This window comes from Schistocerca piceifrons, chromosome 11 (genome assembly GCF_021461385.2).
Source record: "Schistocerca piceifrons isolate TAMUIC-IGC-003096 chromosome 11, iqSchPice1.1, whole genome shotgun sequence".
Classification (NCBI taxonomy): Eukaryota; Metazoa; Arthropoda; class Insecta; order Orthoptera; family Acrididae; genus Schistocerca; species Schistocerca piceifrons.
Genome location: NC_060148.1, coordinates 146,235,733 through 146,524,090, shown reverse-complemented (window position 1 = coordinate 146,524,090; position 288,358 = coordinate 146,235,733). Strand labels below are relative to the sequence as shown.

General features: G+C 40.6%; 1 protein-coding gene and 1 non-coding gene across 2 annotated transcripts; both read left to right on the top strand.

Annotated features, from left to right (window-relative positions):
* The first annotated feature begins 123,796 nt into the window (after positions 1-123,796).
* On the top strand, positions 123,797-123,870 carry Trnat-ugu. Its single transcript has one exon. It is a non-coding gene; the product is annotated as a tRNA-Thr (tRNA).
* Positions 123,871-147,602: 23,732 nt separating this feature from the next.
* Positions 147,603-257,432, top strand: LOC124720478 (zinc finger protein 596-like). The gene is made up of 8 exons (XM_047245838.1): positions 147,603-147,651; positions 153,723-153,812; positions 159,248-159,310; positions 165,531-165,623; positions 188,510-188,572; positions 192,834-192,896; positions 227,908-227,945; positions 255,828-257,432. The coding sequence occupies exons 2-8, from the start codon at positions 153,741-153,743 to the stop codon at positions 257,005-257,007; spliced, it is 1,572 nt and encodes a 523-aa protein (XP_047101794.1). The 5' UTR covers positions 147,603-147,651; positions 153,723-153,740; the 3' UTR covers positions 257,008-257,432.
* Positions 257,433-288,358: the final 30,926 nt, after the last annotated feature.

Here is a 288,358-nt window from a genome sequence, read left to right as displayed (position 1 = left end):
AGGTCTCCAATCTTCGTAATCTATTTTTGTAATCAGCATGCCTCACGTTGTAAAGCACCTTATCAGCTTCATACATCTCTCTTAATTTTGTAGTTGTCGGCACACACTAATTGTATTTACCGGCAATGTTTATAAAAACACTACAGACGACAGAACGGTGCAACGATGCTAGTGCTCCACGTGGTAACATGTCACATTGCAGTGAACAGAAGACAAGCGACTTCTTTGATCAAATCTATGGCGAGGCCCTAGATTTGATCAAATATTGGACGACATTTGACACAGTTCCCTATTACAGCATCAAATATCTTTGACAAAGATATTGGACAAAGATATTTGACAAAGAAATTTGATAGTGTAATACCGGCCTTACTCCTGTTGACTGACGTCCTAGGCCGGCGGGTGGTGTGGTATATATACCTGTCGCCTGTCCCCTCCACTGACTCCGCGTATGGATCGAGGGGTGTGCAGGCTGCGGTGGTGGGGGTAGCTTGTGCAGACGAGATGACTGATGGGCATCAGTACGCATGCCGCCTTCGGCGGGTGTGGTGCCCCGTTTCTGCTGCTCCTGCAGAACTTCTATTGCTGGATTCCACGATTGGCTGAGTTGAAATCTGTTGTCCTTGTTAATAACGTTCTCGTGCAGCCGGATTTCAACTGCCTTCTTGTATACACATTCCCAAAAGTAGGATGTGTTGTGCAGGACTTCTGTGTTCTCGTATTTCATACGATGATTTGTCTCGAGGCAATGTTCTGCGATTGCAGATTTTGTAAGCTGTTGGAGATCGGTGTGCCATTTGTGTTCAGTACAGCTTTCCTCGATCGTGCGAATGGTTTGCCCGACATAAGCTTTCCCACACTCGCACGGTATGAAATAAACTCTAGATTTCCTGGTCCTAAATCGCCCTTCACTGTCCCCACAAGGGACTTGATCTTTGGCGGCGGGCGGTAGACGCATTTGATCTTATGACGTCCTAGAATCCTGCCTATTTTTCCAGATACTTTGCCCGCGTTTGGTATGTGGGCTGTCGCTTTCGGTGGATCATCATCAGGTGTCGGCTGTGGTGTGGTCTTCTGCTTGAAGGTGCGTCGAATTTGGCGGCCACTATAGCCGTTTTCTGGAACACATCCTTGAGGTGGTCTAGTTCCGGTTTTAAGCTTTCTTCGTCGGAGATCACACGAGCTCTGTGAACCAATGTATTTAGTACTCCTTCCCTTTGTGACGGGTGATGACATCTGGAGGCGTGAAGGTACAGATCCGTGTGGGTTGTCTTTCGGTAGATGCTGTATCCCAGTGTTCCATCAGGCTTTTTCCGTACCGGAACATCGAAGAATGTTAGCTGCCTGTTTTTCTCCACCTCCATGGTAAACTGAATTTGGGGGTGGATAGAGTTCAGATGTTGTAAGAACAGTTGGAGCTCCTCTTCCCTGTGAGGCCAAATGACGAATGTGTTGTCAACATATCTGTAGAAGACTTAGTTTTAGTGGTGCTGAATCTAACACTTTCTCCTCAAATTCTTCCATTTACTGACTGATGACCATAGATGTTAAGTCCCATAGTGCTCAGAGTCATTTGAACCATTTGAACCATGTTCCATGTACATGTTGGCCACCACAGGTGACAGAAGGCTACCCATAGGTACGCTGTCTGAGTGTTCGTAGTAATGTCCGTCAAAAAGAAAATATGTTGACGTGAGCACAAAGTTAAATACTTTCGTGAATGTGGCCCCAGATTTCTTCTCAATAAGATCCAGCGAATCCTTGAGTGGTACTCTCGTGAAAAGTGATACAACATCGAAACTGACCATAAGATCTGAGCTGGCCAACTCGAGTTTCCCCATATGTTCCACAAACTGAGCCGAGTTTTTGATGTGGTACTCACATTTGCCAACCAGTGGACTCAATACTGCGGTCAAGTGTTTGGCAAGCTGGCATGTTGGCGCTCCTATAGTGCTCACTATCGGCCTCAGAGGAGTGCCCATCTTGTGTACCTTTGGAAGCCCGTAGAGTTTCGGTGGTGCAGCAGCACGCGGCCGAAGTTTCTTCGCTGTCTCGTCTGCAAAGGTGCTTCGAAGAAGTTCAATCGTCTTGCGCTGTATCCGACTGGTTGGATCCGTCGCCATCTTCTTGTAAGCCGGGTCGTCCAAGATCTTGTACATTTTCTTTTTGTATTCTGCCGCCGTCAGTAGAACGGTTATGTTCCCCTTATCCGCTGGGAGGATGACAATGTCTGGATCGTCCCATCTGGAGATGTTGTGTTTCTGGGGCGCAGCCCTGATGAGTGTGGGCCGCGTTTCCCGTCGTAACTCCTCCGCCGCTTCGGATGGCAGCTTGGGGGCGACTTGTTCCACTCCGCTCATTATTTCAGCGACAGGTATTGCTGCTGGTGTTGCAGCAAAGTTTAAGCCTTTTTCTAGGACGGACAACGCAGCGTTGTCGATGGTTTTCCCTGTAAGATTCATAACCGTGCGTTTAGTCTCCTGTTTCGGCTGTTTTGATGCAAGCCGATCAAATTTTGATGACTGTTTCGTAGCTGCCTTTCGTTGAGCCCTCTCGGCCTGTGCCCAGGAGGAGCATTCAACCCATTCCCAGGGGACAGGAGAGAGCAGGGGCGCCAATTCTAGATGTAGGGCAAAAAGTTTGCGCCCTATGGAGTCGAGCTGGCGGCGTGTGTCTCTGATACGTTCACGCACTAGGGTCAGGCTAGCTCTTCTGGTAATTCGGTTCGCCGCAGGTGTCTGTATATGATGTACGATCTTGGCAAAGGTTGGCACAATGCGGACGTCACGGCACCTCTTCAGGAAGACGAGAGCACTCAGAAGCCGTTGTTTCTTGTTCCGAAGCTCATCAAGCTTCTTCACTTGCCGTACCATTTCCTCCCCGTAGAGGAATCTGATGTGTGTTCGTAGATTTTCCCGGCGAATGAGATGCTCGAAGGTCTCTCGGCCATGCAGCCGTAGAACGAATTTTCGACGGCGTAAATCTACGAACACACAGATGTTAAATAGCTTGGAAAATAGGACATGGCTGCGTGATACTAGCACAGTATACTGTACGTTACACGCACTAGCGCATTTTTTTCGACACTGCTTGTTTTGTTCATACTAAAGTGAGTCATGCTACGAGGGTGGTTTGAAAAGTTCTCGGAATCGCCAAGAGAGGTCAGCGCTAGCGCAACGAGCTGTTCACGTGATACTCATTGGACTGTTGCCTGTAAACACGTGCCACGTCAGAGCTCGTGGAAGACAGCTGTGGCGGACACATGGCTCCGTTATTGTTCCCGTGTAGTGATTTGCGAAGATGCAAAATATCGAGATTCGAGCAGTGATTAAGTACTTTGTAGAGAAAGATATGAAAGCAAAGGTCATCCATACTGATATCAAGAATATATTGCGGGACTCTGCTCCATCATATTCAACTGTTGCCAAGTGGACAAATAAATTTAAATTTGGTCGGGAGAGCTTAGATTATGAAACAGGCAGTATTCGGCCAAGATGTGTCACTACTCCAGAAATCATTGCAAAAGTGCACAAAATGATCACGGGCGATTGCCGATTGAAAGTGCGTCAAATTGCTCACGCTTGCCAGATGTCATCTGAAAGGGTATATCACATTCTAACTGAAGAATTAGAAGTGAAAAAATTATCTGCAAGATGGGTGCCGCGGCTCTTGGAGTTGGATTAAAAACGTATGAGAATAGACAGATCAGAACAACGTTTGGCCCGTTGTAGGAGAAACGAACAAGTTTTTTTGTGCCGTTTTGTGACCACAGATGAAAGTAGGGTGCACTACCATACCCCAGAGACAAAACAACAGTCAAAGCAGTGGAAACATGCTGATTCTCCACCACCAACGAAAGCAAAGACAATTCCTTCGGTAGGAAAGATCAGGGCGTTAGTGCTGTGGAATGCGAAGGAAATTCTGTTTGTAGATCATCTCCCTACTGGGCAAAAAATTACTGGAGAATGCTATGCTAACCTCCTGGACAAATTGCAACAAAAGATACGCGAAAAAAGTCCAGGTTTAGCAAGGAAAAAGTCATCTTACATCAAGACAATGCGCGCCCGTACAGATATCCCATCACCATGGCAAAATTACACGAATTGAGGTATGAACTGTTGCCTCACCCGCCTTATTCACCTGACATGGCTCCATCTGACTTCCATCTCTTCCCAAAAGTAAAAATGTTTCTTCGTGTGCGAAAATTCACTTCAAACGAAGAATTGATAACTGGAGTTGTGAACTATTTTGCAGGCCTGGAGAAAACTCATTTTCGAGATGGGATCAAGACATTTGAACGTCGTCGGACCAAGAGACTGCATTGAAAAATAAAAAAAAGTTTCAGTGATGTAACTACACTACTAGTCATTAAAATTGCTACACCAGGAATATGACGTGCTACAGACGCGGAATTTAACCGACAGGAAGAAGATGCTGTGATATGCAAATGATTAGCTTTTCAGAGCATGCACACAAGGTTGGCGCCGGTGGCGACACCTACAACATGCTGACACGAGGAAAGTTTCCAACCGATTTCTCATACACAAACAGCAGTTGACCGGCGTTGCCTGGTGAAACGTTGTTGTGATGCCTCGTGTAAGGAGGAGAAATGCGTGCCATCACGTTTCCGTCTTTGATAAAGGTCGGATTGTAGCCTATCGCGATTGCGGTTTATCCTATCGCAACATTGCTGCTCGCTTTGGTCGAGATCCAATGACTGTTAGTAGAATATGGAATTGGTGGGTTCAGGAGGGTAATACGGAACGCCGTGCTGGATCCCAACGGCCTCATATGACTAGCAGTCGAGATGACAGGAATCTTATCCGCATGGCTGTAACGGATCGTGCAGCCACGTCTCGACCCCTGAGTCAACTGATGGGGACGTTTGCAAGACAGCAACCATCTGCACGAACAGTTTGACGACGTTTGCAGCAGCACGGACTGTCAGCTCGGAGACCGTGGCTGCGGTTACCCTTGACGCTGCACCACGGACAGGAGCACCTGTGATGGTGTACTCAACGACGAACCTGGGTGCACGAATGACAACACGTCATTTTTTCGGATAAATCCAGGTTCTGTTTACAGCATCAAGATGGTCGCATTCGTCTTTGGCGACATCGCGGTGAACGCACATTGGAAGCGTGTATTCGTCATCGCCATACTGGCGTATCACCCATCGTGATGGTATGGAGTGCCATCGGTTACACTTGTCGGTCACCTGTCGTTCGCATTGACGGCACTTTGAACAGTGGACGTCACATTCCGGATGTGTTACGACTCGTGGCTCTACCCTGCATTCGATCCCTGCGAAACCCTACGTTTCAGCAGGATAATGCACGATCGCATGTTGCAGGTCCTGTAGGTGCCTTTCTGGATACAGAAAATGTTCGACTGCTGCCGTGGTCAGCACATTCTCCAGATCTCTCACCAATTGAAAAGTCTGGTCAATGGTGGCCGAACAACTGGCTCGTCACAATACGCCAGTCACTACTCTTGATGAACTGTGGTATCGTGTTGAAGCTGCATGGGCAGCTGTACCTGTACACGCCATCCAAGCTCTGTTTGACTCAATGCCCAGGCGTATCAAGGCCGTTATTACGGCCAGAGGTGGTTGTTCTGGGTACTGATTTCTCAGGATGTATGCACCCAAATTGTAATTACATGTCAGTTCTAATATAATATATTTGTCCAATGAGTACCCGTTCATCATCTGCATTTCTTCTTGGTGTAGCAATTTTAATGGCCAGTAGTGTATTATATGTAAGGACAAAATCAATACTAATGTTATAAATGCGACAGTAATTGTATCTATTACGTTTCCACGACTAAACCGATGAAACGATTTCGATGAAATTTGGTACAGCGATAGGCTGAACCCTGAGGAAGAACACAGGTTAATTTATAAAAAAATGAGTCGACCTGTAGCATGCTGAGCACTATGGGACTTAACAACTTAGAAGCACTTAAACCTAACTAACCTAAGGACTGCACACACATCCATGCCCGAGGCAGGATTCGAACCTGCTACCGTAGCGGTCGCGCGGGTCCAGACTGAAGCGCCTAGAACCACTCGGCCACAGCGGCCGGCATCACCTAACATAAACCACGTGCAGGGCGTACAGTAGCCTACTTCCCAACCACCACTCATCATAACAAAACTACTGAGACGCGAGCGCAGCGGTGGGTAGTAGTTAGTAAACTATAATCAAAACTTAGAGGCTGCTAATTTCACTGATGAGTGCTGCAGCAAGAAAAATTGAAATGGTTTCAGAACACCTGAAATAAAGCATGAAACTCCATCTGTTCAATTCCATTATTCCTAGAACGTTAAGAGAAGTTTAATAATCACTAATATTTCAGTAATCTTGTTATTGAACCGATACTGCTTCCCACCAGAATGTTCGGTATACTCTACACTGAATGTGTAACCTCACACCGTCGATATTCCCAATGTCCACGTACCAATTAACAACCTAGAAGTGATATTTTCATCTCACTTGTCAAACTGATTTTTTGTTATAGCCAGTAGGTGACTATATATCACGTTGCAATGACACCTATACGGTTGTACATCTCGAACAGCCACCTGAAGGTGTAACGGAAACAGATGCAATATTTCTATTGGTGACTGAGGACCGCGGACTGAGCAACATTAAATCAATGTTTACGTCATTTGTAGACTAATATTTATAGCGGTTGCAGGTCATATGTTTTCAGGTTGGGTGGTGCCTCCAAGCAAGTCGTTAATGCTTATTTTCACGTGGGTAACAAAAAAATGTGTATGAACTCTTATGGGACTTAACTGCTAAGGTCATCAGTCCCTAAGCTTACACACTACTTACCTAAATTATCCTAAGGACAAACACACACACCCATGCCCGAGGGAGGACTCGAACCTCCGCCGCGACCAGCCGCACAGTTCATGAATGCAGCCCCCTAGACCGCTCGGCTAATCCCGCGCGGCCGTGGGTAACAGGTCAGGTGTTGAAGTGTGGACAGGAGGAGGCAAAACGGATAGTCTATACTGCAAGACATCGTTCACCTCACGGACCAGGTACGTCCAGGCAGAAAACATCAGGTCGTCAAGTTTGTGACGTGTTTGTGGGAAGGTTGTTCAACACCGAAAAACAACCAACACCATGATATGGGTACATATTATAGTAATACATATTAAAATATCTGTGTAATTATAACCTTTTTACTGTTCCCTAACCAGTAAGCCCAGCATCATATCCAGAGAAGGCTCGTGTTAATATTTTGATAAGTGTTCATCTTTGTTTTAGCAATGACAGGAAAGTTAATGAATCATCACTTCACAATAACAAATACTGTTCCATATTGAAGATCAGTTAAGTTCGGTTCTGCAACGATAAAAATGAGTAGTGGCTTATACTCAACAATGTTACACTAAAGTTCTTTGGACAATTCAGAAAAAGTATCTACCTCAGGTAAGATGCACTAGATAATTCACTCCCCCCCCCCCCTCCCATCAACCATGGACCTTGCCATTGGTGGGGAGGCTTGCGCGCCTCAGCGATACAGATAGCCGTACCGTAGGTGCAACCACAACGGAGGGGTATCTGTTGAGAGGCCAGACAAACGTGTGGTTCCTGAAGAGGGGCAGCAGCCTTTTCAGTAGTTGCAGGGGCAATAGTCTGGATGATTGACTGATCTGGCCTTGTAACACTAACCAAAATGGCCTTGCTGTTCTGGTACTGTGAATGGCTGAAAGCAAGGGGAAACTACAGCCGTAATTTTTCCCGAGGGAATGAAGCTTTACTGTATGATTAAATGATGATGGCGTCCTCTTGGGTAAAATATTCCGGAGGTAAAATAGTCCCCCATTCAGATCTCCGGGCGGGGACTACTCGAGAGGACGTTGTTATCAGGAGAAAGAAAACTGGCGTGGACTGTCAGATCCCTTAATCGGGCAGGTAGGTTAGAAAATTTAAAAAGGGAAATGGATAGGTTAAAGTTAGATATAGTGGGAATTAGTGAAGTTCGGTGGCAGGAGGAACAAGACTTTTGGTCAGGTGATTACAGGGTTATAAATACAAAATCAAAGAGGGGTAATGCAGGAGTAGGTTTAATAATGAATAAAAAAATAGGAGTGCGGCTAAGCTACTACAAACAGCATAGTGAGCGCGTTATTGTGGCCAAGATAGACACGAAGCCCACGCCTACTACAGTAGTACAAGTTTATATGCCAACTAGATCTGCAGATGACGACGAAATTGATGAAATGTATGATGAGATAAAAGAAATTATTCAGTTAGTGAAGGGAGACGAAAATTTAATAGTCATGGGTGACTGGAATTCAAGAGTAGGAAAAGGGAGAGAAGGAAACATTGTAGGAGAATATGGATTGGGGCTAAGAAATGAAAGAGGAAGCCGCCTGGTAGAATTTTGCGCAGAGTATAACTTAATCATAGCTAACACTTGGTTTATAAACCATGAAAGAAGGTTGTATACATGGAAGAACCCTGGAGATACTAAAAGGTATCAGATAGATTATATAATGGTAAGACAGAGATTTAGGAATCAGGTTTTAAATTGTAAGACATTTCCAGGGGCAGATGTGGACTCTGACCACAATCTATTGGTTATGAACTGTAGATTAAAACTGAAGAAACTGCAAAAAGGTGGGAATTTAAGAAGATGGGACCTGGATAAACTGAGAGAACCAGAGGTTGTACAGAGTTTCAGGGAGAGCATAAGGGAACAATTGACAGGAATGGGGGAAAGAAATACAGTAGAAGAAGAATGGGTAGCTCTGACGGATGAAGTAGTGAAGGCAGCAGAGGGTCAAGTAGGTAAAAAGACGAGGGCTAGTAGAAATCCTTGGGTAACAGAAGAAATATTGAATTTAATTGATGAAAGGAGAAAATATAAAAATGCAGTAAATGAAGCAGGCAAAAAGGAATACAAATGTCTCAAAAATGATATCAACAGGAAGTGCAAAATGGCTAAGCAGGGATGGCTAGAGGACAAATGTAAGGATGTAGAGGCTTATCTCACTAGGGGTAAGATAGATACTGCCTACAGGAAAATTAAAGAGATCTTTGGAGAAAGGAGAACCACTTACACGAATATCAAGAGCTTTGATGGAAATCCAGTTCTAATCAAAGAAGGGAAAACAGAAAGGTGGAAGGAGTATATAGAGGGTCTATACAAGGGCGATGTACTTGAGGACATTATGGAAATCGAAGAGGATGTAGATGAAGATGAAGTTGCGTGATATTGCGTGAAGAGTTTTTTGGCAGAGCACAAGGCCCCTGGAGTAGACAACATTCCATTAGAACTACTGACAACCTTGGGAGAGCCAGTCCTGACAAAACTCTACCATCTGGTGAGCAAGATGTATGAGTCAGGCGAAATACCCTCAGCCTTCACGAAGAATATAATAATCCCCATCCTAAAGAAAGAAGGTGTTGACAGATGTGAAAATTACCGAACTATCAGTTTAATAAGTCACAGCTGCAAAATACTAAGCGAATGCTTTACAGACGAATGGAAAAACTGATAGAAGCTGACCTCAGGGAAGATCAATTTGGATTCCGTAGAAATGTTGGAACACGTGAGGCAATACTGACCCTACGACTTATCTTAGAAGAAGGATTAAGGAAAGGCAAACCTACGTTTCTAGCATTTGTAGACTTAGAGAAAGCTTTTGACAATGTTGATTGGAATACGCTCTTTCAGATTTTGAAGGTGACAGGGGTAAAATAAAGAGAGCGAAAGGCTACTTTGAATCTATACAGAAAGCAGATGGCGGTTATAAGAGTCGATGGGTATGAAAGGGAAGCAATGGTTGGGAAGGGAGTGAGACAGGGTTGTAGCATCTCCCCGATGTTATTCAATCTGTATACAGAGCAAGCAATAAAGGAAACAAAAGAAATGTTCGGAGTAGGTATTAAAATCCATGGAGAAGAAATAAAAACTCTGAGGTTCGCCGATGACATTGTAATTCTGTCAGAGACAGCAAAGGACTTGGAAGAGCAGTTGAACGGAATCGACAGTGTCTTGAAAGGAGGATATAAGATGAACATCAATAAAAGCAAAACGAGGATAATGGAATGTAGTCGAATTAAGTCGGATGATGCTGATGGAATTAGATTAGGGAATGAGACTTAAAGTAGTAAAGGAGTTTTGCTATTTGGGGAGCAAAATAACTGATGATGGTCGAAGTAGAGAGGATATAAAATGTAGGCTGGCAATGTCAAGGAAAGCGTTTCTGAAGAAGAAAAGTTTGTTAACATCGAGTATAGATTTAAATATCAGGAAGTCATTTCTGAAAGTGTTTGTATGGAGTGTAGCCATATATGGAAGTGAAAAGTGGACGATAAATAGTCTAGACAAGAAGAGAATAGAAGCTTTCGAAATGTGGTGCTACAGAAGAATGCTGAAGATTAGATCGGTAGGTCACGTAACTAATGAGGAGGTACTGAATAGAATTGTGGAGAAGAGGAGCTTGTGGCACAACTTGACTGGAAGAAGGGATCGGTTGGCCATGAAGCTTATGTCGCCTTTTCTATCTTCCAAGACATGGAATAACTCATTATCCAATGCCTTATCCACAGTTTTTACAACATATGACGCCCTGCCCTACCAAAAGCCGCTCACGCTTTGAAAATTCCTGTTAGGTTCTTTGAATACTGGCACACACTCTTCCACCGTGTGCTACGTCTTTGCTTTCACAATCTTCTGCCTCCTACGTTTTTTCTACGTCAATCCTAGCATTTCTGATAATCGATTGCTTCAGATGGGCTACCAACACCTCGATTTACAATATAAAATTACACGATACATGTGTATTTTGAAAAAGAGAACGGTCAGACATATGTGAAATGGTTTGTCTAAAAGTAAGAAATAAAACATATTAGGGTAACATTTGACGCATATTCAAATGATACTCGATATGGTACAGCAAATGACGCGCCTACTGAGAATATAAAGTGCAATGTTTAACTAAAAATTTGAACCAGTGCCAGAGGATCCAAAATGAAATTTTCACTTTGCAGCGGAATGTGCACTGACATGAAACTTCCTGGCAGATTAAAACTGTTTGCTGGACCGAGACTCGAACTCGAGACCTTTGCCTTTCGCGGGTAAGCGCTCTACCAACTGAGCTACCCAAGCACAACTCAAGCTCCGTCCTCACAGCTTTAGTTCCACCAGTGCCTCATCTGCTGTCTTCAAGACTTCACAGTAGCTCTCCAGCGAAGGAGAAGTCCAGGTTATGGCGGAAGTAAAGCTGTGAGGATGGATCGTGAGTCGTGCTCTGGTAGCTCAGTTGGTAGAGCACTTGCCTGCAAAAGGCAGAGGTCCCGAATTCGAGTGTCAGTCTGGCACACAGTTTTAATCTGCCATGAAGATTCATATCAGCGCATACGGCGCTGCAGAAAATTTCACTATAGAAACATCGCTGAGGCTGTGGCTAAGCCATGTCTCCGCAGTATCCTTTCTTCCAGGAGTGGTAGTCCTGCAACTTTCACAGAACTCACAGATGGCTTTTCTCAGATTTGCATTAAGCTTTGAAGCTTATGTTCCCTTTTCTATCTTCCAAGACATGGAACAATTCATTATCCAGTGCCTTGTCCTGGAAGGCAGGTGACGAGGTACCGGAGGAAGTAAAGCTGTATGGGTGGGTCACAGTTCGTGCTTTGGTAGTTCATTTCGTGCCGATATGGTAACTCAGCGTGTTCAGCCAGAGCATACTGTAAAAAAAATAAAAAATAAAAATTAAATGAAATTAAAAAAAGGCTGAGTAAAATAAAGTTCAATGATAAACTTCAAGGGATGGTCTATGACGTCCGCCCAGACCAAACGCCAAGCATAACAACGATAACAGCGATCAATATAGGGGGAGAGGGGAGGGGGTAAGGTCGGTAGAGCACTTGCTAGTGAAGGGAAAAGTCCTGAGCTCGACTCTCGGTCTGGCACACTGATTCAATCTGCCGGGAATTTTCAGTATCTGAAGGGTCTTTGCCTGGTCGAGTATGTGGATTGTGTAGTCTGCTGCTGTGCAGCCTTGAGATGTGCATCATTTCGAGATTCATTCAGAGTCAAGTGAAATATTTTCTCTGACATACTTTGTTTCTTACTTTCAGACAAATTATTTCGAAAAACATTTGACTTTTTTTTTCAAACAATTTTTATTTTGAAGTTTTGTTCAGAAAAAAAATTTCGCAATTAAATAGAGGGTTAGCCAGTGAAATGTGGAGATTTAAATAAGTAACTAATTCTTCAAGAAAAGTTATTTTTTTGATTTAATGGTTATAAATATAAAGTACAAAGGTAGCCATTTGCTGTACAATAAGTGAAAAATTTTTTTTTTGAATATAACATCTGCCAAATGTCCTGCGTTGGAATCTATGCACTTCTGCAGCCGGGCCTGGAAGTTTCCCATGACATTTTGCAGCATATTGTCTTGATATTCCTTCAATTTCGTCCCGAATTCGTTGTTTTAGGGCTGGGATAGTTCTGGGTAGATCATTCTGAAAAACCCTTATTTTTACGTAACCCCATAGAAAAAAGTCGCAGGTTGTCAACTCTGGAGAGCGAGGGGGCCAAGGGATATCCCCGTTTTGGGAAATGACGCCGCCTGGAAACAAAGCACTCGCAGCATTCGTGGCAACTCTTGCAGTGTGGCTTGTTGCCCCACCTTGTTGGAACATTGTGTGTTCATTCACTGGAAAACGGGTGAGTTCTGGCGTAAAAAAATTCTGGATCATTGCAACGTAACGCACAGAGTTAACAGTCACAGCACCTCCTTTGATATCCTCGAAGAAAAATGGGCCTATGATTCCTCTTGCCGACATTGTGCACAAAACCGTCACTTTTTGAGCATGAAGAGGCGTTTCGTGACGTGCGCCAGGGTTTTCCTCCGACCAGTATCTGAAGTTTTGTTTATTAACAAACCCAGAGAGGTGGAAATGCGCCTCATCGCTCATCCGCAAGTGGTTTACTTACAATTAGAGTACTAAACGTACTGGAAGTTAAATGAATGTAAATTATAATTGGAAAAAGATGATTTCATTGCACGGCGGTGCAACAGCAATGTCGATCTCCGAATGTTAAAATCGCAAGCGACAGCTCGTAAAGACATTCCCATTTGCTTTGCAGCAACTGCTCGGCGAATATCGTTTTGATTGCGTTTTGTCGTTTTTCTTTTGTAATTTAGTACCATTTTCCTAAAAATAAGCAAAAATTCACTTTCTTTCCATAAATAAATAATTCCATGCACATAAAAGATAAAAGATGCGGTCGGATTTACCCCACCATGCTATTTTTCATTTAACTCACATAGAAACAATTTACACCAAATTTCCAACAAAAACGATACAAAATGCGCTACAAAACAATTAATGTTTGTTTTGCGATCGTCTTATTTAATAAGGTAAATCGAGTGATACAATTTGCACAAAAATAAAATTGAATCAATCGAAAACACACTTGTTGTCTTTTGAGTGTTTAAGTGTCTAAATGTCAAATGCGGCAAAGCTGTCAATGTGACATTTTCGTTATTTCGAATGCTCTGTGTGGTAACACTAATGCGAAATCGCCTCGCTTTGCCGTTTTTCACAGAGGGCGGTCGGGTTTACCCACCCGGTCGGATTTACCCCAGCCCCTCTCTTTAGTGTCATAATGACCCGATTGGTATTTAAGGGTCAAAGTTCATAAATTATTAAACAATACTATAATTTTAAATTTGAGAATTCATGTACTCATCCGTGGTTAATTTATACAAAAATTATATACCCAGACTGAAATTTGCACTGATGTGAAACATCCTCGCAGATTAAAACTATGTGGCCGGGACTCAAACCCAGGACATTTGGGCTTTGCGGGCAAGTGATTTCTGTTAAAGCACTTGGTTCTGGAATACAAATGTCATGGATTCGAGTCCCGCTCCGGCACACAGTTTTAATCTACCAGGATCTTTCGCGAATTATATGGTTCCCACCCACTTTTCCCACGGAGGCCTTACAGGTGCTATCTTGTCGTTCGCTCTTCAATCAGAGTTGTCGTCAAGACGGACCCAAGTGAAATGCAACGGAACCGTTCCTGTGCCATTAGAGCAGGGAAAATGCTGGTAGAAATATCATAGGTCTTGGTGCACTTCTGCATGTCGTTTCTCGGTTCATTTTGCACAGTTTAATATCAAGAAAAGAATCCTGATGTAAGCCGAATCTGCAGCTCTGATGATCGCATTAGACTTTCACATCAATTTTTGCAGACTAAATTTTGATTGATAAGAGATTTATTGGAAGTAACTAACACGGATTACGTAATTTTGAAGGTCAGTAAATAGTGCTCGTAACATCTAAACAATAACATTTAGTATGAAGTACGTATTTTGTGGCTAACGTATCACTAGTAATGTCTAACAAAAAACATTTCGTTGACCTGCTATTCTTCCAAGGTTATTCAGTGTTGCAATGGACATTTTGTACCTTTCTAGCACGTGAACGTGTAGAAAAGCGACATTTTCTCTATGAAACCATTGTGATGCGATGATTTTCGTAGTGGCCTAGAAACATTGAAAGCCGGCCGTTGTGGCCGAGGGGTTCTAGGCGCTTCAGTCCGGAACCGCGCTGCTGCTACGGTCGCAGGTTCGAATCCTGTCTCGGGCGTGGATGTATGTGATGTCCTTAGGTTAGTTAGGTTTAACTAGTTCTAAGATCTAGGGAACTGATGACCTCAGATGTTAAGTCCCATAGTGCTTCGAGCCATTTGAAATATTGAAATTTTTCATTTAATGCATAAAACGCTGTTTCTCGTAAGTAGTTACTGTTGTAGCTCAGTGTGAGTGTTCGTTGCTATTGGTATAGTGACTAACTACAATGACATGCGCTTAAAATCGCGCTCAGCTCAACTTTTTTTCTCAATTATTGCTGCCGTCACCTCTGTTTGTGATTTGTTAATGTGAAAAAATTGATTTGCGTCTTGTAGTTTGTAGTAAATTTGTACACCATTTCAGACGTTTCCAGTTCACTGAAGATTTATTGTTGCAACAGTGTACATGGAGTACATGAAATGATGACATTTTCAGATCAGTAACACAAGCGGTCGTGAGGTACCAGGTATCATCTCATGCTGAAACACGCACATTAGCACGTGGTGTAGCCGCCACAGGCAGTGACGCAGGCGCTGACTTTGGCATCCAGTGGATCGTACTGTAGTGGTTAATAAAAAAGAAAAACTGAAGAGATGAAAAGAAAAGGTTGAAAATGTGGGAAGAAATGGTGAATAAAAAGTGGGTTTTAAAGTCGTAAATGACCGTGAAAAAGGGAAAGAATGAAATGCAAATCGGACTTCGTATTACAGAAAAAGCTATCGGACTTCGTGATTCAGAAAGCTATTGTTGGGGTGGTCCTTGTGGCGTTTTTGAGCAAAAGTTAAACCAATTTCCACTTCAAAAATTATTGAAAAAGAACAGAGAATAACAAAATGTAACTGACAGGGGGAAATGGCGTAGATAAGAGTTCATCCTTTACCATATTAACATGTCTTCTTTCGTGCGGCGTCCAGGTCTTCAAAAATCTCCTACTTCATTTCTGCGTGAAAAGTCTGCTCCAAAATCTTGCAATTGTCCAGGAATCACTAATTTATACCAATTAAAATCATCTTGATACTGAATGCAATTTAATTTACTTCGCTACTTCCATCCTCCGAATTTCATAACAACTTCCACAATATGTCTACACATTAAAATCAGATCAAGACTAGCTAATAAGTTTTTTACGTCTGCATTAAGCTTCCGCTCTCGAGAGACAATAAAGAAACGGATAGAAAAAAAATAGTTACAATTTTAGTATTTTCTCTGCCGTCGAGCGCTCATACCGCTGCGACGGTATAATTTATGTCTGAGGGAACGAGCGTAGCGCGGCGAAATTCAAAGTCCCGCTACAATACAGATGACCAATATTGTACTGAGATACATTATTCTATGCTTGCTCGACCTGTTGACATAGTTCTGTAAGATTTGTTGATTGACAGGTCGCAAGAGTCTCGCCTCATTCGGTCATATCCCGCATGTGCTCGATTGGAGACAAGTCCAGAGATCGTGCTGGCCAGGGACGTTGGCGCACGTCCTGCAGAGCTCATTGAGTTTCACGGGCAGTGTGTGGCCGAGCATTATCCTGCTGGAACAACACAACACCTTCCTGATGCGAGAACACCAGAAGAATGGGTCTGACAACATTCTGCACTTACCGTGCGCTGGTCAGCGTCCCCTCCAGAAACATCATAAGTGAACAGGACTTGTAGCTTATCACACCCCAGACCGTAAGGCCTGGTGTGAGGCCACTGTGTCGTGGACGAATGCACTCTATCAGACAGGACTCACCAGGTCTACGTCATACGCGAAAACATCACTCGGGTCCGGCCAGAGTCTGCTTTTGTCGCTGAACACCACGGCGCGCCATTTCATCTTCCAAGTGATCCTCTGACGGCACCAGCCGAGCGGTGTATATCGATGCTGTGACGTGACGAAAGTCGATGCTGTGGTGTGGATGAAGGAGGGGTTCAAAAAGGGTTCAAATGGCTCTGAGCACTATGGGACTTAACTTCTGAGATCATCAGTCCCCTAGAACTTAGAACTACTTAAACCTAACTAACCTAAGGACATCACACACATCCATACCCGAGGCAGGATTCGAACCTGCGACTGTAACGGTCGCACGGTTCCAGACTGTAGCACCTAGAACCGCTCGGCCGGATGAAAGAGGGGCTGGAGGCATGTGTGCCCTTAGTCGCACTGGTAATAACCGATTTGCAGCAGTTTATGTTGACACATCTGGGCTCTTCTTTGTGCTGTAGTAACTGTGCGACCGGCCACTGGTGCCCCAGTAATACGGCAACCCAGTGGGCGACTGTGCTGCTTGGACGTCCAGAATATCGTCTGCAGGTGTACGAGGGTGGTTTGAAAAGTTCTTGGTATCACCACAAGCGGTCAGCGCTAGCGCAACGAGTTGTTCACGTGATATTCGTTGGACTGTTGCCTGTGAACACGTGCCACGTCAGTGCTCTTGCAAGACAGCTGTGGCGGTGACGTGGCTCTGTTGTTGTTCTCGTTTAGTCATTTGCGAAGATGAAAAAAATCGAGATTCGAGCAGTGATTAAGTACTTCGTACAGAAAGATATGAAAGCAAAGGACATTCGTGCCGATTTCCATAATACACTGGGAGACTCAGCTCCTTCGTATTCAACTGTTGCCAAGTGGACAGATCAATTTAAATTTGGTCGGGAGAGATGATGGGCCAATATGTGTCAGCACTCGAGAAATCATTGCAAAAGTGCACAAAATGGTCGCGGAGGATCGCCGATTGAAAATGTCTGAAATCACTCCCGCTTGCCATATGTCATCTGAAAGGCTATATCGCATTCTAACTGAAGAATTAGAAATGAAAAAATTACCTCCAAGATGGGTGCCGCGCCTCTTGACGCTGGATCAAAAACGCATGAGAATGGACATATCGGAACAACGTTTGGCCCGTTTTAGGAGAAATGAACAAGATTTTTTGCACTGGTTTCTGACTACAGAGCCGGCCGCTGTGGCCGAACGGTCCTAGCCGCTTCAGTCTGGAACCGCGCGACTGCTACGGTCGCAGGTTCGAATCCTGCCTCGGGCATGGATGTGTGTGATGTCCTTAGGTTAGTTAGGCTTAAGTAGTTCTAAGTCTAGGGGACTGATGACCGCAGATGTTAAGTCCCCTAGTGCTCAGAGCAATTATGAACCATTTGAACCATTTTGTGACCATAGATGAAACTTGGGTTCAATACTATACCCCAGGGACAAAACAACCGTCAAAGCAGTGGAAACATGCTGATTCTCCGCCACCAAGGAAAGCAAAGAGAATTCCTTCGCCGAGAAAGGTCATGGCATCAATGTTGTGGGATGCGAAGGCGATTCTGTTTGTAGATCATCCCCCCACTGGGCGAAAAATTACTGGAGAATACTATGCTAACCTCCTGGACAAATTGCAACAAAAGATACGCGAAAAAAGGCCAGGTTTAGCAAGGAAGAAGGTCATCTTCCATCAAGACAATGCGCGCCCGCACAGATATGCCGTCGCCATGGCAGAATTGCACGAACTAAGATATGAACTGTTGCTTCACCCTACTTGTTCACCTTATATGGCTCCATCCTCACAAAACTGAAAATTTATCTTGGTGTACGAAAATTCACTTCAAACCAAGAATTGATAGCTGGAGTTGACAACTATTTGGCAGGCCTGGATGAAACTCATTTTCGAGATGGGATCATGGCAGTGGAACATCGTTGGACCAAGTTCATTAATATACAAGGAGACTACATTGAAAAATAAAATAAGTTTCAGTGATGTAAGTACTTTTTCCTATTCTGTTCCGAGAACTTTTCAGACCACCCTCGTATTTTACTTTTTTTTCATTTGTTTGAACGGAGTGAAAACAAGACGCTCCAGAGATTTCTCCAAGTCTTTACATCCAAATGAAGAGAGGGACATCGACAAACTGACCAGAATGGCGTCGCGTTTCGCAAAAAAGATTCAGTAGCTCCGAAGTAGTCACAGTAGTTAAGAGAAACTTAGTGATTTGAGGGAAATGTACACGATAAATGTTTGTTAGAATTTTTATAGCAAAATTAAGAAAGGAAATTGGACAAATCAGGCATTGAAATGATCACCCTGCCTTTTTTGTGAAAAGAGGTTTAGTTGGTTGAAAGTAAAAAGGGGAATTAAGAAAAAACTTAATTAGTGATGTGAGGGAAAACAGAGCGTAGGAACTAACTTCCTTGTAATACAGGGTTAGCCAGCGAAAAGGGCAGATTACAGATGGCCTTGACAGCTCGAATGTGAATGGTGGGGGTAATGGTGGCCAACTATGTTCTAACTGTATGTCCCGCGATTTAGTTGCGATGGATCGCAGCTATACGGTTAAAGCGTATCATACGAATGGTGAGAGTTTGGTGAAAACGCGACCTGCTTTTCGACGCCATTTCAACATACCGCGCAACACGCCTGTTCCCTCGAATAACGCTATTCGTTCGTGGATAAACAACCTTGAACAAACTGGAGCAACGTCTAAAAAACGAGATGAGAGTGCAAAAACCGTTTGAACCCCTCAAAACGTCGCTGTTGTTCAACAGGCAATGCTCAGAAGTCCACGCCGATCTGCCAAACAACATGCTCTACGTCTTGGAATAAGTAACACTTCGGTGAGAAGGATTCTTCGACAAGATTTACATTTTCACCCATACAAAATACAGATTGTGCAGTCTCTCAAATCAAGTGACTATCAGAAGTGATTAAAATTTTGTGAGGAAATGGCCAGAAGACTTGAAGAAAATGACGACTAACAAGGGAACCTCCCCATCGCACCCCCCTCAGATTTAGTTATAAGTTGGCACAGTGGATAGGCCTCGATAAACTGAACACAGAGCAATCGAGAAAACAGGAAGAAGTTTTGTGGAACTATGAAAAAAAATAAGCAAAATATACAAACTGAGTAGTCAATGTGCAAGGTATGCAACATCAAGTAGTGTATAAGCTAAGGAGCGCTGTGGTCCCGTGGTTAGCGTGAGCAGCTGCGCAGCGAGCGGTCCTTGGTTCAAGTTTTCCCTCGAGTGAAAAGTTTAATTTTTTATTTTCAGTTTATATGACAAACTCTTATGTTTTCACCACTTTTTTGGGAGTGATTATCACATTCACAAGAAAACCTAAATCGGGCAGGTTATAAGAATCTTTTTACCCATTCGCCAAGTGTACAAGTTAGGTGGGTCGACAACATATTCCTGTCATGTGACGCACATGCCGTCACCAGTGTCGTATAGGATATATCAGATGTATTTTCCTGTGGACGAATCCGTTGACCTATGACCTTGCGATCAAATGTTTTCGGTTCCCATTGGAGAGGCACGTCCTTTCGTTTACTAATCGCACGGTTTTGCGGTGCGGTCGCAAAACACAAACACTAAACTTATTATACTGAACAGAGACGTCAATGAACGAACGGATAGATCATAACTTTGCGAAAATAAAGAAATAAAACTTTTCACCGAAAGGACGACTTGAACCAAGGACCTCTGGTTTTGCAGCTGCTCACGCTAACCACGGGACCACGGCGCTCCTGAGCTCACACTATCCTCGATGTTGCCTATCACGGACTACTCAGTTTGTATATTTTGCTTATTTTTTCATAGTTCCACACAACTTCTTCCTGTTTTCTCAATTGATCTGTATTCAGCTTTTCAAGGCCTATCCACTGTGCCAACTTATAACTAAATCTGAGGGGGGTGCACTGGGGCGGTTCCCTTGTAAGCATTGTTATTTTTCTGAATACATTTTGTTCATTTATGTAAAAAACATAATTGCTTATAATTATTTCCCAAAAAAACCGTTCATTTAGAACTATTCCTGTAAAAATCAGCCAAACAAATAGGGGTCGGATTTACCCCAGCATTTTTGCAAATGGCAAAAGTGGGCGTTTCTTAAAATACGGATATCTCAAAAGCTATTGATGGTAAAACAAAAATATTTCGCAAACAGTTGCTCCTTTATATTACCTATAATTTAACTTATGTAACGTCAAGATCCGACCTCGGATAAGCGTTTTACAGCCACAAGAAATTACTAGGTCGCATTTACCCCACCTTACCCCGTATATACGTTTTTTAAATAAATGACCGGGGATAAATTTAGCGTTGGCAGCTTTTTCTCAAATTCAGTGACGCAAATATCCATATCTCTCACCTTTACAGCAGTGAGGGAAGCACATTGTGGTGGCACTTATGTATCTTCCTTAGTAAAAGAGCATTTCAAAATGGAGTCCGACATTTCTGCTTTAAGTTTGCTTGTAACTGTTCTGAAGAAGCGATATTATCAGGCAGGCAATCAGTGCTGTCGTGTGCACTGCAATCTCGCTTAGCGGTTATCAGAAGTGGGCTAGATATGGTCTGCGTGTGACCTACAGCTATACCGTCACATGATAAATGGTCACACGCTCGGGTGATAAATCGCCACCGATAAGGACATCACTCAAGGATTTCAGGTTTCCCTGATGAATGGCGATCCACACACAGAAGCATTTCAAACCTCCAGACACGTAATAGCTGTTTACCACGTCATCATACAAAACCGGAAACTCACCTTCCAGGGGAATTTGTGTTATCATAAAGATGAGAAAACTTCTGCCTTTTGCAACTGGAAGTTGTAATGAATCATCCTCCTCTAACTTTAACTTTTTTTTATAGAGATAACCGATTCGATGTATAATCTCGAGTCTCGCATAGGTTAAAATTATCTCAGCCGTTTCATTACAAGAATTCATCATTTTGTATTCGATGTATTATATTTCAGGCTAAAGAGTATAAAAAGAAATTAATGTCTTACAGTCGATATGTATTAGCAGTCAAAATTACTCTTCTTTTAAAAATATTTGAAATTACAAAATTCGTGACATACTTAAAAGTCGCATTATTAATTGCACAATCTAACGCTAATTATTAAATTCATTTCTGCATTAATTTATGAAATAATGATATGTTTTAGCGATGATTCATCTTTTGTTTTGTTAACTCTTTTGCTTTGTAAAGCCTTTGGAATATTGTGAGCACAGCAGAATTTGTAGGGGTGGTGAGCATGCCTCTGACGGAAACGCATGTATTTTGCTAAACTTGTCAAGAACAGTGTAATTATTGCTTTTTTGAACGTGGAAATTGTAAAGCTAGTGTGATGTAGAAGAATGGGATAAAATAGAAAGATATTCATAGCAATAGGCAACTCTTCAACAGTTATTTTGTCATCACGAACCTAAGAAATCGAAATTTTCAGCTTCAAGAAAGTACTCCTAGACAAGAGTTTGAGCCATCGACAGCAACAACGAGATAGTCAAGATGAGTAAAATGTTCGTCTCTTTTAATCTTACTTCTCTTGTAATGAGAACTTTAATGGTGATGTGTGGGAGGTTAAGACTACAAAGTTATTCTTTAGTCCCAGACATGTTTCGCTTATACATGTAAGGCATCATCAGTGGTCTATGACATACAGGGTGTCAGTACAGGTGTTTAGTTCGATGACTGAGGACGGTGTATTGAACAACATTACATCAGTATTTACATCATTTTCTTGAGACTAGAAATCTACTCAGTAGGAATCAGCATGGGTTTCGAAAAAGACGGTCGTGTGAAACCCAGCTCGCGCTATTCGTCCACGAGACTCAGAGGGCCATAGTCACGGGTTCCCAGGTAGATACCGTGTTTCTTGACTTCCGCAAGGCGTTCAATACAGTTCCCCACAGTCGTTTAATGAAAAAAGTAAGAGCACATGGACTATCAGACCAATTGTGTGATTGGATTGAAGAGTTCCTAGATAACAGAACGCAGCATGTCATTCTCAATGGAGAGAAGTCTTCCGAAGTAAGAGTGATTTCAGGTGTGCCGCAGGGGAGTGTCGTAGGACCGTTGCTGTTCACAATATACATAAATGACCTTGTGGATGACATCGGAAGTTCACTGAGGCTTTTTACAGATGATGCTGTGATGTATCGAGAGGTTGTAACAACGGAAAATTGTACTGAAATCCTGGAGGATCTGCAGCGAATTGACGCATGGTGCAGGGAATCGCAATTGAATCTCAATGTAGACAAGTGTAATGTGCTGCGAATACATAGAAAGAAAGATCCTTTATCATTTAGCTACAATATAGCAGGTCAGCAACTGGAAGCAGTTAATTCCATAAATTATCTGGGAGTACGCATTAGGAATGATTTAAAATGGAATGATCATATAAAGTTCATCGTCGGTAAAGCAGATGCCAGACTGAGATTCATTGGAAGAATCCTAAGGAAATGCAATCCGAAAACAAAGGAAGTATGTTACAGTACGCTTGTTCGCCCGCTGCTTGAATACTGCTCAGCAGTGTGGGATCCGTACCAGATAGGGTTGATAGAAGAGATAGAGAAGATCCAACGGAGAGCAGCGCGCTTCGTTACAGGATCATTTAGTAATCGCGGAAGCGTTACGGAGTTGACAGATAAACTGCAGTGGAAGTCTCTGCAGGAGAGACGCTCAGTAGCTCGGTACGGGCTTTTGTTGAAGTTTCGAGAACATACCTTCACAGAGGAGTCGAGCAGTATATTGCTCCCTCCTACGTATATCTCGCGAAGAGACCGTGAGGATAAAATCAGAGAGATTAGAGCCCACACAGAAGCATACCGACAATTCTTCTTTCCACGAACAATACGAGACTGGAATAGAAGGGAGAACCGATAGAGGTAGTCAAGGTACCTTCCGCCACACACCGTCAGGTGGCTTGCGGAGTTGGATGTACATGTAGTTTTAGATTTGCAGACTAATAATAATCTCTGTTAGAAGGAATATGCTTTTAGGTTTCTTGGTAGCTCTGAGTACCTATGACACAAGCAAGCCATTAATGTTTTCTTTCCTCCAGGCGGCAAGTCCGCTATTTAAGTATGGATGTGTGGACGCAAAATGGAAGGTCTACACTGACAGACGTAGTTGCGGCACAGTTGCTGCCATGCAGAAAACGTCACGTAGTAAAATATGTGATGCCTCTGTGAGGGGACTGATAGACTCAGGAAAAGAACAACTAACCACTGAAGTGGGTACATATTCAACTACCAATTGTCACAATACATGTACCTATTCCTCTAGGGAACTTTTTCTTATGTATGAGCTATCCAGGCATGATTCGAATTCCCTCCCCACAGCTACAATGTGGGCTGTACAACTCCTCCATTTCGCAGACTTCTTGCAAGTTGTAAAGCACAGCTTGCAGTTATATTGTTCTGTGCATGATGTAGTGCATCCGTATCGCCATTATTTACACTGATGAGGAAATCATTATGAACACCCGTTTAATACCATTTTGGACTTCCTTTGGAGCACAACAGCCATACTGTGCAGGAAAAATTCGACAATTACTCTGTACTTTACCGGAAAAATAGAAATGAGCGTATGGGATCGTTGGCTGGGAGGCCCCATTTGGGGAAGTTCGGCTGCCCAGTGCAAGTCTTATTTCATTCGACGCCACATTGGGCGACTTGGGATGAAATGATGATGAGGACAAAACAACACACACTCCACGAGCGGGGAAAATCTCCAGCCTGGTCGGCAATCAAACCTAGGCCAGTTTGCACAGGGGGCAAGCATGTTACCACCCAGCTAAGCACTGACTAGGGGAAAGCCTCAGAGACGGCCAACCGATTCGGCTCAGATTTGGTAGGTCGCTTGTGTACAACCTAAAACGAAGGAATCTACGATATTTTGGGTCAACACCCCCGCGTTTTTGAGAAAATCACCCCCAAAGGTTATGACGAGCGATCGACTCAAAATTGGCGGGATGGATAGATAATTGTAAATAGAGCATTTTTCATCACCAGGTATGGGGTCCGAAATCGAGGTAAGAAACTTTTACAACTGCCGCGTCTGTACCCACATGGTCAACGCTTTTCGCCCACAGCACCGATAGCGCAACGGCCAAGGTAACTGGCTGCGAATCTCGAAGAAACGTAGTGGATTGTATTTTTCCATATCTCAATTGATAGGGATAGGAGGGTTAATAAGGTAAGTAAATCGACAAGGAATGATAATAAGGTAGGCAAATAAATTTCTCAAACCTCTTGGGATAGTAAACAACTAAAATGCTACTCCTGGTCGCTTTACAATGGCTCTTTCAGTCACTGTTACGTGTCTTCACTTTTCTTCGAGCAACTAGATGGATGGTACTTGTCATATAAACATTCGAAACAAATATACTCACGGCACCAGGAGCATCTAATGAATGAAATCTTTCGACGGCTACACTGTTCCTTCCCTATGATATGAGGAAGAGACAACCGGGACAACTTAACTCTCCCCGCGTGCATTCTATCCCGTGCCTCACTGTAAACAAGCGTCGCACGGTTGGCTACCTGTGATCCCTCGTTAGGAATTCGCAGCACTCAGAGTTGTTTTCATGTGACAAGGCTTAAAAGTTTAATACTTTACTAACTTACGGCGTTTGGGAAATTAGTTTGCCTACCTTATTATTAACATTCCTTGTTGATTTACTTACCTTGTTAACCCTCCTATCCCTATCAATTGAGATATGGAGAAATACAAACGAGAACAATAACATCCGCTAGGTTTCTTCGAGATTCGAACCGGGTTTTCCGATACCCAGCCAGTTACCTTGGCCGTTGCGCTATCGGCGCTGTCGGCGACAGGGGTTTGGGTACAAACGCGGCAGTTGTAAAAGTTTCTCGCCTCGACTTCTGGAAAAGTATGCGTTTCCGGACCCCATACCTGATGATGAAAAATGCTCTATTTACAATTATCTATCGATCCCGCCAATTTTGAGTCGATCGCTCGTCATAACCTTTAGGGGTGATTTTCTCAAAAACGCGGGGGTGTTGACCCAAAATATCTTAGATTCCTTCGTTTTAGGTTGTACACAAGCGACCTGCCAAATGTGAGCGGAATCGGTTGGCCGTCTCTGAGGCCTTCCCCTTGTCAGACACTTTACCAGAGATATCTGGCATCAGACGTATACGCACAGGTATGCAATTCCCATAAATTATGGGTCGGTAGTTTGCAGGCACCGAGCCCCGCCAGCTTAGCCGAGAGCGCTAGCGCGCTGCTTCCTGGACTCGGGTAGGCGCGCCAGCCCCGGCTCGAAACCGCCCGCCGGATTAACGACGAGGGCCGGTGTGCCGGCCAGCCAGGATGTAGGTTTTTAGGTGGTTTTCCACATCCCTCTAGGTGAATACCGGGCTGGTCCGCACTTCCCGCCTCAGTTACACGACTCACAGACATCTGAACCACATTCACACTTTTCCATGATTTACACTAGACAGACAGATGGGGTACTCTGATTCCGTCCCGGGGGGGTACGGGGTGGCGGCAGGAAGGGCATCCGGCCACCGCTTCAAATTAACATGCCAAATCCGGCCTAACCACGCCAACTCCGCGCAAAATGCGGGACAACAGCGCAAGCGATAGTAGTAGTAGTTTGCAGGCACTGAGCTGGCATCTTATGCTGCCCCACATATGATCCATCGGATTCAGAAGAGATGAATTTGAGGCCATCACATCAATGGGAGTTTCCTAACATGTTCCTCAAACAACTGCGGCACGATTCTAGACTTGTGATACGCATTTGGTGGCCAAGGAATCAACGTGCATTTCCTAGCATGCTCCTTAAACCACTGTAGCACGATTTTGGATTTCTTAACATGAAGCGTTATCTAGCTGGAGCAGTGCTTCCCAACCTGGGCATAAAAAAAGACAAGGATTCGGTTTTGTTTTGACGATGGGCCTAATTTTTTTAAAAAAATAATTACTAATATCAGTATAGCAAACGTCTGCAATAATGATTATATAAGTTACAAATAATTACATTTTTTCCCAAATACTAGTATTAACAGGTGAGAAAATGTGGTAGAGGTTACAGCTTGTGAAACGGATGTGTGAGCAACAGTCCGTAGTCCACTCTCTACACACATACGCTATGTCATCAGAGGTACCCTAATACCCACAACAACATACGTTTTTCACGTTAGGTGCATTGTGCTGCCAACTACCGTCAGATACTCCATATCAGCCACCTCAGTGGTCATTAGACATCTTGAGAGAGCATAATGGGGCGCTCCGCAGAACTCATGGACTTCGAACGTTCGATGTCACTCGTGTCATACGTCTGTACACGAGATTTCCACACTCGTAAACATTCGTAGGTCCACTGCTTCCGATGTCATAGTGTAGTGGAAACGTGGAGGGACACGTACATCACAAAAGCGTCTGTTGACTGACAGAGACCGCCGACAGTTGAAGAGGGTCGTAATGTGTAATAGGCAGATATCTATCTAGACAATCGTACAGGAGTTCCAGACTGCACCAGGATCCACTGCAAGTACTATGGCAATTAGGTGGAAGGTGAGAAAACTTGGATTTCATGGTCGAGCAGCTGCTCATAAGTCAGACATCACGCCGGTGAATGCCAAACGACGGCTCACATGGTGTAAGCAGCATAAACATTGGACGATTGAACAGTGAAAAAACGTTGTGTGGAGTGACGAATCACGGTACAGAATGTGGCGATCCGATGGCAGGGTGTGGGTATGGCAAATTCCCGGTGAACGTCATAGGCCGACGTGTGTAGTGCCAACAGTAAAATTCGGAGCTGGTGTTCTTGTGGTGTGGTCGTGTTTATCACCCCTTGTTGTTTTGTGTGGCGCTAATACAACACAGGCCTGCATTGATGTCTTAAACACCTTCTTGCTTCACACTGTTGAAGACCAATTCGGGGATGGCGATTGCATCTTTCAACACGATCGTACACCTGTTCATAATGCACGGCCTGTGGTTGAGTGGTTATACGACAGTTCAAATGGTTCAAATGGCTTCTGAGGTCATCAGTCCCCTAGAACTTAGAACTACTTAAACCTAACTAACCTAAGGACATCACACACACCCATGCCCGAGGCAGGATTCGAACCTGCGACCGTAGCGGTCGCGTGGTTTCAGACTGAAGCACCTAGAACCGCTCGGCCACATCTGCCGGCCCCACTTCTGTGACCCATTCTGGAATAATACTGAAATGTGTGGGACCAATGCCAAACAGGACTAACAGGGGATATTGAACGTGTACAGGGAAGGGCAGCACGAATTGTCATAGGTTTGTCTGACCAGTGGAAGAGCGTAGACACTGAACAGAAAAACTCTCGAAGGTACTGGGTGATTCACGAGGATATGTTATTCTACAAGTAAAACTAAAGAGAAAAGTTCACATAAACGTAGGTCTGAAAATGTCTGGTTACGGAGTTACGGCTAATAAAAGATTTTGCCTGAAATTTAGCAACTTCCCTAATATGAAGCCATTGCAAATCTGTACGAGGTTAACGTAAGGCACGATTTGCATTTGTTTTGTTGGTATTGGTCTGGTGAATCTAATAAAACATGTCCAAAACGTGTACCTGCAGTAGTTTTCCAGAACATCCAAAGAAGCAAAGATTATTACACATAAATTTGTTTACTTTCCATTAAGAATGCAGAAACGTTTATGTCATTGTTGGCAACCGTTAGTGAGTTGTTTCAGTCGTTTCCTATCCTTGAAGCGAGTTAGTTTTCTGTATGTAGACTGTACAACTTCCTCAACACTGACCATTGTTTTTTCATGCTAAACATGAATTGACGTATGTTATGGTATTAATAAAAGCAGATTATCTGACACATACATGCAGTTTCATTAAACGTTATTCTCATCATTTATCCAAAATTAAATTCTCTACAAACCTCTGTTGAAAACTTTGTGCAGTTGTATGGAAAAAAAATTGGGCCAAGTAGTTAATAAATTAAAAATATTACGAAATTACTTGTTTGCTTCTCTGGACGTTCTGGAAAACTACTGCAGATACACGTCCGGGACATGTTTTATTATATTCACCAGACCAATAAGAACAAAATAAATGGAAATCGACCTTTACTTTAACCTCGTATAGTTTTGCGATGGTTTCATATTAGAGAAGTTGCTATATCAGGCAAAATATTTTTCTAGGCGTAACTCCGTAACTACACATTTGCGGACCTGCGTTTATACGAATTTCATTCTTTAGTTTTACTTGTAGAATGACATATTAAAATATTTGCATATCTTCGTGAATCACCCAGCAGACGCAAACTATCCCAAGGAAGCCACAGGAAGTATCCAGAACCGGCTTTACGTGATGACTCTAGGAAACGTATAGCACACATAGGGATAGTGAGGGTAGAATTACACTACTGGCCATTAAAATTGCTACACCACGAAGATGACGTACTACAGACGCGAAATTTAACCCACAAGAAGAAGATGATGTGATATGCAAATGATTAGCTTTTCGGAGCATTCACGCAAGGTTGGCGCCGGTGGCGACACCTACAACGTGCTGACATGAGGAAAGTTTCTAACCAATTTCTCATACACAAAGGTGAAACGTTGTGATGCCTCGTGTAAGGAAGAGAAATGCGTACCATCACGTTTCCGACTTTGTTAAAGGTCGAATTGTAGCGTATTGCGATTGAGGTTTATCGTATCCCGACTTTGCTGCTCGCGTTGGTCGAGATCCAATGACTATTAGCAGAATATGTAATCGGTGGGTTCAGGAGGGTAATAAGGAACGCCGTGCTGGATCCCAACGGCCTCATGTGACTAGCAGTCGAGATGACAGGAATCTTATCCGCATGGCTGTAACGGATCGTGCAGCCACGTCTCGACCCCTGAGTCAACTGATGGAGACGTTTGCAAGACAGCAATCATCTGCACGAACAGTTTGACGACGTTTGCAGCAGCATGGACTGTCAGCTCGGAGACCGTGGCTGCGGTTACCCTTGACGCTCCATCACAGACAGGAGCGCCTGCGATAGTATACTCTACGACGAACCTGGGTGCACGAATGGTAAAACGTCTTTTTTCGGATGAATCCAGGTTGTGTTTACAGCATCATGACGGTCGCATCCGCGTTTGGCGACATCGCGGCGAACGCACATTGGAAGCGTGTATTCGTCATCGCCATACTGGCGTATCACCCGGCGTGATGGTATGGGGTACCAATGAGTACATGTTTCGGTCAATTCTTGTTCGCATTGATGGCACTTTGAACAGTGGACGTTACATTTCAGATGTGTTACGACCCGTGGCACTACCTCCCATTCGATCCGTGCGAAACCCTACATTTCAGCAGGAACGTGCCCACCTTCTTGCAGCGGTGTACCGTAGGTCTCTAGAAGAGCGTAGCGTTCCAAGAGGATTGGAAAAGGGCACAGGTCATCCCCGTTTTCAAGAAGGGACGTCGAACAGATGTGCAAAGCTATATCTCTAACGTCGATCATTTGTAGAATTTTGGAACACGTATTACGCTCGAGTATAATGACTTTTCTGGAGACTAGAAATCTACTCTGTAGGAATGAGTACGGGTTTCGAGAAAGACGATCGTGTGAAACCCAGCTCGCGCTATTCGTCCACGAGACTCAGGGGGCCATAGACACGGGTTCCCAGGTAGATGCCGTGTTTCTTGACTTCCGCAAGGCGTTCGATGCAGTTCCCCACAGTCGTTTAATGAAAAAAGTAAGAGCATATGGACTATCAGACCAATTGTGTGATTGGATTGAAGAGTTCCTAGATAACAGAACGCAGCATGTCATTCTCAATGGAGAGAAGTCTTCCGAAGTAAGAGTGATTTCAGGTGTGCCGCAGGGGAGTGTCGTAGGACCGTTGCTATTCACGATATACATAAATGACCTTGTGGGTGACATCGGAAGTTCACTGAGGCTTTTTGTGGATGATGCTGTGGTATATCGAGAGGTGGTAACAATGCAAAATTGTACTGAAATGCAAGAGGATCTGCAGCGAATTGACGCATGGTGCAGGGAATGGCAATTGAATCTCAATGTAGACAAGTGTAATGTGCTGCGAATACACAGAAAGAGTGATCCTTTATCATTTAGCTACAATATAGCACGTCAGCAACTGGAAGCAGTTAATTCCATAAATTATCTGGGAGTACGCATTAGGAGTGATTTAAAATGGAATGCTCGTATAAAGTTGATCGTCGGTAAAGCAGATGCCAGACTGAAATTCGTTCAAAGAATCCTAAGGAAATGCAATGCGAAAACAAAGGAAGTATGTTGCAGTACGCTTGTTCACCCAGTGCCTGAATACTGCTCAGCAGTGTGGGATCCGTACCAGATAGGGTTGATAGAAGAGATAGAGAAGATCCAACGGAGAGCAGCGCGCTTCGTTACAGGATCATTTAGTAATTACGAAAGCGTTACAGAGATGATAGATAAACTCGAGTGGAAGACTCTGCAGGAGAGACGCTCAGTAACTCGGTACGGGTTTTTGTTGAAGTTTCGAGAACATACCTGCACCGAGGAGTCAAGCAGTATATTGGTCCCTCCCACGTATGTCTCGCGAAGAGACCACGAGGATAAAATCAGAGAGATTAGAGCCCACACAGAGGCATACCGACAATCTTTATTTCCATGAACAATATGAGACTGGAATAGAAGGGAGAAGCGATAGAGGTAGTCAAGGTACCCTCCGCCACACACCGTCAGGTGGCTTGGGGAGTATGGATGTAGATGTAGATAATGCGCGACCGCATGTTGCAGGTCCTGTACGGGCCTTTCTGGATACAGAAAATGTTCGACTGCTGCCCCGGCCAGCACATTCTCCAGATCTCTCACCAATTGAAAACGTCTGGTCAATGGTCGACGAGCAACTGGCTCGTCGCAATATGCCAGTCACTACTCTTGATGAACTGTGGTATCGTGTTGAAGCTGCACGGGCAGCTGTACCTGTACACGCCATCCGAGCTCTGTTTGACGCAATGCACAGGCGTATCGAGGCCGTTATTACGGCCAGAGGTGGTAGTTCTGGGTACTGATTTCTGAGAATGTATGCCACCCAAATTGCGTGAAAATGTAATCACATCTCAGTTCTAGTATAATATATTTGTCCAATGAATACCCGTTTACCATCTGCATTTCTTCTTGGTGTAGCAATTTTAATGGCCAGTTGTGTATATTGGAGCGTCCTCACACTATTGACAGCAATGACAAAAATCTGTCAGCTAATAAACGCGATTTTACAAGTTTAAGATATCGAAAACCCAAAAGGAAGCGTTTGCTGCAATTAGCTATAGCTGTTGCAAGCAACAGAAAACAACGTGAAAGAGGACATGGCTCCGAGATTGGGTGAAGAAAGAAGCCACTGGTCGCATGTAAATTTACTGACTGAAATCAGAATCACAGACCCGAAAGACTTTGTATATTATTTTCCGAGGAGTTTTGCATTGTACGACACGTTATTAGTATCGATACTAGATAAAACAGAGAAGCAAAATATGTTAATGAGAGAGCAGTCGCATTAGGCAAGAGATTACGATTAACTTAGAGATGTCACAGGTCATTCTGCGACAGGCAGATCATTCTAAAGTTCGAAGTTTAGTTCTTTAATACCAGCAAGCAGAGCTCATGAAATTCTATAGAAACCTATAAAGCAACTATACCTCAACAAATATTTTTTACGCTTTGTGATAATCTGATGAAACTGACACGCTTTTGGTAGATCTCTTGCTAGTCACTGCAGATGTATGACGAATTTTTCGAAATGGGAGTGTTTTTCAAAATTTATATGCAACACAACAATCTGTAGTATTATTGGTTAAAAACAGTCTTGGTTGTCATTTTAGCTTTTTATTTTTCAACAACGCGTTTCGCCTTATTTCGGCATCTTCAGGTTGATCTTAATTTGGTGTTTCTTAGAACGACCCTTTTGACAGTGCAGCCAAAGGGCATCGTCGAATACATCGTGCCAACATGCCCTTTGGCGACACTTTCAAAAGGATCATTCTAAGAAATACCAAATTAAGGTCAACCTGAAGATGCCTAAATAAGGCGAAACGCGTAGTTGAAAAATAAAAGGCTAAAATAGTAACCAAGACTGTTTTTAACCAATACTGTTAAGCACTGGTTTGCTGTATGCCACATATGGATTGGAAGAATTTCTAATCTATAGTATATTTTCAAACTGATGAAGTAAACAATGTCATAGAGAATCCTCCGTTAATCATCCTAGAGTTGCACATACAATGATTACCCTTCCGTAGCCCTATTAAAATTCTTTTGTGTTAAAAGGTTCCTTAAAAACTGAATCTAAGGTGTGGTATACACAATTCGAATTGGAAAAAAAAAATAAACAGTTCACGCTAACTCTGTGTGGTTGTTTCCTGAAGCTCTGTCAACATCTGAATGGAGAATATTGTCGAACAGTTAATAATTGGCCTCAGACGTTCAGTATGTATTGACAATACTGAGAATATTTTGAGGTCCACCAATGCTGCACATCAATATTTCTAGGATTGACAATACGTCGATATGCGCCCTGAGACGAACAGTTGATTGTCAACTAAGGCGTACGCTTACCTGAACGTTTCGGTCGGGAAGAGCTTCGTCGTCGTGAGGTGCGACATCAGCGACGCTGCCGGCGTGTTGTCTGGCCGCGCTCGGCGCCTGTTGTGTGCGCTCTGGCTGACTTGGCCGCTGCCTGCCACACTTTATCAGGCGTCGGCCCTCACCTGAGAACGGCGTATCTTCAGATAAGCGCCTGCCTGCTGGGCTATGCGATTCAACTTCTTGCTATCTGACACACAGGTATGAATCGAGCCACTTCCACGCTGCACCACTAACTAACACGTGGGGACCCGGTCCTGACGTGCTCGCTCTGCTGGTGCATAAGAGGCATTACGAGGCACACGTGGATGCACAGGTTAAGGTGAATACAGAGTGCTCTGACGTGACGTGGGAACACGTGGGCTCACGTCATAATGCGGGTGATATAAAAATGCAATGTAGGGTTATGTGTGCATATGTTTATGTTGGGAACCGCGGGACTGCTACGGTCGCAGGTTCGAATCCTGCCTCAGGCATGGATGTGTGTGATGTCTTTAGGTTAGTTAGGTTTAAGTAGTTCCAAGTTCTAGGGGACAGGCGACCACATATGTTAAGTCCCATAGTGCTCAGAGCCATTTGAACCTTTTTTTTTTTGTTTATGTTGGGCTGACGTGACATGGGAATGCATTGGATGATGCAACCTGACGCAACACGCCTTATGACGCATGGGAAGAATTTCAAAAGATGTAGATTTTTCGTCAGTAGTGGGAAGGCGTCAGAAGACTCGAGTGGTTTCTCCTGTACCGTTCCCAGTTATTATTCGAAGATGGAGGAGATGTCGATTGAGTACATTCGACCAAGTCCGGTTCTGTATCATCCTACAATATCGTAACCAGCATTCAAAGAAAGACGCTTGGGACGAAACAGGAGAAAAAGTCGGCATTCCATGTTAGTTAAAACAGTTATTTTTTCCATATATTTTATTAGTTTTCTCTTTGTTTTACAGTTTATAATAGTTCAATTGGCGTCGTTTTGATATTGATAGGAAAAAATATCAAATAAAATCAGATACGAATATAGCAGATATTTATTATACAAATTAAGTTACTTGAATTTATAACTAAAAATAACACGCAAAACTGAAATTGAAACTATGTTATATTGAATTTAAAACGGTCGGTTATAACAAATGCGCCTATTAAATAAAGAACACTAGACGTGTCACTGAGCAACTCTACCCTTCCGAATAGAGTGCCATTGCCAAGGACAACTTGCTGAACGGTAATCAGAAACGGAGTACTTTCTGAACTTATCTCTGGTGAAGGCCGCTTCTCTCACGAAATTTCTACGAATGGGTTCGAGGTTCAAAAAATGGCTCTGAGCACTATGGGACTTCACTTCTGAGGTCATCAGTCCCCTAGGATTTAGAACTATTTAAACCTAACTAACCTAAGGACATCACACACATCCATGCCCGAGGCAGGATTCGAACCTGCGACCGTAGCGGTCGCGCGGTTCCAGACTGTAGCGCCTAGAATCGCTCGGCCACTCCGGCCGGCGGTTCGAGGTTGGCAACACCATGAATGTGTTCACTTTCTATTCGGATTTATTCCTCGAAAGGGGAAATATTGGTTGATGTATTCCGAAGCTTGTTGTCTAGACAGGTGGAAGCTAAAACAACTATATCGGCAATTTCTGGTTAAGTCTCAACAGGCTTTAGAAATATTCTCCGGCGCCCAGCTAGAACTCCGAACACATTTTGTGCAGTCTGTCGAGCTCTTGAATGGCGGTAGTTGTATACCTTCTTATCGTCACTTTTAATGGCTGCTGGCTCCATGGACGCATCAAATAGGTTTTAAGAGGGAAGGCTTCATCTGCAACAAGTACATGAGGCAGTAGCTCCTTGTGGAATGGCGTAGTTGTTGCTTTCAATTATTTCCCCATCTCAGACCGCTCAAAAGTTCCTCCATCGCTACTTTTGCCGTAAGCTCCAACGTCAACAAGCGTGAATTTGTAATTTGCATCTGCCAAAGCCTATAAAACAATGGAATATGTGCCTTTGTAGTTATAGTACAGTGAACTAGCACCAGCTGGACATCGGATTTGAAATTGCTTGCCGTCCAAAGTTCCTATGCACTGTTGATAATTGCACTTCCATTCATAATGCTTGGCGATCTGTTTCCGTTCGTCTTTGTCTGGTTCTGGCATGTAAATGGGCTGTAGAGTTCTCCAAATTACCTCTCCACACTCTTTAACTACTTCTCCAATAGTTGAAAATCCAATCAGAAAAGAAAAACCCAACGTTATGTAAGAATTTCCAGTTGTCAAGTACCAGTGAACAGTAAAAAAAGCTCAATTATTGAAGTATTACTCTTTACGTTGTCCTTTGGCAATTAGGCGACCTTTTATTGTCTTTGGGCGCAAAAGAAGAATAAATGAATAACTCGTAGATAACAAAAGAATAGCCTAGAATTCTAAACTAATTTCTCTGTTCTAGGTAACGAATGTAATTGGAATAAACTACGGAATGCGTACATCCAGGCTAAACACCATAGATCCTCAAAATCGGGTCAGGTAGCAAAGAGGCAGAAAAATCGAGGAAATGGAACACGGGAAGAGATTGGACTTTGTCCGTCTGATGAAACAGACTCACAAGTGGTCTCGTCAGAAGGTTCCCAGTCCAAACCGCCAAGAAATGACCTACTGCAAAGTGCAGTCCCTACAACCTTCAGCGAAGCGCGTAAGGCCTTATGTTGGGAAGAAACGTTTCTTGTGATCCCTACAAGAAATGATTACAATTACGAAAGACAACCAACGGCTGCGCTCCCAAGTACTTCTTCAAAGTGCACTCCCTGGATCAAGTAATAATGTGGACGATGAATGCGAAGTTATTTTCCTCAGCATGACGAAAAATTTGAAAAAAATTGCGTCCTGATGAGAAAATCAGAGTGAAGATGGAAGTGAGCAACATCGTTTTGGGAGCAGCGTTGCAAGCTGCACGTGAGATCTCATTTCAGGTGAATCACAATACTCTTAATACAAATCCGTCGTCATTCCATCAGCCCTCCTCAACACCATCTCCTCAGCTATCTCAACATAGCTTGGACTGCTCAACGCATTCAACGTTCTCCTACAATTGGCATGAGAAACAGCAAGAAGACTTTACTAATTTGTAATTACTTTTTTGATGCATAACAAAACGCACTTTGTGAAGAGAAAATCAATAATAATTGCAAAATGTCACTGTGATAATTTTCTTCCCTCCCTGATATACACTACTGGCCATTAAAATTGCTACACCACAAAAATGACGTGCTACACACGCGAAATTTAACCGACGGGAAGAAGATGCTGTGATATGCAAATGATTAGCTTTTCAGAGCATTCACACAAGGTTGGCGCCGGTGGCGACGCCTACAACGTGCTGACATGAGGAAAGTTTCCAACCGATTTCTCATACACAGTTGACCGGCGTTGCTTGGTGAAACGTTGTTGTGATGCCTCGTGTAAGGAGGAGAAATGCGTACCATCACGTTTCCGACTTTGATAAAGGTCGGATTGTAGCCTATAGCGATTGCGGTTTATCGTATCGCGACATTGCTGCTCGCGTCGGTAGAGATCTGATGACTGTTAGCAGAATATGGAATCGGTGGGTTCAGGAGGGTATACGGAACGCCGTGCTGGATCCCGACAGCCTCGTATCACTAGCAGTCGAGATGACAGGCATCTTATCCGCACGGCTGTAACGGATCGTGCAGCCACGTCTCGATCCCTGAGTCAACAGATGGGGACGTCTTCAAGACAACAACCATTTGCACGAACTGTTGGACGACGTTTGCAGCAGCATGGACTACCAGCTCGGAGACCGTGGCTGCGGTTACCCTTGACGCTGCATCACAGACAGGAGCACCTGCGATGGTGTACTGGACGACGAACCTGGGTGCACGAATGGCAAAACGTCATTTTTTCGGATGAATCCAGGTTCTGTTTACAGCATCATGATGGTCGCATCCATGTTTGGCAACATCGCGTTGAACGTACATTGGAAGCATGTATTCGTCATCGCCATACTGGCGTATCACCCGGCGTGATGGTATGAGGTGCCATCGGTTACACTTGTCGGTCACCTCTTGTTCGCACTGACTTCACTTTGAACAGTGGAAGTTACATTTCAGATGTGTTACGACCCGTGGCTCTATCCTTCATTCGATCCCTGCGAAACCCTACATTGCAGCAGGATAATGCACGACCGTATGTTGCAGGTCCCGTACGGGCCTTTCTGGATACAGAAAATGTTCGACTGTTGTCCTGGCCAGCACATTCTCCAGATCCCTGACCAATTGAAAACGTCTGGTCAATGGTCGACGAGCAACTGGCTCGTCGCAATATGCCAGTCACTACTCTTGATGAACTGTGTTATCGTGTTGAAGCTGCATGGGCAGCTGTACCTGTACACGCCATCCAAGCTCTGTTTGACTCAATGCCCAGGCGTATCAAGGCCGTTATTACGGCCAGAGGTGGTTGTTCTGGGTACTGATTTCTCAGGATCTATGCACCCAAGTTGTGTGAAAATGTAATCACATCTCAGTTCTAGTATAATATATTTGTCCAATGAATACCCGTTTATCATCTACATTTCTTCTTGGTGTAGCAATTTTAATAGCCAGTAGTGTATAATAAAATAATGTGTTAGCACTTACCTCACGGAAACTGTAAGTCGTTTCTCAGCCGGAATGCTTTCCATGAGTTGACTGGAGCGTTTCTCTATTATCGGACCAACCAAGCTCAGGAGATGGTATTTGTCATTCTTTAATACCACTTAAACCGTTCTTCATCTTGGTTGTGGTATTAAATTTTGGAACCCCCCCCCCCCCCGAATTCGTCTCGCTCCACATTGATAGGATGCACCCATTCTCTAGACGAGCAAAAGGATGCCATACACAGAGCAGCCATTTCTTCTTCGTTTTCTTCCAGCATGTCAAAAACACGGAGTACTTTCATGGTTGCAGGTGCAAAACAAACTATCGGGAAATGCAATGCACACAAACTAGTCGTTTCATGTTGCTATACGTCAGGCCAATGTGAACACCGCTTCATGTCTGACGTGGTCCTACGGTGCCTGACGTGATGTGGGAGCACATCGCGTCAGAGTAGTCTGTATTTACGCTTAGCGTAAAGCCGTCGGCACACGGACCGTGCGTCCGAACGTTAAGCACTGAGCGTGCCGCGTTTCTGACGTCACAGCGTGGAATACCACGTTGGGAAGTGTTTCCGAAATCGCAGAGCAATATCTAGCGTCTCAGATATTCTGAACGTGCTCTTGAACGTTGGCCACGAGGTGGGAGCTCACGACCTATGTCACTTGCAGGCCCTCTGCCTTAGGTGCGGAGTTGTAAGGCACCTTATTGGTTTCCAGTCGAAGCCCGTATGTAACATACGCCATTTATGAACACCAGAAAACTGGGGAGCTCTCGAAAACCCTCAGTTAATTGTATGATTCGTTGTAATGAAATGACAAGAAACGTCGTATTCGTGGTAAAAGAATTATTGTAACTTGCCATTTGAAGTCAACAGCATGTTGAGGATCCACTATAAACGCGTTGTTCTTGTACAATTTATTATAATTAAATATCAGTTAGTAATATAAGCACTCCGTCACCAGGCCACAAGTGGCCCATCGAGACCATCCGACCGCCGTGTCATCCTCAGTGGAGGATGCGGATAGGAGGGGCGTGTGGTCAGCACACCGCTCTCCCGGTCGCTATGATGGTTTTCTACGACCGGAGCAGCTACTATTCGGCCGAGTAGCTTCTCAATTGTCAACATGAGGCCTAGCGCACCCCTAAGAATGGCAATAGAGCATGGCGGCTCGGATGGTCACCCATCCAAGTGCCGGCCACGCCCGACAGCGCTCAACTTCGGTGATCTGACGGGAACCGCTGCATCCACTGTGGCAAGGCCGTTGCCAGTTAGTAATATAGGTACAAATTAAAGCTTTTAGGGAAGGGTAAGAGTTAAATATAGTATCAAGGCCTTTAGCGTCGAGGTAGGGTAATGAAGAGCGTCACAAAGAGTTAGTGGTTCGCAACCAATTACATTCCGAAATTTTTCTCCGAACCTTCGCTTTTTTAATAGGTTCTAACACAGTTTCATACAAGTATATGCTATAATATTAGACGTTAAGTAAATAAAAGGTCAGTGTTTTTGAGGGATGGGTTTGTTCGATTGGCTTAATCTACAGGGCACCTTGCTCTACTTGCAGTACGTTATTTTGTCCTTTTAAATTTTGTAATTCACATGTAGAGATTCTGCTACTTAGTAGGAACACTGATCAAGTAGGAATGACCTTAGGGCTTCACTAAAAAGTGGGAATTGTAAAATAATTTTTATCTTATGTGGAGATTATTATCGCACTACCTGTAATGGAAATTTGCCACTCACCATATAGGAGAGATGCTGAGTTGCAGATAGATACAACAGGAGACTCTCACAACTTTCGGCCATTAAGGCCTTCGTGAACAACAGACACACACACACACACACACACACACACACACACACACACACACAAACGCAACTCACACACACGACTGCAGTCTCAGGCTACTGAAACCAGATTGTGAGAGTCTTTCGTTGCATCTATGTGCTACTCAGCTATATGGTGAGTAGCAACTTCTCATAATACGAGTATATTACATTCCATCCTGGATTTTCCATTGTTTTATATTTGTAATGGAAGTTTTATGAGCTGGTGTCCATACTGACTGTACATGCTACTTCCCTTTTTGCCTTATAATATTTTCACTGATATTGAAGTTTTTATTTATGTGTACTACAGCCAGAACAAGTTGACTAGCATACAGACAAGGGAGAAAAGTACCTTTTAATAGATCTAATATGGGAATTTTACAACCGTCCATTTCGAAAACGGTGTGATTTACGAGCGCCAGATACTGCCGACTTCTGCCGCTGGAGAGCGCTGCGGTCGAGCATACCACGTTGGAGACCATATACCATACGCACTAGTTGCATCGTTTCTGAGCGTTCAGCAACACGTTGATATCGGCACGCTCAAAGTTGATGTTCAACAGCGCAGTCCATGTGCCGGCGGCTTTTGACGTTTAAACCACAAGAGATAAGTTTCATTCGTTTAAATAAAAAAAAATCGAGAGGGAAAATCTGACACATAAAAATGGAATGTGTCAGTACATGAAATTACAACATGAAAGTAATAACAGATAAAAATAAAATGTTTATGAACCCGAAAAAAGTCAAGCCATAAGTTTCAGTAAACGTAGTCAACAATATAACATAAGAATGAGCTTAATTTTCCGAGGAATTCCTCAACAGAATAGAAATTTTAATTAGGTGGCAGACTATGCCTACTCCCTTGGAGGCATACAATGAGGTGACAAAACACATGGGATACGTCCTAATATGGTGGCGGACCTCCTCTTGCCTGGCATAGTGCAGCAACTGGACATGGCATGGACTCCACAAGCTGTTGGAAGTCCCCTGCAGAAACGTTGAGTCATGCTGCCTCTATAGCCATCCATAATTGCGGAAGTACTGCTGGTGCACAATTTTGTGCACGAACTGAAAAAATGTGTGAGAAATCTTATGGGATTTAACTGCTAAGGTCGTCAGTCCCTAAGCTTACACACTACTTAACCTAAATTATCCTAAGGACAAACACACACACCCATGCCCGAGGGAGGACTCGAACCTCCACCGGGACCAGCTGCACAGTCCCATGTCTGCAGCACGAACTGCCCTCTCGAACATCTTCCATGAAAGATCGGTTACCTTCATGTCGGGCGGTCTGCATTGCCAAATCATTTGTTCGAATTGTTGAGAATGTTGTTCAAACTAGTCATGTTGAATTGCGGTCTGCTGACACAACACTTCTGTTAGGGAACATGAAGTTCTCGAATGGCTGCAAATGATCTCCAAGTAACCAAGCATAACTATTTCCAGTCAATGATCGTTTCAGTTGGAACATATGACCAAGTCCATTCCACGCAAACACAGCCCATACCATTACAGAACCACCAACTTGCACAGTGCCTTGGTGAATACTTGGGTCCATGGCTTCGTGGGGTCTACGCCACACTCGAGCCCTGCCATCAGCTCTCTCTAAGTGAAATTGGGACTTGGCTGAACAGACCACGGTTTTCCAGTCACATAGGATCCTACCAACATGATCACTAGCCCAGGAGACATGCTGTGGGGCCCTCTACATCTACATCCATACTCCGCAAGCCACCTGACGGTGTGTGGCGGAGGGTACCTTGAGTACCTCTATCGGTTCTCCCTTCTATTCCAGTCTCGTATTGTTCGTGGAAAGAAGGATTGTTGGTACGCTTCTGTGTGGGCTCTAATCTCTCTGATTTTATCTTCATGGTTTCTTCGCGAGACATACGTAGGAGGGACCAATATACTGCTTGACTCTTCGGTGAAGGTATGTTCTCGAAACTTCAACAAAAGCCCGTACCGAGCTACTGAGCGTCTCTCCTGCAGAGTCTTCCACTGGAGTTTATCTATCATCTCCGTAACGCTTTCGCGATTACTAAATGATCCTGTAACGAAGCGCGCTGCTCCCCGTTGGATCTTCTCTATCTCTTCTATCAACCCTATCTGGTATGGATCCCACACTGATGAACGGTATTCAAGCAGTGGGCGAACAAGCGTACTGTTTTCGGATTGCATTTCCTTAGGATTCTTTGAACGAATCTCAGTCTGGCATCTGCTTTACCGACGATCAACTTTATATGATCATTCCATTTTAAATCATTCCTAATGTGTACTCCCAGATAATTTATGGAATTAACTGCTTCCAGTTGCTGACCTGCTATACTGTAGCTAAGTGATAAGGGATCTTTCTTTCTATGTATTCGCAGCACATTACACTTGTCTACATTGAGATTCAATTGCCATTCCCTGCACCATGCATCAATTCGTTGCACATGCTCCTGCATTTCAGTACAATTTTCCATTGTTACAACCTCTCGATATACTACAGCATCATCCGCAAATAGCCTCAGAGAACTTCCGATGTTATCCACAAGGTCATTTATGCATATTGTGAATAGCAACGGTCCTACGACACTCCCCTGCGGCACACCTGAAATCACTCTTACTTCGGAAGACTTCTCTCCATTGAGAATGACATGCTGCTTTCTGTTATCTAGGAACTCTTCAATCCAATCACACAATTGGTCTGATGGTCCATATGCTGTTAGTAAAGGCACTCGCATCGGTAGTTTTTATTTTTATTTACAGGTCAAGTTCCGTAGGACCAAATTGAAGAGCAAATCTCCAAGGACATGGAACGTGTCAGAACATGAAATTACAACATGAAAGTAATAACAAATAAAAATAAAATGTTTATGAACCCGGAAAAAGTCAGGCCATAAGTTTCAGTAAACGTAGTCAACAATGCAACATAAGAATCAGCTTAATTTTCCAAGGAATTCCTCAACAGAATAGAAGGAGTGACCCATGAGAAAACTCCAGTTTCGATTTGAAAGCGCGAGGATTACTTCTAAGATTTTTGAACTCTTCTGGTAGCTTAATGAAAATGGATGCAGCAGTATACTGCACTCCTTTCTGCACAAGAGTTAAGGAACTTCGATGCAAATGCAGGTTGAATTTCTACCGATTATTAACTCAGTGAAAGCTGTTTATTCTTGGGAATGAGCTGATATTGTTAACAAGAAACGACAGTAAAGAATGTATTCCAGGGTCGTCCACAAAGTAAGTTCCGTTTGGTTATATAAAACAAACGTTTACAGATACAGAAAAAACATTTATTGTACAAAATTCTTCATCCGTTAAACTACTTTTCTACATAGCTTCCGAAATTTTGTAGCTACTTGTCATAGCGTGGGACAAGTCTTTGCACGCCTTCTTCATAGAAGGTTGCCGCCTGTGTATTCAACCACGTGGTAACATGTTGTTTCAGCTCGTCGTCATCGCTGAAGTGTTGACCACCAGTGAGTGACAGATCTTAGGTTTACGGTAAGAGTTGTTTGGTCACATTCGCCATGTAAGGTCGGGCATTATCGTAGGGAAAAAAAACCGTTTGACAGTTATCCTCAGCGCTTGTTCTGCATTGCGCAGCGCAATTTCTTAACGGTCTCGCAGTAACCATGTGCATTGATTGTTTGACCTTGTGGTAAGAAATCAATCAGCAAAACGCCTTTTCTGTCCTAAAAAACGGTGCACATGACTTTTCGATGAGTTAAGTTTGCTTAGGCTTAACCTTCGTTCGGGATGAAGTGTGTCTCCATTCCATTGATTGCCGTTTTGTTTCAGGGGTGTCGTACGAGACCCAAGTTTCATCCCCCGAGAAAGAAAACCATCGCTTCTCCATTGTAGCGTGTCAAAAACTGAAGTGCACTGCCCATCCGTTGTTTTTCGTGTTGTTCAGTAAGAATTTTCTCTGCCTAACGCGAGCAAAGTTTTCGAAATTTCAGTTTTTCAGTAGTAACAACTTCAGGAATTAGTGATAGTGAGATTTGCAGAACTTCCGTAGCAAGGGCACTAAGTGTAAACTTACGGTTGAGCTTAATCTTCTGTTCAATTGTGAGAACCAGTTCATTAGTAACCACAGACGGGCGTCCACTTCGTTCTCCATCTTGCACTTGATCACGCCATTCATTGAACAGTCCGACCCATCTTCTAACCATTGAATTAATCATAGCATTTTGTCCATAAACCTCGCAGATTTGCCGATGAATTTCCTTTGGTTTAATTTTCTTTGCGTTTAGAAAACGAATCACAGCTCTGATTTCACACGCGGCGGCATTTTCAATTACGGCAGCAGCGATCTGAAAATGGCGTACACGTCTTCTCCTTGAGTCAGAGTAACTGCCGCGCATGCTCGGAACTGCGATCGTAGCGCTGCCGCGGATAGAATGGAAACGGAACTTACTTTGTGGGCGACTCTCGTATATTGAGAGACCAATGTCAAAATACCCAGAGAACTGAACAGGAGTCGACAAGAGGTCCGCGAACTTACACCACTTATTGCCTGAAGAGCCCATTTCTAAGCCAGAAATACCCTTTTAGAAGGGAAAGAGTTACCGGAAAATATTATACCATACGACATAAGCGAATAAGCAAAGTAGACTAATTTTCGTGTCGAACGATCACTTACTCCAAATACTGTTCGAATAGTATTTTTGTCAATAATTAAATCACTGAAGACTAAGGGCTCTCAAGGTTATGATGGAGTGTCTAGCAGAATATTAAAGTACTGTGCTGCACATGTGAGCCTTGTATTTAGCCATATTTCTAATTTTTCCTTTAGGAATGGTCAGTTTTCTGAGCGATTAAATTACTCAGTAGTAAAGCCGCTTTATAAAATGTGAGAAAGGGATAATGTAGATAATTTTGGACCTATTTCTATGTCATCAGTATTTACTAAAGTTATTGAAAAGTCTATGTATGTGAGGATAATTGATCATTTTATACCACGCGATTTGTTATCAAATCCACAGTTCGGCATTAGAAGTCGTTTCACAACTGAAAATGCTATATTCTCTTTTCTCTGTGAGGTACTGGATAGATTAAACAAAAGGTTTCGAACGCTTGGCATATTTTTTGATTTAACTAAGGCATTTGCAGGTGTTGATCACAAAATATTGCTCCAGAAGTTAGACCATTGGGGAATACGGGGAGTAACTCACAATTGGTTTACCTCATACTTTAGCAACAGGCAGCAAAAGGTCATTATTCACAATGTTGATAATGGCTGTGATGTGGGGTCTGAGTGGGGTACCATCAAGTGGGGGGTGCCCCAGGGATCAGTGTTGGGGCCACTCCTGTTCCTTATTTATATAAATGATATGCCCTCTAGTATTAAGGGTAACTAAAATATTTCTGTTTGCTTATGACACTAGCTTGGTAGTGAAGGATGTTGTGTGCAACATTGGCTTTGTTTCAAATAGTGCAGTACATGACCTCAGTTCATGGCTTGTAGAAAATAAACTAATGCTAAATCACAGTAAGACTCAGTTTTTACAGTTTCTGACACACAATCCAAGAAAAGACGTTTTAATTTCACAGAACGGTCATATGATTAGTGAAACTGAACAGTTCAAATTTCTAGGTGTTCACATAGACAGTAAGCTGTCCTGGAAAGCCCACTTTCAGGATCTTGTTCAAAAGCTTAATACTGCCATTTTTACTGTTCGAACGGTATCTGAAGTGAGTGATCGTTCGACATGAAAATGAATCTACTTTGCTTATTTTCATTCGCTATTGTCGCATGGTATTTTGGGGTAACTCTTCTCATTCTAAAACGATATTTTTGGTTCAGAAACGGGCGGTTCGGGCAATAAGTGGTGTTAGTTCAAGAACCTGTTGTAGACCTCTGTTCACGAGTCTGGGTATTTTGACATTGGCCTCTCAATATGTATATTTCCTTATTGTCGGTTCTTGTTACCAATATTGGTTTATTCCCAAGAATAAGCAGCTTTCACTCGGATAATACTCGGCAGAAATCAAACCTGCATTTGTAACGGACTTCCTTAACTCTTGCGCAGAAAGGTGTGCAGTATACTGCTGCATCCATTTTCTATAAGTTGCTCAAAAAGTGGCTCTGAGCACTATGGGACTTAACTTCTGAGGTCATCAGTCCCCTAGAACTTAGAACTATTTCAACCTAACTAACCTAAGGACATCACACACATCCATGCCCGAGACAGGATTCGAACCCGCGACCGTAGCGGTCGCGCGGTTCCAGACTGTAGCGCCTAGAACCTCTCTTAGCAGTAATCGACGAGCTTTCAAATCGAAACCCTCTATTCTATCTAGGAATTCCTTGAAAAATTAAGCCCTTGAAAAATTAAGCTAATTTTTATTGTAATGCTGATAGCGTTTGCTTAAACTTATGGACTGAGTTTTTTAAGGTTCATGAACATTTATTTTTATCTGTTATTACGTTTATGTTGTAATTTCATGTACTGACACGTTCCATGACCTTGGAGATTTGCTCCTCTATTTGGTCCTACGGAACTTGACGTGTAAATAAATTAAAAAATAGTAAAAATGGCAGCCTTAAGTCTTTGAACAAGACCCTGAACGTGGGCTTTCCATGACAGTTTGCTGTCTATCTGAACACCTAGAAATTGAACTGCTCAGTTTCACTAATGATATGCCCATTCCGTGAAATTAAAACGTCGGGTTCAGTTGAATTGTGTGTTACAAACTGTAAAAACTGAGTCTTACTGTGATTTAGCGTTAGTTTATTTTCTAGAAGCCACGAGCTTATCTCATGAACTGCACTATTTGAAACTGAGCCAATGTTGGCCACAACATCCTTTACTACCAAGCTAGTGTCATCAGCATCGTCTTTTGGCCTAACCCATTAATAGCAAATTTCTCCACAGTGCCCTCACAGATATGTTATGTTATGTTAACTGGGGACCTAGAAACTAGACTTGGCCACTGTTTCTATGTTTCGATACAGTGTATCGATACGTGGAACTGTTTCAGTGTTTCGGAACGGCTGTGGTTCACTGTTTCGAAACAGTTTCATTCCGCCCCTGTCTCGGATAACCGGACCAGATTCGATCTCGAGCCAGACACAGAAACTGTATCGTTGTTTCAAAATAAGGCTGTTTCAGTCCACCTGTGCTTGGAACGGACTAATTGTATCGAAACAGTGATGTTTCATTCGGCTCTGTGTCTGACGAGATTCGGGCTCGGCACAGGTACTGAAACACAACATACCACTTCGTGAAACACTTTCAAGAGTGTCGAAATCTTTTTGACAACCAATACCATGAAGCTTAAGATATCCGAAAATAAAGCTTCGTTTCTAGCTGACTGTCCTATTCCGAAAGGGCGTAACATCTGCTTTATAAACACCAACCAAACAATAAAACAACACATACTATTCACATTCAAAATAATAAATATGTGAAAATCATTCAGTTAAATTACACTTTTTTTGTAACATACGCTTCTGTGTTCATGTACAGTAATCATATTAAGAAACGCAAGTAAGCCTACAACATTTTGAACAAAAAAAAAAAAAAGCCGTAGAGTGACAGTTATTAGACATATATACAAATTTGATGTAGGTATAATTGCAAGCAATCTGTTTGACATATCACTGATAGGGTAATGGTGAACAGGAAGGGATGGGAAGCATGGTTAATTTATAGTAACGGTTCGAAAAATCTTGAAAGACAAAATTTTTTTCTGTTATATTTTGTTATTTATTCGAATTATTTGGCATTATTTGCGAGTCTATAGTCACTGTGTCTATTATCCACAATGATTCCATTTGTGTGCATGGAAATTAGCAGGATGGGTACATTATCCATACTAATGGAATGTGGGAATCCCAGTAGCATGTCTGTTGCTTCTGTAGTTTGCTCCCACCTCCAGTTCCGTTCGTGGTGGTTCTTCTGTCTTCAGCTATGGATGTCCTCAGCCAATTGAAAAGTATGAAAGTCACACGACACGAAAGCAGCGCATTTGCTGCAGGAAATACGAAACTGCCAAGACGCCTAAGTGATAGTTTCATACTTTCTGCGATATGATTAGCGCTCTCGCGCCTCATTTGTGTTTATATGGACATACTTATACAGTAGACATTCAAGACGATAAAATGTGTAGGTTTATTAAATTATAAAACACAAACTGTTTCACTGTTTCGAAACAGCGTATCGAAACATTACATTGTACTGTTTCATTTGTTTCGAAACAGTTACGTGTTTCAGTTTGCCCATCTCTACTAGAAACGACAGAGAGGTTCCGTCCCCATCGCAGTCGCTGTGGTCCGCAACCCCACGACGACTACCGCAGTCCACTTCATTCCTCCGCCACTCCACACCGAACCCAGGGTTACTGTGCAGTTCGGCCCCCAGTGGACCTCCCAAGGAACATCTCACACCAGACAAGTGTAGCCCCTATGTTTTCATGGTAGAGTAACGGTGGTGTATGCATAAGTGGAGAACTCGTTTGCGCAGCAATCGCCGACATAGTGCAGCTGAGGCGGAATAAGTGGAACCGGCCCGCATTTGCCGAGGCAGATGGAAAACCGCCTAAAAGCCATCCACAGAATGGCTGGCTCACAGGATCTCGACACAAATCCGCCGGGCGGATTCGTGCCTGGGACCGGCGCTCCTTGCGAGGTGGCGCAATGGTTAGCACACTGGACTCGCATTTGGGAGGACGACGGTTCAATCCCGTCTCCAGCCATCCTGATTTAGGTTTTCCGTGATTTCCCTAAATCGTTTCAGGCAAATGCCGGGATGGTTCCTTTGAAAGGGCACGGCCGATTTCCTTCCCCATCCTTCCCTAACCCGAGCTTGTGCTCCGTCTCTAATGACCTCGTTGTCGACGGGACGTTAAAAAACACTAACCTAACCTAACCGGCGCTCCTTCCCGCCCGGAAAGCCATGCGTTAAGTTGGGTTTACACTAGCAAGTCGCTCGCAGAAGTTATTGCTGCAAGTTATTGCTAGCCGCTTGCAGCTGTGTTTACACAGCAGTGCAAGAATTAAGCAATATTTTTCCGCAAGTCCTTTGGCAAGAAACTTGCGTCAACAACTTGCTGATACTGTTTACATATGCTTTCAGTACCACTACGAGTGTCAGCCGAAATGTAAAATGACAAGTAGGTAGGTGAGATATGCTGCAGCTCTTGTAATTGTAATGTAAAACGGGAAAAACAAAGAGTGGATAATGAGAAGATCGCAAAACGCTGCCTTTTGCAAGAACTTAGTATCGAGAGCATGGATACTTTTGAAAACTTTTGCAGAATGTCCTCAAATGATCTGGAGTATTTGTTGACGTTAATAGCGCCCGTCATATCAATACGAGACACAAACTTCCGTACTGCTATTTCAGCAAAGGAACGTTTGCTAGTCACTCTACGATTTATAGCTACCGGTGAGCTACAAATAAAATAGGCATTTCATTTATTTATGTGAAACATACAACCAAAAAAAGTTTGAATTTTGAAATATTTTCTTTGTAGGAGACTCATACAAGTCCCTAATGTACTTGTTTCATATTCCCGTCAGCACGATTTCTCTGATCGTACCCGATGTATGTGGAGCCATTTTTAACATCTTGAAAAGGGAAAAATTATTTGAAGGTATGTGAAAACACTACAATGAAATTAAATTTTTACGAAATAAACTGCATTTTACAGAATGATATGCTTATAAAAATGTTTTTTTTTCTAATGCTCTTAAAATGGAAAGTGTCAAGTTAATTAAATAGAACATGTAATAATTACACATCATGTTTTTCTAGACTCTTGAAACAACAAGCGAGTGGATGCAGGTGGTGAAGGGGTTGTGTCTTCAAGTTATGCTACTGTCTCTGTACTTCTTTCACAGATGTGTCGAATATCGACGAGATCTCATTTAATGCGCTCATCTTCTTCACTCTATCCTTAAAGCCTCGGTTATGCACGTTCCATATTTTGTGGTAGCTCTCCACGGCTTCAATAAAATGTTCTGTATCCTGCTTCATCCATTCCCGTTTCTCCTCCATTTCTGAAATTTGTTTGCATATAATACGTAAGATGCCTGCATAAAATTAAGCCACCACATTAAGTAAAATGTTAAATATGAGTGTTATGCAGACGACATACTATAACTTGCGCTTCCTACTTGCAGGAAATAGAAATAAATCCTAAAAGCTGCAAGTTACTTGCAGGTACTTCTTGCGTGGTCTTCACACTGGAAGCGGAAAACGTGCAGCAGGTCACTTCCGCAATAAAATGCTACGCTCGCAAGTCGACTTGGCGGTATGTTTACACTCGCAAATCGCGCTGCAAGTTCCTCCACGCAAGTAAATTGCTGCGATAACTTGCTAGTGTAAAGCGAGCACTAGACCGCACGGCCAACCGGGCGGGCTACAGATATGGTACTCGTACCTCTGACATTGATTTCCGCGCTTACTTCAGGCAGAGTTGTTTGCCTGCATGCACTGACAGCTCTATAAAAACGCCGCTGCCCTCGGACGTTAAGTGAAGGCCGTCGGCCACTGCATTGTCCGTGGCGAGAGCTGAACTCTGGTATTTTCGGCACACTCTTGACATTGCCGATCCTGGAGTGTTGAATTCCCTAACAATTTCCGAAATGGACTGTCCCATGTGTCTAGCTCCCACTACCGTTCCGCTTTCAGTGTCTGTTAATTGCCTGCCGGAGTGGCCGAGCGGTTCTAGGCGCTACAGTCTGGAACCGCGCAACCGCTGCTGTCTCAGGTTCGATTCCTGCCTCGCGCATGGAAGTGTCTGATGTCCTTAGGTTAGTTAGGTTTAAGTAGTTCTAAGTTCTAGGGGATCCAGGGCCGCTATACGGCTAACTATTGCATGGAAAGAGAGGTCTGGCTATCGTCCCCCAGCGGGCGAATTGGTAAGAAAATCACGAAAGGGTGTCCACAGGGCTCTGTCCTGGGGCCGCTCTTTTGGGATATAAATATGGACCCTCTCCTAGAGAGCTTGGAGAACAGTGTGGATGTGCTAGAGGCGATAGCTTACGCAGACGACCTCCTTCTGCTGGTTGGCGGCCGGAGTCGCGAAGACCTTGAACCCAAAATCAATAGGATACTAACAATTCTCACACAATGGTGCCAGAACACGAGAATGACCATTGCGCCTAACAAGTCGACATATCTACTACTGAAAGGCCAATTGGCCAGGAATCCAACAGTAACAATCGAGGGCACACTGGTGATTCGGCGTCGCGAGGCCCGGTATCTAGGAGTGATAATTGATGAACGGTGGAACTTCGCCAAACACATTCAAACTGCAACACAAAGATCATTGAAATGAAATGTCGTGTGACGAGGGCCTCCCGTCGGGTAGGCTGCTCGCCTGGTGCGAGTCTTTCGATCTGACGCCACTTCGCCGACTTGCGCGTCGATGGGGATGAAATGATGATGATTAGGACAGCACAACACCCAGTCCCTGAGCGGAGAAAATCTCCGACCCAGCCGGGAATCGAACCCGGGCCCTTTGGATTGACAGTCTGACGTGCTGACCACTCGGCTACCGGGGGCGGACACAAAGATCATTAGAAGCCCTGAACAGTCTTATCATGATAGGACACAGCAGATTTCATCTTCCAGCAGAACTCATAAAGCTGTACCACAACACCACTCTTGTTTCCATTGTTGTTGGGTTACGGATCTGGAGTCTGGGCACGCAGGCTCACGAGGGTCGTGCCCGCTATGGCTGTGAGGAGGGTGCAACGCAACATGCTTCTACCATCCGTTTGAGCATACAGAACGTCTCCGGGAGGGGCACTACTAACACTCGTGGGGGTGTGTCCCTTGGACATTAAAATGCGGGAACAGGCTGCCTGGTATTGGGTGAATAGGAGAGACGCAGAAAAAACTGAGAGCATCTTCGGAGTGCGGGTGGGGGACAAGTTTGCAATTAAAAGGAGAGGAGAAGAGCTGTGGCAAGAACTGTGGGACAGAGAGGCAACAGGCCGAAGGAGTTACCAACTGCTGCCAAACATCAAAGAACGCCTCCAGCTTTCGCATTTCCAACCGAGCAAGGGACTGCTGCACTTCCTCACAGGTCATGGACCGTATCCGGCACACCTTTGCCGGTTCGGGAAAAGGGCTACCCCCTCGTGTGACTGCCGAGCCGAACAGGGTGTTCCGGATCACGTGATCTACGAGTGCCCTATCTTCGATGACGTAGCCAGCGATTTAAGAAACCAGCTACCAAACAACGACACCTATCAGCTAATCAGAGACCCTACCACATTCGACACTATAAACCGCCTTGCCAGCGAGGTGTCAGCAAAATTCCTGCGAGAATATCGAAGGGAAAATACGTGAACCACCAAATATGACATGACTGTAGGCGACCCACCCCATTCCGCCGGGGCGTGGACTGGCCAGTCGTCGCGACGGTAGGAATCCGCCACGCTCTGGAATAGGGGGAGGGAGCGCCAACACCCGAATTTGACAACTGCGCACAGATAGTGACCTAGTAGTTATTTAACCTTTCTCAGTAGATAGTAGAAAGAACACCCCAAACAGAACCTGCAGCGATCTTCCAAAAGGCCAGCCCGGTGCCAGGGGCACGACCACTGGGATTAGCTCAGTTGTCGCGGCCACATAGTAGGTTTATATACAACAACTGGCACGCCTGTAACGCTGCAGGAAGTAGCCCTTAGAATAGTTAGTTAAGACTAGACAGTAGATCTTACCCATTAACAAAGTAACTCCTCATTTCCTGTAGCAAGTAAGTTCACTAACAACTAGAAATAAAAAGTAAAAATGCTGCTAACATTATTATAAAATGTAATGTAGATTTAAGACGCACTAATGTATAAGGTGGTGGGTTATTATGTATGAAACTATTGGACAGAATAAAATGGTTCAAATGGCTCTGAGCACTATGGGACTTAACATCTGTGGTCACCAGTCCCCTAGAACTTAGACCTACTTAAACCTAACTAACCTAAGGACGTCACACACATCCATGCCCGAGGCAGGATTCGAACCTGCGACCGTAGCAGTCGCGCGGTTCCGGACAGAACAAAGAAATTTTTTTTTTTTTTAAGTTCTACGGGACTGATGACCTCAGATGTCCCATAGTGCTCAGAGCCATTTGAACCATTTTTTGTCTGTTAATTTTCCTCGAGCGGCCACAATGACTTGGGAAACCTTTTCACATGACTCACCTGAGCACAAATGACAGTTCGGCCAATGCACTGCCCTCTTATTCCTTGTGTACGCCGTACTACCGCCATCTGTATGTGCACATATCGCTATCCGATGACCTTTGTGACCTCAGTGCATCCTACAGCGTGATTCCGTGATGATGTTACAAACTACCAGGGGATGATGGGGAGAGGTACACGTACGACGGCATGTTCAAAAGCAATTCCTCCGAAATTTTCAAATGAAAATTCTTAAAACCTTTCAAATAAAGCAAACTTTATTAGCATTCTGTACCTTTAACCTTCATGTTGACGTGTTTATTTCTCAACATGGTCAACCTGGTGAGGCACACACTTCTCCAAACGAGAAACCAGTTTGTCGAATTCCACGACCTCATCTCTGCTTCTATCGCTTCACTACTATCAAAATGAAGCCTTCGGAGGTGTTCTGCACGTTTGGGGAACGGAGGAAAATCGGATGTGGCCAAGTCGGGACTATATGGAGGTTAAACGATGACAGTGAACGCAAATCGTGGGATAGTTGTAGTTGTCTCAGGACTCATACGTCATCAGGCATTTACATGGCCGGCCGGGCTGGCCGAGCGGTTGTAGGCGCTTTTGTCTGGAGCCGCGTAACCGCTACGGTAGCAGGTTCGAATCCTGCCTGGGGCATGGATGTGTGTTAGGTATAAGTAGTTCTAAGTTCTAGGGGTCTGATGACCTCAGATGTTAAGTCTCATAGTGCTCAGAGCCATTTGAACCATTTTTGAACCATTTTCATGATAAAGGAAATGTGCCGATTCCTATTCGAAACTCGATTACAGCACGCTCTTTCTCACGCACCTTCGCAGTTTCGTTACACACTGCCATGTTAGACGCTATAATTTTAAGTCCTCTAGCGGCAGAGTGTCGCAACGTAAGTCACTGAAGAGGAAAAGTCTGCCTAGTAATATGCATGAAATGTAATACCTCAACCGATATGAGAACAGAATAAAAAACTCAGACACAGAGCCCTGCTCCGGAAATGACCGGGTCTTAAGTTACAAGCGAAAATCGTTCTGATACCTCCGGCAATGGAATAGGGGAGAAGAGGAGTTTGTGGCACAACTTGACAAGAAGATGGGACCGGTTGGCAGAACATGTTCTGAGGCATCAAGGGATCACCAGTTTGGTACTCGAGGGCAGCGTGGAGGGTAAAAATCGTAGAGGGAGACCGAGAGATGAATACACAAAGCAGATTCAGAAGGATGTAGGTTGCAGTAGTTATTCAGAGTTGAAGAAGCTTGCACAGGATAGAGTAGCATGGAGAGCTGCATCAAACCAATCTCAGGACTGAAGACCACAACAACAACAACCTCCGACAACGGATCCCTTCTAATGCCACCCCTTTTTTGCATATTTTGAGACGTGGTAGAAAAAATGCTCCTAAATATGAGCCATAGAAAGGACACTTTATCAGGTATGAGCACTGTTTATCATTGCCACTGTGAAACACATCTCTTCCACTGAAAAAGTGCTCATATACTATGTGACACCTCATACCTCTTAAAGTGTCCTTTTTATGGCTCATATTTACGAGCATTTTTTCTACCACATCTCAAAATACTCAAAAAAGAGGTGGCATTAGAAGGAATCCGTTGTCGGAGGTATCAGAACGATTTTCGCTTGTTGTTTCCGGACCAGAGCTACGTGTCTGAATTGTTTATTCTGTTCTCATATCGGTTGAGGTATTACATTCCATGCATATCACTAGGTAGACTTTTCCTCTTCACTGACTTACGTTGCAACACTCTCTAGCTGGACATTCTCTATCTGGACACCTGGCTGAAAATGACTTACAAGTTTGTGGCGCTCTCCATCGGTAATACTGGATTTCAGTATGGTGTTGGCCCTCCCTTAGCCTTGATGACTGCTTCCTCTCTCGCAGGCATATATTCAATCAGGTGCTGGGAGGTTTATAGGGGGAACGGCAGCCCATTCTTCACGGAGTGCTGCACTAAAGAGAGGTATCGATGTCAGTCAGTGAGGCTTGGCACGAAGTAGTAGTTCCACAACATAACAAAGGTTTCCTGTGCGATTCAGGTCAGGGCAATGTGCAGGCCAGTCCATTACAGGAATGTTATTATGTAACCACTCCGCCACAGGCCGTGCGTTATGAACAGGTGCTCGATCGAGTTGAAAGGTGCGATCGCCATCGCCGAATTGCTCTTCAAAAGTGGGAAGCAAGAATGTGCTTAAAACATCAATGTAGGCATGTGCTGTGATAGTGTCACGCCAAACAACAAGGGGTGCAAGACCCATTCATCAAAAACACGAGCACACCATAACACCACCGCCTCCAAATTTTACTGTTGCCACTACACACACAGGCACATGATGTTGTCTGGGAATTCGCCATACTCACACCCTGCCATCGGATCGCCACATTGTGTACCGTGATTTGTCACTCCACACAACGTTTTTCCACCGTTCAATCGTCCAATATTTACGCTCCGTGCACCAAGCGAGGCGTCGTTTGGCATTTACGGGCGTCATGTGTGGCTGCTCGACCATGTTTTCTCAACTCCCACCTAATGTCGTAGTACTTGCAGTGGATCCTGATGCAGTTCGGAATTCCTGTGTGATGGTCTGGATAGATGTCTACCTATCACACATTACGACCCTCTTCAACTGTCGGCGGTCTGTCAGTCAACGATCGAGGTCGGCCTGTACGCTTTTGTGCTCTACGTGTCCCTTCACGTTTCCACTTCACTTTTTTTTTTTTGGTCATCAGTCAACTGACTGGTTTGATGCGGCCCGCCACGAATTCCTTTCCTGTGCTAACCTCTTCATCTCAGAGTAGCACTTGCAACCTACGTCCTCAGTTATTTGCTTGACGTATTCCAATCTCTGTCTTCCTCTACAGTTTTTGCCCTCTACAGCTCCCTCTAGTACCATGGAAGTCATTCCCTCATCTCTTAGCAGATGTCCTATCATCCTGTCCCTTCTCCTTATCAGTGTTTTCCATATATTCCTTTCTTCTCCGATTCTGCGTAGAACCTCCTCATTCCTTACCTTATCAGTCCACCTAATTTTCAACATTCGTCTATAGCACCACATCTCAAATGCTTCGATTCTCTTCTGTTCCGGTTTTCCCACAGTCCATGTTTCACTACCATACAATGCTGTACTCCAGACGTACATCCTCAGAAATTTCTTCCTCAAATTAAGGCCGGTATTTGATATTAGTAGACTTCTCTTGGCCAGAAATGCCTTTTTTGCCATAGCGAGTCTGCTTTTGATGTCCTCCTTGCTCCGTCCGTCATTGGTTATTTTACTGCCTAGGTAGCAGAATTCCTTAACTTCATTGACTTCGTGACCATCAATCCTGATGTTAAGTTTCTCGCTGTTCTCATTTCTACCACTTCACTATCACATCGAAAACAGTGGACCTAGACATGTTTAGGAGTGTGGAAATCTCGAGTACAGACGTACGACACAAGTGACACCCAATCACCTGACCCCGTTCGGAGGCCGTGATCTTCGCAGAGCACCCCATTCTGCTCTGTCACGATGTCTAATGACTACTGAGGTCGCTGATATTTAAAATTTAATTTCGTGGTTCCCATCTCGAAAAACATGCTCATCTGCGGCCGAGAAAGTCACGGATCGTATGGGGAATGTTCTGGCCAAGTATGTGATCGAAACAATCTTCAGACCCACCAAGAAGGTTAAGGAATATTTAAGAACTGCAAAAGACGTCCGACACCCCCTAGCAACACCTGGGGTATACAAAATTCCATACAGTTGTGGACAAGTATATATTGGAACAACGAAAAGAAGTGTAAACACCCGCTTAGCCGAACATACTATTGCTTAGGACACACTGAAAGTTGGACACAGTTGCACAAAATATGGATGTCGACATTGCGCCATCAGAGTGACAATCGATTACTCTTAATCGAGAATGATGACGCCTTCTAAATGGTTCGAATGGCTGTGAGCACTATGACACTTAACGTCTAAGGTCATCAGTCCCCTAGAACTTAAAACTACTTAAACCTAACTAATCTAAGGACATCACACACATCCATGTCCGAGGCAGGATTCGAACCTGCGACCGTAGCGGTCGCGTGGTTCCGGACTGTAGCGTCTAGAACCGCTCTGCCACCCTGGCCAGCTGACGCCTTCCAAAGATAGGCATACCGTCGGCATCACGTGACGAATGGTGGTGCCCTCTATTTGCTCTATAAAGTACCTGGATCCTCAGTGGCAGTAGCCGGACGACATCAGAAGATGTCTCCTGCAGGTGGAGACGAATCGTTAGGTGGAAATTTTATGCATCGACCATGGCCTCTCAGCTCGTAGGTTTCAACTGAAGTCTACACCGGTCGTAAAGGCCTACATTGTACGATATGAACACATTTGACAGAATTGTGTACATGTACAGCGGAGGACAAGTTTTGGCGTGATAACTGTATCTAAAACTTATCCATTGTGGATGGGGATCACTGCGACTGTGATGAATAAAGGTTTCTTGAAATTACTGCAACCAGTCGACTTTACTTTAGTGCTTAAATTTTTATCATCCCATGAGTGGTTTCGAACTACCTAGCGATTCGTCATCAGATAGTAGATATTTATTAATTGTTTCTACGAGTGTCGGAGTTGTGTAGATCTGGCAAGGTGTATAAACGAAACATGTACGCTCTGAGTGTGGCGAGAATTATTCACATTATGAAATCGATATTGTTGCATTACTTATACGTAACAGTATCCGTTAGTTGGTTGTTGGTGCGCACAGTATTCTGGAAAAAATAACGAATGTTTTCCAGTGACGTTAATTTTACTGCACTTCACAGACTTAGGTACAGGTGACACGTTCCACATGAACTAGAAAACGTAAATAAACCAAGGTGTATAGCTAAAGTTATGTGAAAGAGTTTGTGTTAGGCAGGGAGTATCTTTGTTTCGCACTGTAATACACACTGGCGGCAGTACGTACTTGGCTATCGCAAAAAAATTGATGCGTGCTATACATAAACACACACACACACACACACACACACACACACACACATTATTATTGGTGTATTGCCATTAAAGAGCCCAAGTTAGACTAAACTACATGGCCAATTCCTTTTGCTGCCTTCCTTGCTGCCCAAACTTCCCTCATTCGCTCGCTGTGTTTCTGTTTCCCGTCCTCTGTCCATGCTTCTTGTCGGCTTTGTGTCTTCGGCTTCATCTTGATTGCCTTTTTGGTTGCCCATATTTCTTTCATCTTCCGGCTGTGATCTCCCTTGCGTTCTTCGGTTCATTTTACGCCTGTTCGTTTGTCACAGTATATCTCATGTAGTTTACTTTTCTTAATGATGTTTCTGAATTTTGTTCTGTCGTTTATTGCGTCTGGTGTGATGTTGAGTTGGTTGAGATCGTTTTTTTACCTCTGCCACCGATTTGTTGTTTCTAGTGGCTACCCAGTCAAAGATCTGCTGGTGTGATGGCATTCTGTATATGTGTCCATAGAATTGTAGTCTGCGTTTTCTAATCTTTTCTGTGATTGTCTCCGTGTGTTTGTATAGTTTCTCTGTAGGTTTCTTGAGCCATATTCCATTGCTGTTAGTTGCGCCAAATATTTTCCTAGGTATTTTCCGTTCTACTTTTTCTAGTCTGATAGATGTATGCCCTAGGATTAGTGTAGTCTCTGCTGCATACATTGCTCGGGAAGCCCCATCGTGTCGTAGTGGCGTAATTTGGCTTTTTGTCAGATAGACTTCTGTTGTAATGATTCCACACTACTTTGTATGCCTTGTCCAGTTTAGTTTCTCTTTCTTCGTTTGAGTCTCTGTTATGTCCGCTCATTTGTATTGTTTCACCGAGGTATTTGTAGTTTGCCGTTTTGTAAATCTTGCCGTATTTTGTGTTTAGAGATGAGAGTTTCTTTGTGCTCATAAACTGTGTCTTTTCGTAAGAGGTCTGTAGTCCGGTTTTGGAAGCGATTTCGTGTAGTTTATCAATAGAGTTTTTTGTTTCGTTTATACCTTTCGTGACAATCGCCAAATCGTCTGCAAGAGCCAGGAATTTAATCTGTAGGTTTCCTAAGTTTATCTCCTATTGTAATATTTGATATTCTTTTATTACCTTATCCAATATTAGATTGAAAAGGAGACGCAAGAGGCCATCGCCTTATCGGACACCTGTGCGAATTTCAAAGGGCTCTGATAGTTCCCCACAGAACTGTACTTTGGAGGTCGTGTTGGTCAAGGTTTGCTCTATGATAGTCCGTGTTTTGATGTCTACTTTGTATTCAGCTAGAATTTTGAAGAGAGTTTTCCGGTCGATAGAGTCGTACGCCTTTTTGAAGTCGACAAAGGTAATGATCAGGTTGTAAAATCATTTTTGGGTTCCAAATTCGTTCCGCACAAGACCACCCTTTACGGAAGCGTGCTTGGTATTCTCCAATCAAGTGGTGGGTCTGGCATTCTAGTCAGTACCTCATCTCATACCTTCGAAACTTCACAGAAGCATTCCTGCAGACCTTGCAGAACTGGCACTCGTGGGAGAAAGGATATTGCGGAGACATGGCTTCGCCACAGCCTGGGTGATGTTTCCAGAATGAAACTTTCACTGTGCAAGGTCTTTTGTGATATTTTGAAGGTAGGAGACGAGGTGATAGCAGAGTTAAAGCTGTGAGGAGGGGTCGCGATTCGTGTTTGAGTAGCTCAGATGGTAGAGCACTTGCCCGTAAAAGACAAAGGTCCTGAGTTCCAGTCTCGGTCCGGCACACGGTTGTCTTAATTCGAGAAATATTTTATGCGATCTAGCTTGTTCAATGATTTTTGGCAGTAAAACAGCTCGCGACTTGAGTACTCTCAAAATGAGGGAAATAGATCTGTGTGATCATCTCGGGCTTCAGTATGTCCCAGGGCTGGTATCCAGCGTGTAAAGGACGACTTGCAACAGTTGTAGGCAAGCGTGCCTCAGCGGAGGAGAACACGGATTCACGACACCTTGCCAAACCTAATCAGTGCACGCGTTCAGCCGAGACGGGGTTGCAATGTCGTATTCCTGATTGGGCTCATAATGCAAGTTATTTACAAATTTGACTCGGTTTTGTAATCTCTGAAGTAGCATCACATACCTCCTGAAGCAGTGAAGTTTCATTTCGTTTCCGTGTCCCATCTGGTTGCTCTATTCTTTTGCCATGCAGCGCATTATGCCTGTACTGAATGCTGCAACCATTATTTTGAACACATTCTGTAATGTGCAACACTACAGAGTGAACAACACATCAGCTGTGCCGAAATAATGGCTCGAGTGCATAGACTGCACTTCTTCTTTTTGACACTGCAGAGCTTTCACTAGCTCAGCATTACTTCCAAGACGATAAGTTTGTAGGGAGCACATTGTGTTCATGTGGGACCGATCTAGATGGTTGTACAACAATAAACCGGTAGTGAAGATCACGGGAATTCTTTTTATTCCGTGATTACCGGTTTAGACGAGACTAAAGCCGCCATCATCGGAGGTTAGGACACATACAGGTTACAACATCGAGGTGTCTCCATCACACCCAAGCGCAAGCGAGGTACCAGTTGTAGTACGGGAATTGCGTGCTACTTCTCACTGAATAGGTTACTTTCAGCACGGACATTGTCTAGGAATTTAAACGGCCCGCATCTCGTGGTCGTGCGGTAGCGTTCTCGCTTCCCACGCCCGGGTTCCCGGGTTCTATTCCCGGCGGGGTCAGGGATTTTCTCTGCCTCGTGATGGCTGGGTGTTGTGTGCTGTCATTAGGGTAGTTAGGTTTAAGTAGTTCTAAGTTCTAGGGGACTTATGACCACAGCAGTTGAGTCCCATAGTGCTCAGAGCCATTTGATTTTAGGAATTTGATGATTAGAATACACAAAACTATTATTCTACCAGTTATGCGGTATGGGTGTGAGACTTGGTCTCTCACTGTGCAAAATGAAAAGCCGTCTCGAGTATTTGAAAACAAAACTTTGAGGAAAATTTTCGGTGCAAAAAGGGATGACATTAGCGGAAAGTGGCGAAAACTGCATAACGAAGAGGTTCACGAACTCTATTCAAGCCATGTGTGATGGAGACACTTAACATTTATAATGTCATCTCTTTTGGACGCCTATGTGCTACGTATGTCAATTTCCTAAGGCCTGCGTGTTATAGGCAACTATTAATATCACCATTGTCTGCCTTGATCTTGTAACCTGTATGTGTCCTAAGATCCGATGTTGGGGACTTTAATTTCGCTGAAACCGGTAATCATGGAATAGAAAGAATTCCTGCGGTCTTGGCTACCAGTTTATTGTTGTACAACTATAAGTCTGTGTTCCAAAATTATCGTATTTTCACTCCACTATCAGCTCAACCTTTTGAATCATCTTGTGTAATCAGACTTACACACTGCTACACTGCTACGTCTATTTTGCTTTGACAGGAAAGTGAATCGTAGACGTTGTACGTTATTTCTGGCTCTCTGTAGTCTTCTATTGTGATTACGGCAAGGCACTCGGCCGTTAATATTACAAACTGAAGTTATATTGAGTCCACGTGACTTAGAGATAGCCCTTATCGTGATAATCTTTGCAGTCGGTATCTTTTGTCGCCGCACGCTCTGACGTCACCGATAAGGCCACTATCAGCAGCTGCAAGATTTTATCAGGCGACAGACCCAAGAGAGAATCAGTTCTCACGTGAGAATGACGTAGCGTTAGGTAAATGGTCACCTTTGTCCGTGTGAGCTCACTCACTCACTCACTGGTCATACCGGACTCGAGAGTCCATTACCGCAGCAACGTATTTTCGCCACCTGTCCCTGCCTTGGGCTACTTCCTTCCACTCACCTTCAATACCTAGGCTCCTCAAATCAGCCTTCACATTGTCCTCCCATCCACGCCTCGGTCTCCCCACAGGACGTTTTCCCTCTAGGTGCCCTACCAGTGCTCTGCGCGCTGCCCTGCCCTCATCCATCCGAGCTACGTGACCCGCCCATCGCAGCCTACGTGATTTAATAATACTGATTATGTCGGGGCTCGAATAGAGTTCGTGAACCTCTTCGTTATGCAGTTTTCGCCACTCTCCGCTAATGTCATCCCTTTTTGCTCCGAAAATTTTACTCAAAGTTCTGTTTTCAAATACTCGAAACGGCTTTTCATTTTGCACAGTGAGAGACCAACTCTCACACCCATACAGCATAACTGGTAGAATAATAGTTTTGTGTATTCGAATCTTTAAATTCCTAGACAATATCCGTGATGAAAGTAATCTGTTCAGTGAGAGGTAGCACGCATTTTCCGCCCGTAATCTCTTCTTCAGTTCGGATTCAATCTCATTTTTCGAAGTGATGTCCACGCCTAGGCACTTAAATGTGTTCACTTTTTCAAACTGCATGTCTCCAACTCTTAACATTTCCTGATCTACTGCTGTTGGCATTCTAGTAGTACCCAGGTATTTAGTTTTGTCTTCACTTATCCTTAGACCTACATCTTCATTAACCTTGATAAACGCATTCGCATTTGCTGTTACAGATTCTTTCCTATCGCTAATGATGTTTAGATCATCTGCATACCCTAATATCTTAATATTTCCATTTAACTCCACACCCTCTGAAATATCTGCTCCCATTCGTACAATATATTCTAGGACTAAATTAAAAAGTAGCGGAGACAGGGCATCTCCCTGCTTAAGTCCGTTCTTTATTACAAATTCTTCTGACTCCAATTTCCCCACGTGTACTCTACCTTTTGTGTTTTTCAAACTCGCTTCTATAAGTCTAACATACTTCTTTGTTATTCCAAGTTCCAAAAGAATTCTGTACTATTTTGATTGCAATACTGAATCATATGCTTTTGTAAAATCTATGAAAAGATTATGAACTGGTTTATTGTATTCCCATTTCTTTTCCAAAACTTGACGCAGGGTGAATATTTGGTCTATAGTTGATCTGTTCCTCCGAAAGCCAGCTTGGTAATCCCCCACAATCTGTGAGCTACGTTACGGAAATAGGTCATTATGGCTTTGTATTTGATTACCCACAGTCCAGTCACGTTAATGAGATCACCGCATATGTTTGACGTAACCTTGAAATAACCACTCAGAGATGGCAAGTGCACCACTAGGGTTGTTGTTGTGTCTTCAGTCCAGAGACTGGTTTGATGCAGCTCTCCATGCTACTCTGTCCCGTGCCAGCTTCTTCATCTCCCAGTACCTACTGCAACCTACATCCTTCTGAACCTGCTTAGTGTATTCATCTCTTGGTCTCCCTCTACGATTTTTACCCTCCACGCTGCCCTCCAATGCTAAACAGGTGATTCATTGATGCCTCAGAATATGTCCTAACAATCGATCCCTTCTTCTAGTCGTGCCACAAATTCCTCATCTCCCTAATTTTATTCAGAACCTCCTCATTAGTTACGTGATCTACCCATCTAATCTTCAGCATTCTTCTGTAGCACCGCTCAGTGGAGGGTACGTTAAGCGTATCGAGGGGGACGTGGAAAACAGCGCAATCATTGCCGTAATGCGGAAACGGAGCGATATATCAGGGAGCCAAAAGGGCATGATTCTTGACTTTCGAGCCAAGGGTGGAAGTATTTCCGAAACGGCTAAATTTGTGAATAGTTCGAGACCCATTGTGGCAAACTTTGCCGTGAATGACAATATGGCGCTATCCAAAACCAGCACCTGGGCGACTGTGGTGCACCCCAGGCCATACATAACAAGGCTGGAGAGAGGCTGTGGAGGTGTGTGGGCGAACAGACGTGCAGCTGTGGAGCAACTGACAGCCCGGATGAACCAGCGGGCTATCAACACTGTCTCTTCAACGACCGTTCAGCGAACGTTGCTGCGTGTGGGCCTCTGCAGCAAGGTTTGGGTTTGGGTTGTTTGGGGGAGGAGACCAAACAGCGAGGTCATCGGTCTCATAGGATTAGGGAAGGATGGGGAAGGAAGTCGGACGTCCCCTTTCAAAGGAACCATCCCGGCATTTGCCGGGAGCGATTTAGGGAAATCACGGGAAACCTAAATCAGGATGGCGGGACGCGGGCTCTGCAGTAAGCTCCCGGTTCACCCACCAGTGCTGACTGCTGTTCGATGGCGTCGGAGGCTGGGATCTGCACGCCAGTACTGCAACTGCGCGTCCATTGAATGTTGGCAGGTGGCCTTTCCAGATGAATCATTATCTGTGCTCCAACAGAAACATGGCCATTGCGGTGTACAGCGTCAAATGACTTGAAAATAAACAAGGAGGGAGCATTATGCTCTGTGGAATCTTTCTGTGGCATTCCCAGTGTTTCTCGTCTTTCTGGAGGGCACAACTCGCTTTATTTGTTCATGAGACCCAGAAAATTTCAGATACAGGCTTCCAGGTAGATGCTATTTTCCTTGACTTGCGGAAGGCGTTCGATACAGTTCCGCACTGTCGCCTGATAAACAAAGTAAGAGCCTACGGAATATCAGACCAGCTGTGTAGGTGGATTGAAGAGTTTTTAGCAAACAGAACACAGCAGGTTGTTCTCAATGGAGAGACGTCTATAGACGTTAAAGTAACCTCTGGCGTGCCACAGGGGAGTGTTATGGGACCATTGCTTTTCACAACATATATAAATGACCTAGTAGATTGTGTCGGAAGTTCCATGCGGCTTTTCGCGGACGGTGCTGTAGTATACAGAGAAGTTGCAGCATTAGAAAATTGTAGCGAAATGCAGGAAGATCTGCAACGGATATGCAGTTGGTGCAGGGAGTGGCAACTTACCCTTAACGTAGACAAATGTAATGTATTGCGAATACATAAAAAGAAGGATCCTTTATTGTATGATTACAGGGTGTTACAGAAAGGTACGGCCAAACTTTCAGGAAACATTGCTCACACACAAATAAAGAAAAGATGTTTTGTGGACATGTGCCCGGAAACGCTTAATTTCCATGTTAGAGCTCATTTTAGTTTCGTCAGTATGTACTGTACTTCCTCCATTCACCGTCAGTTGGCCCAATTGAAGGAGGTAATGTTGACTTCGGTGCTTGAGCTGACATGCGACTCATTTTTGTGAACGTTTGGGCAGGCATTGTTGGTAATGTCTTGATTGGGCCCCATGTTCTTCCACCTACGCTCAATGGAGCACGTTATTATGATTTCATACATAATTCTCTACCTGTGCTGCTAGAACATGTGCCTTTACAAGTACGACACAACATGTGGTTCGTGCACGATGGAGCTCCTGCACATTTCAGTCGAAGTGTTCGTACGCTTCTCAACAACAGATTCAGTGACCGATGGATTGGTAGAGGCGGACCAATTCCATGGCCTCCACGTTCTCCTGACCTCAACCCTCTTGAATATCATTTATGGGGACATTTGAAAGCTCTTGTCTACGCAACCCCGGTACCAAATGTAGAGACTCTTCCTGCTCGTATTGTGGACGGCTGTGTTACAATACGCCTTTCTCCAGGGCTGCATCACCGCATCAGGGATTCCGTGCGACGGAGGGTGGATGTACGTATCCTCGCTAACGGAGGACATTTTGAACACTTCCTGTAACAAAGTGTTTGAAGTCACGCTGGTACTTTCTGTTTCTGTGTGTTTCCATTCCATGATTAATGTGATTTGAAGAGAAGTAATAAAATGAGCTCTAACATGGAAAGTAAGCGTTTCCGGACACATGTCCATGTAACATATTTTCTTTCTTTGTGTGTGAGGAATGTTTCCTGAAAGTTTGGCCGTACCTTTTTGTAACACCCTGTATACGATAGCGGAACAAACTCTCTGGTAGCAATTTTTAGCGCCCGAAAACCTCAAACCACACACACTCTGGTAGCAATTACTTCTGTAAAATATCTGGGAATATGCGTGCGGAACGATTTGAAGTGGAATGATCGTATAAAATTAATTGTTGGTAAGGCGGGTGGCAGGTTGAGATTCATTGGGAGAGTCCTTAGAAAATGTAGTCCATCAAGAAAGGAGGTGGCTTACAAAATACTCGTCCGACCTATACTCGAGTATTTGAACTATGGTTACTGAGTGTCCTAGTTTGTGGAAAAATGAAAGCCTAATAGTTAATTAAATAATGTTGTTTGATCGTTGGTAAGAAGGGAGTATTCAGATTTACTGTGGATTTAGTGAAATTGTGGGAGGTAGTAAATGTAGTCTTGTGAAAGCCTCCCAGTGATGGAAACAGTCCAATTTAAAGTTATTTTGGAGTTTCAAAGTCACCTATTTAATCATTTACTTGAAGGTATAAGACTGTGGTAATAAAGACAATTCGTTGTTTCTTTTAAAAATTGAAAGTTCTTAAAACTGAGACTTATGTTTTGCTTAGTTAATGATCGTAGTGCTGCCTGTAGTAAATTTAAAAAGGTGAATCAGTTTCTTGCAAATCTGTCAACATTGTGTCTCACTGCAGTCGTGAATTGCAGCTGTGGAAAGTTATGTACTCATGATTGCTAAGCACTTGTTTCTTTTGGGTATTGAAAGTGCATATTAATAGTGTAATAAGATCCACAGGTTATCTTTTACCACTATTTATGAAAACAATAATTTCTTCATTCAAAAGGCAGTGAGAAGTAACCTGTTAATGAATTCCATTTAACTTTCATTCTAAATCGAAAAGTACTTAGTCGAGAGGTATTTAACCTGTGACCAGTTCATAATTTTGCAGTGAACTACATTTATAATTTATGTCTGCTAGAAAAATGTTTGAACAATAATACTGAACCTATGGCCAATTAATGATTCTGCATTGAATATTAATAGTAATATTATAAAGACCATTCAGTTTGAATAAGCCCTGAAAGTAATAGTGTGTTCCGTTATCTGTTATATTTATGCAAATAGTTTGTTCTGCTCTGTCAGCTCAAATCTTACCGAGAACATTTGCAGGTGTCAGAGTTCATTGCACTCGCGTGTAGCAAAGTATAAGTTGTGTTTGTCCGTTAAAGTTACTCATACCTAATTTCTTAAACAAGAATGTTCAAAAAAATGGCTCTTAGCACTATGCGACTTAACTTCTGAGGTCATCAGTCGCCTAGAACTTAGAACTCATTAAACCTAACTAACCTAATGACATGACACACATCCATGCCCGAGGCAGGATTCGAACCTGCGACCGTAGCGGTCGCTCGGTTCCAGGCTGAAGCGCCCAGAACCGCACGGCCACTTCGGTCGGCAAAAACAAGAATGTTAATCATTCTCTTGCCTAATTAGGCTGGCGACCGTTTTCTTTATTCTTTAAACAGTGTAGCTAGGTAAAATATTATTTGTTACTGTTTGAATATTTGCGTAGTTCTGACTTTCACTTCCGATAAGCCACCTCCGTTAGGTACAACACGGTCAACGTAACAAAATTCCTCTCAGAGGGTAACACTGCTCTGCTGGTTTATACCACAATTGCTTTAACAAGATAGTTTTATTTCACGACCTGCACCCAACTTTTAGCAGTCGCAAACGCGAGTGTTATGCCCTCTTCCAGCGGTCTACACTGCAAAGTGATTCCTGGCGTTCCCCAAGGTAGTGTTACAGGCCCTCTCCTGTTCCTTTTCTATATAACCGACTTGGGAGACAATTTGAGCAGCCGTCTTCGGTTGTTTGCAGATGACGCTGTCGTTTATCGACTAATAAAGTCATCAGACGATCAAAACAAACTGCAAAACGATTTAGAACAGATATCTGAATGGTGCGAAAATTGGCAGTTGACCCTAAATAACAAAAAATGTGAGGTCATCCACATGAGTGTCTAACAACCCTACCACAACAAAGGTCAAAAATTAATAATGATTGTAGTGTTGCTCACGCTGCTAAATATTGCATTTTCGGGCAACAACAAAGTTATATTATGTGGCAGGTGTCGTTAGAGCACAGTTAATAAAGTCATCTAATGAAATAATGGATAAACTAGGCACCCATCTTTTCGTGTTTCCCACGCTGGTCTCGTGGTGAACTCATGGCTCAATCGTCGAAAATCTAGGTAGTGATGATTCCAAGCTCGGATGCAAAGAGGCCTAGGTGTTATTCTGCGATATTCAAAAGTTTTATAGATGTGTTTCATAAACCATTCTTGAAGATTAAACTTTTGCAAGTTAGCACAATGTTGATGTAAAAAAGTAATCAGCACTTCGAATTTAAGTTACACTTCTTTTTTATTACTTTTGTTGCAATATCACCTCACAATATAAAACATACTTGAAAATATCTTCCTCACTGTTGAAGTTCACATTTCATAAACTGACTACAATTTGCGTCTTTTCAACATGACGACCAAGACTTGACTCTCTAATAACCGCTTACGGGCCCAAAAATCAGAGTTACAAGTACGTCAAAGATCATAGTGACGAAAGAAAGAATACACATAAGAATAATATCGTTGCAATATAAACATATCGATGCATCAAAATACTTCTACATTAATGAAATCAAATCTGAAGGTTGTCACAGAAATATGTTAACCATTTTACAGAAACACAGTAGAATATTGCTGGTATCGAGAAGTTGAGGTGAGGTGCGGTAATGGTTGCGTAATTCAAGTACCATTACAAGTGCTAAAAGGAATTCGTTAAACTTCGGTTACACGATAAATCAGTCTAATCTAAAAGCGGTAAATACAACTAAATCCCTAGGTATTACAATTACAGACAACTTAAATTGGAAAGAACACACAGAAAATGTTGTGGGGAAGGCCAACCAAAAGCTGCGTTTTATTGGCAGGACACTTAGATGTAACAGACCTACTAAGGAGACTGCTTACACTACGCTTGTCCGTCGTCTTTTAGAATACTGCTGCGCGGTGTGGGATCCTTACCAGGTAGGACTGACAGAGCACATCGAAAAAGTTCAAAGAAAGGCAGCACGTTTTGTATTATCGCGAAATATGGGAGATAGTGTCACTGAAATGATAGAGGAGTTGGGCTGGAAATCTTCTCACGAAATTCCAATCACCAATTTTCTCCTCTGAATGCGAAAATACCGGATGATCAAAAAGTCAGTATAAATAAGAAAACTGAATAAGTCACGGAATAATGTAGATAGGTACAAATTGATACACATGTTTGGAATGACGTCGGGTTTTATTAGAACCAAAAAAAAAACAGAAGTTCAAAAAATGTCCCACAGATGGCGCTTCATCTGATCAGAATAGCAATAATTAGCATAACAAAGTAAGACAAAGCAAAGATGATGTTCTTTACAGGAAATGCTCAATATGTCCACCATCATTCCTCAACAATAGCTGTAGTCGAGGAATAATGTTGTGAACAGCACTGTAACGCATGTCCGGAGTTATGGTGAGGCATTGGCGTCGGATGTTGTCTTTCAGCATCCCTAGAGATGTCAGTCGATCACGATACACTTGCGACTTCAGGTAACCCCAAAGCCAATAATCGCACGGACTGAGGTCTGGGGACCTGGGAGGCCAAGCATGACGAAAGTGACGGCTGAGCACACGATCATCACCAAACGACGCGCACAAGAGATCTGTCGGACATTTTGTGAACTTTGTTGTTTTTTTTTTTTTTTTTGGTTCTAATAAAACCCCATGTCATTCCAAGCATGTGTCAATTTTTACCTCTCTATCTACATTATTCCGTGGTTTATTACGTTTTCAAATTTATACTGACTTTTTGATCACCCGATATTTTGCTGACACCGACCTACATAGGGAGGGACGATCACCACGATAAAAGAAGGGAAATCAGAGCTCGTACGGAAAGATATAAGTGTTCATTCTTTCCGCGCGCTATACGAGATTAGAATAATAGAGAATTGTGAAGGTGGTTCGATGAACCCTCTGCCAGGCACTTGAATGTGATTTGCAGAGTATCCATGTAGATGTAGATGTAGATTAGGCTTCCGACAGGTGGTCACACTAACATAACTGGACAGTGTACTATCAATACCTACACTCCGTATGCAACGTCGCTATGCGTGTGTGTGTGTGTGTGTGTGTGTGTGTGTGTGTGTGTGTGTGCGTGTGTGTGTGCGTGTGTCAGTGAATGTGTGGTGAAGGGTACTTCTGATACCTCTCTCAGCTCCCCTGCCTTATTCCTTCTGCCATGGGTGTGTGCAAAGAAGGACTGACACAAAGCCTTCATATGACTAGGAGCTCTAATTTCTCTGACCTTATGAGAACATATATGGGCTGCTCACTCTTCCCTAGTGTAACCTTGTCTTCGCCCTCAGTTCGGTAGCGGTGCCTAGGGTGCTGCCGTATAGGGCTCTTCGTACATGTGGAAGTACACTACTGGCCATTGAAATTGCTACACCAAGAAGAAATGCAGATGATAAATGGGTATTCATTGGACAAATACATTATACTAAAACTGACATGTGATTACATTTCCACGCAATTTGGGTGCATAGATCCTGAGAAATCAGTACCCAGAACAACCACCTCTGGCCGTAATAACGGCCTTGATACGCCTGGGCATTCAGTCAAACAGAGCTTGGATGGCATGTACAGGTACAACATCGAGAGTAGTGACTGGCGTATTGTGACGAGCCAGTTGCTCGGCCACCATTGACCAGAAGTTTTCAGTTGGTGAGAGTTCTGGAGAATGTGCTGGCCAGGGCAGCAGTCGAACATTTTCTGTATCCAGAAAGGCCCGTACTGGACCTGCAACGTGCGGTCGTGCATTATCCTGCTGAAATGTAGGATTTCGCAGGCATCGAATGAAGGGTAGAGCCACGCATCGTCACACATCTGAAATGTAACGTCCACTGTTCAAAGTGCCGTCAATGCGAACAAGAGATCACCGAGATGTGTAACCGATGGCACCCCATACCATCACGCCGGGTGCTACGCCAGTATGGCGATGACGAATACACGCTTCCAATGTGCGTTCACCGCGATGTCGTCAAACACGGATGCGACCATCATGATGCTATAAACAGAACCTGGATTCATCCGAAAAAATGACGTTTTGCCATTCGTGCACCCATGTTCGTCGACGAGTACACCATCGCAGGCGCTCCTGTCTGTGATACAGTGTCAAGGGTAACCGCAGCCACGGTTTCCGAGCTGATAGTCCGTGCTGCTGCAAACGTCGTCGAACTGTTCGTGCAGATGGTTGTAGTCTTGCAAACGTCCTCATCTGTTGACTCAGGGATCGAGACGTTGCTGCACGATCCGTTACAGCCAGGGGCATAAGATGCCTGTCATCTCGACTGCTAGTGATATGAGGCCGTTGGGATGGCGTTCCGTATTAGCCTCCTGAACCCAGCGATTCCATATTCTGCTAACAGTCATTGGACCTCGACCAACGGGAGCAGCAATGTCGCTATACGATAAACCGCAATCGCGATACCCTACAATCCGACCTTTATCAAAGTCGGAAACGTGATGGTACGCATTTCTCCTCCTTACACGAGGCATCACAACAACGTTTCACCAGGCAGCACCGGTCAACTGCTGTTTCTGTACGAGAAATCGGTTGGAATCTTTCCTCATGTCAGCACGTTGTAGGTGTCGCCACCGGCGCCAACCTTGTGTGATTGCTCTGAAAAGCTAATCATTTGCATATCACAGGGTCTTCTTCCTGTCGGTTAAATTTCACGTCTGTAGCACATCTTCGTTGTGTAGCAATTTTAATGCGCAGTAGTGTGTTATTCTGTACTGAACAGCCAAAGAACCTAGTACGCCTGTCTAATATCGTGTAGGGCCCCCGCGACGACGCAGTGGTACAGCAACACGACGTGGCATGGACTCGACTAATGTCTGAAGTAGTGCTGGAGGGAACTTACACAATGAATCTTGTTGGGCTGTCCATAAATGCGTAAGAGTATGAAGGGGTAGGGCTCTTTTGAACGGCACGTTGCAAGGCATCCCAGATATGTTCAATAATGTTCATGTCTTGGGAGTTTTGTGGCCAGCGGAAGTGTTTAAACTCAGAAGAATGTTCCTGGAGCCACTCTGTAACAATTCTAGATGTTTGGGGTGTTGCATTGTCCTACTGGATTTGCCCATGTCCGCCAGAATGCACAACGGACATGAATGCATGCAGCGAAAACAGAGGGGATACACCTGTCAGAATCGCATCTAGACGTGTAAGGGGTCTCATATCACTCCAACTGCACACGCCCCACACCATTACAGAGCCTCCACCAGCTTGAACAGTCCCCTGCTGACATGCAGGGTCCACGGATTCATGAAGTTGCCTCCATACCCGTACACATCCATCAGCTCGATACAATTTGAAACGAGACTGTTCCGACCAGACGACACGTTTCCAGTCATCAATAATCCATTGTCGGTGTTGACGGGGCCAAACGAGGCTTAAAGCTTTGTGTCTTGCAGTCGTCAAGGGTCCAAGAGTGGTACTTCGGCTCTGTAGCCGATATTGATGATGTTTCGTGGAATGGTTAGCACACTGACACTTGCTGATGGCCCAGCATTGAAATCTGCAGCAATTTGCGGAAGGGCGACCGCTGTGAGTCTGTGTGTCACAGGAGACAAGGGGCTGCACCAAGGCGTACATTAAAGCTGCATGTGAGATTTGTTTGACCAAGTTTCAGTATCAAAGTGGTCACAGATATTTCTATTGATCGCCAGACTCACCCTCATAAAATGAATACAATTACGCCTCTTTTGTATGCTGGCCAACAGCAATCACTCAACAGTTTCAAAGCCTGGTACAAAATTTTATGTACTGGAAACATTTCAGACAATCTTGCCAAAAAACTTAAAGTCTCGCAACTACATTCATTTCATTATACCAGCAACATATCAAATTATTTAATAGCAAAGACAAAATACAAACCTTGGCACAGAGTGGTGTATATAAAATCACTTGCAAGCAGTGTAAAAATCACATTTGGTGAAAAAAAGCAGAAAGCTGATCATATTGAAAATAATGCAAATCAGCGTTGACGTGACAGAATGTCAGCCGAGTATTAAATGATCAATGATGATGTCAAGTTAAATTTTCTGTACAAAGTCTAGATTCATTTTATTTGTCATCACTTGTTATACACACATCAAAAAAAGTTTTGTATCAACCTGTCTGGTTCCCAGAGCTCGTGAACATAGACGTTGACTGTGGATACTATATCACAGACACAGTCCCTCTGACTGCTCAGATATGTCACTAAACCTGCCCAAAGATATAAACAACCATGAATGTGCAGCGCGTATTAGAAGGAGGGGGTCCGACAGCCGATCAGTTCCAGTCATTCCACCAGGAAGGAGGTACACGGCAGTTCAACCATGCCTAGACAGTCAATACTGCAGTTCGATTGCATCTGTGTTGTTACTTTGTGCCACGAAGCGCTCTCAACATGGGAGGTGTCCAGGCGTCTCGGAGTGCAACAAAGCATTGTTGTTCGGACATCGAGGAGATACAGAGAGACAGGAAGTGTCGATGACATGGTTCAAATGGCTCTAAGCACTACGGACCTTAACATCTGAGGTCATCAGTCCCCTAGAACTTAGAACTACTTAAACCTAACTAACCTAAGGACATCACACACATCCATGCCCGAGGCAGGATTAGAGCCTGCGACCGTAGCAGCAGCGCGGTTCCGGACTGAAGCGCCTAGAACCGCTCGGCCTCAGCGGCCGGCGCGATGACATGCCTCGCTCAGGCCGCCCAAGGGCTGCTACTGCAGTGTATGACCGCTACCTACAGATTATGGCTCAGAGGAACCCTGACAGCAACGCCACCATGTTGAATAATGCTTTTCGTGCAGCCACAGGACGTCGTGTTACGACTCAAACTGTGCGCAATAGGCTACATGATGCGCAACTTCACTCCTGACGTCCAAGGCGACGTCCATCTTTGCAACCACGACACCGCGCAGCGCAGTACAGATGGGCCCAACAACATGGCGAATGGACTGCTCACGTTCTCTTCACCAATGAGTGTCGCATATCAGTTGAACCAGACAATCGTCGGAGAAGTGTTTGGAGGCAACCTGGTCAGGCTGAACGCCTTAGAGAAACTGTGCAGCGAGTGCAGCAAGGTGGAGGTTCCCAGATGTTTTGGGTGGCATTATGTGGGGCCGATGTACGCCGCTGGTGGTCATAGAAGCCGCCGTAACGGCTCTACGATACGTGAATGCCATCCTCCGACCGATAGTTCAACCATGTCGGCAGCAGATTGGCGAGCATTTGTCTTCATGGACGACAATTCGCGCCCCCATCGTGCACATCTTGTGAATGACTTCCTTCAGGATAACGAAATCGGTCGAGCAAAGTAACCATCATGTTCTCCAGACATGAACACTATCGAACATGGCTAGGATAGATTGAAAAGGGCAGTTTATAGACGACGTGACCCACCAACCACTCTGAGGGATCTGGCCGAATCGCCGTTGAGGAGTGGGACAATCTGGACCTACAGTGCCTTGATGAACTTGTGGATAGTATGCCACGACGAATACAGGCATGCATCAATGGAAGAGGACGTGCTACTGGGTATTAGAGGTACCGGTATGTACAGAAATCTGGACCACCACCTCTGAAAGTCTCGCTGTATGCTGGTACAACATGCAATGTGTGGTTTTCATGAGCAGTAAAAAGCGCAGAAATGATGCTTTTGTTGATATCTATTCCAATTTTCTGTACAGGTTCCGGAACTCTCGCTACCTAGGTAATGGAATTTTTTTAATGTGTGTGTAGTTGTCCTGAACAGAAAGTCATAGTGTTGGTAGAAACGTCGGTTTATAATATTTTCTTGTCATGGCTCGCCCTGTAAGGTCTCCTTTAAAGAACGTTGAAGTGTGTATTTGACTTTGATTACTGCTTAAACTTTGTACAACTTGACTATTAATTATAGTTATCAGTCATTATTCTCTGTCGATCACTCAGATTTCTTTTTTTATTTTGTTTTGATGACTTATTTGAAATAGCATTCAAAAAATGTTCTGTTTCGTAATAGTAAAACACGATTAACGTAAAAAGAATGATTGTGTTGCTCCAAGGTAGATTACGCTGAATCACTACACTCAGTAGTCAACTCCCGACATACTGCATTTCTAATCAGTACTATTTGTCTATAAATAACAGAACTACCCGTGTCACGTAATTGTTTTAAGAACTATTAAGAACTATAATAGCAACAAACATTCAAAACTTCGACACATTCATAATTTATAGGGCATAAAATCGAAGTGTGTGCTTATATCTAAGATAGCACTAGTATACAGACTAAAATTATATAAGCGTATAGATGGGGAAATGCTTTATCGTCTTGACGTTTCCATCGACATTCAGTAAAATCAGCCTTTTAATTATTTTTTTCTTGGTAGACGATCTTTCCCCTTTCCTAAACCTTTTCTTGTTTTTCGGCCGTACATGCCCTCACACAAACTGTGTGGGATTCGTTGTTGGCAGCCTGTAAATGCAAAATGATTGTGTTACGTGGCTGGAAAAAAATTTCAGAAAAGTTTAGTAACGTTGTGCAATACAGTCAACAGGCAAAAAATGGGCGCCTCCGCAGTTGTTGTGTTGTGAACCAAGGAGAGGTGAGTGGCCCTGAAAACAAGCAAGAAATTTGTCATTGTTGGAGGGGTAGCGAGGGAATTTCATAGTACGTTTTCAGAGTGACTAAGGAGCACTTATGATGTTAAATTTTAGACTGACAGTGAGGGGAATAATAGAAGTCAATCTAAGACTGTAAATTCGAACTGTAAATTATTTTCTGGACAAAGACGGGATTGGTCAGAAACAGCCTGAAAAGCTTGTAAGGGTGTTACAGTAGGTTCTGGAGAGCAATAGTTTTAAGAAAAAAATTGAATACGTTACGCCGTTTTCGAATTAATTAGCACTGATGTTAGCCAATCAGGTGTCGCGCGCAAATTCGAGCGGCCCGCCAGATAGAGCTAGTGTTAGCTGTTCACAGACCGCAGATGATGGCGCACGACGCTGCTCAGCCTTCGGCTTCGATGCGGTCCTGACCACTATCCCACGTCCCACCTTTCTGTCGCTGTTTTGTTCGGGTTTTGGAAACCAAACGGAAAACACGTTTGGTGACACAATCGGTGGCGGGCCACTTGAATCTGTGCGCAGTACTGCCTAATTGGCGAAGTTCAATGCTAATTATCTCGGTGCAACATATCGATTTTTTTTTTCTTAGCAGTTATTCCTCAGGACAACCTCCCGTGCAACACCCTTGAATTGTACTGTACTGTGTGCAACTGGGAACCTAGAAACGACGGAGAAGCTCCGTCCCCGCCGTAGCCTGCAGTGGTCCACAACAGGCTACAGCAGTCCACGTCACCCCACCGCCGCCCTACACCGAACCCAGGGTTGTTGTGAGGTTCGGCCCCCGGTGCACGCCCCCCCCCCCCCCTCCCACCTTGCACCAGGGAACGTCTCACGCGAGACGAATGTAACCTCCATGTTTGCGTGGTAGACTAGTGGTGGTGTACGCGCACGTGGAGACAGTGTCTGCGGTCTGCACAGCAATCGCCGACGTAGTGTAACTGAGGCGGAATAAGGGGAATCAGCCCGCATTCGCCGAGGCAGATAGAAAACCGCCTTAAGGAAGCATGCCGTGGTTCAGGTCGAAAAAAATCGATTTTCGGTTTTCACCATATTTCGACGGATTAAGGTTTTATTTAAATACTCAGAAAAGGATTTTGCTGAAGAAAATTTTTTTCAACCATGTAAAGAGCATTTTCCTACCACGTGTGCTTATGTGCCACGCACACTTCTCTGTCACCCACTTTTCTGCATATATTTTAGATCTTTATATCCCCTACATGGCGCGTTAGGGATTTTTTTTTTTACTCTCGAGTGTGTTGCCTATCCTTGGAATGCAACGGTCGGTATTCTTTTGTTTCGGCTGTTTGTAAACAACACGCTTTCAAACACGCGGTTAGTTTTGTTCAAGTGTGATTACGAGTAGTTGTTATAGAAAACTTACAGGCATACTATGGGCAGGCAATTAGGAGAAATAAAGAAAATCTGGAGGCAATGAAGAGAGACGTTTGGGCCATGTTCTTCCATAAGTCCTCTACTGATGATAAGGCATGTCATGGATTGTGTCCATCAGGAGAAAATTCATGGTGCAAATACAATAGCGCTCAGGCAACTGGAGAATCTTATTCTCACCAGCATTCTCTTCCTGCTGCTGTTGTTACAGCAATTAAACCTATTTTTTGAGACGTGGCTCATCCTGAACTTCTAAGGAAATGTCTGCGTGGGCAAACACAGAACCCAAATGAATGTTTCAACAGCATAATTTGGAACCGCCTTCCTAAAACTGTATTTGTAGGCATACCTACAATGAAACTAGGAAGTTCATGATGCTGTTATTACATTTAATTGTGGTAATATTGGAAAGTGTTGGGTACTCAAAATTCTGGGAATTAATCCTGGTGAAAATATAATCACTGAGCTGCAACATTGCGATAAATGAGGATACCCAATGCAGACAGGTATGCATCTAATATGGCCAAGAAAGCAAGACAAACATCCAGGAAGGTGAAAAAGAAGCTGGAAGACCTGCTAGAGGCCAAAGAAGGGCCATCATATGCAGCAGGACAGATTTAATTAACTGTAAGTAACAAATTTCAAAAGCTTTCTCCTTAAAGTCCATTTCCCGCAAACTAAAATTTTCAATACATATGCCCAATTATATGAGAAACTATCATAGGTAAATGAATGCAATTTTCAGGGACTCTGCATAACATAAAAAGGCACCTCTGGTACTACATTCATTAATATTCCACCATTAGGAAGTTCACAAAAATATTTTCTACAGAAAAAACTTAATATTTTTTGTTAATAAATGTAAAAAACTATTTCTTAAAAACTATAAAATGGATAAAGTAAATTTTAGTGCAGTCGGCTCTATTAGTATCATGGAACATACAGTAAAAATACACTACTGGCCATTAAAATTGCTACACCAAAAAGAAATGCAGATGATAAATGGGTATTCATTGGACAAATATATCATACTAGAAGTGACATGTGATCACATTTTCACGCAATTTGGGTGCATAGATCCTGAGAAATCAGAACCCAGAACAACCACCACTGGCCGTAATAACGGCCTCGAAACGCATGGGCATTGACTCAAACAGAGCTCGGATGGCGTGTACAGGTACAGCTGCCCACGCAGCTTCAACACGATACCACAGTTAATCTAGAGTAGTGACTAGCGTATTGTGACAAGCCAGTTGCTCGCCACCATTGACCAGACGTTTTCAGCTGGTGTAAGAGCTCTGGAGAATGTGCTGGCCAGGACAGCACTCGAACATTTTCTGTATCCAGAAAGGCCCATACAGAACCTGCTACACGCGGTCGTGTATTATCCTGCTGAAATGTAGGGTTTCATAGGCATCGAATGAAGGGTCGTAACGCATCTGAAACGTAAGTCCACTGTTCAAAGTGCCGTCAATGCGAACAAGAGGTGACCGAGACGTGCAACCAATGGCACCCCATACCATCACGCCAGGTGATACGTCAGTATGGCGATGACGAATACACACTTCCAATGTTCGTTCACCGCGATGTCACTAAACACGGATGCTGTAAGCAGAACATGGATTTATCCGAAAAAATGACGTTTTGCCTTTCGTGCACCCAGGTTCGTCGTCGAGTACAACATCGCAGTTGCTCATGTCTGTGATGCAGCGTCAAGGGTAACGGCAGCCACGGTCTCCGAGCTGATAGTCCGTGCTGCTGCAAACTTCGTCGAACTGTTCGTGCAGACGGTTGTTGTCTTGCAAACGTCCCCATATGTTGACTCAGGGATCGAGACGTGGCTGCACGATCCGTTACAGCCATGCGGATAAGACGCTTGTCGCCTCGACTGCTAATGATACGAGGCCGTTGGGATCCAGCACGGCGTTCCGTCTTACCCTCGTGAACCCACCGACTCCATATTCTGCTTACAGTCATTGGATCTCGACCGACCCGAACAGCAATGTCGCGATAGGATAAACCGCAATCGCGATAGGCTACAATCCGACCTTTATCAAAGTCGGAAACGTGATGGTACGCATTTCTCCTCCTTACACGAGGCATCATAACAACGTTTCACCATGCAACGCCGGTCAACTGCTGTTTGGGTATGAGAAATCGGTCGGAAACTTTCCTCGTGTGAATACGCTGTAGGTGTCGCCACCGGCGCCCAATTTTGTGTGAATGCTGTGAAAAGCCAATCATTTGCATATCACAGCATCTTCTTCCCGTCGGTTAAATTTCGCATCTGTAGCACGTCATCTTCGTGGTGTAGCAATTTTAATGGCCAGTAGTATATTAAGGTCGTGCATCAAATAGCTTTTTTTTCAGAAATGGGTCAAATACTTGCCTAAATTAGCATGGGTTAGATAGGCAGGTAGTGGTCCCATTAAAAACCGTCCACAGGACCTCGACACTAATCTGCCGGGTGGATTCGTGTGGGGAACCGGCATGCCTTCCCGGCCGGAAAGCAGTGCGTTAGACCGCACGGCGAACCGGAAAAAGCTTGTGTTCATGACCACCTCATATGTTAAAACCAAAGGACGCAAAAAACAATGGGAATGTCCCTTGGTGGAGAAAGGCTTACAAGGGAACCTCCCCATCGCACCCCCCTCAGATTTAGTTATAAGTTGGCACAGTGGATAGGCCTTGAAAAACTGAACACAGATCAATTGAGAAAACAGGAAGAAGTTGTGTGGAACTGTGAAAAAATAAGCAAAATATACAAACTGAGTAGTTCATGGGAAGATAGGTAACATCAATGACACTGGAGACCCAGTAGCGACGTGGTCTCGTGGTAACGTGAGCAGGTGCGGAAGGAAAGGTCCTTGGTTCAAATCTTCCATCAAGTGAAAATTTTAATTTTTTATTTTCAGCATATGTGACAAACTCTTATGTTTTCATCACTTTTTTGGGAGTGATTATCACATTCACAAGAAAACCTAAATCGGGCAAGGTAGAAGAATCTTTTTACCCATTCGCCAAGTGTACAAGTTAGGTGGGTCGACAACATATTCCTGTCATGTGACGCACATGCCGCCACCAGTGTCGTATAGAATATATCAGATGTGTTTTCCTGTGGAGGAATCGGTTGACCTACGACCTTGCGATCAAATCTTGTCGGTTCCCATTGGAGAGGCACGTCCTTTCGTCTACTAATCGCACGGTTTTGCGATGCGGTCGCAAAACACAGACACTAAACTTATTACAGTGAACAAAGACGTCAATGAACGAACGGACAGATAATAACTATGCAAAAATAAAGAAAGTAAAATTTTCACTCGAGGGAAGACTTGAAGCAAGGACCTCTCCTTCTGCAGCTGCTCACGCTACCACGGGACCACGGCGTTCCTGAGTTGACGGTGTCCATGATGTTGCCTATGTCGCCCGTGAACTACTCAGTTTGTATATTTTGCTTATTTTTTCACAGTTCCACACAACTTCTTACTGTTTTCTCAATTCATCTGTGTTCAGTTTATCAAGGCCTATCCACTGTGCCAACTTATAGCTAAATCTGAGGGCGGTGCGATGGGGAGGTTCCCTTGTGAGAACAGAGCTGGCAAAACTTTGCTCGCAACATATTCCCCTGCAGTGAGCGCATCACGGCTAGCCGCATTTGTTTATCACCAGTCAAGTGGGCCGAGTTGTCTTCGACTTGGAAGAACCTTCCCTGTTCAGTTAGTCAGCTCGCTTTAGGCGATTTTTTCAGATTTGCTCTCCTTAATATCGTGCTATCTTCCACGTTGTCACTGTGTTTACTGCTGTGGCTATTATTCTAGTTTTGATTCCGGTTATTTCTGTGGCTATTTTTCTGTGTCGAAAAGAAACAACACCGAGGTGTGTTTTTCGTGAGGAGTGGGAGATGAAGTACTTTATTGTACAGAATCAGGCGAAAAATCTCAACGTTTAATATGTCAAAAATGCTTAAGTCAAAACAAAGGTAATAAACTTGCTCGGTCTTTCGCTTCGCTTTTCGAAACAATACACAGGCGTTACTCTCATGACGCACGATGATCTTTTCTCCATAACAAAAGAAGAGGTACAAGAGTTGCCTGAACCATCGAATTTAAAGAGAAGCGTTTCGCAACGTCGTATGTCGTACGCTTAAAATTAGCTAAAGCTCAGAAATGCGCCAGCGATGGCTTACTCTTAAAATAACCTGCAGTAGAAATAGCGAAAGTATTTGATTTCGATGAAGCCGCCACACATTTTAAAACAGCTGCTTTGCCACGTAACACTGTGAATTCATCATATTTTAAATAACACAGGAAAGAAACAAAAATTTTGTTGTAAACTGTTGGTACTACATCTTCGTGTGTGGACGAGAGTACTGATCGAACAGATTTTAGTCAGTTACTAACTTTTTCTGTAATAAAGGATGGCTTTTCAGCATATGAAGAGTTACTAGCTTTATTTTCGATGTTCAGAGCAACAGGTTTGGATATTTTAATGCCGTTTAAATGTATACTGACAAATTTCGTGGTTCCAAGAAATCTTCTAATAATTTTACCTAGAGTGCTCAATCTATGGCCAGCAGCGAAAATGGTTTATCAGGTCGGTTAAGAGAAGACAAAGTAGTTTAATTTTTCATCGCATTATTTATCAGAAACCACGCTGTGTGAAAAGTCAGACTGCTGTTACTTTTGAAACGTCCCCTTTGGTAAACTCCATACTTTATTTGATTTTCAAACAGCTGAGCAAAACTAAACGTACTCAGACATTTCGCTCTTTACTTATTCTGATCAACACTAAACTGACACACAATATTTTTAGCGCATCGCAATCTCACTTTCAATAATCCGTACAAAAGAATGGCCCTGACTAACAATAACCTATACCTTTCACAAATCACTTACCTCACAAAAATCTTCGTTACTCGAACTACTGCAATACAGCGAGCGCCACTACCGCCAGCTAAATAAAAGATTCAAACTACGGAAGGCACTAACTACTGATAGGCATAGTCACCAAATGAAAGATTTTGATAGAGAACAAATAATGTATTAATAATATTCAAAAATCGTCATATAAATATGTCAGTTCATGATATCCCGTATTACAAATTTACTCTTTCTGATGGACACACGTCCAGATCGTCCTCTCTCAAAATTCTGCCATCTCTCTCCCCACATCCACCACTGCGAGCGGCTCACCTCCAACTGCGCAAAGCTATGCGTTGTTCACGTCCAACTGCCCAACACTACAACAGCGAATATTCCATCAATGCCACAGACTGCACACAGCACAGTCAGTGATGTTCATACAGATCGCTACGTGACGTTAGCAACATAAAAGCCTAAACAGCCTACTTACATAGCCCCCATGCTCCCCACAAAAAATTTTACAAATTGTTTTGGGCAGTGGCCAATACAGATTTGAAAAAAATTTTCATAGTTACAATAACAAAGAAATCAAATGCCCACACTTATTGATACACTGTTGAGCAAAAATTGTTATCATAAAGACAGTCCTGATCATTCATCATAGTAGTAATTGCATTACACAAAGTCTGATCAGAAAAAGAAAATGCACATGGAAGTAGTGGATTTCCATGCAGTCTTGAAGAAGTAGTGTTGTCCTTCCAACGGAAAGACAGTGCTGACTCTTGACATGCAGACAGGTAATGGGCCACAACATTGCAAACCCACAGCAGAGTCAGTCGAAGTTTTGTAGGATATTGGTAGGTAGATCATCACAGAGCAGACCCACTGTAGTCCTGGTAGAGATTATGGTATTGGTGGGCCACCAGAGGTGCAGACCCACTGCAGTTCTTGTAGAAATAAAGGTATTGGTGGGCCATCAAAGGTCCAGGCCCACAGTAATCCTTGTAGAAATGGCCAGCAGCCATCTGTTGCGACTGTATGGGTGCACAATCACCATCGAAGAATCTTGCAGACAATATAGCAAATCCATAAACCACCACTTGTGCACTCACAAAGTTTTTGGAATTGTCCTTAGAACCAGCAATGTTGTTAACCAGTCCCTTGCTGAATTATTAACACATGTGCAAACACTAACAGTACCAACTTCTCACATATTGTGCATATACTATGACCAACAGAAATGTGTGCACGTAAATGAATGCTTACAAGTTACTTAATTTGAAGAACTGGTGTCAATTACAATTTTATAAAATGATAATACAATTACAAAGGTACAGATAACATCATTAAAAACATAATAATACAGATAACATTTGTAGTAATACGGGGTTTACAAAAGAATAGAAATAAACATATACATCTACATCTACATCCATACTCCGCAAGCCACCTAACGGTGTCTGGCGGAGGGTACCTTGAGTACCTCTATTGGTTCTCCCTTCTATTCCAGTCTCGTATTGTTCGTGGAAAGAAGGATTGTCGGTATGCCTCTGTGTGGGCTCTAATCTCTCTGATTTTATCCTCATGGTCTCTTCGCGAGATATACGTAGGAGGGAGCAATATACTGCTTGACTCCTCGGTGAAGGTAGGTTCTCGAAACTTTAACAAAAGCCCGTACCGAGCTACTGGGCGTCTCTCCTGCAGAGTCTTCCACTGGAGTTTATGTATCATCTTCGTAACGCTTTCGCGATTACTAAATGATTCTGTAACGGAGCGCACTGCTCTCCATTGGATCTTCTCTATCTCTTCTATCGACCCTATCTGGTACGGATCCCACACTGCTGAGCAGTATTCGAGCAGTGGGCGAACAAGCGTGCTGTAACCTACTTCCTTTGTTTTCGGATTGCATTTCCTTAGGATTCTTCCAATGAATCTCAGTCTGGCATCTGCTTTACCGACGAACAACTTTATATGATCATTCCATTTTAAATCACTCCTGATGCATACTCCCAAATAATTTATGGAATTAACTGCTTCCAGTTACTGACCTGCTATATTGTAGCTAAATGATAAGGGATCTTTCTTTCTATGTATTTGTTGTGGCGTAACAAGCTAGTTACGCCACATTGCGAGGTGAGCCGAAAGAAAGGCACGCGTACACACACGCTGACTGGCGTCAAGTCTGGAACAGGATAACTATTGAATGGTAGCAAGAAAAGTACGTAGCTGCTTTATACTTAACTTTATTCGTTGATGAATACAGCGTTCTTCTGGAGACATTTATACTATAACTCTCAAACTATGTAAGGCTAATGGCGCCTTGCTAGGTCGTAGCCATGGACTTAGCAGAAGGCTATTCTAACAGTCTCTCGGCAAATGAGAGGAAGGCTTCGTCCGTATTGTCGCTAGCAATGTCGTCGTACAACTGGGGCGAGTGCTCGTCCGTATCTCGAGACCTGCCTTGTGGTGGCGCTCGGTCTGCGATCACAGTGGCGACACGCGGGTCCGACATGTACTAAATGGACCGCGGCCGATTTAATCTACCACCTAGCAAGTGTGGTGTCTGACGGTGACACCACATTCCTCCCCCGCAAATCGGCGAACGGTCGTGTTATAAGGCTTCCGCCCGCCGTGGGGAGGACCCCATGTTGACGTATGCGATGAGGTGGGGAGCCTAACAACAGGCGAGGCTGTGCCACCCGCACCCGGCCATTCGGTCCGAGGGGAGCTAGGAAACGCCTGAAAACCTAGTCCAGGGTGCACGTCAACATGCGGTGTATGCGCCCGTAAAGAGACAGGAGGGGCCGAAGGGTCGACCTCCATTGCGTCGGAGTAGCCGACGCGCGATGACGTCATGTGGTCCGGAGCGGGCGGGAGTTCCATGGCGGAGGACAGCTGGTCACGGGAAGCGATCGGCGGCGCGTGACCCTGGGAGGCGCTTGGGCGGCTGCAGCGAAGCGTCGAATGTGGGCGGCGCCGGCTGGAGTACCGGCGGCTGCGGCGGCGGCGGCGGCTGCGGCGGCGCGTCGCCATGGGGCAAAATGGAAGGCATCGCCGGTAACACCTGGGGATGAGGCGAGCCAGTAGATGGGTCCCCAGGGCGCTGACCGGACGGCACCGTCGCTGAAAGCAGACGGGGAGCGGCAGAACCCGTGCGACGACAGAGGCGCAGCTGATTGAGATGCCGACGCACCTCACCAGAGGCCCCCAAAACCAAATACATTGCGCGGCCGAGGCAGCGAAGAATGCGCCCTGCGAGCCAACGCCGTGTACCTCGATAGTTGCGATAAAATACAACGTCGCCTGGAGCAAAAGCAGGAGTCTGCTGCTGCACAGGAACCTGATGCGGCGGATCCAGCAAAGACAGCAAGGTTCGATGAGGACGACCATGGAGCAACTCAGCCGGCGAGCAACCATCTCGGGGCTGAGAGCGATACGATGACAAAAAGAGCAACAACGCGTCCTCCCGAGAATGCAACTCTTTCAACTTCAACATCTGTGACTTGAAAGTCCGGACCAATCGTTCAGCGGCACCGTTTGACTGAGGCGAAAACGGCGCGGATGTCAGATGTTGAGTACCATTGGCCTGGCAGAATGACTGAAATTCTGCGGACATGAATTGTGGGCCATTGTCGGAAACAATAGTCTGCGGAAGACCTTCAATGCAAAAGATAGCAGACAACGCTTGGATGGTGGCGGAGGACGTCGTGGAAGACATCCGGACAACAAAAGGAAAATTACTGAAGGCGTCGACCAGAACCAACCATCGAGCATTCCAGAATGGACCAGCAAAATCAATGTGCAAGCGTTGCCAAGGGGAAGTTGCTTTTGACCATGCAAAGACTTTCCGCGGCGGTGTGGATTGTTGTTCGGCACACGCCATGCAAGAAGAACACATATTCGTAATCGCAGCATCGATTCCGAACCAAGTACAGTGCTGACGAGCAAGTTGTTTCGTTCGCACTATACCCCAATGTCCTTGGTGGAGAAGCCGTAAGACAGAGGACTGTAACGAACGTGGGACCACGACTCTGGACTGATCATTATCAGAACGCAACAACAAAACACCACGTCGAACAAAAAGTCTCTCCTTGTGAGCAAAAAATCGGCGAACCAACGGATCCTCGATCCGAGACTTTGACAAAGGCCATTGCGTAGCAACAAAACGCAAAACAGTAGCAAGGACAGGGTCAGCAGCTGTGGCGGTAGCTACACGACGAAAATCAAGCGGAAACGATTCGACCACTTCATCCGTTTCCGAATCAATGAACATGCAAGCAAGTTCGGAAGAATCGAATGCTTTATCCTCAGCAACAGGCAAACGGGACAACGCATCGGCGTTTCCGTGCTTAGCAGTGGACCGATACAAGATATCGTAGCGGTACTGCGAGAGAAAAATAGACCAGCGAATGAATTTCTGCGCTGTACGCGGAGGTACAGGCTTGTTCGGATGAAAAAGCGATGTCAAAGGTTTGTGGTCTGTGATGATGGTAAAGTGACGACCATACAAGAAATCATGGAACTTAGTAACACCAAACACGAGAGCCAAAGCTTCTTTCTCTATCTGTGAGTAATGTCTTTGCGCAGATGAGAGCAATTTTGACGCAAAGGCAATAGGGCGATCATGCGAGCCAACTTGTGCGCAAGCACAGCACCGATCCCGAAATCCGATGCATCTACCATCAACGAAAGGGGTTTCTGGGGATCGAATGGCGTAAGGCAAGTACTAGAAAGCAATGCCGATTTCAACTGGCGAAAGGCGCTCTCGCATTCCGTCGTCCAGACGAACGGAACACCCTTACGGCGTAAGCGATGAAGCGGAGCTGAAATGGAAGAGGCATTGCGCAGAAAGCGATGATAGTAGGTAATTTTACCCAACACACTCTGCAGCTGCTTCACATTTTGAGGGGAAGGCAAATCTTGTATGGCACGGAGGTGCTCTGGACTCGGATGTATGCCTTGGGCATTGATGACATGGCCCAGATATGGTAAGTCACGAGCAAAAAACACACATTTGTCCTTCCTCAAGCGAAGACCATTTTGTCGCAAGACCTGAAATAACGTTCGTAGGTTCGCAAGATGATCTTCTTGTGTCTGTCCGGAGATCACTATATCGTCCAGATAGTTTGCTGCAGTAGGGACCGACGCACAAATAGTTTGTAAATATTGCTGAAACAATGCAGGGGCGGATGCACACCCGAACGGCAGTCTTTTGAACCTGTACAATCCAAGATGCGTGTTAACCACCAACACGCACTGGGATTCGTCGTCCACCGGTATTTGCAAGTACGCATCGGCTAGATCCAACTTCGAAAAATATTTTCCCGGGCACAGTTTAGCAAAAAGATCTTCCGGGCGGGGCAAAGGAAAAGTAGCAGTCACTAGTTGTGGATTCACTGTGGCCTTGAAGTCCACGCAAAGTCTCAATTTTCCGGAAGGTTTTGGCAAAATTACTAAGGGTGAGGCCCAGAGAGAAGCTTGCACAATTACACCCTGTGATTCTAGATCGTTTAATGTTCTTGCGACCTCATCACGCAATGCGTGGGGAACATTGCGCGCTCTGAAAAATTTCGGTTGCGCGTTTACTTTCAGTTCCAAATGTGCTTCATAGTTTTTAGCGCAACCTAAGCCCGGTGCAAAAATGTCTGCAAATTCGTCACACAGACGAGAAACACTGTCTGAAGGCACAGTTTGATTCACTGATAGGACCTGATTGACAATAGACATGTTAAACAACTGAAATAAATCTAAACCAAACAACTTCACTGCAGTAGAAGAACGAAGAACGTAAAATGACACAAGTTTTGTTTGTCCCTTATATGTTGCAAGAAGAGTGCACTGTCCTAACACAGGAATTGTCTGTCCGGAATATGTAGTTAGCTTAACATTTGCGGAACGCAACGGAGGTGTGCCCAGTTGTTTGTACGTGTCGTGATTGAGCAATGAAACTGCAGCTCCGGTATCGAGCTGGAATGGTATGACCTTGCCATTAAAGTCCAAATCTACAAAAAGTTTATTGTCCTGCTGACGACAAGAGCGACTGTTTTGTGCAATTTGAACAGACACTTGTACAGAAGCACTTGCTAATTGAAGTGATTTCCGGCGACGTCGACGCACAGTTTGTGTGGGACGAACACAGTCACTGTTAGAGAAAGTGGCACTGGACGAATCGGAATTAACTACATGAATGTCCATGGGCGAAGGTCCACGATCCTGAGTGTCCTTGGTTCGAGACCGGCGCGAAGCAAAGGGCCTGGAATGATTGTGATTGTCTGATCGGAGCTTTTTCTGGCAAACACTTTGAACATGTCCTTTCCTATTACAGAAAAAGCAAATAGCTTGGCGTGACGGGCAATGTTCACGCAAATGTCTAGTAGCACACCGTGGGCATGATTTCACTGCATTTGTGTGCTGGCGCGGCACACCTGGCTTACAGCACGGCGGCAGCTGCGTTTGTTTGCGCGAGGGCAGTTGACCGGGCCGCGCAGCTCGCCCGGCGGGCCGGTTAATGTTACACACTGCTGGCGAAGTTTCAAAAGAGTCCTGAGCACAGTCAAGTGTGTCTTGTCTATCCAATATGTCTATCACTTGTTGAAGGGAGGGATTAACTAGTTTCAAAATGTGCTCCCGTATGCGAACATCAGAAATGTTCTGTGCAATTGCATCACGTACCATTGTATCTGAATAAGAAAGGCCACAGTCACAGTCAAAGGCACAGTCCCTAGTAAGTCCTTGCAATGTTGCTACCCACTCCCTATTAGTTTGACCGGCCGTACGTTTTGTACGAAAAAACGTATACCGTTTTGCAACCACATTAACTGTTTCTTTGAAATAGGCACCTAAAGCAGACAAAATTTCCTCGTAGGACAGAGTTGCTACGTCGCGTCGGGGAAACAATTTCACTATCACACGATATGTGGACACACCGACACAAGAAAGCAAAAACGGCTGCCGCTCATTACCTTGAATTCTGTAGGCGGCTAGATGGAAGGCAAACTGTCGGGACCATTCTGTCCACGATTCGTGCGCCGCATCAAAACTGCGAAACGGTGGTGCAACTGCATGTTGTGGCTGCGGTAGCGGTGAAGCGGCGGCTGCCGCATTGGTTTGAATGGCACGTTGAACCTGGACGAGCTGTCCGAGGGCATCCAATAACGCCTGCGTCTGCTGATTCTGCAAGCGATAAAATTCGGACAGTACATCTGGAGATTGTGGCGAAGCCATGACACAAATAAATCAGAGCAAAGCAAGTAGAAAGAACACGATCCTGTAATCCTCTTGGAATCCTCGTCGTCAATCTGTTGTGGCGTAACAAGCTAGTTACGCCACATTGCGAGGTGAGCCAAAAGAAAGGCACGCGTACACACACGCTGACTGGCGTCAAGTCTGGAACAGGATAACTATTGAATGGTAGCAAGAAAAGTACGTAGCTGCTTTATACTTAACTTTATTCGTTGATGAATACAGCGTTCTTCTGGAGACATTTATACTATAACTCTCAAACTATGTAAGGCTAATGGCAGCTTGCTGGGTCGTAGCCATGGACTTAGCAGAAGGCTATTCTAACTGTCTCTCGGCAAATGAGAGGAAGGCTACGTCTGTATTGTCGCTAGCAATGTCGTCGTACAACTGGGGCGACTGCTCGTCCATATCTCGAGACCTGCATTGTGGTGGCGCTAGGTCTGCGATCACACAGTGGCGACACGCGGGTCCAACATGTACTAAATGGACCGCGGCCGATTTAAGCTACCACCTAGCAAGTGTGGTGTCTGACGGTGACACCACAGTATTCGCAGCACATTACACTTGTCTACATTGAGATTCAATTACCATTCCCTGCACCGTGCGTCAATTCGCTGCAGATCCTCCTGCATTTCAGTACAATTTTCCAGTGTTACAACCTCTCGATATACCACAGCATCATCCGCAAAAAGCGTCAGTGAACTTCCTATGTCATCCACAAGGTCATTTATGTATAATGTGAATAGCAACGGTCCTACGACACTCCCCTGCGGCACACCTGAAATCACTCTTACTTCGGAAGACTTCTCTCCATTGAGAATGACATGCTGCGTTCTGTTATCTAGGAACTCTTCAATCCAATCACACAATTGGTCTGATAGTCCATATGCTCTTACTTTGTTCATTAAACGACTGTGGGGAACTGCATCGAACGCCTTGCGGAAGTCAAGAAACATGGCATCTACCTGGGAACCCGTGTCTATGGCCCTCTGAGTCTCATGGACGAATAGCGCAAGGTGGGTTTCACAAGATTGTCTTTTTCGAAACCCATGCTGATTCTTACAGAGTAGATTTCTAGTCTCCAGAAAAGTCATTATACTCGAACATAATACGTGTTCCTAACACGTGGGCCATCACATATCAGTGTTACAGGAATTATGACATAAGTAAATAAATAAAGTAATGTGAGTAGTTTTCGAAAGATTAATTTCACACATGAGCAATAAAACAGAACAGAATTAATCATGTCTAAACATCTTTACGAAGTAAATAACATAGTATTAGAAAAATTCTACAACATAACTCTTATCAGATAAACACATAAGGACAGGAAGAACAAAAATACACAAGGGTAGACAAACATATAGCGGAATAACACAAAAGGAAAGGACAGGATTTGTTTTCAGTGTAACATTTGGTACTGCAGTCCAACCCAAAACTTCATTCCATAGATCTTTCCTCTTATTTCAACATTTGTTCCCATAAAAAAATCCTATCCAAGCATGCTTTCTGTATTTATATGTTCACATATTTCTTAACTCATTATTTATTTTTCATTATCTTACTTCATCATTTATTTCCAAGAAAATCCTACCTAAACCTGTTGTCTCTAAACCCTACTTTTTTGTTCATATCCTCTTTCAAAATAATTATTCTCCACTGTACACTACTTTTTTTGGCCAAACCATTTTCTTATAGAGTCTCAATGCATTTCTTCCAATTCATCACAACTCATTCTCTTATACAGCCTACCCCCTCTTAAACTAACTTAAATCTACTGAGCTCAGATATATATACTAAGGGATGAGGCAATGCAGCAGTACAAAACAATTAACACAAACAGCAATGACAAAAAAATGCAAATTGGCGAAGCTAGCATTAATAAATATAAATTAGCAAAGCAAATGCAACATTACAAGTAATATGAGCCAATGTGCAGCAACAAGAAAAATAAATCAGTAGTAAAATTGCCTTAACAGAGTAATACAAAGTGAAATTCAGTAGCACTATGCCTGGCAAACAGCAGCAGCAAATGTTATAACTTATACCTAAACATGACAAGGTCAAGCAGAAAAAATATTACAGTAAAGATGGCCATGTTTAATACCTATGCCACATCTTAACACTAGAGTGATGCATCACGATAACTTACTCTAGCACACAAGTTACCAAATCGTTAAAAAGTTATTTATGCAATTCCTGTGAAGGGAAATGTTTATTTGTGTTCCTTTTTTTAAGAAAGTAGATCATAAAATTATTGTTTAATGGATCTGTAGACAGAAAATATTTACATTAGTACATCTATTAAATTTTATTTTAACAAATGATGCAGTGCAGCTAGAAATTAGATATTAAACAAAATAGGCAAATATATATATATAGAAAGCAAAGCATGAAACATCATTCACTAAGCAATGGCATTTCATAAGGCAGTAAAAAAATCTCCCAACTAGGAAGACAGTAGTCATAATCAGGTGTACAGACATAAAATATTTTGCATCATTTAATTGGGCATTTCAGTAAATATCAGAAAGTATGAGCTCAAAACTGAAATCATATGTTGCAAGTATGATCATGTCTTATTTGAAATGCTTTCTACAGAGAAATTTTAATAGCAAGGTTAATGGCCTCTTTTTTTCACCTAATGGCTTTTTCTCCAGGTGACTGGCACAGCTGGGCGTCCATAACGCATTACATCAAGGTCACTTAGCTTTCTTACCGAAATATTTACGACAGCAGTAACAGTCTCACATAAAAAAAATTCACAGGTTGAGAATTTGCATTACAAATGTGTAGAAACAAAATCCAATAAATATAACAGCGTCCAAAAAATTTTCGCCAGAATTGTGATACACTCACGCATATACACACATTTCATAACTCTTAAAGTACGATTCTTGGTTTCCAACATCCTTTTTCACAAACCAGAGTCGCTAACTTCTATTCATTATTCATATACATACTCGAACATAATACGTGTTCCAAACATGTGGGCCATCACACATCAGTGTTACAGGAATCAGCTTATTGATCACAACATACCTCAACAGCGTAATACACATTGTCATCATAATAATAACATCATAAAACCTCAGCCAAATCTCAAAAACGTCGTAGCTTTGTGCAGTAATTTCAAAACCTTTAAAACTTCTCTGCTCATTTCAGTAGTGTCATCTACCTCAAACGTAGTTTAAAAATCATGATCCCATACCAAATACTTCATTCAAAGCTCTCATAGTAACACAATGGTTCCGAAAAAATATGGAGAGTTCACAAAGTACAGACAAAATACAATTTCATAAGTGTGAAGTTATCCAGCTGTGTAATTGCGTGCCGCCGGCCGGGGTGACCGAGCGGTTCTAGGCGCTACAGTCTGGAACCGCACGATCGCTGCAGTTGCAGGTTCGAATCCTACCTCAGGCATGGATGTGTGTGATGTCCTTAGGTTAGTTAGGTTTAAGTAGTTCAAAGTTCTAGGGGACTGATGACCTCAGAAGTTAAGTTCGATAGTGCTCAGAGCCATTTTTTTCAAAATTGCGTCAACATGTGTCACTGATGTACTAAAAAAAATGTTTGTCTCTATCAGTTAAACGATCAGGTAGCTGTGTAATTCTGTGTTAGAGAAATATGTGTAAAGTTGTATAAGCAAAAACCATATTAGCTAGGGCTCCTAGCACTTGTCACACACTTAGTACACAAGGTAGGCGCATATCCCCTGAGGATTAATGTAATTATACCCTCAGGTGTTACAGATTACATCAATCGAATGAAATGTATCACCGAAAACTTTCTTTGTATCTTTGTGATTCAAAAATCTTTAAAAATAAATGTTTTAAGTAGGAAAATTAATCACTCAAATGCGTGTGCTGTAGCGCTAAATGTGCGTCTTACTGTAAGATAATTCTGTGGAAGTGTCGTAGTCATCGTCCTCCGTAAGCAAAGTTCTGCAGAAGTCAGTGTACTTACCTCGTAATAAACAAAAGTGAAATGCTATGTGTATAGATATCTTAGTTATTACGTACAGTACCGTGATCAAGAAAGTAGTAAACTATAAGGCATTGTTGAGCTATGAAAGAGGCTGTCTCGTTGTAGCTATACCACAAAAGTTACTATTAAAACATGTTTTACTTTCCAGAAGAATTCAGAAAAACTGTGCAGATATGAAACAGAAACATCGCTAAAGCAATAATATAAATTGTGCACTCATTAGTAGTGTTGTGATATAATCATGTCGCAGTCAAATAAACTAACCACTGTGTCGTCTGGTGTCTCGCAGAAAGTACTTTAAATCCAGAATATATTTTCAAGTAAACCAACATGTTGCATTAAAATCTCATTAACAGTAGCGGTAAATGTACAAGGGTTGTTTTTTAAGTAAGGGCCGTTTTTATTTTAAAAAAAAAGATACAAATACTTTTGTGAAAAAACTTTTATTTTCTGATTCTACACACTTTTACCTATTTTTCTACATAGTTGCCTTGTTTACTTAAGCACTTGTCATACCGTACAACTAAGTTTTTAATTCCCTCTTCAAAGAATTCGGCCGCCTGCTCCGACAGCCGAGAGTTCACGGCAGCTTTCACTTCATCGTCGTCACTGAAGCGCTGCCCGCCAAGATGGTGTTTCAGGTACCGGAAAAGGTGAAAATCGCTAGGAGCAAGGTCGGGGCTGTGTGGTGCACGGTCAAAAAACTTCCCAGCCAAAAGAATCAATCAAATCCCGAGTCTTTTGAGAGGTGTGAGGCCTAGCGTTATCGTGCATGAGAAAAACTCCTTTTATCAGCATGCCGCGCCTTTTGTTTTGAATTGCTCTGCGGAGCTTCATTAGAGTTGCACAGTAGGCATCTGAGTTGATTGTCGCTCCTCGTGGCATAAAGTCCACTAGCAAAACACCGCGCCGGTCCCAGAACACAGTTGCCATAATCTTGTGCTTTGACAGCGTCTGTTTGGCTTTGACCTTGACGGGTGAGCTTGTGTGTCGCCATTCCATCGATTGTCGCTTGCTTTCGGGAGTGATATGGGATACCCATGTTTCGTCTCCAGTGACAATTTGACTCAACATGTCATCCTCTTCTTCCTCGTAACGAATCAAAAAGTGCAATGAAGTGGCAAATCTCTTCCGTTTCTGGTCCTCTGTGAGGAGTCTGGGTACCCACGGAGAACACAACCAAATCATCAGTGATCACAGAGGGCCAGCCTGAGCGTTCTTCGTCACGGACGTTTTGACGGCCATTTTTAAACTCTCTAACCCACTGACGCACTTTACCTTCACTCATTGCATTCAAGCCATAAACTTCTGTTAACTGACGATGAATTTCTGCAGCTGATATGCTTCTCGCGGTCAAAAAACGTATCACTGACCGTATCTCACAGGTGGCAGGCGATTCAATAATCGTAAACATTATAAAGTAGCACAGCGATGCGTACACGTCAGCTACAGAGCTGCATCTTGCATCAGTGTGAATGGGAAGGATGCCGGCAAGTGGCGCGGCGGCGTCCGCGCGAACTACGGGACTATACGCGCGAACGGCCCTTACTTAAAAAACAACCCTCGTAAGTATGTGAGCCTTATAGTCGTTACGTAATCGTGCAACTAACAAGCAAGAATGTACACACACAATAACACTGTGTCTTCTGTTCACTATAACAATGCATTCGTAATTACTGTTTAAATATGTTCCCTAGGTTCTAGACTGGATAGTTAACTTCAAAACATTGTTGCATGTTAACAGTTTCTAAGTGTGACAAAGCGTACTAGTAACGTGAAGTGAAAAATTTTATGGCAAAGACTAAGTAAAAAAGCAGATGACCTCTCAATAAACGGTTTTACATGTGAAATGTGGTGCAATCATTTACTCTTCCTAGTACGCAGAGTTTCAACTTCAACGCAATTATCATGTGGTATACGTCGGATTCTGTAAGGTCCATTGTAAACCTGAAAGAATTTGTGACTCAAGTGTTTCTTCTTATGTGACAATGAATGAGCTTTAATGAGAACTTTCTGACCAATATATAATTTCTTTGCATTTGCTTTACTGTGTAGTTTTCTCTTTTTGTCTGCTGAAGAAGTTATATTTTTAATAGCCAAATCAATTACGTCTTTGTGGCGAAGTTTACGTGTATTCGGAAAAGGTACAAGCTCTCTGATTCTGTTCGCTGGTTCTTCATTCTTCAGTACAAGAGTAGATGGTAAAGCAGTGGAGTCATGAGGCATTTCATTCAGCACGTTTTGAAATAATTGTGAATATCTGTCCCAATGCTGATGCTTTCTGTGACAATAAAGTCTGCAAAGCTTATTGATTTCTTTCATAGTCCGTTCAGACGGGTTAGAATGTGGTGAGTACAATGAAATAAAAACCAGTTTGATGTTATGATTCCGAAGCATGCGTGACCAAACAGCAGATCTGAATTGCGTTCTGTTATCTGAAATGACTTTAGCAACGTGGCCAACTTCACGTAAGAAATTTTTAACAAAGGCGTTGGATACAGACCGCCCAGTGGCTTTACGTAACGGAGTGAAAGAAACAAATTTTGAAGTAAGTTCAACAGCTACTAGAACGTACGAAAATCCATTCGATGTTCTGATAAGGGGTCCCAAGAGATCAACAGCAGCAAATTATTTTACTCTAGAAGAAATGATAGGAAACAACGGAGCACGATGTGAGATGGTAGATAGTTTAGCCTTTTGACAAAGTTTACAAACAGACAAGACTCTTTAAATTCTCTTTTCCATATTGTTAAAGTAACAAGTCGTCCGAAGAATATGATAACATTTTCGTGGACCAAAATGTGCGTAGCTGAAATGAATGTACCAAATGAGCTTATTAACAAAATCGTCTGGAATGCAAAGTACCCATAGCTTGTCATCAACAGTGCAGCGTTTGAAGAGTATGTTGTTTCTAACCAGATAATAATGCCTAATTTGTGTGTGTGTCTTTTCACGCCATTTACTTTTGATGTCTTCCCAAATCGGATCTTTATCTTGTTCATGAGCAATGTCCTTTAAAGATGTGGTGATGAAGTTTTCAAAGACGACTTTCTCAATGTAAAAAATACTGAAATTTTTCTCGAGGTTGCCTTCTGTGTTACTTTTCTCAAGCCCAGCTGGTACGCGTGACAGTGCGTCTGCAACAATGTTCTCCTTGCCGGGAATGTAGACTATCGTCAAGTGGAATTCTTACAGAAACAATACCCAACGTTTTAACCTGTCATGATTTAATTTTAAAGAGATAAGAAATTGTAATGCACGGTGATCACTGTATACTTTTACGTGCTTACCAGAAAGAAAGAAACGGAATTTGTTGAATGCCCAACCGATAGGTAAAGCTTCTAATGCTGTAACGGAATAATTTTTTTCAGATTTTTTTCATCACTCGGCTAGCAAAAGCAATGGTTTTCTGAACAGTAGTGTCATTTTCTATGGCTCCTTGAAATAAATGGGCACCAAGACCGGCTTTAGAAGAATCCGTGCTAAGGCAGAAATTTTGTGAAAGATCTGGATGAGCTAGTATTGGCGCGTTAAGTAGCGCTTCTTTCAAAGAATTGAATTCCAACTGTGCTTGTTCGTCTCAGTTCCAAATAGTATTTTTTCCAGTGATAGAACAAAGTTTTGGTGTATCTAAAATTTGCATATTCAGAAAGCGACGGTAAAAATTTACGAGACCTAGAAAACTGTGGACTTGTTTTTTTTTGTGAATGGAACCAAAGGGAAGTTTCCGAAATTGATAACAAACCCCTAAACAAAGAAAAGCTGTGTATTTTCTATATTCTGGATGAAGTTCGATCTGATAAAAGCTGGGTCTGAGATCAATAGAAGACAACACTTTTACACCATTAAAATTTTGAAGAGGCTCTTCCAACGTTTGCGGCCTGTCCATATCAGGAATGATGATAGTATTGATTTGTCTCGAATCTAAGACAAGCCTGATCGATCCATTTTTCTTCTCAACAAGATGTAATGGATTGTTGTACGAGCTTACTGCAGGCTCAATAATACCCTCATCAAGCATAGATTGTATTTCTGTTCTAACACGGTCCCTATAATGTGCCAGAATTACATATGGTGTAACACAAAATTTAGTATGCTCACGAACACGAAGTTGGTATTGAAATCCCTTAACTGTTCCTGTTTTGTGAGTAAAAACTGTGGAATGTGCTTGTAAAATCTCAAAAGGGTCCTGCCTATCGGTGTCATTACAGTACTCAATAGTTTGAATTTTATTCTGAATTAACTCATTAGTTTCAAATATGCCATCGATATCATCCCTGTCAGTACTTGCAGAGTGATTGTTAGTGCCTAGTTCCGTCGAAAATTCCGAACTGTTGTCTAACAGAAGGTAGAGCCGATTAATTTCCTCGTCATGGTTTGAGAGCCAATCTTCAAATTGCAAAGCTATTGACTTACCTTCTTTCTCTCAACTTATTTCAGCATTGTGAAAGTTTAAGATTGCTTTGTATTCATTCAAAAAGTCTACTCCCAATATAATTTCCGTCGACAATAATGGAACAATAAGAAAGTTCATAGAGAAGCTGTGGCTTTGACAAAAGAATTTTAAGTTGGATTTGTTGGTGTACATCTACATTTTTTCCAACGATTGCACCTTGTAATTTAATTATACGTAACGGAAGTGTGAGGCAATCATTCGATTTGTTGCATTTGCTAAAGGCTGTCTCACTAATTACTGAAATGGGACTGCCAGAGACAAGTACTGCCGTAAATTTTACGTCATTTACTGTAATGTGAATCACAGGATATGCAATGTTGTTATGTTTTACGTCGTGTTCCTGGAGTAAGATGCCCCTAATGTCTTCCATTTTTACGTAATTACTAGCCACGGCAGCTGCGTCGTCAGCTTCATAAGTACGTTTTGTGGCTGCCAGCAGTGTGAGTCATTGCCTATTGTCTCTTTGTTGGCGCGCGACGTTATTGGGATTTGCAGACCTAACTTCTACAAATTCACCTTATCGACAGGGCCCTGCCCTGTTTAAATCCCGTCAGTTCTGATGGAATTCAGGTCTGTCGTTTTGTCGGTAGTTTACATAGTTTCTTTATTGTCGATCATGAGGTGGAGAATTTCTCCCGGAATCGTAACTGCGCGGAGGACCGTTGCGTCTGACGTTATTCTGTCTCCCTTGATAATAATTATTTTGGTTCCCAAATTGTCTGTTTCTGTGATTGTCTCTGTGATAGTCATTACTGCGGAGAGGTGATCTTTCCCTGTAATTATTACTACTTTGCCAGTGGTTGTCATATGGGTGGTGTCTGTTTTGGTCACGATTTACGTTTTAAGAATAGCCTTGTTGTGTCCAGCTATTATTTCTTTCATCGCGGAATTGCGACGGATGTGACCAGTAATTGTTGTGTTCCTGTTTTCGCGTCCCGCGATTGTCAGTGTCAATTTCCATTTCTTGTAACAGTCCCTAAAAAGCTTCAATGTCGTCTTTGCAACGTCCTGCCAAAATAATATGTCGTAAATGTTCAGGCGATTTGATTAAGCAAATGCGAATGAGTTCTGAGGGGCTGTATGGGTTTGACAGGTATTGATTTTTGTGCAACATGTCTTCAAAAATATTTCACAAGACTGGAAAATTCAGATTGTTCGAAATGTTTCATCATTATGATGCTATGTTTTACTCGGTCTTGTGTAGCTTGAGACCAATATGCTGAGAGGAAGGCATGATAAAATTCTCCTTCACTGTGACAATCGTGAATGACCGATCGCATTCTTACAGCTGGTTCATTCTCTAAATAGCCACACATAAATTCTAATCTGTGCTCTAAAGACCAGTTGGGAGGAAAACAATGAGAGAATTGATGAAGCCACGCTTGTGGATGAATGTCGTTGCCGGAATTCTTGAATGTTTTGAACTTACGTGTAGTACTAAACAGCATATAGTCAAAATCATCGTGTCGGCGAGTCGCGTGTCGGTCATTGTTACGTCGTTTCGGTGATTCCATCTCAAAAATCGGTGTACCTTGCCAATTTCTTTCATAATTTCCGAAGTGTCCTGTGTTATTATTTTGTGGCTGTTCCGTATTTCTATGTCCCTCTTCCCGTATTGGAGTGCGAGTATCCTCTGAAATATGTAATTCTTGTATAACCTGTATCAACTGATCTTGTACTTCCCGGATTTCTCTTTGGTGTTGCATATTAATTTGATTCTGATTTTGTTTGAATTTCCTAATTTGTTCATACTCTTCTGTATTATTAAAGACTACCGTCTTGTGTCATTCAGATTATCATCTACCTTCGTAGATAAATTATTTAGCTGATCCGAAAGTTCGACTACTTTCTCTGATAATGAACTAATTTCCCCCATGTGTCTTTCTGAGCCAATTTTCAAAGTATCTACTGTGTCCTTTAAGTTTTCCTGAGTTTTTGCAAGTAGCATAACCGAGTCGGTAGATGCAACTCAGTCAATTTTAGCCCGCAAGGTCTCGTGATTTTCATGAAAAATAGTTTGCATTTCTTTGATGGCTGTTTCGTGATTCTGTAATGCATTTTCATGTCGCGAAAAAATAGGTTGAATATGCTCACAAATTTGTGTTTTTACGTCATTACAGATTTTTTGACATTTCGATTCGATGTTATGTAACGCAGTAGTTAAATCTTCACCTGTTTGTTCAAGTCTGGTGTCTAACTTTTGAAGCTGTTGCTGTGTTTGTCTCTGATTTTGTTCCATCATGTCTAACTTTTGAAGATTTTGTTCCATTGTGTCTAACTTTTGAATATTTTGTTCCATTGTGTCTAACTTTTGAAGCTTTTGTCCCATTTGTGGTATTGATTGTAATAACAATGCACTGGTGTCTGAAACATGTTCCTCAGTGCTTTTCGGCAGTGAACTTGCACTGGTAACATTCACATTTTGACAAGCTGAAAATGTGTCTTGACTTATTTGAGAAAACGGTGAGGACCAAAAACCTGAATCTACAGTATTTGCGAGATTGTGTCCTGTCATTTCGGACTCCTGAGGCGAGCTATTGCCGACCGGTCGATCGATAATGCTTCCCTGTTCACCAATTGTTTAACTGTCTACACCATTATTTGCAGCCCGCTCCATTTCCCTATGCACAATTACCAAATTACTAGTTTGAACATTAGTTAATTCATTACATGGTGGCGGTAACAGACTGCTTTCGTCTTCACTGTCATTTCTCAGTTTACTTTGGAGCCTAGTATTACGTTTTTCACACGCCATTATTGTCACAATATTTCACACGACAACACAGAAAAGCACAATTTGAAGATCAAAATAAGAAAACGCATTAACATAGCATTGAAAATAATATCTCGTTAGTTGCAAGCGCAGCTGCGAAATACTTGGTGCAAATCTACATGCATGCCACAACTGTTTTACTGTACAACAATGAAAAACTACAACTACAAAGGAAATTCTCTCTATAATTACGCGCTAGCAATAAACAGTAGCTACACTAATTACAGAAACTACAAGAAAAAAGTAGAAGATTCCAGTGAGGTATCCTCGGCTAAGGGTCGACATATGAAACGTCCCCTTAGAAAAATTATAAATGACTGTGCTTGAACTGACACACAATATTTTTTAGCGCAACGCAATCTGACTTTCAATAATCCCTACAAAAGAATGGCCCTGACTAACATTAAACTATACCTTTCACAAATCACTTACCTCACAAACTACTGCAATTCAGCGAGCGCCACTACTGCCAGCTAAATAAAAGATTCAAACTACGGAAGGCACTAACTACTGATAGGCATAGTTAGCAAATGAAAGATTTTGATAGAGAACAAACAATGTATTTACCTTAATAGTGTTTAAAAGTCATAATATATATCAGTTCATGACATCCAGTCTTACAAATTTACTGTCTCTGATGGACCCACGTCCAGATCATCCGCTCTCAAAACTCCGCCATCTCTCTCCACACATCCGCCACTGTTGGCGGCTCACCTCCAACTGCGCAACGCTACGCGCTTTTAACAGCCAACTGCCCAACACTACAATGGCGAATATTCCAACAACAATGCCACCCAGCCTCAGACTGCACACAGCACAGCCAGTGATTTTCATACAGAGCGCCACGTGGCGTTACCAGCATGAAAATTTAAACAGCCTACTTACAGGGTTATAAGCCTATTTTCAAGTACATTAATCATTCCCAAATATGGTAATGCACGGATAAATGTGATGACAAGGCCAAGATAATCATTTCAACTTGTTAAGGTATCGATCCATAACTTAATGTACTATTACGTCATTTTACTGTAATTACTGAATGGTGTAATAATGTATGTAATTTGTTAAAAACTTGTCGCTCACATAATTGTACATTAAACTATGGATCGATACCTCAATAAGTTGAGATGATTATCTTTGCCTAGTGATCATGTTTATCTGTGCATTATAATCACTGGGAATCAGTATGTACTTGATAATGGGCTTATAACCCGAAGCTTAGGTTCTGCAGTAGCATTAATAACAAAATTGTGAAACAAGGCAAAAAAACAGTGTTTGTTTAGTTAATTTACAATGTTTCACGAAGAACCCACAGTTGATGCAAGTAAAATAATAACTGTTTCCTTAGTGAAGTAGAAAATAACTAAAAACGAACATTATCCTTACGACGCGTGTGACTACCTGCTTTCTCACCACTTGGGGCGTTAGTGTCGCTCCAAGTGTCAAACAGTAACACCTTTCGCACCGGAAAGTGTCGTTACTGTATGTAATACACTCCTGGAAATGGAAAAAAGAACACATTGACACCGGTGTGTCAGACCCACCATACTTGCTCCGGACACTGCGAGAGGGCTGTACAAGCAATGATCACACGCACGGCACAGCGGACACACCAGGAACCGCGGTGTTGGCCGTCGAATGGCGCTAGCTGCGCAGCATTTGTGCACCGCCGCCGTCAGTGTCAGCCAGTTTGCCGTGGCATACGGAGCTCCATCGCAGTCTTTAACACTGGTAGCATGCCGCGACAGCGTGGACGTGAACCGTATGTGCAGTTGACGGACTTTGAGCGAGGGCGTATAGTGGGCATGCGGGAGGCCGGGTGGACGTACCGCCGAATTGCTCATCACGTGGGGCGTGAGGTCTCCACAGTTCATCGATGTTGTCGCCAGTGGTCGGCGGAAGGTGCACGTGCCCGTCGACCTGGGACCAGACCGCAGCGACGCACGGATGCACGCCAAGACCGTAGGATCCTACGCAGTGCCGTAGGGGACCGCACCGCCACTTCCCAGCAAATTAGGGACACTGTTGCTCCTGGGGTATCGGCGAGGACCATTCGCAACCGTCTCCATGAAGCTGGGCTACGGTCCCGCACACCGTTAGGCCGTCTTCCGCTCACGCCCCAACATCGTGCAGCCCGCCTCCAGTGGTGTCGCGACAGGCGTGAATGGAGGGACGAATGGAGACGTGTCGTCTTCAGCGATGAGAGTCGCTTCTGCCTTGGTGCCAATGATGGTCGTATGCGTGTTTGGCGCCGTGCAGGTGAGCGCCACAATCAGGACTGCATACGACCGAGGCACACAGGGCCAACACCCTGCATCATGGTGTGGGGAGCGATCTCCTACACTGGCCGTACACCACTGGTGATCGTCGAGGGGACACTGAATAGTGCACGGTACATCCAAACTGTCATCGAACCCATCGTTCTACCATTTCTAGACCGGCAAGGGAACTTGCTGTTCCAACAGGACGATGCACGTCCGCATGTATCCCGTGCCACCCAACGTGCTCTAGAAGGTGTAAGTCAACTACCCTGGCCAGCAAGATCTCCGGATCTGTCCCCCATTGAGCATGTTTGGGACTGGATGAAGCGTCGTCTCACGCGGTCTGCACGTCCAGCACGAAAGCTGGTCCAACTGAGGCGCCAGGTGGAAATGGCTTGGCAAGCCGTTCCACAGGACTACATCCAGCGTCTCTACGATCGTCTCCATGGGAGAATAGCAGCCTGCATTGCTGCGAAAGGTGGATATACACTGTACTAGTGCCGACATTGTGCATGCTCTGTTGCTTGTGTCTATGTGCCTGTGGTTCTGTCAGTGTGATCATGTGATGTATCTGACCCCAGGAATGTGTCAATAAAGTTTCCCCTTCCTGGGACAATGAATTCACGGTGTTCTTATTTCAATTTCCAGGAGTGAAGATTGTGATTGTAATAATTTACATAGTCGCTGTTGGAGTGTTTGTATACAAAGCTACACTGACTTTCGAGTGTTCGACACCTCGTTCACAACAAAGCAAATGCTGGTGATAACACGTAAGCGCTACGTTTGACGTGTTGTGCTTCACGGTTAAGGTTTTCATTAGCCGCTTCACGAACTGACTTCAACCAACACGAGTTCCAACCTTCTTGCTATTGACGTACGGCTGATCCCAGTTTCCTGTGAGCGGCGGCGAGCACAGCGCTCTGAACGATGCCAAAACAACCGCAGCCTGGCTCTTCTGTATCCGTCCAGCTGTCGGTCTACATAGTGTTCCATTGATAGTGACCGGGCCAGATATCTCACGAAATAAGCATCAAACGAAAAAACTACAAAGAACGAAACTCGTCTAGCTTTAAAGGGGAAAACAGAGATGGCGCTATGTTTCAAATAGCTCTGAGCGCTATGGGACTTAACTACATTTGTCATCAGTCCCCTAGAACTTAGAACTACTTAAACCTACTAATCTAAGGACATCACACACATCCATGCCCGAGGCAGGATTCGAACCTGCGACCGTAGCGGTCGCGTGGTTCCAGACTGTAGCGGCTAGAACCGCTCGGCCACATCGGCCGGCGATCGCGCTATGGTTGGCCCCCTAGATGGCGCTGCCATAGGTCAAACGAATATCAACTGCGTTTTTTTAAATAGAAAAGAAATATGAATGTTTTAGTTCGACCACATTTTCGCTTTGTGATAGACGGCGCTGTAAAAGTCACAAACGTAACATTCCGCCAACGCGGACGGTATTTACTTCGTGATACATTACCCGTGTTAAAATGGACCGTTTACCAATTGCGGAAAAGGTCGATATCGTGTTGATGTATGGTTATTGTGATCAAAATGATCAACGGGCGTGTGCTATGTGTGCTGCTCGGTATCCTGGACGACATCATCCAAGTGTCCGGACCGTTCGCCGGATAGTTACGTTATTTATGGAAATAGGAAGTGTTCAGCCACTCCGCGCGGGATTAGACGAGCGGTCTGAGGCGCTGAAGTCATGGACTGTGCAGCTGGACCCGGCGGAGGCTCGAGTCCTTCCTCGGGCATGGGTGTGTGTGTGTTTGTCCTTAGGATACCTTAGTTTAAGTAGTGTGTAAGCTTAGGGACTGATGACCTCAGTAGTTAAGTCCCACAAGATTTCACACACATTTGAACATTTTGTTCAGCCACATGTGAAACGTCAACCACGACCTGCAACAAATGATGCCCAAGTAGGTGTCTTAGCAGCTGTCGCGGCTAATCCGCACATCAGTGGCAAACAAACTGAGCGAGAATCGGGAATCTCAAAAACGTCGGTGTCGAGAATGCTACATCAACATCGATTGCACCCGTACGACATTTCTATGCACCAGGAATTGCATGGCGACGTCTTTGAACGTCGTGTACAGTTCTGCCACTAGGCTCAAGAGAAATTACGGGACGATGGCAGATTTTTTGAAAGCGTTCTATTTAGCGACGAAGCGTCACTCACCAACAGCGGTAACGTAAACCGGCACAATATGCACTATTGGGCAACGGAAAATCCACGATGGTTGCGACAAGTGGAACATCAAAGACCTTGGCGGGTTAATGTATAGTGCGGCATTATAGGAGGAAGGATAATTGGTCCCCATTTTATCGATGGCAATCTAAATGGTGCAATGTATGCTGATTTCCTTTGTAGTGTTCTACCGATGTTACTACAAGACGTTTCACTGCATGAGAGAATGGCGATAAACTTCTAACATGATGGATGTCCGGGACATAGATCGCGTGCTTTTGAAGCGGTATTGAATAGCGTATTTCCTGACAGGTGGATTGGTCGTCGAAGCACCATATCGTGGCCCGAACGTTCACCGGATCTGACGTCCACGGATTTCTTTCTGGGGGGAAAGTTGAAGGATATTTGCTATCGTGATCCACCGACAACGCCAGACAACGTGCGTCAGCGTATTGCCAATGCATGTGCGAACATCACGGAAGGCGAACTACTCGCTGTTGAGAGGAATGCCGTTACACGTATTGCTAAATGCATTGAGGTTGACGGACATCATTTTGAGCATTTATTTCATTAATGTGGTATTTACGGGTAATCACGCTGTAAGAGAATGCGTACTCAGAAATGATAAGTTCACAAAGGTACATGTATGACACTGGAACAACCGAAATAAAATGTTCGAATGTGCCTACGTTCTGTATTTTAATTTAAAAAACCTACTTGTTACCAACTGTTCGTCTGAAATTGTGAGCCATATGTTTGTGACTATTACAGCGCTGTCTATCACAAAACGAAAAAAGTGGTACAACTAAAACATTCATATTTCTTGACGCACTACAGGAATATGTAATAAAAAAATGGGGGTTCCTATTTTTTAAAAAAACGCAGTTGATATCAGTTTGACCTATAGAAGCGCCATCTAGCGGGCCAATCATAGCGCCATCTGTTTTTTCCCCTTCAAGCTAGACGAGTTTCGTTCTTCGTAGTTTTTTCGTTTGACGCTTATTTCGTGAGATATTTTGCGCAGTCAGGATCAGTGGACCACCGTGAGTATGCCACACAGCCAGTTTCACAGAACTGCACGAGTTGTTCACCCCCCGCACTGTGGCTGGTGGACGGTCAGTCTGGGTCGCTTCACTTGAGAACCTCTGCGATAATGTGGGTGCTCCTCTCTCTTTTGACATCAGGACGATCTCCAAGCATTCACGACCGGTGCACCGCTTGGTGCAACCAGTGGTTGCTCAAGGTCAATCCCTCCAAAACCCAGGCGATCACTGTAGGCAAAACCACCCCTTCCTTCCGCCTCCTCGATTTCTGTCTAACCGTCTAAGGCCATCCTGTCCGCCCTCACTCCCACCCTTAAGTACCTTGGCGTCACCCTCGACTGTCGCCTCTCCTGGACTCCCCATCTCCGGAGAATCCAAGCCGAGGCGCGCTCTCGTCTCTGTCTCCTCGAGCTCCTTTCCGGCCGTACGTGGGGTCTGGACCCCTCTGCCATCCTCCACAGCTATAAGTCCCTCATCCGCCCTATCCTCTGTTATGCCCATCCGGCCTGGATCTCCGCCCCCCCCCCTACCTTATAAATCCCTTCAGATCCTTGAACGCCATGCTCTCCGCCTCGCATATCGCTTCAATCTCCCCTCCCCCATGCGGATCCTAATTCCGTTCCCCCACCTCTTCCTTTTCCTCGAACAGATACGGATCCTGTACACCTCCCGTAAACTCGATCCTCCTCACCCGCTAGCCTCGCCCGTCCTCTCCCGCCCCCGCCCACTGCCGCGCCTGTATTCCCACATCCCACCTGGTCTCCATCTCTCCACCCTCCTTACCCTCTCCCAAGGTGACTTCCGCCTGGTCCCCCTCCCTGATTATGCCCTCCTCCCCTCCATCTACCCCTCCTACCAACTTTGATCCTCCCTCCCGCTTCCTGTGTTTGCTCCTTTGGACACCCTCCCTCCCTTCTCTCCTCCTTCCCTCCCTCCTCCATTTCTGCCCACTCCTCCCCCGGACTTCCCCTACCCCTGTCCCTCTACTCCTCCTCCCATCTCCTCTGCCATTGGCATCTTTGCACTCCCATCTCCCTCCCCCTCTTGGCAGGTCCCCGGACTCGCACACATTATGTGAATATTAGCACACCAGAGATCATCGTCATCCGTTCTCGTGTGTGCCGTCATTTTTTGTGTTTAGTGTTCACTGTCACATTCCATTGTTCACATGTGCCATCGACATCTTCAGTGTTTGTGCATCGTGTCAACAGTTTGCCGTGTGGATTATCGTCGAGTGTGAACGGCTCAGTGGTTTTATATTTATGTGCCTACTGTTGTATTACTCGCCATTATGTAAATCATGTGTATTCCTTATGTTTTTTTCTCATTGTCTATTCTCCGGCTGAAGAGCAGCGTAGAATGCTGCTGCCAGCCTGCCTGCTGTACAGGTTTTAAAATCACAATAAAGAAAAAAAAATAACACGCATTCACCCTGTCTTGACGCCATCAGCTTCCACGTCACCTATAAGGAAGAAACATCTCTATATACGAGTATAAAAGTCAATATCCGGACTGATGGACTGACACACTCACTGATTCATGATCGCCCAGCCCTGACCACTAAGGGTAGAATCTTGCGGAGAAATTTGCAGAGAGTATTGATCTTATACCATAGGTGTCGATTAAGAAAGGATTTTTTGAAATTGCATTCGTAACAGAGTCATATAGGGGATGAAATATGTTTTAAAAATACGTTCCATGAAGGCAGTTTTGAGGCTAAACCTACTATAATTGGTATTTGGGTTCTTGGTCAGAAATACTTGTTTCAGCATTTCTGGAAATTTAACTCCACTGGAGATCAAATAGTGAGCCAAAGTGGTTTTTCAAAACAAATCTTTATCAAAGAACTACTGAAGTATTTCTAAACGTACACATCTTCAAAAATGTTTTGCATCACCACGGTTCCCACAGCTCCTGAAGGTGTTGACTGTGGGTATTGTATCACACAGTCCCTTTGACTGTTCATAAATGTCACTATACCCACCCAAAGATGTAAAGAACCATGCATGAGCAACACATACTAGACAGAGGCGTCCGACAATCAGTTCCAGTCATTTCACCAGGGAGGAGGTACACAGCTTGTGTTGTGTGTAGTTCAACCATGCCTAGACGGTCAATGCCGCGGTTCGATCGCGCCAGCATTGTTACTTTGTGCCACGAAGGGCTCGCAACAAGTGTCCAGGGGTCTCAGAGTGCCCAAAGCAATGATGTTCGGTCATGGAGGATATACAGAGAGAGACAGGAACTGGCAATGACATGTCTCGCTCAGGCCGCGCAAGGGCTACTACTGCAGTGGATGACCGCTACCTACGGATTATGGCTCATAGGAAACCCTGGCAGCAACGCCACCATGTTGAATAATGCTTTTCGTACAGCCACAGTACTTCGTGTCACGATTCAAACTGTGTGCAATAGGCTGCATGATACACAACTTCACTCCCGACGTCCAAGGCGAGGTCCATCTTTGCAACCACGACGCCATGCAGAGCGGTACAGATGCGCCCTGGACCACTCAGGATTGGCATCACGTTTTGTTCACCGATGAGTGTTGCATATGCGTCCAATAAGACAATCATGGGAGATATGTTTGGACGCAACCCGGTCAGGCTGAACGCCTTAGACACACTGTCCAGCGAGTACTGCTGTTTTGGGTGGCATTATGTGGGGCCGATGTGCGCCGCTGGTGGTCATGGAATGCGTCGTAACAGCTGTACGATACGTGAATACCATCCCCCGACCGATAGTGCAACCATATCGGCAGCATACTGGCTAGGCGTTCGTCTTCATGGACGACAATTCGGGCCCCCATCATGCATATCTTGTGAATGACTTCCTTCAGGATAACGACATCTCTCGAGGCCAGCATGTTCTCCAGACATAAACCCTACCGAACATGCCTGCGATAGATTGAAAAGGACTGTTTATGGACGACGTGACGCACCAGTCAGTTTGAGGGGTCTACGCCGAATCGCCGTTGAGGAGTGGCACAATGAGGACCTACAGTGCCTTGCTGAACTTGTGGAAAGTATGCCACGTCGAATACAGGCATGCATCAATGCAAGAGGGGGTGTTACTGGGTATTAGAGGTACTGGTGTGTACAGCAGTCTGGGCCACCAATTCTAAAGGTCCCGCTGCATGGTGGTACAACATGCAATTTTTTTTTATATGTGTGCATCAATGAAAATTGGTATTTGACTCTCAGGTTCCAAATAAACAAAATCCGTATTTCAGTGTTTTTGGAAATTAAACCGCTAAGGGGGTGAAATAGAGCATGCCACGTTTTATGAGAATATTTCGTTATGAAGGCGTTTTTAAAGTTAAGTCTATTAATGTTTGAATTTGGCTTCTTTTTTTACGAATAAAAAGAGATGTACTTTCAATCACTAAGGGGGTGAAACAGAGAATGAGAGTTTTTATGGAAATGTTTAATTATACAATTCTTGAAGCTAAATGATTGAAAATTTCTGTTTGGATTTTCTGTTCGAAATAAAAAGACACATTTCACTGTTTTATGGAAATTCAGTCCCCAAAGGAGTGAAATAGGAGGTCAAACGTTTTATGTAAATACTTTCTTGTGAAAACACTTTTAACGGAAAATCGTTGAAAATTTGTTTAGCTTCTCGATTAGAAATGAAAAAGATACGTATTTAATTGTCTTTGGAAATTCAAGCCCCAAAGGGGGTGAAATACAGGCCATCATCGCCCAGTCCAAACTACCAGGGTCATAAAATTGAAATTTCGAGACAGTGTTGATCTTATACTGCGAATGCATTTTGAAAGCTAAATCGATGAAAATTTATATTTAGCTTCTCTGCGACAAATAAAAAAAAACGTGTTTCACTGTGTTTGGAAATACAGTCTCTAAGGGGGTGAAATAGGAGATCAAAAGTTTTGAGAAAATATTTCGTTGTATTGGAATGAAGTTACTTCTACGAAAATTGGTATCTCCTTTCTCGGTTAGATATAAAGAAGTATGTGTTAGGAAATGAAAGTTTCCATGGGAAGGCGTGATTAAGCGAAACTTTGGACTCCAGCTACGAATCGCATTTTGGGCAGCAGTGCATTCGGAACAACCATGTTTCTACGGCCTTAATTAGGATGAAAAATTTATAAGACGTTACAGTTTGCGAACAACACAAAAATTCGGTTAAAGAAATGCAAAACATATCTGTGCAGACCGTACAGTCTACGCAAGCGAAACAGCTGGGGCTAAGGTAATCAGTAACTAATGGAGAATGAATAAAGCTACGCATGCTCAAACGAAAGGTAGAATTGTTCTTCTCGTGCAATTCTCTACCTGTTTGATATGTCAAACGATCCCCTTTCCTCACGAAAGTTGCGAGATACTTCTAAGACGGCCACCATGTTGGTAATGTAGCCTCACAGGTTTTCTCTTCGCACACCTTACATTACTTATTCTGTTTATCCCCTATTTTGGTTTCAGAAGGGTGGTTGTACACTTATTAACCGCTCTATATTGCAATAGATTGTGTACGATATTTTCTGCCGAGTCCATCATTTGCTTAAACGAACGTGAAAAACTGCTGATGTACCGGACGAACAGTCATTAATTTGTTGTGCCGATTCGGTCTAGGCCTGTTCACCTCGCTGTCTAGAAAGACTGTGCATTGAGCATTTGGCTATACAGCTGGTCAATGCACAGTCATTGAAAGTAGTTTATGAAAAATTCAGTGCAACAGACAACAACATTTTTTGTTCCTTGAGATCCAGAGAGAGCCCGATATGGTTCTGTACTATCTGCTAATGAACAAAATATGTATGTATGAAATATGAGACTATCTGTGTGACTGGATTGAAGAGTTCCAGCGAACAGACCACAGCATGTCATTCTGAATGGAGAGAAATCCTCAAGCATAAAATTAATTTTGGGCATACCCCAAGGGAGTGATACAGGGCCATCACTTTCACAGTATACATGGTGTCCCTGAAATGTTGCGACAAACTTCATGAGGTTGTAGAGGCTGTCTTGAGGAATAAATCGAGGATAGGAAGCTGTGTCCACAAATGTCATCCGACGACGCTAGAGAGCGTCGAAGTTATAGGAGCCAGCGCCTGCAACTACGCCACCCATTCAACAGCAAACGTCGCGATTTAGTCTGACGGACCATTGTTGGAACGTCTCGCAATATTGTTAGTTATTCAGTGATCGCGACTGAAAGCAACGGTGGCCAATGGAGAACGCGGAGCTACCTGATATGCAGGAAGACCTTGTCTCCTATCATTCAGGAGGTATCACGTCATAAAGCATCAAAAACTGCCTAATTGTGCACGAATTTAAACTTGTTGCCTCTTTGCTACTAACGCCGTTCGCAACAAATTTTGCATACAATATCACATATGCCACTAAATGCATCTACAAATTTACACTACTGGCCATTAAAATTGCTATACCAAGAAGAAATGCAGAAGATAAACGGGTATTCATTGGACAAATATATTATACTAGAACTGACTTGTGATTACATTTTCACGCAATTTGGATGCATAGATCCTGAGAAATTAGTACCCAGAACAACCACCTCAGACCGTTATAACGGCCTTGATACGTCATACGCCTGGGCATTGTGTCAAACAGAGCTTGGATGGCGTATACAGCTACAGCTGCCCATGCAGCTTCAACACGATAACACAGTTTATCGAGAGTAGTGACTGGCGTATTGTGACGAGCCAGTTGCTCGGCCACCATTGACCAGACGTTTTCAATTGGTGAGAGATCTGGAGAATGTTTTGGTCAGAGCAGCAGTCGAACACTTTCTGTATCCAGAAAGACCCATACAGGACCTGCAACATGCGGTCTCGCATTACCCTGCTGAAATGTAGGGTTTCTCAGGGATCGAATGAATGGTAGAGCCACACGTTGTAACATATCTGAAATGTAACATCCAATGTTCAAAGTGCCGTCAATGCGAACAAGAGATGATCGAGACGTGTAACCAATGGCACCCCATACCATCACGCCGGGTGATACGCCAGTATGGCGATGACAAATACACGCTTCCAATGTGCATTCATCGCAATGTCACCAAATACGGATGCGACAATCGTGATGCTGTAAACAGAACCTGGATTCATTCGAAAAAACTGACGTTTAGCCATTCGTGCACCCAGGTTTGTCGTCAAGTACACCATCGCAGGCGCTCCTGTCTGTGATGCCACAAGGGTAACTCCAGTCTTGGTCTGAGCTGATAGAACATGCTGCTGCAAACGTCATCAAACTGTTCGTGCAGATGGTTGTTGTCTTGCAAATGTCCCCATGTGTTGACTCAGAGATCGAGACGTAGCTGCACGATTCGTTACAGCTATGCTCATAAGATGCCTGTAATCTCGACTGCTAGTGATACGAGGCCGTCAGGATCCAGGACGGCGTTCCGTATTACCCTCCTGATCCCGCCGATTCCATATTCTGCTAACAGTCATTGGATCTCGACCAATGCGAGCAGCAATGTCGCGATACGATAAATCGCAATCGCCACAGGCTACAATCCGACCTTTATCAAAGTCGGAAACGTGATGGAACGCATTTCTCCTCCTTACATGAGGCATCACAACAACGTTTCACCAGGCAACGCCGGTCAACCGCTGTTTGTGTATGGGAAATCGGTTGGAAGCTTTCCTCATGCCAGCATGTTGTATGTGTCGCCACTGGCGCCAAACTTGTGTGAATGCTCTGAAATGCTAATCATTTGCATATCACAGCATCTTCATCCTGTCGGTTAAATTTCGCGTGTGTAGCACGTCATCTTCGTGGTGTAGCAATTTTAATGGCCAGTAGTGTATATTATGGTGCCAAACATAGTTCATGAGATATGACGTCATTAACAAAGAGTCACGAGAAAAACTGACGCTTACTGTATGACGTTTAAATTTAATTACTTCTTCGATATCAATTCTATTTGCAACGTATTTCACAGACACTATCTACATCTGCCACTGTACACCATTGTATGACACAGTGCGAGAGATGCGACCCCATAAACACTGAGATGCGTGTTACAACAATGCACTATCCTTGAAGTTTTAGCACATTTATTCAATACAACTATAGTGCGTGTCATTTACGATGGCGGCCGAGTTTAGGTTCGTTCTGCGCATCTGACGTCACAAAACACAGTCAGCCAGTGAACAGAGAATGACGTTGCCAGAGCTCGATTGCAGTGCAGAGCACAGGCGAGTGTCTTCAGTTTTAGAAACGTTCAGTCATAAATATAGTAATTGAACAAAAGCAATGTCTTTATAGCAGACTTTCTTTTACAGAAAGTTTGGAAAAAACATTTTTTATACCAGTTGCTTCATTTTCTATTAATTAATTAAACCAAACAAGCAATAAGCCTCCTAATTCAGGCGATAGCAAGGAATGGTGTTTGTATCATTCTCACTAACTGCTTTTTCGCAATAAAGAACAGCGGTAATTGTTTATTTCCTATTGTATTTCGACGAAACGTCAGTAATTCATAGTCCTACCAACAGTGTTTGTCGGTATTTTGCTTCACGTACTACAGTCCTCCACGAGGTCAGTTATGTAAGGAGCTGTGTTAGCGTAATGGTTAAGATGTTTGGCTGCAAAGTGCAAGGTACAGAGTTCAAGCCTTATTCAGTGTATAATATTTTCTTTATTTTAAAACAATATCGATGTTTCTTACGTCATGAATTTTATTCGTTTGAATGTAATTTTTTGAAATCTCTAGTGCTTTGTCTCTTCATTATAATCATAATAAGTTTTCGGTTTTTCTAATTTTCTCCTCCAATATTTCTTTTCACAGCAATTAAAAACAATGAAAAGGCACACAAACAATATTCATGTTATCTGTTTTGTTTGTTTGTATATCTTCTCTTCCGCAGTCGCTGTTTTACTATTCATATTGAGATATATTCTTTTGCAACAGTATTAAAAGTATTATTTAGAGCAGAATTTCGGCTCGTACGTTGCCGAATTACTTCATTGTCTGACGCAATTCTTTGCTTCCCTGCTTCGGTAACATCATATTCAATGTTTTCGTCGACCTATGTTTTGGCAAGTATTTGCTGTCCATTGTGACAAACAAAAATTGTTTGCGCACTGTGCCTCACTGACAATATATTTTAGTTTCTACGTTTTATTACGTCCACAATTCAGCTTTGTGTACTTCGCCAACTTTGTTTTAATCAGAACGTTTTAGAAAAAAGCGTAGTGACTCTGGTATAATAAAAGTTTTATTGCAGTCGCAAAAGAATATTTCTCAATATTACATACGACACATATCTGGAACTTAAATTAAATGAGATATTGTTACATAGTAAATTTTATATGAAACTTAGGTATCTTCTCCAAATTATTACAAGTTTGTCAGTTTGTTGTATCTGCTCGTAACGGGCAACACATCGTCCATAATTGCTGAGCAGTCTGTACTCGGGGCCGGTTTTCCGTGCACCACCCTATATTATTTCCCTGCGATCAGCCACACAAGGCTACAGTTGGCTAAGCGAGAGGTTCTGCAGAATCACAGAAATTACTTCTAAAAGTGTGTAAGACTTCTGTAATGAATGAAAACTCTATACTCCAGGGGGGAGGCAAGTGTCCCCCCCCCCCTCTTTGTGCCCACCATCCTTCAGTCACCTACACTACCAGTTTTCAGTTTTTCATAAGAACCACACACTAAGCACAAACGAATGGTGAACGAGTAAAAATGAACGGTTCCCAAAAAAGAACGATCAGCAGTGAACTAGTTCCCAAGGATGAACGAGTTTGCCCATCTCTACTCAGTAGCCGACAGTCGAATTGAGCGGAAACGCATAGTGTGGCTACACTGCCACTGCTGGCAGCTGGGTCCCCCCCCCCCCCCCCCCAACACTAGCTGCTGGCTGCGCAGAACTCCCCCACCACCCACCAAGATACGTGACGCCCGCACATTCATGTTAAATTTTGAGTTCTTCAGGAGTTCTTACGGCTTTCCTTGTATCCTTTCTAACAATGTTCCACATAGTCTTAATTTTGTTTTGAGAGTTATCAATTTCTTGATCATAATACGATGCTTTTGATTTTTGTGTTACGTTTTTTAGTATCTTACAGTACATTTTGTAATGGCTAGTTTTCATAGTGTCCTTAGACATTCTAGTTGTAATGTAAAGTTCCCCCTTTGTTTTACATGATCGTTTGATTCCCTTTGTGATCCAGGGTTTGTTCTGTGATGCACCAGTTTTGCTTCTAACAAACTTTTTTGGGAATATCTCTTCAAATAAGGCTGAGAACTCATTTATGAATGCATTAAATTTGGCATTAACATCATCCACCCCGTATACTAGGCTCCAGTCCATCTGTTGCAGTTTGTGTTTAAAGACTTCAAGTGAATCACTAGTCATTATCCTAATAGATTTCCAGGTGGGGATTAATTTCTTGAGGGGTGTACTGTCATGCAGAGTGAGGAGCTGTCCATCATGGTCAGACGGACTATTCAAGACAGTGAAGCAATAGTGCCTACTTAAATCTATAAAAATATTGTCTATCAAAGACTGACTCTCAGGTGTGATTCTGATGGGAAAGTCAACTAGTGGAATAAGATTACATGAGTTCATCAGGTGCTGGAGCTCTATTTCTTGTTGTTTTCAGTTAAAAAGTCTACATTAAAATCTCCAAAAATGATTATTTCCTTATTTTTAGAAAATAGAGTAGACAACAATAATTCTATTTGCACCAGAGAGGCTCTAAAGTTAGTTCCAGTTAAACTGTAAATTTCCACTATTATTACTGTGGAGCTATCTAGTTCTACGGCACAGGCTTCAAATAGTTGTTCTAAACAGTATTTACCTACATCTATACATCTAAATATGACATTATTTTTAACAAAAATAGCTACACCACCTCTTTCCTTGATGTCTTTAGAGTAGTAGCTTGCAATGTTGTAGTTAGAATCTAAATGTAATAAGGTAATACCATTTGTGATATGATGTTCGGTAAAGCATAATATTTGAACATTGTTTATACAATTTCTGTCATTTAATGACAGCCGATCTACTTTGCTGCTAAGTCCCCTAATGTTTTGATGAAAGATGGACAGGTTAGACTTGTTTGTAGAGGTGTCACTTATCTTGGGTGCTTCTTGTTCTTTGTATCTGTAGGTTAAAAAATCTTTCAGATGTAGTGGGCGTACTACTTCCCGTCTGCTTGCTGTTTCATGTGCAGTCTGCTTGGCTGTTGTGTTTTCTTCTGTTGCTGGTGGACCTTCTTTTGCTTCTTCTTCTTCTGCAGGTGACGTTATGCATAAATTTTTTTTGTGTATTTGTTGAGTATAGCTTCTGCTTCTTGGTGACGATCAAGTGGTGAAGTTATTTTTGGAGCTTGCAAACTTTGTGCTTCATTCACCACCATCCTCTTTGGCATGAACCATTTCGTGGTTTGAGGCTGTTTTACGATTTGATTTTTCCTTCCTGGCCTACTGGGTTTAAGCCACTTCGTAATTTGCAACTGATTGAGGGCTTTACTGTTTGCTGCTCGCCAAAAACGGTTTGTAATTTGCATTAGATTGCTACTTGTCCTAGTTTCTTCATTGTCAGGAGAGATACTAGTAAATATTTTATCAGCAAGAACCTCTTTCCCTAATGTGTTTAAATGAAGGCCGTGAGCTGTATAGAACCTTCGCTCTAAAATGTTTGTGTCTGTAACATCAACATTATGGAACTGAGTACATATTTCCGCGAAACTCTTGTTAGCGACATTAATTTCGCGGTTCATGCATGACCAACTCGGTAAAATATCATGACGCTGTGGGACAGTCACGAAGAGAACATTTGTATGAGTTAAATTATTTACACAATTTCTCAGTTCTGTGATAGCCTTGTATGATTCATTTCTATAAACTGCATTAGCTCCTCCGAGCAAAACAACAAAACCATCCTAAGTCAAGCTAGTTACGTCATTAGATTTTGCTAGGTTTGTTAGTTCTCGTAATGGGGCCTCAGGCTTCACGAATCCAGATGTCCTGAAGTTGTATTTTTCCGTTAACACTGCGGAAATTCCCCGGGAGTGACTATCACCTAATACACAGACCTCCCATTTTCCAGTTTTCGCACTCGGGGGATCAATTAGCAACGGTCTGTTTACTTTTTACGATTCATTTCCAAACTTTTCTGCTCCGACTGGCGTGCTCTTCAGCAGTGTGCACAATAAAGTTTTTATGCACTTGTGATTGTTTCTAAGCACTAAAGTTTCACTGTTTCTACACAAGGAAGTTTCAGTGGTATTTTGAGATTTCACTTCCTGGGAACTGTTTTCTTCCGTTTCCCACTTGTTTCCTGATGACGGATCTTCTTTTTTTCATCAGCGCCTCACATATTGCGGATTGAAGTTTCTTCATGTCCGTTTTTAAAGCAGCGATTGTTGTTGTTGTTGTTGTTGTGGTCTTCAGTCCTGAGACTGGTTTGATGCAGCTCTCTATGCTACTCTATCCTGTACAAGCCTCTTCATCTCCCAGTACCTACCGCAACCTACATCCTTCTGAATCGAATTATAAATCGTAAACTGGAAATACGTTCATTAAGCCTCGAAATTTCGTCCTTACAATTTACACACGTTTTCTTTTTACCACAGAAATTTACTTTTTTCCGCGGAGAAGCACGGCTTACTTTTAGACTCGCCACCATCTTGGAATGTCGGAATACGAATTGCAGTTACATGAGTCAGAGAATATGGAAGCAACTCAAAATGTAAAGCACCTTGTCCTATTATGGAAATGTTACATATATTATACTACCATAATGTGCTGTGTGCTGTCATGATAGTCTTTGCTGTGAAGCAAGTCTTTATGCTAACGCTATGTCATCACTGGAATTTTACGACATATACACTGAAGAGGCAAAGAAACTGGTACAACTGCCTAATATCGTGTTTGGTCCCCGCGAGCACATATAAGTACCACAACACGACGTGGAATGGACTCGACTAATGTCTGAAGTAGTGCTGGAGGAAATTGACAGCATCAGTCCTGCATAAATCCGCAAGAGTACGAGGGGACAGAGATCTGTTCTGAACAGTGTGTTGCAAGGCATATCAGATGTGCTCAATAATGTTCATGTCTGAGGAGTCTGGTGACCAGCGGAAGTATTTAACCCCAGAATGGAGTCAATCTGTATCAATTCTGAATGTGTGGGGTGTCACATTACCCAGCTGGAAGTGTCCAAGGCCATCATGGGCATGAATGAATGATGATCAGACAGGATGCTTCCGTATGTGTTACCTGTCACAGTCGTATCTAGACATATCAAGAGTCCCTTATCACTCCAACTCCACACCCCCACACCATTACCAAGCCTCCACCAGCTTCAACCATCCCCTGTTGACATACAGGATCCATGGATTCATAATGTTGCCTCCGTACCCATACACGTCCGCCTGCTAGATATAATTTGAGACGAGACTCGTCAGACCAGGTCATCAGCAATCTTATGTCAGTGTTGACAGGGCCCAGGCGAGGCGTAAAGCTTTATGTTGTGCAGTCGTCAAGGGTACACGAGTGATCCTTTAGCTCCGAAAGCCCATATTGGTGATGCTTCGCTGAGTGGTTTGCATGCTGACACTTGTTGATGGCCCAGCATCAATGTGCAGCAGTTTGCGGAAGAGTTGCACTTCTGCCACGTTGAATGATTCAGTTCAGTCGTCGTTAGTCCCGTTCTTGCAGGATCTTTTTCCAGTCATAGCGATGTCGCAGATTTGATGTTTTACCAGAGTCCTGATATTCACAGTACACTCGTAAAATGGTTGTACAAGAAAATTTCCACTTCATCGCTACACGGAGATGCTGTGGCCCATCGCTCGTGCGCCGACTATAACACCACGCTTAAACTCACTTACATCTTAATAATTTGCTTATGACCTTGTCTGTTGTGTAGTCAATTAGTAATGAAGTCTTGTTTTTGATTTACTTATTAGTGACATAGTTAGAATCTGCACTTCGTTTGTTTGAAACTTTTGTCTGATAGACCATGGTTATTTCTATTTTTGAACAAAGAGATTCATAATAAATTACTCCCTACACCAGACAGGCAGAATATTGTATTAGATGTTCCGTTTACAAGATAAGTTATTGTTCCCTTTGAGTACCTGAGAAGGTACAGTTTGAGTAGCGAGCGAGAGGTAAAGCTAATCAAGGAAAACTAAAGAAAAGTGTGAAAGTTCAGGGGGGAGAAATAAATGCCAAGCTTTGTTGATGCCACTCTAATTCCGTTAGGGATGGGAAAAGACTTGAATGAACAACTGAACAGAATTGATACCATGTTGAAAAGAGGTTATATGATGAATATCTACAATAGCGAAACAAGGGGAATGTAGCTGAATTAAATCAGTGATGCTGATAGAATTATGTCAGGAAATGATACGGTATTTTGTCATCAGAATACCTGACAGAGGCCAAAGAAGAGAGGATATCCAACACATATTGGTAAAAGGTAGACAATCATTTCTGAAAGAGAGACATTAACACTGACTATAAGTTGAGCTGTTATGAAGATTATTTTTTTGAAAGGATTGTTCTGGGGTGTGGCCTTCTATGGGAGTGAAACATGAATGATAAACTGTTCACACAATAAGAGAATGGAAGGTTTACGTAGGTAATGTTACAGAAGTATGATAAAGATTACATGGATAGACTAGATAACTAATGACGGCATACCAAATCAAATCAGGGAGAAAAGTAATTAATAGCACAACTTTACTGTAAGAATGTATCGACTGACAGAACGCATCCTAGGTCATTAATGAACTCTCAGTTTAGTAATGGAGGAGAGTCTGGTGAGGAAGGAAAATTCAACAACGGCTTGGCTACAGTAAGCAGTTCAAACGGATATTGGTGCCAGTAGTTATGTAAAACTGTATTTCTAGATGGAGCATCTTTTACAAACCATGGACAAATGAATCTTCGCAACGTGCCCTGCTGGCCCGCTGAAAATGCTCACTAGCTAAGGTAAGTGGATAGATAATGACCTGGTCCGTCAACGTTTATGTAAAGAGCCCAAAAATAGAAATGTTCATTGACATCAGAAGTAAAATTTTGTCAACCAATCTGAGTTTTCATCCTATGTAGAATCAGTAAGCGGTTGGAAGTCGTGTATTCATTCGGTCAATGACCTTACTGGCATCTACACAGACGATAAAGAGATAAGACCGAAATATTGAATTCGGTCTTCCAAAATTGATTCACTGCAGAAGACCATTATTACACGGTCCCCCTTTTAGTCGTTGTACAAAGGTCCAAATGGCAGGTACTGAAATAGTCGATAGTGGAATATAAAAGCAACTACAATGGCTTACTAGTGGAAAGGCATCAGCACCAGATGAGATACGTAGAAGAATCTTCAAAGGATGCCTGGAGCAACGAAGGATATCTAACGACTGGAGAAAAGTGCAGGCTATTCCCATTTTAAAGAAGGGCCGTAGGATAGATGCACACAATGATAGACCTACATCGTTGACAAGAACCTGTTGTAGAATTATGGATCGTGTTTTATGCTCAAGAACTATGATGTTTTGGAGACCGAAAACCTCCTCCGTGTTCCTTGACTTCAGGAAGTCACTTGAAACTGTCCCACACTGTCGTTTATTAGAACAAATACGAGTTTATCGAGTATTTTACTAGATTTGAGACTAGATTCAATACTTCCTTGCAGTTACAACTCAGCACGTTGCTCTTAACGAAATAAGATCGACAGATGTAAAGGTAACTTCCGGAATACCCCAGGGAAGTGTGATAGGACCGTTACTGTTTGCAATGATCTTATAGAAAGGGTCGTAAGCTCTTTAAGACTGTTTTCAAATCGTGGCGTTGTCTATGAGAACGTAGCAACGGCTGAACACGGAAGCGATTTGCAAAATTTCCCACACAGGATTGATGAATGGTGCAGACTCTGGCAGTTGAACCTGAACGTAAATGAATATATCATCTTGCGTGTACATAGGAAAAGAAGTCCACTACTGTATAAGTACACTATTGGCGACAAATTTCTGGAAACAGTATCTACCGTAAAATACCTAGGAATAACTGTTCACAACGACCTTCAGTGGAATGACCAGACAAAACAAATAGTAGGAAAAGCAGGTGCCAGACTGAGATTCATAGCAAGACTCTTAAGTAAATGGAGCTCATCCTCGAAGGAAGTGGCTCATATGGCGCTTTCTCGACCGATTCTTCAGTATTTCATTAATATGGAATCTTTACCAGGTGGGACTGATAAAAGAGACAGGGAAGACCCAACGAAGAGCGGCGCGTTTCGTCACTGGATCGTTTAGCGGGTGCGACAGCATTACAGAGACGCTCTACAAACTCCACTGGAATACGTTACGAGGCATCAAAGAAAGGTTCACTATTAAAATTTCGAGAGAGTATTTTCTGGGAGAATAGGACAATATGCTACTTCCTCCTACATACACCTCGCGTAATGACGGCGACGAGAAATTTCGAGAAATTAGAGTCAATGCAAAGGCTCACAAACATTTATTTTTACCATGCGCCATTCGCGAGTTGAACAAGTTACAAGGAATGAGTCAGCGGTACCAGAAGTACCCTCTGCCACACACCATTAAGTGGCTTGCGGAGTATGATCTACATCTAGATGCTGTAGGTTTTTCAAGAATTGCATCAGTGAATCCTGCTTCATCGATGGGATTCTAAATAGCCATAATTATTTATTCAGCTCGTAAGAGATATTTTGCCACAGTTTTTGGACGACATCCTACTGGACACAAAGTAATTGACACTAAATCCCCATGACGGGTGTTGTTTTCATCGGAACAGATAATTGCAAACCTCTTTATCGAAACGATGGGAGGTTGCTGGCTAGATGGTTTAAATACCAAATGATTAAATATCAAATGGCCTGTACATTCCTCAGGTTCACCTATGCAGTAAATTAAAACAAGAGGCTCACAAAGAAGCACCACCAAATCCTAAGGACATGAAGTGTCATACAACACAGGCCAGAACTGTGATAAATCAAGATGATGCTGAAGGTGCAGTTTTGTCTGTCCAGGATCGCGTTGTAGCATTCATCAGTGAGCAAAGTCAAGACTTTGTGCACTTGATAACACAGTCTTCATAATAAACACACAGACCGTACTTGAGTGATACGTTTTCTTACATTTGCTACAGTACGGAGGATGTTTGTGGGACGTATTCTCCTGAAGGCGGGACTCTGCTTTGCGACGCTGTTATCGTGTCACTACTTGATTAAATGCCGCATGTTATGTCACGGAAATCCTCTATGAATGTTGTTTTCGACGCTACAGGAAAAAATATAGAGTTACATTAAAAACATTGTAGGAGTCGTAATTCAACTGGTATAAGCTCTGAAAATTACACACATCAAAAAAAGTTTTGCATCACCTCAGTTCATAGAGTTCCGGAATATGTACAGAAAATTGGAATAGAGATCAACATCAACATCATTTCCGCCCTTTTCATTGCTCATGAACACCACACATTGCATGTTGTACCACCATACAGCGAGACCTTCAGAGGTGGTGGTCCAGATTGCTGTACACACCGGTACCTCTAATACCCAGTAGCACGTCCTCTTGGGTTGATGCATGGCTTTATTCATCGTGGCATACTGTACACAAGTTCATTAAAGCGCTGTTGGTCCAGATTGTCCCACTCCTCAACGGCGATTCGTCGTAGATCCCTCAGAGTGGTTGGTGGGTCACGTCGTCCATAAACAGCCCTTTTCAATCTATCCCAGGCATGTTCGATAGGGCTTATGTCTGGAGAACATGCTGGCCGCTCTAGGCGAGCGATGTCGTTATCCTGAAGGAAGTCATTCACAAGATGTGCACGATGGGGGCGCGGATTGTCGTCCATGAAGACGAATGCCTCGCCAATATGCTGCCGATATGGTTGCACTATCAGTCGGAGGATGGCATTCACGTATCAAGAAGCCGTTATGGCGCCTTCCATGACCACCAGCGTCGTATGTCGACCCCACGTATTGCCACCCCAATACAGCAGGGAACCTCCACCTACCTGCTCTCACTGGACAGTGTGTCTAAGCCATTCAGCCTGACCAGGTTGCCTCCAAACAAATCTCCGACGATTGTCTGGTTGAAGGCATGTGCGACACTCAACGGTGAAGAGAACGTGATGCCAATCCTAGTAGTCCATTCGGCACGTTATTAGGCCGATTAGTACTGCACTGCAGGGTGTCGTGGTTGCAAAGATGGACCTCGCCATGGACGTCGGGAGTGCAGTTTCGCATCACGCAGCCTATTGCATTCAGTTTGAGTGGTAACACATGTTACTGTGGCTGCATGAAAAGCATTATTCAACATGGTGGTGTTGGTGGGCGGCCTGAGCGAGGTATGTCATCAACAGTTCCTGTCTCTCTGTATCTCCTACATGTCTGAACAACATCGCTTGGGTTCACTCTGAGATGCCTGGACACTTCCCTTATTGAGAGCCCTTCCTGCCACAAAGTAACAATGCGGACACGATCGAACTGCGGTATTGACCGTCTAGGCATAGTTGAACTACAGACAGCACGAGCCGTGCAGCTCCTTCCTGGTGGAATGACTGGAAGTGATCGGCTGTCGGACCCCCTCCGTCTAATAGGCGCTGCTCATGCATGGTTCTTTACTTCTTTGGGCGGATTTAGTGACATCTCTGAACAGTCAAAGGGACTATGTCTGTGATACAATATCCACAGTCAACGTCAATCTTCAGGAGTTCTGGGAACTGGGGTGATCCAAAGCTTTTTTTGATGTGTGTACTTGCGTACGACAGAAAATAGGCCACATCGTCTGCTGCAATTCAGGAAAAATTGCTTCTTGATAGATTCACTCAATCTATATATATTTGGAACGGCCTGTCTTAGAAGCTCCGCGCTGTATACTGGCGAAGCAAAAACCCGTTTACTGTGATAATTAAGAGTAAAGCATAATTTACATCACCGAGTCCAAATACACTGACAGAAAAAAAATCACAAGACCGGGATTGAAGCTGAGCAACATAAAAGAAAGTTGGTAGGTGTGTTTCTACTTCTGAAACATGATATTTGTTCAGATTTCGTACCAGTCGCGTAAGAGTGGCGCCACTATGAGGATGCAAATCAAGTTGGCCTTAGATACGTGGTGGAACGGTCGCGAGTGTTAGTTACCTTTGAGACTGGACGTAGTGAGATGTTAGTCAAGAATGGCTTTAAGGCGATAGAAACGCCATTATCAACACATCACTGAGTCTGAACGGGGTTGTGTAACATGGCTATAAGAAGCTGGACGTCGCTTGCGCGATAACACAGAAAGGCGTGGCAGGAATAAAGTTAACTATCCATGATTGTTGGTAACGGTGGTCACGAGAATATACAATGAAATGAACACCCTTAGCTGCTTACAGGCGTTGACATACGTCGACGGGGACAGATGAAAATGTGTGCCCCGACCGGGACTCGAACTCGGGATCTCCTGCTTACATGGCAGACGCTCTATCCATCTGATAGCGCGACTGCGACGTTGAGAATGTGGGTTTCGTGGGAGGCGTGCCAGAGATAAATCCCTGCAGTCGCGCTATCCTCTTGTGTCCTCGGTGGCTCAGATGGATAGAGCGTCTGCCATGTAAGCAGGAGATCCCGGGTTCGAGTCCCGGTCGGGGCACACATTTTCATCTGTCCCCGTTGACGTATGTCAACGCCTGTAAGCAGCTAACGATGTTCATTTCATTGTAATTTCATTCTAACGAGCTGCATGGTCACCGATGGTATCTGTTCTTTCGGACATGTCCGGAAGAACAGATACCATCTCAGTATGTACGAGAATATACGGTCACAAGAAGACCGGACGCGGGATTTCCACATGACACTACCGAGAGGGAAGACCGTGGTGTTCGGCAAATGGCTGTGGCGCATCGTACTGCATCTGCATAAGCAGCTTGAGTAGCAGTTTGAACCACAACGACAGAACAGATTGCTACTAATCGCTTACTTCAAGGACAGCTCCGAGCCAGAAGTCCTGTAGCGTGCATTCCACTGACCCCAAACCACTGTCATTTGTGACTTCACTGGTGAAGTGAGAGTTCATTGGAGGGGAGGGTGAAGTTTTGTTGTGTTTTCTGATGAAAGATGGTTCTGCCTCGGTGCCATTGATGGCCACGTGTTGGTTAGAAGGTGGCCAGTTTAGGGCTTGCAACGAACCTACACCTGGAGTTGTGGTCTGGGATGCGATTTCGTATGACAGCAGAAGAACTATCGTAGTTACCCCATGCACCATGTAACGCTTCCGCCCTGCTCGGACGTACGTTAGCTCTATAAAGCCTGTACTGCAATAAGTTCACGGGCTTCACCTTATAAACAAGGATTTTAGTACAAAAGTTGACCGCGTGTACCTAATAGAAGCAAGATCGGACTTATATTCAGTCAATAACTACAGTGATGCATCAAGCAAGTGTAAAGTATAATTACTCTTTCGCATGGACAAGAAGTACACACAGTAGTTGCTACCTATAATTAACAATTCGGTCGCCAGCCTACTTAGGCAATGAGTGAGTTTTTCCTTGTACAAGTGGGTGCATGTACAAGCACAGTAGCACGTAGTAATGATGCGTTATATGGCAAAGTTTGGAACCAGAAAAATCCACTGAACTAAAGTTTTCTCTTTTTGTACTAATTTGGACGAACTACATTTACACAACACCACACAGCAATGATTACTACGAACTACATTTTGTATATTGATCAGACTGAAATCGGGCATAGATTGCCCTAGCATTAGCAATCTCGAAAGTACACACACTATGTCACTATTAAGGATGGAAAAACACTAATACACTTAGGATTAATATATAATTTAGCTTTACTGGTCAAATCTGATCAACACATTTCAAGGTTTGAAAGAATGGACAAGAGAAGGAGGGGGGGCCCTGAAACTGTGATGGTCGTTATACTGAAACTATTAAGTACTGAAGGCAAATTAACACTCAAAATTATCAATCTCTGGATAACTACTCTTTTGTCTCACTTCTGAATTATTTAACTGTCATTATTTCTGTCTCAGATTAATTAAATAACATCGCTAACTCAATCCAACAAAAACTCTCTTCCAATTTAGTCACACTTTTGTTCTTTCTCAACATTTGCAATAACACATAGAAATTTTAGGCTCCTTTATGGCATAGATTAATCTGCTGATAATTTTCATTAACACTAACATTAAACTTTCAGTTTAGGATACTCGGGTTGCACAATACGAGGTAAGGATCCTGTCTAGGTCAGTGATCAGGATAAGTCATGGCTAAAGCAATTCTGGTAAAAGTCACGTTATTATTGAACAGTTAGAAACAGTTTCGACACTGGTCCACACAGATACACTTCTAAAGATAAAATAAATGTTTGACCTGTGCAAGTCGGTGCAGCGGTTGGCGGGCAGCGAGATAGCGGGCAGCACGGCACACATACAAGCACGGCTAAGGCTCACACAACATCGGCACTTTCCGTCTTCTTAGCGTCGTAATCTTTCCAATTTTGTGCCTCAGAATATAGCCATGCCAAGTAGTCGTCGGAATCGGTTCATCCGAGGCTCAATGGAATCCACTTTTCCTGGGTAGCCTCCTCGGTACAGTACGTGTACTTCCGACTGTTGCTCGCCTCCCACTGTTCTACTGTGCCCGTTGTGCAGAACCGCGCTAGTGTGCGTTTTCCCGCCTCGCCTGCCTCCACCTTTTCCCGCTCCCCTACAGGTAGGGTATTCACCACAGGTTTTCTACTACACATATCCTAATGCATTACCTACGTATGGACCAAGTGTATAAATTACAATTTTCACATCTTACAATAGTTTTAACATTAAATACACTTTCCTTTGATTACCACATTATTTGAAATCTAACATAAATAATAATATTCATTTCAAAAGTTGCTCACAGTCTCTTTAACATAACGATACAAACCGAAAAAAAAGTTCAAAACATTGCTTACATTAATTTATCTAAATTCATAAAGAAAAAAATTATTATATGTACAGTTGTCGTTACAACCATTTCTCCAAATATTTACGTCAGTCTGCTGGTCCGATCTGTTTTGCTACGATTCCTGGAGGTGTTTTCCAACAAGGTAACGCTCGCCCACATACCACTATTGTAACCCAACATGATCTACAGAGTGTCAACATGTTGCCTCGGCCTGCTCGATCACCAGATCTGTCTCCAGTCGAGCACATTTGGGGCATAATTGGACGACAAATCAATCGTCATCCACAAACAGCCTTTACCCTCCCTCCTGTATTAACCGACCATGTGCAGCATACATAGAACTCCAACCCACAAATCGGCATATACGTTTTCATGCCTGCATTTAATATTCTGGCGGTTACACAGGTTATTGATACACCAGAATTTCACATTTGCAAGCGCTTATCTCATGTTTACATTAGCATATGATCCTGAAGTGTTTATAACATCAATATGTTACCTACAAAAATATATTCCTGATATTTCATTAGCCTCTACCATCTGGTGAGCAAGATGTATGAGACAGGCGAAATACCCACAGACTTCAAGAAGAATATAATAATTCAAATCCCAAAAAAAGCAGGCGTTGACAGATGTGAAAATTACCGAACAACCAGTTTAATAAGCCACAGCTGCAAAATACTAACGCGAATTCTTTACAGACGAATGGAAAAACTAGTAGAAGCCGACCTTGGGGAAGATCAGTTTGGATTCCGTAGAAATATCGGAACACGTGAGGCAATACTGACCTTAAACATCTTAGAAGCTAGATTAAGGAAAGGCAAACCTACATTCCTAGCATTTGTAGACTTAGAGAAGGGTTTTGACAATGTTGAATGGAATACTCTCTTTCAAATTCTAAAGGTGGCAGGTGTAAAATACAGGGAGCGAAAAGCTATTTACAATTTGTACAGAAACCAGATGGCAGTTATAAGAGTCGAGAGACATGAAAGGGAAGCAGTGGTTGGGAAGGGAGTGAGACATGGTTGTGGCGTCTCCCCGATGTTATTCAATCTCTATATTGAGCAAGCAGTGAAGGAAACAAAAGAAAAATTCGGAGTATGTATTAAAATCCATGGAGAAGAAATAAAAACTTTGAGGTTCGCCGATGGCGTTGTAATTCTGCCAGAGACAGCAAAGGACTTGGAAGAGCAGTGAACGGGATGGATAGTATGTTGAAAGGAGAATATAAGATGAACATCAATAAAAGCAAAACGAGGATAATGGAATGTAGTGGAATTAAGTCAGGTGATGCTGAGGGAATTAGATTAGGAAATGAGACACTTAAAGTAGTAAAGGAGTTTTGCTATTTGGGGAGCAAAATAACTGATGATGGTCGAAGTAGAGAGGATATAAAATATAGACTGGCAATGGCAAGGAAAGCATTTCTGAGGAAGAGAAATTTGTTAACATCGACTATAGATTTAAGTGTCAGGAAGTTGTTTCTGAAAGTATTTGTATGGAGTGTAGCCACGTATGGAAGTGAAACATGAACGATAAATATTTTGGACAAGAAGAGAATAGAATCTTGCGAAATGTGGTGCTACAGAAGAATGCTGAAGATTAGATGGGTAGATCACATAACTAATGAGGTAGTACTGAATAGGTTTGGGGAGAAGAGAAGTTTGTGGCACAACTTCACTAGAAGAAGGGATCGGTTGGTAGGACATATTCTGTGGCATCATGGGATCACCAGTTTAGTATTGGACGGCAGCATGGAGGGTAAAAATCGTAGAGGGAGACCAAGAGAGGAATACACTAAGCATATTCAGAAGGATGTAGGTTGCAGTAGGTACTGGGAGATGAAGAAGCTTGCACAGGATAGAGTAGCATGGAGAGCTGCATCAAACCAGTCTCAGGACTGAAGACCACAACAACAACAACAACAACGCTTACCCACATACCACTATTGTAACCCAACATGATCTACAGAGTGTCAACATGTTGCCTCGGCCTGCTCGATCACCAGATCTGGCTCCGGTCGAGCACATTTGGGCATCATTGGACGACAAATCCATCGTCATCCACAAACAGCCTTTACCCTCCCTCCTGTATTAACTGACCATGTGCATCATACATAGAACTCCAACCCGCAAATCGGCATACACGTTTGCATGCCTGCATTTAATATTCTGGCGGTTACACAGGTTATTGATACACCAGCATTTCACATTTGCAATCGCTTATCTCATGTTTACATTAGCCTGTGATCCTGAAGTGTTAATAACATCAATATGTTACCTACACAAATATATTCCTGATATTTCATTAGCCTACATTAATTATTTTTTGGCGCTCCAATTTTTTCTGTCTGTGTAGTTTTATAAATTATGGGATTGGTGAAGAAGGTTTTACGAGTATCTGAGGACTCCTGGCTGATGTCTACCAACAATCTGTTACATACTCCTCCACCAGAATACCAAATTCCATTCTTAACTGTAGAATGGGTGCATAACTTACATATAAATAATTTTTGCTTGTAGTACTGCGGTTGTGAATTTCGCAGTTCAGCCTGCATTCATCTTGTTATTACCTAAAAACACCAACAGTGAGGTTTATCAGCCCATAAGAATCCCTTGGTCCCTGAAAAACTTCTGAAAGATGTTCAGTTACCAACTTTACATTGAACTCTTGTTGCACACTTATGTAAAATTAGTAATTTTTGACCTCATTGCGTTGTCTCAGTGTGCAAAAGTTCTAGCAATTCTGTCTGCATATCAATTCAGCGATGAGCATTTTGATTAAGTAATTGACCTCTTTTTGCCGCTACAGTTTATTATCCACTTGGATGGCTAGGAACATCGCTCATGTAGCCTCATATAGCGTGTTCTCTTTGATCCCCACTTCTGGTGCAATATCTGTAAGTGATTTTCACTTGAATGGAATTGTACAATAGGAGTCTGTGAAAGATTAAGGCTTAACCTGAGTCTCTTATTCTCTAAGCACTGTACAGGATTGATGAGTCTGCATCCTTTACCAGTGCACATGTATCAACAGCGAACATCACAGATCTTGGAGAGTCCTAAGACAAGGACAGGAGTGGTCCAAGCACCAAACCTAGTGGAATGTAATATTTAATGTTTTCTCACTCAGAATTTAGTCTCATTCCTATGGAACAGAGGAATGCCACACTAGTTTAGTTTACCTAGGATAATTTTACGATCCAAAAAATCAAAGGCGTTAGTAAGAACACAGAAAATAGTCACAGAAAATGACAATAGGAGAATTTGTCTTCCTTAATTCTGCCAGAACTGAGCTTAGAGCGTCGTATATTGCTTTGTCTGGTGAGAAGCCTGTACCAAAGACCAACCAACAGCTGTAATGAAAAGGTTATTAGCATGAATATTGTTCAGTGTTCTGCTATAGGTTACATCTAAAAAAAAAACATGGCAATGAGGAATGTGGATCTACACCCACTTTTAGAAATGAGTGTTGCTACTGCATATTTCCGCCTTTTGAGAAATCTAACTTTTCTAACTGACTGACTACAAAGATAACACAAAGGGAGGACGGGTTGCTACCAAGTCAGCACAACATGCATTTACTCCGGTTGATATATTGCCATAACCGTAAGCCACTGCTTTTCGGTGACTTTTTTGTGATCTATTCTGCAGTTGATACGGTAAAATTCATGTCTGCTTAAGGAGTGTGCAATATGTGTGTGACTAGGCCAAGTGAATGTGTATTCAACGATTCATTTTGTACCTTGTGGTTTCAGCCGCTGTTAGGCACAAGTACCTAAATTTATTGGCCAAAAATTTGAATCTAACTTCATTTGTCTCACTGCTACGGTCATCATAGAGTTGTCTATCTTTTACCTTACAGAGTTCCTTCATTTCATTTCTAAGAATGTCCTAAACTGTCGTTGCTTTGGTCTCGTGACTTTGAGTTTTTTGGTATATTGCATTTCTCTGCCTTTTCCATGATACAGTAAAGGATTTTGTAATTCTATTTGTGGTGCACCTTTGTCTTGATAAATGTTTGTTCTCTATATTATACAAAGCTCTAGAGCTCTATGTTCCTGCCACAAGAAACTTTGATTTCAAATGTTAGCCAACATTTTCTCTCCACTTCTAATGTGAGAAGCATGTGTGTCACCTACACCAGCATATGTATGATGCCAAGATTCTACAGGTACTTGAGTATTTCGATGTCTTGAACATGAGAGCTTAGAGATGAGATCAGTAAGAGCCTATTAACCCATGGCATCATATTGGTGTACATGTAAAGTGTGTGTAGTCACCATATTTTCCGCATATACAGTTGCAATAACAGTCAATGATGAGATGGTTAAGGGGAGGTTTGGATAATAGAAATAAGCGCTGCAAACCTGGAGGTTTGGATAATACAGATGTGCACTGCAAACTTGGCAATTTCCTGAAATAGGTTATTCACCAACCAGAGGTTATAAACTGTTAGCACAGATGAAATAGAATGCCTTAAATGTATTTTATACAAACAGAGAAATGGAACTCTTCTGTAAACTCTTGCACTTATATTCAAAATCCATTTAAGTTTCCCTGGAATACGGACCTTCTTTTTGTATCATAATTTTTTCCTTCCCTATTAGTTCATAAATCTGGGAACTTTACGGCGGCTTCTGTTATGGCAGAGCAACTGGATTGTATTTTGGGTTCACTGCTTGAATCACAAAATCTATAAAAAGAGAAATATTTGTCTTCCTCTATTGGACAACCCTGGACACATTTACTGTATGTTTTTGTGTTTATGTTTTCAACTGGCAATTTTTGTTTTGTAGTGGTTGACATTTAACAGCTGGTGACACGTAATGCTTTTCTGTTTGGCTGCTAGGCCAGTGACAGATTCTGGAGTTGCGCTGGAAGATGATAAACTATGTGATCAAAAGTATCCGGACACCTGGCTGAAAATAACTTAAAATTTCGTGGCGCCCTCCATCGACAATGCTGGAATTCAACATGGTGTTGGCCCACGCATAGCCTTGATAACAGCTTCCGCTCTCGCAGACATATGTTCAATCAGGTGCTGGAAGGTTTCTTGGCGAATGACAGCCCATTCTTCACGGAATGGTGCACTGAGGAGAGGTATCGATGTCGGTCGGTGAGGCCTGGCACGAAGTCGGCGTTCCAAAACATCCCAAAGGTGTTTCATAGGTTTCAGGTCAGGACTCTGTGCAGGCCAATCCGTTGCGTGGATGTTATTGTCGCGTAACCTCTCTGCCTCAGGATGTGCATTATGAAGAGGTGCTCGATTGTGTTGAGGGATGCAATCGCAACCCACAAATTGCTTTCAACAGTGGGAAGCAAGAAGATGCTTAAAACATCAATGTAGGCCTGTGTTGTGATAGTTCCATGCAAAACAACTAGGGGTGCAAGCCCCCTCCATGAAAAACACGACCACACTGTAACACCACCGAATTTTACTGTTGGCACTACACACGCTGGCAGATGACGTTCACTAGGCATTCGGCATCCCCACACCCTGCCATCGGATCAGCACATTGTGTACCATGGTTTGTCACTCGACTCAACGTTTTCCCACTGTTCAATCGTCCTCCTTACACCAAGCGAGGCGTCGTTTGGCATTTACTGGCGTGATGTGTGGCTTATGAGCAGCCTCTCGACCACGAAATACGTTTTCTGACCTCCTGCGTAATTGTCGTAGTACCTGCTGTGGACCCTGATGCAGTCTGGAATTCCTGTGTTATGGTCTGGATAGATGTCTGCCTATTACACATTACGACCCTCTTCAACTGTTGGCGGTCTCTGTCAGTCAATAGACGAGTTCGGCCTGTACTCTTTTGTGCTGTACGCGTCCCTTCACGTTTCCGCTTCACTAACACATCGGAGACAGTGGAGCTAGGGATGTTTAGAAGTTTGGAAATCTCGCGTACAGACGTATGACACAAGTGACACCCAATCATCTGACTACGTTCAAAGTCCTTGAGTTCAATGGAGCAGCCCATTCTGCTCTCTCACAGTACAATGCAGCTAATATGAAAAACGTTTGTTTTTGGAGGTGTTCGGATACTTTTGATAACACAGTATTCACATGTTTAACTTCTGGGGCCTGAACTAATATCTTACTCCATTATTTCGTAGTTAGTATTACTACATCTAAATTATGTGGTGCACAAAACTTATACCATAAAAAAATAAAATAAATCTGAGTTTGAATTGCATAAAACTGAGAAAGCATTAGATCGAGAAATAAATGTATTAAAGTGAAAAATGGAAAGGTGTGACAAAAATATTATGCAGAAGATTTACAGCTGCTCATCATAGACAGTGTACCTTTATACATGAAGTTCTAAGATACAAGGCTCTCCGACATGCAGATTAGATGAAAGTTGGTGACTCCTTGAGTTGATCAAGCATTTCCTAGAAATCATACAGAAATACTAAGTTTATTTATGTGAACGGTTAAAGGAGATGCATTTGTACAGAATACTATGCAGAAAGTTGTACCTTATATTAAGAAAAAGTTTGCTGTTATCCCTGCAACTACAGTATACTGGTCGTCCACATTCAGGAGAAGCAGCTGAAATACTGCTTTGGTAACGATAACCATAACAAAATATTATATAATTATAATCACATGGTTATTCGGCAATATACAGATAAAACCAGTCCAGCTTTTGGAAATATATACAGGGCGAAGAAAAATTCCCGCACTCTGACTTTGCAGCGCGATTCCTCACATACTGGCAATAAACGGACATTGAAGATTGGCAGTCTGATAACACTGAAATCACATGTCAGTAAGTACCTATGTTAGAGGAGAGACCAGTGCTGTGCAGTTCGTGCAGTGGATAGTATTTTTGATTAGCATGCAGGAGGTCGGAAGTTCGATTCTGGGTCGAGGCTCATTTGTTTTTATTTTCTAAAAGTAGTCTGCTTGGTACGGTATCTGGCGACTTAATCACAAAACAACTTGTAAAGTTCGGCTTCTACAATACATTTGCAGTTACATACTATGAACACAGAAATGGAAGTACAATCATTTTCATTAGTCAGCTTTCAAAGAAGTCTTTTGCACGTCGTGGACGCGAATTGTTTTTCACCACTGCAACTACTACATTCTAAACCTGTTTTCCCTCTAACCTCTTCCAATGGTCCAATCTAAATTATTTGCAAAGCATGTTGCTTGCCTTACTGGTGCTCTAGAGCCGCAGCAGCACTCCATCTTCAGGCCACAAGTGTCCCATCGGGACCATCAGACCGCCGTGTCATCCTCAGCGGAGGATGTGGATAGGAGGGGCATGTTGTCAGCACACCACTCACCCGGTCGTTATGATGGTTTTCTGTGATGCTACTATTCGGTCGAGTAGCTCCTCAATTGGCATCCCAAGGCTGAGTGCACCCCAAAACATGGCAACAGCGCATGGCGGCCCAGGTGGTCACCCATCTAAGTGAAGGCCACGCCCAACAGTGCTTAACTTCAGTCATCTGATGGGAACTAATGTATCCACTGCTGCAAGGCCATTGACTGGTGATCTAAGGTCCTTACTAACTGTAATAGACCTGAATGCGGCAAGAATAATAGTTGGTTTTAATTGGTGGAATAACTGGGGGAGGATACACATAAAAAAATTAGGAATCTGGTAGGTGCAATGGTGCAAAACAATTGGCGTCCACGACATGCAAAAGGTTTCCTTAAAAGTTGACTGATGAAATCGATAGTGCTTCCATAACTGCGTATGCAGTACATAACTGCAAATGTTTTGTAGAATACCCACTGTACTTTCTGTATGATGGTTAAGGCATCAGATACCATACCACTCAGACTGCTTTTAGCAAATAAAAACAAATAAGCATCGATCCAGAATCGAACCCTCGACCTCCTGTAGGCTAACCCAAAATACTATACACTGCACCATGTGCACAGCACTACTAGCACCTCCTGACAGAGATAGTTATTTTATCAGATTTCCCATCTTTGACATCCATGTACCCACTGAAATATGCGCAGAACGGAATTTTGTGACAGACATTTTCGTATTGACAGCATGCAAGTGTAGGGAAGCAGCATACTCACGCCTTATAAAATCCACATCAGGAATCCTGCCATACGTCGTGCAGAAGGAGCTATGTTAAGTGAAAAGCTGTTAAAACTTTTACTAACCTGCACTAAACGACTGTCGGCGATGGAACCGCAAAAAGAAACAGAAGTTAAGCCTAAATCAGGACCTATGTCTGTTGAAGGAACTGTAAATCCAGACAACAGTTCAAGTGTGAATATGCATGATAATAGTAATGTTAAAGTGAAATCCGAACTAGTGTCTCCTGACAGTAGTGTGAAAAAGGGCAACGATTCAATAGTAGAGACCCCTGTAGAAAAACATCAAAATTTCGAAAATGGTTAAAGTTATTGAACTGATATCCAACACATATTGATTTTGTATTACCCCTGACATACTAGAAACGTTTCAGGTTATTTACTTCATTTTAAAGTATTGCGCAATATTTATGACGTCAGAGCTAGTTACAGCGGACTGGCTGGCGCACAAAATGGAAAGACTGATGTGAATTTTATAAGGCGTGAGAATGCTGCTTCCCTACACAAGGAATCGCAATGCGAAGTCTGAGTTCGCAAATTTTTCTTCACCCTGTGTAACTAATGCAGTCATTATCTACCGTATCTTCCTTCGCCGTCGGCGTTGTCGTGGTTACCGTGAGACACCGTTATACCAAGAGGAAAGGCGCGTCGATCTTAGAGCATGAGATATGATGACCGTAAGCCATAGACAACACACAACGGTCACGGTAGATCCTGATTCCAGAATAGCTGCAGTAGTTAAGATCTACGAACTATCCCCTGTTGACCAGGTCCCCGAAACTTAACTCGTAACGAGATCCCTTCAAAGCAAATTGTCATAACGATCGTCTATAAAGGCTTCGTACAACGAGAGTACATGTTACGGTTTATGGAATAATAACAGATATGACCAAACTGTCTTGTCTCTTCTGCTTTATTTAACATAACTTCGTCCACAGTTTCATTTCGCATTCACCACTCATTCACCGAAACCCTTTGATGAACAGTTTTGGTTGCATAACACCAACAGTCAATGATAATGATACAGCTTTTCTCCTTTTTATAAATTGAAGCCCGCTCTCCGTGATATAATAAAAAAAAACCGGTCTCAATACCGCGTGCCTCGTGAGACGCGAATAGACTTATCCTGGAATTGACCGCCCTGTAGGTGTACTCAATTTAATGACCACACCTCACTGTCGGCTATTTCGCGTAACTGAATGTCCATTTGTTAATCTGATTATACACTGTAGCTATTTAAAATTCGCCCCTATATTTTTCACAACGCATAATTAGCACTTCGTTACTGGTTTTCTTTTTTTTTTTTCTAAGAGTAAACGGAAAAAAAAGACGCCGTATCATCGGCTTAGTCGATATAAAGCAAAACACCTTAATATGCCCAATTTTACCTCTTCTTATAGGATCGGCTACCTTACTCATTAATTTATTACATATTATTTCCAATAATGCTAAACAGGTATCGCTGTTATATTTTAATTGTATTCAAAAGCATGTTACTACTATTATGACCGACCAAATCATAACAAATCGCGCGGCGTGCGTTTTTAACGATAACTTTACGCTATTCAAGTTCCATTATAGCTGTCTTCACTCGTAATGTTACACGGCCCCCCAGACTGTGATGTCTTGAAGAGGGTTCCAGACAGAACAGGCTTATTTTTTTTTTGTGTACTGTGACTGGAGAGGGTATTTGTTTCGGCGAATACACTCACTCTCAGATTCACTCAACAAGTCAGTACATACATTCTACAATATTGAAGTTGAGTTAATGGGCCTAGACAAAATGCCCTTAACTAAATTCCACATTTGTTTATAGGTTGTCTTAGAAGCACTTCGCACTAATCACTTCATATTCACACCACATTTTTTTTTCCTTGGATGAAGCCCTCAGTTCTTCAACCGACTGTGCAAGGCAGGGATCACAGCCGGGTTCGACGATTGGCATCCTAGGCCAAAACCCTTATCAGGCCACTTGTTTAACCAGAGAGGATTTGGTCCTTTTCTTTTCCTCTTAATTCCACTTTCAAATCATCCATCCTCGCCGTTCAGTGAGAGGATAAATCGTATTTCAGCGTCGTCATTGTTGCTGATACCAAGAAGGTATCTCATGGAAATCATTGGTACATTCTTTAATTTTCTTTGTAACTTAGTATAAGTACGTATTTATCCATTGGTGCTTTTATTTAGTCCACTGAGTGTAGTCTTGGTATCATTCAGTGTTTCTTGAATCTATATTTTGCTCATTATTGATAATACTTCTTCAGGTCTATGTGAGGGAACAAGCCTTTAATTACATCAGTATCACAATCTGCCAGGAGGTAGCTCCCTTCATGAGGTATTTTCATTATTTTATATGGACCTGTATATAAATATTGCCATTTATTATTCAGTCTTTTCCTGGTTGATGCTTTTGGGTGATTTCTCAATAAAATTTCTTCCCCTACATCATATGTGACTACTTTCTTCACATTTTTATCAAAACGGGTTTTTCTCAATTGTGCTTGATGCTTCAGGTTTTCGTAGACCTTCTTCACCATATCTTCTTTCTTGATAATCTTTTGTTCTATTGCAGGTAATTTCTTCATCCATTCTGGCACAATACTTTCACCAAATACTATTTGGTTAGGTGAATAACCTGTCGATAAGTGTGGTAAGTCATTATACACTTTCTCAAATTCATAAATCCAATCGATCCATTTATAATGTTGTTTGGGTATGTACGTCCGTAAAAATCGGTTCAACTCTCGGAAGATTCTTTCAACCGGATTTCCACAAGGGTAAAATCTTGAGATGTAAATGTGCTGGATTCCTTGTTCTTTCATAGTGTCTCTCCATACTTTGCTTGTATAATAAGCAGCGTTGTCTGTCAAGATCATTATAGGTTTGCCAAGCTCAATTATATAGTTGTTGATAAAATTGCGTAACATGGGTCGAACATGGAGATTTTTCAAAGGATATAATTTCACATATTTTGAAAAGAGATCATAGAAAGCCAATACATATTTGAACCGTCCACGTGTCATGGGACATGGCCCACAGACGTCACATGACACCAACATTAAAGGTTGTTGTGGGATGATAGGATGTAATTCTATCTTCCGACAATAGTTTATGGGTTTCGCCTTCTGACATATTTTGCACTTCTTAATAATATTTGTAGCTATACGTCCCAAATTTGGATGATAGCAGTATTGTGCTATTTTGGCTGTACATTTAGTGGCACCAAAATGACCCCAATTCAAGTGAGTGTACCATACTAGTGATTCTAAATATTTATTTGGAACACAAACTTTCCAAACATCTTCTTCATCCTTCCTCCGATACAATATTCCGGATTTTAATTGATACTGTTCTTGAGAGTGACTTAGCGTTTTGCTTTCAACAGCATGCCTAATGGCTTTCCACAACTTATCATCTTCTTGCAGTTGTGGAAGACTTCGAGATAGCTGTGAAATCTGCCTCTCACAATATTGCCTTGATAAATTCATGACTTTAAAGTCAATAGTCCGTTCTTCACACTCGTCGTCATTCTTTCTTTTCGGTAGTCTTGAAAGAGCATCGGCAATGATGTTGTCTTTCTCTCTGATGTATTTGAGCGTAATATCATATTCTTGCAGTAGCAAGGCCCACCGGGTTAAATGTGAATGGAACATCCTTCCTGTTAAAATAAAAGATAAAGCTTTGTGGTCGCAGAATACAATGATCTTTTTTCCATATACAAAATAGCAAAACTTTCTAAGGGACCAGACCACGGCCAGTACTTCCAATTCAGTAGTACAATATGCACGTTCACAGCTAGAGAGTGTTCTGCTGACAAACCCAATTATTTTGATGGTACTGATATCTTCTGGATTGTCCATCTGGAAAAGAGTGGCACCCAATCCTGTTTCAGAAGCATCCGCAGCAATATAAAAATCTTGATCAAGTCTCGGATGATGTAACAGTGGAGCATTAGTCAAAGCATTGCGGATGTTATCAAAAGCTTTCGTGCATTCGGAATTCCACTCCCACATGATATTTTTTCTTAACAGCCGTAACAAACAGTCTTGGCTTCCTAACTGATTGGGTAAAAATCGTCGAAAAAATGAAACTAAGCCGATAAATGACTTTAATTCCGTTCTATTCTTTGGATAAGCACATCTGTTAATCGCATCCATCTTTTTAGGATTTGGTTTTATCCCTTCAGGAGTGATTATATGTCCAAGAAATTTCAATTGGTTGTGAGCAAACTTGGATTTGCTCAAATTTACAGTAACTCCGTATTCCAAAAATTTCGCAAAAACTCTTCTTAATAAGTCCAAATGTTCCTCCCAAGTTTCAGAAGCAATTAGCAAATCATCCACATATAAAGTAACTTCATTCAAAAGGTCTCTGCCCAGTACGGTATCTAATGCCGATATGAAAACACCACCGCTTATTTTCAACCCAAATGGCATGACAGTAAACTGGTAACTTCGGCCCAGAAAAATGAATGCAGTATATTTTCTAGATTCTTTCGATATTCTAGTTTGCCCATATGAACTACGCATATCCAAAGAAGTTAAGAAGCGGGCACCATAAAACTTTTGTACTAACTCTTCTAGGTTCTCCGGTCGCGTTTGTACAGGTATAATGATCTTATTGATCTCTCTGGCATCCAACACCAATCTGATGTCACCATTGGGTTTAATTACCGCCACAAGAGGGTTACAATATTCAGAATCTGAGGACTCAATAATACCCCATTCTAACATTTTATTGATTTCCTTTCTGACTACTTCTTTCTTTGTCCATGGGATAGAATAGGAAGTACGACAAAAGGGTTTATGTGCATACGTCTTTATATGGTATTCAAAGTCTTTTATTATACCTGGACGTTTACTAAAAATTGACTGATATGCTTCCAACAAGTAGTACAGTTCATCCCTTTGGATAACAGATAAATATTCTGATTCTAACACCTTTTCCTGCAATGACATTTTATCCATCATTTCTTCAGAACATTCAATAAGGCATATATCATACACATTTTCATCATCAATACTGACATATTTTACCATTAGATTCATACACAATTGATTTGGAATTACTCGGCCCTTTCTCAGGGTGGTTGTCAAAACATTACCATTGGAATTAAATATACATTCACCATTCTCTAAATTAATGATTGCACCGGTCTCACATAAAAAATCCAAACCCCAAATACATGGTACTGTCATTTTAGGAACAACCAGGAATGTACTTTCTATTTGAGCCCCCTGTATTGTAACGTCAACACGTACCTGTTTCACAACTTTTTGCATTTTTGCGCTGAACGCGCCAGACACGGTACATCCTGTGATAGGAAAAGTGGGCATTTTTACCCCTCGGCTTATCTGTTTTAAACAGTCCAACGTCATGACACTAATAGTTGCTCCAGTATCAATTAATATTTCAACATCAACATTATTTATACTTGTTGGAATTATTGCCTGTAAAATTTGTCCACATTTATTAGAAACTTCAGGTTATTCTTCAATTAATTCATGCCTTATATCCTGATCATTATTGTACCTTAATACTCTCAGTTCAAATTGATGCCTGCCTTCCTTCTCCTTTCCAGTCATCCTAGGAAGGCATTTGGTGACTGGTATTAGTTTAATCTATCTCGTTGAGTCATCGGTGGGGGTTCATGAACTTCCACAATCCGTACAGTATGATCCGAGTTATGGTATTCACCCCGTCGCACATTGGAGGCTCCTTCGCCCATTGGTATAACTCCTTGTACTGGATGAGGACTCGAGGCATTTGTTCCATCCTGCCGATGAACACTATGCTTCGAATTATCTTCCCAAGGTCGAATGCAATTGGGTTCATCACTTGGGTACCTGTTACTCTTATTAATATCACTACTATGCACATTCGCGTCACCATATCGAGGTTTACCTCTAGCACAGTAAGTATCTCTTCTATATTTATTATAATCATTATTTTTATTGCAAGCATAGGATGAAGATTGTCCACGCTCCTGTGATGCGGGTTTGACCTGGTTTTCGGTATTATTATTATCATACGTTAAATTATTATTATAATTATTTGTATTACTATGAGTGTGAGTCGACATTTGATTACTACGCATTTGTCTTGCGTCTTCCATAATCATATCTATTGAGTCAATCACCGACAAGAATTGTTCTACATCGTGGTCAGGAACATTTATTAACTTTTCACGTATATTTATGGGCAACCTTCCCTTCAAAATTCTGATTTCTTCCTTGTGAGAAATTGGATCACTCCAATAACGTGTCTTATTTATGTACTTTTCAAAATACTGCCTTAAAGTACTCCTTTTACTGTTAAGATACTCAGGTTGGTAAACCTCTTTTCTTAATTTCTCTTGTTTACTCGACGACCAGTATTTAGCCAAAAAAAGTTGTTCAAACTCAGTGCAAGTATGGCAACTTTCACTTACTTCGGCGGCCCATAATGCGGCTTCTCCGGTAATTTTGGACACTATAAATTGAAGTCGGTCGTGTTCTGACCAGCTACGCGGAAATATTCTTTTGAAATTATTGATAAAGATTTTCAGATGCAGGTTGTTCCTTTCAGTAGAGAATGTTGGGATTGTCTACTTTTAAAAATGCTGTTCTCCACCTTTAAAGAAGACAAATATCCTCGCTGACCAAAAGAATCATCATCTTTACCAACCGAATCATCAACTTCCCAATGCAAATTTTCACCACAATTGTACTTCGTATTATGACATGTTCGGTTGTTTTTCGACCTATTCTCCGAACGTTCGTCCTCTGTCAACAAATTTTGTGATGACTTTCGTTCTAACTCCGCCAATTTATGATTGGTTTCCTTTTGCCATTTAGGTAACTCATCAACTATTTTGTCTTTTATTTTCTGAAATTCGCTAGTGAAGAGCTTAATTAATTCATCATTTCTACTTAGGTGCTCATTGATATTTTCATTTGGCTGGGATCCAATAGTAGTCTTAACCTTGTCTACAATTTCATTTCCTTTTATTTCTATCCATTCAGATAGATCTTCGTCAAGTCTTTTAGTTTGATCTACTAAATACTTGTCAATCCCCTTACGAGCATCAGACTCAAACTCGACTATTTGTTTCGAAAGCTCTTCTATCTGTGCGCTAGCATTGAAACAGCTGCTTTCACACTTAACCATCCTATTGGACAGGCCATCATAACTCTTCGAAACTACCTCATATTTCTTTTCTACGTCATGAAGTTTTCCCATTAAATTATTATATTGCCTTTCTAAGGTGTTAGAAAACTCTACATCTAGTTCTCCAAATTTCGCATTTAATTGAGTCTCCCAGTCTGCCTTTAATTCTTTCTTAGTATTTTCCAGTTTATAATCAAAGGTGTTCAGTTTGCTTTCCAAAGAATCCATTTTAACTTCTAATGAACCAAATTTGGCCTCAAATTTTTCATTTAACTTTTGATTGTCCTCTTTTAATTGCTTATTATCTTTTTCTAGTGAACCAAGTCTTCCATTCATTACACCCATTTGAGTATTTATTGATACCAGCATATCAAACATTTCTTGATTAATATTTCCATTTTGAGGATCAACTTGCTGATCTACATCCGAAACCTCAAGATCTTTATGTTCTCCCACGCTGCTTACCTTACTTATCATTGTATTTGAATCTCCTAACGGCTCTAAATCAATAACTGTATTATTATCTGTACATGTCTCCTGTCCCACATTGAGCTCATGGGATGCATAATCCCTTTCCTCTTCACTTTCCTCTCTCTCTCTACTCATTACTCTACTCAACTGCACATTATCATGTATTCTTTTCGTTCGTTTTGACATGATTATTCACTACCAAGACATACACTTATTTTCACTATGTATTTATATATATTTATCTATCGAAATCACAAGTCTCAAATTCCCTTTTTTTTATAATTTTGCAGTTATTTTAATCATACCTGGTAGTATCGCTCACTTTTAGCGATTACTGAAGAATACCTCTTTCATTGGACAGACTCACTGGCTGCTACAATATTTTCCAACTCTAGGGTTCGTGAACCCGGATGACACTCGACTCGATGCAGCAATCCTCCTCGATCGAGCCGCACGTTGTGGCGCCACTTCTACCGTATCTTCCTTCGCCGTCGGCGTTGTCGTTGTTACCGTGAGACACCGTTATACCAAGAGGAAAGGCGCGTCGATCTTAGAGCATGAGATATAATGACCTTAAGCCATTGACAACGGTCACGGTAGCACCTGATTCCAGAATAGCTGCAGTAGTTAAGATCTACGAACTATCCCCTGTTGACCATGTCCCCAAAACTTAACTCGTAACGAGATCCCTTCAAAGCAAATTGTCGTAACGATCGTCTATAAAGGCTTCGTACAACGGGAATAAATGTTACGGTTTATGGAATAATAACAGATACGACCAAACTGTCTTGTCTCTTCTGCTTTATTTAACATAACTTCGTTCACAGTTTCATTTCGCATTCACCACTCATTCACCGAAACCCTTTGATGAACAGTTTTGGTTGCATAACACCAACAGTCAATGATAATGATACAGCTTTTCTCCTTTTTATAAATTGAAGCCCGCTCTCCGTGATATAATAAAAAAAACCGGTTCAATACTGCGTGCCTCGTGAGACGCGAATGGACTTATCCTGGAACTGACCGCCCTGTAGGTGTACTCAATTTAATGACCACACTTCACTGTCGGCTATTTCGCATAACTGAATGTCCATTTGTTAATCTGATTATACACTGTAGCTATTTAAAATTCGCCCCTATATTTTTCACAACGCACAATTAGCACTTCATTACTGGTTTTCTTTTTTTTTAATCTAAGAGTAAACGGAAAAAAAAGACGCCGTATCATCGGCTTAGTCGATATAAAGCAAAACACCTTAATATGCCCAATTTTACCTCTTCTTATAGGATCGGCTACCTTACTCATTAATTTATTACATATTATTTCCAATAACGCTAAACAGGTATTGCCGTTATATTTTAATTGTATTCAAAAGCATGTTACTACTATTATGACCGACCAAATCATAACAAATCGCGCGGCGTGCGTTTTTAACGATAACTTTACGCTATTCAAGTTCCGTTACAGCTGTCTTGACTCGTAATGTTACAATTACATTACACTATTAACAGAGAATTGTGAGCTGAGCCGAAGCAATGTCTATGTAGCTGAGCTGGCCAGTGAGGGAGCATATACCTTTGTTGATCATGTATAGGTTTCTGCCATAACTGATGCTAGCTTCACATAAGCATATAACACAGACACAGAGTAACAGAGTCTATCAGTATGGTACTGTTTTGCTCAGTTTACACTTTTGCTAAATGCATAGGAAAGTGTCTGAAGATCCCACATAGTATCTGGTAGTATTACATAAAACTATGTCTACATGTATTATAAAAAAATTTTGTCTAAGCTCTCTACTGCACATTGTTTCTCAGGAAAAAGGAGATAATTAAAATGGTTGACTAACAGCAGAACTATCAAACTTGGTTTAAAAGACCAGTAAATTCGCGACAAATTTGCAGTGTAATCTGTATTGGTATACCAAAAGCAATTGGTTAGCGAGTAACAGTGACCTAAATGTGGTGTTTTGCTGGTATTGTCTGTTGTTTGGAAAGGACAGAAATACTAGTTGGACCAAAATTGGATACATACATTTGGGAAATTTATTGAAGCCGGTAACCAACAGCAGAGTGACTGTGAACCACCTATAATTGTCTGTAGCTATAGCATCTTTTGGGGAAAACAGAGTAGAGACTGTGCATCTCAGAAGCCACAGCGACATCCAGGTCACCAAGGTATTCCAGTGGCACCCAAGATGTCGCAGGTCTCGTCACCGGTGCCCCGACATCACTGCAACTTTGAGTATTTGCTACAAGCTTGTTATTGGTAGTCAACACAGCTTTCAGCTGTTTACCGACAGCAGCCAACTCTCCTTGTGTCCGCCCACAATAATCGCAGTCCTTAGCCATATCGTAGTGTATATAAAATACATTTTTTGGTATCAAATGGCGCTACTGAGTTTGAAATGTATACAAAATATACCAAAGGAGAATAAAGTAACACTAAAAGTTGCTGTGCAGATTTCTCACTGTACTCTGAGACTGCAGGCTATTAAATAGAAATAAATATCTCTGCTGACGTTGATATATTTACAGACACCTTTTATTAGAAATCCTGTTCACCAAAAAATTTACTGCGAGAGATAAATATTCAAACTAGAATACTCTGATATAAATTGTATGCTGTCTACTAGCACAAAATTAAAACTTAGTGGCGTGACAGAGCTTCTCGCAATGGAGAAAATTTACACTACGATGCCGCCCTACACAAGGATATTCACAACTCTTACGCAAAAACAAAAACTACGATTAATTTACTAACCACTTGTGTACACAGTAAAATACACACATATAGTTCTCTTCTCTGCATAAGCAAGTGAAAAAAGCAAAGACCAAATTAATTTACTGTTTATCAGACAAGTGCTGCTGCTGCTGTCCATCTTCTCGGCTTGGTGGCTGCCGCTACACTTTTGGATGCAAATGGAAAGTCCTTTGATACTATTTAATTTAAAAAATGAGCTGATGTAGGGTACAATACTGAATAGTTTTGAATTAAAACCATGGGTGAGTACCGCTGTAATTTGATGCTAAATAAGTTTTCTTCAGTTTCTACATCTACACCTACATCTCTACCCTGCAAACCACTGTGGTGGGCGTAGTAGAGGGGACATCCCAATATACCAGTTATTAGGGCTTCTTCCTATTCCATTTGCGTATGAAGTGTGAGAAGAAAAGAATGATTGTTGCAGTGCCTCTGTGTATGCAGTAATTATTCTAATCTTATCCTCATGATCCCTATATGAGCGATACATAGGGGGTTGTAGTATATCCGTAGAGTATTCATTTAAAGCTGGTTCTTGAAACTTGGTTACAGACTTTCTTGGGATAGTTTATGTTTGTCTTCAAGAGTCTCCCAGCTCAGTTCCCTCAGTATCTCTGTGACACTCTCCCATGGATTAAACAAACCTGTGACCATATGTACTGTCCTTCTCTGTATATGTGCAATACAACTGTTATTCGTATCTCATAAGGGGCCCCACACATTTGAGCAGCATTTTAGAACCAGTTGCATGATTGATTTGTAAGCAATCTCTTTTGTAGACTGATGGCACTTCTTAGTATTCTACCAATAAACCGAAGTCTACCACCTGCTTTACCCATGACTGAAACTATCATTTTATATCCTTACAAAGTGTTACACCCAGGTACTTGTATAAGTTGGCTGATTCCAACAGTGACTCATTGATATTGTAGTCATAAGATACTTCATTTTTTCGATTTGTGAAGTGCTAAATTTTATATTTCTGAACATATAGTGCAACTTACCAATCTCTGTACCACGTTGAAATCTTATCAAGATCTGACTGAATATTTATGCCACTTTTGTCAGATAGTACTACATTATACGAGATGTTCAAAAAGTCTCTCCACAGTGCTATATGATTGTTAGCCGCGCATGCCATATGCCACAGTGAATATACCGAAATGAAACTCAGTGAAATACAAGTTATTAATTTATTGAATATTCATTTTTACTGATGCTGGCTGAGATAAACGAAGCAGTGGAATGTTGGGAGAGTCCACTTGAAGGGAAGTAACCCAGGCAAGCGAACAATCATACGGCACATCCAGCTAACGATCATATGGCACTGCGGAGAGACTTTTTGAACACCCCATCATCTGTAAAAAGCCTGATTTTGCTATAAATATTGTTCACAAGGTTCTTAACATACAACATGAACAGCAAAGGTCTCAAATCACTTCCCTGAAACACACCCGAAGTTATTTCTGCATCTAATGATGACTCTCCATCCAAGATAACATGCTGTGTCCTCCCTACCAAAAAGTCCTCAATTCAGTCACAAATTTCACTTGATACCCCAAATGATGGTACTTTTGACAATGAGCGTAGGTGCAGTACTGAGTCAATTGCTTTTCGAAAATCAAGAAGTACAGCATCTACCTGGATGCCTTGATCCAAAGTTTTCAGTGTGTCATGTAAGAAAAGTGCTAGTTGGGTTTCACATGATCGATGTTTTCGAAATCCATGCTGGCTGGCATTGAGGAGGTTTTAGGTCAGAATATAGTAGAAGATTATACAACAAATCAGTTGTAATGTGTTAATTTGTTAGTGTCGTTAATGTGAGTACTTCTTCAGTAGAAACGTTGTTTTCAATGCCAAAGAGAAACAAAAGCTGCTCTTGAAATTCTGCTGCAGGAGAAGACCTGTCTCATCTTGGAATTATTTCAGTTGAAGCTCACCTACTATTGGAACAAAGAACGAAGAAAATTTCTCTCAGGAAGTGGTTACCCAATTTGCTTCTGAGGAGAGAAGAATGGAATTTCAATTCAGTTGATCATGCAGAGGCGGTCTACTGAAATGTCAAAGGTAACTCTAAAGCCAGAAGCTTGTTACATTACATAAAAGTTTGCTTATAGAAATATAAATTGATATTAGTTCTAATTATTTCAGTATCTATTCCTTCAATGTAAACTGTTACCGGTACCAGATGTGATTTCACGTCTCCAGCTGGGAGTGTTATTGAGACTTGGATGTCCCTTGATGTACTATTCTTTTCTTAAAATTAAAATATTAATATTATTAATTCATTAATTTGCAATATAATTATAACTGATATAAAACAATGTAATATAATTATATACCAGTAATCATAATACTCAATGCTTCGGCAGGCTCAATTATCTCTGCATGCCACTGGTCAACAGTAAATGGTATCGTAGTATCATAAAAGTTTTGGCAGTCTGCTACGTGGGTCCCAACCAAATCCAAAAATAATATAAATGCTGCATTAATTTTGTTCAGAAACAGATTTTCGTTTTCTTTTCATTGTTGTCTGTAATATTTTGGTGCTTATGTATTACGTTACCTGGGAGATGTAATTTATTAGTTAGTGCGGTATATGTGTAACATGACGACCATTTGACTTCAACTGTGGACTTTACTGTGCATAAATAATATTTGTGGTCTATTTATGGTCTACATATGTAGTCAATGAAAACAGAGCATAGCATTCTACGAAAATGAGAAGCTGTGCAAGAGGAAAACGACGGCACTTTTGTACCAGAGCAGTGTACACTCTTCACGTGTTGTTGTTGTTTTTTTTATTTATTTAAGCAAACAATCAGATTTCACATAGTGTAGTGGTCCCATATTCACTCTGTTGCAAGGTCTGCATTTCTGACAAGAATATTCTGCAGCCCTCAACACTTAATTCCTTCTTCCACATCTACTCTCTTTATGACATTGAGCTTGTAATCTTTGATCTGTCAGCAGAAGTCAAGCAGTTGCAGTGTTGTGGGTTTGCAGTCTGCAGGTGTTTATAAACTACATCCTACAGGTAATAAACAAGTGACAAAAGATTACCAAAATTGAAAGATGAAATGTTCAAAACTTTTCTTCGAACATAGTTATCACTTTTTAATCTCATAATTGACTGTGCATCATTAAGTATTTTTCCAACAACTCGTACTGTAGTGACAGTTCGTAGCAATGTCGTGTTAATGTTGCGGCTTGTTTGGAATTTATTTATTTATTTTTGTGTATTGAAACGGGTTAGTCGGAATCAACGTTGGCAAATTTGCTTATTGTTTGGGACAATGTGTGGATTTAGTACATCGGTAACTGCTTTAGGTTAGGTTTCTCAAAACAAAACACCGGTGTTATTGCCCACGAGCTTGTAATTTTTCTAAATGCGACTAATAAGTTAATTTTTCCACCAGTATTTTGGTGCGTATCAAATACGCAATGTATACTGCGCATCAGATATGAAAAATACATGTAACATCTTGCACAGCGTCTTGTGAATTACATACTATTTTCGCCATCCTATACAATCTCTACATACATCTTCCGTGAATTCGTAAAAGAAACGGTTTGTACTTCTGAAATTTTTGCAACAGTTTATGTGTGCTAGGATCTCCAGTGAGAGTGAATGTCATTGTTAATTTCGTTGTGGTGGATGATGGAAGACAACCAACTTTTTACCTGATCTGTCTGGCTATGCAAATTTGTATACCAGTTGCAATGTAATAATGTTTACGAAGGGTTCACAAAGGACAAGAAGAGCTTTTGCTGATATCTAATGTATTGCTCCTTTTTCTACCGTGAGGTGTTTTATCGTCTTCTTCAATATTTCTCATTTAAGAGCAGATAGCGCATCATTTCGGGGAGTGTGTACGTGGAGATAAAAGAAAATGTTACCGCATGTATTTATTGGTTTTATTAATTTAGCATCGTTGTCATCGTATAAACTATATTGGACTTGTCATGCACAGAAATAAAAAAAGTCTGGAATGTACAAAATGAAATTGTCTACAATACATACTAGAAAATTTTAATTTTTATTTGCATAAGAATGGTGTATAATAATTTCTTTCCCAGTAATGACTACACATAGAATAAATAGTAATGTAGATTAAGTAGTACGGTATAGACTGAAACCTACAAAGATAGGATTTATCACACAGCTGCACTACATGTATTGGGGCTTGGTTTACGAAATCATTTTCTCGGTCTTTTGGATATTCATATACTTAGATATATCAACTTTTATGAATATGAAATTTAAGTTCTAATTTAAAATTGATGTTGTCTAAGTCTTTTTATCTTTGAGGCAATGCATTAGAGTGTAATACCCATGCATCTTACATGCTTCTGATTTCGAGCTCTATTTATTTCTTCTATGTGTAGGTCATTCCTGTTCCCTATTCTATAATTGTGGCAGTTAGCATTTGTGTGGAGATTACTTATATTTGCTTTGGTTATCAGTACACATTTAAAAATGTATGGTGGTGGCAAAGCATTCCTAATTTCCAGAGAAGAGGTCTGCAGTGAGTTTGTGTAGCTCTGTTGGCCATTATATGGACAGTGTGTTTCGTAAGATAATTTTTTTTTTAATTAGCTTTTGAACTGGGCCAAAGTGATATTCCTTATGAGTCAACAGAATGGAAATGTCAAAAGTATGCGATTCTTATACCTTTGAAAGTGCAAATATTTGTGATAACTCTCAGTGCAAAGAAGGCTGAATTAGCTCTGTGTGTAAGGAACCTTAAATGGTGCTTCCAATTAATACCTTCATGTATATGCATTCCTAACATTTTTGCAAACTGCACACACTACTAGTCGCTCATCCATTTTCAGATAGTCTTCATCCCGGATCATTTTACCAAACTGAATGTAGTTTTTTTATTTGGTAATATTTTTTAAATTTTATCAATAGTCACTCATGTCATCAGCATATAATAAAATTTTGATTATCATATTGCAACTGTAAATGATTCACGTATGTGAGAAAGACTGATGGTCCTAAGATGTTGCCCAAGGGGCACCTGTTAAGTAACTTCTTTTGCTATTTAGACTGCCCTTATTTTCTGATTTGGATTAACAGTGGTGAGCTCACAGTCTGAGTTCTGTTTTTGAGATACAACTGAAACCACTTTTCCCATGACACTAACTGCTTCCAGCTTATCAAGGAGGATTTCATGGCATATGGTATTGGAAGGCTTTAGACAGATCTGTATTCATTACTACCACACATTTTTTATTATTTCTTGGGTGTAGTCTAAGACTGCAACTGTTGTGCTGTGGTTTGCATGAAAGCTATGTTCAGGGTTCATCGCTGACTATCAGTTTCATGTTTCTCTAATATTTTGGAGAAAGCAGAAAGAACTGATATGGGATGGTACTTTTTCTATTTTATGCCTGTCTCACTTTTAGCCACTGTGGAAACAAACCTTTACTAAAGGATACATTTGTAACATGTGTTAAAGGTTTTGCAGTCATTATTGTGATTGGATTGAAATTGGTACACCATCTCCACCCACGGTCATTTTTGGTTTTAAGCTCCTAGTCAACCCTAATTACTCCTGTTCATCTCTTGAAGGAATGTTCGTGCTACAGGCAACATTTGGAGCCTTTATTATTTTCCTTTTTGAGAATTTTAAGTTTAGTGAATGTGGTACATTAAAAAAATAGTTATTAATGTAGTTTGCCGTTTCCTTCTTTTCTGTATTATAATTGTCAGTGTGTGTTTTATTTCTTCCTCTTCTCAAATGATACTAGTTTCATTTATTACACTTTCTCAAACAGTATGGCGAAACCATAAGCACAAGAACATTATAATTAGATAAACCAAGGTCTAAAAAGTATGCGTTGTCTATGAGAGTCTGTACTGAGTGTTATTAGAGTAGGACCTATAATATGGGATAACATATTAAAACACTGTAAAATGTTCAGAAATGATATTTAACTGTGTCATTTCACATAATTGTCTTAAAAGCCCCACAAAGAAGCACAGTCACTTTTTCAAGGTACCCAATGTTTAAGCATCATGTCTAGTTTTGAAATAAATTTCTCAAAATCTCCACAAGGTGACCTATACACAGTCATTACCAGTTTCCCTTTTCTCACCATACAACTCAATAGCACCTGTTTCAAAATGCTTTTCTACAATTAACTTTCAAATATCATTTCTTTTGAATTTTACCCGTTTTTCATATAAATGCAGATACCACCATTTTTGGCATTTTCCCTACAGTAAAAGCTAGCTAGTCTAAAAGAATGTATATTGAAACAATGGAAACTCCAGATAGGAATATCAACAGTTTGAGAAGAATATTGATTGCTACTTACTATAAAGATGACACACAAAGTTGCAGACAAGCACAATTAGGGCACTTACAAATTTTCTTTTGGCCACAGCCTTTGTCAGAAAAAGAAAAACACACACGCCTTCATTCACACAAACAGGAATACCTCACGCACATGTGACCACCATCTCTGGCGGCTCAGACCAGAATGCTGTTTAACTGATATTCCCTACACCAATTCTCTGAAAGACACAAACAATGTCTGAAACTCATCTAAGACAACCTCTAGTTAAAGGTAGTCATTCCTTAGAGACTGAATATGTAGATTCATAACTTGGAAAGAATTTGGGGGAAGTCTAAATTTAGTTGCGCCTACAATTTGTTTTATCAAGTTGGTTGTAGAGGTATTGATTGTTTCTACATTTGTTGAAAGTACTATACTGCAACTTTGCCTGTCATGAGGTAGAAAAAATCCTGGTTTGTTCTTGAAAGTCATTTTGGTAAGCTCATTTTTTGTCTTTGGAGTGTTTGTCACTGTAGTTTGCACTGATCTTGGTTTTTCTTTATTCTTGTAACTACATTTGTGCTTGTTGCTGCAGAGATGGGCTGTACTGAATGTGTTATTCCAATGGTCCGTAAAGCTGTTGGAGTCCACAGTTTGTCTTGGACTAGTCCTTTAGGGCACAGCTTGCAAAATTGGACAATGTGTTGTTTATGTTAGAGAAAGAAAGTTGCCACTCACCATACAACGGAGATGCTGAGTCGCGATAGGCACAACAAAAAGATTTATGCAATTATAGCTTTCGGCCATTAAGGCCTTTTTCAGCAAAAAAACACACACACACACACACACACACACACACACACACACACACACACACACACACACACCACATTCCATCCTGGATTTTGTTACCTTCATTTCTGTACACACTTTAGTGCTTTGTTGACCCTTCTGCTTCCGTTTGTAAATAATAGGATCATCATCTTTTGTCTCAGTAAATTTCCATATGTGTTTTTTTTTTTATTTCTGTACAAACATATTATTTTCCCACATTATTCAAATACAACTCATTGTCTGATATAATGCATTCTTTCTAAGCCATCAAGTTTTAAAACAATGTGTTTGGGAAGGTTTTGGTAATTTCTTTCCATTTTTCTGTTCTTGACTTCTGTTTCCTTGTTTACTCATAGATGTGGAATTGATCTTTCCTGAATGGTATGCTTGGTAACACTATGTTTACATTTCTTAAAATATTTAGGGCGTTTCTAGCATACCTGATAGCTTTTTGGTTGTTGTTTTAGTAGACATCACTTGCTCCAGCAAACATTAAAACAATGTCTTGGTTGGTTTGTGGCCCTGCTACTTTTTTTTTTTTTTTTTTTTGGTCCTGTAGACTTCATTCATTGGAGCATCTTGCTTAACTAAACGTTTTATATTAGGTTGTACTTCTTTCAACATTTCTGCCATATTTCATCCAAGACTGTCAGAAAGAATCAGTATTTTTCTTTGAAATCCAAAGTTTCCATTTGTATCATACTTGTGTTCTGGTCTGTCGCTTATTTTTTAATGATGATGGCCTGTATTTATATTGTTACTACTATCAAGACACTTTGTAACATGCACACTTGCTGCCACTGGTACTTTGGTTTTCTGTTGCATTTGTTGCAAATATTTAGAGTTTTTCCCTTTTTATGCCTATTATTTTTTCTGCTTCATAAACTTGCAAATTGAGGGTTAACAACAATTTGCCAGAATGTGTATATTCCAGTGTAGTTTTGTACAAAGAAAGTGCAACAGCTTTGCAGATTTATGTAAAAAGAAAGTAATTCGTTTAGGAAGGACTATTTTCACTGACAAGAGTCATACATCATCAGAATGTAACAAAACATTCATCATGGATACAAACTTAGGAGGAGCAATTTAAACAAATTAGTTTTGTAAGAGGACTTTATCCCATATTAAAGGTGATAGATAATAAAGAATAAGTTGTAGTGCATTGCAGTATGTGTGTTTTTCTTTAGTGAGCTGGTATAAAATTCAACATGGGAGTATTATCTCTAGCATGAGTAGCTGTACAACTATACCATGTATAGGGAAAGCCATATAAAAGCAACTGTGTCAAAAATGCATATTCACCGTCTAACAAAGAGTGCTTCATAGGCTGCTGAGCACTGCGTATGGGTAGATATGAATATTAGAGTGAACAAACTGCAGACTGACTCCTGTGTTTTGAGATTAAGTACTCCAAATGTTGCAGACATGATTAAGCAGTATAAATTCCACTCTGTTGTTATGTACAGAGGCCGTACTGCAAGAAGAAGAAGAAGAAGAAGAAGAAGATGATGATGACGATTATAACAGTTTTGGTTTATCATACACAATAGTGTTGATGGTAACAAATGGTTTTATGTAGCAAATTAACACTACAATTTTGGTATTAATGTAGAACAAGCAGTATATCTCTCCAGTAGTGCTCACAGTAGTTTACTATCCCTAACTCCAATGACACGAACAATAGCAATCAATATCATCATTTCTTTCCATGTGATAGCTTCTGCAAAACTTTAATTTTCTGTCATTTTGAGATAATAAGTTATGGCTGTTCATAACCTGACAGTTGCATCTCAGTTATTATCATGGACCCTTGTTCTTCAGCTAATGTTGCACTTATGTCTGGTTAGTGGTTCATCTGCTGCAAATAGTACTGGATTGAAAATACTGCCTTTGATTTGTATCTCACAGCAACAGTGGAAATCAAATGTGACTGTTCTTATCTGGTTGCTTGTGTTTCAGGGACTAATAACTGCAGCAATGGACCATCGAATAACTATTTGGATAAAAGAAGAGAGAAAAAATGACATACCAAGTACACCAGGCTCCATGGTAGGTGATTTCTTACCATTGTTTCATTAATTTCTGTGTACAGTATGCTGTGCAAATAAAGAGAATTCATGTCACATTTCTGGTAGCATGATTAATTCATTGTAATAAAAAATTGTGGCTTTCTGAGGTTATGTGCAGCATTTCACAACATTGTCCAGAGATTGCAATGTGTCTTAATATTCTCAAATTGTGGAGGGGGGAGTTTAACTTTAGTTTTTGTAATTTGTAGAAATTCTTAATGTGCTGTTCATGGGCACTGATGATATGTTTGCATAAAATTAAGGTATGCTGTTGAAATAGTTGACGCATGATCTGCAAGAAGTCGGTTCAAATGGGCACAGTATGTCAGCTGATGACCTTGATGCCATCATCAGGTGAGCTGATGAACTGTTTGTTGGCACATGTATAATAGCACGGGCACTTACTGGAATGTTGTGCTCATTGGACACTGATATATGGCCATTTATCCATGATCTATTTTTTTCATGATTTATGCTGACAGAAGTTGAAGATTAGTTATTATGCTTTTGTATGCTTATTTTAAATGAAAACTTCAATATGCAGTTTAAGTATGAATATGATGATATACTAAATATTAGGGATTTAATTGAATTTAAAAATAAAATAGGAGCAGGAAGTTGATTATTACATTGTATATATCAGATTAACTGCATTGTTCACTACCACTATGGCAACTCAGAGCCAGTCACCTTCCAACCTAACCTAGACATTGGCTGCGCTACAGACCAATTTTATGAATTTAAAAGTAATATTAATGCACATTCATTGGCAGTATGTTTGCAAAAAAATAGATTTATTCTGATCTAATACACTTGCTTTAAGTGTTAACTTTAATGTGTAAACTATGAATGAAGATAACTTTATGATGCCATTAGCAATGTAATTTAAAAATAAAGCAGGGAGTGTTCATGTTGATGACACTATGTCATTATCCTAAGCTATTGATACAAATTTAGGCCCTACTACAGGCAGAGGTACCTTTCTCTATATTAAAACAGCAAATCTCCCATATTACAATCTTTAAATTCATCAACTGAGTAAAATGCTTTACCTTTGAGCCATTGACCCAATGTTGTCTTAAATTTACTTTTAGATACTGTTTGTACAATTTTAGGGAGCATATTAAACAGTTAGAGGCCTACATATTTATAACTATTATGTATCTTAGACAATAGAGTATGGCAGATCAATTGTGTGGTTTCGTCTTGTATTGTGGGTGTGGACAGATGACCTAAGGGGATATTGAGCTATGTTTTCTTTTACGTGTAGTAAGCAATAATAGATATACAAACAAGGAACTGTCATGATGTTAAGTTTTTTGAAATGTTCCCTGCATGTATCCCTAGGAGATAAACCCACTATACATCGAAGAGCTTTTTTTTTTGCCATCTGAAAATTGATATTGAATTGGAAGAATTTCCCCAGAGCAGAATACCATATGACAGATGGGGGTGGATATAAGCAAAATATAAATGCAGCAGTAAGTTTTGGCTGACATTACTCCTAAGCTTATAAAGTAGGAACATAGCTCGTGCAAGTTTAGAACAGACGTATGTGATATGTTTATCCCAGCTAAGTTTCTGGTCAATCATCATTCCTAGCAGTTTAACGGACTTATTTTCCTTGTTTGATACCTTTAAATTAAAGAATAATTCCTCAGTTTTTGTTTCATTTATGAATAGGGAGTTTGCACTAAACCAATGAACCGATTTTTCAAATATTATATATTTTTTTTTCTCATACAGATTCAAGAGTCTGTCCTGAATTGATAAAAGTTGTATCATCTGCATAGAGGACTGTTTTACAGGGTAAATACTGTGGCATATCGTTAACATACACTACAAACAGGAAGGGCCCAAATATGGAGCCCTGTGGCACACCTCCTTTTATTGTTTGTGGGTTTGACAGCTGCCCATTTACACTAACAAATTGTACTCTGTTGCTTAAGTAGGATTCTAATAATTTCAGGGTGTCCTCTCCCATGTCGTAGTGTCTTAATTTCTTGATCAAAGTACTATGAGATAGTGTCAAATGCTTTACTCAGGTCTAGGAGAGTAGCACAGGAGATTGAATTATTTTCAAAGCCATCATATATATCACTAACAATATTTTCAACTGCTTTAACTGTGGATAGTTTAGACCTGAATCCATACTGTGAGTTACTTAACAAATTATTCCTCTCAAAATAGAGATTCATTTGTTGGTGAACACAGTCTTCGATTATTTTAGATATTATTGGGGTTAATGAGATAGGGCGATAGTTACTTGGATTTGATTTATCTCCTTTCTTAAATATGGGAATAGTTACTGCTATTTTCAAACAGCCGGGGAAAATCCCTTGCTGTAGTATACGGTTAATGAGAGCGGTTAGAGGGGGCAGAAGATCACTTGATATCTTCTTTATGACAAAGTTTGACAGACCATAGAAGTCCTCTGCTCTGGAACTACTTAGTTTGCCTATTGCTTTGCTAACATCATTTTCAGTTACTGTTGCCCAGCAGAATTTATGGACTACATACTTATTTGAACCTAAAAGAGTTTTAACATCAAGCATGGCATTGATTGAGGGGAGACAAATCTTGTTGTAAACTGAAGTTAACAAAGTGTGAGTTTAAGATATCTGGGGCTATGGATATAGCTAGTTGAGTTGTTGGTCTATTTATTTCATTTTTAATTACTTCCCAGGCAGCTTTACAGCTGTTTCTGGATTGAAGAATATAGTTATCATTCGCCCTACGTTTTGCCACTCTTATTTCAGATCTATAAATTTTTCTTATTCTAATGTACATCTCTTTGTACTCGTTGCTGTTATGAGATCTGTCCTTGAACATAAGAAGCATAATCCTGATGCTGTTGAGGTATGGTGTAAACCAATTATTTAGTCTCTGTGGTTTATGAGCTTGGTTATTATTCTGTCCTTTTACTAATCTGGGACAACACTCATCAAATATTCTTGCAATTTCCTCTATAAATAATTTGCTTGTGTTATTCACACACATATCTTTGTATAAGATGTCATTCCAGTTAACTGACCTTAATCTAGTTCTAAACTCTCTTATGTTGCATTCATTCATAGGTCTAACAGTTTTGTGTTGTTCATCTGGAATGCTGACTGGAACTGTAATCCATAGGCAATCATGGTCAGCTAGGCCTAACTTGACTACTCCAATTTCAACATTATTTTCATGGATATTACTTATTATATTGTCTAAGCATGCATTATAACTTGTAGGCTTATCATTTAGACAATAGCAATCAAAAGCTCTTAGGCTATCCAATAATTCCAATATGATATGACTCTGTACCCTGATATCCATATTAATATCACCAAAAATTAGGATTCTTTGGTATTTATATTTAGGCGTAGTTAGTAAGACTAACAGTTTTTTAAATTTACCATAAATTCATATTCACTAGAAGATGGTGTGTGATATACAGATGCAACAATATTATTATGTTTAGGTATATGTACAACTGCAGCCTCAAAGATGGTGTCTATACACAGGTCTGTGACATCAATAGTAAAGTATTGTAGATTTAGTCCATTCTTAATATATATTATATATTATGGTTCTAGTGAACAATGCGAGCTATCAGTTCATTTTTTAAAGTGTATCATACATAGGTGGCATCTTGGATATTGTTTTTGTGTGTTCCAGTTGTAGATTGCAGTTGTTTTAGTTTGCGATTTAGTTGTAAGTGGCATATTAGGTTATATTTTTGCTACACTTGCAATTCATTTTAAGGTAAAGATGTTTTGGATAGAGTTGTATTCTACACCTATATTGTTTCTTTAATGATGTGGAGACAGGGTTGTAGCATAGCCAGTGGTTCAATTGGAAGGTCATAGGTTGATTGTGAGTTGAGAAAGCAAAATAATTGTCATAATAGTCTTTTTTCCATTGTTACAAATATATCATTAAATGAAACCCAACTTTTCTGCTGTAGTCTGGTATTCTCAAGATTTTTATTTATTTAGTTAGTTTTGTCTGAAGGTAGTAATAACAAGATAAGTGTCATTAAAACCATTTCCCCATATATTCCCACTAGTTTCAGTTTCTATTTTTCTGTTGTTGACATCATCCATGGGTCATTTCTTAAGGCTTATATCTCTACCATGTTGTCATGTCATCAGTCTGCCAGTGCAGAGTCATGTATATTTATCTCATAGTTCCTTTGAAAGATGTTTGAAGAGACATTTATTGCAGCTACTGGTTTGAGAAGGAAGTTTCATATGATAATAATTTCTGTATTAGTACTTTGATCTGAATTGTAAAGTAGGCTTCAGTAAGAACAAAGCAGGAAATTTTGATTTCGGACAAATGGCATTTAGTAGACATACAATACTGTGTACATGCAATCTGATAAACTGCTGTGTGTATATTTGTGACAGTAACAGAGTTGTGGCAAAACTAAGAGGTTACAGACTGAAATACTGATTCTTGTAACTACATCTTACATAGGCATCTTTTCATCACAATAAATGTTTGTAAAGTTGCAAGGCTTTTACAGAAGAATTAAGCAATTTTTGGTGTAAATAATGTAACTTGAAATGTGATTGAAACTTTGCCACACTGTACAATACCTGTTACTTCCTATGCCTCACTAATCTTGAAAGTTTCTCTGGAAGCAGTGACAATGCAAATGTAAGAACTTGCCTGAGAAAACTGCAGTGTAAAAATAGCTTCAGCAGAGTACTTATATGCAATGACAATATTGCAGAATTCGTATGGATCGAGTCAAGCTAGACTCCACATTCAGTGTAAGCCTAGACTAAGAACAACAGGACAGAGATGAGCATAGTGCAGATTTCAGTCTTTGCATTTTGAATATATCACATATTATCATTTACTTGATTTGAGGATTATCTTGCTCATATTCAGGACATTCATTTTTTGAATGGTATCTACCATTGGTCTGACAATGAGAACAGCTGGAATAGTTTGTGATATATAACACCTATCTTTTCTATATTAATCTTCTCATACTACTCTTCTTTGAAATAACCACAGAAATGAAAATTACATACATTTATCTTTTGCACTACTTCTGTTGTACAAAAGTACATGGTTTATTAGTAGCTCAAAATTGTGTAAAAGTTACATGGGTGTTCCATCACTACATGAGAAATTATATGCAGAATGGTTCTGTATTGGCACATATGTATAAAATAATGTTATCAGTCACATAATTTTATTTTCAGTGTAATTGAAATAAATCTTATTGACTTTGTGTGACCCCCAATTATTCTCTCACAAAAGAAAACTGAAAACAGGCAATAAAATGATAATTGTTAAATTATGTGGTGTCATTTATTCTTGACAAAGTGCTTTATAGCTGGAAACTTGTGAAACTTGGAAACAGTATGTGAAGATTAAATATATCCACTATACTTTGTGTTACTTTTACCGCAGGTCGGGGTATACCCCTCCAGTGTGAAAATAAAGGAAGAATTGCAAGATTATGTGAATGAAGAGGTAATTTTAAAATTTAGATGACTGAGTAGAATTAAGCACTGCTGTATTACTTCACAGCTGTGGTGAATACAGTAGAAGTAGGTGATACAGCTGTTTATTAGCATCTAAGTTTTTTCTGTAGTACTTCCAATAATGACACCCATAGTACAATAATATGCCCTCTAGAGCCAAGTATTGAAAGAATCAAAATATAGCATTTTTTCAGCATTGCAGTGTATGGTTTGAAGTATTATCTTCCAGAAGGCACAGTAGTTTGAACATAGTTTATTTGCATATTTGTGAAGACAAATAAGAACTCTGCCATGCCGTGGATTTGAACCACAATTCCACACTTTTTTGGCCAATTGCCTTCATGAGTAGACTATCTACAGATTCCACTTTGACTGAATCAAATTGTCATTCTTACAATAGGTGCACTTAGGGGAGAGAACAAGACAGAGAACTCATTATACTTTTTGGAAATGACATAGAACAGATGCAAGACACAACAGTAACTTCATAAACACTGATTTACATGAGCCATTTTGGATTTGAGATCTTTAGACTCACTTCTTTGAGGTGGGGGCAGCAGAAGACTTGCTTCTACTGTACAGAAGAGGAACGTGAAACTTAGCAAGTTGGAATAATTCCATTTGCTAAACTCTACTCCTCAGATAACTTTTTTAATTCCTTTTTTATATTATGCTGATAGTAGATGCAGAACATTTACATAAAGACCAAAATTATTATTTAGGCGATATTCCAGTAAAATTATTTATTCTTCAGTTTATTTGAGTTCTGCTAATGCCAATGGTGTAGTTAATGATTCACTGTATATGTTCTTTTAAGATAAATCTGTAATTTACTTTATTCAGAAGCCATATGGTCGGAAACATATCGTGAGATAACAATTGTTTATTTCCAGAGTGACATAAATTATTTTAAGGCCCTCATTTCACTCTTTCAGCAAACATTTTATTATTTGTGAAAAGTCATAAACTAAAAAGTTATTCGTAATTAAAGTTTCCACCACCCAGAAAATAATATTATTACCTGGACGTTTCAGTATGTTTATAATATCATGACTGTAGTTATAATTTTCTTGCTCTAATTTTTCTGAACTGGAAAATAGCTTTGGTTATCGAAGTAATTTGACAATTTAGAAAGGAAGAAAACTACTAGCCTGTGAAATTTACAAGAGGCTCAGTAAATCCCCATGGCAGTGTGCGTGGTATGAATAAAATAATACACCCAAGTTTGTTTATTTCCCAATCGTCTATCACAGAGATAAATCTAATTATTACCTGCTTCCTCATAATGTCATTGCCACTAATTTTGTTCGCTTTATATAGCAATAGGAATTTAGCTCCTAGTAATTGTTACAGTAACTTCACCATGGCAGAGTCATGATTAGCTATTTTCATCTTAATGTTTCAATGTAAAACTTCATAGAGTGCATTCATTCATTCCACATTTCAATGTCAAAGTCACTAATATGAGCAGATTTGTTACAGTAACTCAGTGTGATTATTTCATGAACTTGTTTGAAAAATCTGTGTCATGATATTGTGGAAGTGACATGTACAGAGGTGACACCCTCTGTGTCCATGAAGTGTGTTTGCTCTCTGTCCAGCAGTGCATGCAGTGTCATCACTCGCACCAAGTGGTAAACTACCAGAGGCCTATCACTGTGCTCTTCATCAACGCTCCCACTGATTGCTAAGAGCATATCCTGTGTCTATTGAAGTAGTTTTCACATAGTCTAATTTCAACTGCTTCCTTGATCAAATAGTGCCAATAGTTTCATGCATGATCAAGGATTCTCATTCGTTCAAACAAAATCTTGTGTTCTTTTAATAGATTTTGTGAGATTCTGTGTTTAGAGTGAGGCTCACACTCAACACAGCAATCAGCAACAGTACACTTAGACTGGCCCAAATAACTTTTAAAACACTCACAAGGAATATTATAAATTCCTATGACTCTCAGGCAAAATTATCTTTAATGACTCTCAAAATTTCTTTAATTTTACTTTGTGACTGGGGTACTGGTTTATTCCTTGCCTCTTTAGGACACTATGTATTATACTAGTTGTTTCACAACAGAATGAAAGCTGAACCATGTGGTGGTCTGGCTTAGTTGAATGGTGTCATGTCTTGGTTTCCCCAACAGTATTGATTAATATTAGGGACAGAATACCTTTTCCTTTTTTACACTATCATTAGATGTGTAATCTTGGAAGTAAGGTGGTTCTTGTTCAGAATAGTCCTGGTCCTGTGTATTCAGGTGTTCAGAATAGCTCTCTTCGAGCAGTATGGTGAAAGCTATGCCTGTTTGGATAAAAGTCGATGTACATCAATTTGCTGTGCACGGAATGACAGTCATCCCTCTGATTTACATTCGAACAACACATCTATAAAGGGCAACTTCCTATCCTCCTCCACAGAGTCCTGGGTTCGATTCCCAGCTGGGTCAGTGATTTTTCTCTGTCTGGGGACTGGTTTGTGTTGGCTTCATCATTTCTTCTTCTTCTTTTGAGAAAGTGACAGGACTGGAAATGGAAAAGATTGGGAATTTGTATGGGTGCAGATAACCACACAGCTGAGTCCACTACAAACCAGATATCATCATCCACATGCATTGTAAATTCGTGTGGTTGATGAAGTGCTGCAGTGCCTCACTGCCATTCGGCCAGATTGAAAAGTATTGTCAACATATTACCCGAAGAAGCAGGATGGACATTAGGGAGCAGTGATCAATACTCATTCTTCAGAACACACCATGAAGAAGATAACTATGGTTGGTGACACTGGCGAACTCATGGTTGCTCCATCAGCCATTTCATAATAATTTCCACTGTAGAAAATATAAGTGGTCATCAAGGTATACCAAAATAACTTTAAAATTTAGAAGAGAAATGAGTGGCCAGTAGTTTTATTGTATCTTACATTGGTACTTTGTAGGAAGGGAGACCGTGTCGAGGCTGATTGTGACTTGACTTAGAGCTGTGTTCATCCGCTGTATGGTTCAGCAAACATCTATGAGGAGTTCTTAATGTGATGTTCACAGTTGCCAACTACAGGTCTCAACAATTTAGTGAATTATTTTGTCGGTTTATATGAGGTCTGTCTAAAAAGTATCTGACCTTTTACTTTCCCACACAAAATAGACGATAGCATGGAATCTCTGTACACAGTAAAGGAAGAGACCTTTATGCACATGCGTGAATTTTGTCCCCTCCTTCCCGCACACCAGTCGCTGCCTGTTGGTTGCTAAGTGAGGTGCTACACAATGTGTTTGTCAGATTACTAATTCTCTCAAGATGACTGAACGTGTTGAGCAAAGATACTGCATCAAATTTTGTCAAAAGCTTAGTGTGGTCAATAATCAACTGACTCCTTCCATTCAACATAATCATCTGACTTAATGAGCACCTGTTTATCTGGTGACTCAGATACAGTGGTTACTGCAGTAGTTGGTGGACCACCGCCCTTATCGTAAGTCTATGTGCAAAAGCAGAAGTCCTTTGTTCACCAATGGCATGTCCCAGAGCAAATAAATATGGATGCAACAGTTGCTCCCCGTCACTATTAGTGGGTCCCAGGAAATTCATGCAATCAAATCTTATGCAGGTTGCAGCCCACAGCATCAATGGTGTCACTGCCCTGTTCATGGCATCACCTGTTTTGCCTGCTGCAAACTGGGGTATCTAGCAAGTGTCTGCCTCAGCTAGCAGATGGCAACAGCCATCAGTGAATTGCTCATTATTTCACTTGGGGCCACTAGTGTCAGCACATGGGATGCAGAAGCTCATGTTGCAGCTAGAAATTAATAGAGTAAATGCAGGTTTCCAGTTGGATACAAACACTGCCATTTCTATAACATGGATATGTACTGATTCATCAGCTCCCCACAGCTGTACTCTCCTCTGGCAAAAAGGTCAGTTGATACCATTATGAGGTCAGATCACAGTCAAACACAGGCTATATGGTCTACCAAAAATACACAAAGATGGCGACCATGGACACTTTGTTAGAGCTATTGGCTCTCCAATGTACGAGACCTGTCTAAAAAGTATCTGACCTTTGGCCAGAAAAAAATATTTCGAATACCTGATGAGGTTGGGACCCTAATCCTCTTCAAAGTAGGCCCCTTGTGCTTGCACACACTTAGCCCACCGATACTTCCACTGCTGGAAACACCCTCTGGAAGTTGTCTTTTGGAATGGTGTTAAGCTTCATCATCGTGTTCCGCATTATCTCATCTCTACTTTCAAAACAGGATCCTTTCAGTGGCATCTTCAATTTTGGAAACAACCAGAAGTGACATGGAGCCGTGTCTAGAGAGTAGGGAGGCTGGTGAATGGCTGTGATTCCATGCTTGGCCAAGAAATTTTGGATCAAGTGGGATGAATGTGTGGGGGCATTATCGTGATGCAGTTGCCAGTTTTTCACTGTCCACATGTCTGGTCTTTTGTGTGGAGCTACTACATCATGGAGTTGCTGGAAACCATCTTGATAGTACTCCTTCGGCACTGTTTGTCCTTCCACTGTGTATTTGTGATACATAATTTCACGGACAGCAAAGAAGACAGTTAGCATCACCTTGATTTTGCTTCACACCTGCCGCACTTTCTTCAGCCTTGGAGACTCGGGATGCTTCCATTGTGACAACTGACTTTTGGTTTCTGGGTCGGACCTGTACACCTATGACTCACCTCCAGTTATCATGGTGTTCAGAAACCCAGGATCAGTGTTGGTGGTATCCAGAAGGTCCTGTGCAACGTCAAAATGAAGGTATTTTTGTTCTGGTGACAACAACTTGGGCACGAATTTCGCAGCCACTCGGTGCATGTTCAAATCATCACGCAAAATTGCATGTGCTGAATCTTTACTCACTCCAACCTGTTGGACAATCTCCCACATGGTCAAACAATGGCCTGCCATCACCAAATGTTGTACTCTCTCAACAACAGCTGCACTCCAAGTAGTTTAGGGCCTGCCAGAATGCTGGTCACTCTCCACTGATGTGCGGCCATTTTTGAATTGGTTGAACCACTCCTTAATTTGTGTTACACCCATCGCATCGCATTCTGGTTACAACTAAGTGGGTACGATGATGAAAGTAACAGCCAGCAAACCACAAACATCTGAAAGGCTCTATTACTGGAGACTGAAATTGGATGGTTTTTTGCAACACTTTTTGCAGTTTATTAGTAGAAGACAGTAAGCATCCACTCTGGTTTTCTTGGACCTTAGACATAACTTACAATGAATGAAAGACAGACATAAAACTCCTAACTCTTGTTTCCCTCATTGAAGCAGACAAATGATGGAGTGGAAGGTTATGAAGCTGCAACTGTACACACTTAGTTTTGCAGCTCTTGTAACAGGAATTTCTGCTGTTGCAATTGGAATTCCTCTAGCTGTTCTTACTGACCAATTGCTGCTTGTGAAATTCTTAGTGCTTTTCTTGCCATTGCTGTTGTAGCCACTACTACCACTCCACAACTGTAGAAACTCAAGATCTATACTTCACTGAATAGATGCACAGTGAAATAGTTCTCATTGCCACTTTTCTGTCCTACTATGCATAGGTTGAACACTATTTATGGTCACTTGGAATGGCAGTGACACAGAGATCGGTGGAGCAATAAGAGGTTCTGGTAATTTAAGAAGATGGAATTCATGAAGTGAACAGATAGCCCGAAGCAAAGTCCAAAGCATAGCAAAATGATCAAAAGCATACTCAGAACAGTCTGGAGAGCAATCTGAATAAAAAATTACAAATGAACTTAACAAACTAAAAAATTTCTAAAAATGGTGCATTTGTAAGGCATCAAGTAGTTTAAGTAGAGTGCGAGCCCTTGAAAGCGAAATATTCTAAGTACTTGTCTGGCTCACAATTTTAAGCTCTCAGTAAATTTGAAATCAGTGCACACACTGCTGCAGAGTGAAAATTCATTCTATTTTTAAGATCCTTTTTTGAGCCCTGTTATTCTTTATGTGAGGTGTGTTTGAAATCATAAACATTCACCCTCTTGTCATCCCCACATGTCGTAGTGATGTAGTAGTTACAGGTGTGTGTGTGTGTGTGTGTGTGTGTGTGTGTGTGTGTGTGTGTGTGTGTGTGTGTGTGAGAGAGAGAGAGAGAGAGAGAGAGAGAGAGAGAGAGAGAGAGAGAGAGAGAGAGAGAGAGAGAGAGAGAGAGCTTTAAATGAGTAATATTTTTCTTTTTTCAGTTACTTCAAGATCCATTGAAAATCGTAGAGACTTGTTTCGATGGAAAGGAAGATGGAGGAATGGAACTGAATGCGAGTCCACCCGAGCGTAATGTAAGTTTTCATGTCAGTATTCTATGCTTCAGGTATGATAAGACAGTCGTGAAATGTAATGGGCGCTTACACTTAAATTATCATAGATGGTGTGGCATTTTAAACTATGATAGCATATTATTTCTGCACAAGTTCAGTGACTGTGGTTATCTTTCTGTACTTTGTGTAAGCTGTTATAGATGCTATTTGAGTAACACTCCTGACAAGTCTGTCAATGTTTTCCATGACCATTCTTATAATAATCTGCTTCGTTTGGAATGTATGAAATGAAATGAATGTCTTAAATTCATACTTATTACAGTGTGTAGCTTTATTATGTTGTGGCAGTTCCTTCTGCTTTTATTTCTTCATTTGTTGATTGTCCTTGGTGTCGATGTAATGCGTCACTACACTGGCTAAAAAATGGGCTGTGGATTCTGACACTAACTACTGTAAATTATGTAGCCGAGACTTGCACAGTTGTGTTTTGCAGTACTTTGATTTCACTGTTCTTAACCCCCCCTCCCCCCCCCCAATAATACACAGTTATATATGTATGACCAGTGCACTGTCATTTAAACTTTCTATAAGCTTCATTAACAGTTTGCTGGTGAAACTTAACATACTGCTACAATAGTTCCTTGTTGAACATCTACAAGCAGTAAAACCGAACCACAAAGTTCAGTTCTCGAAGAATAAATGGGTACCTATGGAAACAATCACTGTCATTGTCTTTACACATGGCCTAATTGTTTAACACTTATTTCACAGTTAATTTGAAGCATTGTTGTTCTAACCAACACAGGTTACTCGTCTGAAACTCGGCCGTGGACTGACTGTCTCATGAGCAAAAATCAGGACCTTGTATATCATCGCAATAATAGATTCTGAAATGACACATTGTTTAAAGCTAAATTTTGAGAAAATACAATTAAAACTTAACTCATTCGATTAACTGAATGCATTGAAAAATTGGTTCTTTTTAACAGTTTCTTCTACTAAAAGAGTTAGGCCAAATTATTTGTGTAAATCATGAAATTAACAAATATAGTTATGCAAACAATGCTTTTGACAAAACTGTTAATTACTTTGGAATTAATTAAGGGCTGGCTTTGCTAACATGTTTCCGACCAGAGCCAAATAGATACTTTAAGAATACTAGCATTCCGTCTTCTAAATATTTACAATTATTACAGGATTTATATTTGTTTATATGCCAACAATAGAATTTGAGTTATGAAACAATTACTGATTGTGCCTTATAATAAAAGATGCTAACTAGTAATAGTCAAAATAAATTAGAAAATCAATTACATACATAAAACTAAGCACGAAATTAGATCTGGTTTATATTCTTTAAGGGAACCATACCCTGCCTATCTAACCCATGTTAATTTAGGCAAGTATTTGACCCATTTCTGAAAAAAACTATTTGATGCAGGACCTTAATACTTTCACTGTATGTTGCATGATGCTAATAGTCAACTGTACTAAAATCTACTTTATCCATTTTATAGTTTTTAAGAAATACTTTTTTAAATTTATTAACAAAAAAATTAAGTTTTTTCTGCAGAAAATATTTTTTGTGAACTTCCTAATGGGGGAATATTAATGAATGTAGAATAAGAGGTGGCTTTTTAAGTTATGCAGAGTCTCTGAAAATTTCATTCATTTATCTATGATAGTTTCCGATATAATGGGGCATATGTACTGAAAATTTCAGTTTGCAGGAAATTGACTTTAAAGAAAATTTGTTCGATATTTGTTACTTACAGTTAATTAAAACTGTCCTGCTCTGCCTCTAGCAGGTCTTCCAGCTTCTTTTTTCACCTTCCTGGATGTTTGTCTTGCAGTCTTGGCCATATTAGATGCAGACCTGTCTGCATCGGCTATCCTCATTTTATCGCAATGTTGCAGCTCAGTTATATTTTCACCATGATTAATTCCCAGCTTTTTCAGTACCCAACACTTTCCAATATTACCACAATTGAATGTAATAACAGCATCATGAACTTCCTAGTTTCATTGTAGGTGTGCCTACAAATACAGTTTTAGGAAGGCAGTTCCAAATTATGCTGTTGGAACATCCATTTGGGTTCTGTGTTTGTCCATGCAGACATTTCCTTAGAAGGTCAGGATGAGCCAAGTCTCAAAAAATAGGTTTAATTGCTGTAACAACAGCAGCAGGAAGAGAATGCTGGTGAGAATAAGTTTCTCCAGTTGCCTGAACCCTATTGTATTTGCACCATGAATTTTCTCCTGATGGACACAATCCATTACATAGCTTATTATCAGTAGAGAACTTATGGAAGAATATGGCCCAAACATCTCTCTTCATTGCTTCCAGATTTTCTTTATTTCTCGTAATTGCGTGCCTGTAGTATACCGGCAAGTTTTCTATTTCAGTTTTAGTTAACCGACCCCGTCCGGTCAACAATTTTCCATCTTCTAATTTTTTTCCTCTCATATCAACAGTTAGTTTTCTCAGCCTTGTTCCCAAGCATTTTGAACATGGCCTACACATTCTGTTTTGCTAATAATGGCATCTCCATATGGATTAGAGTTCACCACATTTTTGTATGCCTTACTGTCACCATCTCCCAATTATTTGGTGTACCATATGCCTCTTGTTTCTATGGAGCGATGAAATATTTGTTGTACTCCATGAACTTCCATACCACCACTTGTTCCTCTAACATTAGCCACAGAGCTGTGTTCTTTATGTTCATTGACTACTATACATTATTTGCAATATTTATCTAACAATTTACTGGTGTCTACACTCGTGGCAATCACTACTCCATTCAGAGAAGTATGTCCTCTTTTCTGCAAACTTCCATTAAATGCAACTGCAATATCTAAACATCCATAATTTTCTTCCGCTGCTTCCCTAGCAACCAGTTTCATGCTTTCCTCACTGACCTCACATACAGCTTTCTCTAATATTGCAGTCATTTTTTCAAATTTATTTGGTGGTTGATGTAAGTTCATCACTGAACAAAATGTTCTCCCTGCAACCATTCCCTTGCCAATGGGTCGTAAGGCATAAACTAATCTAGTTTTGATTGCATAAGGGCCACTTGCATCTGGTTTTGAAGAACTCATAAATGAAATCACAGCTGAGCATTTTGTGCAAATTAAATCCAAAGCAATTGCTACGTCTTTTCTCCCACTGGCACTCTCACAAAGTTTCACACGTAATTCACCACACTGTCTATATTGTACAAATTTAGAAATTACATCTGATGATAATCTCAAATTTATAATGATGTTTCTTCACCCCTTGTCACTTAACAGTAAATTCGTTGAAATGGTGAGAGCTTCTTTGATGATGCACTCGTTGAATAATTACAATTAGAAACATCGTTACCAGGCAACATAACCTCTTGTACAGAAAACTTTCTAAACTTGGTTCCTCTAAATTGTTGTTTCTTGAAAATGCCTTTACATTTCGTCATGTTCAAGAAACACAACAAAACACATGTAAACAAGCACTGCAAATGTAAGTATAACAACTACTCACAATCACACTTGAACAAAACTGACCACGTGTTTGAAAGCGTGTTGTTTACAAACAGCAGAAACAAAAGAGTACCAACCGTTGCATTCCAAGGATAGCCAACACACTCGGGAGGAAAAAAAAATAAAAAAAAAAAAAAACAACATGCAGTGTAAGGGATATATATACATGCAGGAAAGTGGGCGTGACACATAAATACAGGTGGTAGGAAAATGTTCTTTAAATGCTCAAAAAAAATTTTTTTTCAGCTAATTCTTTTTCAGAGTACTTAAATAAAGCCTTAATCTATCGAAATATGATGAAAACCGAAAATCAATTTTTTTCGACCTGAACCATGCTGTGGTCCCCTTAAAACTAAGGGAGCAATCTTTCTCTTTTATGAAAATGCAGAAAATATTAATGTATGTTAATGGTAATTAGATAAAACCAAAAAAAAAAAAAAAAAAAAAAAAATGAATTTAAGATGGCAAAGCAAGAGTGGAATTAAAATTATCCCAACTTGCTTCGCCATGTCACCCCCTCATTGGATTGACCAGATAGATATTGCTAATAGCTAAATGGGCAGTTCACTAACAACAAGTGATGCCAGAACTTGGATTTAAAATCTACACACACAAAAATATTTCGTAAGAAATTCTATCAAAGAGTACAGTCCATATGTTTTTTTCAAATTTATATGTATGTGAACTAGCCATACGAAAATCCCCATACAAAGTAATTACATAAAGATCACAAAATATCTACAAGTTATACTTTTAACAAAATTTATGCATCTTCATCATAAGAGATGTCCTTTTTGGGTAAGCAAAGACTTACATTTTAAAACACATACCACTTGGTACAAGCACTGCCTTGCTAAACAAATTAAATCCTCATGGGTTGAAAAAAAAAAATAGATTACACTGCACATTGCAGTTCACTTGCTCAGTGCTCAGTTTTTCTTCACAGGCAGTTTCACTTTTTCAATGAACTTTGAAACACTTTCTCTCCAAGCTGTCCACGCCTTCAACAGGTCCAAGTGGCAGTTAGCCAGGAAATGCACTGCTGTCAGTTCCCTTGGAGGTGGTTCTCCTCTACCACAGTGCATGAAAAAATAAGACAAAATACCCTACTTTAGTACACTTACTTTTACTTCTAACTTAAGTCTAAAAAAGTTGTTTAACACTAATGGCAAATGATAGTCCTTATATCATAAATTAAATACATAGTTCTCATAACATTACAATAATTAGTGACAAATCTGACTATAGTACGAAAGGTATGGACGAGAAAAATTTTAAAATCAAGTGCACATTACAATACAAAACATTACTCTTAAGTCATAACTGTCTGAAACTGGTTAAACTTGAAAGATTTGCTCTCTTTTCCATTTGCAAAAATAGCAAAAATTCAAGATGCGCACTAGCACAAAGTTACTAATCATCACACAATGAAAAAAAAATAGTGTCACCATTACATAACTTAATTACTATTCAAATCAAAATTAAGGGGCTGGAAGTTGTACCAAATCCTTGCCTTACTTCTCTACTCAACTCTGAGTACTACTCATTCAAACAGAAAATTAAATCCTCATGAAATGTTCCAAAAAGGGAACTGACAGCAAGAATATTCACATTAGTCAAATTTACTTTTCTTCACCCCATATGACCATTTTAAGCTCATAATTCCTCAGAACACAAATAGAAGCTTTCAGATAACATATCGATCCAGTGATGCAGCATTATATTATTTGTAAATATTGCTCTTTCTGTTAATCTCTCATTCCCAGGGAGGAGGAGCAGGAGGAGTATCAACCTCATAAAAAGAACCAGGGTTCTTCTGGTACCCTGTATAGGGCCTCTTCCCAGGGTAATGGTGAAGACCTCAATGGCATCTGTGACGGATGGCTTCAGAATGGTGTCGATGGCGAAAGAGGCAAACCTATAGTGTCTGTACTCCAGAGGAATGGATACAAAAGGCGTCTGACTCAATGTTAGGGGTGGTCTCATTTAAACCATGGAAGGCAATGGGAAACCACCACTGCTATTTTCCCAAGACAACCTCATGGATTTACTCAATCTTAAATTAGATTCCGGAGTAAGTCCTCCAGTCAAATCTCTGAGGGGGGGGGGGGGGGGGGCAGGGTTGAGAGGAGCCTTGGAATGCAAAGATAAATCTGAACCATCCTTGCAAAGTGTTAAAACGATAGCGACCTGGAATGTGCGAGGTCTCTTACAGACAGGAATGCTTGCTATCGTGGAGAGAGAAATGGATCTTAATGTGCTAGATGTACTTGGACTCAGCGAGACACTGGAGAGGGTGTGACCACTTCATGACTCAAGCAAAGATTACAGTATATTTTTCCGGAGGTGCGGATATGAATAAAAATGGCATTGCTCTAGTGATTCCTAAGAACCTCTGTAATGCTTTCATGCTGTGAGCCCATTTGCAACAGAATTATCTCCATTAAAATGAAAACTGTTCCATGCAATATCAAAATCATTCAGGTTTATGCTCCCACGGTAGCTTCATCAGACATAGTATTTTCTAGCAACTCATAGAATTCATCTATTACTATCAGAAAGATACACAAAAAGGAAATATTAGTCATCCAAGGTGACTTTAATGCAAAGATAGGTGAGACTGTAGATGATGGACACGTGAGCTCTGTGGTTGGACTTCATGGCCTGGAAGTGAAAAATGAACATGGGTAGTGGCTACTGGAATTTTGCGTGAATAACAACTTATCTGTTTGGCATATCCTCTTTCAACATCACCCACAGCATCAATGCACATGGATTTCTCCAGGGAATAGGGTTAGAAATCAGATTTATTTCATTTTGGTGAGACAATGCTGGCGTACTTCGGTCCTAGATTGCAGGACCTATCCTGGAGCAGGCTGTGGCAGTGACCAATTCATGTTGTATATGATAATGAAGATAAAACTGAAAGTGACCAAAAATAAAAGAGTAAGGCAGATTCATCTGACTGTCAAAAATAGTCTCAAAGAATTTCAAGAAAGAACTGCGGTATTGTGTTGAAGCTGCATGGGCAGCTGTACCTGTACACGCCATCCAAGCTCTGTTTGACTCAATGCCCAGCCGTATCAGGACCGTTATTATGGTCAGAGGTGGTTGTTCTGGGTACTGATTTCTCAGTATCTATGCACCCAAATTGCGTGAAAATGTAATCACATGTCAGTTCTAGTATAATATATTTGTCCAATGAATACCCGTTTATCATCTGCATTTCTTCTTGGTGTAGCAATTTTAATGTCCAGTAGTGTAATTAGGAAAAACCCCTATTAATGTAGGTAAATAACTCATGATCTTGTAACACCAAAATCCAAAATTTTCGCCGTTTAATATCTGTTGATAACTTGCACTGTACTTTTGATTTTGGAGCTGTAAGCTGTATTCCAGAAACTATATTTAATATGTAATTGATGTACTAACGTATTTATTTTTGACTGTATATAATTGATTGTAATTATAAAGAAATTGCTGGGTAATAGCCAAGTGAACATTATTGAAATGTGTCGATAGCAATTATGAAATGGTAGTAGTTGTGCCGTTGTTTCTTTGCATATGAAGAATGTCACGTTGTGAGCAGTGAGGCAGCAGAGCAGCTTGAGTTGTGAAAGAGTCATGAAAGAATGCAGAAGTGTTTGTTGGGCGATCCCACTGCTGCGGTATGCAGCTATGTTCATGCCAATGTAGACACGCCTGATTTGTAAACCCTTTTGAGAGGACAGTAGGGGAGTCGACATGCGAAGAAGCTGCAATTCAAACTGTTGCCTGTCCTATAATTATTCGTGGCTCTGGAGATGACTTGGGGTTCTCATCGAGCAGCAGCAGCAGCAGCAGCAACAACAACAACAACAACAACAACAACAACAACGGCAGCTTAGCATTATTGTTGGCTACTTTCTTAGGCGTCCGCACAGCTACAACATTGTAAGACTGTTAAGTGAAAAATTATAAACTTACATTGACATTGCCCAGCAACATTTCTTTCACAAAGTGTGAATAACTTGAATAATAACATGCAATAGCTCAAGCCTGTAGGGCACCTGTGTTGTCATTGTCCTGAGACATTATTACCAAGCAGGGTTGGTTTCCTTTCCATGCAATCACAATGTGTCATAAGAATATGAAAATTGATTAAATATTTACTATCAGTTTTTTGTTTTTTCTAATGACCAATTTTGGTCTAAATTTTCTGCCTCAGTAACTGTTCATTTTTGTCTTACATGACTGAGGCTACTTAAACTAAAATTTCACTGGAAAAACTAATAACTAAAGATGCAGCACAAATTAAGATTTCACAATTTCTTTTATTCTGTATTTAGCTTAGCGAGCGACTTCATCTGTCTTGGCATGTATTTTATTGTTTTTATTTTAAAAGTAAAACCAATTGCTCATTTGCATAAAGTAAAGTTGGTTCAATCTTTCACTATTCAAAAGTAAATTGTTTGCTTTTTCTAAATTTTGCATTATGTTATACTGAGGTTTCTGAAAGTATTTTTTTTTATGTGAAAAGTTTAAATTAAGCCAGTCATCTATTTAACCAGTAATTTCATTTAACTTTACTTTCAAAATTTAGTATTCCAGAATAAGTAACTGCAAATTCAGTGCTTTCTGATTCATGTATTTTCTCATGAATTGTGCAGTGGAAAAGCATGACAATCTTGTTGCCACACCAGTGATTATTGCTTAAATCTCTTTGCCATTACTTTTCTCAAGATGCTGGAGATGCATTACCGTAGTGAGCTGGTGACCATTTAATTATCCCCTTTTTAGTAAATCGGTGTTTACTTTGTGTTATCAGTGATTTTTGTAGTAAATATTATGTTGTACCCTTTTCCTCCGTGCTGTTTGTGAGCGATTGCAGTGTACTCCACCTATGCTCTAGTTATCATCAGTTTCTTTCCTTAAGTGCAGAATAGATTCTTCCTTCAGAAATGTCTGTTGTACACTTTCCTCCAACTAACCGGCTTTATTTTCTGCTGATAATGATAGCCTTACTCACTGTAAAATTTCATTAGGCATGTGTGGTCATGATCAATTACGTCACAATCCAGTAGGCCGATTAGGGAGGGGGAGGTTACAGGCAAGAATTTTGCAGAAAACTATGTGTGTGAAAGCATTTTCTTGAAAGCTGGAGCCTGCAGTTGATATGGATGAAGCCGTGTATTGTAATAGCTTCAGTTCTACTTGGGATTTCCCTTCTCTGTGTAATGAGAAGAGATTACTTATGTAATTGTCAAATGCTGTTCTTCACCCGTCAGTAAAAGGATATGCTACAGGGTTAACATAATGACATACACTATGGCCGATAGACATTTTAATGAAAATGTTAGTATTCTGATTTCACCGACAAAGAGCCAATCATATAATTGACCACTTTGCTCACTGTATGATTCAGTAATGTAGAGAAATGGCTCGATTTTTACATACGGTCGCAAAACTTTTTCCAAATACTGATGATATGTTTCTTTAGTGAGCTGTCCTGATTTTATGGCTGTTGCGTACACATTATGTTGTCTACCACTAATTGGTTTAAGCCTTGGTGGATTTGAGGACCGTATTTGCCTCTGACAATAAGAGGAGCAAATACTGTTGGTAACAGTTTTTTGGAAAGCGTTAATCCATGTCAGTTGTGATGATAAATCTCTCTTTAATACTACATCTGATGATAAACAATACAACAAGTATTTGAAATGCTTTCTTCTTTTGTCTATAATTACATCATGATGGTAGAAAAGATATTGAACTCACATATTTCCATGAAAACAAAAGAGAGAGCGGAAAAAATACAGGAGACTGGATTTGAACACATGGTGCTAAAATTCATAACTGTATTCAGGGCAGTTTGTTTCCAACTCACCTAGATATACATTACACAAGAGAACTGATACTGTTACAATGAAACTTTCATTGCATTTTTTCAGAAACTATAGAGTGTTGGCACCTAAGGCTAAATAGGCATCCCCTCATTTTCACCCTGCTAAGCTTTCACTGCATCAGACAGCTGACTGCGCTATTTTCCCCTGTAAGTTAATTAGGCTGACTGTTGCCCATGTATCTGCCTAAATCTCAATCAGTTGCCCATCCACCACCAGTGTCAACGGAATACACTCAGTCAATGCTTGTAGGGCATTGTAAACAGCCTCAAAGTCCTGTGGAAACTCTGGGACTCTTGAAAACCATCCTGCAGCATGACGACTGTCATAAACGGATGCCGAATGGCCTCCTTTTCAGCATACCTTACATGTGGAGCCTGTGAATAAGCAAGCCTGTCTAATATGCACCAAATGACACTCATGTTAGGACTGCCAACTTTCTCTTTGAGCAGAAACGGATGCGGAGGAAGAACAGCGCTGGATGTCCGACCAACATCATGAATGGGGATCACAACTTTTTGACATACTTGTACCCACTGAGATTCCTGCAGGGAAAGGCAGGTAGTGTTGTGATATCACCACATGTTGTCATTGGTGTCATTGCACAGTTACTTGACAGAAGGCAAGGTTGGCTGGTCAGCTGCACAGGGCACCAGGGGTCGGCTTACTGTGCAAATCTAATTTCTCCCCCTGTCAGTTGTTGGAAAGCACATCCATTGCTGCTACCATAGTACATGTGATTCAGCAATCAAGTCAACTTCATGTAAAGGAGGATCTGACAAGGCCAATGCCCTAGTTTGCACCTCAAGATCACATGTTAGATTATCACATTTGTATATAGTGAGTCCGTATATGAGATAGCACATTTGGGACACTTGAGTGAGAGACATTGAGGTGTTTTGCCAAGGTAAGTTTCTTGAGCTTGGTAGAGGGTTTCAAATTTTGCACGATTTTGTAGAACCTCACACTGCTGGACAATAGCAAGGCAGCCATATCAGCTAGGTTAATGATACACCTTACTTAACAGTGCAGCATGGACTGAAGCAGGTGCTTGCCCCACATTTCTGTACAGTCTTTGAAACTGGCTCTCAATTGAGGGCAGCAGAGGAGAAGGGAGTTGGAACACCAGCATAGAGACTGGCACAAAGGAAAGTACAAACATGACCAGCCCATATGATGGAAAACAACTAGCACGCAGATCCCTGAGGATGGTGCAATGTGCAAGTCAGGTGTGTGTTAATGACGTCAGCTAAAGAACTGGCTGATCCGACCTATAGCTGCCAACAAGTAGACACCCAGGTGAGCAGTTGTGCCTATATAAATGGAGTGCGCACTGCCCCAATAGCTTCTTGCACTGCTGTGCTGCATGACCCACACTACCCCATCTGCTCCATCTGTATGTCAAATTGAAGGACACGAAATAAAAATTTTAGATCAGTGTTTAGAATACTTAGTTGTTGTAGTTAATTGGTTTAAAATATAAATTTTTGTATATTATATGTTCAGTTGTGCATAAAAACAAATAACTTTTTGAGATGTTATGCTGTTACATTGGGTTACAAAAGTAATACCTATTGATAGCTGCTTTGAATGTGACAGAAGTACAGGCACAGGAGCTATTACACAAATGTTTTAAGTAGGAATCTATAATGATAAAACTGGATTCCATGTCATGGATTAATGACAAAAAAGTTTGATCACTATCTCTCTGTAATGAGTGAGTGATGAAGAGATCAATACCATATGAAACAAAATCCCATACCCTTGGAACCCCTACAAGGAGCACTATAGATGACAAATGCAAAATACAAATAAAGAAATGTGTGGTCTTACAGTAAAAGTGTCTGAAAGTATTGCTCTTTCTTTCTCCAAGACTCAATTGGGAATGGGCTTCAATAATTATAATAAGCTTTGACATAAAATAGGGCTTCAAGAATGAATAGTTAATAACAAATGAGATGATAATATACTATATTAGTTAGAGAGACATGTATGTTGATGTCAGTTTTAGAGAACTTTGTAACACAGATAGTTATAAAACAGCTATTGGTTCACATATAAAAAAAGAATTTTTCACATAAAGTATGACACACAGATCAACATCTTATTATGTCACTATATTCCTAAAGGATGCCATTTGGATTAGCTTTGTGAGTTTGTGATTTTTACAAATTTGAAAAAATTCATAGAACAGTTTTTAAATGAAAATGCTCTTTCCATAATAAAGCATTTTTCCAAATATTTTCTTGTCTATTTTGATGCCTTCTCCCTGTTATTGCTTTTAGTTTCTTGGGGGTTCCTGTTACTGCTGGTTCACACTTGGCGAGTAGTAGTTTGATCTAATTGTTATTTTGTTCTGGCAGATAACTGTACACTGCAGATGGCAACTACAGAGAGGCATTATGTATCCTACTTTTCCATGTTACTTACATATCAATAGTTAAATAATTTTTTACTCATTCTCTTTTTTAGAGAGCTTTACCTCATTCTGTTTTATACTGCAAATATTTTTAATCATATATTTGTGCCTGAGTTGCCAGTTGATGCCACTATGCAGTTAACTTTAGCTTTCAGTTCAAGTAATTGGCCTTCCGATATGTTTACATTGTTAGTGTCTATTGGGGCCTGTTCAGTTGATGACTTATCATGTATTGTGCTGAAGTATGTACAGTTGTGTATGAAAGTTAGTTAAGTAATGGAACACTTTTTTCTGAAAGCAAGTTGATTTTATTGAGGATGTCAATACACCATATTATTCCCCACTTTTTCCCTACAAAATCTTACTTTTAAACATTATTTCCATTCAGTGCAATGACCTTACACCACCATACTGGGAGGACCTGTATGCCCACATGGTAGCACTCTACTGGTTGTCATTAGAGACAACATGCTGCTACATCAATGATCTTTCTGTCATTTGTGTGCAGCTTCCAATGGAGTACATCCTTCATTTGGACAAACAGATGGATGTTGTAATGTGCAAGATCCAGGTTGTAGTGCGGGTGAGGAAGAACAGTCCAATGAAGTTTTGTGAGCTTCTCTCAGGTGCACAGATTTTTGTGAGGCCTTGCCTTGTCGTGAAGAAAGTGAAGTTCATTTGCATTTTTCTGGCAACGAACACGGTGAAGTTTTTTCTTCGATTTTATGAGGGTTGTGCACCCTTTTTATAATGATGACAGATGCCTTGCCCAGCAGCTCACTGTGCTTTTCTTCATTCTTGTGTCTCTGAAGACATCCCTCAGGCACCTATGAATATCTGCCATGCTCTGGTTTTCCACCAAAGGAAACTCGGGTGACAGCTCTCTGCTTGGAACCCACCTCTGTAATAACAAATGCCTTTTTGAAGGCTACATATAGCACTGCCACATATCAGAACATCATTAAACTATATTGGCTGATGTTTATGATGTCCCATAGCAAATCCCTCATTTTTTCAATCATAATTTCCCATGAAAAAATTGTGCTGCATTACGTATTGAACATCCGTTGTATATAGTTAAAGGAAGACAATAATTTTTGTACATCGTAGATAACAGGGAAAGAACAGTTTTGTGTACACAGTAGCACAAAAAGTAATGAGAAATTGACAGTTTTTAGCCACATAACACAAGTGGCACTTTTTATGAAATTAATGAAATTTAGTCTTGTCCCAGTTTCATGAAACACTGTCATAAATGTGAAGACAGTAGTGGTTGAATGTTGACATTAGGTTTTTAATTTTTTGTGAGCTGAGATTCGTGTGCAATGTTTCAGTGACAGTTCATGTCATGTGTAAAGAACTACAGCTCTAGATGTATTGTAAAATGAAAACGTGATGCTTCCAATGATCTCCAGTTTGATAGCAGTTTTAATCACAGATGTTACATGTAGATATACTGGGACAACAAATGGAATAAAAAGTAATGCATGTATGAGAGATCTTTAATGTGATGCATCAAGTAAACTCCATATTTTCTTTGTACACAATTATAAATATGAAAACTATCAAATACAGCATTTCAGCTTTGCAGACATGTGTATCAATATGACATTGGTAGTTTTGCGTCTATCAACCACTTGCAAGACAGAGTATATGATGGTGTGCAAATATCATTATCAGCACATAAGACAAATTGATGGTTTTTAAGTCGTACTACTGAGTAGGATGATAGCTTTTATGGAATCACATTTATTGGCTTTGCCAACTCACAACCAAACTACCACCTTTCAACACAACCTAGACATTGGGCTATGCAACAGATTGGGCTACTCATCACAAACATCATTCACCAAGTAGTGTAATGTCAGTCATGTTTGTATGATTTATGCCCTGTGTTGTGACTGGTTACAGAAGCATCATGTTGATTTATGGGTTTGTGAAAATCAAGTACTATATTTGGTTATATTCATATTTTCACCAGCATACTACTCAGATGTGCAGGGCAGTTGAATTGCATTTGTGATCTCTCCATAGCAAGTCAGTTTTGTACAACTTGTGTGTAAATATTAGGAAATGTGTTTTCCTGTATTCCAAGTGAAATGAGATTCTTTATAAATATGGGTAAACAAATTTTTGATAATTTGACATTTTGAAAATAAGCTTCTGAAAAATTAGAAGTGACAAATAATTCAGGCAGAAGTGAAGCAAATACTGAATCACAAAGTTTCGCCTTCAAACTTGGCGAGCAACTCTTAGCCACAGATCCAAGCTAATGAATCGCATCCCTTCATAATTTAATAGTAAAAAATTTCTGTGTCAACAAGAGATGCAGATATTGTGAAACATATGATGATGGACTGAAGGCAGTTTGTCTGTTGAGTTCAAATAAAGATTCTGTACAGCTGCTTTCATGCTGCTGCAAAATGTTGGGTTGATGGTATAATATTAAAGGAGAGAATTTTAAAGTTGTGTCAATGTATTCATTTAAAAAACTTGAAAGTGTATGGTTGGAGAGAGATTTTATTTCTAATATATTAAATTTAAGATTTAAAAAAATGTTTTCTTTCTCCAGTAATGTAAATAAATCTGATGTCAACAGACATATTGTAATTCATAGTTATCATCTGCAACAAAGATAATAAAACAATGAAAGAAAACAGAAATAAACAACACGAAGCACTTAAAAATAACCCATCACAAACTAAAATCAAACTTTAACAAAAAGACACAAAACTTGGCATACAATAATACAAACATTGTCAAAAATAGAGGCAAAATTGGCTGAAAATAAAACAGCTTTTTCCTGTCCTCATATTGCATCTATACATAGGGTGATGCAATAATCCCAACCTATACACAGTATGGCTAATTCTGCATACATATTGTATTAGTTATAGAATTGGCTGTTAGTAAGTAATGTTTCCCAGAGTAAATCATTTACAACCTTTCATATGAAGTCTCGATAGAGCAAAACAAGAAAAACTATGTACTTGGATCATCCTTTTGGGTTGCTAAGGTTTTGCGTGTGTGGAGAACAAAATTATTCTTGATAAACTAAAATTCTTTCGTATCAATATTCTCTCTTGTGTGAAACAAAAGCCAATGGTCCATTGATAGACTTTTGCATGGAAATTAAAAAACTCACAAGGGAATGATCCACTCTGACAGTTCAGAACCCATGTGGAAATTATTCAGGAGAAATGAACCATGAAAATTTTAGCTGCTAGGACAAATTTTAAATATTTTTGAAAAATGGTGGAAGTTAATATTTTTTGTCACATGTTGATCTACTATTGATGGCACTTTTTGACTAGTGTGTGGAACAGTGAATGAGCAGAAGTAATTGTGACAAGAGAGAATAGTGTTACAACCCAGGGCTACACACAGACATGGAAATTACAAGCACTTAAGTTTTACCAAATATGACATACACCTAAACTGTTTTATATGTATTATTGCAAAGATGACTAACAGAGAATGAAATTTGTGGCACATTTTGACTTTACATTACATTTCTTCCATCACTTCAATTAGGAATTCTTTGTTTTAAACTGGAATAGTACATACACATACATAATTTAAAATAATCCATATAGAACAGTTATAGTAATGAATTCTGAAATTTGCACATTTTACTCACAATGAAATAATTCCTTTGTTATTCCTTATAGTTGTCACAAAAATAAGAAATGTTCACAGAGTGACAGAAAGAAACATTTTCCTTGCACTAGGCACACTTAACAAAAATGGAAGTTACTGCAGTAAGCACTTCTCAGTAATTGCTAGTTTTATTTAGATAAAATTGAGATGATCTCTGTTCTGCATATTGTTTTGTTTACTAGACATATTTGATCAAATTTGAAAACTTACAACACAAATAACTAAAGTTGAAAGATAATTTTCTGCTGATAAATGTGAAATGATGGAGATCTAGCTGTCTCAGATTGTCCAACAATTTTCTGAAAACTACTTACTACTGTTGAGAAATTTTTTGTCAAGGATTGAATCACATTAATTATTCCTAAGGAATTCATATAATATCAAGTCATTTTGTCATCTTCCAGAAAGACATAGCTGATATGTACAGCCCAGTAGTCCAACAAAAGCAGTGAATTATTTTATCCAGACAGCAAGAAGTTTTGAACAAAATGTTGTAACCTGGTGTTTCATATTTCTCCATACTTTGATAAATTAATTACAAGATTAGTCCCTTAACACTCCAGACAGCATCAGCCTCTCTCCCCACTCCTACACTACTACCCCTTCCCCTTTCCCCACCCCCTCCAGACTGCTGCTTGCATACGATGTGATAGTTGCATTCTGGCCTTAGATGCTGGAGTTAGCTGTCATGTGTGGATGAAGTGTGCTTGCTTGTGTGTGTGAATGGTTTGTGTCTTTTACTGGTGAAGACTGTGACTGACAGATTTATGTGAGTTCTTTTAATTGTGCCTGTCTGCAACATAACTTGTCTTCTTGACGGTAAGTAGCATGTCTTTTTCTACACTGTGAATTACAAGATCCTTGCATGTTATCTTTCTTTTTGGTCTTAATTTCCCTGAGGCTCCTGAAGACTGACACAAGACTTGTATCATTTGTGTACAAATGTGTCATAGCATTGGAGATTAGAAAACGCCATGTTTTACTATGAAGTAGTGGGTTATGGCGTGCACACAGTTCTCACTTGAACCTTTGATTAATCAGTGGTACATGCTGCAGTTGCTTAGATAACAATAAGCTTTGTCTTCTCATTAGCTTTGAATTTCCCTATCGTATATCCTAATAAAGACACCACCTTGAAACATCCACAAAATGTAAACTATGTAATTTTATGACTGCTTGATTCTGCTTAACCACCTTGAATAAGCAGAAATTACCATTGTTCATCTCGTTTGCAATTAAGGAGCCCAAATGCGTAGATCTTCATAGGTAATGGTATGTTCTCTCTCATGAGTAGTTATATAAGTTGTAAGGGGGCTTCACCAACTTTCATTTTGGTGCATATTTCTTTCTTCCTTTTAAACAATTCTTTCAGATTTTATGAAATGGGCCCAGCTTTTCACACTCCATCACTTCAGATGAAGTACTGCTGCGTGCAAAACAATGAAATATGTTGTTAGCTGATTCCCCAGAAGTGAAACTCTGAAAATTGTACTACAAGCAATAATGGAATCTGCTGCAGATCCAACAGCCGTAGTCATGTGTTCATGTGTTACTAGCTGTAAAATTTCCACCATTATAAAATGAAAAAGTGCAGTCAGAAACAGAAACAAAAAACACACAAGAAATGTGCCATCAAAGTGTTGAAAGCAATCATTTCTTTTTTTACTGCTGATTTTGTGGTCTATGCAGTGAACCTGAAATTACCTTCCAGTTACTTATTCAAGACTGCACCTATTACAAAGTCCCAAATGAGAAACAATGTCTATGTAATAAAATATCCCCTACAGACCCATGGAACAAAATGGCTTCTGTGTGCAAATGAGGAAAGTGAGACTCCTGGTACCTGGAAGAGTTACACCTCCCTGTGTCATGACATTCATTTCAGAATTCTATTCTATCTGTGTTTACAGTTTATAGCCTATAAATAAAGAATAACCTATTTGAGGAAAATCCAAGGTTGGAATGGTGGTGATCGTCAGTACCACCCCTGGTGTACGTGCAACGTATGTTTCCCACCCATTAGAGAGGATGGTTAACAACAGAGATCAAAGTGTCTTTTCAGGAAGAGTGAGCTTTAGAGCTGTACATAATTCAGAGGACTAACTCTTATCAAAGCAATGTGCACTTCAAGTAGAATTACAGAATTGTGAGAAAGACAAAACTATGCACTATGCCTAAAAAATTCAAAATTACAAGAACAAGACAAAAGAAGTTTGGGCATTATTCGAAAGAAATTTTCTTAACTCTGTAAAACAAATGATGATGAACTTCCTGAGGAGTGTAGCAGTGAAACAGATGAAATTAAATTCAAGTCATTGGAACAATTCATTGAATTTATAAGCCAAACATTAGCTGTAAACAAAGGGGGTAAGAAATGAATTGTTGAAAGGAGATGCAATACACTTATACAGGTATTACCCATTCCTCCATTAGACTTTAGTTTTGCCTTATAAACTATAGAAGGGATTACAAAATCTTCAGATCAAAAAGAAGTAAAATTTGTGATTTATGATGTTATTTCAGCCAAAATACTGAAATATAGTGTCAACTTTATAGTACCCCACCTCGTTTGGTTATCTTTGCAGTTGGCCAGTGAGTTGAGGTGTATTTGCTGAAAGAGTGCAATATGCTGTGGTAAAACACATTTATAAAAGTGGATGTATGCAAGTGAGCTGTGACCATAGATCCGTATCTCCCTTCCCATGTTCTCATTTTTTTCCCCTTTTCTTCAGAAGGTTATTGGTAACATAATATTGAATAACAGCTGTAAGTCTTCCATAAAGACTTCTCTACAGTGGACAGAATATGTTATATCAGTATGTAATGTCTACTAGAACTAAAAGTTAAGACTTATCCTCTTAATATTGTGATTTTGCCAGGGCCTTGGATACTATGTCTATTTGTTGTTAGTAGTAATGATGAAAGTAGTCTGAAATGTGAGTCAAAATCACAGTACTGGAATTAAAAGTAATTTCCATATGGACTAAGCATATCTGTTTACAGTTAATTAGTTTGGGAGTCTGGTTCAAAGTCTATTACAGTTTAGCAGTTGACATCAGGCAGGATTTTAAAAATGTACCTTTTTAGCCACTCATTCTGTAATTTACCCAAATATTTGGCTCCAGTTATGTTAATTATGCTTAACTCTTGATGCTCATTTCGCCTGTATGCAGGATGAGACAGTCCACAATAGAGATATTCACAATGAGTAAATATGGAAAGGTGCAGTTTTCCCTAAGCTATAGCCAACAATGTGACGAATTTTCTAACTTTTTTAGGTAATTTTTAACGCTTCTAGTTGCTGAAGACTTTAAAAAAACACAGTATTGTTTACTTTTTTCTCTGATATCCTAAAGAGAGTCCGACAAAGTGTATAATGGTGGAACATGATCAGATAGTAATACATGATGAGATTGCTGCAAACCACTTCTAAGCAATATAATGTGTAGTGGGTTGTGTGTTTGGAGGTGGAGAAGGGTAGATACTTTTTGAATACGATCCCATCCCAATTGCCTACATTGACCAGCTCATGTTCTCTTCTTCCTCCACAGCACTGCACTACAGCGAAGATGAAATGTTTGATAAACAGACAGTTTGCTATGGAGGGAATTTGTGGGTGTTGAGCGATGTAACACAGATCTGATAAGACTTCAATGTATTGATAGAAAACACTTCAGTGACATTTGCTAATAATACATGTTCTGAAAAAGGGTCAAGACTCATAATACTACACATTTCTGGAGGATAACAGAAGCAGCATGAAATTGGTTCACAGGTAACAGGTTAACCCTTAATCTAGCACAGACAGACAAGTCAGGTAGTCATGAAAGACTTTCTAGTGAATCGAACAATGTTTATCTTAGCAGCAATTGCCATTCTTTTGCCATCAAATAAAAGCTACTATTGGTCTTAGCGATAGTTTATGTTGCTCCGCCTCTGTCCCACTGTCAGGTGAAGAGGTCCCACTAATCTCTGTTCTAGTGTACAAAATGTGTTGCATGGTGCTTCATGACCACAGGATTCATTGATTTTGCATTGTAAGTTGCCCGTTTTAATATTCTAAACCAGTAAAAGACCAAAGGTGTTATGGCTGGTGAGTGGGCAGGCCATTTCGTATTTTACAAGCAATCAGTCGAATGGTCTCAAAGTGTTGTGACATGAAGATCTGTAGTCATCTGTGCTGCGTGGATAGAAGATTTGTCACGTGGATTGTTTTGTATCTAGTGGACTCTAAAACGGACGCGACATATGTTACAAACTGTAGAAACTCCATCAATAAAACAAGGACAAATGATGCAGTCCCTCCAAAGCATGTACCACATGTTGACAGAACACAGTTGTTTATCCTTTTCTCTCTGTCAGTGTGGATTTTCAACTAACCAGTTTGCATGATGCAGAAATGGATTTGCCCTTGATTTATAAGCAGTGCTTCATTCAGAAACAAAATATTAGGATAACTACCGCTAGCGTTCACCCCTGGTAGCTCAGTGGTCAACATGACAGAATGTCAATCCTAAGGGCCCGGGTTCGATTCCCGGCTGGGTTGGAGATTTTCTCTGCTCACGGACTGGAAGCTGTGTTGTCCTAATCATTAGTCATATCTACATATCTACATCTATACTCCGCGAGCCACCTTACAGTGTGTGGCGGAGGGTACTTATTGTACCACTATCTGATCCCCCCTTCCCTGTTCCATTCACGAATTGTGCGTGGGAAGAACGACTGCTTGTAAGTCTCCGTATTTGCTCTAATTTCTCGGATCTTTTCGTTGTGATCATTACGCGAGATATATGTGGGTGGTAGTAATATGTTGCCCATCTCTTCCCGGAATGTGCTCTCTCGTAATTTCGATAATAAACCTCTCCGTATTGCGTAACGCCTTTCTTGAAGTGTCCGCCACTGGAGCTTGTTCAGCATCTCCGTAACGCTCTCGCGCTGACTAAATGTCCCCATGATGAATCGCGCTGCTTTTCGCTGGATCATGTCTATCTCTTCTATTAATCCAACCTGGTAAGGGTCCCATACTGATGAGCAATACTCAAGAATCGGACGAACAAGCGTTTTGTAAGCTACTTCTTTCGTCGATGAGTCACATTTTCTTAGAATTCTTCCTATGAATCTCAACCTGGCGCCTGCTTTTCCTACTATTTGTTTTATGTAATCATTCCACTTCAGATCGCTCCGGATAGTAACTCCTAAGTATTTTACGGTCGTTACCGCTTCCAATGATTTACCACCTATGGCATAATCGTACTGGAATGGATTTCTGCCCCTATGTATGCGCATTATATTACATTTATCTACGTTTAGGGAAAGCTGCCAGCTGTCGCACCATGCATTAATTCTCTGCAGGTCCTCCTGGAGTACGTACGAGTCTTCTGATGTTGCTACTTTCTTGTAGACAACCGTGTCATCTGCAAATAGCCTCACGGAGCTACCGATGTTCTCAACTAAGTCATTTATGTATATTGTAAACAATAAAGGTCCTATCACGCTTCCCTGCGGTACTCCCGAAATTACCTCTACATCTGCAGATTTTGAACCGTTAAGAATGACATGTTGTGTTCTTTCTTCTAGGAAATCCTGAATCCAATCACAAACCTGGTCCGATATTCCGTAAGCTCGTATTTTTTTCACTAAACGTAAGTGCGGAACCGTATCAAATGCCTTCCTGAAGTCCAGGAATACGGCATCAATCTGCTCGCCAGTGTCTACGGCACTGTGAATTTCTTGGGCAAATAGGGCGAGCTGAGTTTCACACAAGTCACCGAAGTGGCTCAAATCAAAAGACTTGCACCCGGCGAACGGTCCACCTGATGGGAGACCCTAGTCACATGACACTTACTTACTTACTACTGCTAGCTATGTCCATTTGAATCTGATTACTGTAGTAAGCCTCCTTTCTCAACAGTTTCTAAACCAACCCCCACACTTCTCACCATTACCCAGTTGACAGTTTCTTAATTCCTTGTGATGTATCCTACAAAATGATAGCTTCTTGTAGTCAGTTGGTACCCAGATTGATTTAGCACCTTCCATCAGCCTTCTTGTGTAGCATCATGTATCATGTTTCAAATGCCTCTATTCTTTTCTGAAGTGCTTATCATTCACATTTGACATCTGTATGAGACTACACTTCAGACAAACACCTTCAAAAAAGTTTTCCTAACTTAAATATGTGTTTGATGTTAACTTCTTTGTGGAGATATGTTTTTTCTATTGCTTGTCTTCATGTAGCATCCTCTCTACTTTGGCCATCATCAGGTATTTTTTCTTCAAATAGCGAAAATCATCTGCTACTCCTAATCTGGTTCTCTCAGCATCACGTTATTTAATTTCACTTCATTCCATCATCCCTGTTGTCCTTTTGTGGATATTTATTTACATCTTATAAGCCCTTTTGAAGACTCCATCATTTCTGTGCAATTATTCTTTCCAGCCTTTTTCTGTCTGACAGAATTACAGTTTTATCAGTAAACACTGGTTTTTATTTCGTCTTCTTGAACATTAATTCTGTTCTAACTTTTTCCTTGGTTTCTTTTACTACCTGTCCGGTGTTCAGACTGAAAAAAATGGGAAGATAGGGTACAACTCAGTCACATTCCCTTCTCAACTACTGCGTTGGGTTCATGTCCTTCAACTCTTATAACAGCAGTCAACTTTCTAGACTCAATGTCGATAAGTCCACCTTCAAAGTTTCCCAGTCTATTTAATCTAAATTTACAAATACTGTAAAAAGACGCTTGTCTTTCTTCAGTTATCTACTGAGATCAATTGTAAGGTCATCATTTCTTCACATGCTCCTACATTTTTTCAGATCTCAAAATGAACTCTTAGTTGACTTCTACAAGTTACTCCACTCTTGTGTAAATAATTCATGTTAGTATTTTGCAGTCACAACTTATTAAACTTACAGTTCAGTAATATTCCCATCTGTCAGCACCTGCCTTCTTGGGAGTTGGAGTTATTACATTCTTCCTGAATTGTTAGAGTATTTCACGTGTCTCACATTTCTTACATGCTAGGTGGAATATTTTTACGTACATAATATGCATATACAAATCAGGTAATGTAAAAGTAATATCTATTGTTATCAGTGTGTGTGGACTAGCACAAGTGATATTAGGTTGTTAGTGTACTTTACAGATATCACCTGTCCTGGCCTGTTCATGCTGTTAGTGTGTGTCTTGCCATTTTTCTCACCTCTCAAAACTTACCTTCGTGTAAGGCTTTACAAAATGTTGTATGTGAATGAGTAAATGAATGAATAAATGAAAAAACAAATTTCTTTACATTGACAAAAATCTTTAATCTTGAGTCATATTTTATACTCTATCTAAAAGTTTCCTCGCTTCATGAATTTAGTGTGTGCATATGCCACATGAGCAATGATACTCAGCTTGTATGTTCTTTGTTTGTTACAGATTGAAGTATATGAAGAGTTCATCAGTACTGAATATGATCCTATCAGAGTTAAGAAAGAGGAGGTAAGTTGCTTGTATACATTAAGGTCTAGTAAATATTTATTTTCTCAGAAATATAACTATCTGTGGTCTAGTTTTAGGCTGATTGCACATAGTGGATCTTGGAATTTGTGAAAGGGAAGTAGTAGTATTTATAGAGAAACACACATTCAACTGCATGTGGCATATTCTTATATTATGTACATGACAGATCACAGATAAATGGGCAGGCTTATTACACTTAAGATCTTTAGGTGAAATTTAAATTTTTGCTTTCTGGAACAACTGAACCCAAGTTCTGACCATATGTGTGCCCTCACTGTACCCTTAGCTTTGAAGTTCTTTTGTGAAATAGTCCAAACTTTTTTGAGACAAAAGAAACTCTCAACTCACCTACAGAGCCAATTACAGTCAGACTCAATGAACAGTGGGGTGCAGGGCAGCGCCTACTCATCATCATCAAGTTTGTCAAAATTTGTGGGAGATATAGAGCTTGGCATAAAATTAAAAACAAAAAGAAATAAATTTCCACATAGGATCTTGACCCCATGACTTTCAGATTACCATTCCGTACTCTTTTCAAAGTGCCAACCAATGCCTGGAAACCAAACTAACATAAATGGCTAATGCCTTGCTCAGCCTATGCGAAAAATACTATTTTTTCTAAGCTCTTGGCGATCCACAACTCCTACTTCTGTAACTTTCATTTCTGGCCAAGCCCTGCATACATCAAAAATTGATGATGAATAGACATGTCACATTGTTCGAAGGTGTCACACTACAAATCCAAAGGTCTGTGCTTCAATCCTCATTTAATCCTGTGTTTTCTTTTCAACATATTTCTGCTTTAAGCTTGGGGAATGATTTGTATAGATGAGAAATGGCAAGTGCAGTGTTGTTTGGAGGCCACATTCAGCTCTTTGTCTTCTTATACCTTGGTGGGTATGTGAACCGTGTCATTTACCACAGTTCCTGTTTCTCCCTTGGTTTACTCCTGTTTGGAGTTTCCGTGCTTTCCTAGAGGGCGTTGTGGAGCCTCTGCGAGTGCGCCCACTGGGAGGAGGCGCTGTGTGCTGTGCCCAGGGCAGAGGAGGCAGTTGAGATGAGTGTTCAGCCCTGGACGACCGTTCTGCAGTGGGACACTCGGTCCCTCTATACTAAGTCTGGATGGGTCCAAAAACCTGGGGCATGAGGAAACAAGAGTCCGTATATCTGTGGAGAACATTTGGTTTCCATTCATGGGTTGGGGAAGCTATGAAGTCTATCTGCTGCTGCCAATAACCTCCAGAAGGTGGTGTCGTCACTGAAAGTAAGATTTTTCTTCTAGTTAGTGCAATGGTCATCGTCTGGCAGGGCCAATCTCCCAGTGTTGTGGGAGCTATTAATAATTGTGGGGCAACGTTTCTCTGCTTTGAGTTTGTAATCGGAAATTACCTTGCGCGTGTGTTACTGCCCCCTTACATGATCGTGCATTTGTACACCATACTGACTTAAGGCACACATTGTAAAGAAACAGTCTGCATGTGGAATGCACTTCCTTGACTCTTGTGCAGAAAAGAGTGCAGTATTCTGCTGCATCCATTTTCAATAAGCTATGACAAGAACTCAAAAATCTTAGCAGCAGCCCAAACTCTTTTAAGTCTAAACTGAAGATTTTCCTCATGGCTCACTCTTTCTATTCTGTCGAGGAGCTCCTGGAAGAGCTAAAAAATTAAACAAATTCCAGTATTACATTGTTGATTTTCTTTATTTAAACTTAACGACTTGTCACCTGAATATGTTTTTTTTTATATTTCATTTTATCTGTTTCTTATATCGTGTTATAATTTCATGTATTGACTCGTTCCATGACCATGGAGACTTCTCCTTAATTTGGTCCCACGGAACAATAAATAAGTACATAAATAAATAAAATAGAATAAAAAAGAAAAAAATTTTTGGCTATGGTCCTTCTGCAAACCGTTGTTTTCCCATGGACGGCATAGGTCACTGTTTGGATAAGCAAATTGTAAAATGTTAAATATCCTTGTACTGTCTGGCGGAGAGATAAAGTCAATTAATTTTATGGATGTCTGAAAAGCTAGATTATGTTGATGTTTGCCAATATCTGTTGTGTTTAGTATGTAGGCATATTTAACTTTGGTTGTTATTGTGTATATATTCTTGTGTTACGGAGCTTAGTCCTGGTGTCATTTAAGTGTTCTATTGAATTATATTTAAAGCAGTGCTAGAGTTTCTATTTGGTAATCTGCCTAGCCATGACTGATGTCAGTTGCTCGGTCTGTCTGAAATGTTGGGCCTGTTGGGTAGAGACCATTATTGACTTGCTCTCCTCAGCTCCAAAGTCCCATATTGATACTACAGTGGTAGTTCTGCTGGAATCTCATTTGCAGAAGTTATCAGCTCTTGTGAGCACCAATAAAGCTTCCTTTGCGTCTGTAAATTTTGTTTGCTGGCCAGCAAGCTTTTGTTAATGATTAAAAATCGCCAACTGGTCTTTTTCCAACCTAGTGGCTTGTGTTAGATGAGTTCCCTTTCCAGTTCGGGCAAATGTTTCCTCCTCCTGGTGGAGCCATCCTCTTTCCCGAGCCACACTGGGGTAAGAGTTGCCCTAGTGTCTATTGCAGCTCAATGTTCCAGGAGAATGAAATAAGAGGTTAATTATCTACTCCACCGTTATGCCCAAGAAAGGCATATTAGAATGGTTCTGGATAACGTAAGTCTTGTACACTATTAAGATAGTTCTAGGCCTGGAGAAATTGCTGTTTGGTAAAATTTAAGCTTCTGTGTCGGCAATCCAGCGTATTCCATGATCCAACATTGTTATAGAACTGAAAGATTTGGTTTTGATAAATTTGCTGAGACATGACTTAATTATTTGCTATTGATGTTAATTGCTTTAAACGAATCTTCTTTAATTTGTGGTTGTAATTCTTAATGAGTGATCGTCCTTAATAGTGTAACATTTAATGTATGTCTGATTGTCCCCTATATCACCTACTGACTTCATTCAGAGACTGAAAAGGTGATCCTTGCTCAAGTTTATGGGACTGCATTAACTGTTGATCTTTATTGTTTAGGGTCTTAAAAATATTTGTTAAAAAGGACTAATTTTAGATTCCTATTGTTTATGCATTCTTAAGTTATATAGCAAATATTACAAGTGCAAATATTCTCTCATTGATACAAGTGCTTGTTCTGTGGTTTACACTGAAAGGTGTGACAATAAATGCAAAATCTAAAATGAAGCATTGGGGCAAATTAATCCTTTCCCTTATCATTACCGTTAAAGATAACTGTTTGTTTGTCACTTGTTATTGAAACTGGTTGGGAGAATAGTTTGACCTCGTAGAAAGAGTACAATCAGATGGTAGCAGAGACTGATTGTTCCCCTTTGATCAGTGGGGGGACTTTAAACTAACTGCTTCACTCTTTTGCATTTGCTGTTGATCCCTCTATTTGCCAAGTGTTGCTGTTTGTGATAATTCCTGATTGTTATATTTCGGTGACTTCCATCATCATAGGGCAACGTGATTGCCTGGGGCTCGGTCTGTTAAAAATGATCAATTGATTTATGAACTCTGGATTCGGAAGCAACACATACAGGGTGGGGTGTCCGAATTAATTGCTAAATTGTGTGGGGCATCGCATAACCTGCTTGCAAGTTCTGGGGAGGTCATAGGGCAAGTTAGTGACACCATAAGTTTGATTAGTGGGGGAGTTGAGGACTTGCTCCGAAATGTTATGTTTCTCCAGGGGAGCAATGTGACTCCTAAACAGAGGGGGTGGCTGCAGGCCCAGTTATGCCACTGGTCCACATGTATTCGTGATATGGAGACATTCTCCTTGAATAGGGAACAGGACATACTCGAGCAACTTGATCGAAAGATCAATGAATTGCAGGACAAGACAAGTATATTAGGATTGGAATGAATTTGTGATGCTTACTGAGGTCCTCTTGGAAGTCTTGCGTGGACAAGCCACCTTTTGCTGGAACTAATGTTATTTATTGCAAAACACATGGTTATGATATGTCAATATGTGCTTGCAGCAATGTAATCTGTCTGTAACATACCATCCACAGTTAATTGAGATGCTTCTTCAAATCATAGTTTATACAATATTACACCATTAATTTCCCATGTAGACTATGGAGCAGTTACAAACAAACTAATAGTGAGGCTAGCTTCCTTCTCTCTTTTGTGTTGAAAACCATTGTAGGTAATTCAGTATACTTAATTCATTGTATTTTTATTTTTCTATTACTGTTCTTCAATTGGTGTAGGATTCGGCATCTGAGAATGATTGTCTCGATGAATGTGACCCACTGAGCATGGCAGATTATCAGGTAAGCCATTCATCACTTTTAGCTATTTGAACTGAGTATATCATCTTTCTTTTATTACAACTTTATGCTACCAGATAGTTCTCTACATAGTGAATATTATATTAAAGAGGAGAAATATGAAACAGTTGATGATGACTGAGTGACATTATTTGACACTGTGGAAACCTCAAATGTACTTGTGATGTGTGTGCTGGTAGAGCTCGCAGAAAATATAAGTTTTTATGGGCAGGTAGGTTAGAAAATTTAAAAATGGAAATGGATAGGTTAAAGTTAGAAATAGTGGGAATTAGTGAAGTTCGGTGGCAGGAGGAACAAGACTTTTGGTCAGGTGATTACAGGGTTATAAATACAAAATCAAATAGGGGTAATGCAGGAGTAGGTTTAATAATGAATAAAAAATAGGAGTGCGGGTTAGCTACTACAAACAGCATAGTGAACACATTATTGTGGCCAAGATAGACACAAAGCCCATGCCTACTACAGTAGTACAAGTTTATATGCCAACTAGCTCTGCAGATGATGAAGAAATTGATGAAATGTATGACGAGATAAAAGAAATTATTCAGGTAGTGAAGGGAGACGGAAATTTAATAGCCATGGGTGACTGGAATTCGTCAGTAGGAAAAGGGAGAGAAGGAAACATAGTAGGTGAATATGGATGGGGGGGGAAGAAATGAAACAGGGAGCCGCCTTGTAGAATTTTGCACAGAGCATAACTTAATCATAGCTAACACTTGGTTCAAGAATCATAAAAGAAGGTTGTATACCTGGAAATATCCTGGAGATACTAGTAGGTATCAGATAGATTATATAATGGTAAGACAGATTTAGGAACCAGGTTTTAAATTGTAAGACATTTCCAGGGTCAGATGTGGATTCTGACCACAATCTATTGGTTATGAACTGCAGATTGAAACTGAAGAAACTGCAAAAAGGTGGGAATTTGAGGAGATGGGATCTGGATAAACTGAAAGAACCAGAGGTTGTAGAGAGTTTAAGGGAGAACATAAGGGAACAATTGACAGGAATGGGGGAAAGAAATACAGTAGAAGAAGAATGGGTAGCTTTGAGGAATGAAGTAGTGAAGGCAGCAGAGAATCAAGTAGGTAAAAAGACGAGGGCTAGTAGAAATCCTTGGGTGACAGAGGAAATATTGAATTTAATTGATGAAAGTAGAAAATATAAAAATGCAGTAAATGAAGCAGGCAAAAAGGAATACAAACGTCTCAAAAATGAGATCGACAGGAAGTGCAAAATGGCTAAGCAGGGATGGTTAGAGGACAAATATAAGGATGTAGAGGCTTGTCTCACTAGGGGTAAGATAGATACTGCCTACAGGAAAATTAAAGAGACCTTTGGAGAGAAGAGAACCACTTGTATGAATATCAAGAGCTCAGATGGCAACCCAGTTCTAAGCAAAGAAGGGAAGGCAGGAAGGTGGAAGGAGTATATAGAGGGTTTATACAAGGGTGATGTACTTGAGGACAATATTATGAAAATGGAAGAGGATTTGGATGAAGATGAAATGGGAGATAAGATACTGCGTGAAGAGTTTGACAGAGCACTGAAAGACCTGAGTCGAAACAAGGCCCCGGGAGTAGACAACATTCCATTAGAACTACTGATGGCCTTGGGAGAGCCAGTCATGACAAAACTCTACCATCTGGTGAGCAAGATGTATGAGACAGGCGAAATACCCACAGACTTCAAGAAGAATATAATAATTCCAATTCCAAAGAAAGCAGGTGTTGACAGGTGTGAAAATTACCGAACTATCAGTTTAATAAGTCACAGCTGCAAAATACTAACGCGAATTCTTTACAGACGAATGGAAAAACTGGTAGAAGCGGACCTCGGGGAAGATCAGTTTGGATTCCATAGAAATGTTGGAACACTTGAGGCAATACTAACCTTACGACTTATCTTAGAAGAAAGATTAAGAAAAGGCAAACCTACGTTTCTAGCATTTGTAGACTTAGAGAAAGCTTTTGACAACGTTAACTGGAATACTCTCTTTCAAATTCTGAAGGTGGCAGGGGTAAAATACAGGGAGCGAAAGGCTATTTACAATTTGTACAGAAACCAGATGGCAGTTATAAGAGTCGAGGGGCATGAAAGGGAAGCAGTGGTTGGGAAAGGAGTGAGACAGGGTTGTAGCCTCTCCCCGATGTTATTCAATCTGTATATTGAGCAACCAGTAAAGGAAACAAAAGAAAAATTCGGAGTAGGTATTAAAATTCATGGAGAAGAAGTAAAAACTTTGAGGTTCGCCGATGACATTGTAATTCTGTCAGAGACAGCAAAGGACTTGGAAGAGCAGTTGAACGGAATGGACAGTGTCTTGAAAGGAAGATATAAGATGAACATCAACAACAGCAAAACAAGGATAATGGAATGTAGTCAAATTAAATCGGGTGATGCTGAGGGGATTAGATTAGGAAATGAGACACTTAAAGTAGTAAAGGAGTTTTGCTATTTAGGGAGTAAAATAACTGATGATGTTCGAAGTAGAGAGGATATAAAATGTAGACTGGCAATGGCAAGGAAATCGTTTCTGAAGAAGAGAAATTTGTTAACATCGAGTATAGATTTAAGTGTCAGGAAGTCGTTTCTGAAAGTATTTGTATGGAGTGTAGCCATGTATGGAAGTGAAACATGGACGATAACCAGTTTGGACAAGAAGAGAATAGAAGCTTTCGAAATGTGGTGCTACAGAAGAATGCTGAAGATAAGGTGGGTAAATCATGTAACTAATGGGGAGGTATTGAATAGGATTGGGGAGAAGAGAAGTTTGTGGCACAACTTGACTAGAAGAAGGGATCGGTTGGTAGGACATGTTTTGAGGCATCAAGGGATCACAAATTTAGCATTGGAGGGCAGCGTGGAGGGTAAAAATCGTAGAAGGGGACCAAGAGATGAATACACTAAGCAGATTCAGAAGGATGTAGGTTGCAGTAGGTACTGGGAGATGAAGAAGCTTGCACAGGATAGAGTAGCATGGAGAGCTGCATCAAACCAGTCTCAGGACTGAAGACCATGACAACAACAACAACATGGGCAGTGAATTTCCCATTTGTGAATACTGTGTAAGTAAATAACTTTGTTAATCTTCTTGTAATATATATTCAAATTATTGTTTAACCTTGCATCTAAAGTGAACATATCAAAGCAGTAAATAATTATGACTGAGAATGAAGTGTGATAGAACTATTGCTGTTTACAATGTATATAAATGATATAGCAGAAAGTGTTGGGAGTGTTAGTGTGTTTGCAGATGATGCAGTTGTTTATGCCAGAAGATAGTAACAATTTGCAATACAGCCAACAGAGGATTGATGAATGACGCAGGTTATGGTAATCAACCCTGAACATGAAAAAATGTAACATATTGTACATAAGTAGGAAAAGAAATCCACCACTGTAAAACTACACTATTGGTAACGAACTGCTGGAAACAGTGAAACTTCGTGGCAGATTAAAACTGTGTTCCGGACCTATGCCTTTCGCGGGCAACTGCTCTACTGTCTGAGCTTCCCAAGCATGACTCATGCCCTGACCTCACAGCTTTACTTCTGCCAGTATCTCATCTCCTACCTTCCAAACTTCACAGAAGCTCTCCTGCGAACCATGCAGATCTGGCACTCCTGCAAGAAAGGGTGTTGTGGAGACATGGCTTAGCCACAGCCTGGGGAATGTTTCCAGAATGAGATTTTCACTCTGCAGTGGACTGTGCGCTGATATGAAACTTCCTGGCAGATTAAAACTGTGTGCTGGACTGAGACTTGAACTTGGGACCTTTGCCTTTTGTGGGCAAGTGCTCTATCGTCTGAGCTACCCAAGCACAACTCACACCCCTTCCTCACAGCTTTACTTCTGGCAGTATCTTGTCTCCTACCTTCCAAACTTCACACGGGGCATGAGTCGTGCTTGGGTAGCTCAGATGGTAGAGCACTTGCCCATGAAAGGCAAAGATCCCGAGTTCGAGTCTCGGTCTGGCACACAGTTTTAATCTGCCAGGAAGTTTCATATCAGCACACACTCTGCTGCAGAGTGAAAATCTCATTCTGCAGGAAACTGCATATACCATAAATTCCCTAGAAGTAACTATCCAGAGTGATCGTAAGTGGAATGAGCACATAAAACAAATAGTGGGGAAAACAGATGCCAGACTGAGATTGATAGGAAAAAATCTTAATGTAACTTATCCATGAAAGAAGGTAGGAGCAATAGAAGAGATAGAGAACATCCAATGAAAAGTATCACATTTCATCACAGGATCATTTGGTTGGCACTACAGTGTTACAGAGATTCTCAACAAAGTTGAGTGGCACACACCACAAGAGAGCTGTTGTTCATAACAGAGAGGTTTGCTATTGATATTTTGTGAGAGTGTTTTTGGGAAGAGAGTGACAACATTTTACTTCCTCCCACATACATCTCACAGAATGACGACATTGAGAAAATTTGAGGTATTAGAGTCAATGCGGAGGCTTACTGATGGTCATTCTTCCCACACGCCATTCACGATTGGAGCAGGGAAGGGGGATAAGTGATTGGTGCACGAAGTACCTTGCACCACACACTGTATTTATTTATCAAAAACCAGTTTTGACAAAGTCATCATCATGAAGTCACTGACATAATAACAGAAACAGGTAGTAAATAAATTGTGTGTGTTAGCTTAGAAAGCTGGTGTTCTGTGCAGAGCTACTATTGTAGAAATAGTATAATCTTGATAGGTTCATACACAGAAATAGACAAGTATCACTTAAGTTGTTCAGCATATGTGGATTGATTTAGACTAATTTGCAAATCAGTGGAATGCACCCAAACTCCTCTAAACAAGGCTGTTAACTTATGACATATATCTTACTTGAGCTGTGCTGTGTAAAATGACTAAAAATGACTATTGTACAGACAAATGTAACCTCAATGACTGACTTCTTAAAAAAGGCCTATTAGAATAGCTAAGTTTTATAATGTTAGATGGATTATTGTGCATATTACATTATTTTTTCATGAAGCAGTAGAATTTAGAAATATTGTTAACTAGGTGGCCAGTATGTGATAAGTTTTCTGAGCCTAGTTTATGTTTATAGAACATTTCCTGTACACTCATTTTCGATTATGTAAACAAAACTTTATAGCTTTGGAGTACAGTCTGGCACCGGATGATTGCACTAGTGTATGTGGATTTTTGCAGGTACTACCATGCTCAAAAGTATTGGAATAATCTGAATTGCATTTCGCATAATTTGTGTGCAACCTACATAGTGCAACTCTACTAAAAGTTCTCCGCTCTCATTCTGTTTTACAGTCATTTGACTATACAAAATTGGTACTACAAGAGACCACAAGATATAACTGGTCTGTATGGTTATCTATTCATATGAAAATTATTGTTGCAGTAATGCAGTTATCAGAAAATACGTGACTAGAGATGATACAGCCATTTCACTTCTAAAATAAAACATATAACAATAAATGATATTTTAAAAGGAAAGTTTCAACATGAAATCATGTTACGAACATTTTTACACTGAACTGGAACCAAGGACTGCATCCAGCAACTATTGTTTGTGTTAACTAACAGAGAAAAGTATTAAGAAAGGTTTCAGTCACAAGTACCCAACTGTGCACTGGTTTAAACTTGAAGTGACAGAGCATAGGGTTGTGTGTTGGATGGGGATTCAAACCAAGCATCTAATCAGATTGTTAACCAAGCACAATCAAATGTTAGGTATAAAAAATTGAGAGATGAAAAACTGAAATGCTGAGATGAAAAACTTTGAACAAGGTACCTATCATGATAATTTTCTAGCCATCAGTAGTCTTTAAAAATCTATTTATTTCTTTATGATGCGCACATGTTTCAACTGAAAATAATGTGAGAAAAATTTCTGTGCTGGGTGGGAGTTGAAACTTGCACATCGTTCTTGACCACTCATTAAGAGATATTGATTATAAAGTTCTTTGTAACCAGTATGTACTATTGGCCTGTTTGAACATGAAATTATATGACAAAATCTGTATGTCTGTCTGGGAGTTGAAACCGGTACCAGTCCTTAAAGTTGAAAACGCATGGCGAGATATTAATAAAAATCTAAACCATTCGTGACTTGTAGTTTCGTGTGCACATGCTTCAACTTAAAATGACATGATGGAAAGTTTTGTGCCAGATTAGGATTTGAACTGACAAACACACTCTTTGTCGAGACATTTGGGAGTTCGGAATCTTGGGGAAACTATGAAACAGTGTAACTGCATCATCTCACCCAACAGATCCCAGTCCAGCATCAACATCTAATATTACTATATAATAAGAGGTAAGTGTCTTGTTACTTCAGATGATGATTGGCTCATTAATAGAAAGAAATTTCACATGTAAGAAACCAAACTGGCATCAGCTGTTACCTGGTGTGGGTTGTGCCTCTGTCAAGTCCCAATGTATACTGACCGTCCTGAAGTAGGTAGCGAAGGGACATCATGTTTAATGTGGATTTGCAACCACTGTGCAACTCTGTTGTTCAGCTTGCATTACCAGATGTGTAGAGGGTCTGTCTCTGCTTGCTAAAAATGGTTGTCTGATGTAGGAATTGAGCCCAGACCTTAAGCACATGTAGCTACAGTCATTCCAACAGACCACCAACATTTACAGAGCGTTGTTTATCATGGCATCATAATGAAGGATGATCCATACTGGAGGTTCTTTACAACCTCTCAGATACATTCATTTCGTTGTTTGTCCACATTGATATTGACTAGCTGTCTTAGCTGCACTGTGCCTATTTTTACTTTATTTTTTAATCACATAAGTAAAATCACATAACAGCCAGTTGCATGCACTGGCGAAACACTAGCATGCTCAAATTCCTGCTGGATATGTTGAACCTATGCTGATGTATTTACACTGGTGTCCTAACTTAAAGCAACAACTGCTACTTCCCCATACTGTGTCTAATTCATGACATAATCATGCAGACCGTCAATAGATGCCAGGACAATCATGTTCTGCATGGAAGATGGCATTCCAATCAACAGACAACCATTTCAGCAATGACATCAAGTCACCTGTGAAGCAGGGTGGTGTCTGCAAGGTAGTCCCACATACACAATTACTGTGTACACGGTCATAGATGGTGCAGTATGACACAGAGAAGACCTCTACAGACACTGTGCTGTGAAGGGCCATAGGAAGAATGGAAGCAGGAGAGTCGCAAACTGATGTGGCCCGATGGCTCAATGTGAATCGTTCTGTTGTTTCTTGGATGAGGTGACAGGCTATAGAGACCAAAACAATGTCCTGGAGACGAGGATAGGGCCAAGTATGTGTGACATTTGAAAGAGTGAACTGTTATTTGGCTGTAAGGGCGTGATGGTACCACTTTAATCTGCTTTGCAACTGAGATCTGACCTTGCAGTATCCCATGGACATGTTGTTTGAAGGCAAATGATTTACAGAAGCCTTCAGCAGAGTGGCCTTTATTGTTGGAGACCTGCTGTCTGTTTACCTCTGGTATGCCTTCATAGAAGGGAACCTCTAGAGTGGAGCTGTCAACATGCCACCTGGATGGTTGAACGATGGGCTACTGTTCTTCTCACAAATGAGCCCCAATTTGCTCTGGAGAGTGATTTTCAATAGACTTGCATCTGGAGGGAATGTGGAATACGATTTTGGGACTGAAACATTGTGTAAAGAGGCCAATATCAAGGAAGATTCCTAATGTGTAGGCAGGGATTATGTTGATCACTCAGATACTTCTTCATGAAATTGTACAGGTGAATCAGCAGGATTTAACTGCTGTCAAGTACAGTGAGGAAATCTTGGGATCTAATGCATGGTTGTTGGGCAGCACTGTGGGCCAAGACCTCATATTGATGGACAATATTGCTTGATATTATAGAGCATGGGTGGCTGATGTTTTTCTGGAAATGGAACATACTGCAGACATGCCATGGCCTGTTCACTCTCCCAATTTGAATCTTATTAGAGCATGTCTAGGATGCATTAGGGAGATGGGTTGCATCACATCAGCATCCACCAACCACTCACCAAGACTTACAAGCAGCTATGCAGGAAGAATGAGCATTATTGCATCAACATAAGAGTGATGACATCATTCACAGTGCACTCCACCATTGCCATGCCTGTACTGCTGCCAGAAGTGGTCACACCCTTTACTGAGCATGTTAACCAGTTGTCAGAATGTGTGTATTGCAAGTCTGTTAAGTTGGAAAAAAATTAAGAACATGTTTGTCTACCATTATGCATGTTGCAGTTGATTATGTTCTGTATTCTTTACATCATTTCTACTTTACAATTACCTGTTTTTATTGTTTTATAGCAAAATAAATGCAACCTTGCAAAATTTCTGTTTGTTGCTTTAATTTTTTACTCAGGTGTATTTATGGTCTCATAATAAATATGCCACATGTAAACACACAGCCAGATATTGAGCATTCTCACATCTTTACATTTTTAAACCACTTTTCATCTTGTATAATTAAATAGATACAGGTGTAGTGACCTTTTCTCGTGCAGCATATTATGTGAAGATTATTGAAATATGTAGTCCTCAAGGACAAATTCACCAAAAAGTTGGATAAGTGCGAGTATGACTGCCCTCCAAGGGTTCTGTACAAAATTAAATTGTGTTTATAGATGATGATGTGTGATGACAATGATAATGATGATTTTTGTTTGGCTTAAGGCCCTGGTGCAAGTCTTATGTTAGACACCACTTTGATGACATGCATATCCTTAACCTACCCCAGGTATCCAGCTAGGGAAAGAAGATTTACAGTTTAACATAGAATCCAAAGTGTGTGTGCTGTTTCTGGTTACTCCTCACAGCTTTGAAATGTGAAGGGTGGATTAAAAGGAAGACTGAAAACTAAGTGATCTGATAAAAAATTGTTCCCACAACCTCCCAGTTTCCAGGCACATGTTTTACCACTAGACCACCAGGACTGACATGTATATGCATGTAAATGATTTGATGAGAGAGTTTGTATCAGAATATGTTATGCGTATGGCCATTTGTTTTGATTGCATTAACTTAGAAGCTTGAATTAATTACACTGCAAAGGGACCACAGACATCAGTATTTCACATAAACTTTAATTCAGTATTTCTACCCATTGGTTGGCCCTAAAAAGAAAAAGGAAAAGAAAAAGGAAAAATGTGAGCCTTCAAAATGTGGTGTTATGCAGATAGTGGCACAAATATCATTTTTTGTGTGATGAACTGCATCCCAGAGCATGTGTCCATCATATTTTGCATATGTTTGAACAAGTGAGACACCTTGTTCTTGCAACATACAAAAATTGACTAAGGAAACTGTGTATAGTGTTGATTATTAATTTGCCTCTGTTGTTTTTGTGTTATATTCAATAAACCAATGAGAAACACTATGGAATATGGTCTGTGGTAATACGAATAAGTGGCAATTTGTCAGGATATTCTTATGACAAAAATCTAGCTTAAAAAAAGGAATACTGTTTGCAACGTGACACTACCCAAAACATCACACATTAGCAAGTTACTATGCATTTGTGAACTTCCTAGTGGAGTCTCTTGTCCTACCGAACAAGAATTTTGGGATTACCACAAAAATATATAAACCTTGCAGTGAGAGTAGACCCACAAATCCAGTTAACAAATTATTCAATGCCACACACAACCAACTGAATTCTCTATTCACAAAAAACTTGTGCTGGTATAAGGAGAAAAATATGTTTTAACAAGGATCCAATGTCACAGTTTCTTAAATTTTTCGCATTTGTATCTAGTGGGTACTACATTGATACTGGGATGAGACCTAAGTTGGTAAAGTGAAGATGTCCTTAATGGTTTTCAGTCAGGAAGCTTATATCTCAGTAACAGATGATGTAAAAAGGCAGGCAGAATGCTTGGGCCTCTCATGCTATTAGGACCTATAGCTAATGTAGTATTCTCTGTATGAAGTGGCCATGTTACCATTTAGGCAACCACTCAGTATGGCTAACTGTGTGTTCTCGCTGTGATATTTTGATTAACAGAAATAATTAGTAGTGTTAAATATAGGTTATAGATTCCGTGTGGAATGACCTTCTGGGAATCAAATAATGAACTTGACACCCCAATGTTACACTTTAAGAGAGAATCCTTCAGATTATTTGTTGGAAATGACAACAGAATTGCAAGTGAATTTAACAGGACTATAGTGAACCACACCATGATGTAAGTTGATCGTCATGTAGTTGCCAAATGTATTCTACAATGTTGCAAATTCTCCACTAGTGACAGGAGGGATATGTTTGCTCAGCTGACATGCTGCGCTGATTAACACTTGGACGCCTGCCTGTAGATGATGTGCCAATGCTGGCTGCTACTACCTTCACTGGCAGCCAAAATACAATTTGGATGTAAGGCATAATTATGAATAATATCTAGCCTCACAGACTGTAATTGAAACATCACAAATATAGAAAAGGGGAATTACTATATGGCAGTGCTCTTCAGTAGATGTCGTAAGTATTTTTTCTGTCAAACGAAGAAGCTGACATACCAGATGCAGTTCATTTCATTTCATTTCCCATCAGTAGTCGTTATGAGGAGATGACACTTTTTATTCTTTTGGTCATTATGGACTTATCAGCAAAAAAGTGCTCTTGTTGGAACAAAAAAAATTAAATATTATTCTATCTATTTAAAAGACTCTAACTAAAAAGTGGGGTATCAGTAGCATCATTCTATCTTCCTCAGTAGTTTCAAAAATGTTACCAAAAATTTTTGCTTGCTAACATATTTGTGCTCTTTTTAACATGCAAGTCACCTCTCACTCCCACAAGTTCCGCTACCTGCAATTCACTCACACCACTAGCTTATCACAGTAAGTCATTTAAGCACACATCCAGTCCCATTTACTCAATCTCTATCATTCTTTCAGCCCATCTCACTATACTTCCCTCTTTGTGTCTGTCACTGTCTCCTGTCTTACAGCCACAGTTTCCTTTGTTCTTTCCTACTACTACACCCCCCCCCCCCCACCCGCCTCTCTCTCTCTTCTCTCTCTCTCTCTCTCTCTCTCTCTCTCTCTCTCTCTTCTCTCTCTCTCTCTCTCTCTCTCTCTCTCTCTCTCTCTCTCTCTCTCTCTCTCTCTCTCTCTCCCCCCCCCCCCTCGCCCGCCCCCCTCACCCCTCACCACCTCCACTTGAGCCATTGACTGTCTCTCATTATCACTGGGTGTCACCCACTTCCACTTTCTCCTTGTCAGGTACTGTCTCCGGTCATTCCTTGGCACTGTTCTGTTACTGTCAACTATGTTCCACTGCCATTGTGTTGGTATCTTTTTCTCACACTGCTGTTCTTTCCTTCACCCTTTCTGTACCACAATTTTTGTCTACTATGTTCCAGTATTTGTTACTTTTCTGTTTCCCAGTGACACTGTCTCTTCGCACAGCATAAAAAGTGTGAATATGTTAGCAAGCCAGAATTTTTCAGAAAATTTTTAGAAGTGGTAGGGAAGGTAGGATAAGGCAACTTTTCAGTATCTTTTACATAAACAGGAAAATATTAGCATTTTTTGTGCTCCAATAGGAGCGTTTTTTCATTAGTTACATTCTTTCCCCTGCTGCATCAGGGCATGTAACCATATGAAAAACCCATGTATTGTTCAGTAAAATTTAGATGGTTTACCTACATGAAACTGAAACAAAGTAAAACTAATTTTACACTTCAGACCATATTTTATGTCCAAAAAATTTTGGCATGTGTTTCAGCACTACAACATGGGGTTCTCAGATGGTACTGGAAACACTTTACAGCATATTTCTCCATGCTGTATCACTTTATAAACTACATGTTCGCCCAACAGGGGATTTTACATGTACAAGTGGGATAGCTTTGAACCTCTACATCTTGAAAACAGACAAAAGTGTCAAGAAAAGTTAAAAGGGCATTAGACATTGGGTTCTTAAGAGTATATCATAAAAATTTGCTGGGTTTTGGTATGGTGACAACAGAAAAATGTTTAGAAAAAAAACATTTGTGGGGTTTTCTGTAGAACTGCCCATGATCTAATGATGCCTCCACAAGTCCCATGAAGCCCACTGTAGGCCCATCGAATTCAAAAAGAATAAACCAGTTTGCTCCATTTGCTTAAGCCGGAGGAAGTATGTAATATTTATACTTTGACCATGTACTGGATGATAGTCACACTGAGATAATCCTTCTGTTGGGTATACAAATGATCGCTATGGCTGTCCAAAACACTTGAACCTACCTTTTTGTCATTAACAGAACCTGAGGGACGAGGAATGGAAAATCCTCTTTCTATGTGCAGTGTTTTGCGACATATTATGTTTTGGAACATATTCTTCCAGTGGTATGATATAACCTTTCAAATGAAGAAAGTGAAGTGGACTTAAAAACACTCAAATTGATGGACCAAGTTTGTGTGTGTGTGTGTGTGTGTGTGTGTGTGTGTGTGTGTGTGTGTGTGTGTGGCAAATCTGATTCAAGCTTCTGCTAATGTGAAGGGAGAAGCAACTGCCATCAACACATGTAAAAAGGAACATAAAATGCAGACAATATTGTCTATAATACCTGAAATTTGTCTTCACTAAGTAAACCTGCCATTCATTCTGCAATCATCTAAATAATGAATAGTATCATATATTTGGAGGGATTACAACATAATCACTGATGTCACTTTGACAGTGAAAGTACATATGATGAATGATTGTGTCAAAATGTGGTGCACTTCAGATGGAGGGAAGCTAAAATACTAGTAAGGTCAGACAACCTGAGTGTGGGGTGAAGTTTCTACAGAATACTTCACAGGTGGCAATGTTTGCTTTTTGTATTAATTCCTGATTTTTCATACTAGCAAAGTCTCTGGAGTATCAGATACTTCATATGAGAATTAACATAGTGTAAGTGCTAAAAACAGACTACTACATGAAATAGTTCTCAACATTATGAGTGTGATGCAGTTTGTCCCTAATTTTAATTTCATTTAATTTTAATTAAATCTTCTGAAGACATGCAGAATGAGCTCAAACTCCTCTGAAAGTACTGTTATGTGCCCTGTGAAAGCTCAGAGCCAATGTTATATTGGTTAATAGTCAGAACTAATTGCAGAGATGCATGAAACTCTTCATTTTTGTACAGGAGCAACTTGGTTACTACAGGTATTTTGTTAATTCCAAGCCAGTTCAAGAACATTCTTACATGTAAGCAACTTATCATATGGTGTCCCCTTCTCTCCTGTTTCCCTCATATATTATCACCCCTGTTAATTGTTGCTACTAATTGTGATATGCATAGTATACAAATGTTGCAAGTTACTGCTACTGATAGTGATACATCCTGTAGAGAAATCTTACAGTTTTGGCATCCTGGCACTCCCCTCTGCTTGGTGCCACAATTGCTGGCTTGTGTTGTTTAGGCCTAATACAGGCCCTGTTAATTCCATACATAATTTGCATAAAAAACCTAATCATGTGGTGCACAAGTGAAATGATGGTTATGCACATGTTCAATGCATTACAATTTGATAATCAGTTCACTGCCACCCATCTTTGAAAGTTCTGAATTTTACTGTAAGTTAGCATGTCCTGTGTGAAAGTTCCCAAGAGTATAATACATTTTTGTAGAGACTCATTCCCATCTACACCTCAGTTTTGGCACACTGCCTTCCTTGACGAGTTAGTGGCTTTTTGCAAAAGCTCTAAACAAACTGATGAAAGCAAAGACACTGGCTGCTCCTCAATGTTTTATCATATCAGACAAATGCCTAATGTATTCTTATTATTGGAATGGATTATTCTAAAACTTTGGACAGAAACTTTCACTTTTGACGATATTTATGACACAGTTATATTTTCATTTAAAAACCTGAAAAGAAGAAAGTTGATACATTTAAGATGCAGTTTTTCAGAAGAATGATGAAAATTGACTGATAAGAAATGGAAACCTGCGCTGCAGAAATAATGACAAAATGAATACTTGGAAAATATTAGGCAAAACAGGGTGACAGAACACATGTTAGGACAGTAAGAAATAACTGTCATGGCACTAGAAGAGCTACAGAGGGAAAAAGCTGTAGAGGAGCTGCATCAAATTAACCAGGAGAGTAAAGGTAAAAAAAAGCTTCATTACAGAATTTTGCATATGTTTTTGCAGTTGTAGTCTTTGTCCAAAGATTGGTTTGATGCAATTTTCTTTGCTAATCCAGTAAGTGCATAACTCTACATAACTACTGCAACTTGCTCCTACTTTGACGTCCGTCCATATTCAAAGCTTGGTCTCACTCATCAGTTCTTACCACCACTCCCTACACCTACACACAACTCCCTCCATTATATTGTCACAATTCCCCCCAGGGGACTCACAGCTCTTTCGTGAGTTGATATGCGACACACATGGGACCTCGACCTATTGTATCCCATTCTTCCTTCCTGGGCTGCATTTCCTGCCCAATTCCCCTCCTTCCCCCTCTGCTCCTCCTTCCCCTCTCTTTATGTTCTTACTTATGTTGACCTGGCTATCCACCTGGTTTCCTGTATTCCTTCTGGTTTTTGTTCCCCGTACTGTTTCCTTTTCACCCTTACATTTTGGCATTTTTGGTTTCCCTGTGGAGTATGACCCCCACTTTTAAATTTTCCCTCTGTAATATGAGCCATTTGAGGAAGAAATTCCTCCCTAGCATCTACAATGTTGATTCATCTCCCCCTTCCTTCTGCTCTTCCTTCCCTGCTGTAGCCCCCCCCCCCCCAACCCTGCTATGTCACCAGTGCATGTAGCCAGCTCATGGGGTGGGATGTTATGTACCCATGTGGCTGAGCTCCCTGTCAGTATAGGGATCATAGTTATGATAGCTGTGCTACTGCCTCTCCATATGTGAGGAGGGAGCCTTGTGTTCTGCCATGTGTGTGTGTTAACTGTCATGACCATTACTCTCCACGCTCATCAGATTCCAAGGTTTATAAGAAGGAAAAGAAGATCAGGAGTATAAGTCCCTTGATCATTTATACTACACTGAGCCTTGTCAGAAATATGAACAACTTCATCCTGTGTTGATGACATCTAACTTTGCCTGTTATGTCCTTTCCTCTCCTCCTTACCCCAGTCTCACTCCCCTCCTCTCACCCTCCCCTGTGGTTCCCATGTCCTCCCCTCTGGGTGCCTATCCCCTTTCTCAGCCAGAGAAGTGGCACTGACTGGTGAAGGGGCTCTTTCCCAGGACCTCCTCCCCCTGGCGTTTCTCAGGAAGAGAGAGAGAGAGAGAGAGAGAGAGAGAGAGAGAGAGAGACCCACAGTCTGTGCACCACAAGGTTGCCTGCTGTCTTTTGGCTCCAGATCTTGCAGAAGCCTGCTCCCCCTCTGTGCTCTGCCCTTCTCGTACTAAGGAAGAGAAGCCGAAACATAATTTCTAGGACAACCCTACACCCCTCCCAGTACCATTTGTGGCTGTCAGCTCGTCCTCGTTGGTGATGGATAGTGTCCCAGTGGCGTGATTGAATCCACCCCATTAGCTTCCCATTTCGATCCCTTTCCTTGTTTATTCAATAGAACTGTAATGGATCCTATGGTCACATACCAGAGTTGCAATCCCTTATTTCCTTTTACTTGGCAGTTTGTGTTGTTCTTCAGGAATCTCATTTTACTAATGCTCACTCATCAACCTTTCATGGGTTCTGTTCTTTCTGTCTGAACTGGGCCAGCCTTCTGAGGGCTTCCAGGAACGTTTGCACATTGGTCCATACAAATGTTGTTAATACACAGATCCCTCTTTGTACCACACTGGAAGCAGTTGCTGTCTGGTCCCCTTGGACTCTGCATTCGTGGTTTGCAATCTCTATCTCCCTATCTCCCTCCTGACAAGCAGCCGACATCTGCACCGCTAACTACTCTCCTTCAGCAACTCTCCCCTCTCTTCCACATTCTTGGGGGACTCATTGCCCGTCACCTTTTCTCATCTAGTCAGGGGCTCATCGCTGACAAATTTAAATTTCTTGCAGACTGCAACCTGTGCCTTCTTAATGACTGTTCGCCTACTCACTCTAGTGCGGTGTATGGCATTTTCTCTGCCATTGATCTTTTGCTCACTTCCCCTACCCTTCTTCCTTCCTTGCACTGGGCCCACATGATGACCTCTGCAATAGTGATCATTTCCCTTTCATTCTCTCATTCCCTTTCTGGCTCTCACTGGTCATGTTACCCCGCTGGGCATTCCATCATGCAGATTGGCCTCTGTATGCCTCCCAGGTCGTGTTCACACTTTCATTGTCAGATTGTATTGATGAAGTCGTTGAGATCTGACCAATAAGTTAATTCACACTACTGGCATTGTCATTCCCCGCTCCGTAGGCCCCATTTGCTGTTGGCTAGTTTCATAGTGGAGCAGGGACATTGACACTGACATCCATGATTGTCATTGCACCTTGCAACTTTTTAGGTGGCACATGTCCTCCACTGATCTTATTACCTTTAAATGTCTTCTGCCAAACCTCATTACCTAGTAAAACAGAGCTAGTAGTTTTGTTGGAAACACTTCATCTCCCTCCTAAGTTCTTTCCTTCCTTCGTCTTGGGTGTGTGCTACACTCCGCCCCCTCCAATGTTGTCAACTGCAGTCTTCCATTCCGGGTCTTACCCTTACAGGTAGTCTTTGTACAGATCCATCAGTTCTCATGGAACATCTCATGGCTAATTTTGTCACAGCTTTGTCATCAGCATCCTATCCAGCCACCACCTCGTCCAGAAACAGTGGGCTGAAGCTTCCCACTTAAGTTTCACCCTCTGTTGAACTGAGAGGGAGTAAGGAGGATTGCTATAAGCACAACAAAAGAGTTTACCTCAAGCAGTGGAATTCACTGAGGTTAATTGTGGTGGGCCACCTACTGATCCCCCACCTTTGGCTGAAAAAATGGCTCTGAGCACTATGGTACTCAACTGCTGAGGTCATAAGTCCCCTAGAACTTAGAACTACTTAAACCTAACTAACGTAAGGACATCACACACATCCATGCCCGAGGCAGGATTCGAACCTGCAACTGTAGCGGTCGCGCGGTTCCAGACTGTAGCGCCTAGAACCGCTCGGCCACTCCGGCCGGCTTGGCTGAAAAGTAAACTTTGAGTGATGCATAGTAGGAAACTCAGTAAGACTATTCAAGCAGAATGGTAAAAGTGGCTAACAATCGATGTACCCATGGTGCATTCCCATATATATGCAGCCATCAGGATTCAATCATTGATCAGTAGAAACATGTCAGCTCTTTAGTTGAATCACATTTTTGCTACATTAGGTCAGTGATCATCTCTGAGGATGTCATCATCGGGGTGAATGGTGGCTTGAAACATGCAGCATGCCATGGATGCAGGCTGGTGAGAGCAGTGTTATGTTGTGGGAGACATTCTCCTGCAGTTGCGTGGGATCTTTGGTAGTAATCGAAGACACACTGACAGCTATGACTTACCTGCATCCTTTCATGCTTGATGTCTACCCTCATGTTGATATAGTCTTTCAGAAGTATGATTGTCCATGTCTGAGAGCCAGATCCGTAGTACAGTGGTTTGAGGAGCTTTATAGTGAACTCACGTTGATTTCTCAGTGACCAAATTTACCTGATGTAAATCATGTGAAACCTATCTGGGTGACAGTTGGGTGCCATACCATATACGCAAATCAACTGCCCATTGTTTACGTGAATTATGTGTCCTGTGCATAGACATCTAATGCCGTATATGCCCACAAACTTACCACCAAACTGTTGGATCTCTGGTATGCAGAATCAGTGATGTATACTATTCGAAAGAGAGGCAGATAAGCGATTAAGAAGGTATCCATAATGTTTTGGCTCATTAGCGTATTTTTCTCCTTATACCAACACACTTCTTGAGGTTTTTGTGAGTCCAAAAGTCAGTTGATTATGTGTGGCATTGAATAACTTAAATGGATTTGTTGGTGGGTCTCCTCTCACTGTGAGGTTTATATATTTTTGTGGTATTCCCAAAATGTTTCTTGGGTAGGACAAGGCACATCACTAAATGCAGATCATATCAGGCTCAAAAGTGTGTAATGTCTTGCTAATGTGTGATGTTTTGAGTAGTCTTGTGTTGCAAATAGTATCTGTTTTATTAAGTTAGACTTCCTTCATGAATGTCTCATGGTAAATTATAATTCAATTGTATTACAGTAAAGCGTAATTTTGATAGTGTTCCCCATTGGTGTATTGAATATAACAAAAAAACACGAGAGACAAATTAATCATCAAAAATATATCCCCCTACCCCCATTAACAAAGTCTGATGGTTGTGAGGCAATTTTTGGATTCCAAATCTTTAGAAAGCTGCTGCATTGGAGATAAAGATATTGCCAGTCCAAGCTTAAAACACATTTTCACCCATAAAGAAATTTTTTGTTGTTGCTTGATAAGGAGTGAGAAAGAAAACCATTTGAGGAAGCTAGATCCAAATAAATAGTGCAATAGTGACCACTTTTCAGCCAAACTCCTGTACAGGTCATTCTGTGAAATCAGCAAAATGCAGATTGGCAACACCTTCCATATGTTGCTACCAGAAACTATCATAGTTATTGAATCAGGCCAGTAGCAATGGAGATGCCTGGGATGCAGTTCTAAACACACTAATCATCATCTTTTTGCCACTAGATTAATAGTATTAGATTTTGAACACTCATACTGACCTATGCTTATTTTGCTTTGTTAGGGCCAAAAAATATTTTCTGTTTTTGAAGTTGATGAACAATGGTTAAAATCCCTGTCTGACCATCATGATTTTTGTTTTCTGTTATTTCTTTAAATTGATTTTTTCTATTTTTTGTTGCTGTCTGTCTGTCTGTCCATCCATCCATCCATCCGTCCATCCATCCATCCATCCATCCATCCATCCATCCATCCATCCATCCATCCATCCATCCATCCATCCATCCGTTAACGCAATTTTTCTCAGGAATGGGTAGCGGAATTGAATTGAAATTTGTTAAATACTAAATCTATGGTACCTTGGCAGTGAAAAAAATTTAAGGTACTAAGTCAAAGCAATCAGAAGATATTGCCATATGTATCACACATTTTGATACTCAAAAACTCGCTCAACACATCGTATAAATGAATACTCTGTTTACATATCAGTCCTCATGGTCTTGTGGTAAGGCATGTGCATGGAAACTGAAGTCATAGGATTGATTCTCAGCTGGATCACCAATTTTTCAGTCTTCTTTTTAAGCTAGCCTTCGTATATCAAAGACATAAAGAGTTTGGATTCCACATTAAACTGTAACTCTCAATTGCCCAACTGGGTGACTGGTTTAGTTTAGGGACACACAAGCTCCCTAAGTGATGTCCAATAGAAAGACTTGCACTGGGTCATTGAGTCACCCAATATTATCATCATCATCATCATCATCATCATCATCATAGTAATTTGATTTTGTACAGAACCCTCATAGGGTGGGTCATACTCACAATTATAAAGTTTTTAGGTTTTTTTTTTTTTTTCCTGATGGATTACAGAGTTATATGATCATCACAATGAATCCTCTGTGTGAGAAAATGCGGTTTAGAAACAAAAAAGATTGTTGGGCTCAATATCTAGCCTTTGGCTTTACACTATGCCATATTTATCAGTAAACCATAAATACATGCATCTGTACAGCAGCAGAAATGTCCGTTTCCTACCTTGTTGCCAATTTGTGTAGCTGTCTGTTATGCGATTTTATAACAGTGATTACAAAGTAAATCCAAAAGCACGTACTGGGTAGTCGAGGAACCTAATGAATATTGTGTGGATGGACCATGAAATGGATGTTTGGAACAGGTCGTAATGAACCTCCTGCAAATCAAAATCCTTTCAGTGTGGCACATCCTTCTTTATGATTCAGTCATAAAGCAATGCTCTATGAATGTTGGTTGTCTATTGGAATAATTCTAGCTGTATATGCCAAAGGTCTGGGTTCGATTCACACATCAGGCAACCATTGTTAGCAATCACAAACAGACACTCTTCATATCTGGTAACTCCAGTTGAACAATTTAGTTTGCTCTGTAGTATGATATCCACATTAAATGTGATATCTATTTGCTACCTGCTGGAGGAGAGTCAGTGTAGATTGGGGCGCGAGAGAGAGAGTGGATATCATACCAGGTTGAGACTCTGTCACCAGTAAGCTTCCTTCCACAAGAGGTTTATTTACCTAATTATTTATTGTTTGTTTATTTTAATGAGTCAGTGTTCATCTAAGGTTCCAAGGCACTTATCTCTTGCTGTATATCAATATGAGATGTTGACAATATTGGTGCTGGACTGGAATCAAATCTCAGATCTCTTCTTTCATTGGGTTTGAATGTTTTCAGATGTATTAGTTCTACTGTTCTTTCTTTCCCTAAGACTCTGAACTCCAGGTCTTCCCAAATAGTGCATGTCCTGGTTCAAATCCTAGTCTGGCACAAAAGAGTCCATCATGTCATTTCAAGTTGTGGCGTGTACACACCAAACTACAAGACACAAATGGTTATGTTTTTTAATACTTCTCTGTGGTTTTCAGCTGTAAGGATTCATATTTGTTTCGACTCCCAGCACAGAACATTTTGCCATATAATGTCTTGTTCAAACAGGTCACTAATAGATACTGCTTAAAAAGAACTCTATAGTCAACATCTTTTTGTGGATCGTTCTGTTAGCACAGAAATGTTCCTCACAGTATTTCCAGTTGAAACATGTGCACATCTTCAGGAAACACAAGTATATATAGACAAGTATTTATAGACATGAAAACTGCCAAATGTGGCACTTTAATTTTTAAAGATGCAAATCACCATGTTGTCCACTTAGTTTGCCTCTTGTCATCCAAACACAGCACAGAATATGTGAGATATAAACATCACAGTTATCAAATATGAGAAATGAAATTGTGCTGCATAAATAGTATAACTGACAGCTTGGAGAATATCATTCATTGCTCTTATCAACTTGCAACCAAGTTATCAGCTTTTAACATTACATAGACCTTGGGCCACACAAGAAATCAGATGTCACTAGACTGTACTCCCAACATGTGAGGTCGAAGACAAAAAGGGACCTCTTCTTGGAGATTTTCAATTTTGAGTTATTTATATTGTCAGATTAAGCATTAAATTGTAAATAATTTGGTGTAACAGTCATACCTTAATTTCTTTTTGTTTTACTTACAGACATTTAAAGTTTGTTAAATGAAAATGGTCATTTTGTGGAAAATGCTTTCAAAAGTTCAAAGTAAAACAAAACCTCCATATTTTACAGTTAAGAAAACAATTTTATGCCAAAATGCAGCTCTAAATGTCCTCTTTTAAACAGTATAAAAATGTTTCACAACTCTTCAGCTTGACACCTTAAATTGACCATTTTCAATGCTTCTTTGAGGGTCCAGAGACATCTTGGGAATTATCAGGGTCAGAATCAATAACAGGTTTCAGTAACAATGTAAAGGTCAACTTGAGGACACAAAATGTCTTTGAATTTGTCTTTGCAGTATGGTCTGATGTTTTCGAAGAGGTAGTCCCGATGTATCATTGTCGTTTCTTCCGGAGTCACTTCATTGGGAAATCTGGGAGGTGGATCTTCTGATGGGAATTACCGTTGCAAAAACACATGCCCTGCAGTGTTGATTTTGCTATATACTTCACTTTTGTTCACTGCATTGAACTCAAAGTGGTTGTACTGAGTTATAATGGGACACTTTCTTGGTACCATTGTAGTGAAAAAATGTAACCACTCATGTGTTTTCACAAGAACTTCATTTTGTTCATTTCCAACCATCACAGCAGAATTAACATCAGTTGTTGTTATTGTTTTTTGATGCAGTCAACAAAGTCCGACAAAGAGGAGACATAAGTTACTTTGAACTTTTGTTGGCCCAGTCAAAAGCAAATTTTGTGTTCCGACTGGCATGAATGACACAATAGTTTCCTTGTTTTTCTTTTGGTAAATCTGCCATGCCAAGTACCCCATCAATATATTGTTTTGTTTAGCCCAACATAATTCTCAAGGTGAATAAACATTTTTTTCTCATAAATGTTTTTTTTTTTCTAAATGATGATGAAAAAGTTCCTTAGTTGTAATGCCGCTCTCAGTAATGAGATAATTTATTTGGGATTTCACACTTAACACCCAAAATACCAACTTTTAACTGACATTAAAATAAATAGGGTTTGGTTACAAACGGTTGTTTGGTATGTGCACTTGTGTCATATTGAAATTGTACTGCAAGTAAGTTTTATCACCATTTGCAAAGTTTTCTCTAGTTTTATTTATGGTGGTGGTATAATAAATTCTCTCCCCAGAAACAATCTGTAGATGGCATCTCAATTTTTCAGTCATTTGCAATGTTGTTTGTTCATAAACAAAAGTTATTTCTGCCTCAGATGTAAAATGTTTCTGGCATAAAGCACATAAAACTGGTCAGAGTTTCATAACTAATATATCAGGGCAAAGTTCCCTCCAAATGTGTTTGAATGTACAGGTTTTTGTAACATGTCACATATAAAAGATGCTATGTAAGTTTCATATGACATTTGAAGGTAGTAGTTTTAAACATGTGTAGAGTACTGTGTTCCTTCTGACAGGGAATATAATAGCATGCTTTCTGTGCAATTGTTCAGAAATTATGTAGAAATTTAGTGTCAGAATAAAAGATATTCCAGTATTTTTTAGTTTCCTTGCTTTTTTCATGTTCTTTTCCAATCAATCAATCCTGTAGTGTTACACACTTTACTAAGATGTTTTGAACTTTTAATTTTGATCTGGTGACCATGTAGGTGGTTTTAAAGACCATACTACATTTTAACTTTCCTGTTTTTTGTTTTTTTTTTTCTTTTTTCTTTTTTTTTCCTAACTAAATGTTGATGTAGAATCTCTGATCAGACAGCGAAGTTGACCTTAAGTCACTTCATTTAGTGTATTAGCATTATCATGTCAACGACCAGTTTTTGAGCATTAATAGCACACTTGCTAAAAGTCATTAGCTGGAATAAGTAACAACCATTTTCTTTACATCTGCAGCCAGTTTCTAGAAAATTCTCTAGAAGGTTATGATAGTTCTCAACATTAGAACTGTCTACAATCAGTACAATTATTAGTTACAGCCAGGTTTTTCCCACATTCATTTTTGGAGAGTTATCCACATTTGAAATGTTTTTTAACAAAGAAGTTTTTGAAAGATTAACTGACTCTTCATATTCACATCATTTGTCATGCTTAAAGATCTTTCTCAAAAATAATCTGCACACACATCATCATCACTGATATTGTAGTTATCAAAACCTGTCATATTTAATATATTTAAAACTCAGTCTTTGATCATTTCTACTAGACTGAAATCAGTCAATCATAGGTAGACAAGCAATACTTTGTAATGACTTTAAATTTTAACTAATCACTCAACAGGTCAGAAACAAACATAGCTAGTTGTGTTGCTGCACTAATCGATTTGCATTCATTTGCATGGTTACCAACACTTGTTTACAAATGTGAAATGCAGTATGGTAAATGTTTAAAATAAATAACCATTAATAATAAGTAACTCTTAAAAAGAAATATACAGAGCAAGAGTTTGAATATCAGCAATATTGTTGGCTTGTAAACATATGAAGGAATATGTACCTGTATTTAGGGCAGACATTATTGTTATCAGGAAACTTTCTTCTGATGAAAGAGACCACCTCATTTGCTGCTGGCATTCATGAGAGATTAGTTTTCAAGGTGATGCATGTTAGCCAAGTGCATTAATGACAAGAGGTCTCTTGTCAGCCCATGTTATTTCTCTATAAACAACAAGAAGTACCTTCTTCTAGGCAAGATGTCCACTGCTTTAATGACAGATTTATTATCAATTGTAGCTTGTAGAGGATGCACTAAAGTGTGTTAAATTGAAAAAATCAATACTTTTGAGCAAACAACTTTTTTTTGATGGTACTGAACATTTCACTTTGCCTACAGGAATTATATGAAAATTCTAAAAAAGTAGCCCTAAAATTGGCAAAATAGCCCCAAAGTTGGCAAATAATGTTATAAAAATCAACCATAATATAAAATTATGTTTCCCATGTTCTGGTGTTCCATATTAATGAGATGAAATACAAAGTGGCAAGGTATAATTTTTGAGACTGTTGCCGACAGATATTTGGATGTGGACACACATCCAAGTCTTGGAAATATTTAGAAATATGGTTAATAGTAAAGTCAGCTTTTGTTCTTTGTTCCATCCCCTCCCCCCACCTCCATTCCCATGTCAGTAGAAACTTGTTACAGCTTCCTTTGGAAGAACTTTAACAGATCAATTTTTATGTCTCACATTCCATGAAAATAACAAGCCTTTGATATGTTCATGTTAAAGTTCTGAAAATTAAAAAAAAAATCTTGACTTAAGCAAATATTTAGCATTTAGTCAAGAAAAGGAGGGAATGTAATGTGTCACGTGCAAATGTGGTGAACAAAGCAATCAAAAATAGCCAACCAAAGCTCTCTCTGAGCCTTCCACAGAAAAAAATGGTTGTTAAAAACGTGAAAACTGATTCTGCTCCATAAGATGAATCCCTGATACCATTAAACAATGTTTTTTCAAGTACTTTGTATTTTCCCCCTATGTTGAGTGGCATTTGATATGAAAAATGTGTCGACTCTGCACCTAATGCAATCACTTTCTGCTCCTTTTGAAATGGAACTAGCAGCTCAGTTGCAGGAAACTGTGCATTGGAAGATGCTTCTGACATTTTGTTGTTGAGAGAACTTTCTGTTGATATCAAATATTTTGTATCCTTTATAGTTATTTATTGGCAATAGTCCAAAACAAATATAATCTTTGGAATTATTTTAGCTACATCTACCTCCTAGCATATCCATGTAATTGCTTTGTTGAGACAGACATGTGTCCAAACAACATATCAGTGTGTCAGGTTAACTGTAACAGAGTCTTTTCCTCATATGACTGCCAGCCCCAACAAAGACAGAACTCCCACAACTATTGAACTGGTGCTGAGAAGCAATAGTTACTACAGTGCCAACTTTTTGATCTTAAGCTCCTTTGTTTTCTTCCTTCCTGGATTTTAGAGAACATCCATATGCTGCCGCAGGTAAGTACTACTTCCAGTAATTCAGATGGCAGCAGTTTGTATATGTAACAAGATATATTTGATTTTTAATGAAAGTGGTTACCAACTTTTTTCTTCCAATGGAGGAAACCCACCATAATAACATCTTTTGAAACCAAAAAGAAAGTTTACAGGTTGTAGGCTTCTCTGTAGCTTCACTAGGAAAAACAGTGTGTGCAGGTCAATCAGGTAGTTGGTCTGAAAATGCAGAAAATTTTTGTCTGTTTCAAGATGAGCTAAAGAGATTATACTCTACTTTTGATATTATGCCCATTCTTCAAGCAACCAGCAGCAGACATTTCCACATTAAAAACACCATGTATAAATTTATTTCATTCCTTAGAAAGCAAAAATTAATCATTTAGGGACAACTTTTCAGACTTTGGGTGTCTTCAACGTAAGTAATCTGTTGTGACATATAATCAGCATATTTTGTTCAGGATGAAAGCTCAGATACTGTATTAAGCTGGACTAGTTTTGCTACAAATGATACAATACTTTCCACAATGAACAGCCTACTAAGATGCTTCTGAATTGTGAAGGTTTTTTTAATGCATTGTGGTAGAGAGAGAGAGAGAGAGAGAGTTAGTTAGTTAGTTAGTTTTCTGAATAATGGACTAGTATAACAAGTTTACCAAGTCAGTATGACCTTTGATGTGGGAAAATTACCATGTCTGTGCAGTCAGATTTTATGGTGATCCAAACCAATAAATATGCTAAACAGGTTACCAAAGATCAACTGAAAAACCATATTTCATGGAGATCTGTGAGATTTCTTTGTAGTCACACCTTGATTATGATTGTACAGAGTGTGCTTCAACAAGGAAGACACATTGCACATGTTTGAGTTGCAGGTATTACTTTGAGAAAGCTGGTTGGAAATTTGGAAGCCAAATAATTGTCCAGCACCTGCATGCAATAGCTGCTGAACGAAAATCATCTTTCTCAGGCATATTAAATAGTTCATCTTTTATATTTTTCCTGGTCTCTGCTAATTGATATCACCATGTAACAAATAATATTCTCATAAATTATCTGACGATTATAGAACTCGTATTTAGTGGAATAGGTGTAGATCAAACTACACTACTTCACTGTTACTACTTGATAATAGTGTTGCTCATGGGGTTGTTTTATGAGAACAGAGCTCTCATCACAATTAAACTGAAGCCTCTGAATTTGTCCCATTGAATGGGGAGTGAGGGAATATCAAACAACTGGCTTCCATAGTCCTGGGTTAGAAATGCTACCTTGAATCACATACATATGATGAAGTATATGTATCACTTAAGATACCATTTGATATGCATAGGATATTAATAATCCATTTTTATCATAATAACTAACAGGAATGTAAGCAGGTGATGTCATTGACAACCACTGATATTTCAACAGGGGCACAATCTGCATTTTCAAATCAAAACTGCAGAAAGCAAACACACACACACACACACACACACACACACACACACACACACACACACACACACTGTAAACACTGGCACCATTACAAACCAAAGATGACCAGTGTCAGATGTTATTGAGTGAAATTAACAATCAGTGGGTCTGTTTGCATAAACTCGTTTTTTCTTTTTGTGAAGGGAGAGAGCAAGATTCCATGCAGAATTTAAACATATCATCTATCTCTATTTATAAGGTTACTTGCTAATTTAATTCCAACAGCTTCCCTAATAACACTCTCCCAATGACTCGATTGCATGCTAGAAACTCTGTTTTGTAATATCCAATAGGATGACCAGAGCCAAGACAGTGTCCTGCAGTGGCAGATTTGCTTGGCTTTTTAAAGGGTATGTGCCACTTACGCTCAGTATATTGGTCCTCCATAGTACTGATAATCTGACCAATATATGACATGCTACAACTGCAAGGAATAATGAAGACACTCACATTATACAACCAGAACCAACCCTTATGGCCCTGGTCTTAGAAAGAGATCAAAAACATACTTCACGTCTTATTTTCACACAGTACAACGAATTCTGTAGGAAATGCTCCCTGCATAAGGCAAAAAGGCCATAGGCTATAGGGCCACCATAATACAGGATGATTCAAAAAGAATACCACAACTTTAAAAATGTGTATTTAATGAAAGAAACATAATATAACCTTGTGTTATACATCATTACAAAGAGTATTTAAAAAGGTTTTTTTTTCACTCAAAAACAAGTTCAGAGATGTTCAATATGGCCCCCTCCAGACACACGAGCAATATCAACCCGATACTCCAACTCGTTCCACACTCTCTGTAGCATATCAGGTGTAACAGTTTGGATAGCTGCTGTTATTTCTCGTTTCAAATCATCAATGGTGGCTGGGAGAAGTGGCCGAAACACCATATCCTTAACATACCCCCATAACTGTCATCGATTCACTTCTGCCGTACTCAATAACACAAGAAGCTTTCTGTTGAGCGGTCGCCATCTTAGCATCAACTGACGCTGACGCCTAGTCAACAGCACCTCAAGCGAACAAATGTACAACTAAATGAAACTTTATAGCTCCCTTAATTCGCTGACAGATAGTGCTTAGCTCTGCCTTTTGTCGTTGCAGAGTTTTAAATTCCTAAAGTTGTGGTATTCTTTTTGAATCATCCTGTATTATCATCACTCACACAATACACTTTGTCAGTAGTGCAACTCACATCTCATCCAAAAGGTGACTTTGAGATGAGCTAAATCTCAGGGTCAGATATGACATGGGCACTGTGAACCAATTTACGAACTACCCCTTTGCGTTGAGCCAGATGGTGACAACTATCAGCCTTTAGATGCAAGTCAGTGTGAATATGCTTCCTATAAACAAAATGTCCCCAACATACCATGCACCTTCCTCCTGACCAGCACATCAAGGAAGGGAAGACAGCCATCCTTTTCCACCTCCTTCATGAGACAGACATTCAGGTGGATTAAATTCAGGTTTTCAAAAACGTCATTCAAATTCCCACTTCTGTGAAGCCAAACAACAGAAGCATTGTCTGCATACCCAATAAGAAAAAAAGTTTTTGAAATCTGCAGTCTTCAAAGTCTGTTCTCTAAATATTGCATAAACAAATTGGTAATAATAGGTGAGAATAGGCTTGCCATCACAACTCCATCTGTCTGCTCACAGTACTGGTCATTGAATAAAGAGTAAGAGGAAGTCAATTCATGTAAAAAAAGGTGTGTTAATTCAGCACCAAACGTAACCTCAGTCATCTGTAATGAATCAGACAGAAGAACATGAGTGAAGAGAGAGCGCACATCAAAACTTACTAGAGTAAATAAAGATAAATGGCGATTGTGGTTTTCATTTAAATTCTGCATGGAATCTGCTCCCTCCTTTGTCAAAAAAAACAGAGGGCCAGAGTTTATGCTACCTCGCCCATTGATTATTAGTTTCACCATCATTAACTTATGATATTGATCATCTGTGGTTTGCGATGGCACTGGTGTTGACAGAGTGTGTGTGTGTGTGTGTGTGTGTGTGTGTGTGTGTGTGTGTCCAGAGTTTCTCTGAAAACCAAGATTCACAGCTCTCACTTGCTGCAGTTTTGCTTTGAAACTTTCAGGATGTGCTCATATCAAAATATTGGTTGTTTTCATCACCCTGCTGCATTACTATAAGTTACCTGAACATTGTGTATGCTGGGAGAAACTCAGGTCTCAAATCTATTTTTACTTTGACAGATAATCACTATGTCTGCATAAAATAGCAGACATTGTCATCATGTCTGTATTAACCACCTAGACATGGGTGTCAAATTTTATTTTTTAAATGAAATTGTGGTTTTTTGGTTGAACAATAGTAATTATAGATAATTTATAGTGCTGTAATGCATTCTCTTTGAGTTTTTATATTGTCAAATAATTCTTAATTACCAAAAATCATCATAGACATAAAACATTTATAAATTACAAATGCTGCTACACCAATTTTTTTAATTAGTATAAATAAAATAAAATTTGCCATACATCTCAATATATTTTATCTACACTATTTTTGATTCCCTGCACTTAATTCAAATATTGTGGAAAGCAATACACAGTTATCCAAGTACTTCCTATCCCATTGAAGCATTTTATTGCTAAGAGGAGTATAACATTTCAGGTGATATGTATTCAGCACACTACACGAACATTAGAACAATGTAATTTTAAATGCAGTTTTAGTATTTTATATCTTCCCAGTTGTATGATTTTTTTAAATATATGACTTATTTTGGTATCAGCTTTGTGTATGAATTGTTCCAAATAAATTTCATTTAATGAAAAAGAAATCTGGAGTGACTAAGTAAAACTGCTCAATGTTTTAATCAACCAGTCAGTGTGTAGTAGCTCTAACTAGTGTGCTGGTGGACTATTTAACCACATCTGCTGACCGGTTCTACTTCATAATCCTAGATTTATTTTCTATTAGATAGAAGTTACTGGTGAGGAGTCATATGTGAAACTGATGTTGCTTTATAACATAGCTGAACACTACATTGGGATGCCAATGTGAGTCAGTGTTCAGAATTTCATTGACTACTTAACTGTTCTCAGAATCAACACTCTCAGCTGTAATTTTGTATTATGAATTCAGACTTTTGAAGTGGAAGTAGCAAGGAATCAATAGTGTGTTGAAACAAAATGAGAAATGATTGTGCTAAATAAAAGCAACTTTCAAAAAGTCTTATAACATTGTCAACGAACATAATGAGGATGGAAAGCTGTACAGAAAACACAGAATGCCGATGTCGATATAGGAAAACATGCAACTATATTATTGTTATTATTATTATTATTATTATTATTATTATTATTATTATTATTATTATCATCATCATCGTCCTGAGAACCTATGATCACAGAGATTCATCCAGCTTGGCAAGTACATCCGTGGGACATATTGCACTGCTAAAAATCTGCTGGAGTGGAGGACACACATTATTGGGGTGAATGCCTGGATGAATGTGGGGAGTAGTAGCAGTGATAGGTGAAACCAGCCAAAGAGCAATGGGTGATTCAGTTGCTTCAAACAGATAGGTTTTGTTAATCTGCTGTCTAATTGTTCAACTGGTCTAAAATTGTTGGGATTGAATTTCACTTCCACAACTTATTTAGTCTAAATTGCCTTAAAGAAATTTGATAATTTGTCAAATCCTCAAAGGTGTTACTATATTAACTAATTGAGGCATTTTATTCTGTGATGTTTCTCATTAATTATACTGTGGTCCATGTTTTTCTGTGTCAGAATGATTAAAATTTGACTGATCGTAGAATTTACGAGAAGATGTGTGTTTCACATCTGCAAGGTGAAAAAGTGCTCATAGCTCTTAAGGTATACATTAAAGAGTTCATGTTTACTGGACATTTTTGGTGTGTTTTAGTCCATTCTACCATGTCTCAAAATATGGACTACTTTTTCAACATTAAGTATGCAGTTACTAAAGATTGTTTCCTTTATAAACTAGTTTTTCAATACTTTCTTCTACTTTCAGCTGAATTATTCCTTCAGTAACATACATTTTTCCGGTAGCCATGCAGTAATCTCTCATTTCGCACTATGAGCAACATGTTTCACCATATCCAGTCAGTTCTGGGAGGCTACCTCTCTCTTCTTCCCTCATGCTGTGTGGTCTCTTCCATAAGCAAGTTGATACATTCATTACTGCAGTGAAACTAATACAAGACAGAAGTGATTTGCTAAGTGTTAATGTAATACAGTGTTGCCAAGTGTAACCAGCAGTTGTAGAAATATTGATGTTTTATGCATCTTATGACATCAGTTATGTAAAAGTATATTTAATGTCATATAATGTGCACAAAGCTGGAGAAAAGGAGGCTTTGGGCAGGGAATCATAACTGATTTTGAGAATTTATGCAGGGAAGGGGATTTATGCTTGATTAAATTAAGCAATAAGCCCAGAAACATGTAGAATGAGGCTGATATGGACTGATGTAGAAAGCACTTGTGCAACACTGGTACTTATTCAATCAGCAATAGATACCATTGTAAGAGAAGTTGAGTACAGGGTAATAGGAACATGACAAATAGTGGTTAATTAAGTGAAAGCATTTTTTAAATGTGTTCAGGAGGATACTGTGTGAACAGGTGGTGTACTTGTGGCAAAATAAATAATTAAAAATAGTGAGAATCAGGAATACAAAATAAAAACTTACATTGGGTAGACACTACTTTTTATCTAACAAGGTGGCAGATTGTGCAACAACTAAAAACAGAGAGAAATATTACAAGCATTTCCAGACTTCTTTAATTGTAGATGTATTTAATGAAACAAAGATTGCTCAGTGAAAATAATGGAAGACTGGGATACACACATGGTTTTCTTTTTTTTTTTTTTTCCCCCTCAAACAGTTTGGTGCTCACAGTTAGTACTTACAGAATTATTTACAGTAGGGGTAAATTTTCGTTGGTAATTTTTGTCTAATAGTCACTTGCAAGTACTTTGTGTAAATGCCTGAGAATTTTGCAAGAGCAGATGTCAGAAGCATTTATGCACAGGAGATTGAGTGTCTGTGAGGGCTCAGAGATCTCCCTCTGTGAGATTTTTCCATTGTAGTTCTACATGTGAAGGAAGAGGTTCTTATGGAAGATGCGAGTCTGCAGCTGCATTTTTATACTTTCAGTGCCAAAGAAAATACAGGTGTGCTTACACTCTTAATATGTGGTAAAGTGACAATTATGATGAAATAAATTTGCATAAGATTTCATCAAATACCCATACTTCTTCAAAGGCCAAATAAGGTGGATGTCAGATAAATAAAGCATTTCCAGACACCCATTTATTTGAATTTTTTTCTTGCATATATTTAGGAAACCACTCATAAATTCCTGAATGTCTGTTCTTCAGCACCCTTTATAATCAACAAATACCGCCATGTTATATAAAGTTGTAAATACAGCTATATTACTTGAAGGTAAATGTCATTTTTCAGACTTCCAAAATAATTTCTTTTGAACATAACTTCACTTGTTTCTGTGTTATAGAACTACTTGTTCTGTTTCTTTAGATTGTTGATATTCCGGTACTTCTGTGGAGGTGTTATACAGTGTAAAAATTTGAGCCAAAAACTTCGCTTCTTATCTCAGTTCATGTAGTCCAATAGCTGTACACTCCATAATAGTGGCCTTTCCTCATACAAACTAATTAAATTCACATTTTTATCCTAAATCCAACTCTTGCCAGCTTTCTTCATTATGGTTTTTGCTGAAACATTGCTGATGTCCATTCACAGTGCTTATCTGTAGTGACTGCAGTCTCAACTGTCCAAACAATGCTGTTACATATTTATAGAATGTCTGGTTGGTGTGGGAAGTGCATTGCTTTATCATTCATATTTTCATATTAATGTGGGATCGAGACATTTCAGTGACAGGTTTTTTTTTCCAATCTTAAATAATATGTCTGCCATGTGTTAGTAAGTTATTTGCTGCACAGCATTGCATAAGTCTAGAACTGTTGAAATAGACTAACTGCTGTTGAATTAATATGGGACTTTGTTTTGGTTTCAAACTTATAAATGTGCATTCTACATCAGTTATACTGTTAATATTGACGAACTCTAGAGATTGCTTAGCCTAAAAAAAAAAAAATGAACAGTGTCTCCTCTATTGTAAAGGATTAACCCCAAATCCAGTGACAGACTTTTGTAGGGTATTCTAGGATATTTTCTAATTACAGCAAGCTTCCAATAATCTGGATTAATGGGGACCAAAATGCTTATGACTATACTACAAACTACTATTCACTACATTTACAAAGCATGATATTTGTCACATTAAACTTTTAACTGAAGCATTTCTCACTGAAAATGGACAACTAATCCACAAAGTTACTCTTCAAACACACTGTGTACTCTGTCACTGGCTTTCAATTCACTTGTGAGAAATAGTCTACATTCCATGGTTTTGTTCACTTTTTTCCTGTTTATGGTTCTCATTTTCCATAGTGTGAAAACATAGGTATAGTCAAAAAAATCTCTTCCCTTAACGCTCAGCATGTCTTCAAAAGGCTCATTTTCACTCACTTCATACCAAACTCACTTTGTTCACTAGATCTGTATCACTTAATTGATAGAATCCTGGCTCACAACCATTACTATTGGACAGTTTGTGGAAATTTTTTGTGGTCCACTTGCTCACAACTGGAAATCAGTATTCTGTTGGAAAATATTCATTCTAATTAAAAAAGAATAATTCAGGCTTTGTATGTTACCTTTTCAAAAATTTTGCATAATTACTCTGCACCCAAGTAATCAGGAGCTAGCTGCATTTTCATGTAAGAGAGCTATTCTCTCCAGCTGCACATTGCAGAGAAACTGCATTTCTTTGGGTTTCTTACACCTGTTCATTTCTGTATCTGTATTGCAATGAAAATATCTGGATGACAAATGTGCTGTGTATCTTTTTTAGAAACAAACTTATTCTGTTTACTTACAATGCTTGCTGTTGACAAGCTTAATTTCTTTCTCACTTCATCTATAGCCTTGCATTCAGTTTTTTCTCAATTTTCTTCTTCTCCCTCTTCTTTTTTGTGATAATGTACAATAATGCTGATGTACTATGTGTAACTAAATTTCCTACACAGGTTCTGAGAACAGGTTCCTTGCACCAAAACAAGAAAAAGAGTCCAGAAACATGGGCTCTGAAATGCTTGTCTTAAGAGCTATGAGCACCTGATCAGTAGAAGAGGATACCTTTTTCAACATGGATTTCAGTGGTTTCCATGCCATGGCTATTAAGAATTTTGTGCAGTGCAGATGTGGATTTTGATATGTTGTTGATACATATTGCTTGAATCAATTTGAAAGGCTATTTTCTGGTAAATTTGGTACAATGGATCTGTGGTCACTACTGGCTCTTTACAGACTAATATTGTGGTTAAGATTTATTTGGTTTGTTACCCCAATTTGATTCTGAGAAAATGCCATTAAGCAATTATCCCAAAACAATTGCTGAGCTTAAAACTACCATTCTGGAGGTCATTAACAACACTGATGTTCCAACACTTCAGTGGGTCATGCAAAATTTTTCAATTCGTCTGCGCCACAGCATCGCCAAGGATGGCAGAGATATTGAACATGTCATAACCTGAATCCGAATATCTGTAATGACGTTTACATGCTGAAGAAGGTGTCTGTATGCCATTGTTGGTAACTAATTAACGTTTTTTCATATAGCTCAATAATTGTCACCCTGTATGTGTATCAAATTTGAAACAATAGTTTACATTTTCAGGAAGATGAGCAAGCATAAGCTGGAAGCTACCTGCAGATTAAAAAAGTATGTTTGACTGGGCCTTGAAACTTTTCCCTTGTGTTCCATGGTCTGGTACAAGTTGTGCCTAGAAGTTTCAAAACAGAGTGTGCGCGCACTCACACACACACACACACACACACACACACACACACACACACACCGCTACAGAGTGAAAGCTTCATTCTGAAAACCAGTGGACGTTTGGTAGCCTCCCTCTATTTCATGTGGTAATATAAATGTGATAGTGTGCACGTCCTTCTAAATTACCACGTGTGATGCTTTCCATGAGAATGTATTACTGATTGACAATAAAATTCGTCTTTAGGCATATGTGAGCAGACATGAATCTAATATACAGTTTGAGAGCACTTTTTTCTCTGTGGATGTGATGAAGTACTGTACCACTCAAATTTTTGGTGTGTATCTGTGATGGAAGTAATTTTTAAAAACTTTTTGCATGCATTCTGTGTCCTCTAAAAATTGCAACATAATTTAAGTGCACATAACAAGTAGGCAGTGTAATTCATATTTATTAATTGAGTCTAAATAGTAGTAGAGTGCTGTTTACTGCCATACATTTTTCATCCATTGCATAATAATATAATGAAATATTTCAGGAGGGAGCATCGGAAGGAAGCGTACCAGGCAGTATACGGTAAGGATGTCATTATACACCATATGTTTGTTTTTGAGAAGTACTGATTTCTATTGTCTCATGGGAAATCGGATGCAAAATACAGATTATTTAAATTACTTATTGCTTTGTCAACAAGCAGCTATGTTACAAGGCAATATGATCCATAATATGAAGGTTGGTCATAAATTAATCTCTAATTGGCAATGGGAAGTAAACAAACACTTCTAGCTTCATGGCACTTGCAGGTTGCAAAGGCATACTTTGAAAAGCACATTGTCAGCTCCCTGTTCTGTTCATCAATCTGTAAGCAATAAGGAGTTGAAATGAATGGTGTTATTGCATATCTGCCAGTTGAAAGGTATGTCTTGTCGTTTACTTTCTGCTGAGATTCATGGTCAGTTATGTTTTGTATATGGTGATGGGGTTGTAAGTGATGGTGCTGTGAAGGAGTTGTGCTGAAATTTCAGGGGTGATCATAGAGATATGCATGATCATCATGGTCAGGGAAGACATTCACATGTGAGTGATGAACGTGTGCAGCATGTTGATGGAATTTTGTGTGCAATATGTTAGTGCACAGTTTCTGAACTTCCTGATGAAATGACTCAGATTTGAAAAGCAAACCTTATTAACGTCAGAGAGAGGTTAGTTTATCATAAATTTTATGCAAGGTGTCTATCAAAATATCTGACAAATGTCCACAAAACCGAAACAGTGTGTTCATCCTGGACATTCTATCAATAGTGCCATGCAGAGAGGCAATTCTGAACAAAATCATGATTGGCATGAGACATGGATGAGGTACATAAATCCTGGAACTAAGGAATAGTCCAAATAGTGGATCCACATTCATTCTCTCAATAAGACCAAAAATTCTGGAAGATGCTGTCAAATTCTATAATGATGTCCACAGTTACTTAGTATTGTAAACGAATTTTCACAACCAATTTTGTGAGGATAATGCATGAGAATACTGTGAGAGACTTAAAATTCTCCAAAAGCATCAGATCATTAATAAAGGAACCAACAATGTTTGACCCCATACTGCAGATTAAATGAAGGAAAACTCACATTTTTGTCTGGAGGTTTTTCGACATTCTCTCTATAGTCCAGACTAGACACCAAGCAGTTTACACATCTTTTACGCCAAGCAGCTTACACCTCTTTTCAATGATGAAGGCCTAACTGGCTGCACAGCACTCAGTGATTGTTGATGAACTGTGGAATGCTGTCAACAACTGGCTGGAATGAAATACCAGGTAGCTCCATTCTTTGATGAAGGCATAAAGAAGCTTGTGTCATATATGACCACCATGTGAGTGTTGGTAGCGACTGTTGAGAAGTAATGTCAACAGGTGAGTACAAATTTTATATTAAAAATGATCTAATTTTTTTCTTTTCTTTAAATAGCCAATCAGAGAATAATTTACAAACAGCCCTCTTACATTTATATGTGGAATTAGTGCTTCGTGAGCATCAAGTTTTGACATACTGCTCACCTGTTTTTGATGTTGCATTTGGTTTTATGTATCATGATGTTCCAGAGCTTGATGAAATGAAATGATGTTCTAGAAACTGATACTCTAAAGTGTAGTGCCGAGTGATGTATTGCAAATGACAGCTAAATTTGAGTGTGTTTCCTCTCACTTTATTTGCAATAAAATGTTGTGGATGGCCAGTTCCAGTTCCACAGATCACATTTAGTGCAGGTAAAGAGACATGTACATCCACCTTGATAAATGTACTCAGAAGAGAACAAAGTCAAGCATTAGTTAGACATGGTGTTTGTTGAACTTCACTGTACCATAACATGCAGTGACAGACTCATGAGAGGAACAGTGCACGTGAAAATACTTGTAGCACAATCACCAGAATTAATCACATTGTCCAGTAAATATTAGTGACCAAACATTGACATTTTAGGTTATAGATACAATATTTAGGTGTCACACAGCAATGTCAAATCACAGATTTTCACATGAAACATTTGGCATTGGATATGTATGCGTTGGAAGGATTGGGCATGGAATGGGTATCCAGATTGGTGCGGTTAAGTAAGTGAAAAGTTGGCCAGTTTCCAAAAAGAACTCTGAAGGATTTATTCCATAAAAGGGCCACCTAGGGGGAAGAAAACCACTGACTAGAGAGGTTGCCTCTGAGACCAAAATGTTTTGGGTGGCTTTTGAGAGCAGAAGAGGTATGTGTTAGCTGGCCAGCCACCAGCAAGCAAGAGATAGTAGCACCTTCACTCATTCTCATGTGCGCCTGCACCACATGACCCACTCATGGCACCCTACCAGCCAATGAGGGTGAACAAGTCCTTACTATGAGAACCTTAAAAAGTCAGCATCATGTGCTGAAGCCATGGGAGAATGTGGGCAATCTGCACAGCATCCAAGATTGCAACAAAGAATTAAGAACTCTCAATAAAAAGTTTTGAAAAATATACTTCCTCTTCCCTTTCCACACTGGTGGGCCCTGCGTATTCCTTCCCCCTTGTGCAGGAATCAAGTATAATTTTTTTTAAATTTCTTAGCAAAATTCAGTGATGGAAAGCTATGACTCCCTTAATAGGGAGCACGGGAACAAGGCCCTATGAAGTAACACGGGTGGAGAGGTATTATTATTTCATTTAAAATAATATTGCAAATGCCAACATTTTGAGTGTATCACCAACTATTGTTACGTGCTGGCATTGTGTGCATTGTGTGTCAAATGCAGTGACAATGCCAATTAAGGCTGTCCCCAACCAGAAATTGTACACCCAGAATGCACTAATTGCCATGGAGAACACATTGCCCTCTTTCATGGGTCCAAAGTATACCAGTCACTTGCTACCACTACCAACCTCCCTCCCTCCCTCCCTCCCTCCCTCCCTCCCTCCCTGTCTCTCCCTGCCTGCCTGACCTACACACACACACACACACACACACACACACACACACACACACACACCACCACCACCACCACCACCACCCATTACCAAATCAAGATTCCTTGATGCCTCAGGACGTCATATTAAATGATCCATGCTTTTATTCAGGTTGTAAAAAAAGATCGTTACTTCCCAAATGGATTCAGTACCTCCTCAATATCTCATCAGCAGTTTCAGCATTCTTCTGAAGCACCACGTGTCAAAAGCACCTATTTTCTTCTCGTTTGAACTGTTTATAGCCTATGTTTCAGTTCTATACAAGGTTACCCTTGATGTAAATACTTTCAAACATTTAAATTTATGTTCGATGTAAACTAGTTCCTCGTTTTCAGAAATGTTTTTCTCGCTCATGCACCCTGCTTTTTCTATTCCCTGTACTTCAGCCACCTCCACTTGTTTTGCTGCCTCAATAACAAAACTCATCTACTACTTTTAATGCCTGATTTCCTAACTTAATTCCCTCAGAATCATCTGGTGTAATTGAGATACATTTCATTATCCTTATTTTACTTCTGTTGATATTTATAACCTCTTTTCATGACATCCATTCAGTTCAACTGTTCCTGTAAGGCTTTTGCTATTACTGACAGAATTACACTGTCTTCTCCAATATTTTGTGTTTTTATTTATTTTTCTGTTAACTTAAATTTCCTTTGCAAATTTCTCCTTTGTATCCTTGACTGGTTGCTCACTGCACAATTGAATAATGTCAGGAATTGACAACACTCTCTACCTACCTTCTCAACAACCCTTCATGTCTTTCCATCACAGTCTGGTTTTTATAGAAGTGGTAAATAACCTTTCAGTCCCTGTATTTTATCCATGCTACCTACTGAATTTCAGTGTGTCTTGTAGTCAACATTGTCAAATCTTTCCTCAAAATCAATGAATGCTAGAAATGTAAGTTTGCCATCGTTAAACGTACCTTCTGAGAGAGGGCCCATCTTGGGTCATGTGTTCCGACATTTGTCTGGAATCGAAACTGATCTTCCGTGAGCTCAGCTTCCATTAGTCTTTTTTTCTTTGATATTTCTGTAAATAATTTGTGTCAGTATTTTGCAACTATGACATATTAGACCAATTGTTCGATAATAGTCTCATCTATCAGCAATTACCACCTTTAGCATTGGATATTACACTCTTCTCGATCTGAGAGTATTTTTCCTGTACCACAAATGTTGTGTACCCAGTGGAATAGTTTTATTGTAGTGTTTTCTGCCGAGCATCTCAATAATTTTGAGGAAATGTCATTTGCTCCAAATGCCTTGTTTAGATTTATGTGATTCAGTGTTCCGTCAATTCAATTCAGTATTTCATTTGTTGTCAAAGGACTTTGATAATCTATCACCAATGATAATCTATCACTAAAACAGCTGTCAATATTAACTCTTACAGTAATAATTCTTAACCAAAGGGATTTTGCTCCAACAAGAATTTGCATTATGTAGCATTTGTAATGAGGTGCACTTGTATGTGGGGTCATAGGGTGTCAATGCAGTTAACATATAGTTTTGCAAATTTTTCCCTTTCAAACATTAAGTATGAGTTATAATGATGCAACAGTCAACTGCTGTTGAAATATGTCCAGCAAATGAGATTTTCAGTTTTTGGTACATCTAAGAGAGAAAGATAATTACAACAGCTTTTGAAGAGTTGGACAACCCAAACAATTCCCCCACTCTTATTTTATGAAAGCTATTCATAGATAGGATGTAGCTTTGCCCCTTAGTTACCGAAATGCAAATGTAATTCACTGGCCTATTAATTTGGCTAACTAGGTGGCTACCTGCTCCATATCTTTCAAAAGCACATAAGAGATGCACAAGATACTGTTTATTCATGGAAGCATTTTTCCTGCCACTAGCTGGAAACATGACAACATCCTTGAATGTATTTGACAATACTGTGATCTTTGACTGACTTCATGTAGATTCAGGAAATTATCATACTACCTTTACTTATTATTTTCTTATCATTACGATTAAATATTATGACTGATTCTCACTTAAGTAACGGTAACACAGTTACAGAATTTGGTTTTGAGTCCAGGCAACTCGTTCTAGCCTGAAACTACAACTGCTCTCATCTTTTACATTTCAAACTATCCACCTTGCCTGCCTCTGGGGCAAAGAGAGATCATTGTCAGCTAGCTCAGTGGTAAAATCTTCACCTTTCAAAGGGAAGACTGTGGTAGCTGTTAGCTGAAATCTCGCTGGAGACAAGATTTTTACTTCTCTTTAACAAAGTAACACTCAGGCATATTGACAGTCACTAAAAAAATTTTTAGAGAATTTCTCCCTCAAAAGTTTCTTTTTTACTTTCATTCAGTACCATGTAGGTCTAAAGATGAAAAACCTACAGATTTGCACAGTTGTTATTGCTGCTTTAAGTGAATAATACTAAAAAGAATGTTATTTACTCATAATGTTAATAGTGTAATGGAAGGGTAAAAAACATAATTGCTTCACTAAATAAGCTTCATGTTTGCAGTACACATAAGACATAAAGAAATAGCTGCAACAGCATCTGAAGACTGGGGCTGTACAAATAATACCTCCTGCCCTTCAGTTATGATTTTTGAGTTGCAATTGATGAGTCTGCATATTGTTTTTTTTTTTTTATAAGTATGCTTTATATCAAAATCTAAGTTACAAAAATGTTAAAATTCATTGGGCTATACTTCAGATATTTCAGCTGCAAGTTAATGTGATAGAAGTAGACTTCACCATGTCCTCAAAACACCATCTTCCCAACTCAGCACATCAGCTTAGAGAAAGTATTTCTCCATTCGCTAGTCTAATGATGAATTGACAACATTGTGCAATATGAATGGCAACAATGTGATCATGATTTACTTCCTGTTGTGGTTCATAACTGTCCTGTTAAAATCACTTTGTATGTCATTGTCACTACTGATACACAGTGTAAGTGCTTCTCACTGGAGGTTAATGATTGGGTGTCAGATTTATTATTTGATTCCAGGAAAGTCATTACACACAGAATCTATAACTAATCTCATGTTCAACATTGCTAATCATGTCCATTAAACAACAATACCACAATGAGAGAGAAGTTGCTGCATTAGCTTTAGGGCCGTATCCCGCTAAAAACCTAAACATTTTGTCTGCTTTTTACTTTTCCTGTTGCTGAGCTTTAAGCTTTCAGGTTGAGAACCATTAAGGAAATCTTAGCTTCACCATCTTTAGTGTCTTTGCAATTTTGATATACTACCTCATAGATATAAAGGTGAAAAATTTGAAGAAATTGTGACCTTATATCCTCGTTAAAACATTTGTTTGCTTATACCTAAACTCATCTTAGGTTTTTGTCGGTACACAATTCAGTTGATTGTGTGTGGCATTGAATGATTTAGCTGGGTTTCTTCTTGGATCGACTCACAATCTGAGGTTTGTGTATTTTAGTAGTAATACTGAAATGCCACTCAGGTAGGATCAAAACTTTTCTAGGCAAGGACCACACTGGGCTCAAAAGTGCAGAATATTCTGGTAATATGTTTTATTAACTTAGACTTTTGTTGTGTGTGTCTCCTGCTAAATTGTAATTCACACACACACACACACACACACACACACACACACACACACACACACACACACACATACACACACACACAATAAAACTATATTGTATGAGTGACAAGCAAAGCCAGAAGTAGCCAAAAAGTTATTATTCAAGATGTGATTCAATTGTATTACAACTGAGCATATTTTCATAGTGTTTCTTGTTGGTTTATTGAATATAACTAAAGAGGATAGGAGAGAAATTAATCAACAATAATGTAGCCCCACATTAATTAAAACTGCCTGACAATGGTAACACAGTTTTTTGATTCTATGCCTGTGGAGAGCTACTGATTTACACTCATGCTCATAAATTAAGGATAATGCTGATACATGGTGAAATAATGCTCTGGTGGGTGGTTTATGGGGTATGACCGTGTGGTGCATTTGACCTGCAGTCGTCGCATGGTGGTGCTGGCAGCAGTCCACATATGTAGAGGTGTGTTGGTGCAAGTCAGAGTATGGTGCAGAGAGTAAGTGTGCAGACGTTTTCAGATGTGCTAATGGTGACTGTTTGTTGAAAATGGCTCAAAGAACATATTGATGACGTTATGAGAGGTAGAATACTAAGGCGACTGGAGGGCTGATCAAACATAGCAGGTTGTAGCACGGGCCCTCTGTGTGCAACGAAGTGTGATCTCAAGATTATGGCAATGATTACAGCAGATAGGAAACATGTCCAGACACTACAGTACGGGGCATCCACAGTGTGCAACACCACAAGAAGGCCGATATCTCACTGTCAGTGCCCGCAGACAGCCACGGAGTGCTGCAGGTAGCCTTGCTCGTGACCTTACCGCAGCCACTGGAACAGTTGTCTCCAGACACACAGTCTACAGCTGACTGAACAGATATAGTTTATTCATGCGAAGACGTGCAAGGTGCATTCCACTGACCCCGGTCACAGGAGAGCTCGTAAATCCTGGTGTCAAGAACACAGTACATGGATATTGGAACAGTGGTCACAGGTTATGTTCACATACGAGTCCAGGTATAGTCTGAACAGTGATTCTTGTCGGGTTTTCATCTGGCGTGAACCAGGAACCAGATACCAACCCCTTAATGTCCTTGTAAGGTACCTGTATGGAGGTTGTGGTTTGATGGTGTGGGGTGGGATTATGATTGCTACATGTACACCCCGGCATGTCTTTGACAGAGGAACTGTAAAAGGTCAGGCGTATCGGGACATCATTTTGCACCAGTATGTCCGCCTCTTCAGGGTGCAGTGGGTCCTACCTTCCTCCTGATGCATGATAACGCACAGCCCCACTGAGCTGCCATCATGGAGGAGTACCTTGAAACAGAAGATATCAGGCAAATGAAATGGCCCACGTGTTCTCCAGACCTCTAAACCCCATCGAGCACTTCTGGGGTGCTCTTGGTCGACATATTGCTGCATGTCTTCAAACCCCTAGGACACTTCAGGAGCTCCGACAGGCACTGGTGCAAGAATGGGATGCTATACCCAAGCAGCTGCTTGATCACCTGATCCAGAGTATGTCAACCTGTTGTGCGGCCTGTGTACATGTGCATGGTGATCATATCTCATATTGATGTTGGGGTACATGCACAGGAAACTAGCATTTTCTAGCACATGTGTTTTGGGACGGTTTTCTCAACTTATCACCAATACCATGGACTTACAGATCTGTGTCTTGTGTTCCCTATGTGCCTATGCTATTAGCGCCAGTTTTGTGTAGTGCCATGTTGTGTGGCACCACATTCTGCAATTATCGTTAATTTATGAGTATGAGTGTAGAAACAAAGGCGTCATCAATCCAGGTTTAATGTACATTTTTGACCGCAAATAAAATTTATTGACAGTTATTTGATAAGAGGTGAGAAATATAAATGTTGAGGGTGCTAGATCAGAAAAAATGTTCGGTAGGGGTTGCTTTCCACCCAAGTTCCTGACTTGTTACTTCTATGAAGGCAGCAGAGTGTAGATAGGCATTCTCATACAGTAACTACAGTAGCTGCAATTTACTTCGATACTTTTTGTATGTTGAGGCAGCCAGGCATCTCAGATATTGAAATGGATGCCAACTGCGATGGGCACACCCACACACCCCTGGTATGCAGTTCTTAACACAAAACTTCATCTTTGTGCAACTACATATGTTTTCTGTGTATAAAGTTCATACTTAGTGGTTCAAAAAGTGGTTCAGACCCCCATGTGATCATGCTGTTTTATATCTTCAGTTATTGACTTTTTTCCATTTGTTGTATGTTTCTCTATTTCTGGCGAACATGTAGAGATACTGAGTTGAAATTTAAATAAAATACTGATGTGTACTGTTCCTTGGCAGTGTAAATAATTTAAGCTTATCACTACATCTAAGTATTCTGATAACCACAAACTCACTCATCAAATCCTTTCAATGAACAATGTGCATAAATGTCAGTTCTGGTGGTCTAGCAGTAAAGTACATGGCTGGAAATTGAGAGGCCATGGGACTGATTCTGTCAGATCACCACTGTCTCTGTTTTCACCTTAATGTAGCCTTAGCATCTGAACGATGTACGGAATCACCAGAAACAACACAATGCAGAGTCCTTTGTTAAATTGTAGCTCCCTTTTCGCTGGCTGCATAACTGGGGTAGGTTAGGAATACCCAACTAACCAAAGTGACGTCCATAGAATAAAATAACTTGCACCATGGTGTTGAGCCACACAAAACAATAATAATACCAATAATAGTTATTATTATTATTATTATTATTATTGGTAAAGACATTTGAAGTTTGTACATAACTGTGAGTGTGAGTCCTCCGTGCACTTCTCAATATTTTAGGTAATTTTGTCCCAGGTGGACTAAATATATCAATAATCTTCACATAGTATGCTGCATGAAAAGGTCAGTATGTCTTTACCAGGAAATGTGGTTCAAAAACGTAATGATGAAAATGTAGTCGATATCTGGCCTTTGCATGTACACTGCATCATATTTATAAGTAAACCATAAAATAATGGATACTTCAGCCCAAAATCACAAGTGAAAAGCAACACTTCCAGTAGAAATTTCTGCAGCCTAACTTGTCTGCAGTTTGTGCAGCTGGGTGTTATGTGATTCTATTTTAATGATAACAAAACCTAGTCAAAAGTATACATTTGGTATCAAAGACAGCTGTTCAGATTAACAATGAAATTAATGTAACCAGCAGGCTGTAATCAGCCTTTAGACAATCAGAATTCTCTTTCTGTGTGCAGCATCCTTCTTTATGACACAATCGTGAGCGAGTGCTCTGTGAAGGTTGGTAGTTTCTTGGAGTGATTCAAGCTTTGCATGCTAAGTGTCTGCATTTGAGTCACACATTAGGTAATTGTTTTTGACACACACACACACACACACACACACACACACACACACACACACACACACACACACCACTTCACCTGTGGTAAAGCAAGTTGAACAGTGTAGGTTTTCACCATCCACAGTAAATATGACATCACTTCTCTACCTGCCTTGGGCATGGATGTGTGTGATGTCCTTAGGTTAGTTAGGTTTAAGTAGTTGTAAGTTCTAGGGAACTAATGACCTCAGAAGTTAAGTCCCATAGTGCTCAGAGCCATTTTGAACCTTCACTACCTCATTTAGGAGTGTCGGTGTAGGTCGGGATATGACAGAGGTGGGTGTCATGCCAGGTAGAAACTCTGCCACCATTACATATCCTTACATGAGTTTTTTGATCGTCATGTAAGGTCACAAGTCACTTATTTCTTATTCCACCTCAATTTGAGATGTTGTAAATATTGGTCTGAACTGGGATTCGAAATCTCTCCTTTAGGTGGGTTTGACTTGTTTGTGACAATTCATTTCCATCATTCTTTTGTTTCCTCAAGTTTCTGAAATTCTCAAGATCTCCATAAAGAGCACGTATCTCAGTTTGAATCCTGGTCTGCCATAAAAATATTCATCATGTCATTTCAGGTTGTAGTACATTCACAGGTGTCAAATGCTTATGATTTTTAACACTTCTCCATGCATTTTCTACAATAACATTTGGTATAGGTTTCGATTCACAGTCAGATATGGATCTTTTCATCATATCGTTTCGTGTTCAACATGCCCCTCTTGGTTACTGGTGAAAAGGAATCTGATAGTTAGTGTCTGTTCATGTGTAGTGAACAGTTATGACATGGGCAGGGTTTGCCTCTCATTCAGCACAGAAATTAACGTCATGTTATGTTCAATTCAGATATGTGAACATCTCACCACTGGTGAAATAACCCGATTTTGAAAGTCTATTTGTCGCCAGAAGTCTATGACAATAGGTCAAATCCCAGTAAGGCAAAACCTTTTGGTTTCGTCCTTTTATTTTCAGTAATCTCGATATTGGTGAAAATGTAAGATTTCTAACATTTGATTGTGCTTAGTTAACAATCCAATTAGTTGCTGGGTTTGAGTCCACATCCAACACAAAACATTATGCCATGTCATTTCAAATTCAAACCAGTGCACACTTTGTTACTTGTGATTGAAACCAGATTTAATACCTTTCGTGGTCAGTCAAGAGGCACAACAGTAGCTGGATCAAGGTCCTGGGTCTCAGTCCAATACAAAAATGTTTGTGATGAAATTTCAAGTTGAACTTTGTTTTTTGAAAAGCCTCTTACTGTAATAAATATGAGTTTACAAGCGTCATGACTATGTCACCTCTAATGACACGTTTTCTGATATTTGCATTATCGTAATATTAATTTGCCTCTAGATTGATAGCTATAAATAGCTATCTGTTGTGGTCTCTTGTAGTAACGATTTTCTGTAGTCCAATGACTGTACAGAAAAGAGAGCAGATGACTTGCGAGATAGTTACATTATGTGGGTTGCATACAAATGCAATTAATTTCGTTCAGTCACTTTTGAGTGAGTTAGCCCATGATTGCCTGGCTATCAAGTGTCCTCAGCACAGTCTTATTCATCACATGGTGTCTTTCACTTTCATGTTGAAGGAACATTCTGCAGAGATTTTCTGTGGTGTATACAATTTGTTGAGATTGCACTGGTTCACAAGTACAGAAAATCTCAGTTTTCTTTTCTGCAGCTTTTCTGTTCCATTGAGATGTGCCTTATCACCTTTCTGTTGATTTTTTATGTTGGGCATAAATGAAGAAATATACATACACACATCTGGCCTAGCTTTTAACTGCACAAAACAAATATTGGCTAAAATATTACACTAAGAACGCAAGTGCACAGATAAATAGGCATCTGTAAACTGCCAGCATAACTAGCCATCTGAATGACTGCCAGCCACTGAAAAAATGTGGTCTGTTACATTTTTAGACCCAGAATGAGGTAATGTCACTAGACTTTTTACAAGTTTTTGGTAATGCTTCACCTTAGCAAGTGCCATTTTAGGGGAAGAAGATAATGTATCATTACTCACACTATAAAAATGTAATCTTTTATTTTATGTATTATTTATCACATATTCCATTAACCTTTCTTGTGATAAATCACAAGGATGTGGAACAAGTCATAATTACATAATACAGATATAATACATGTATATAAAAGTAACAGAAATGCGATATAAAATGATGAGTAAGCTTCATGGTTAAACTTGAGTCTACGGTATAGCTCAAGTAACATCAAACAATTGCTGAGAGAGAAAATGTAGTACATTGTCCAACTTAAATAGTTGAGTCAGAGCAAAACACATTAAAACATAGTTTTAAGAATGTAAGTACCAATGGATGGACAATTTAGAAAAAGTCAGTCATTGCTTTATCTGCAGGTACTTATCAAGAGAGTAGAAGGAATTTCCCATTAGGTATTCTCTTAATTTATGTTTAAAAGTAGGTAAGACATAAATGTGAATTTTAATGTCTGAAGGAAGAAAGTAGAAAATTCTTGTGGCAGAATAATTAACACCTTTTTCCACAAGACTTAAATCTTTCAGACTCCTATATAAATCATTTTTTGACTTAGTATCATGATCATGACATTCACTATTAGTTTTAAAAAGAGTCTGGTTATTAGAAACAAAGATGAAAAACATATGTATTGAGAGTTGACTTAATATTTGTAACTTATGGAACAAATTTCTGCAAGAATACCTTGGATGAACACCGCTCATGATGCTCACAGTTCTCTTCTGTGCAGTAAATATTTTTTTGGTTAAAGGCTGGTTACCGCAAAATATTATGCCATATGACATGATAGAATGAAAATAACCAAAGTAGGCTGCTTTGATAGTGTCCACATCACCAAAGGGGGTGATTACTCGCAGAGCATAAGTTGCCACACTTAGCCTTCTATGTAGGTCTAGGATATGCACAGACCAGTTAAACTTGCCGTCAATTAGTTTGCCCAAGAACTTAGCTGATTCACAGCATAGTATATTTAGTTTACAACAGTTTAAGTGGCACACTTCATTTTGTTGCTGAGATGTATGAAATTGCATAAACTGAGTTTTTTCAAGATTTAGAGTTAGTCCATTGCACTTAAACCAGTGTAGGATGTCAACAAGTACAGCATTATATTTATTTTCTAGGTCATTGTTAGTTCGACTTTCAAGCAGAATAGTGGTATCAACAGCAAAATGAGTAAATTTACACTAGGTTCTCTACAAAGTGGGAGATCATTGATGAAGATAAGAAAAAGCAAAGGTCTCAAAATGGACCCTTGAGACACTCCATACTTTAATGTGCCACAATTGATGAGACAAGACTATCAACAACACCATTAATTACACCTTCTGTTTTCTGTTTCGTAGATATGATTCAATCCTCCTACCAGTGCCACTTCTCAAGCCATAAGTATTAGCCTTCTGTAAGAGAATGTTGTGGTTCAGACAGTCAATAGACTTTCACAAGTCACAGAAGATTCCAATAGCGACATTTTATTATTTATTGACTCTAAAATTTCATTTGTGAGATAATATATATCCTGCTCAGTTGATCTATGCTTTTGGAAGCCAGACTGGTTTCTTTTGAGTGTGTTGTGGTTGCCAAGATGTTCTACAATTCTTGTATACATTAGTTTCTTAAATACTTTCTTGAAACTACTTGGTAATGACATTGGGCAGTAGTTAGATAAATTGGTTTTGTCACCCTTCTTGAAAAGTGGTTTCACAATGTCAAGCCTTAATCTTTCTGGGACAACACCTTGCTGCATAGACTCATTAAAAATGTGACACAGGACTTGACATATATGGTCACTATAGTGGTTTAGAATTTTAGGTGAAACGCTGTCAAAACCTGTGGAATTTTTATTTTTTAAAGACTTGATAGTATTTTTAACCTCAGTAATAGTGACTGGGGCAACACATTTTGGGTCATATATGTTGGGATTAGCTCTTTGTAATAAACACACAGCAGCATTTAAGAAACCCGTACAACCTACATTTTCTGCTGCAGTTAAGAAATGATTTTTGAATACGTTGGATACAGCTAGAGGATTATGAATTACCTCATCATTAAAGATTATCTTTATGGTATTAACAGTCTTGTTACTCTTGCCACACTCTCCCTTTATAACATTCCAAACTGTTTATATTTTGTTCTTGGCTTTATCAATTTCAGACTTAATATACAAGCTCCTGGATTTCTTTTTCACCATTTTTCAAATTTTACAATATATTTTATAGTGAGACCTTTCAAGGGGATCATTTGATATTCTCAGTGAGGCATGTAGCTCCCTCTTAGTCCTACAAGAAATTTTAATACCTTCAATAATCTGAGGTTTACTGGAAGAAACCTCATTGTTCTTTCTGCAAGTCTTTTTTGAGAAGGCCATTTCAAACATAGAAGAAATTTATTTAAAAAAAGGTTAAATTTAACATAAACATCTGATGAACTATACACTGGAGCCCAATCTATCTGTGTCAAATGGTAATTAAAGGCAGACATAGTTTCAGTCTTTGTAAGTCCATAGGACCAATAGGTGTGGGAGACTTCATCACACAGTCTAATGTTATTGACTTTAAGAAGTTGTCCATCATGGTCGGACGGGCCATAAATTACTTTGCTTACACTAGCACTGTTGACTCTACTCTTGTCAATGAAAAAACACATCAAAAAAAGCTTTGCATCACCCTGGTTCCCAGAACTCCTGAAGATAGATCGTTACTGGATATTGTATCACAGACACAGTCCCTTTGACTGTCCAGAGATGTCACTAAACCTGCCCAAAGATGTAAACAACCATACTGGATATTGTATCACAGACACAGTCCCTTTGACTGTCCAGAGATGTCACTAAACCTGCCCAAAGATGTAAACAACCATTCATGAGCAGTGCCAATTAGATAGACGGAGTCTGATAGCCGATCAGTTCCAGTCATTCCACCAGGAAGGAGGTACATCGCTCGTGTTGTCTGTAGTTCAACAATGCCTAGATGGTCAATACAGCTGTTTGATCACATGCACATTGTTACTTTGTGCCAGGAAGGGCTCTCAACAAGGGAAATGTCCAGGCGTCTCTGAGTGAAACAAAGTGATGTCGTTTGGACATGGAGAAGATACAGAGAGATGGGAATTGATGATGCCATGCCTTGCTCAGGCCGCCGAAGGGGTACTACTGCAGTGAATGGCTGCTACCTACAGATTATGGCTGGAGGGGACCCCGACAGCAACACCACCATGTTGAATAATGCTTTTTGTGCAGCCACAAGACGTCGTGTTATGACTCATACTGTGCACAATAGGCTGGATGATGTGCAACTTCACTCCAACATCCATCACGAGGTCCACTTTTCCTACCTTGACACCATGCAGTATGGGCCCAACAACATGCCAAATGGACCGCTCAGTATTGGCATCAATTTCTCTTCACTGATGAGTGTCGCATATGCCTTCAACCAGACATTTGTTAGACACGTGTTTGGAGGCAACCCGGTTGGGCTGAAAGCCTTAGACACTCTGTCCAGTGAGTGCGACAAGGTGGAGGTTCCCTGCTATTTTGGGGTGGCATTATGTGGGGCAGAAGTATGCCACTAGTGGTCATTGAAGGCGCCTTATGATATGTGAATGCCATTCTCCAACCGATAGTGCAGCCATATTGGCAGCATATTTGTGAGGTATTAGTCTTCATGGACGACAATTCACGCCCCCATCGTGCACATCTTGTGAATGACTTCTTTCAGGATAACAACATCGCTCAACTAGAGTGGCCAGCATGTTCTCTGAACATGAACCCTATCAAACATGCCTGGGATAGATTGAAAAGGGCTTTTTATGGATGACATGACACACCAACCACTCTGAGGGATCTATGCCGAATCGCCATTGAGGAGTGGGACAATCTGGACCAACATTGCCTTGATGAACTTGTGGACAGTATGCCACAACGAATACAGGCATGTATCAATGCCAGAGCACGTGCTACTGGGTATTAGAGATACCGGTGTGTACAGCAATCTGGACCACCAACCTCCGAAGGTCTCACTGTGTGGTGGTACAACATGCAAAGTGTGGTTTTCATGAACAATAAAAAGGGCAGAAATGATGTTTATGTTAATCTGTCTTCCAGTTTTCTGTACGGGTTACTGAACTCTCAGAACCGAGGTGATGCAAAACGTCTGTTGATGTGCGTGTTATCTAAAAGGCTCCCGCAATTTTGTGTAACTCTTAGTGGGCCAGTTAATCGATGTTATTAACAGCCTAATATTGCTTTTTATATGCATTTTAACTGGAGCTATGTGAGGTTATGCACTAACTGAACTTCCGAGAAAAGCTGTAATATTTAACTTCTGGAATTATGTTTCCAAGACTCTATAAAACATTTAAACTGTATTTGGTATAATCTGTTAGTAAGTAACACCAAGAAACTGATCAGAACACATGATCAAAAAACAGACAACTTAGCCAATGTACAAACCAATTGACTAAACACCATCTTAAGAAGGAACAAAGACGTTTGACTAGATTTTTGTCAAGATAGAGATGAAACATAAACAAAGACTTTGGTGGAAGAAGACAGACATTAGAGGATGATCTCAAAAATACAAACTTTTCACCACCAAAATAAAATTTTATATCAAAATAAGAAACAATTTCGAGTACACACACACACACAGACACACACACACACACACACACACACACACACACACACACACACACACACACACACACAGAGTTACAGATCTCTAATTGTGGAGAAAAATCGAACTTTGCACCAAAATAGAATTGTATTATTTCTCAAAATACACATGCTGTGTAACAAAACAAGTCATCATGTCAACTGACCATCATTGCCCCACTCAATAGTATCTAAAATGCTTATACTGGAAAACAGTCGCCCTGAAAAATGACTAATACCCTGACATCAGATCACCCTACTGTTTGGCTGACTTTGACATCAAATTAAAGGAGGATTATTGACGAATTTAAGACATGAGAAAAAAAAATTGTGTACTTCAGTAATTCTCGCCCACAGATGCATTTTATGCTACAGGGTAGATAGGAATAGCACCCATCTGTGTTTGGCAATGTTACAGAGCCAATATTTGATTAATTTAATGCATGGTACAACGATTGAACTACTCTGAGTGACCTATAAGTTATGTCAATAGTGTCGACAAGCCAGCAATGTGTATTTTTGTAAGTAATGTAGACAGTTTATATGCGGTAAAACATAATTTGAAGTTCCTCCGTGCTGGCCACTGTGACCGAACGATTCTAGATGCCTCAGTCCAGAACCATGCTGCTGCTACAGTTGCAGGTTCGAATCCTGCCCCGGGCATGGATGTGTGTGATGTCCTTAGGTTAGTTAGGTTTAAGTAGTTGTAAGTCTAGGGGACTGATGACCTCAGAAGTTAAGTCCCATAGTGCTTAGAGCCATTTTTGAAGTTCCACTATGCCTTGCAAAGTATCAAAGTATGGTGCAGAAGTTGGACTTTGACTGTCAGCAAGTGCTTTAATTTTTCTTGGTTTTCCAATGTGCAAGCCAAGCATATTTTTGTACTGAAGAACTATTAAGTGACATTGGTACTGCCCCATGTGTTTTACACTTGAAATCTTACCTAATTTGAGAAATAGTTATTTTGTGCAAAGTCCCAATTTGAGTCCATAATCAGAGATCTGGAACTATTCTTGGTGTGTGTGTGTGTGTGTGTGTGTGTGTGTGTGTGAGAGAGAGAGAGAGAGAGAGAGAGAGAGAGAGAGAGAGAGAGAGAGAGAGACATAATGATAATTTAGATGTTGGGTATAGGAGATACACCTTTTTTTGTAATTTTTTGGATAAATATTTCTGAAGATGAAGCAAAAGAAATTCAGATTGTATGTATACCATTGAGCAAAGCTAAGACTCATGTTTGGGGGTTACATTGAGATTGGGTACTTCATTTCGATACGTGCTAGAATATTCTGCTGTAGTTATTTGGAGACTAGAGAGAGGAGGTGGTGCGGGACATAATTATGTAATGCATTCAAGGTCATTGATAGCATTATTGCCCTGACATGTAGGCAACCTAAAGGTTAAAGGTGAAATTTGCCCTAGTTGATGTACCTTTCCCACTTACCACCAATTTTTTTGCGTAACTTCATAATTCCCTTAACTTGGGAATAACTACCCAAGGCCTTGAGAAATGCCTTCAGGTTAATGTTACTACTTCTCCTGAAATGTATTTTTTGTAATGTCAGTGGGGACATTCTTTTGTGAGCTCGATATCTAATTTCTTGTAATTTACACAAGCTGCTGCTCTACAGCTGTAGCTCACTCTGCCTCTTGATATTGCTATTTTCTTTCACTGGACAGTGCATTGCCTGTTTCCTTAGAATTCAGAAAATTTTTGCTCAATAACTTTGGTCTGCAGTTTTCTCCATGTGTTTCTTGAACCTTTTGTTTGTACTCTGTTGTCTTTATTTATTTTTATATTTGATGGCATTTATTTTCTAACTATTGGCTAGGTACTATAGCAGGTTGTATACATCTATTATTACAATCTCTCACATTATTTGTGCATAGCATGATGAGGATACTATCCACCTATGTTAATATGTCATTAAACAACAACTATATCTCTTCAGTAATATTGTAATGTGTTAGTATATTATATCCAAGTTAAGAATATAGATTATGCTGAACCTCTGTTATTAAAGGTGGATTCTGTGTACTCTGTTGTATATATTTATGGCATTTTAATAATTTTTATCATCTAATCTATAGTATAATTCTATCACTTATCTATAACCATACACAAATGTCTACTGCATGCAATGACCTTGGAAAGATATGTAGATATTTCTACACCTCTCACTCAGTTTCAGGCACTAACTTTATGACAGACTCAAGTCTCTAACTGTAGCAGGCAGTAAATTTTATACCATTGTATTGTCCTGTGAGGCAATTAGAGAAGTTTTTTTTACATCTGGTGCAAAACCAGGAACCTTAATCCTCATCTTTTCTCCTCAGAACACACTGCTTCATTGTCAGTTTAATCAAAGGTACCTTCCCATGTGGCCATGATCTTGTGACAGGCTTCATACTTATTCTTCAGCAAACTTCCATAATTATAGGGGGGGGGGGGCAGAGGGGGGGGGGGAGCAGTACCTGAGATGGCCTAGAAAGAATGTGCTTCGCTTTACTCTTCTTATGAGAGCTGGATCATCTTGCATCTGTGCTGCATGTGTCACATTCTTCCAGGTGGTAAGCATTTGGATTTCCTATCACCATTTCACACTGTTATCCTTGCAGTATTGCATTGCATGCATTTTCCTGTTGTATGCCAGTAGCCCTTGTGAGTGGATCTTTGAGAGGTACTACAAGAGTCAGACACCTCTTTGGACCACAGAATTTTGTATATGGACAAAATATTATTAAGAACCAAGGTTCATGCTCCTGAAATGAAGAATTACTTGTTCTGGAGTTCCAATCTCACCAAACAAGTTTTCATCTTGTTTGTATTATATGAAATACCATGTCTACCCATCTGTCTACTGCAATTCTTTTGTGTATTGCATCTAAAATTATTTCCTGCACTTTTTCTGAATTTTCTCTTCATACCCAATAAATGGCTTATCTTTTTCGAATATCCAACTGTTGTATTCACTTGGAGTCATAAAAGTATTCCCCACTGCATTCTTCTGAGTGTTAATACCACCACTACCTGCCTGTTTATGTGCTCTGAATGAAACTTGAGCCATTAGGACGGCTTCATGTTACTGCCCAGATGGCATTCTGTACTGATGAGAGGCAGCACTGATAGTCATGTTCTTAATTATTGTGTCTTTCAGGCTCTGCTTTGATTTGGTGCGTAAGTCAGGCCGTTGTCGAGATACAGACCAAGACAACAAAACACCTGTTATCTCTTGATTGACATATTTTTTAGTCATTGCCAGTTCACGTTCTAGAGTTCACCCTTCTGGAGTACGTGAAGTGTTTTATGTACTGTCAGTTGCAGCATGGGCAAGCACTAGCTATGCAATATTGCTAAACCTTCATTACATGTATTCAATGCCTGTTTCTGTGAAATCACATGAAACCATTGTTAGCAGTTGGTCTGCATGTGACTCAACTTCATTAACTCACAGAGTATATCCAATATTTCAAAAAGGGGCTTCAAATTAATGTCCTAAAAAGTTGGTCTGCAGTCAGCTCCTTGTGGTCCCTCCTTTCTGTAGTTACATCGACAGTTGTACTCTGCAAACCACAGTGAGGTGCATGGCAGATGATACATGCCATTGTACAAGTATTAGCATTTCATGCTGTTCCATTCATGTATGGAACATGGGAAGAATGATTCTTTGAATGACTTTGTGCATGCGGTAATTATTCTAATCTTATCATCATGATCCCTATATAAGTGATAGGTAGGGGGTTGTTGTATATTCATAGAGTAATCATTTAAAGCCAGTTCCTGAAACTTTGCTGACAGACTTTCTTGGGATATGTTACATCTGTCTTGAAGAGTCTCTTTAAATTCAGTTCCTTTCATATCTCTGTGACACTCTCCCATGGATTAAACAAACCTATGACCATTCATGTTGCCCTTCTCCATTTATGTTCAGCATCCCCTGTTAGTCCTATCTGGTATGGCACCCACACAGTTAGCAATATTCTAGAAATGACCGCACAAGTGATTTGTAAACAATCTCCTTTGTAGACTGGTTGCACTTCCCTGGGGCACACTTGAAATTATTTCTACATCTGACTGACACTATCCAAAATAACATGCTGTGTCCTCCCTGCCAAAAATTCCTCTTTCCAGTCACAAATTTCACTTGATCCCCTTATGTTTGTACTTTTGAAAATAAGTGCAGGTGTCATACTGAGTCAAGTGCTTATTGGAAATCAAGAAATACTGCATCTGCCCGATTACCTTGATCTAAATCTTTCTATATGTTATGCGAGAAAGTGCAGTTGGGTTTCACATGATCGGTGTTTTCCAGGTCCGTGCTGGTGGATACTGAGGTGGTCATTCAGTTTAAGATATCTCATTCTGTTTGAGCTGAGACTATGTTCCAAGAATCTACAACAAATTGATGTCAAGGATATTCAATGGTAGTTTTGTGGATTACTTCTACTACCCTTCATATAGACAGATGTTATCTGTGCCAATTTCCAACAACTGTGCACAGTTTTTTGTTCGAGGGAGCTATGATAGATTATAGTTAGAAGAGGGGCTAACTCAGTAGGAAAATCAGTATAGAATCTGATAGGGATTCCAGCAGGCACTGGAGCTTTGCCCAGTTTTCATGATTGCAGCTGTTTCTCAACATCACTGACACCAATGCTTATCTCATTCATCTTTTCATTGGTACGAGGATTAAATTGGTGACAATTCTCAAGTGTTTTCCTTTGTAAAGGAACATTTGAAAATGCTTTGGTACCCTGAAAATGTGTTCCTCATTTCAGCATCTCATTCACTAGGTATTGGACACAAACTTTGGTCCCACTAACAGCCTTTACATACATCCAGAATTTTTTTGGGTTCTGTGGAAGATCACTTGACAGTATTCTGCTATGGTAGCCATTGCTCTCTTGATAGGCAAAGGTGTTTCATTTAGCATCTCTATATCTATAGCCCTATGCTTTATTTTACACCTATGATGCAGTAATCTCTGTGTCTTTAGAAGTTTCATTACAGTTGACGTATACCATGGATGCTCCCTCCCATTATGAACTGTTTGACTGGGTACATATCTGTCCAGTGTGTGTTCAACTATTCTTTTAAACTTGAGCTAGAGTTCCTCTACATGCTCCTGCCCTGTGCTGAAAGTTTCAAGTTCCTGTTTCAGATATGACATTACCGATTTTTTATTTAGTTTGTTGAACATTTATATCTTTGTGCTTGTTTTAGTTGTCCTTTGCACATTGGTTATCATTGTTGCCACAACCGCATCATGGTCACTGATACCGGTTTTGATGTGGACATCCTCAAAGAGGTCAGGTTTATTTATTGCCATTAGATCCAATACATTTCTTTCATGAGTGGGGTTTCTAACTATCTGCTCTAGGTAGTTTTCAGAGAAGGCATTTAGTAAAGTTTCACAGGATGTATTATGTCCATGACTAACAAAACTGTAACTTTCCCAATTAATTGTTGGATGATTAAAGTCTCCACCAGTTATTACAATAAAATTAGGGGACTTATGAAAAAGGGAACTCAGGTTTTCTGTAAAGGTTTTTTTGTTTCTTTGTTTGCACTCTGTTCTCAAGCTGTCGATTAATCTGTTAAGTTATGCTCCGATTGTTTTCTCAGCCAGAACAAACATTTACACTACAGTATGCACAAATGTGTACTTGCCTGTTCTATTTCACAGTCGTTGTTACAGAGTCTACAGTTCCTTAGGAACTTAAAGAAGACCTCTTAAAGTGTTTCATCACACACAAAGTCATGAGATCCTTCAACCCTTAGTCCCCAATGCTCTCTTTCTCGACCGAGCGAGGTGGCGCAGTGGTTAGGCACTGGACTCGCATTCGGGAGGACGACGGTTCAATCCCGCGTCCGGCCATCCTGATTTAGGTTTTCCGTGATTTCCCTAAATCGCTCCAGGCAAATGCCGGGATGGTTCCTTTGAAAGGGCACGGCCGACTTCCTTCCCCATCCTTCCCTAACCCGATGAGACCGATGACCTCGCTGTCTGGTCTCCTTCCCCAAACAACCCAACCCCAACCCTCTCTTTCTCGATTATTATGATAAAAAACAAAGGAACAAGGTAAGCCTCAGCACATCATCATAATACCGTCCATCTAGGCTGTAGCATGAAGATTCCATGCTGTAGCACATGAATGAATTAGGACCACATTCATGCAGTAATAAACTATCCCCATGTACTTGCTGCCACAATGTTGTACATCATTTTTTTAATTAAAAAGTCTTTAAATAAAAACGCATTTCATCTTTGTGGTTCATCTTTGGATTATGTATAGGGATAAGAGTATAAGCAAAAATTAATGTACAGTCCTAGTTTGTACAACTCTAAATCCTTCCAGACTAACAATGTAAGGGGAGGCCACTTGTGGACTGAATTCAAAGGAATAGTACCAACAACAGTTGAGAGGTTTATACTAAATAAATTAACTAAAGACACAAAATAAGTCGGAAAAATGTTCATCTACATCTTTATGGCTACTCTGCAAATCACACTTAAATGCCTTGTGGAGTGGCTGAGCAGTTTGAGTCGCCTTGTCACAGATTTTGTGACCCTCCTGCCCGAGATGCGACTCCTCCCTCGGGCATGGGTGTGTGTGTTGTTCTTAGTATAAGTTAGTTTAAGTAGTGTGTAAGTCTAGGGACTGATGACCTCAGCAGTTTGGTCTCTTAGGAATTCACACACATTTGAACACTTAAATACATGGTAGAGGGTTCATCAAACCACCTTCACACTAATTCTCTATTATTCCACCTTGAACAATGGATGGCAAAGTTCAACACCTGTGTCTTTCCTTGCAAGCTCTGATCTCCCTTTGTTATTCTGATCGTTGTCAACAAAATACTTTCACATTTGGAGGAGGAAATTGGTGACTGAAATTTCGTCAGAACATCCTGCCATAATCAGAAACACTTTTGTCTTAATGGTTTCCACACCAAATTCTGTATCATGTGTGTGACACTCTCTGCTATATTTCTCGATAATTCGAAACGTGCTTGGCTTCTTTGTGCTTTCTTGATGTACTCCATTAATCCTATTTGATAAGTATCCCACAGCATGCAGCAGCACTCCAAAAGAGGATGGACAAGTGTAGTGTAGGCAAGTAGAACAGTGTTTGATTAGCATTCGCTAGAGCATTTTCTGTGTGTTCTTCCCAATTTAACTTGTTCATAATTTTAATTCCTGGGTATTTAGTTGAATTTACAGCCTTTAGATTCGATTGATTTATTGTGTAACAGAAGTTCAACGGACTCTTTTTAGCACTCATGTGGATAACTTCACTCGTTTCATTATTTAGCTTCAATTGCCAATTTCCGCACCATACAGATACCTAAATCGTTTTCCTTGCAGAAACAACCAAAAAAGCATGCCAAATTTAAACGAACGCAGAATCCAGAATATTGGCGATCTTTTACAGAAGCTCAAAGTTTAGAGCAGACTTCTGTGTTTCATGCTTATAATAATTTCCACAGTGAAACTTTGTCTCGAAACGTGGCAGAAAATCCAAAGAGTGTATGGCCCTATGTAAAGTATGAAAGTGGCAAGACACAATCAGTGGTTCCTCTGCATGATAGTAATAGAAATACCATCAATGTCACTGCTGCTGAAGAAGAGCCTTCCGAAATTCCTTCACTAAATAAGGTAAGTAAATATACCAGACTTCAAATCAGGAACAGCTGCCAACACGAGTAACTTAGAAGTAGTTGTCCTCAGAGTAGCGAAGCCACTTAAATTACTTAATGAGAGCAAGTCTTCTGGTCCAGATTTTATACGAATTAGGTTCCTTCCAGAGTATGTTGGTGCAATAGCTCCAAACCTATCAACCGCTTGCTTGACGAAATTTGCATAGGTCACACCAATATTCAAGAAAGGCAATAGGAGTAATCTACTAAATTATAGGCCAGTGTCATTAATGTCGATATGCAGCAGGATTCTGGAACATTTATATAGCGTTCAAACATATGATTTACCTCAAACAGAATGTTCTTGACACATAGTCAACATGGATTTAAAAACCGTCATTCCTGTGAAACACAAATAGCTCGTTACCCACATGAAGTGTTGAATGCTATCAACTAGGGATTTTAAATTGATTCCATATTTATAGATTTCCAGAAGGCTTAAGATACCATACCCAACAAGCAGCCTGTAATCAAATTTCGCACTAATGGAATGTCGACTCAGTTACGCAACTAGATTCATGATTTCCTGTCAGAAAGGTCACATTTTGTAGTAATGGACAGAAAGTCGTGGAATAAAAGAGAAGTGATTTGTGTTATAGGTCCTCTGTTGTTCCTTATCTATATAAACGATTTAGGAGACAATCTCAGCAACTGTTATAGGTTTTTTGCAGGCAGCGGCAGTGGTGGCGACGGTGGTGGTGGTGGTGGTGGTGGTGGTAACTATTGATGTCATCGGTCGCTAGGCTTACACACTATTTAATCTAACTTAAACTAACTGACGCTAAGGACCACACACACACACACACACACACACACACACACACACACACACACACACACACACACACACACACACACACACCCCTGCCCAGGGGATGACTCAAACCTGCGATGGGGGTAGCTGCACGAGTGTGGCAACACGTCTCAGACTTGCAGCTACCAGGTGCAGCTGTTTGCAGATGATGCTGTCATTTATCGACTAGTAAAGTTATCAGAAGATCAAAACGCTGAAGACAATATATCAGTATTGTGTAAAATTCAGCAATTCACCCTAAATAATGAAAAGTGTGAGGTCATCCAAGGATGCTCAAAGGAATCTATTAAACTTAAGTTACACAATAAAGCAATCATATTTAAAGCCCATCAGATTAACTAAATACCTAGGTATTGCAATTACAAACAACTGGAACTGAAAAAAAATATAGAAAATGCTGTGGGGAAGGCGAACCAAAGACTGTGTTTTATTGGTAGATGCAACAAATCTATTAAAGGGGCTGCCTACACTACACAATGAAGTACAGCTGACCAGTGTGGGATCCTTACCACAAAGGATTAATGGAGCACATCAAGAAAGTTCAATGAAGGGCAGCGCATTTTATACTATGGAGAAATAGGAGAGAGAGTGTCACAGACATAATATAGGATTTTGGGTGGAAATCCTTTCAACAAAGGCGTTTTTCGTTGCTGCAGTACTTTCTCAGGAAATTTCAATCACCAACATTTGACAGAAACCTACTTAGGGGGAAACGATCATCATAATAAAGTAATTGAAGCCAGAGCTCACACAGAAAGAATTAGGTGTTAGTTTTTCCATGTGCTTTTAAAGAGTGGACTAATAGGGTATTAGTGTGAAGATGGTTCGGTGAACCCTCTGCCAGGCACTTACGTGTGAGTTGCATAGTATCCCTGTAGATGTAAAATTAGGAAATTTTATTGAATTTAAAATTTTCCTTTTACAATGTTCTAAATATGATAAAACTGCTTTGTGCTAGACTGAAACATGCATCAAATCAGATGGACCTGTCGAGACCTCCTTTTTTCAAATTGTAAAAACCATCAAATTGCTCTGAGCTACATTGAAGCATGTGTCAGGTGAAATGAACCAGCAGAGATCTAGCCAAAAACAACTAATGTAATGTGTAACTGCAGGTATGAATACAAAATAAATAATCGAAATGAATGAGAAATATATAAGTGAAGTGGTTAAATGGTAGGACCACACTCACACTGAAGTGTACAGATTTAAACAAAATACACAGTAGTTACAGTGTAACGTCACAGATGGAATATGAAGCGGCCACACAGCGGAATGAGGCTTGCGTATAGTGTCTGTGGAGGACATACTTAGGTGGCGCTCAAAGCAGTTATGTGACCAGTGTGATGTTTAATGCTTACGAAAAAGGTCCAATAATGATTGGTTCACTAAAACGAAATTAAATGATTGCAATTAATCAGAACACTGTTGCCCAAAGAGAAACCTCTAAATTACTCCAAGTGAACCAAGTAGTAACATCAGCCATAACTAAATAAAACTAAGTTAAGCATCAAGGATGGACGTCATTCCAATAACTGAGGATAGAAAAGTTTGTTAAAACAGCAAGTCCCGACTTGACTTTAAAAATATGTCAAGAATGATTCACTTCAGGGGAAGTTAATAAACTGAAATGGAACTCATTAGAAGAGCATAAAGAAACTTGTGTAAAAGTGTTAAGAACTGATATCACCAAATGATAGTGACCGTGATTTCTGCTAGGGAATCAGTCAAAAATTGTTCGTTGATAGTACACGTGTACTCTAGGATTTCCAACTCTTCCAATAAATCAAGCTTTTTGCCTTTCTGAGCTCAACATGAGATGCAGAGATCATAAACTGGGGTGACTGGTCCCCTGCAGTCTACAAATGTTCAGCAAATGTAGGATGCTACTTTACGTGATGTGTTTGTTTAACAAATGCTTGCTAGATCTCATGCTAAATATTCTTCCAATTCGACAGACAATGTGGGTTCATCTTGTTAAATGTGTGCTTAAGTCCAGCACAGAGCCATTTTATGGTTTTTAAAATGTTGAAAAGGGAAAGGCCTCAGTGGATCCATCTGATTTGACATATGCTCCAGTCTAGTACAGAGCTGTTTTATATTGTTTCTGATGTATATTGTAAGAGGGAAATTTGGAGGACAGGTAACAATTCCTGATTTGCATTTAGAATGTGGAAGTAGGACCATACCCTAATTTCTGTTTATTTTGTTATCCCTGTAGATGATCTAAAGACGGCAAACAACAGCAAAATGCATTGTTATTAAAAGACTAAGTTGCAAAAAAGAATGTTTTTCTTTCAGATATTCTACTTATTGTTGCTGTAACGAAGATATTTACGAATTGTACATAAAATCTAATTGTGAGCTTGCTGCTTCAAGGTACCACATTATGTATAAACTGAACTTATTCACTGAGTGCCATGCGGCCAAGTACTGATAGTTTGGCTATATTACCTGTTATTGGGAAGCTTTCATCGTGGATTCTCCATTTAGAGCCAAAAATGTTTGCTGTAAGTAGCTAAAAAATCATGTGAAGTGGTAAATGAAATTTTTTCATAAACAAGACTTCTGAAAAACAACTTGTTTAACTAAATGAATGATTTATTACTAACACATCAGTATGAATGCAGTTCTGTGCTACACAAGCTGGCAAATCAATGTGGAGACTCCACGGGCAAAAAATAGTCTCAACTCAGAAATTGTGAATCAATGTGTATTTCTCTATGTGCATGCTATAAATTCACTATCCATTCCAACTAAGAATTTTTGAATCTAAAATAATGTTTTTCTGTATACAGAAAATTAAGATATTTACTGCTCTTCTGTTAATGCTTCAGATTGATTAAAACCACTGGTGAAGAAACATGTCTCCAGGGAGCAACTGGTGATGAGCTGGACATTGCTGCAGAGAGATCAGCACATTCTGTAGGAATTAGAACACCGAGGCAAGTTTCTTCCTCTCAGGAGGAAATTGCCTTTTGCTCTGGTAGTAATTACAATTTTGAGGAAAATGTCTTCACATGTAGTTCATGCCAGCAGTCGTTTCCATCAAAATACAGTCTCACAATGCATGTATTCATTCACATTGATGGAGTAGAGCCACCTGAGAATATCTGTATGTGGTGTGGCAGAGTATTTACCTCCCGTGACAGCCTCAGCAAGCATTCTGTGGTGCAAAAGTTGAAAAGTCATCAACAAAGCACTCTTTCTTATGAATATGATAGTCTCCAGTTCTGTGAAGTAATGTCCACTGGCGAGACACCACACACATTTGAGTTTTGTGAGGAACTGTTCACTCCATCTGCTCAAGCCAATAAAAATACGCTAGCATACACTGTCGAGAGGCCACATAAATGTTCTGTCTGTGGGAAATCTTTCACTGCGTCTGGTTCTCTCAAGAAACATATCTTACTACACACTGGTGAGAGACGTCACAAATGTGATTTTTGTGGTAAATCTTTTACACGGATTTATTGTCTGAAGACACATGAATTAACACATAGCGAAAGAACGCACAAATGCGAAATTTGTGGAAAAGCCTTTACTCAGTCTGGTCACCTCAAGAAGCATGAATTCATACATACTGGCGAAAAGCGTCATAAATGTGGTGTCTGTGGAAAATCCTTCACGGAGTCTGGTAATCTCAAGAAACATGTATTAACACATACTAGCGAGAGACCACACAAATGTGTTATCTGTGGGAAAGCTTTCATTCAGTCTAATAGCCTCAAGAAACACGCAGTACTACATACTGGCGAGAGTCGACACAAATGTGACGTGTGTGGTAAAGCCTTTCATTATTTTTACCATCTCAAGCATCATGCATTAACACACACTGGCCTGAAACCACATAAATGTGACATCTGTGGTAAATCGTTCACAGAGTCTAGCAATCTCAAAAAGCACGAGTTGATTCATACTGGCGAGAGACCACACAAATGTTTCTGTGGGAAATCTTTCACTAAGGCACGTCATCTTAAGCAGCATTTATTAACACACAATGGCTTGAGGCCATAAAAATGTGACGTTTGTGGAAAAGCCTTTAATCACTTGTATGTTCTCAATGGGCATGTGTTAATACATGTTGGCGAGGGAGCACATAAGTGTGATGTCTGTGGGAAATCCTTTAGACAGTCTAGTAATCTCAAGAGGCACACTCTAATTCATACTGGTGAAAGGGCACATAAATGAGATGTATGTGGGTCAGCTGTTATTCCATCTAATGGTTTCAAAGGCACACATTAATAGATACTGATGAGAGACCAAACAAAACTGACACCTGTGCAAATGCCTTTCACTTACTGGTTATCTTGGGAAGCATGCAGTAATAAATAATTACAAGACATTATATAAATCTGAAAACCATAGGGAATGAAATAGGTGTTATTGATGATATTAATAAAAAAGACATTCTTCTATGAGATTCGTTTCCTGTGTGAATTAATGAACATCTACATCTACATTCTACATCTACATTTACATTGATACTCCGCAAGGCACCCAACGGTGTGTGGCGGAGGCACTTTACGTGCCACTGTCATTACCTCCCTTTCCTGTTCCAACCGCGTATGGTTCGCGGGAAGAACGACTGTCTGACAGCCTCCGTGCGCGCTCTAATTTCTCTAATTTTACATTCGTGATCTCATCGGGAGGTATAAGTAAGGGGGAAGCAATATATTCGATACCTCATCCAGAAACGCACCCTCTCGAAACCTGGCGAGCAAGCTACACCGCGATGCAGAGCGCCTCTCTTGCAGAGTCTGCCACTTGAGTTTATTAAACATCTCCGTAACGCATCACTGATCTGCCTAAATCGCCCGAAATCAGTAGTATATATTGGAGAAGTGCTGTGGTTCTAAGACTGTTAGCTGCAGTGTCAGGTTTCTTACAGCTAATATTAGGTCAATAGATCAGTTAATGTGTGGGGTGTATTACAGAGTTAAGACTGAATCTATTATCAGGGCTAGCATTTTGTTTGAAAGTAATAGTCTGCATGGTGTAGAGGAGAAATGTGACTATTGTGAAAGATGTTTCTTTGGAGACATTTAAAGGCTACAGAGTTGTGTTTAGTTAACAATGTTTACACAAATGAACGTGTATCATCTTACATGTGGAAATGAGTCCAGATATTGTAAAAAACAAGGAATAAGAATCATGTAAAAACTGTTTTGGCGAAAATAGACATCTTAAATTGTATATTTGTATGTATTAAGTATTTGTTTCATATCTGCAAAATTACGCTGAGCCCTTGAAAGTTAACAACATATGTATATTTTTCAATTCTTTTAAATAGGGTGGTTTATTAGGCTGTACTCTAGTAATATAGTGTTTCATATTCAGAAGAAAAATTCATTCTCAGATGTTCATTCGAGGTGTGTTTTAAAATATCATTGAAACAGGCTGAATGGTATCTGTTCATGGACCAGATATCATGCAGATGCATCTTTTATGAAGGTGTGGATGATGATGCCTACTTGCATATTTTGTGAAATTGAATTCATTCTTTGAGTTTGTAGGTATGTTTACACTATTTAACATATTTTATCAGTCCCCTGTGAAATATTGTGTCATTACTTATGTATTTTATGGACTGCAATTAAATTATTTTCATGTATTTGTAATATTTGTTTTATAATTTTCTACTGACATTTGTTTCTTTAATTTTTTATACACACATCAAAAAAAGTTTTGTATCACCCCAGTTCTCAGAATTACTGAAGATAGATGCTGACTGTGGATATTGTATCACAGTCACAGTCCCTTAGACTGTTCAGAGATGCCAATAAGACCACCCAAAGATGTAAACAACCATGCATGAGCAGCACCTGTTTGACGGAGAGGGTCCAACAGTTCTAGTAATTCCACCAAGGAGGTCGTACACGGCTCATGTTGTCTGTAGTTCAACCTTGCCTAGACGGTCAGTACCATGGTTCAATTGTGTCCACATAGTTGCTTTGAGCCAGGAAGGGCTCTCAACAAGGGAGGTGTCTCAGAGTGAACCAAAGCAATGTTGTTTGGACATGGAGAGGATACAGAGAGACAGTAACTTGGCAAGTTCATCTTTGCAAACATGACACCATGCAGTGCAGCACAGATGGGCTCAGCGACATGCCAAATGGACCACTAAGGATTGGCTTAATGTGCTCTTCACTGATGAGTGCCACATATGCCTTCAACCACACGATCATGGGAAACATGTTTGGAGGCAACCTGGTGAGGCTGAAAGCCTTAGGCACACTGTCCAGCGAGTAAAGCAAGGTGGAGGTTCCCTGCTGTTTTTGAGTTGCGTTATGTGGGGCCGACATATGCCGCTAGTGGTCATGGAAGGCACCAAAATAGCTGTACAATACGTGAACGCCATCCTCCTACCGATAGTGCAACCATATCAGCAGCATATTGGCGAGGCATTGATCTTCATGGACGACAATTCACACCCGCATCATGCACGTATTGTGAATGGCTTCCTTCAGTATGACGATATCACTTGACTAGAGTGGCCAACATGTTCTCCAAAGATGAACCCTATCAAACATGCCTGGGATATAGATTGAAAAGGGCTGTTTGTGGATGACATGACACACCAACCACTCTGAGGGATCTATTCTGAATTGCCATTGAAGATTGGGACAATCTGGACCAACAGTGACTTGATGAACTTGTGGATAGTATGTCACAATGAATACAGGCATGCATCAATGCAAGATGACGTGCTTCTGGGTATTAGAGATATCAGTGTGTACAGCAGTCTGGACCATCACCCTCTGAATGTCTCACTGGATGGTGGTACAACATGCAAGGTGTGGTTTTGATGAACAATAAAATGGGCAGAAATGATGTTTATGTTGATCTCTGTTCCAATTTTCTGTACAGGTTCCAGGCCTTTCAGAACCGAGGTGATGCAAAACTTTTTTTGATGCGTGTATTTAACCATTCACACAATAACAGTTGATATCAACGCTACATTAATTCAGAGGACCCCAATATTGTTGCTCTATTTCATTCATTTTAATCCTGATTTATTTCCTTATGTATTACCCATTACACTGAGCTATAGGAAATTTCCTTTGTTCTCAACTGGAGATAACAATCCCATAGGGTCAACGTTTGATATTTTCAGAATGCAGGATACATTTAAAAAAGGATGAAGCAGCTTTTTGTGTCAAGTGCTATTCTTCAGATTAATGCATACCACAAGACCTCTTTTTTTTTGTTTTCTTATTCAGATAACTGTAAATGTCGTGTGGCTAGGGCCTCCTGTCAAGTAGACCATTTGCTGGGTGCAAGTCTTTTGATTTTACGCCACTTCGGCGACTTTCGCATCGATGGGGATGAAATGATGATTAGGACAACACAAAACGCAGTCCCTGAGTGGACAAAATTTCTGACCCAGCCTTGAATCGAACCTGGGCTCTTAGGATTGACATTCTGTTGTGCTGATCACTCAGCTACTGGGGGCAGACTACTTATTCAGATAAGGAAGAACTGTAGGATTGTTTCATACTTGTTAGTCTTTTATCATTATTTGTGGATAATACATAATTATTTCATTTTAGCATGTTTTACTTTTCTTTACCATCCAGTGGTGGTATTAACCCTTTCAGCCTGCCTTATTCCTTTGGGATTTCTTTTACAAGAGTGTAACATTGCTTGATATGAAAATGTCATGCATTTGAAGTAGCCAGAAAAATTCTTTTCCCTGAATCAACAGAGGTATTCTGAAAAAACAGGAGCTGGTGATCATTCAGTATCCAACTACCAAATGTGATCACCCTTATCACTTCTGTTCCTCCTCCTTCCTTCTCCTAGTACTGCCGAATTACTAATCTGTCGTGTAATGCATCACATGACAGGTAGAATGTCATTTTCTAGGCTTGGGTGTAACAATATTGGAGCATTACAAGTTGCCTCCATAATTTCCTGAAAGTCTTGTGTACATTTATCTGCCCTGACCATGCACTACTTCTCTTCTACACTTCATGCAGCACTCTACTGTTCAGTACTTTGTCACCTAAGAGTCCTCAGTAGAATCTGTTGGATTTGAACAAACTCTTAAGGTGTTGTATTGCCTATTGGCAATGGAAATTCCTTTCTAGCTCTCAGTTAGGATGGATTCGACATACCATAAGTGTCAATTGCAAAAGTTAATTTCCTATTTTCCAGACTTGGATTTTTGAAAATTCAAATAGGCCTCCACCAACTCTCACTTCTCACATACTTCTTTTACAGTCTCCAAATGTCCTTGCCGGTTTTCACTAGCTATTAGCAAATCATCAGTGTAAACTGCAATTTTCTTCAATAACTCCTCTTCTAGCATTGTGTTTAATGTCTGAATGAACGCAAAAACAGATTCATGTAACCTGGAAGATAATTACCCATACTGGTAACAACAGCCTTTATATAGAAATGCCGTGAATGGTCTCGATTAGAGATAGAGCGAAACCTTGTGGTAGTCATGTGTTAAGTCTAAACTTGTGAAGATTCCTGCTGCTTTGAATTTCTGAAGTATTTCTTCTATATTTATTGGTCTATCTCATCCCTGCTCAAATACTTTATTTGCTTGGCGTGCATCCAAAACCAGACGATTTTTTCTATTTTTCTTAGGAACAAGTACGAGAGGTATGTTATGGTGATTCCTGGCCCATTCAATCACGCTGGTCAGGCCATCTTTTGCTATTACAGACGAATTTCCACGTTTTTGCAAGATATTTGAGGTCATTCTATCTTCATTTCAGGCTGTGCCTCCTGAAACTATTACCTGTTTCCTGCTTCGTAATTCATAGTTTGAGTTCCATTGCACATTGATTGCCAAGACTCATATTCATTCCGGCACACCCCACACCTGTCTTCTCCTCATATCTCCATTCTCATACTTTGATTGACCATAATTGTGCATCCTACACAAATCTTCTTCGCAGCTGTCATATTCCCATTCCTTGTAGCTTTGTTGTGTATAACCTCCACGTCCTCTACCCCTCTGCCTCCAACCTTTGCTTCTTTGTTCTACTTAATGCCTTTCTGGTGGTCATCTTTCAGTATCAGAAGTGTTCCTGAATGTTTCCATCAGCCTCTCCTCCCTCCCCATTTGCGTGCCTATCATATGTGGTTGTTCTGGTGAGTATATAATCATTCGCATGATATAGCTACAGACATCTTGCAGCAATTGCTGTATTACCCACTGGACAACCATTCTCTCATCAAAAAGGGCGCGGTTTCTTTCAGGTTTAGAACAGGTTCATCCAACCTTTTATTACATGGGCAGTTACAGATTGATATTAGTATGTCATGTTACTTATTTTTCAACCACTATTTGTCAAGAAACACTCTCTTGAATTCCCCATATGACATACATTCTCATTCAAGTCATATGCCCCAGTTACAAGCTCTGAGTGATTCACTATATAATTTATTTTTGTTTCTTCATCCCAACTGTCCTCTAACAGACTTAAAAAGTTTTTAAGGAAAGCTGCTGGTTGGAGTTTGCCCTTGGGATGAAATTTTGCTGTATTTGGAGCTATTAATAAAATCCACTTGTGAGCTGCTTTTACCAAGTATTGTGGCTTGCCCATTAAGGATCCCATCTCCTGTATTATAGTGCCAAATACACCCATTTTCTCCATGGTTTGTTGCAACTCTCCTATCACCTTCTCTACCTTTCTCTTGATTTCATTAACCTTTTTGGTTATTTTCTCTTATTTTTCTCTATGCTGCATGAAAGAGTTGATACCACTTCAATAGTGTCTTCCAGTTTTATATAATTTTTACAAATTTTACTGATTTTGGCATTATTTAAGTTTACCTGGTTTGTTAATGCTTAGTTCACAACCAACTAACCTTTCTCTGCATTCTGTTATTATGTTATCCAGTGCCTGTTTAAATTCTTTAACTTCTCCCTATAATTTTTAAATATTTCCTTCTGTGTAATTTGTTGAAGCCATGCTATGCAGGAAGGTCATCATACTTTCACTATATCTTTCTTTTTCTACCTATTTTGTCAATGTTTTTGTGAATGTTTCATATCTTCCATCCACTTTGATATTCCTTTCTCCTTGTTCCTCTTTGCTGTGTATCCATTTTTTGTGCTAGCTGTTATGGATATAGTTCAGCTCTCTCGCTGCCTGCTACCTGGCATGTGTTCATATTTGATGTGCTTTCTCCCTCTATGCTGTCTCCTCCCCATACTTCTAATGAACTGCCGATCAGATCAATAGTTATTTCTGTCAAAATATCTTCCCCTTTTATCGAATTCTCTGCTATCAACCAATCTGAAAATTCACCATTTTCACAAAACTCACTTTCTTTTTTCACCAGTTCGCACTTGGTTTTCTTTCTGAGATCCAATGGTTTCATTTTATTAAATTTCTTTCTCTGGTAATTTCTACAATGATGAAACGTTTGCTGTATACAGCACATGCATTTTCATGCACCTATTTCCGGTTTTCACTCCACTACCACGTGCAGTTCACACTGTTGTTAGATGTCTTTTTAAATTCTCAACATTGTTATTTGTCTAAGCACTTGTGACACTTATATTTTTTTAAATTTTGTCCATCCACTGGCTGTTGCAAGATGTGACTTTCTTGTATTCCTATTGTCCGCTGCAAGTGTTGGCATGGCTTCTGCTTGCTGTATCCGAATTGCTTGATGCCTGTACACTGCTGTACACTGTTCACTCTATTTCTTCTTTGTTGCACTGGCTGTTTATGGTACGGTCGTCCAAATTCTTGCAACATTCACGTGTTCTGTCATGCATGACAACTGTAAGTTTCAATCCTTTATTCTTCCAATGAAAAGCTGTCTGTTTTATGTTAGCCAGTTGGACGAAAGTTCTACACAATAGCAAAAAGTGGGCTCTTACATCCAAGGTACAAGTACCTAACTAATTAGGCCTGACCATGTACCTAGTGGCACATGTCCTTTCACTACCTTCCACCCCTGAACAAAAATCTTAAGTTCTTTCCAAATATCATTAATATGATTGGGTTGTTAAGATAAAGACTGAATTTTGAAACACCATCTTTTTATTATTAAAACAAATATTCCCTATCTGCCCTAGGCCTTTCACGCTAAAAAGCACTTTCACGCAGGCTTTTTATTTATTTTGTAAAGTAACCATTACCACTATAATCTGTGTGAGTAGGTGCTCGCTCCATCATTCTGTTATATCATTTCACTTTCTACTGTCAGACTAACTAACTGCTTCCTGCATACCAGCCATAGTCAAAACTCGATCTCATACTAGAATGATGGGGGTTCCCTGAATCTGCAGTGCCATATACAAGAGGCAATTCCACATACGGGTGAAGTCAATTCTGAATCAGAATCATAGGTACCCTTACACAAACTTTCACATAATCCTCCCGCTGTCCACTCCTGCCTTCTCTTCAAGTTCCAGTCCACTTGCTCTCCAAACCCCCAGTATCCTTCCTTAAATCTGATTCTTTTGTCAACCTCAGTTTCATGAATATACAGTATGTAGTGGTTACCAGTTTTGGGCTGACATGCCTACTCTCAAACCACACATCTTGTTCATTGTAACTAGTCTACACTGTTGTGCCAAAAGACACAGGTAGCTGATGTACAGAAATTCACTCTGTGGGTAACAAGTACTCTGGATGCTATTAGTTTACATGTCTACCGTTGCACCTGACTGACGCAACCAAATCCCATGGCAGAATGTTGCATTGAATTTGTAAATTCTTCCCTACATTACTGGGTTTTATACACTAATTAGATCTCATTTCAGGACCACATTGTCTATAGTAACACTAGTAAACTATGATTTTGTTTTGTAGCAGAGCCACATAGGTTAAGTTAACCTACATCTACTACTTCGTATATCCATAATTGTAACGGACGACTTGGGATGTCAGCTAGTATAATATACGTTAAAAATGACGAAATTCCTCCAGCTGTATTAAGGTGTTGGTTTTATTGGCAACTAGTTGAAGGGGTCATTTTTAACATATACATCTACCACCTCCACAAAGTAAGTATATGCTTTATACAAATATTAAGTTTCTAATCACTCCTAATAGTTGTTAATGAATGCCATGTTTTATAACTAGTGAAGTGACTGTAAAGGTGTGTCACTTTTGAAAATGTATATATAACTTATTTTGTTGGGTTCAGAGCTTCACATGATGTAAATAGTAAGACTACATTAATATGTAATTAACAATAATCATGGAATATCACAGTATATGGTTTAGGTCTGCAATATAGCATAGTGTTTTGTCATCTTGGAAATACATGTAGAATCTGTGTTTGTTTCAGATCTTCATGTGCTTTAAGTAGTGGGACTACACTGACATTAATTTGGTGGAGATTCATGTTATATTGAAATGTGTGGTCATGAATGTAATATAGTCACTGATGTTCCATCTTCTGCCAACCACCCATACCTACGTCCAAATCTTCCCCATTCCCCATCCATCCCAACACCACCCACCCCTTCAACTGCCCTCTCCACTCCCCCACCCCACAAACCCCCAACTTGCACCTCCTGCCAACTGTACCTCTCTTGCCTCTTACTCCACCCATTCCACCCCATTTCTTTTCCTTTTACTGAACATTTGTGTTGCATTGTAGGCACTCTCATGTTTTAGGTGCATGTGGGAAATGTCCTTGAGGATCTTTCAGTTTCTAAGTTTTGTGGCATTTCCACCATCTCATGTTGGTTGTGAAAATTGTTGCAGCGGTATGATTTCTTTTAAGTTTCCAGGAACCAGAGAATTATGATTTTATAATATTGCAGCCACACAATCAGTTTTGAAATCAAATTTTATTGTGTATCTAAAGTGCTTAATTTACATTCCGAGTATGGAGTGTTACACACTATGTCTGTAAGAGGGTGCTATGAATGTATATTACAAGAATGTGTTAAGCACTTAGACAAATCAATATCCACCATGCCTTTTAGGGTAATGCCTCTTGTAACCCAAAGATGGTGTGGCATGCACAGTCATGCAGCTTTGTTACAAGCTCTGCCATTGTTTTGACAAATGTTAATGTCAGTTGTTGCACTGAAGTGACGAATACAGACAGCAGTAATATACTGGCCCTTAACTACACCATATTGTGTATCAGTGGTTATTCACTTTGCACAGTATCAGCAATATTTTGTTTTTATGGTATGTATTGGATCATGTAATGTGATGACTGGTTTGTAAGACAGAAATGTTTTTTTACAATGATGATGTGTCACAGAGAGCTCACATATATTCTAATATGTAAGTAATGTTTTCACATAGACAGTGACTTCTTGTTAGTATACCCTGCACAGTGTGATATGCACACATTACTAATTTTCAGTTCAACATGCACTAAACAATAGCTGTAAATCTGAAATATTGATTGTGTGAAATAAATGAACAGTTTCTTGTCAAATGGTGGAAATGTCTTTCAAAAAATTCTATATGACTGATCCACCATGAAGGTAAAACCATTGTATGAATAAGTGAGAAGTTTACAGTGCATTTATAATAGAAATTCTCTGGTACATTAAAACTTTTTTATATGTCGAATTTACAGTCATCTATGATACTTCTCTTTACTAATAATGAAGAAATTCATATACTATGGTTTGAAACTTTATCTTGTATTAAAACACTGAAAATTATCGAAATTGAAGTGTATTCAAATTAAGCTTATTGCTGAAATTATGATGATTATTTACAGAGAAATATTGCATGTGTAGATTTATTACACTAATCCGCATGGTATCAGATGACTGAAACTAATGTCCTTTGCAACTTCTGCATATTATTCCAATTCCAAATCTGTTTTCATTTTTTTCATGTCACATAGAGTTCTGCTGCTATTTGACTAAGAAGGATATTATTGTGCTATCAGGTTATGTGTACTGTTGGAGGGAAATTTCTCAATAAGGTGCTGTATGCTTTCAGTTTTTTACACCTGTTGATGCTAGTTGGTTTTGTGTGACCTTGAAAGTATTGTTTATCTCACTGGCTTGCATTATCAGTGCTATATTGTGATTATTCTGTATATTTAAGATGGTGTTAATAAAACAGCTTACCTGTTATTTGTAGTTACTACAAAGTTAACATGCCAGTGTTTGAACAACTCTGATGCTTTCTGTTACTCATATATTTGTGAAAATTACACACTGCCTAAACAGAGAATAATTATAACAGACTTTGTTAAAAAATGCTTACCAGTCTTATTTTAAAATGTAACTTGGTGACCAGAAAACAAGTGGATGCCAAAGACAGTTTGTCATTATTGTGTTGAGAGGTGAAGATTGTGGACAACAAGGAAAGAAAACATGCATGCCATTTGCAATTCCAGTGGTGTGAAGGGAGTTTAAAAATAACCTTAATGACTGTTACTTCTGTTTAGTTAATATTCTGGGGTGCAGTTCGAAAAGTAAGAAACAAATTGTGTATCTAAGCATTGATTTAGCTGTTGGACCAGTTGCACATGGAGAAGTTCGGATTACTCCTCTTGCTCCAGCTGTTGTAGAGAATGTGGCAGTAGATGGTGATGAAAATGGAGTTGATGCAATTACCAAAGATGGTCATGTTTACCAGGCTGTGTGTGACTGTCTCCCACAACTGTTCTATCAGAGTGAACTTAATGGCTACATATGAGATTTAAATGTGCCTAAGGAATCTGCAGAACTACTTGGCTCCCAGTAAATGACTAAGAATCTTCTGGTACCAGGAACACATTAATAATGGTACAGACATACTGAGAAAGAATTAGTTTCTTCATTCACACAGAATGAGTCCTTGGTTTACTGCAATAATATAAACGAGTTAATGCACTTCTATGCCATTGAACACGATCCTGCTGAGTGTAAACCTTTTCTAGACTCACCAACGAGGAGCGTGAAAGACATTTTGTTGCATAATGGGAGTGCATATGGTTTCATACCTGTGGTCCATTCAGTTCAAATGAAAGAGGCCTAAGAAAACATGAAGATACTAAGTGTCCAACATGAGGAACACAAAGAGCTTTTTTTTTTACTCCAGAGTTATCAAAATACTGTTGAAACATGAAGTGGGTTTCACAAAAATGCCTTGCTTTCTATGCAAATAGGACAGTTGGGCAAGGCAAAGACTCAGTTGAGAGAGTTTGGCTGGAGTGGAAAAATTTTATGCCTGTAACTAGAACTATCCTGCATGAACCACTTGTAGAAAAAAAAAATAAAATCTTGCTTTCAATACTGCTCATAAAATTGGGCTTGATGAAGTAATTTGTAAAGGCTCTACCACAGGACAGACCCTGCTTAAAGTATCCTTCCAAGAAATTTTTGTTTATCACACAAGACAAATTGAAAGCTAGAATCTTTTTGGTCCTCAAATAAAGGGATTGATGAAAGATGAAGATCTTGATAAGAAAATAAAGAATAGAAAAGTATGAGCATTGACTGCCTTCTGATCTGTTATTGAGCACTTTATAGGTTTAATAAAGATCCTATGTTTAAAACAATTGCAAAATTTCAAGATGGGTTGTAACATGAGTGTGAAAGTCCACTTTGTGCACTCATATATTGACTGTTTCCTGGAAAATTTGTACACTATAGTGAAGAGCAGAGTGAGTGTTTTCACCAAGATATTGAGGTGGTGGAGAGGAGGTATTTGGAACTGGAGTGCAACTATGATAGCTGATTACTGTCTGATGTTGGAGGGACAATCATTATATGCAAGGCTGTGCAAGGAAGTCAAAGAAGAGAAAGTTTAAAAATTAATGGAATGCTATTGACTTCTTTTCTTAAAGGTAACCACAAAATAAATTAGTGAAGTTCTCTAGAATATTTTTTCAGTGTATTTTATTTTTTAAATATATTTTGATTAAAAACTTATATTGTGTAAAATGGTGTTTATATTTGTGGGGTCAGAAGTTAAAAATCATCAGAATTTTGCTTTTTATTTTGTGTAAAAATCTGATGTGATAGATAAAAAGTGAAGTTATTTCTAGTATCACCACAAAAACTGATTCACAAACACCTACTTTCAACAAATCTTCTGACAAAATTTTTAAAATGCAGTCTAGTGTTATTTATTTAGAAACAATTAATGTATACTCTAGCTCACTATTAAGGTAATGCAATTAGTAATACTGCAGTGATTATTATGAAACTGATAAATTTTATGTAGTTAATAACTGCTCACCAATGCAGTAATTCATCTCCATAAAAATAAGACAAAACTTGAAAATCCATTGCAATAGAAGGGGAAAGGGATATAAAGAATTAACTTCTTCAAAAAAGAATTTAGTTGTTCTATATGTCTAAATGTGCCTTGTGTATGCATCATTCACATCAAATGTATTGTAATTAAAAGTTTGCCCAAAAACTTGGTTAAAGATGGATAACATTGTGTCAAATTTTGTCTGGGGTATATTTTTACGCCTGTCTACAAAAAAATTCAATGACTAAAAAAGCTGTAATTACAAGCAGCAGGTTTTATGAACATATATCTTTCTGATCTTTCAGTAGAATGCATTATCTAAATTTTCTACTTTTTCATTTATACTACCTCTGAAAATCATGAGGAAGTTTCTTCTTGACAGGAGAAACCATCTGAGGATGTTGAATTGTTGCCTTGAAGGAATATTGTGGAATTTACAGACCATGATCTAACCTAAGAGCTACAAATACAGCAAATTTACTTAGAAAGCCTGAAGAGTCACACCATTTATTAAAAAAAGTTGAATAAAGGAACTAAAATTTTGAGAACATGAAGGAGAAAATCTTTAGCCACCAAGGGATGCAGGAACCTTACATAAACTAGGAAGAAGTGACCCGAAACATAACCAGACCCAGTTTTTAGTTGCCCTTTGTACTCAAGTTGTGGGGTTAAAGAAATAACATATGCAAAAAGTCACGTTTGCAACCAGTGGCTCATTCCCAGTGACCTATAAAGTGGTAAAATGGTTGTTTTTCAATTACATCAGTGATAGACACTACCAGCTACACGTGTCTGCAGATGTTGACTGAAAATAGTTACACCTCCTTAGATAAATCAGGAAAACGTAACAGTAGAACATAGAAATTTTATGATTTTGACTAAGATACAGTTGAAGATTATGTTAAACATTTCCTTAAATTGGACTGTCAGTCCTCATGCTTTAAAATTTCAACCAAATGGAGAGCTAATTATGTAGAGAATGTGCATTATTTTGCAGGGAAAGTACTGTGAAGTTAATATCAGTGATATTAAGAATTTATGGAAACTAACAGAATATTTGATCATGATCAGAGACTGCTCTATTTCCGTGAATTCTTAAGTATTTGGTCACTCCAATCTTCAAGATAATCTTGTCATCTGTCATGACCGTACTGTATATTTAAAAAACTGTACAAATTGTATCCAGATATGTTAAATTACAATGAACATGTCATCATAAGCCTACACTTCAGAAACAAGGCGGTTAATTCTGGATTGTAGCTGCATCTAAGTTGGGAAACTGTATGTCCATTCCCAAAAATGACTTAACTTTCAGCAAAATGATATGTACTGATTTTGGTGAAACATACTGCACACCAGTAAGAATTTGAAACAGCAGATTTTCACACGATTTGCCATAATTGGAAAAAAATAGTTACTGCAAAACAATATGATCACCAATCCACTGCAATAATTCTACAAAGTAAATTTATAAACAGATGTGTGCTTATGAGTCCATAAATGCATCAAATGTATACTGAAAAAGTTTCCTTGTCAGACTCAAACAGAAGTGAATTTTATGTAAAATTTTGGAAAAATGGTAGTACCATAATTATTCTGATTCAAATAACATGCAAACAACAATGCAAATGTATCACTACACAGTACTGCTTACCTGTGCAAAATCACATTGTCGAACACAAAGAAAACAATTAAAATCTGTTTCTCTGAATACCACATAGAACAATATTGTTAACAGAGTGATGAATCACCTCTGGGACACTGTACATCAAGCCACAACAAAATTTATTCTGTAAATTCACAGGTACACATTAACTGTCAAAAGACTATGAAGAAACTGTCCAGAATAAGTATGAACAAAGAAAATCAGTTGACACTACTTTAATGGTACTAATTACTTTCTTAATTTCAACATTAACAATCTGTATAAAATATTTTGATTGATACTTCAGATTTGTGAGTAAGAAAGTAATTTTTAATTAGTACAGAATCTGTCAAATTCACAGAAAAATTGTGGTTTTGGTTTGGTGGTAATTGTGTTGGTTATTGCATACCCATTGACACTGATTTAGCATTTAGGCATAGGCATGCTTCAGTAATGCATGAATGGACCAGAAATGCTCACGTCAGGTATCTATTGGCATGCTTGCTTACTAATAGGCAACATTCTGGCAATGTGTGGCATGTATGGGCTTGGGCAAGCAAAAGCAATACAGTATGAACTGAGTCACTCTACTGTACAGATGCACTTTCCATAGACAGTAAGTTCAATCCGCCAACTATGTGGGTCAAGCTTAACACAAGCTCACCACCAACATGTTTGGAAGTTTGTTTGGTGCATCACGTTTGTTTTTGCTTTGGCTTTGTCGTATCCGCAAAGTACACAGAACCCAACAGTTGAGAGGAAAGTGCTTCAGTCATGCTTCCATTCTCCGGCACAGCTGCAATTGGATGAAATGCTCATCACCATGTAGTGTACAGCCTCTTGGATTGGTGTTAGAGTGGAACTATTATGTAGACACCATTATCACTATTACTGGTTAATAGACATTGCTGTCAGATCTTGTTTTTGTCACTTGTTCATTTACTCATTTTTGCAGAATAAATATATTTTTGGTAAATGTGTACTTACCAGTTCTCATCACCACACCATCACCATAGCCTACATCCTGAGTGAAGTGCATGGGTGTAACAGTAAAGTCAGCTTACTGCACGGCTGACATGTAAGCAGTAATACACAAGTGTTCTCGCTTCACTGGTGACCCTAATTTGATCTGTAGGCTAAATATGTGGTCATCTTTCGTCTGTGGGCATGATGCAGAACTGCAGTTGATCTAACACTTACATCCTTGCATGTGAGCAGTGATTTTTCTTGTGGACGTACCATCTAGATTTAGACACTACACCAAGATGACAACGTTGGAAGAACTGCAAAAGACAATAGACAAAAGCCAAACGAGAATAAGATGAGCAGTTAGCGTGGAACCAGCTTCTGGAGAGAGAGCCACAGGTTCTCTCCGCATGACAGATTTTTTCCACCTCGAGCCATCTCAGAGAAACATGGAAAGCATGGCCACACTGACACCACCTACTGTTGCAGGAGTGGCAGCAAGCACAGGACAGGTGTTGGTTAGAATGCTGCCCTTTTGGCCTCGTGATGCAATCCTATGGTTTAGCCAAGTAGAGGCAGTTTTACTGAAAGCAATGTCACTAGTGCCAACACCAAATTCTAACACATCATGAGCCAGCTAGATCAGGACTATGGAGATGAAGTGCACGACATAATCACTGCCTTGCCGATGCAGTTTTTGTATAACCAACTGAAAGAGCAGTTAAACCAGCAAATTTCATGGTGTCAGGTATAACAGGTCCATCAGCTGCTGGACCAAGAGGAGTGTGGTGACAGGAGGCCATCCGAGTTCTTATACAACCTGCGGAGCCTTGCACAGACAGACATGGTCTGGGACTCAGTGCTGCATGCTGTATTGACATGCAGCCTCCCATAACAAGTGCAAGTGCTCATTGCCATTCAAACAGAAATGCAGCTGGATGCTGCTGCAGACTTGGATGATCGGGCACATGAAATGCAATGGCGCTTAGTACTGTTGCTGTAGCAGCCTACAATGTTGTAGCCCCATCAGTAAATTTCACTCCCTGGTGACACACATCTCCTGCAGCCACCAGGCCAGATGCCAAACGGCACCACCTAGTTCAGAACTAGGCCGCCCAGGTGACAGCACTCGTCACACAGGTTGACCATTTGGTACCCTCACAGACACAGCAGCAGGGGCTGTAGCGGCAGCAGATTCCACTACCACCAGTCCAGCTCTTGCAACCATCATTTCAGTACCAGCCATTCGAGTGGCACGCAGCCGATGTCAGAGTAGCTGCTGAGCCACTTCTGCTAGTGTCATTCCTATTTTGCCAACAGAGTGACAAAGTGTCATCCTTCCTGCTGACACCCAAATGCCAACTGCAAACCTTGCTGCAGTACAGTATCCAGGCATCTCTCCCTAATGGAATGGGCTATCAGGGCAACGTACCTTGGTGACATGGGTTCTAATCTGTCTATGTTATCCGATTAATGCTAAGAGAAGGCTGAGACACTGTCTCTTATGGTGGCAAACGATTCAACAATAAAAGCACATGGCACATGTCACCAATATTTGGACCTTGGGCTTTGCTGAACATTCATGTGAACTTTTGCTGTCACTGTTGTCAGTGAGCCAATCCTGGGTAGATTTTGTCAGCCACTACAGCTTATTAGCTGGTATCACGAATGCTCGTCTGATTGATTCAATAACAAATTTGAAAATAGCAGGGCAGTGACAACCAGTCACATTCTTCACTGTCAAGCGAGTCCTCCAGACTGTACACAGACAAACTGGAGACCTGGAGTTCGTTCTCACACCTATGCCCTGAAGGATGCAAAACATTCGACGATGCACTAGATTGTCAAATACGTGACCTACTCATCTTGTGCTGTTCGCATCAACTTGTGCTGAAGTGACTCACTGTAGCAAAGGCCATGTTGTAACATGGCATTGTTTGACCATCTTGCAGCCCCCTTGTTCCCTACCTTGCACTTACAAGGGAAATTCCCTGTTGCACCCCTCTTAGATTTAGTGGTAAAATGGCCCAGTGGAAAGCCCGTCAAAAATTGAACACACATCAAGCATGAAAACAGGAAGAAGATCTACTTTACTGTGAAATAGAAGCAAAACAGGAACAGTGAACAAGCCAAGCTAATGATGTGCAACAAAGAGTGAACTGCAAGACTGGCTTGGTCGTGCTTTTGTGGTCACAGTGTTTGACTGTACAGTGGGAGATCTGCGTTCAGATTTCCCTTATGGCTCATTTTTTCACAAAATTATGAACTTTCCATTCGGTTATTGACATATCTGTTCCCCATCCTGTAGTCTTGGCAATTATTGTACTAAATATTGGTTACAGAATATGAGTCATGTAGTAAGAATATATTACCATCACAAGTAAATGTAATGAATAATGAGAGCTGGCGAGATGCTGCATGAACCTCTCACAGCATTGAAAACAACAAACGGCTGTGAACTATGTTACAAGGAAGGAATTCAAGAGTCAAAACTCCTAAAACGGAATTCAAGAGTCATAGCATGCACTACATATGTAGAAGAAATAGGAGGTACATATGTCTAGAGGTCCCTTCTCTACACCTTGCTGTTACAATCAGACATCAAACCATGACACAGACACAAATTTGAATACAGAGAACAGACATGTCAATGACCAAATGGACAGTTTATAATTTTGTGAAAAAAAAAGGGCGGTAGAAAGGAGATTTGGACACACATCTCCCCCTTCGCAGTCCAACAGTGACCATACAGCCACAATGTCCTAGCTATTTAAGTTCACTCAAATGTTGCAAAATTTGAGCTTGGACCTTTCACTGCTCCTATTTTGCTTATTTTTTTCACAGTTCAGTGTTTTCACACTTGATCTGTATTCAGTTTTTGACGGGCTATCCACTGTGCCATCTTACTCCTAAATCTGAGGTGGCTGTGATAGGGAGTTTCCCTTGTTAGTGCAAGCACGCACTGACTGCCGTGCCTTAAAAGCACAACCATTGCCAGACCGATATCCGGTACCACAGCTGCAGGATTTTAGGCATGTGTTGGTGGTCTCAGTTATATTTAGCAAAATTGACTGTGTGAAGTCATTCATGCAGATTTCTGTGTCGCCTAAAGACATTCAAAAAACGGCAATTATCACGGCATTTGGGCTTTTCGGAAGCTTGCACATGATGTTCAGCCTTTGGAATAGTGCCCAGACCTATAGCCCTTGTCATCTGGTCACTCTGCTGATCGATTCGGTAGCTGAACGCACCAAGTGGTAGAGTTACAAAAACCGAATCTCTGTGTAATTCCGTAATCCATTTGGAGCGAGTTTGTCCAGCTCTGGAATAACTGATGTTGGCCGCCTGCCTCGTTACTCTCTCTCCTCGCCCCAGCCGATGAGAGACAAGTGACCACAGATATGGGCATTCCACCCCACATCAGGTAAGAAACAGGCCTTACGGCGGAACAGGCAACCGTATAAATAGTTTTCCCGTGGGTCAACAGATGTCGCAGGCGATGCTATAATGCTAACTGACCCATCTGTGTCACAGAATTTGCAGTGCTAAATCTTCGGCGATGAGAATGAGGGTAGGAAGAACGTAGATTAGCTCTTGTAATTCTACAAACCAAGTTTATTTTTACTGTAGTGTTACTTCTCACAGTTGTATGCGAAATGAAATAAATGAAAAGTAACACACAAACATTTCTCGCGAGTTACTGTTTACATGCAGACTGTAATGCAGTCGCATAGTTTTCACACTCGACTTCCATGGCGTCTATTTCCTCTTTGTTATACAGCTCTTCTGATACAGATTATGGTGGTAAAAAAAATCTCCACGTGAAGGTCAACACTAGAAAGCTTTCAAAATCTTTTCAACGTCTTTAAAATGTAATCAGTTAATTAACGGGCAAATATTGCACCGAGCAGTGGGTTTCGTGTCCTGACATTACGAACATAGTTCTTTATTTTGCATAGAGTATGTATAGGGATTAGGAGAGTTATAAGGCCAATATATTTTTCACATTGAGACTGTAAATAAGTTTAAGAAACAGTTTTTGCTTCCTTTCTAAGTATTTCTGTAGGCGCTCTTAAGTGCAACCACATTTTTCATTTGATTACTGTTAGTTGTAAACGAATATCATTTCGTGTACGCACTTAACAACGATATCATCGAAAAAGATGAACATTGTGAGACTTTTAATATCTAGAGTAAAAAACATTCTGAGACTGTAAACAACTTTGTGGTCAGCACATCTACTATTGTCACATGCAGTACTGTTTTGCTTAGATTTAACACATTACTTCTTTCCAGTTAAACGTGGTAGAGTGATCAAAGAAAGACAACGAAATTTATTTATGCAATCTAACGGAGAATCTTTATTTGGCATTTACGAGGGCGGTTCAGAAAGTAACCTCCGATTGGTCACAGTGCGGGTTGTGGGGGGAGTAGCGACGCCATCTGTGCGTTCATGCACTCAACAGGTCAGTCGGCATCAAGCCGTGGTCGAGTGAACGTCGTACCTGCGCTAGTTTAGTTTTTGTGGCAGTTTGAAATGTGTGCTGCAATAGAAAACCCCGCCAAATGTGAAGTGCGTGCTGTCATAACGTTTTTTACAGCCAAAGGATATTCTGCAGCAGCTATTCATCGTGAGCTTTGTGCCGTGTACGGACCAAGAGTTATGAGTGAAGGAGTTGTCCGTGAATGGGTACGTTTATTTAAAAGTGGACGAGAAAACGTTCATGATGAAGAGAGGAGTGGTAGACCATCACTCGTTCAGACAGTTGATGGAAAAGTTCGTGAAAATCGACGTTTCTCAATGTCGGAGTTGTCTACTGGTTTTCCACAGATTTCTAAGACTCTCTTGTACGAGATAGTGACAGCAAGATTGGGTTACCGTAAGTTCTGTGCACGATGGCTGCCCAAAATTCTTACCGACCACCACAAAACTCAAAGAATGGCCTCTGCATTAGACTTTCTGTCACGTTATGAGGACGAAGGAGAACCATTGTTAAACAGAATCGTGACCGGTGACGAAACCTGGATTAAGTACGTGAATCCTGAGACAAAAGAACAATCAAAGATGTGGGCACATTCAAATTCGCCTACCAAACCAAGAAAAGCCTCGCAAGATTTTTCTGCCAGAAAACTGATGGCAACGGTGTTTTGGGATGCCAAAGGGGTGTTGTTGGTTGAATTCATGGAATGTGGTACGACCATTAATCAAGACGTGTACAGTGAAACAATAAAAAAGTTACGACGGGCTATACAGAACAAACGCCGTGGTATGCTGACTTCCGGTATCGTTTTTTTGCACAATAACGCCCGTCCTCACTCTGCTCGCAGAACAACGGCCCTTCTTGAGTCCTTCAAGTGGGACGTTATCAACCATCCACCTTACAGCCCACACCTGGCGCCAAGTGATTATCACCTCTTCATGCATTTGAAGAAATGGCTCGGGTCACTGCGGTTTGATGACGACGAAGAGCTTAAAGATGCGGTCACAGGCTGGCTCCAGGCACAAGCGGGTGATTTTTATGCAGAAGGAATTTCAAAGCTTGTGAAGAGATACAATAAGTGCCTCAATCGCTATGGAGACTATGTAGAAAAATAGTGCAAAGATGTAGTTGTAAGCTGTATATATTAAAATATTTTTATTTAACTTGGTGTATTTTTTTTAAATCAACCGGAGGTTACTTTCTGAACGGCCCTCGTAAGTACAATATGAATGAACTACATATTTTTTATAACCTTCAGTTTTGAGACAGTTCTACTAAACTTGTCTTTGAACATTGTTCTGCAGCTGTAATACAATTTGCATTTCACAAGATCATTCAAAAATGTATGTTCTCCACATTCCTCGTCGTATGGCCAGTGAAAGTTTTCAAGTTTTGAGTTCGTGTAGTTAACAATCCTAAACTTTATATTGCTCTTATAAATAAACTGTAAAAAACAGGACTCATATGCCTGTAAAGACATTTCGATAATATTGTTAATCTCAGCAGTTCGAGCGCTGAGTCCCACTGAAGAATCACACAAACTCCCAGTTGCGTATTTTTTACCGAGAATAAATAATTCCCTCTACTCTTGAATCTCACTGCTACAAGTAAGTGTCTCCCTACATTTCAAACAACGGTATCTTTCGATGCATATGTGTGCTAAGTAGCCAGCAAAATATGCTACTGAACACTGTTCAGAGGAAAGGTCTTGCTGTGAGAAAAAGAAAAATACTCGCCAGCGTTGATGGTATTCCCTTCTTCATCCGTAGAGGAACCAGGGGTGTTCGGGATTCCGACGTTTCCAGAGCTCTGCAACAGCTGAGGTTCATCACCTTCCTTTTGCAACACACAAATATTCAGTAACAGCATGTTGTCACTATCATGCTTACAATTTGAAGCGTCAGAAGGCTTCAGTAGTGAGTTAATAGTGCTTGTTCGGAAGAAGCACCATAGTGTTCCAACTGTTGGATTAGGGTTGTAGCCTCCTTTCTGACAGTAAACAGGAAATAAATTCTTAAGAGCATCTTGATTCAATTCGCTGGTCAGTAAAAATGTAATGCGGACATTTTTTTCCTCATGAAAAGGCTGAGCAGTAGCATTCACAGTCTGGATTAAACCCGTAGTGCATGGTGGTGTCGTTATTTTACCTGCCTTTTTGTCAGTTTTATTTATGGCACTTAAGACATCCTTTGCATTCTGTAGCGTTTCCATTACTACTGGGCACTGTTCTGACAATGCACACCTATATGGATTAGAGGAAAATGCTGTCCTGCTATTCAGAACTTCAAACAAATTGTTCATAAATTCTATAAAAGTAGCTGTGCTCTCTGCTGTATCACTCTGCAATTCTTTAGTCGCTACACAAGTTCTGATAGCTGCAGCAACAGAGTGGCTGAGGACCTGGACTGCCATCTTCACATTCATTTTCTAGAATGAATCCGGTTGCAAATTACTGTCAGTGAGTTTTAACAACATTCTGATTTTTTGTTCTTCTTATCAATGTCATATGTTTTCCTGACGTCTTCGAATGAAACAACATTGTTGAAAATGAAGTCGCCTCTAAGCAGATTGTTTCGTATGCTTTTGAATAACTGTGGGACATCATAAATATAAAACAGTCTCTGTCGATTTACAATGAAGTAACGTCTTTCAGGTGTAGCCTGTAAATGCTTCACAACACTTCGATCACTAGCTCCCTGATCACAGACGATTAATTTTGGCTCTAGGTTTGCATTTTGCAATAAAATAATTAGTTCCTGTAAGAGTCCCAATAAATCCTGAATTAGACAACAATTATGAAACAGGCAGTTTCCAGTCACTGTAGATGCCTTCAGAGGTGCCGACTTGAAAATATTTTTGGGGGAGCATGAATCATTTTATTAGGTACTGCATTTGACAGATAACTTTACGTTTCCATCTACATGTTCGACACTCCAAACCAGTCCTATTTGCAGATGACACCAGTGTATTCATTGAAGGTGGAAATAGAAAGGCTCTTAGGCTGTATGCTGCAGTCACAAATGAAAAGATTTCAGAGTGGTTTGTGAGGAATAAGCTACTGATTAACCCTTTAAAAAAAGAAAAAAAACCACCACTATACAATTCCACACACAGCAAAATTAAAAATCCATTAAAAACAAATATTTCTTTGTAAAACCAAAAAATTAAGTGTCACTGAAACAAAATTGCTTTGTTTACTTACAAGACAGTCTGAAATGGAATTCCCACATCACATTCTTAAATTCTAAGCTATCTAAAATGACCTATGCAATGAGAATTATATGGAACAACACAAGTGCTGAAGGAGAGAGGTGTATTATGCACGTATACTTTCCCTTTTGAGTTATGACATCATATTCTTGGGAAATTCCCCTCATAATAACTTTCAAGAAACAAAAAAAAGATTGTGAGGATAATGAAAAATGCAAACAGCTGAAAATCATGCAAACTACGATTGGCTGGCGACTAGCCCTACCCCTCGACTCGCTGAAACGTCAATCACAGTGTCATTTCAGTCGGAGTGTAGGTCAGTAGTGGTACAAAACAAATACATAAATAAAGTTGAAGAAACATACCTTAATTTTTGGTGGCCAATGTACTCCTCCTCAGATCATTCCTGCATATGAACGCGTCACATATGGCATCAAGGTCGTCGTAACTGCCGTCTGCTTCACGTCTGCTGTGCAGCGAGCTACGTTAATTTAAGTATTAACTGTATTTTTCTTACTTGTCACTTCATCTTCCGTGTGTTTCTGCTATTAGGAAGCTTTAATTGTCGAGTGCTAGTAATAGTGTTCCATAGATTTCGCGTTTGTTTTGAATACAGTCAGAGAGAGTCCCTTTAGTCAGCCACAGTGCCAGTAGTGCTAGCGTTTGTTTTGAATACAGTCCAGAGACAGGTAGTGCTATTTTCATTGTTTTCTACAAGAAGTGTCTAGCAACCACAGTTTAGTCAACAATCAGCCGCCTTTAGTAAATTAGCAGTCTAGTTAAAAGTTGATTAACTCTCTACAGTAAATTGATTCCTTAGGATGGATAGGATGTGTGACTGCTGTGTACGGACGCAGGAGGAGCTGGCCACTGTTCGCGAACAGCTGAGCGTGTTGATGGCCGCGGTCAGCCGTCTTCAGGCTGCTGCCTCGGAGTGTAGCGGCAGTGGGGAGTCTGGTGCGTCGCATGGTACACCCCAGGTGTTACATCAGGGCTTCACCCACGGTCCCTGCTGTCAAGACATCTTCGTGGGTACCGGGCGCAGTTGGGCCACCCTCTCCCCAAGGGGAGTGGCGGGTTCAGCGGCGTTTGCGTCACACGAGGCGGAGGGTCAATGTGGAGGCTGGCCGTGTGGCATCGCCCGCTCTGCCTGTGAATGGACATGTGGCCGCTCCTTCAGCAAGGTCCGAGCAGGCACACAGGGGGAGGGGTTTACTGGTTATTGGGAGCTCCAACGTTAGGCGGGTGATGGAGCCCCTTAGGGAAATAGCGGAAAGGTCGGGGAAGAAGGCCAGTGTTCACTCTGTCTGCTTGACAGACGTCTCATCAGGGATGTGGAGGAGGCCATACTGGCGGCGATAGAGAGCACTGGGTGCACCCGACTGCAAATTGTTGCTCATGTTGGCACCAATGACTCCTGCCGTCTGGGTTCAGAGGTCATCCTCAGTTCGTACAAGCGGATGGCGGAGTTGGTGAAGGCGGAAAGCCTCGCTCGCGAGGTGGAATCTGAGCTAACTATTTGTAGTGTCATTCCCAGAACCGATCGCGGTCCTCTGGTTTGGAGCTGAGCGGAAGGCTTAAAACAGAGGCTCAGACGATTCTGCGGAGATCTGGTGTGCAAATTTCTCGACCTCCGCTATCGGGTGGAGAAATGTAGGGTCCCCCTGAATAGGTCAGGCGTGCACTACACGCCGGAAGCGGTTATGAGGGTAGCGGAGTACGTGTGGAGTGCACATAGGGGTTTTTTAGGTTAGAGAATTCCCTCCCTAGGCCCGACAAAACGCCTCCTGAGACGCGGCAAGGTAGGAGTAGGCAAAATGCAACAGGGAATAACAATATTAATGTGCTAATAGTAAACTGCAGGAGCATCTATAGAAAGGTCCCAGAACTGCTCTCATTAATAAACGGTCACAGCGCCCATATACACTCCTGGAAATTGAAATAAGAACACCGTGAATTCATTGTCCCAGGAGGGGGAAACTTTATTGACACATTCCTGGGGTCAGATACATCACATGATCACACTGACAGAACCACAGGCACATAGACACAGGCAACAGAGCATGCACAATGTCGGCACTAGTACAGTGTCTATCCACCTTTCGCAGCAATGCAGGCTGCTATTTTCCCATGGAGACGATCGTAGAGATGCTGGATGTAGTCCTGTGGAACGGCTTGCCATGCCATTTCCACCTGGCGCCTCAGTTGGACCAGCGTTCGTGCTGGACGTGCAGACCGCGTGAGACGACGCTTCATCCAGTCCCAAACATGCTCAATGGGGGACAGATCCGGAGATCTTGCTGGCCAGGGTAGTTGACTTACACCTTCTAGAGCACGTTGGGTGGCACGGGATACATGCGGACGTGCATTGTCCTGTTGGAACAGCAAGTTCCCTTGCCGGTCTAGGAATGGTAGAACGATGGGTTCGATGACGGTTTGGATGTACCGTGCACTATTCAGTGTCCCCTCGACGATCACCAGTGGTGCACGGCCAGTGTAGGAGATCGCTCCCCACACCATGATGCCGGGTGTTGGCCCTGTGTGCCTCGGTCGTATGCAGTCCTGATTGTGGCGCTCACCTGCACGGCGCCAAACACGCATACGACCATCATTGGCACCAAGGCAGAAGCGACTCTCATCACTGAAGACGACACGTCTCCATTCGTCCCTCCATTCACGCCTGTCGCGACACCACTGGAGGCGGGCTGCACGATGTTGGGGCGTGAGCGGAAGACGGCCTAACGGTGTGCGGGACCGTAGCCCAGCTTCATGGAGACGGTTGCGAATGGTCCTCGCCGATACCCCAGGAGCAACAGTGTCCCTAATTTGCTGGGAAGTGGCGGTGCGGTCCCCTACGGCACTGCATAGGATCCTACGGTCTTGGCGAGCATCCGTGCGTCGCTGCGGTCCGGTCCCAAGTCGACGGGCACGTGCACCTTCCACCGACCACTGGCGACAACATCGATGTACTGTGGAGACCTCACGCCCCACGTGTTGAGCAATTGGGCGGTACGTCCACCAGGCCTCCCGCATGCCCACTATACGCCCTCGTTCAAAGTCCGTCAACTGCACATACGGTTCACGTCCACACTGTCGCGGCATGCTACCAGTGTTAAAGACTGCGATGGAGCTCCGTATGCCACGGCAAACTGGCTGACACTGACGGCGGCGGTGCACAAATGCTGCGCAGCTAGCGCCATTCGACGGCCAACACCGCGGTTCCTGGTGTGTCCGCTGTGCCGTGCGTGTGATCATTGCTTGTACAGCCCTCTCGCAGTGTCCGGAGCAAGTATGGTGGGTCTGACACACCGGTGTCAATGTGTTCTTTTTTCCATTTCCAGGAGTGTAGTACTAGGGACAGAAAGTTGGCTGAAACCAGACGTAAACAGTAATGAAACCCTAAACTCAGATTGGAATGTATACCGCAGAGACAGGCTGGACAGTGAAGGGGGAGGCGTGTTTATAGCGATAAGAAGTGCAATAGTATCGAAGGAAATTGACGGAGATCCGAAATGTGAAATAATTTGGGTGAAGGTCACGGTTAAAGTAGGCTCAGACATGGTAATTGGATGTCTCTATAGGCCCCCTGGCTCAGCAGCTGTTGTAGCTGAGCACCTGAAGGATAATTTGGAAAATATTTCGAGTAGATTTCCCCACCATGTTATAGTTCTGGGTGGAGATTTTAATTTGCCGGATATAGACTGGGAGACTCAAACGTTCATAACGGTAGGCAGGGACAAAGAATCCAGTGAAATTTTTAAAATGCTTTATCTTAAAACTACCTTGAGCAGTTAAACAGAGAATCGACTCGTGGCGATAACATATTAGACCTTCTGGTGACAAACAGACCCGAACTATTTGAAACAGTTAACGCAGAACAGGGAATCAGCGATCATAAAGCGGTTACTGCATCGATGATTTCAGCTGTAAATAGAAATATTAAAAAAGGTAGGAAGATTTTTCTCTTTAGCAAAAGTGACAAAAAGCAGATTACAGGGTACCTGACGGCTCAACACAAAAGTTTTGTCTCAAGTACAGATAGTGTTGAGGATCAGTGGACAAAATTCAAAACCATCGTACAATATGCGTTAGATGAGTATGTTCCTAGCAAGATCGTAAGAGATGGAAGAGAGCCACCGTGGTACAACAACCGAGTTAGAAAACTGCTGCGGAAGCAAAGGGAACTTTACAGCAAACATAAACATAGCCAAAGCCTTGCAGACAAACAAAAATTACGCGGAGCAAAATGTAGTGTGAAGAGGGCTATGCGAGAGGCGTTCAATGAATTCGAAAGTAAAGTTCTATGTACTGACTTGGCAGAAAATCCTAAGAAATTTTGGTCTTATGTCAAAGCGGTACGTGGATCAAAACAAAATGTCCAGATACTCTGTGACCAAAATGGTACTGAAACAGAGGATGACAGACTAAAGGCCGAAATACTAAATGTCTTTTTCCAAAGCTGTTTCACAGAGGAAGACTGCACTGTAGTTCCTTCTTTAGATTGTCGCACAGATAACAAAATGGTAGATATCGAAATAGACGACAGAGGGATAGAGAAACAATTAAAATCGCTCAAAAGAGGAAAGGCCGCTGGACCTGATGGGATACCAGTTCGATTTTACACAGAGTACGCGAAGGAACTTGGCCCCCTTCTTGCAGCGGTGTACCGTAGGTCTCTAGAAAAGCGTAGCGTTCCAAAGGATTGGAAAAGGGCACAGGTCATCCCCGTTTTCAAGAAGGGACGTCGAACAGATGTGCAGAACTGTAGACCTATATCTCTAACGTCGATCAGTTGTAGAATTTTGGAACACGTATTATGTTCGAGTATAATGACTTTTCTGGAGACTCAGAGGGCCATAGACACGGGTTCACAGGTAGATGGCGTGTTTCTTGACTTCCGCAAGGCGTTCGATACAGTTCCCCACAGTCGTTTAATGAACAGAGTAAGAGCATATGGACTATCAGACCAATTGTGTGATTGGATTGAACAGTTCCTAGATAACAGAACGCAGCATGTTATTCTCAATGGAGAGAAGTCTTCCGAAGTAAGAGTGATTTCAGGTGTGCTGCAGGGGAGTGTCATAGGACCGTTACTATTCACAATATACATAAATGACCTTGTGGATGACATCGGAAGTCCACTGAGGCTTTTTGCAGATGATGCTGTGGTGTGTCGAGAGGTTGTAACAATGGAAAACTGTACTGAAATGCAGGAGGATCTGCAGCGAATTGACGCATGGTGCAGGGAATGGCAATTCAATCTCAATGTAGAGAAGTGTAAACTGCTGCGAATACATAGAAAGATAGATCCCTTATCATTTAGCTACAAAATAGCAGGTCAGCAACTGGAAGCAGTTAATTCCATAAATTATCTGGGAGTACGCATTAGGAGTGATTTAAAATGGAATGATCATATAAAGTTGATCGTCGGTAAAGGAGATGCCAGACTGAGATTCATTGGAAGAATCCTAAGGAAACGCTGTCCGAAAACAAAGGAAGTAGGTTACAGTACGCTTGTTCGCCCACTGCTTGAATACTGCTCAGCAGTGTGGGATCCGTACCAGATAGGGTTGATAGAAGAGATAGAGAAGATCCAACGGAGAGCAGCGAGCTTCGTTACTGGATCATTTAGTAATCGCGATAGCGTTACGGAGATGGTGGATAAACTCCAGTGGAAGACTCTTGAGGAGAGACGCTCAGTAACTCGGTACGGGCTTTTGTTAAAGTTTCGAGAGCATACCTTCACCGAAGAGTCAAGCAGTATATTGCTCCCTCCTACGTATATCTCGCGAAGAGACCATGAAGATAAAATCAGAGAGATTAGAGCCCACACAGAAGCATACCGACAATCCTTCTTTCCACGAACAATACGAGACTGGAATAGAAGGGAGAACCGATAGAGGTACTCAAGGTACCCTCCGCCACACACCGTCAGGTGGCTTGCGGAGTATGGATGTAGATGTAGAAGATCGAGTATCATCGATTCATCTCTATGGGCGCTGAAAAGGGCGATGGCATTAAGACGATCCTGCCTCATTATAGAACGAAGATACGTTTTCACCCTCTGCAGACAAGAAAACGATCGCTCAGCGGTGCAGGACGTTACCGGAATCGTCAGCACTACACACATGTACTTCACTAGTTGAGGCAGTAGGTCAAACAGGTGGTTTTCCTGTTTTAAGTACTTCACTATGTCATCCAACGAGCTATTCGCAGAATCACTACTGTGGATAATCACATGAAACATGCTTCGGTGGAGAAGCAAGCGTTCTTTGTCTATATCTCGTTCGTAGAAAGATAAAATATCGAATGAATGTTTGTTATCACCAAAAAGAAATTGTTCAATTTGATTTACAAACATGAATGATTGAATTTTGAACCGTGATGCTGCAGAGCTCACCATCTGCAGCGTCGTCGACTGAACCGACTGCGGACCTTTGGTGCAGAGCCGGGTGGAGGGTTTGAATCAGAGGCTCAGACGGATTTGCGGCCGTGTTGGCTGCAGATTCCTTGACTTGCGCCGTAGGGTGGTGGGGTTTCGGGTTCCGCTGAATAGGTCAGGACTTCACTACACTCAGCTGGCGGCTAAACGGGTAGCGGAGGCTGTGTGGCGTGGACTGGGCGGTTTTTTAGGTTAGAAGGCCTCTGGAAAGTACGGGGTGGGCTGCAATCTCAAAGGGTGCATGGCAAGTACAGGACGTGCTTGGACCGAGGAGCAGTCGGAATTGTAGTTGTAAATTGTTGTAATTGTGCTGGGAAAGTCCGTGAGCTACAAGCGCTAATAGAAAGCACAGAAGCTGAAATCGTTATAGGTACAGAAAGCTGGCTAAAGCCTGAAATAAGTTCTGCAGAAATTTTTACGAAGTCTCAGACGGTGTTCAGGAAAGATAGATTAGGCAGAATTGGTGGTGGAGTGTTTGTGTCTGTCAGTAGTGGTTTATATTGTAGTGAAGTCGAAGTAGATACTCCGTGCGAATTGGTATGGGTGGAGGTTATACTTAACAGCCGAACTAAGTTAATAATTGGCTCCTTCTACCGACCACCAGACTCCGATGATATAGTTGCGGAACAGTTCAGAGAAGATTTGAGTCTCGTAACAAATAAATACCCCACTCATACGGTTATAGTTGGTGGGGACTTCAACCTTCCCTCGATATGTTGGCAAAAATACTTGTTCAAAACCGGTGGTAGGCAGAAAACATCTTCCGAGATTGTCCTAAATGCTTTCTCCGAAAATTATTTCGAGCAGTTAGTCCATGAACCCACGCGAATTGCAAATGGTTGCGAAAACACACTTGACCTCTTAGCCACAAACAATCCAGAGCTGATAGAGAGCATCATGACTGATACAGGGATTAGTGATCACAAGGTCGTTGTAGCTAGGCTCAATGCCGTTTCTTCCAAATCCATCAGAAACAAACGCAAAATAATTTTATTTAAAAAAGCGGATAAAGTGTCACTAGAAACCTTCCTAAGAGACAATCTCCATTCCTTCCGAACTGACTATGCAAATGCAGACGAGATGTGGCTCCAATTCAGAGATATAGTAGCAACAGCAATTGAGAGATTCATACCTCATAAATTGGTAAGAGATGGAACTGATCCCCCATGGTACACAAAACAGGTCCGAACGCTGTTGCAGAGGCAACGGAAAAAGCATGCAAGTTCAGAAGAACGCGAAATCCCGAAGATTGGCTAAGATTTACAGACGCGCGAAATTTGGCATGGACTTCAATGGGAGGTGCCTTTAATAGGCTCCACAACGAAACATTGTCTCGAAATTTGGTAGAAAATCCGAAGAAATTCTGGTCGTATGTAAAGTACACAAGCGGCAAGACGCAGTCAATACCTTCGCTGCGCAGTGGCGAAGGTACTGTGCCGCTAAAGCTGCTTGTCTTTTGTTGCGTCGCTTCGCTTTGCCTGGAGTTATTGCGTGGGTTGGGCGGTCTGATTTCTACAGTTGCACCTCGCTACGAATTTGAATTCCTACGGTCATGCCAGTTTTTATTTGATCTGTTATCATAATTATTTCGTCTTACAAAAGTGTTATTATTGTCCCGCGGGCTCGATGTCCTGATTTCTACAACTTGAATTTGCGCGGTCACGCCAATTTCGATTTTACTCTGTCATCACCACTGCATTTGAAAGAGTCTTTATTTCCATAATGTTAATGTTCACTCAGTCCGCGATCTCTATTCTTGTACTAATAACTCCGACAGTCACGAGAATAATTTCTCGATCACCTGTAATCTGTACTGTAGGGCTGATGTCTCATATCAAGTCCTCTTCGTCGCTTCTCACATCATACCGTTCAAGCGAATTTCATCTACATTTTCGGTTACACCGCGGACGGCAATTTTCCCAATACTGATTACTATTATTTCTATGTGTGTGTGGTCATTATTGTTAAATTCAGGTTATTGGAAAAAAGCTTGGAAAACTTCCGAGTCGTCCTTACAACGTCCTGCGAAAACTAGGCTATGTGGCGTAATTTGACTGGTAATTTAGTCAAGCAAACGCGGATTAATTCCGACTGACCGTACGCATCAGTTAAATATCTCTTTATGCCCATCATGTTTTGAAACATTGAGAAAGTCGATTCTTCATAATTTTGCATCATTATTTAATAATATTGTGAGTTGTTTCAGAACAGTAAACGGACAAGAATAATAGACGAAAGGAGCTGTCTTTCGACTTTCGTGATCGATCGGTTCACAATATGCGAGGCGAACACGACGTTGAAAACAATAACATTCATCTCGAGTAGAGAGAACTGGAGGTCCTGCTTTTTCTTCAACTGCAGTGTACGTTAACTCCCAAATTACGTCGTCTATAAATGTGTAAAGTTCTGCATTCATGTGGATTGGGCTGTGATTAAGGGAGAAACGTGCCGAGAAAAAAAAAGAATCCAA

What these genes read in the sequence shown, in the direction of transcription:
- LOC124720478 (XM_047245838.1), top strand. Translation starts at nt 153,741, where the DNA reads ATGGACCATCGAATAACTATTTGGATAAAAGAAGAGAGAAAAAATGAC. An exon ending in CAAGTACACCAGGCTCCATG is followed by an intron (nt 153,813 to 159,247) that starts GTAGGTGATTTC and finishes CTTTTACCGCAG; the next exon opens with GTCGGGGTATACCCCTCCAG. An exon ending in AAGATTATGTGAATGAAGAG is followed by an intron (nt 159,311 to 165,530) that starts GTAATTTTAAAA and finishes TTCTTTTTTCAG; the next exon opens with TTACTTCAAGATCCATTGAA.